The sequence below is a fragment of the Bufo bufo genome, chromosome 9 (genome assembly GCF_905171765.1).
Source record: "Bufo bufo chromosome 9, aBufBuf1.1, whole genome shotgun sequence".
NCBI lineage: Eukaryota > Metazoa > Chordata > Amphibia > Anura > Bufonidae > Bufo > Bufo bufo.
Window position 1 is genome coordinate 80,457,864 of NC_053397.1, and position 288,358 is coordinate 80,746,221.

The following is a 288,358-nucleotide window of genomic DNA, read 5'->3' on the forward strand; positions in this document are numbered from 1 at the left end:
TGTGCAAATGTACGGTAAGCAAAAATAGTTGTCAATAGGTCATGTGAATAATACTTTAACATGTATTATAGTTAACTTTACATACAGTAAATATCAGTTATATTGTCACTGATCAAGTACGTTAGTTAGTTCAAGTAAAGAAAATAATACAAAAAGAAAATTATGAAATTAATATATATAAAAAAGGGAAATAAAGGTAAAGATAAAGTGGAAACATTTTAGAAATCATTGTTAACATTCCTCTGCTGTGAGTACGTATTTGTATGTCATATTTATTAACATATTTACTGTTTTGACCAGTCCTTGACATCTGTTATGTATATAATTTTTATTTTGGATAGTAGAACAGCCAAGTCTTCCATTTTCTTTCCATAACACCTCCCTTCCCCCTAATTGTTGCGTGTATATGTTCGTTTATGTAGTTTTTTTATACCGATTCTGTAACTTCACTGACTTTAGGAATCATGTTTGTTTTCCATTGTTTTGCTAACAAGGTGCGGTAGGTAATGAAGATATGCATTATGGGTATTTGAACCAATGGGTCTATCGCTTCCATTCCTATATTTAATAAGGCTAGTTCCCGAGTAAGCAGAATGTTTTTTCCTGCTATCATGCTGATTAATTCATGTAAGTCCCTTTTAAGCTTTCCTAACTTTGGACATGTCCAAAAGATATGGAAAATAGTACCACATTGGTTACAATTCCTCCAGCACATATTGGAACATGTGTTGTAAAATTTGTGCAGCTTTACTGGTGTGTAATACCATCTAGATATTGTCTTGAAAAATTGTTCTCTGTGGTTAGTGCAAGTGGTGGCTTTTTTGAACAAGAGCATTGCTTTGCTCCAATGATGTGCGTTCAAAGGTTTATTCAAGTCTGCTTCCCATTTTTGTTGATATGCTAGTTTATCTTGTGATATATCATTGTTTGCTAGATCATATATCATTTTGAAATATTTTGTTGTTTGTCGGCTAGGTGATATATCAAATAGATTTGATAGGTTGTGTGGTAAATATATTTCTGCGTTAGGGTACTTCTCCCAGAGTTTTTTTAAAGCAATATAGGTAGGTTTATCTTTGTTAGCTAAATGAAAGCTATTTTGAAGGTCTTCAAACTCTAGGATCTTATTGTCCCTGATTATCTGCTTAAAGGATGAGATTCCCATGTCCATCCATGAATCAACGTTTTTTAGTGTTGTAAAATGCTTAAGGTGTGTTAGTTTTACATCATGTTTTACCATGTTTGGAAGGTTTCTGTTTGTTTTGATGTGTAGGTTCCATGCTTCTAGTGTTGCTCTAACTGTGGGTATACACATCCTCGGTAAGTCAGAGAATTTGTTGGCATTTACTATAATTTGTGGCCAGTCAGAAGTTTGGAAAAAGTCTGTTTCTATTTGCGTCCATGGTTTCAGTTTATCTTTGTCTTTAAGCCAATCTATGGATTGTGCTATAAGGGTGGTGTTGTGATATGCTGCTAAGTTTGGAAATGCGATGCCCCCGTTTGGAATCTTTTTACTGAGGATGTGTGCCGAAATTCTGGGTTTTGAGTTTTTCCATATAAAAGAGGAGGCTTGGGTTTGTAACTTTTTTAGAAGGGAACAGGGTAGCGATATTGGTATTGTCCTAAATTTGTAGAGGATTTTTGGCAGAATAAGCATTTTGTAGAGTATCAATCTACCGAACCAGCTCCATTCTCGATTTGAAAATGTGTTTATTTCTTTTTGTATTTCAGCGAGTAGTTTAGGATAGTTTTCTTTTATTAAAGTTTGTTTATCTGGAGCTACTTCTACTCCTAAAAAGGTTATGGATTTAGGGTTCCAAATAAAGTTGTAATTTTGTTGTATTTTGGCTATAATATTTTTGTCCAGTCTTATTCCCAATATGTGTGACTTATTTTGATTTACTTTGTGATATGATATTATCCCAAAGTTATTTAGTTCTTTTTGAACTTCCCTGACAGATTGATTTGGATTTGTTAGTATTAGAATCATGTCGTCTGCGAACATGCTAATTTTGTATGTTCTACCGGAAATTTTGATGCCTTCGATTTTTTCATTGTTCCTAATGCTTGAAGCTAGGGGTTCCATAGCCAATATAAATAATATCGGTGATAGGGGACATCCTTGCCGGGTTCCATTGCTTATGTAAAAAGCATCTGAGAAAGTTCCATTGCACTGAACCCTAGCTGATGGTCTAGAGTACAGTGAGAAGATAGTTTTAATGAAATTTTCTGGGAATTCAAATTGTCTGAGGACCGATTTTAAATATTCCCAATGTAGTCTATCAAACGCTCTCTGCGTCCAGGGAGAGGAGCAGAGAAGGCGTTTTCTTCATTTTGGCCCAGCAAGCTAAATCTATGATTTTTCTGGTTCCGTCATATGGTTGTCTATGTTTAGTGAAGCCCACTTGGTCCATATGTATTAAAGATGGCATTATGTCCTGCATTCTATATGCTATTAATTTTGCGTATAATTTTATGTCTGTGTTTAACAGCGATATAGGCCTGAGATTTACGGGACACGTGGGTTCCTTCCCTGGTTTGGGAAGTGTGATGATGTTCGCCGCCAGCATTTCTGAAGGGAATTCACCATCTTCTCTGGCTTTGTTAAAAGTTCTAACTAAGTAAGGAATCAGGACATCACTGTATGTTTTGTAATACTCTGATGAGAATCCATCAGGCCCCGGAGATCTACCCGGCTTTAATGTCTTGATTGTCGCTGCTATTTCTGAATCTGTAAAGGGCGCGTTAAGTGATTCTTTAGTATCTCTAGTTACCTTTGGTAGTTTACAGTTGTTTAGATATTGGTTGTGTTGTGCTTGAGTGGGATGGGATAATGTGGTATCATCTTTTAAGTTGTACAAATTTTTATAATATTGTGCAATCTGATTAGCGATTTCTATTGGATTAGATATCTTCTCCTTTGTTGATTCATTAATTAAGTGATTGATTCTAAATTGGGATCTAATTGGCTTTGTGTGGCTGGCCATTAACTTTGAGGGTTTATTGAAATCTCTATAGTATTTCGCTTCTATGTTTTTTGTTATTGTTAAATGTTTTTTAACCAAAAGTTCATGCAGTTTGAGTCTGGTGGATGTAAGGGCTTGTAAAGTGACATATGAGTTATTTGATTTGTGTAACTTCTCTAGGGAACTGAGTTTTTTGAGGGTTTCAGTAATATCTTTTTGGTGTGATTTGTTAAATCTGGCTGTCTGCTGAATAATAATCCCCCTAGAAAAGGCTTTATGTGTCCTCCATAGTAATATTGGGTCATCCGTTGAGTTTTGGTTAAATTCGAAAAATTCCGTTAGTTTATTTCTGATAATTCCCTGCGTTTCTGGGTTTGAGAGGATGAAAGTGTTGTTCTTCCAAAAAAGGGTATTTTTTTGATGACTTGTTAATTTTATTTCAAGGGTGATGGGTGCGTGATCTGACACGTTGATATTTCATTGAGAGTTTGGGATTTTGTAAGGAACATGTCGATGCTTGCGTAACTATTGTAACTTTGCGAGTAATGGGTGTAGTCTCTCTCTGTTGCGTTGAAGCATCTCCACACATCGTATAGAGCATTATCTGTTAGCCATTTAGTGATGGTAGTTCTATTTTTGTTCCTTTTGCCATTCGTGTCTATTTGTGGATCGCTAATTGAGTTTAGATCTCCTCCTATCAGTAGGGTGCCTTTTTGTAATCTGTTTACTTTTTTCATTAGCTTATTTAAAAAACTAATTTGGTTATTATTTGGGGCATACGCATTGACTAGCGTGTAAGTGCTGTTGTTTATATTACATGTAAGAATGATGTATCTACCTACTGGACTATAAGATTGTTCAATTAGTTGAAAGGTTACTGAATCTTTGATTAATATGGCTACGCCTGCTTTTTTTGCACTTGTATTTGAATAGTAAATTTTTGAGTATCCTGAAATCCTGATCTGGGGATGGGCTTCGCTTTTAAAATGTGTTTCCTGAAGGAAAACAATATCAGGTTTGAATTTTTGTATGTCGTGTTTTAAGAAGGAGCGTTTATGAGGGCTATTTAATCCTCTTACGTTATAACTTAGGATTTGTAGTGTCATCTTGATCTCTCTCTTTCCTTAATCAGGCAATCGAGAGATCCAGTTGTGTGAAAAAATATATAGTGTCTGGTCTTACCCTGTTGAAGTCGGGGTTCCACACGGTTCAAGAGTTGTTGACAGTTATTCATTCCTTAGTTGAGTTCTAACTTAACAATTCGTTGAATATTAGGTATTCATATGAGAACAAGGGAGAGAAAATGTATAGTGATTAAAAGGTCAGTGTCAAGGACTGGTCAATATATGTTTGAGGACTCAAACAATAACAGTTATAGCAAAACAGTAACTTAACACCGGATTACCGATGTTTCAAATAACTACTATTAATAAAGAATAGTATAAGGACTTAGAGTAGCTATTCGCTACACAATTTAGGGTTAATTGTATAACACATAAAACTAACTTCTAACAATTAGGCTTGGTAAGTGAAGGCTCTTTGGCTGTCCTGCCCACATTAGTATTTAGAGTGCTGTTATTCATTTTATTAGGAGAGTTCCTATTTTTGGGGATTATCTCTTTAGCGTGGGTTCTCTCGGTGCTGTCTTTCTCTCTTTTGTGCTCCTCTAGAGGAATTGCCTGTGTCTTCAACTGCTATATCCCATCTTTGTAGTAAATATAGGCCTTGTTCTACTGTGGATACTACTTTTGTGCTTCCTCCATCTTGGATTAGTAGTTTGACCGGAAAGCCCATCTATAAGGTATATTATGGTAGCGAAGTGTATTTGTGATGTTTTGAAATTTTTTCCTGCTTTGTATAGTATATTAGGAGAGGTCTGTGTATACTTGAATATTTTTGAACTCTTCCGGCAAGGTTTTTATTTTCCTGAATTCTTGAGTGAACTGTTCTTTAATCCTGAAGAAGTGAATTCTTGCAATAGTTTCTCTTGGTATTGACGGATCCATTCCTCTTGGTTTGGGTAAGCGGTGAGCTCTATCTATTTCCAAGTCGTGCTGAGAACAATCTTTGAGCACCACCGCAATCAATCTCTGTAAATAGGCTGTGAGTTCTGTTGGTTGAATATTTTCCGGGATACCTCTAAATTTTAGATTGTTCCGCCTATTGCGGTCTTCCAGATCCGCTAGTTTCATTTGTAGTCTCTCGATGTCGTCAGAGTTGTTGTTGGTGGCATCAGCGATATCGTTATGTGATTTGCAGATTTGTTCCATCTTGGATTCGATATGTGATACTCTTGATTCCACTTTTCCTATTTTAGCATTTGTAGCCGTAAGAGCGTTGTTGATTTCTTTGGAGAAGGATTTGTGAAGGAGGAGTATTGTTTCTTTTATGAAGGATTCGGAGGCAGTTTTGTCCGTAGCTGTGATAGAGTTTAAGTCTGCATCAGAATTTGGTTCAGTAGTAATGTCTTCTGTAACGGTAGAGGGTTCTTTTTTATTTGCTGTATCTTTTTTTTGATCTGTTCTTGCTTTTTGTTTGGTTGGGCTTGAGGTATCGGATGAATTATCTGAGCGATTTCCATCATCCAAATTATCTTCTAGGTTGTCTATTATTGAAAATCTGTTGTTGATGGATTTGTTTGACTTTGTTTTAGGACCATTTGCTTTGCTTTTTTGTGAGCTGTGCATTCTGTTGACTGCCATATGCTCGTATTCGTAAAAAGGAGTATAAGTTGATGTTCTTGAAGGGGTACTTTGTTGATCAAAATTACTTATTCCTCTTGTCTGATACGGGTGGCTGTGTTTATATTGGTGCATAGTACAGTACAATTCAAGTTATTGATATTGTATGGGAGGTTTTGCGTACCTTCTAAATTAATGTTGTAGTATTCTTCGTTACTCTTCCCTGCTGGCTTTAAACGTTGTCTTTTTTAGTGGTTTCAAGTGGTTTCAGGGTCCTAAGGGTTAATGATGGACGTTAATTTGTTTTCTTTATTTCCTCCTTATTGTTTACTTAATTTGGGCATTGCCTGTGCTATCAAGATTTTTGTAGATAATGTTTTTTTTTTTCTTTTTGCTTGTCTGTGCTTGTCTGTGCCTTTAACCTTCTTTCTTCTTTTATCTCAATGCTTAGCAAATACCTCCTTAGTTTATTATGCGACTTGAGGTATAGAAGTGAGAGGATTCTCTGGTGAAAGGGGGTCGCTTTTATTTACTATTGCGTCTGTGGACGGTTAGGCTGCTCTATCTATGGCAGGTTCCTCAAGCCCAGGTCTCCCTGCAGATTCCGTCACCCACCTCTTTATGCTGACCGCAGATCTTTCCTTAAAGGCTCACTAGCTATCCTCAGACGGTTGCCTGCCAGATGAATGGTGAGTCTCTAGTATTATGTGTTGCTACTTGCGGTCCTCCGGTTGTCTTTCTGCTTAATGGACCGGCCTTGCCGTATCCCCACAGCTCCGTTTTGCCCCCTTTTGTTATTACTTATCTGCTTGGCTGGTGAGGATTCCGCCCGTCGCTGCACTGCCAATGCCGTTAGGTGGTTCACCCAGGTGTCTCTGCAGAATTCTTGCGAAGTAAAGCTTCTGAGACTGCTTCCTCCGGCGTCTCCCTCTGCAGCTGTTCGCGCCTTTTCTCCTTCTTCCCGCTCGTCGCAGTTGAACCTCTGTTTCTCCTATTTATGTGGCGATGAGCGTCTCTAAATTTTAACAGAAGGTCCTCCGTCCTCTTCTCTCTCTTCTTATTAACTCCTGCATCTGTTTTTCTCTTTAGTTCACTTTAATTCGTTGTTTTGGGCAGCAATACAGCCGGAGCTCTGCTTTTTAGCTTCTGAGTAGCATGAAAGCCAAGCCACGCCCCCAAAATAATTTATTTAAAAGGGCTGTCTGAGACAGCGGAGCATTTGGCTCCCCTGTTTTGGCCAGCCCCCTACAGTCAGAGGGACAACTGTTCTCTCGGTCTGAGTGTAAGGGACTGTCTGAGACAGCGGAGCGTTAGGCTCCCCTGTTTTGGCCAGCCCCCTACAGTCAGCTGGACAATTGTTCTCTCCGTCTGAGTGTAAGGGACTGTCTGAGACAGCGGAGCATTTTGCTCCCCTGTTTTGGCCAGCCCCCTACAGTCAGAGGGACAACTGTTTTCTCTGTCTGAGTGTAAGTGTCTGTCTGAGACAGCGGAGCATTTGGCTCCCCTGTTTTGGCCAGCCCCCTACAGTCAGAGGGACAACTGTTTTCTCCGTCTTAGTGTAAGGGGCTGTCTCTGACAGCGGAGCGTTTGGCATCCCTGTTTTGGCCATCCCCCTGCAGTCAGAGGAACAACTGTTCAGTCCGTCTTAGTATACTGTGAAAGGACTGCGTACTAGCTTGTACACACTGTGATACCTTTTGGCGCAAAACCACAATTGCGAGTAACGTCTTTTTTTATATAAATATTTATTTGTTCAGGTGACAACGCGTTTCGGAGTAAAAATACTCCTTTATCAAGTCTAAAAGAAACGGTGATATGTGAAATAGTAGTGCCAGGGGATAAAAAGAAAAAGAAAAAAAATATATGTATATAATAATAATAAATGAATAGTCAATAAGAATAAAATTGGAAATAAAAAATACAAGAAAGAGACTTATATAATTCAACAACACGGTATACGGGTAATGGGCTATATGAGAACCACATGGAATAGTCACATAGATGTACCGAACATGGTCATAATGGTACGGTAAAAAATGAGTAACTGTGTGGAAAAATTTTTTTTTGCCTTTTCATAGTTGGAGAAAATTAATATAATATAAAAACTGGTGATAGTGTTGGTATGACAATAGAGGGAAAATTAAAATGGTGGCCTTAATGTAAAAAGAACAGAGTGACTGATAAAATATTATAAAAAATATTATAAAAAAATATATATATAAGTATGTGTCAGGGGATTCATAATTACACTTAATCATGTCACTGACATTGTTGCAATTGTACTGACCACAAGGATACTCACAGGTAAATTGACAGTAGGCCTGATATGCCGCCAGTATTAGCTTAGATGATGTGGATACATATACACACAAATACAGAATTAAATGCAAACATATACATATAAATACAAATATACATCAATCGGAAGATGTAGTGGTAATGATATTGATAGTGATAAGGGGAGGCACATGGGGGGAGGTGATGAAGGTAATTACCTTTGGAGCCGGGTATACACAATTGGCACGAGTGATGAAAAAAATATATATGAAGAAAAAAAAAAAAAGGTTTTTCTATAGGCTTTGATACTGGATTAACATTAGATTGAATGGTTATGAGCTTGAATATTCTGATAAACTAAACCAAATGAAACCTCAGTATTAGTGTGATGGGTTGGTTGGGGTGGAGCAGAGTCTTACCTTGGTGTCGGGTCCTGTGTGTGTGTAGCGCGGCTTGCCACGTGTGTGTGAGCGCGCGCTTATTTGAGCCGAACAGAGGGGGGGGGGTGGCAGATTGCCGGCTGTTGATTGGAGGATGTGAGAAGGCGGGGGGCGGGGCGGATGACGGACCGCTGCGGTGAACTCTGTCTGTGTTCGCGATGTTAGTGCGCACTGTAGCGGACCATTGGCAATAGTAATTGAAAGATGTCGGGGCAAAGATGTGCTAAGAGTGGATGGATGGATGGATGGATGGAGATTAGTGGTATGGTCAATTATTGGTGTTTTGGTAGACTAAATCGGAATGGGTCGGAGTGACTGGGATGAATTACGGTAGATTGAGGGGACAACTTGAGAATATGAGGGTGTAGGGGTGAAAGTGGGTGATATAAATGATAACAATAATGATGATAATGATGATAATAATGATGATGATAATGATAATAAAAAGATCAGATAATGGGAAAAAATAAATAATGATAAATAAATAATTAATAAATAATAAAAATATATATATAAAAAAATTATATATATAAAAAAATTATATATATAAAATAAAAATATATATATATAAATAAAAAATAATAATGATAAAAAAATAATAATATAATAATAAAAAAAATTTTTTTATAATATAATAATAAAAAAAGGGGAAGTATTTTTTTATATATATATATATATATATATATATATATATATATATATATATAAGGAAGACAAATGGCGGCACTGGAAAAAACAATGTGGGTGCTAGGTCCAGGGATGTAGCAGCTTACCCCGTATAATAAAGATAAAAAACGGACAGCACTCCAAGTAAAAATAGTGGTGTTTATTCACCCATGTGGATGGCAACGTTTCAGCTCATGTCAGAGCCTTTTTCAAGCGCTTGAAAAAGGCTCTGACATGAGCTGAAACGTTGCCATCCACATGGGTGAGTAAACACCACTATTTTTACTTGGAGTGCTGTCCATTTTTCATCTTTATATATATATATATATATATATATATATATATATATATATATATATATTGTTATCAATATAAATGTAAATTGATTTGATTGATAGATATATTGGAATGTATGTTTTAAGAGAGGGGGGGGTTGTTTTTAGAAACAGTTACTTTCAAGGGATTCGTTGAGAGCATAGGGCTCTATTGTCTGTAATTTAAATATTTAAATTACAGACAATAGAGCACTATGTTCTCAACGAATCGCTTGAAAGTAACCCATTCACTAATACTGAGGTTTCATTTGGTTCAGTTTATCAGAATATTCAAGCTCATAACCATTCAATCTAATGTTAATCCAGTATCAAAGCCTATAGAAAATAATGTTTTTTTTTTTTTCATATATATTTTTTTCATATATATGTTTGCATTTAATTCTGTATTTGTGTGTATATGTATCCACATCATCTAAGCTAATACTGGCGGCATATCAGGCCTACTGTCAATTTACCTGTGAGTATCCTTGTGGTCAGTACAATTGCAACAATGTCAGTGACATGATTAAGTGTAATTAAGATTCCCTTGACACTTATACTTACATATATATTTATATTTATAATTATATTTTTTTATAATATTTTTTATAATATTTTATCAGTCCCTCTGTTCTTTCTACATTAAGGCCACCATTTTAATTTTCCCTCTATTGTCATACCAACACTATCACCAGTTTTTATATTATATTAATTTTCTCCAACTATGAAAAGGAAAAAAGGTTTTTTTCCACACAGTTACTCATTTTTTATCGTACCATTCTGACCATGTTCGGTACATCTATGTGACTATTTCATGTGGTTCTCATATAGCCCATTACCCGTATACCATGTTGTTGAATTATATAAGTCTCTTTCTTGTATTTTTTATTTCCAATTTTATTCTTTCCCTTATTCCTATATTTATTGACTATTCATTTATTATTATTATATACATATATATTTTTTCTTTTTCTCCCATGGCACTACTATTTCACATATCACCGTTTCTTTTAGACTTGATAAAGCAGTATTTTTACTCCGAAACGCGTTGTCACCTGAACAAATAAATATTTATATAAAAAAAGACGTCACTCGCACTTGTGGTTTTGCGCCAAAAGGTATCACAGTGTGTACAAGCTAGTACGCAGTCCTTTCACAGTATTCTACATCCCTCCTTTGGATTGCTGGCAACTCCTAGGATTGAGAAGATACCGGCAGCATACCTCATCCGGATTGAACCCTTATTCCCCCCCGCCTTTGCAAGTGTTTTGTTGATACAGGCACAACACCAGAAGGTGAGTGTAACTACTGACACAGCACTCTCTCTAAATCCAATAACCAAGAATTACTACCCTATGAGCGCCTTGTCTCCCATTTATTTTGCCAAATTTGCAGTCCGTCTTAGTGTAAGGGGCTGTCTGAGACAGCAGAGCATTTGGCTCCCCTCTTTTGGCCAACCCCCTATGGTATAAGGTAGACATAGCATAGAACATGGATGTTTTATTTAAAGGACAATTCTCTACTTGCCTTTTTCTTTCTTTTCCCTACAGAAGTGCCAGCAGCACTCGGGAGCCTGAACAAGGCCCTGAGGCGGAACCGGAACAGATCGCCAGCGCCAGCCCTCCTGTCCTTCATGCATCGGCTCAGGACAATCCGAGTCCCCTACCGGATACCTCCGCTCAACAGAGGCTCTTTGGTTTCTGCCAAAATTTGAGAGCCCTGGTGAGCAGGCAGAGATCCGGTAGGCCAAATCGAACTGATTATGCGAACCTTGTAGAGGTTTCCGACGCTCTGGAAGGTTTTGCCGAAAATAAGAAGGAGTTTAGTGCTGACTTGATTCGCAGTTGCATAATTTTAAGTTCATGCTAGAGAACGCAACCCCCACCCCCATCCCACACCTACTTCCCATCCCACACCAGTGGCCATTACCGCCAACCTTCCCATCCCCCCCCTACCCGAGCATGTGTTCCCTTCTGTCTCTTATTCTTCTTTTCCTCCCCACTATTTTCCTCCAACTTCTTTCCCGTAGTTTAATCTCTGGCCCGTAGTTTAATCTCAGATAATCGGCAGGACAGGGGGGCTACCATTGCCAGCCCCAGACCACCAACCCCACGACAGTCCACCTCCTCTCCCAATTTTGCACAGTTGTAAAAGTTTAAATATGTTTATATATATATATTTTTTTAATGTTTTTAATTATAAAACAATTAAAAAATTATAGTTTACTTCACTGTGTCTGTGTTTTTATTGTCCTGTACCGGGTAACCTTGGCCACTACAGCTGCGTTGAAATTAAAACTACCCTAGCCTCACTACTGTGCGTTTATTATAACACCCTTGGTAGTTTTTTTTTCAAAACAGCATTAGTGCCAATGTTGGAAGAACCATGAACATGACCATCAATAATGAGCTATCTTTTGGCTCTTTATTGATCGTAGACCCTATGATTGGCACATTAACAAACAAATGCTTGTTCATTGTTCAATCTTGTGCCCTTTCATATGAGCCCTTGTGGGAGTCAGGGTCCATTAGCATCATCATAAATTCATTAACAAATTGTAATTTTACCGTTTTATTAATGATTTCCCGATGAAGCTCAGACATAACTAGTGTGATTACCACAAGGGACATACAGCTGTTAAAGGGGCATTCACATTAGGCAATGGGGGGATTTTGCTTGAATATGCCCCCATTGTCTCATAGGTGTAGGTTCCATTGCTGGGACCCGCACCTATATCGAGAACGGAGCGGGGAGCACTGTTGCTGGAGGACCACAGATTTCCCGGGGTCCGTCCACCACCAAGCGCTAATCCCCGCTTCTCCCATAGAAATGAATGGAGGGCGGCTGCGCATGCGCAGTGCGCCCTCATCCACTTTCTTGGCTCCGTTCTCAATATAGGTGAGGGTACCAGCGGTGGGACCCGCACCTATAAGACAATGTGGGCATATCCTAGCGGTATGCCCCCATTGTCTGAGATGAGAAAACCCCTTTCAGGCTTCTTGAACACGACTGTATGCCCTCAGAGACATACGGTCCGTGAGCGGGCCATATGTCCCGTAGTGGCATTGATCTTGCGCACGAGAGTACACAGCATCATAGTGTACAATGTTTCTGTGCAAGTCAAGCTGCCCGCGGGGCTATTGTCTAGCACTAATAGCCCAGTGTGCAGCACAACATGGTCAGCATCATGATGCTCTGTACTCCCGTACGCACGATCAATGATGATCAGGGACATATGGCCCGCTAACGAACACTATACATCTTTTAGTGCATGTAGTCGTGTTCAAGAGACCGAAAGGTGTGGTCCGTGATCAAAGCTAAAACCGGACCTAGTGCTTGCAACCTATCACAGTCCGGTGCAGGCGGCGCGATGATGTCATCGCGCCGCCTGAGCCGTACAGCGCAGGATACAGGCCGGAAGAGGCCTGCATCGCATCGCTGCCATGGAGGTAAGTATAAATGTTTATTTTTTTATATGGTACAATACTGGCTGCTGGCACATGATTGGGGGCCATCTATTGGGGGCACTTGTTACTGGCACACAATTGGGGGGCACTTGTTACTGGCACATGATTGGGGGGCCATCTATGGGGGGGCACTTCTTACTGGCACATGATTATGGGGCCATCTATGGGAGGCACTTCTCATTGGCACATGATTGGGGGGCATCTATGGGGCACATCTTACTGGCACATTATTGGGGGGCACTGTGGGGGCATCTATGGGGGCACTTTTTACTGGCACAATATTGGGTGACACTATGGGGGGACTTATTACACATTATTGGGGGAATCGACTGAGGCCACAAAGAAGGAGTATATACGGAGCCCCCCGTATATGGGCATTTTATACTGGGACACATTATGGTGGGTACTATGGAGAAGGGGAGAGAGGAGTACTATGGGGTTATCTACGGGGGCACTAAGAAGGGGTATTTTATACTTGCAAATTATGGGAGAAACTTAGGGCATCTAATGAGGCATTATATATGGGGCATTTTATACTGATACATTATGCGGGACACTAGGAGGAAGGGGGGAGAGGAGCACTATGGGGGTATTTTATACTGACACATTATAGGGGCAATATGGGGACATTAGCTCAACTGGGGCAATTAAAAGAGGGTATTTTTGCACTATATTATATCATATTATAAGGAGAATTATTACTACAGGGGCTCATTATGGTGGGCTTTATTACTACTGGGGGTCTAGGGGGAACATGATTACTAGAATGGGCACTATGGGAGCATTATTGCTTCTGGGCCACAGTGGGGACATGTTGGGGGCACTGTAGGAGCACTATTACTACCATGTGTGCTCTAGCAGAGAATTATTCCTATTGGTGGGACTTTTGAGAGCACTATTATTTTGGGGGCACCTTGGCACAGTATCAGCTTATCACAATTATTTTTGGAGGACGTTATGTTTACACTATTAGTGTCAGGGGCACTATTTGCTGGGCGCAGTTATTTTAGGGCACTGTGTGCTAATAATTATTAAAGGGTACTATCTGCATGGTACTAGTATTATCAGGGGATTTATCTGTTTCTGCAGTATAATATTGGGGAGCACAGCGGCACAGTATTGGGGATGGTAGGATGATTTGTCCAGAAGATGTGAGGATGATGGAAAAGTAGTAAACTAAGTTGTTTTTTTTTCAAACTGCAGAGACAATAAATGGCTGAAAAATGGCGGTCTTGTCTGAAAGGAGAAGATGAGGAAAGAGAACATCTACATCAAAGAAGAAGTCACTAGATGTAAGAGGTATGTGCGCTGTATTGCCCTGTATGTTCTGTAGTGATGAGAAGGTGGATATAGAATTTGTCGCACACTGTAGCAGCCTGGCCCCAGACTTCAGGTCACACACTGCGTGTTCTGAATTCTGGGGGCTACATAGGACTGCAGGTGACATCTACTACATTATCTGTAAAAAGGGGCATGGCCACAGGTTGGGGGGGCACAATACTTGGCTAGTGGTCTGAGGCCTATAGGGCATAACGATGTGACTCTCTGTAAACTGCCGCTCCGCTCAGAGGCAGGTTGATCGCTTGGTAGTAGAGGAGCAGCTGAGTAGGGGGCCCTATTTACGGATTGGTGCCCTGGTTTTGACCACTTCGCTAGTGTTTAACGAATCAAAACATCCGAAGTGGAATCTGATCCAAAATTTTATAAAAATGTGATTCGCCGCAAAACCGAATTTCCTCATGCTTGGTGGAAACTTGGTGGAAATTTTTCCGAAAATGGTGGCTGAGAACAAAAAATATTATACTCTCTTCATCCACTTGATCGCAGAGAGGCCACCAGTCTTGATTGATTAGATTTGACCTGCCAAAGGAGACGCATCAAGCATGAAGACATCACCATGTGATCAAGCTGGCCTCTCGCTGTGACGTCAGTGATTAGGTCACCGTGTGCAGTGATCAAGTGGTGATATAATGCTTGCCGCACTTTATTTTGGTGGGTTTTCTTCAATCAAGATGGGAGTGGATGAGGAATATTTTTTTTTTAAACCCGGATTAGCCTCCTGATAAGCACCTGAATGTGAGTCTCAGATGCTGCAATGTAGAAACAAAAGTGCAGGAGCATCACTCAACGGTCCGTCCTTGTTGTAGGGAGTTGCAACAGCCCCGCACCAGCCGCGGATCCAATCAGCCAGAGAATAAGTGAAAATCAAACAGCGGTGACAGCATCTCCTATCATTCCATCTTTATTAGAGCTTCACAGCATGCAAAAAATCAGCCCGGGACACCACTATTCAAATGGAGGTGGAATCGCTTAAGATCATCTTCAGTCCCACCCCAAATCATGAAAATGTCGTCGATGTAGCGCCACCAGCATAGGACCCTCCCAGAGAAATGGGAGCGATATACCAATCTGTCCTCAACCTCCGCCATGAATGTGTCAGTGTTGAATGCGGCATCTGAGGGGTTAAATGATGAAAGACAGCGCTAGAGATGAACGAATTTCTGAAAAGTTTGATTCGGCTGATTCGCCGAATAAAAAAAAATTATTCACTTTGTGACTAATTACTTTGTCACAAAGCATATTTTTTTTGTAAGTAGCAGGTGCAATGACAGGAAGCTGTTATAGCACTGACCCCCTTCATTGTACCCCTCAGATGCCGCGTTCATACATGATCGCGGCATCTGATTGTGAAAACTGCGTGAAATTAACATAAACATTTTTTTAAATCAAACCTACCGCCTCCATTTGCTCACAACGGCCGGCCGACGGAGTCTTGCTTGAAGAGGCGGATCTGGAGTGAAATCTTGTGCAGCTCGAGATTACATCATCACACCGGCTGGCGTTGTGACGTCATACGTCACCACACACGGGATTTCGGGCCAAAATCTTCAATCAAAATGGTGGCTGGTGGCCCGTCGCAAGCAAATGGAGGAGGTATGAATTTTTTAGTTTTTTACACTATTTCAGGTTAAATCGATTCGCTAACACGAAGCACGAGGAAATTCGGCTTTAAAGCGAATCAAACTTATCCTAAAATTTAGATCGAATTCCACTTCGTGGGATTTGATTCGCTCATCTCTAGACAGCGCGATCACAGTTGCCAGTCATTGAGTCCACTCCAGGCAATGAAAAGCTATTCCTGCCAAAGCAATTCGTAACAAATCAAATTTCTTGACGATGTTCGGCAAAGCTGCCAAATCAAATTTTTTAAAACTTCGCTCATCACTGCGCTACTTGTGACAAAATTAACCAGACAAGGATTCTTGTTCATGCTCTATCAATATTAGAAGTTTGCATGTATTGTCACTTGAGTAGTGGGAATATTAGACAAACTAACATCGCATTTCGTTAGGTCATGTTTACATCTGCGTCTGAGGCTTCGTTAGGGTTCTCCATTGCAGATTCTGTGAAAAATGCAGGACAAAATAGTTCAGCATGCTGAGATGAATCCGTGTTTCACTGACACTGAACAGCTGAAAAATAATTTTTAAAGCATCTCTTCTTAATGACTTGTGAAACACGGATGCAACACAGATGGCATCCGTGTTGCATCTGTGGTTTTCACGGACCCACAGACTATTAAGCCTCATTCATACGTCAGTGTTTCACGGACGTGTGCTGTACGTGTTCTCCACTGACAGCACACGTCCCCATTAATTTTAAAGGGACTCTGTCACCACTTTCTAACCCCCCCTTTTAAAAGTATTGTTATCTCCATGGCGCCCCTGTGATTACAAAGGTGTTGTTAGAAGATAAATTTGCCGTCTCCTTTTGATAAAAAGAGCTTTTATCTAACCTGTCAATCTTCTTGATAAGGTGCCCAGGGCGTTTCTGTTGGTCTCAAGCTGCCGCCCGCCGCCGTTGGTGCCCAGCTCCTCCCCTGATGCTTTCAGCGCCGCCTGAATGTAATGAAATACGCCTCCGGCTCTCGCTCAGTGCCCCCTCCTCCATTTCAAAGATCCCGCGCGTGCGCACAGGCCTGTGCCTGATGCGCCCGTGCGGACATTTACAATCAGCCTCATTGAGCGAAGTGCGCATGCGCGCACTTCGCTCAACCTCCTCATCAGACGAGCACTGCAGCCGGCCGGCTGGCTGCAGTGCTCGTCTGATGAGGAGGTTGAGCGAAGTGCGCGCATGCGCACTTCGCTCAATGAGGCTGATTGTAAATGTCCGCACGGGCGCATCAGGCACAGGCCTGTGCGCACGCGCGGGATCTTTGAAATGGAGGAGGGGGCACTGAGCGAGAGCCGGAGGCGTATTTCATTACATTCAGGCGGCGCTGAAAGCATCAGGGGAGGAGCTGGGCACCAACGGCGGCGGCGGCGGGCGGCAGCTTGAGACCAACAGAAACGCCCTGGGCACCTTATCAAGAAGATAGACAGGTTAGATAAAAGCTCTTTTTATCAAAAGGAGACGGCGAATTTATCTTCTAACAACACCTTTGTAATCACAGGGGCGCCATGGAGATAACAATACTTTTAAAAGGGGGGGTTAGAAAGTGGTGACAGAGTCCCTTTAATGTGTGTATTCAGACATCAGTGTTTTAGCACGGTCCGTGGGTCAGTGTTTTTAGCACGGACGCATTCTCTACTTTGTCCATGTTCATGGATCCATCACGTCCATTATAGTCTATGGGTCCGTGAAAACCACGGATGCAACACGGCAGAACGGCGACTCGGATGCGGACCCAAACAAGGGCCGTGTGCATGAGGCCTTAATGGACGTGATGTATCCTTGAACACGGGCAAAATAGAGCATGCGTCCGTGCTGAAAACACTGATGTCTGAATACACACATTAAAATGAATGGGCACATGTGCGGTCCGTGGAGAACACGTACAGCACACGTCCGTGAAACACAGATGTGTGAATGAGGCCTCATGCACACGACCGTTGTTGTGTTCCATTCCGCAAAATGGGGTTCCGTTGTTCTGTGATCAGTTTCCGTTTTTGTTTCCGTGTGTCTTCCTTTATTTTTGGAGGATCACCAGACATGAAGTAAAGTAAAAAAAAAATCTAAGACAGGTTTGCCATGCAAATGATAGGAAAAAAACGGCCGCGGATGACAATCTTGGGTGCCTCCGTGTTTTTTCACGGTCCCATTGACTTAAATGGGTCCGCAAACCTTTTTCCGTGAAAAAAATAGGACAGGTTATATTTTTTTGACGGACTGGAACCACGGATCACGGACGCGGATGACAAACGGTGCATTAGAGGAGTTTTCAACTGACCTATTGAAAGTCAATGGGTGGCGTCATCACGCCGGCCAGGGTGGTGACATCATACGTCACCAGGCACGGGATTTCGGAAGAGATCTTCAATCAAGATGGTGGCTGGCCCGTTGTGAGCAAATGGAGGAGGTAAGTATGATTTTTTTAGTTTTTTTTAGACTATTTCAGGTTAAATCGATTCGCTAGCATGAAGCACAAGGAAATTCGGCTTCATAGCAAATCAAATATATTCTGAAAATCAGATCGAATTCCACTTTGTTGGATTCGATTTGCTCGTCTCTAATTATTTTCTTTCCTTTCGGCATTTTATTATACAGAACAAAACTGCTACAAAGCATTATGCTCATTTGTTTAATTGGTAATGCACAGTTTTACAGTTTGTCATTGACATGAATGGCAACAAATGGGTCTTCGGCTAAACTGCTGATATTGAAACGTGCCGAGCCAGTGCTGGTCACAGTGATCTGTTTGCCAGTACAATATGACTCCTTCTTCTCTCCAGAGATAACATCACAGTAAGTGCCAGCTGGAAGTCCAGTGTTCAAGGTAACATCCATGTGCCTGAAAGAATATTTACTCAATTTAAGGGGGCCCATGCAGGTTTTGAACAGCTTTTCTTATGCACTTTGTGAAATCCAAACCAGGAGAGACTGTATAAAAGTCCTTTTACACAGACCAATATTTCAGACAACCAAACATTCAATATAATTGCCTGATCATCAGTGAAGATGAGATCTTCATCGTCTCCATTGTACGCGGACAAGTGATTACTACAGCGAACACTTGTCGGCTTTGAAAATCATTGTTCCTGAGTATCAGATCACTGTTTGCCTTACACATTCTGTAGCCCAGAAGCAATGAATTTAGGCACCCTCTGAAAGACACGATCACCCGATAAACGAGTAAACTGGGTGATCGCTGGCACCTTTACACAAGCCAGTTATCTGGAACAAATGTTTATACAAATGCTCATCTCCAATGATTGGCCCGATTAATGATCCATTTAAAAGCTCAGTTTTCACAGTCTACGAAAAACACTCCAAAGATTGGCCACATTTTCTGGACCGAACATTGTGCCTCTGACCCGAACCCACAGCATCATGATGATATGTGATGTTGAAAGTTCCTGCCCCACCACTGTTCTATTGTACGTACCGTTATGCCGTGAGTACATCACAGTAGACTTGCAAACAGGCAGGAACTCATAGAATTATGACTCAGTGAATTCCAGAGGCGCAACATTCGGTCCAAGAAATGCGGCTCTTGTGAAACTGACCTTAAAGGGGTTGGCCCATCTTACACAATGGTGGAATATCACTAGCATATGCCATCAATGTCTGAAAGGTTCATGTCCCACCCCTGGGACCTGCACCCAAATCTAGAACGGAGTCCGCAAAGAGAAGGAGAGCAGACCACACATGGGCGGCCCCCCGATGATTATTTCTATATGAGTGCCAAAAATAGCACACCACACAAGCCCGGCCACCTCTCCATTCACATCTATGAAGCTGATGTCCTGGCTTTGCTATTAACAGCTATTTTCGCCAGTCCCATAGAAATGAATGGAGAGCGTCCGCTCATGCACAGGCTGCTCTCCTTCACTTTGTGGACTCACTTTCAGAGATAGGTGCGGGTTCCATCCTAGTGATAAGCCACCAATGTGTGAGATGGGACAATCCATTTAACGTGTCATCAGAAAATGACCTATTGTTTAAATCACGTTTTAAAACCATAAAATCCTGCAGTTTTCGCAATGGCCACTAAGCCTAATAGGCACCACTTCTAGGCCTGTACAGATCACTTTACTGCAGTTATGCACCATTCTAAAGGTAGTATTACACCAGAAGATAAACGATTGAAGATATAGCGACTCGATAGTCACGACAATTTCGCTTATTAAACACATCGATAATCGTTCGTACTTGCTGCCATTACTCGTTCACTTTTAAATCGTTCCTTGTTATTATATATAAAGATTGTGGACAGATGCTTGGTCAAGACGGTGGTAGGAGATTGTTAGCAAGTAGACGACTCCATATTATATAAACGGATCGCTTAGCGAATAGCGATAATCTTTTAGCATGCTGAAAAATCACGATGGACGAGAAAAGAGAGATTTGTCGCTCGCCTATGAAACGTTCATACTTATTACATCACATGATTCTTGTTCATTTTCGCTTGCATGCACGAGAAGCTGTACGATATTCACTCCGTGTAATAGGGGCCTTTAACCTGCCTGTAATGATTAGGATATATCACCTCTGTGTATAGATAAGACATGATCCACCATTCATATTAGGTGTTTGTCAAAGCTTATCTATTCTTTCCTCATACAATGACCTCTGCACAGGTCATAGAGCATGCCTAGAAAACTCTCCAATAGAAGTTAATGAGATCCACTCTTGACCATTGTGTCTATGGACCATGGGTCTGCCGTAAAGCAATTTTCTTAATGCTTTCTAACTGCTGTTAAGAAAAGCTCAGGTAAGATGGCCGCCTACATAATCATGTATAGGAAACAGAAGAAATAAATATGCAATCAGAAAATAAAACCAGATTAGAAAAAATATATATATGTGTGTTGCTATCTGGTTTTAACTGGCAGATAAAATTTTTGGTGATATATTTCCTTTAATCAGCCCAAAGAGTGTGTTTTCTGGACCAAACACACATTGCTATTGTGTTGGCTTTTACAAACAAATCACAAAATGCATGTGTTTTTACCATGTTTTTACAGGAGAAACATGTTTAATCAATATGGTAAAAGCCTCTGCAGTTTCATCAGTGAAAAAATGCAATCACAGTAAAAAAAACATGGGGGGGTCATTTATGAATAGACTAGCTGATGATACGGCGTTGCTCGGGTATTTATTTATTGCAATTTTATATTAAATACAGTGACTTTCACAATGGCCGCCCATTCAACAGTGACCGCCCCATTAACAGTGACTTTCACAGAGGCCGCCTCTTTAACGGTGAACGCCCCTTTAACAGTGACTTTCCCAGTGGCCGTCCCATTAACAATGACCGCCCCTTTAACAGTGACTTTTACAGTGGCCGCCACTTTAACGGTGACAGCCCCTTTAACAGTGACATTCACACTGGCGGCGCCTTAAATGGTGACCGCCCCTTTAACAGTGACTTTTACAGTGGCCGCCCCTTTAGCGGTGACCACCCCTTTAACAGTGACTTTCAAGGTGGCCGCCCCTTTAACGGTGACAGCCCCTTTAACAATGACGTTCACAGTGGACGCCCCTTTAAGGTGACCGCCACTTTAACAGTGACTTACACGGTGGTCGCCCCTTTAACAGTGGCTTCCACGGTGACCACCCCTTTAACAGCGACTTTCACAGTTACAGCCTATTTAACGGTGACCGCCCATTTAACAGTGACTTTCACGGTTGCTGCACCTTTAACAGTGGCTTCCACTGGTAAGTCGCCGTTTTTTGGGACATATGGGTTTCACCCGCAATTTGGCACATTCTCTGGTTCCGATACTTCCAGTATCCCTGAGGAGGAACGTTTTTTGTCATCATTGTCTTCTATATGGTGAAAAATTCAAAATAACTTGATTAATATGGGCAACAAGTATAAGGCCCCTTTCACACGGGCGAGTATTCTACGCGGGTGCAATGCGTGATGTGAACGCATTGCACCCGCACTGAATCCGGATCCATTTATTTCTATGGGGCTGTGCACATGAGCTGTGATTTTCACGCATCACTTGTGCGTTGCGTGAAAATCGCAGCATGCTCTATATTCTGCGTTTTTCACGCAACGCAGGCACCATAGAAGTGAATGGGGCCACGTGAAAATGACAAGCATCCGCAAGCAAGTGTGGATGCGGTGCGATTTTCACGCATGGTTGCTAGGTGACGATCGGGCTGGGGACCCGATCTGTATTATTTTCCCTTAAAACATGGTTATAAGGAAAATAATAGCATTCTGAATACAGAATGCAAAGTAAAATAGTGATGGAGGGGTTAAAAAAAATATATAAATAACTCACCGAGTCCACTTGATCGCGTAGTTGCGGATCTCTGTCTTCTTCTGTAATGTTGAGCTGCCGGCTAAGGACCTGTGGTGACGTAACATCACATGGTCCAATCACATGGTCCCTCACCATGGTGATGAACCATGTGATTGGACCATGTGATGAGCACAGTGACGTCATCAAAGGTCCTATTCCTGTGCACAGCAAAGAAGAAGACAGAAGAAAAAGCCGGGCTGCGACAAAAAATGGACCAGTGGGACCAAATAAGCTCAGGGTACGGTGGCCAGGCCAGTGGAACCTGGCAACACACTTGTCATCACAGAAAGACCTCAGGTGCTGGCGTGCCAGTGGGCTGCCGTAGCACAATAGGATGCTATACAGAAGCGCAGTATGGTCACTGTGGAGCCCAAAACGTTGGGTATAGAGTATACAGCCCCATACTCTATACCCAACAGCCCCATACTCTATACCCAACGTTTTGGGCCCCACAGTGACCATACTGCGCTTCTGTATAGCACCCTATTGTGCTACGGCAGCCCACTGGCACGCCAGCACCTGAGGTCTTTCTGTGATGACAAGTGTGTTGCCAGGTTCCACTGGCCTGGCCACCGTACCCTGAGCTTATTTGGTCCCACTGGTCCATTTTTTGTAGTTTTTGAGCCATTTTGGCCGTAACGGCCTAGCTCATAGCCTGTAGCCTGTTTGGCTTTAAATGTAACAATTTTTAGCCCACCTGGCTACCATTGTTGCTAACTTCAGGCGTCCTTTTGCCTGTTACCCTGTAATTTCCACTTCCCCTGCTGATTTTTTGTCAAATGAAACGTGACACATCGGGACTTTTTTAGGGTACATTAGGGATACCGGCCCCCACCAGGGATAGGTATCCGGACGGGGTCGCTCCTTGAGGGGCAAGCACTCCGTATAGGTAGGCAGGGTCTACTAGCCCCTTCCCTTACCTTAGGGTTGTATTAGGGATTCTGTTCCTGACCTTGCCTACTATCCAGCAACCCATTGTACGATCTTCCTTATGCATGGTTTCCAGTGACTACCACCTGAAAGAATTGGAGGATTCCCATGATGTCTTCTTGCTTTGGCACCGTCTGAAAAGACCTATCCATCCATCCATCAAGTTCATCCTGGGTGAGAGCGTTCCTCTTTTACACTGGTTATCTTTCCCGTGCTTTTGTCTCTGGCCCACCCGGGCTTGTCTATTTATGTGTTTTGTAATTGTCCTTTTTGTGCCACTTATTCTATAGCATCTTTGATTAAATGTGGGGGGTTCAGTCAGCACAAAACTGTATGCAGGTGCACATCGCTATGGCGAAATACACATACAAACGCAAAAACAAATGCAATAGCACTCTGCAACCAGCACTCTGCCCTGCCTCTATGCTGGATGTTGAATGAGGCATTGGTGTACATTTTGGCAAAAGCGTAATAAGCCACTCACCACGTCAAGGTCGCCTCTATAAGTGGTCCCTAACACTAGTACCTACCTGTTATGGGCCATGAGAATTTATTTTTCTTTGTAGTATATATTGGAGGCGTGGCGATCTCAATGCAGTCATGCACACCTGACCAGTTAGTCTGCCCTCCAGGCTGGTTTTAATGTCAGTATAAAACTGAGTCTACTTTTACAGCGCCTACCAGTAGCCATTTGGCTCCAGGAGAAGTATATAGTGGGCTCAGCATGCATGTTGGTACTTGCATCCCTGGATCCGATGAAAGCTGTTACGGCACCGGACGGGGTTAAAAGCAGAGTGTGCGTGGCGTGCATGCTGTACCTGCGCTCCCTGGATTTTGTGTGGCTATCATGGCCCATAACAGGTAGGTACTAGTGTTAGGGACCACTCATAGAGGCGACCTTAACGTGGTGAGTGGCTTATTACGCTTTGGCCAAAATGTACACCAATGCCTCATTCAACATCCAGCAAAGAGGCAGGGCAGAGTGCTGGTTGCAGAGTGCTATTGCATTTGTTTTTGCGTTTGTATGTGTATTTCGCCATAGCGATGTGCACCTGCATACAGGGTTGTGCTGACTTAACCCCCCACATTTTTTCTTTGTAGTATATATTGGAGGCGTGGCGATCTCCATGCAGTCATGCACACCTGACCAGTTAGTCTGCCCTCCAGGCTGGTTTTAAAGTCAGTATAAAACTGAGTCTACTTTTACAGCGCCTACCAGTAGCCATTTGGCTCCAGGAGAAGTATATAGTGGGCTCAGCATGCATGTTGGTACTTGCATCCCTGGATCCGATGAAAGCTGTTACGGCACCGGACGGGGTTAAAAGCAGAGTGTGCCTGGGGTGCATGCTGTACCTCCGCTCCCTGGATTTTGTGTGGCTATCATGGCCCATAACAGGTAGGTACTAGTGTACGGGACCACTCATAGAGGCGACCTTGATGTGGTGAGTGGCTTATTACGCTTTGGCCAAAATGTACACCAATGCCTCATTCAACATCCAGCATAGAGGCAGGGCAGAGTGCTGGTTGCAGCCAGCTATTGCATTTGTTTTAGCGTTTATCTTTGATTAAATGTTAAGTTTTATTCCCTTTGGTCCCACCCAGGGGATCAGTCCATTTGCAATTTGAATTTTGGGAGTTTACCGGTCGAGGCTTGAAGCTAGACCTTGTGCACAACTTTTTCTTAGGGACTTTTGAGAACACTATTACTTTGGGGGCACCTTGGCACAGTATCAGCTTACCACAATTATTTTTGGGGGACATTATGTTTACATTATTAGTGTCAGGAGCACTATTTGCGGCATCTGAGGGGTTAAATGATGAAGGACAGCGCTAGAGACGAATTTATGAAAAGTTTGATTCGGCTGATTCACCGAATAAAAAATAATAATTCACTTTGTGACAAATTACTTTGTCACAAAGCATATTTTTTTGTAAGTAGCAGGTGCATTGACAGGAAGCTATGATAGCAATGCCCACCCTCATTGTAACCCTCAGATGCCGTATTCATACATTTTCTTATCAAACTTACCGTCTCCATTTGCTCACGCCGGCCGGCCGACAGAGTCTTGCTTGAAGAGGCGGATCTGGAGTGAAATCTTGTGCAGCTCTAGATTACATCATCACGCCAGCTGGTGTGGTGACGTCATACATCACCACACGCGGGATTTGGGGCCAAGATCTTCAATCAAGATGGCGGCTGGCGGCCCGTCGCAAGCAAATGGAGGAGGTATGAATTTTTTAGTTTTTTACACTATTTCCTGTTAAATCGATTCGCTAACACGAAACACGAGTAAATTCGGCTTTAAAGCGAATCAAACCTATGCTGAAATTTGGATCGAATTCCACTTCGTGGGATTCGATTCGCTCATCTCTAGACAGCGCGATCACAGTTGCCAGTCATTGAGTCCATTTCAGGCAATGAAAAGCTATTCCTGCCAAAGCAATTGGTAACAAATCTAATTTCTTGCCGAAGTTCGGCAAAGCTGCCATATCAAATTTTTCAAAACTTCGCTCATCACTGCACTACTTGTGACAAAATTAACCAGACAAGGATTCTTGTTAATGCTCTATCAATATTAGAAGTTTGCATGTATTGTCACTTGAGTAGTGGGAATAGTAGGCAAACTAACATCGCATTTCGTTAGGTCATGTTTACATCTGCGTCTGAGGCTTGCAGATTCTTCATTGCAGATTCTGTGAAAAATGCAGGACAAAATAGTGCAGCATGCTGAGATAATTTTTCAGTAAAATGCAGGGTCACATGACAAATACCTAAAGGAATTTATAGTCCATAGGATCTGTTGGGTGTTGGTTGAATCGGTCACGTGAGTTATCTGGTTTTTCTTTTAGATTTTTCGTTTTGGTGTAAAGCTTCATTCACACATCCGTGCTCAAATCTGTGAGAAGGTGGTCAATGATGCATCCGTGAAGGATCCGTGTTGGGTCCGTGGGTCAGTTTTTTGTTGTGCGTGTTGCATCCGTGTTTCACTGATACTGAACAGCTGAAAATTAATTTTCAAAGTATCTCTTCTTAATGATCCATGAAACACTATTGCAGCACAAATGGCATCCGTGTTGCATCTGTGGTTTTCACAGACCCATAGACAATAAAGCCTCATTCATATGTCAGTGTTTCACGAACGTGTGCTGTACGTGTTCTCCACTGACAGCACACGTCCCCATTCATTTTAATGTGTGTTTCACGGATCATTAAGAAGAGATGCTTTGAAAATTATTTTTCAGCTGTTCAGTGTCAGTGAAACACGGATGCAACAGGGACAGCAAAAAACACGGATCCTTCACGGACAGCTTCACGGATGCATCGCTGACCACCTGCTCATGGATTTGAGCACGGACGTGTGAACGAGGCTTAATGGACGTGATGAATCTGTGAACAAGGGCAAAATAGAGCATGCGTCCGTGCTAAAAACACTGACCCACGGACAGTGCTAAAACACTGATCTCTGAATAAACACATTAAGGCCTCTTTCACGCGACCGTTTTTTTTTTTTTTCTATTTACGGGCCGTTTTTTTGCGTTCCATATACGGTCTGTATACGGAACCATTCATTTCAATGGTTCCGCAAAAAAAACGGAATGTACTCCGTATGCATTCCGTTTCTGTATTTCCGTTTTTCCGTTCCGTTGAAAGATAGAACATGTCCTATTATTGCCCGCAAATCACGTTCCGTGGCTCCATTCAAATCAATGGGTCCACAAAGAAAACGGAAATACATACGGAAATGCATCCGTATGTCTTCCGTATCCGTTCCGTTTTTGCGGAACCATCTATTGAAAATTTTATGCCCAGCCCAATTTTTTCTATGTAATTACTGTATATGCCATACAGAAAAACGGAATGGAAAAACAGAACAGAAACGGAAACACAATGGAAACAAAAAAACGGAACGGATCCGTGAAAAACGGACCGCAAAACACTGAAAAAAATATACGGTCGTTTGAAAGAGGCCTAAAATGAATGGGCACGTGTGCTGTTAGTGGAGAACACGTGCAGCACACGTCCGTGAAACACAGAATGTGAATGAGGCTTTATAGAGCAGAACAGAAATAAGACCACTGTGCACACAGCCTCAGTTACCAAAGTGAAGCTTACATTATTTTTAGAGATGAGCGAAGTTTTGGAAAATTCGATTCGGCTGCTTTGCCGAATTTATAAAAAAAAATCACTTTGTGACGAATAGCGCCGTGCAATGACAGGGAGCTGCGATAGCGCCGCTCCACATCATTGTACCATTCAGATGCCGCCTTCATACATGTAAAACAGTATGTATAAAACATGTATAACAGTGTAAAATTAACAGAATTTTTTTTAAAATCATACTTACCGCCTCCATTTGCTCGCGAACATCTGGCACGAAATCTCGCACGCCCTAAGGTGGCGTCATCACGCCGGCCAGGGTGCTGACATCAGACGTCACCAGGCACAGGATTTCGGACAAGATCTTCAATCAAGATGGTGGTTGGCCCGTTGTGAGCAAATGGAGGAGGTAAGTATGATTTATTTATTTTTTTTAGACTATTTCAGGTTAAATAGCATGAAGCACAAGGAAATTCGGCTTCACGTCAAATCAAATTTATCCTGAAAATCGGATCGAATTCCACTTTGTTGGATTCGATTTGCTCGTCTCAAATTATTTTCCTTCTTTTCGGCATTTTATTATACAGAACAAAACTGCTACAAAGCATTATGCTCATTTGTTTAATTGGTAATGCACAGTTTTACAGTTTGGCATTGATATGAATGGCAACAAATGGGTCTTCGGCTGAACTGCTGATTTTGAAACGTGCCGAGCCAGTGCTGCTCACAGTGATCTGTTTGCCAGTACAATATGACTCCTTCTTCTCTCCAGAGATAACATCACAGTAAGTGCCAGCTGGAAGTCCAGTGTTCAAGGTAACATCCATGTGCCTGAAAGAATATTTACTCAATTTAAGGGGGCCCATACAGGTTTTGAACAGCTTTTCTTATGCACTTTGTGAAATCAAAACCAGGAGAGACTGTATAAAAGTCCTTTTACACAGACCAATATTTCAGACAACCAAACATTAAATATAATTGCCTTATCATCAGTGAAGATGAGATCTTCATCACCTCCATTGTACGCGGACAAGTGATTACTACAGCGAACACTTGTCGGCTTTGAAAATCATTGTTCCTGAGTATCAGATCACTGTTTGCCTTACACATTCTGTAGCCCAGAAGCAATGAATTTAGGCACCCTCTGAAAGACACGATCACCCGATAAACGAGTAAACTGGGTGATCGCTGGCACCTTTACACAAGCCAGTTATTTGGAACAAATGTTTATACAAATGCTCATCTCCAATGATTGGCCTGATTATTGATTCATGTAAAAGCTCAGTTTTCACAGTCTACGAAAAACACTCCAAAAAATTGCCACATTTTCTGGACCGAACATTGTGCCTCTGACCCGAACCCACAGCATCATAATAATATGTGATGTTGAAAGTTCCTGCCCCACCACTGTTCTATTGTACGTACCGTTATGCCGTGAGTACATCACAGTAGACTTGCAAACAGGCAGGAACTCATAGAATTATAAATCATTATGACTTTGTGAATTCCAGAGGCGCAACATTCGGTCCAAGAAATGCGGCTCTTGTGAAACTGACCTTAAAGGGGTTGGCCCATCTTACACAATGGTGGAATATCACTAGCATATGCCATCAATGTCTGAAAGGTTCATGTCCCACCCCTGGGACCTGCACCCAACTCTAGAACGGAGTCCGCAAAGAGAAGGAGAGCAGACCACACATGGGCGGCCCCCCGATGATTATTTCTATAGGATTGCCAAAAATAGCACACCACGCAAGTCCGGCTACCTCTCCATTTACATCTATGAAGCTGATGTCCTGGCTCAGCTATTTTCGCCAGTCCCATAGAAATGAATGGAGAGCGTCCGCTCATGCACAGGCTGCTCTCCTTCACTTTGTGGGCTCAGTTTCAGAGATAGGTGCGGGTTCCATCCTAGTGATAAGCCACCAATGTGTGAGATGGGACAATTCATTTAAAGGAAACATAAAAAAATGACCTATTGTTTAAATCACGTTTTTATATTAAACACATTTTGAAAGAATTTTTGGTGATGTTATTTTTAATTCTAATTTAAATCTATATTTAAACAAAAACTATAAAATCCTGCAGTTTTCGCAATGGCCACTAAGCCTAATAGGCACCACTTCTTGGCCTGTACAGATCACTTTACTGCAGTTATGCACCATTCTAAAGGTAGTATTACACCAGCAGATAAACGATTCAAGATATAGCGACTCGATAGTAGCGAAAATTTCGCTTATTATACACATCAATAATCGTTCGTACTTGCGGCCAAGATTGTGGACAGATGCTTGGTCAAGACGGTGGTAGGAGATTGTTAGCGAGTAGACGACTCCATATTATATGATCTATTAGCGAATAGCGATAATCTTTTAGCATGCTGAAAGATCACGATGGACGAGAAACAAGAGATATGTCGCTCGTCTATGAAACGTTCATACTTATTACATAACATTATTCTTGTTCATTTTCGCTTGCATGCACGAGAAGCTGTACGATATTCACTCCGTGTAATAGGGCCTTTAACCTGCCTGTAATGATTAGGATATATCACCTCTGTGTATAGATAAGACCTGTTCCACCATTCATATTAGGTGTTTGTCAAAGCTTATCTATTCTTTCCTCATACAATGACCTCTGCACAGGTCATAGAGCATGCCTAGAAAATTCTCCAATAGAAGTCAATGAGATCCACTCTTGACCATTGTGTCTATGGACCATGGGTCTGCCGTAAAGCAATTTTCTTAATGCTTTCTAACTGCTGTTAAGAACAGCTCAGGAAAGATGGCCGCCTACATAATCATGTATAGGAAACAGAAGAAATAAATATGCAATCAGAAAATAAAACCAGATTAGAAAAAATATATAAACCAGATAAAAGGACGGCTCTGCCTCCTGATTTGGGATGGGCAGGTGCACCTATCTGATGTCGCACTCAAAGCACCGAATAATATTGAAAGAAATAGAGATGGGCACTCTAATATCCGGAACCACTGGGTAATAAATCTAATATTTTAATAAATTGATATCAATAGCATAAATAATCACAATATCATAAACACAATATCAAAATACAGATAATAAGTTTAAAATAGGACTAATAGCCGAATGAATATTAAATGGTCACTAAAGACAAAATTGAGGTAGATAGGGTTAATGATACGCTGCCTGTAAGATAAACTCCGATTGCAATAGTTAATACGTCGGGTAAGTATTCAGTGAGTGTTCGGTGAGCACCTGCAGATGCTCATCACCATGTGAAGGAAAATTCGTATACGTGACAAGTCTTTCAAATAAAGTACAATCCAAACAGGAAAAATGAATATAAAAATAAACGTTGGTGATCACTTGCAAATCGTGCAAAGAAAAAATATCAATTAATACTGTGAAGTGTTCCTTTGTTTCAAAGATAAATAATGAAAAATCAGGGTGTATATACTACCCGCATTCAAGAGGGGTTTAATGGTGGCAGTTCCACGACTCTAGCAAATGTCTCCTAATACAAATGTTAGCTCCAATAATAATCAATTTCCACGGATTTAGGCAAATACAAAGGTTTTAGCAGTCACTCCTGTTTAAAGTGGTACTCACGCTTGATACTGTGATTCAATCTGTAGCGTGGCTGCAAGAAAGGCTTACCTCATGTGTGGAATAAAGAGGTACCTTGCTGGTATACCTTACTGATATACCTGGACTCTATGGTCCGCTTCCACTATTAATCGCAGTTATCCAGAGCTGTCCGTAGTCCACAGGTCTCGCTCTGTTTAATTCATAGACAGAGTTCCGGTCAGTCTACAATGGGCGTTTTACCCTGCTCCGGACCACTGGTTTGATTGTTCCAGCTGCTTTTTCTGCTGTCCTTACGTTACCAGACTGTGGCCAGTAGATCTGGTATTTATTCGATTGAAGCGCTTATCCTAGATGACAATCACGTTCTGCCTGTTTTCTGCCAGGATTAATTTCTTGTCCGTCCACGCCAGACGCGTTTCAAAGGTTACTACCTTCTTCCTCAGTGGCTTTGATTGTCATCTAGGATAAGCGCTTTAATCGAATAAATACCAGATCTACTGGCCACAGTCTGGTAACGTAAGGACAGCAGAAAAAGCAGCTGGAACAATCAAACCAGTGGTCCGGAGCAGGGTAAAACGCCCATTGTAGACTGACCGGAACTCTGTCTATGAATTAAACAGAGCGAGACCTGTGGACTACGGACAGCTCTGGATAACTGCGATTAATAGTGGAAGCAGACCATAGAGTCCAGGTATATCAGTAAGGTATACCAGCAAGGTACCTCTTTATTCCACACATGAGGTAAGCCTTTCTTGCAGCCACGCTACAGATTGAATCACAGTATCAAGCGTGAGTACCACTTTAAACAGGAGTGACTGCTAAAACCTTTGTATTTGCCTAAATCCGTGGAAATTGATTATTATTGGAGCTAACATTTGTATTAGGAGACATTTGCTAGAGTCGTGGAACTGCCACCATTAAACCCCTCTTGAATGCGGGTAGTATATACACCCTGATTTTTCATTATTTATCTTTGAAACAAAGGAACACTTCACAGTATTAATTGATATTTTTTCTTTGCACGATTTGCAAGTGATCACCAACGTTTATTTTTATATTCATTTTTCCTGTTTGGATTGTACTTTATTTGAAAGACTTGTCACGTATACGAATTTTCCTTCACATGGTGATGAGCATCTGCAGGTGCTCACCGAACACTCACTGAATACTTACCCGACGTATTAACTATTGCAATCGGAGTTTATCTTACAGGCAGCGTATCATTAACCCTATCTACCTCAATTTTGTCTTTAGTGACCATTTAATATTCATTCGGCTATTAGTCCTATTTTAAACTTATTATCTGTATTTTGATATTGTGTTTATGATATTGTGATTATTTATGCTATTGATATCAATTTATTAAAATATTAGATTTATTACCCAGTGGTTCCGGATATTAGAGTGCCCATCTCTATTTCTTAGAAAAAATATATATATGTGTGTTGCTATCTGGTTTTAACTGGCAGATAAAATTTTTGGTGATTTATTTCCTTTAATCAGGCCAAAGAGTGTGTTTCCTGGACCAAACACACATTGCTATTGTGTTGGCTTTTACAAACAAATCACAAAATGCATGTGTTTTTACCATGTTTTTACAGGAGAAACATGTTTAATCAATATGGTAAAAGCCTCTGCAGTTTTATCAGTGAAAAAATGCAATCACAGTAAAAACACATGGGGGGGTCATTTATGAATAGACTAGCTGATGAGCCGACGTTACTCGGGTCTTTATTTATTGCAATATTATATTAAATACAGTGACTTTCACAATGGCCGCCCCTTTAACTGTGACCGCCCCTTTAACAGTGACTTTCACAGAGGCTGCCTATTTAACGGTGAATGCCCCTTTAACAGTGACTTTCCCAGTGGCTGCCCCATTAGCGGTGACTGCCCCTTTAGCAGTGACTTTCACAATGGCCACCCCTTTAACGGTGACCGCCCATCTAACAGTGACTTTCACAATGGCCGCCCCTTTAACAGTGATTTTCACAGTGGCCACCCCTTTAACGGTGACTGCCCCTTTAACAGTGACTTTCACAGTGGCCGCCCCTTTAACAGTCATCTTCACAGTGGCCGCACCTATAACGGTAACTTTTACAGTGGCTGCCCCTTTAACGGTGACCACCCCTTTAACAGTGACTTTCAAGGTGGCCGCCCCTTTTAACGGTGACCACCCCTTTAACAGTGACTTTCACAATGGCCGCCATTTTAACGTTTTCCACCCATTTAACACTGACTTTCACAATGGCTGTCCCTTTAACGATGACCACCCCTTTAAAAGTGACTTTCAAGGTGGCCGTCCTTTTAATGGGGACCGCTCCTTCAGCAGTGACTTTCACAGTGGCCGCCCCATTAACGGTGACTGCCCCTTTAACAGTGACTTTCACAGTGGTTACCCATTTAACGGTGACCGCCCCTTTAACAGTGACTTTCACGGTGGGCGCCCCTTTAACTGTGACTGACCCTTTAACAGCGACTTTCACAGTGGGCGCCCGTTTAACAGTGACCGCCCCTTTAACAGTGACTTTCACGGTGGGCGCCCCTTTAACTGTGACCGCCCCTTTAACAGTCACTTTCATGGTGGCCGCCTCTTTAATGGTGACTGCCTTTTAACAGTGGCTTCCATGGTGACCACCCCTTTAACAGCGACTTTTAAGGTGGCCGTCCGTTTAACGGGGACCGCCCCTTTAACAGTGACTTTCACAGTGGCTTCCCATTTAATGGTGACCGCCCCTTTAACAGTGACATTCACGGTGGCCGCCCTTCTAATGGTGATTGCCCCTTTAACAGTGGCTTCCATGGTGACCACCCCTTTAACAGCGATTTTCACAGTGGCCCCCCATTTAACGGTGACCACCCCTTTAACAATTACTTTCAAGGCGAGCGCCCCTTTAACAGAGACCGCCCCTTTAACAGTGACTTACACGGTGGCCGCCCCTTTAACAGTGACCGCCCCTTTAACAGTGACTTTCACATTTTCCGCACCTTTAACAGTGGCCTCCATGGTGACCGCCACTTTAACAGTGACTTTCACAGTGGCCGCCCCTTTAACGGTGACCGCCCGTTTAACAGTGACTTTCATAGTGGCCACCCCTTTAATGATGATCTCCCCTTTAACAGTGACTTTTACAGTGGCCACACCTTTAACAGTGACCGCACCGTTAGCAGTGACTTTCATAGTGGCCTCCCCTGTAATAGTGACCGCCCCTTTAACAGTGACTTTCATGGTAGCCGCCCCTTTAACGGTGACCGCCGCTTTAACAGTGACTTTCACAGTGGCTGAAGGGAAATGTGACTAAATCTTGTCTTCTCTAAGATGTACAGAATTGTTATAATATCTCACCCACGCACTTCATATGCCCCCCCCCCCTGTGAGTTAGGTTCACTTATCTGTCTCAGGACAAATTCTGGGAATCTCCCAGAACTAGAACAAATGTTCTGTCTCATTCAGGGTCATTCGGCACAACTGCGTACATTCTTATATGTGACGTATTGCATAGCCATAAAAGGATGTTCCGGTAGTATGCGTATGAGCAAAAATGTTTATCTTTTATGATTGGTTTAACGCTGTTGTTATGCAAACTTTTCTACTGCCTATATAAGGCCAAGCTATAGCATAATAAAATTAGAGTGTTTCTCAGTGATGTGTGTGTCTATTATTGCCAACTGAGAAACATCTCTCCTGACGTCAGTGTCTCAAACCAAGGTTGTCGTAGAGGTCCAGAAAGGTCTAAATCCTTTCAGTGGCCACCCCTTTAATGGTGACCGCCCCTTTAACAGTGACTTTCACGGTGGCCGCCCCTTTAACGGTGATTGCCCCTTTAACAGTGACTTTCACGGTGGCTGCCTCTTCAACAGTGGCTTCCATGGTGACCACACCTTTAACAGCGACTTTCACAGTGGGCGACCGTTTAACGGTGACTGCCTGTTTAACAGTGACTTTCATAGTGGCCACCCCTTTAACGGTGACTGCCCCTTTAACAGTGACTTTCACGGTAGCCGCCCCTTTAACAGTGGCTTCCATAAGACCACCCCTTTAACAGTGACTTTGATGGTAGCCGCCCCTTTAACATTGACCGCCCTTCTAACAGTGACTTACACAGTGGCCTATCCGTTAACAGTGACTTTCACAGTGGCTGCCCCTTTAACAGTGACCTCCCCTTTAATAGTGACTTTCACAGTGGCCGCCCCTTTACCAATGACCGCCCTTTTAACAGTGATTTTCACGGTGGTCGCCACTTTAACAGTGGCTTCCATAATGACTGCCCGTTTTACAGTGACTTTCACGGTGGCCGCCCCTTTGACAGTGACCGCCCTTCTAACAGTGACTTTCACAGTTGCAGCTCCTATAACAGTGACTTTCACAGTTGCAGCTCCTATAACAGTGACTTTCACAGTGGCCGCACTTTTAACAGTGACCGCCCCTTTAACAGTGACTTTCACAGTTCCTCCTCCTCATCATCCTCCTCATCCTGCACAACAGTGCCTGTGCCTCCGAGCCACTTGTGAATGACTGGCCTGATAACGTGGAAATAATCCCTCTTCCTCCTCCTCTTCCTCCTGTGCCACATCCTCTTCTATCATCGCCTGAATTGTTTTTTCAAGGAGACATAGAAGTTGGATAGTAACGCTGAGGACTGCATCATCGGCATTGGCCATGTTGGTGGAGTACTCGAATCAGTGTAACACAGCACTCATGTCCATCATGGAGGCCCACTCATTGGTGGTGAAGTGGTGCTGTTCCGCAGAGCAACTCACCCGTGTGTGCTGCAGCTGAAACTCCACTATCGTCTGCTGCATCTGCTCGCACAGTCTCTCCAGCATGTGCAAGGTGGAGTTTCACCTTGTGGGTACGTCGCATATGAGGCGGTGAGCGGGAAGGCCGAAGTTACGCTAGAGAGCAGGCAGGCGAGAAGCAGAAGGGTGAGAACGCCGAAAGCGTGCACAAACGGCACGCACTTGCAGCTCTGAGATATCGGGGTAATTTTTCAGGCACCTCTGCACCACCAAATTCAGCACATGCGCCAGGCAAGGGATGTGCGTCAAAACTGCTAGCCCCAGAGCTGCTACAAGATTTCGCCCTTTTTTGCACACCACAATGCCAGGCTTGAGGCTCAGCGGCACTAACCACTCATCGGTCTGTTTTTCTATGCCCGTCCACAGCTCCTGCGTGGTGTGGTTTTTTTTCCCCGAAACAGATGAATTTCAAAACAGCCTGCTGTCGTTTCCACCTGGCTGTGCTGAAGTTGGTAGTGAAGGTGTTACGCTGACCGGATGAGAAGGCGGTAGATGAGGAAGCGGAATAGGAGGAGGAGGCAGCGAGAAATGTCCTGCAATCCTCGGTGCCGGTAGGACATGTGCCAAACTGCTATGCGCCTCATGTCCAGCCGCCACTGCATTTACCCAGTGTGCAGTTAGGGAGATATAACTTCCCTACCCGTGCTTACTGGTCCACGTATCGGTAGTAATGTGGACCTTGCCACATATGGTGTTGGCAGTGCACTCCTGATTTTGTCCGCCACTTGGTTGTGCAGGGCAGAGATGGCTCGCATTGAAAAGTAGTGGCGGATAGTAATAAGGTTAATAAAAGTCTCTGTCTCCACCAGACGGAATGTCAGCATTTCAAAGGCCTGGAATTTTGAAATGCTGGCATTTAGGGCCAGGGATCGCGGGTGGGTAGGGGGGTACTTCCTCTTTCTCTCCAGTGTTTGGGGGATGGACAGCTGAACGCTAATGTAAAGCCTCAGAGTGGCATTGCCACCTTTGCACCTCGCTACTGTCTTTACTGGTTAATCTCATGTCATCATGTGTATTTATTCCAGGTCCAAACACTGTGCATATCCTATTTTGCAAATATGTTCACGTGTAATGTGCCTGGTTCACCAGCAGGTGGCAGCAAATACGGCAGAATATCCTCAATGTCAGATCAGGTGTTTGAAGAGAAGGACACTCATTCTATGGAACGGCTCCTTTCTATTTAAGTCTATAGAAAGGAACCATCCCATAGATGTGAATGGGATTGCTTACTTGTAATTACAACTCACCGCTGTGGTTGTGAAGGAGAGCAGGTGAACAATGAAGAGAAGGCAGCTCTTGCAGGAGCTCAGCCTTCTCTTCAAACAGCTGATCAGCGGGGGAGCAGGGAGTCTGACCCCCGCCTATCTGATATTGATGATATATTGAGGATATGTCATCAATATAAATAAAGTGGACAACCCCTTTAATTAAACTAATTTAATGAAAACACTAAAATATACATACAAAATGCAAAAAAATTAATGGATAAAGTACATAATAATTTATGCTAATGACCCACAATAAGCTTAAGAGTTCAATCATATTCTTCATAAAGTTACATTTATATAAAAAATATTATAAGTAAACACTCCTTGGGAACAGAACAAAAAGTAAACCCATTGTCCATTTAAATAATGCAGCATATAGCTAAATCCATTGCACATGTCCGGAAAATGCAAGGTCAGAACCCCATAGTGAAGCTGCAGAATATCCTTGTGGTAACCCCTGGCACCCACACCTGCGCAGTAGAGTGGACCAAAAGAGACCCTCTGTTCACGCATAGTGGTGAGACAGTTGGACCATGAACACTACTGCCCAAAAGGGCACAAAATGGGTCATACTATGTATATGACACTGAGCCCAATATTGCACACCTTAAAGAGATGACATACTCACTAGAGAAGGGACATGAGTTTTTTAGGTACTCCAGTGATGGAACAATTGTACGCACCTTGAGGGGTGGAAAGCAGCATTCAACTGGCCCACGACGACCAATCCACTTTCCAGGAAACTGTTCATCTAGGAATACTCTAACCTGACACCCATAATGTGGTGGTGCACCATCTTGCTGGAAAAACTCAGGGAACGTGCCAGCTTCAGTGCATAAAGAGGGAAACACATCATCATATAGCAAATTCGCATATCCCCTTAGACTTTTATCTTTGGGGTCATCTGAAGGCAATTGTCTATGCTGTGAAGATACGAGATGTGCAGCACCTGAAACTACGGGTACTGGAAGCCTGTGCTAGCATTTCTCCTGCGGTGTTGCTATCAGTGTGTGAAGAGTGGGAGAAGAGGGTTGCATTGACAATCCAACACAATGGGCAGCACATTGAACACATTTTATAAGTGGTCAGAAACTTGTAAATAAGTCATGAAAGAATAAAGTTACGTTAAAACCAAGCACACCATTATTTTTCTTATGAAATTCCCAATAAGTTTGATGTGTCACATGAAAAACAAAAGTTGGATTCAAAATGGCCGACTTCAAAATGGCCGCCATGGTCACCACCCATCTTGAAAAGTTTCCCCCCTCACATGTACTAATGTGCCGCAAACAGAAAGTTAATATCACCAACCATTCCCATTTTATTAAGGTGTATCCATATAAATGGCCCACCCTGTAGATCCATAATGGTACTTGAATTGCTCATTTCTTATTTTGGCCTGCCACCTGCTGGGCGAAATAAGAATTACAGCTCCAATACACTGGGTCTCTTCAGAGAGACCCAGCATATTGAAACCAATACCGTCATCCTCATTACCCGCCATTGATGACGGTAAGAAGCGCTTCCAGGTTTTTTAGCTTTTAGCTGCCATGATCACACTGGATCAAGGCATCCAAAGGATTTAATGACCGCAATCGGTATTATTGCCAGTCGCAGTCATTAGCTGCGGGTCTCTGCTATTTGAAACAGCGGAGACCCACCGGCCATGATGGCCTTTGCAAGCGCGAGCGGGCGCCATGTTTACCCGTCGCTCCAGCGCGGTACTGACACAGGGCAGAAAGTCAGTTACTTCTCGATTCATTCCTATAAGACTGACATTGAGGGTTCCATGGGAATACATAGAGAAAATGGCTTCCTGTCCACAAATAAGATGCTGTGCTAGTTGGAAAGTCTGACACAGCTGAGGATTGGAAGAGAGGGGATAATGCCCAAATACAGTCACTGGTAAGAACATTACCTTCATTACAGTTTACATCAACAATCTTTCTAACAGGTCAGAGGATAAAATATTTTGTCAGTCAGTGGCATAACTAGAAATGACCTTCCCCCAGCAACTTCTTTGCAACCACCTTCTTCTGTGCAGCCCTCACTCCTGTAGCTAGTAAAGATCGCTTTCTAAGACCAGGCCCAGCAACTGCTCCATCCGTTTACTACACATACAGTATATACTATATGTCATGTATATATATACCTATATACTGTCACTGTATATAATATCATAGTATAACACTCGTGAGGGGGCCCTGACAATAAAATCTTTTAGAATTCCTCCTGGGTGGGCCCCTTCTGACTTTGTGCCGCAAAGCAGCCGCTTCCCCTGCTTCCACTATAGCCATGCACCTGGTGGGAGTGCTTCTTTTATTTATGTGCAGGGGGGGAGACAACTGGGGCAAGGAGTTGTTTGAACAATCATAAGCCCTCCATCCACATGTGTAAATGGGAATTAGCAGTTTCTGCACATTTTAAAGTAGCTGAACATCCTGTGAATAAACTGAGATTTTGTATTATTGATCATATCCTGCCCTTTAGAAGAGGAGGGAACAGAGAACAGATACTGAAGATATGTGAAGCCGAATTAATTAGCTTACTTGATTGTCTGCATCAAAGTCCTTAATATTGATTATTTTTTGCAGCTATTCAATTAGATTCTACCATATCAAGTTCATTTTTAGGCTTGTGCATCTTGATTTTCTCATGGGTGTTTACTGTGTACTGAACTTTATTAAATTATATATATTTTTTATTATTATTATTATTATTATTATTATTATTATTATCATTATTATTATATATTTTTTTGTCTTTTTACCTTGATATACATTTGGTCTGATTCAAGCACTTACCTGGATGCGGGATCCAATTCTCATTCCTGTTCTGGAATATTTGCGGAGCTGACATAGTTTATAATAATGATGTTAAAATTATAATGTTGTCTGTTATTGGTTCCTGGCTATTTTACATAATTCTATCATTTTCAGGGCTGACAACATTTTTATTTATGGCTCTTTTGAAGTTACTTAAGTTAAATGAAGTCTTGATGCTCTCCAAAACAGAAACAATATAAAATATTGTAATGTAATACCTTTTAATCGCTAACTAAAATAAATGATGTTATAAAGCAAGCTTTCGAGACTCTGAGGTCCCTTCTTCAGACCAGAAGGGACCTTAGAGTCTCAAAAGCTTGCCTTATAACATAATTTATTTTAGTTAGCCATTAAATGGTATCAAATTACAATATTTTATATTGTTTCTCTTTTGGAGAGCATCATGACTTCTCACTACCGGCTTACACGGTATCAAAACTTTTTCTTTTGAGAAAAATGGGACTGTGTCCCTTCTCCTATGTAGTCTCTTTGAGGTGTGCAATAGTGGGATCTGTGTCATACAGATAGCATAACCCGCTTTGGGGTGAGTAATGGGGTGCTAATCAGATGTTTCTAATGGACACATTATAATTTGGTTTAGGAAAAATATGAATGAACTGTTGAGCTGATTGTAGGTCATTGAGACACTTTATTATGCAATTGTTACTTTATTTGATTATATACATTCATTTTCTGGATTTGGTGCAAGTAGCATGATTAGCAGATGCACTTCACTAGGCATATTGTACACTGACACCAATAATTTGCACTATCACTTTAATAAATTTCACACATTTTATACTGCAATATTCTTATCTAGTCACTAAAAAATAGTGTCCAAACAGGAATAATCATTAACCCTTGTAAATGTGCTTTTAGTGTGCAGTAAACTGTTCTTAAGCTGCTTGAAAAACCTCACTCACCATATATCATTGTTAAACACAATAAATGCTGCACTTCCACGTCCAAAAGCAACCTGGTTTTCTCCATTGTCCCACCAATTAGTGAGAGCTTGACCATTAGCAACATTACGGAAGATGACCATGTTCCTACAAAATAATCAAATACAGATTATGAAAAATTCCTTTAGCTATTCGAACTTTACCAGTCCATACCCATCAAGTAAACTACAGATATTCATTTATATTTTACGTAGAAAATTCATTAAAGGGATTTTCCAAATTTTTTAAACCAGCACCTGGATCTGAATACTTCTTCAATGCATATAATTAAACATTTTGTATAGTTAGTTATTCAATAAAATGTATCTGTATAGCGCCACCTGCTGTTTTTCCTTTCCTTATATCTCTGCCCACCTTGCTGAGGTCGTCGCATATGCTTATTTCCAACCTTCAACTGCCACCAGTCATATATTCTGCTTGGAACTGTGGCAGTTAAGGACACCCTCTGAGAAAGGACACATCCCCTGAGCTGCCAGCTAGAAAAAATTCTAGCAGAGCAATTCCAGTAATGAATGGGGGGCACTCTGGATCCATGTGAGGTACAGGACTGTTTGTCATGTGCTATATGATGCTTATTTTTATATTTTTTATATTTATGAAATAACCCCTTTGAACAAATTTTTTTATTTATTTACATTGCCAGATCTATTGATTACTATGTCTATAAATTGTATAGCTTACTTTATTTGTCTCCATCTGTGCTCACAAACCCAGCCATTACCACAAGTGGTATCTTCATTGAGAGTGACAGCTTTAGTGGACCCATTACTGTAGCTTGGTGGTCCAATCCAGTCATTTGTATCCTGCAGATGTTAATTAACAGATAATTTTATTCTTTTATCTATTTTTTTATCTATGTAAGAACATTATTATTTTTTAATTTTAATGTATTTGAATTGATCATTCTGCCATTAAAGATGGTATCTGACCCCTAAGAATATGTTCCTCACTATAGGTGGCTAGCATAATCAAGTGACATGCATGAGGCATTGAATAGTTATTACTCTTGAAAAAACATGAAGTTCAAACAAGGGAGAGAAGACAAGTTTTTTTTTCTGCCTTTGAGTCAGAGGAAAGCAAAACCTCCATAAGATGTGATCCAAATTGCCCTTAGAGAAAAAAAATAATCTATTCAAAGTGGCAACTAAACTGGATAAACATTCAAGTTTTCTATACATTTATAAAAAATCCTTTATGTTATGTTCCCAATACACTAAAAAATAGATTATCTTTTTACATTGTGAGCCTGTAGGCACCTTTGCTTAGGTGTTAGAATGAGTAATTTAAGAGGTTGTTCAATGGCTTCATATTGAAGACCTAATTTAAGGATAGATCATCAATATCAGATTGGTTGGTGGGGGGAGAGAGGTCTTATTCCTGGCATCTCCACCAATCAGCTGTTTGAAGGACTCACGGCGTCTATACAAGTGCTGCTTCCTCATCATTCCTGTTCAAGATTTACCTAAGCATTGCTTCCTTTGTAGTGGTGGTGCAGTGTAATTAAAACTGCTCTGTACTAGAGATGAGTGAATCGAATACCACAAAATGGAATTCAATCCGAATTTCATGATAAATTCGATTCGCCTCGAAGCCGGCAAATCTGCTTTACCTGACATAGTGTAAAAAACTAAAAAAATCATACTTATCTCCTCCATTTGCTCGCGACGGGCCGCCAGCCTCCATCTTGATTGAAGATCTCGGTTGAAGTCCCATGCGTGGTGAAGTATGACGTCACAATGCCGGACGGCGTGATGATGTAATCTCGCGCTACGCGAGATTTCACAACAGACCTTCTAGCAAGATGGCAGCAGCCAGCCCGTCGCAAGCAAATGGAGGCGGTAAGTTTGATTTAATTTTTTTAATGTTAATTTTACACAGTTTTTACACTCAGATGCCGCGATCATGTATGAACAAGGGATCTGAGAGGTACAATGACGGTAGGCGCTATCGCTGCTCCCTGTCATTGCACCTGCTACTTATAATAAAATGCGCTTAGTGATGAAATTATTCGTCACAAAGCTAACTTTTTTGTAAAATTTGTCCAATCAGCTGAATCGAACTTTTCATAAATTTGCTCATCTCTACTCTGTACCATTCAAATGTAATTACACTGCACAACCACTGCAAAGGAGACAGGGTGCAGGGTCACAGCCCCATCCTATGGGCTACATCCCCATTTAGTATGGTCAACCAATTTAAGTCTGCTGCAAACTTATTTATTTTTTGTATTACTTTTTTTATGATAATTGTAGAGAATCAATACTTACTATATAGTAGTAGTTTCATGCATATCTTGTGCAAATATAAATTAGAGGTTTTCTGATAGAGATTAACAAACTTCTTGAAATTTGTTGCATGTCTATTTTATTTTTTATTTTTATCTGATTTAATTCATAGCTAAATAGATTTTATCTGAATAATAAGCGCTCAAATATGCCTGAAAATTCATATATGATACTCTGTGGTCTCCTAGGACTCATTGTTCTCTCGTTTTTTGTTTTTATTGTTTTACAAATATTTGCTCTTTCTCCCCCATCTCCTATAACTATTTCCCTGTACAACTTTCTGTACAACTATATATGTTGGCAGTAGAGGCTTTAAAGATAGTGCCTGCTCTGCTCTGGCCATAGCCACAAGGTGCCTCCTGTTTCACACAGCAGAAACTCATGGCTAATGTCTGGAATCGGCCATAACGCCAATTGCAGAGACTTTACCACTCAGATGTTGTGGTCTAATGAGACCATGGCATCTGAGGCCTGCACTTCCAGGCCTGTTACTGCTCCACCATGTGGTGATTTTGGGGGCCATTCATTCGCTATGAAAGGCCAGAGCCAGCTAGAGGCTCTGGTGCCTTTCACATATATTAGAATGCAGGTCTGCAGACGGCAGCACTACTGTGGAATATACTTTTTTTTTTTTGTTTAGCAATTAATCAAATTAAATTGCTAAATAGAAGTGGCAATCTGATGATTGTTTGTGGTTTGAGGGCCTAAATAAAGTAAAATAAAAAGTTTTCAAAAAAATATAAGAAAATAAAAAATATAAAAAATCCAATGACCCTGCTCTCACCAAAATTAAGCTAAAAATAAATAAACAATAAAAAATTATAGGCATTGCTTCATCCATAAACACCCATACAATTGAAATATAAAAATACTAATCCCAAATGGCAAACCGCATAACAGAAAAAATTAGCCATTTTTATATCCATTCCTTCACTTCCCTTAAAATATTTAATTAAAAGTTATCAATTATCATACACACTCCAAAGAAAAGTATAGACCATTCTGCAAAAATTGAGCCTCACACAGATCCATGCTATATTAAATGATGCCACTACAAAGTTCAACCTATCCCGCAAAAAACTAGCACAAATGCAGCTATGTAATTGGAAAAAGAATAAAAAGTAAAAAAAAAAAATGCAAACATGGAAAATACCCTGGTAATCAAGTGATTAATCTCTTGAATGCAATGACAGCAATAGCAAATGATGTCAGAGTAACACTGACCTACATTGTCATGGGTAAATGCATGGTTGACAGTTGTTGTAAAGTATGCAGTAAAGTTGGGGAAGGGGTGTATGTCCCACCCAGGTACCTCACCTGAGTGAGGTAAGTACAATCCAAAAAAATGGCACTGGCTTCAGAAAATGTATTTGCTGGGGCTACTTTTGTTAAAGTTCAAGGGCTGGATTTTATTTGGACTGGGAAGGTAGGTTTTATAGTGGGACCTCCCAGTCTAGCCCATTCTAGGGCATGTTTTCCCCTAGTATGAGGGATCCCCAGGTGTAGTCCCAGCTGGGATTGTTAGTGGGAAATAAAGCACATCCCAGGCTGTCAGTCTGAGCCTGGAGAAGCTAACCTTCAAGGTTGGAGATTGGGTAATAACAGACGATGAGGCTGTGTGAAGGAAGATCTCTCTCCTATTGTGAACTGTAAAGGTGAGCTAGAAATGCTGTGTATTAGCCAGTGCCTAAAGGGGCAGGTATTTATTTTGGTTGTTTTGTTATGCTGGTGCTGAAGTCTTAACTTTCCTAGTGACGATATAACTGGGGAGGGTTCACCTGTATATGCTGAAAAAACCCATAATAAAGCACTCTTTGGACAAAAAAAATCACTGTGGTCTGTTATTACCGCCCTGCCTGATAGAGTGATCCCTTACAGTGTTAACAAATATCTTGTTTACCCACTTCATTACCAGAATTTTTTCTTAAATATTTATGGAAATTATGGAAAATTATGGAAAAATATGTATTTATCATTTCTAATCAATTGTTTTCTGTTACCAAGGACTTGAAGACAAAACATTTCTAAAACCATTATTGTATGTTTGTACTGTGAAAATGGACACTAGTAGAGTTGAGCGAACACCTGGATGTTCGGGTTCGAGAAGTTCGGCCGAACTTCCCGGAAATGTTCGGGTTCGGGATCCGAACCCGATCCGAACTTTGTCCTGAACCCGAACCCCATTGAAGTCAATGGGGACCCGAACTTTTCGGCACTAAAAAGACTGTAAAACAGCCCAGGAAAGAGCTAGAGGGCTGCAAAAGGCAGCAACATGTAGGTAAATCCCCTGCAAACAAATGTGGATAGGGAAATGAATTAAAATAAAATAAATAAAAAAAATGACCCAATATCAATTGGACAGAGGTCCCATAGCAGAGAATCTGGTTTCACGTCAGCAGAGAATCAGTCTCTTCATGCCATAGCAAAGAATCTGGCTTCATGTCAGCACAGAAATAGTCTCTTCATGCCATAACAGAGAATCTGGCTTCATGTCAGCACAGAATCTGTCTTCATGTCATAGCAGAGAATCAGGCTTCACGTCACCCACCACTGGAACAGGCCACTGTCACACATTTAGGCCCCGGCACCCAGACAGAGGAGAGCGGTCCCGTAACAGAGAATCTGGCCTTATGTCAGCGCAGAATCTGTCTTCATGTCATAGCAGAGAATCGAGCTTCACGTCACCCACCACTGGAACAGGCCACTGTCACACATTTAGGCCCAGGCACCCAGTCAGAGGAGAGAGGTCCCGTAACAGAGAATCTGGCTTGATGTCAGCACAGAATCTGTCTTCATGTCATAGCAGAGAATCAGGCTTCATGTCACCCACCACTGGAACAGGCCACTGTCACACATTTAGGCCCAGGCACCCAGGCAGAGGAGAGAGGTCCCGTAACAGAGAATCTGGCCTTATGTCAGCGCAGAATCAGTCTTCATGTCATAGCAGAGAATCAGGCTTCATGTCACCCACCACTGGAACAGGCCACTGTCACACATTTAGGCCCCGGCACCCAGACAGAGGAGAGCGGTCCCGTAACAGAGAATCTGGCCTTATGTCAGCGCAGAATCTGTATTCATGTCATAGCAGAGAATCAGGCTTCACGTCACCCACCACTGGAACAGGCCACTGTCACACATTTAGGCCCAGGCACCCAGGCAGAGGAGAGAGGTCCCGTAACAGAGAATCTGGCCTGATGTCAGCACAGAATCTGTCTTCATGTCATAGCAGAGAATCAGGCTTCACGTCACCAACCACTGGAACAGGCCACTGTCACACATTTAGGCCCAGGCACCCAGTCAGAGGAGAGAGGTCCCGTAACAGAGAATCTGGCCTTATGTCAACACAGAATCTGTCTTCATGTCATAGCAGAGAATCAGGCTTCACGTCACCCACCACTGGAACAGGCCACTGTCACACATTTAGGCCCAGGCACCCAGGCAGAGGAGAGAGGTCCCGTAACAGAGAATCTGGCCTTATGTCAGCACAGAATCTGTCTTCATGTCATAGCAGAGAATCAGGCTTCACGTCACCCACCACTGGAACAAGCCACTGTCACATATTTAGGCCCCGGCACCCAGACAGAGGAGAGAGGTCCCGTAACAGAGAATCTGGCCTTATGTCAGCGCAGAATCTGTATTCATGTCATAGCAGAGAATCAGGCTTCACGTCACCCACCACTGGAACAGGCCACTGTCACATATTTAGGCCCAGGCACCCAGGCAGAGGAGAGAGGTCCCGTAACAGAGAATCTGGCCTTATGTCAGCGCAGAATCTGTATTCATGTCATAGCAGAGAATCAGGCTTCACGTCACCCACCACTAGAACAGGCCACTGTCACACATTTAGGCCCAGGCACCCAGGCAGAGGAGAGAGGTCCCGTAACAGAGAATCTGGCCTTATGTCAGCGCAGAATCTGTCTTCATGTCATAGCAGAGAATCAGGCTTCACGTCACCCACCACTGGAACAGGCCACTGTCACACATTTAGGCCCCGGCACCCAGACAGAGGAGAGCGGTCCCGTAACAGAGAATCTGGCCTTATGTCAGCGCAGAATCTGTATTCATGTCATAGCAGAGAATCAGGCTTCACGTCACCCACCACTGGAACAGGCCACTGTCACACATTTAGGCCCAGGTACCCAGGCAGAGGAGAGAGGTCCCGTAACAGAGAATCTGGCCTGATGTCAGCGCAGAATCTGTCTTCATGTCATAGCAGAGAATCAGGCTTCACGTCACCCACCTCTGGAACAGGCCACTGTCACACATTTAGGCCCAGGCACCCAGGCAGAGGAGAGAGGTCCCGTAACAGAGAATCTGGCCTGATGTCAGCACAGAATCTGTCTTCATGTCATAGCAGAGAATCAGGCTTCACGTCACCCACCACTGGAACAGGCCACTGTCACATATTTAGGCCCAGGCACCCAGGCAGAGGAGAGAGGTCGCGTAACAGAGAATCTGGCTTCATGTCAGCACAGAATAAGTCTTCATGTCATAGCAGAGAATCAGGCTTCACGTCACCCACCACTGGAACAGGCCACTGTCACACATTTAGGCCCCGGCACCCAGACAGAGGAGAGGTTCATTCAACTTTGGGTTGCCCCGCAATATAATGGTAAAATGAAATTAAAAATAGTATTGAATGAGGAAGTGCCCTGGAGTAGAATAATATATTGTTAAGGGGAGGTAGTTAATATATAATCTGCACAAGGGATGGACAGGTCCTGTGGGATCCATGCCTGGTTCATTTTTATGAACGTCAGCTTGTCCACATTGGCTGTAGACAGGCGGCTGCGTTTGTCTGTAATGACGCCCCCTGCCGTGCTGAATACACGTTCAGACAAAACGCTGGCCGCCGGGCAGGCCAGCACCTCCAAGGCATAAAAGGCTAGCTCTGGCCACGTGGACAATTTGGAGACCCAGAAGTTGAATGGGGCCGAACCATCAGTCAGTACGTGGAGGGGTGTGCACAGGTACTGTTCCACCATGTTAGTGAAATGTTGCCTCCTGCTAACACGTTCCGTATCAGGTGGTGGTGCACTTAGCTGTGGCGTGGTGACAAAACTTTTCCACATCTCTGCCATGCTAACCCTGCCCTCAGAGGAGCTGGCCGTGACACAGCTGCGTTGGCGACCTCTTGCTCCTCCTCTGCCTTCGTCTTGGGCTTCCACTTGTTCCCCTGTGACATTTGGGAATGCTCTCAGTAGCGCGTCTACCAACGTGCGTTTGTACTCGCGCATCTTCCTATCACGCTCCAGTGTAGGAAGTAAGGTGGGCACATTGTCTTTGTACCGGGGATCCAGCAAGGTGGCAACCCAGTAGTCCGCACACGTTAAAATGTGGGCAACTCTGCTGTCGGTGCGCAGGCACTGCAGCATGTAGTCGCTCATGTGTGCCAGGCTGCCCAGAGGTAAGGACAAGCTGTCCTCTGTGGGAGGCGTATCGTCATCGTCCTGTGTTTCCCCCCAGCCACGCACCAGTGATGGGCCCGAGCTGCTTTAGGTGCCACCCCGCTGTGAACATGCTTCATCCTCATCCTCCTCCATCTCCTCCTCATCCTCGTCCTCCTCGTCCTCCAGTAGTGGGCCCTGTCTGGCCACATTTGTACCTGGCCTCTGGTGTTGCAAAAAACCTCAGTGTGAGTCACTTTGAAGAGACTGGCCTGAAAGTGCTAAAAATGACCCCTCTTCCTCCTCTTCCTCCTGGGCCACCTCCTCTTCCATCATCGCCCTAAGTGTTTTCTCAAGGAGACATAGAAGTGGTATTGTAACGCTGATAACGGCGTCATCGCCACTGGCCATGTTGGTGGAGTACTCGAAACAGCGCAACAGGGCACACAGGTCTCGCATGGAGGCCCAGTTATTGGTGGTGAAGTGTGTCTGATCCGCAGTGCGACTGACCCGTGCGTGCTGCAGCTGAAACTCCACTATGGCCTGCTGCTGCTCGCACAGTCTGTCCAGCATATGCAAGGTGGAGTTCCACCTGGTGGGTACGTCACATATGAGGCGGTTTATCGGGAAGGCCGAAGTTACGCTGTAGCGCAGACAGGCGAGCAGCGGCAGGGTGTGAACGCCGGAAGCGCGAACAGACCACCCGCACTTTATGCAGCAGCTCTGACATGTCGGGGTAGTTGCGAATGAACTTCTGCACCACCAAATTCAGCACATGCGCCAGGCAAGGGATGTGCGTCAAACCGGCTAGTCCCAGAGCTGCAACGAGATTTCGCCCATTATCGCACACCACCAGGCCGGGCTTGAGGCTCACCGGCAGCAACCACTCATCGGTCTGTTGTTCTATACCCCGCCACAACTCCTGTGCGGTGTGGGGCCTGTCCCCCAAACATATGAGTTTCAGAATGGCCTGCTGACATTTACCCCGTGCTGTGCTGAAGTTGGTGGTGAAGGTGTGTGGCTGACTGTATGAGCAGGTGGAAGAAGAGGAGGAGGAAGCTGAGTAGGAGGAGGAGGAGACAGGAGGCAAAGAATGTTGCCCTGCGATCCTTGGCGGCGGAAGGACGTGCGCCAAACAGCTCTCCGCCAGGGGCCCAGCCGCCACTACATTTACCCAGTGTGCAGTTAGGGAGATATAGCGTCCCTGGCCGTGCTTACTGGTCCACGTATCTGTGGTTAGGTGGACCTTGCCACAGATGGCGTTGCGCAGTGCACACTTGATTTTATCGGACACTTGGTTGTGCAGGGAAGGCACGGCTCTCTTGGAGAAGTAGTGGCGGCTGGGAACAACATACTGTGGGACAGCAAGTGACATGAGCTGTTTGAAGCTGTGTGTGTCCACCAGCCTAAATGACAGCATTTCATAGGCCAGTAGTTTAGAAATGCTGGCATTCAGGGCCAGGGATCGAGGGTGGCTAGGTGGGAATTTACGCTTTCTCTCAAATGTTTGTGAGATGGAGAGCTGAACGCTACCGTGTGACATCGTTGAGATGCTTGGTGACGCAGGTGGTGGTGTTGGTGGTATATCCCATGTTTGCTGGGCGGCAGGTGCCAACGTTCCTCCAGAGGCAGAGGAAGAGGCCGAGGCGGCGGCAGCAGCAGCAGAAGAGGCAGAGGCAGCAGCAGAAGAGGCCGAGGCGGCAGCAGCAGAAGAGGCAGCAGGGGGAGCCTGAGTGACTTCCTTGTTTTTAAGGTGTTTACTCCACTGCAGTTCATGCTTTGCATGCAGGTGCCGGGTCATGCAGGTTGTGCTAAGGTTCAGAACGTTAATGCCTCGCTTCAGGCTCTGATGGCACAGCGTGCAAACCACTCGGGTCTTGTCGTCAGCACATTGTTTGAAGAAGTGCCATGCCAGGGAACTCCTTGAAGCTGCCTTTGGGGTGCTCGGTCCCAGATGGCGGCGGTCAGTAGCAGGCGAAGTCTCTTGGCGGCGGGTGTTCTGATTTTGCCCACTGCTCCCTCTTTTGCTACGCTGTTGGCTCGGTCTCACCACTGCCTCTTCCTCCGAACTGTGAAAGTCAGTGGCACGACCTTCATTCCATGTGGGGTCTAGGACCTCATCGTCCCCTGCATCGTCTTCCACCCAGTCTTGACCCCTGACCTCCTGTTCAGTCTGCACACTGCAGAAAGACGCAGCAGTTGGCACCTGTGTTTCGTCATCATCAGAGACGTGCTAATGTGGTATTCCCATGTCCTCATCATCAGGAAAAATAAGTGGTTGTGCGTTAGTGCATTATATCTCTTCCACCCCTGGGGAAGGGCTAGGTGGATGCCCTTGGGAAACCCTGGCAGCAGAGTCTTCAAACAGCATAAGAGACTGCTGCATAACTTGAGGCTCAGACAGTTTCCCTGATATGCATGGGGGTGATGTGACAGACCGATGGGCTTGGTTTTCATGCGCCATCTGTGCGCTTTCTGCAGAAGACTGGGTGGGAGATAATGTGAACGTGCTGGATCCACTGTCGGCCACCAAATTGACTAATGCCTGCACCTGCTCAGGCCTTACCATCCTTAGAACGGCATTGGGCCCCACCAAATATCGCTGTAAATTCTGCTGGCTACTGGGACCTGAGGTAGTTGGTTCACTAGGACGTGTGGCTGTGGCAGAACGGCCACGTCCTCTCCCAGCACCAGAGGGTACACTAACACCACCACGACCATGTCCACGTCCGCGTCCCTTATTAGATGTTTTCCTCATTGTTCCCGTTCACAACAATTTTGAGAATGGCAAATTTGGGAATGCTTTTTCAACCCAGAACAAAAAGTCTGCTTTTACGGTCACTACAAATAACTTGACCAGCTAAAACTGTGCAGATTTGGTTGAATAGAGATGTGAGACCTGTTTTTTTTTGCGCTGTGTGACAGTTATAGGTTTAATCACAGAATGACACTTCTATCAGCACGCTAGCGTGTGTCTTAGGTTTTTCTGAATGACACTATCAATACCTTCAATGTAAGATTTTCTTTTTGGGATAGATTTCAAGTAGGCCTCAAATACCACAAACTAGTTATTTTCAGAATGGCAAATTTGGGAATGCTTTTTCAACCCAGAACAAAAAGTCTGCTTTTACGGTCACTACAAATAACTTGACCAGCTAAAACTGTGCAGATTTGGTTGAATAGAGATGTGAGACCTGTTTTTTTTTTGCGCTGTGTGACAGTTATAGGTTTAATCACAGAATGACACTTCTATCAGCACGCTAGCGTGTGTCTTAGGTTTTTCTGAATCACACTATCAATACCTTCAATGTAAGATTTTCTTTTTGGGATAGATTTCAAGTAGGCCTCAAATACCACAAACTAGTAATTTTGAGAATGGCAAATTTGGGAATGCTTTTTCAACCCAGAACAAAAAGTCTGCTTTTACGGTCACTACAAATAACTTGACCAGCTAAAACTGTGCAGATTTGGTTGAATAGAGATGTGAGACCTGTTTTTTTTTTGCGCTGTGTGACAATTATAGGTTTAATCACAGAATGACACTTCTATCAGCACGCTAGAGTGTGTCTTAGGTTTTTCTGAATCACACTATCAATACCTTCAATGTAAGATTTTCTTTTTGGGATAGATTTCAAGTAGGCCTCAAATACCACAAACTAGTTATTTTCAGAATGGCAAATTTGGGAATGCTTTTTCAACCCAGAACAAAAAGTCTGCTTTTACGGTCACTACAAATAACTTGACCAGCTAAAACTGTGCAGATTTGGTTGAATAGAGATGTGAGACCTGTTTTTTTTTGCGCTGTGTGACAGTTATAGGTTTAATCACAGAATGACACTTCTATCAGCACGCTAGCGTGTGTCTTAGGTTTTTCTGAATCACACTATCAATACCTTCAATGTAAGATTTTCTTTTTGGGATAGATTTCAAGTAGGCCTCAAATACCACAAACTAGTTATTTTCAGAATGGCAAATTTGGGAATGCTTTTTCAACCCAGAACAAAAAGTCTGCTTTTAACGGTCACTACAAATAACTTGACCAGCTAAAACTGTGCAGATTTGGTTGAATAGAGATGTGAGACCTGTTTTTTTTTTGCGCTGTGTGACAGTTATAGGTTTAATCACAGAATGACACTTCTATCAGCACGCTAGCGTGTGTCTTAGGTTTTTCTGAATCACACTATCAATACCTTCAATGTAAGATTTTCTTTTTGGGATAGATTTCAAGTAGGCCTCAAATACCACAAACTAGTAATTTTGAGAATGGCAAATTTGGGAATGCTTTTTCAACCCAGAACAAAAAGTCTGCTTTTACGGTCACTACAAATAACTTGAGCAGCTAAAACTGTGCAGATTTGGTTGAATAGAGATGTGAGACCTGTTTTTTTTTTTGCGCTGTGTGACAGTTATAGGTTTAATCACAGAATGACACTTCTATCAGCACGCTAGCGTGTGTCTTAGGTTTTTCTGAATCACACTATCAATACCTTCAATGTAAGATTTTCTTTTTGGGATAGATTTCAAGTAGGCCTCAAATACCATAAACTAGTTATTTTCAGAATGGCAAATTTGGGAATGCTTTTTCAACCCAGAACAAATGTCTGCTTTTACGGTCACTACAAATAACTTGACCAGCTAAAACTGTGCAGATTTGGTTGAATAGAGATGTGAGACCTGTTTTTTTTTTTGCGCTGTGTGACAGTTATAGGTTTAATCACAGAATGACACTTCTATCAGCACGCTAGCGTGTGTCTTAGGTTTTTCTGAATCACACTATCAATACCTTCAATGTAAGATTTTCTTTTTGGAATAGATTTCAAGTAGGCCTCAAATACCACAAACTAGTTATTTTCAGAATGGCAAATTTGGGAATGCTTTTTCAACCCAGAACAAAAAGTCTGCTTTTACGGTCACTACAAATAACTTGACCAGCTAAAACTGTGCAGATTTGGTTGAATAGAGATGTGAGACCTGTTTTTTTTTGCGCTGTGTGACAGTTATAGGTTTAATCACAGAATGACACTTCTATCAGCACGCTAGAGTGTGTCTTAGGTTTTTCTGAATCACACTATCAATACCTTCAATGTAAGATTTTCTTTTTAGGATAGATTTCAAGTAGGCCTCAAATACCACAAACTAGTTATTTTCAGAATGGCAAATTTGGGAATGCTTTTTCAACCCAGAACAAAAAGTCTGCTTTTACGGTCACTACAAATAACTTGACCAGCTAAAACTGTGCAGATTTGGTTGAATAGAGATGTGAGACCTGTTTTTTTTTGCGCTGTGTGACAGTTATAGGTTTAATCACAGAATGACACTTCTATCAGCACGCTAGCGTGTGTCTTAGGTTTTTCTGAATCACACTATCAATACCTTCAATGTAAGATTTTCTTTTTGGGATAGATTTCAAGTAGGCCTCAAATACCACAAACTAGTAATTTTGAGAATGGCAAATTTGGGAATGCTTTTTCAACCCAGAACAAAAAGTCTGCTTTTTACGGTCACTACAAATAACTTGACCAGCTAAAACTGTGCAGATTTGGTTGAATAGAGATGTGAGACCTGTTTTTTTTTGCGCTGTGTGACAGTTATAGGTTTAATCACAGAATGACACTTCTATCAGCACGCTAGCGTGTGTCTTAGGTTTTTCTGAATCACACTATCAATACCTTCAATGTAAGATTTTCTTTTTGGGATAGATTTCAAGTAGGCCTCAAATACCACAAACTAGTAATTTTGAGAATGGCAAATTTGGGAATGCTTTTTCAACCCAGAACAAAAAGTCTGCTTTTACGGTCACTACAAATAACTTGAGCAGCTAAAACTGTGCAGATTTGGTTGAATAGAGATGTGAGACCTGTTTTTTTTTTTGCGCTGTGTGACAGTTATAGGTTTAATCACAGAATGACACTTCTATCAGCACGCTAGCGTGTGTCTTAGGTTTTTCTGAATCACACTATCAATACCTTCAATGTAAGATTTTCTTTTTGGGATAGATTTCAAGTAGGCCTCAAATACCATAAACTAGTTATTTTCAGAATGGCAAATTTGGGAATGCTTTTTCAACCCAGAACAAAAAGTCTGCTTTTACGGTCACTACAAATAACTTGACAAGCTAAAACTGTGCAGATTTGGTTGAATAGAGATGTGAGACCTGTTTTTTTTTTGCGCTGTGTGACAGTTATAGGTTTAATCACAGAATGACACTTCTATCAGCACGCTAGCGTGTGTCTTAGGTTTTTCTGAATCACACTATCAATACCTTCAATGTAAGATTTTCTTTTTGGGATAGATTTCAAGTAGGCCTCAAATACCACAAACTAGTTATTTTCAGAATGGCAAATTTGGGAATGCTTTTTCAACCCAGAACAAAAAGTCTGCTTTTACGGTCACTACAAATAACTTGACCAGCTAAAACTGTGCAGATTTGGTTGAATAGAGATTTGAGACCTGTTTTTTTTTGCGCTGTGTGACAGTTATAGGTTTAATCACAGAATGACACTTCTATCAGCACGCTAGCGTGTGTCTTAGGTTTTTCTGAATCACACTATCAATACCTTCAATGTAAGATTTTCTTTTTGGGATAGATTTCAAGTAGGCCTCAAATAACACAAACTAGTAATTTTGAGAATGGCAAATTTGGGAATGCTTTTTCAACCCAGAACAAAAAGTCTGCTTTTTACGGTCACTACAAATAACTTGACCAGCTAAAACTGTGCAGATTTGGTTGAATAGAGATGTGAGACCTGTTTTTTTTTTGCGCTGTGTGACAGTTATAGGTTTAATCACAGAATGACACTTCTATCAGCACGCTAGCGTGTGTCTTAGATTTTTCTGAATCACACTATCAATACCTTCAATGTAAGATTTTCTTTTTGATATAGATTTCAAGTAGGCCTCAAATACCACAAACTAGTAATTTTGAGAATGGCAAATTTGGGAATGCTTTTTCAACCCAGAACAAAAAGTCTGCTTTTACGGTCACTACAAATAACTTGACCAGCTAAAACTGTGCAGATTTGGTTGAATAGAGATGTGAGACCTGTTTTTTTTTTGCGCTGTGTGACAGTTATAGGTTTAATCACAGAATGACACTTCTATCAGCACGCTAGCGTGTGTCTTAGGTTTTTCTGAATCACACTATCAATACCTTCAATGTAAGATTTTCTTTTTGGGATAGATTTCAAGTAGGCCTCAAATACCACAAACTAGTTATTTTCAGAATGGCAAATTTGGGAATGCTTTTTCAACCCAGAACAAAAAGTCTGCTTTTACGGTCACTACAAATAACTTGACCAGCTAAAACTGTGCAGATTTGGTTGAATAGAGATGTGAGACCTGTTTTTTTTTTGCGCTGTGTGACAGTTATAGGTTTAATCACAGAATGACACTTCTATCAGCACGCTAGCGTGTGTCTTAGGTTTTTCTGAATCACACTATCAATACCTTCAATGTAAGATTTTCTTTTTGGGATAGATTTCAAGTAGGCCTCAAATACCACAAACTAGTAATTTTGAGAATGGCAAATTTGGGAATGCTTTTTCAACCCAGAACAAAAAGTCTGCTTTTACGGTCACTACAAATAACTTGACCAGCTAAAACTGTGCAGATTTGGTTGAATAGAGATGTGAGACCTGTTTTTTTTTTGCGCTGTGTGACAGTTATAGGTTTAATCACAGAATGACACTTCTATCAGCACGCTAGCGTGTGTCTTAGGTTTTTCTGAATCACACTATCAATACCTTCAATGTAAGATTTTCTTTTTGGGATAGATTTCAAGTAGGCCTCAAATACCACAAACTAGTAATTTTGAGAATGGCAAATTTGGGAATGCTTTTTCAACCCAGAACAAAAAGTCTGCTTTTACGGTCACTACAAATAACTTGACCAGCTAAAACTGTGCAGATTTGGTTGAATAGAGATGTGAGACCTGTTTTTTTTTTGCGCTGTGTGACAGTTATAGGTTTAATCACAGAATGACACTTCTATCAGCACGCTAGCGTGTGTCTTAGGTTTTTCTTAATCACACTATCAATACCTTCAATGTAAGATTTTCTTTTTGGGATAGATTTAAAGTAGGCCTCAAATACCACAAACTAGTTATTTTCAGAATGGCAAATTTGGGAATGCTTTTTCAACCCAGAACAAAAAGTCTGCTTTTACGGTCACTACAAATAACTTGAGCAGCTAAAACTGTGCAGATTTGGTTGAATAGAGATGTGAGACCTGTTTTTTTTTTTTGCGCTGTGTGACAGTTATAGGTTTAATCACAGAATGACACTTCTATCAGCACGCTAGCGTGTGTCTTAGGTTTTTCTGAATCACACTATCAATACCTTCAATGTAAGATTTTCTTTTTGGGATAGATTTCAAGTAGGCCTCAAATACCACAAACTAGTTATTTTCAGAATGGCAAATTTGGGAATGCTTTTTCAACCCAGAACAAAAAGTCTGCTTTAACGGTCACTACAAATAACTTGACCAGCTAAAACTGTGCAGATTTGGTTGAATAGAGATGTGAGACCTGTTTTTTTTTTGCGCTGTGTGACAGTTATAGGTTTAATCACAGAATGACACTTCTATCAGCACGCTAGCGTGTGTCTTAGGTTTTTCTGAATCACACTATCAATACCTTCAATGTAAGATTTTCTTTTTGGGATAGATTTCAAGTAGGCCTCAAATACCACAAACTAGTAATTTTGAGAATGGCAAATTTGGGAATGCTTTTTCAACCCAGAACAAAAAGTCTGCTTTTACGGTCACTACAAATAACTTGAGCAGCTAAAACTGTGCAGATTTGGTTGAATAGAAATGTCAGGTCTATTTTTTAGGCGCTGGGTGACAGGCTCAACTTGCCCCTGATGTAATATATGGCCAAAAAATAACCACACTGTTGATGGTTAAATGCACTTGGGTGACACAGGCTCAGCCTGCAGCTGATGTAGTATATGGCCAAAAAATAATCAGACTGTTGATGGTTAAATGCACTTGGGTGACACAGGCTCAGCCTGCAGCTGATGTAGGATATAGCACAAAATAACCACACTATCGATGGTTAAATACACTTGGTGATAGCTCGTGCTGGCGCACCACAAGTCACAAAATGGCCGCCGATCACCCCAGAAAAAAAGTGATCTAAAAACGCTCTGGGCAGCCTCAAAAAAGTGAGCAAGTCAATAATAGCACTTCAATGATCCACAGCTGCAGATCGATCACAGAATCAAGTCTTTTGGAGGAGTTAATCTGCCTAATCTCGCCCTAACGTCGCAGCTGCAACCTCTCCCTATACTGATCATAGCAGAGTGACGTGCGGCGCTACGTGACTCCAGCTTAAATAGAGGCTGGGTCACATGGTGCACTGGCCAATCACAGCCATGCCAATAGTAGGCATGGCTGTGATGGCCTCTTGGGCCAAGTAGTATGACGCTTGTTGATTGGCTGCTTTGCAGCCTTTCAAAAAGCGCCAAGAAAGCGCCGAACACCGAACCCGAACACGGACTTTTACGAACTATAACTATACAGTTCGGGTTCGCTCATCCCTAGACACTAGTTGTGTAATCTATCTACTGGCTGGGCCCACAGCAAGATTTAAAAAGACTGGAGCCCATTTAGGATTCTGGCAGCCCATTTTTCTATTGCTGGTTCTATGGCACCATATTGTCAGTACAGATGTTGTACAGCACCAAAATATTAGAAAATCCTTCAACATGACTTTTTATGTTGACCCCCTAAGGTATTCATATTGGGGAAATGTTAACATTTTAAGCTTTTTCCTTTTTTTTTCTTTTTTATAAAAGAAAAAATATGTATGCGTTTGTACATTTTACGATAAAAAAATCCCTCTTTACTAAATATCGCTAAAACAAATAACTATATATTTTTTATTAAAGAAAAGGAAAAAAATTAGTACGTTTGTATGTTTTACACATACAAAGTCCACTATACTATTGTTAAAACATTTTTTATTTTATTTTTATGAAAGAAAAAAGGGGAAATGATTGTGTATGTAGTCTGCTATAGGTTCTTTATTTTTTTAAACTTTCTTTATTTCAATTTTAATTATTTCACTATATTAGTTATCATGTATTTATTTTTTACTTTTTATTTTATTTTTATGAAAAACATGAAATAATTCCTTCCCAGCTGTTGTGCATTTTCATGAGTGTACAGTATTATCTAATGATATTATAGCCAAAATGAATGTTCATTGCATTTAAGAATGAAATCAGCTTGAACCAAAGTTCTGTTATGTGGCTGAAGAGGCCAAAATGATTTCATGTCAAGTTCAGTTTGTATAAGAGTTATAGTGAATATAAAGGACATTGTATTTTAAACGTTATTGCTAAAAGATATGGGTTTATCTATAGGAAGTAAACTGGCATCTCCAGACATGTCTGTCTGAAGGGAACAATGTTTGTTTCATGGCTAAGCAATGGCAAGATAAGAATTTATATCCTTAAGACACATCTGGTGTGTGATGTCTATTCATATATTCATAAGTATTATATATATATATATATATATATATATATATACAGTACAGACCAAAAGTTTGGACACACCTTCTCATTCAAAGAGTTTTCTTTATTTTCATGACTATGAAGGCATCAAAACTATGAATTAACACATGTGGAATTATATACATAACAAACAAGTGTGAAACAACTGAAAATATGTCATATTCTAGGTTCTTCAAAGTAGCCACCTTTTGCTTTGATTACTGCTTTGCACACTCTTGACATTCTCTTGATGAGCTTCAAGAGGTAGTCCCCTGAAATGGTCTTCCAACAGTCTTGAAGGAGTTCCCAGAGATGCTTAGCACTTGTTGGTCCTTTTGCCTTCACTCTGCGGTCCAGCTTACCCCAAACCATCTCGATTGGGTTCAGGTCCGGTGACTGTGGAGGCCAGGTCATCTGGCGCAGCACCCCATCACTCTCCTTCATGGTCAAATAGCCCTTACTTTCAAAGTTTTCCCAAATTTTCGGCTGACTGACTGACCTTAATTTCTTAAAGTAATGATGGCCACTCGTTTTTCTTTACTTAGCTGCTTTTTTCTTGCCATAATACAAATTCTAACAGTCTATTCAGTAGGACTATCAGCTGTGTATCCACCTGACTTCTCCTCAACGCAACTGATGGTCCAAACCCCATTTATAAGGCAAGAAATCCCACTTATTAAACCTGACAGGGCACACCTGTGAAGTGAAAACCATTTTAGGGGACTACCTCTTGAAGCTCATCAAGAGAATGTCAAGAGTGTGCAAAGCAGTAATCAAAGCAAAAGGTGGCTACTTTGAAGAAGAAAACTCTTTGAATGAGAAAGTGTGTCCAAACTTTTGGTCTGTACTGTATATATATATATATATTCATGTGTGCATTTATTTTGTTTTTTAGTATGAACATATCAATAATTCATGTATAATATGCAATATTGATATACAGTTGCAAGCAAAAGTATGTGAATCCTTTGGAATGATATGGATTTCTGCACAAATTGATCATAAAATGTGATCTGATCTTTATCTAAGTCACAACAATAGACAATCACAGTCTGCTTAAACTAATAACACACAAAGAATTAAATGTTACCATGTTTTTATTGAACACACCATGTAAACATTCACAGTGCAGGTGGAGAAAGTATGTGAACCCCTAGACTAATGACATCTCCAAGAGCTAATTGGAGTGAGGTGTCAGCCAACTGGAGTCCAATCATTGAGATGAGATTGGAGGAGTTGAATACAGCTGCCCTGCCCTATAAAAAACACACACCAGTTCTGGGTTTGATTTTCACAAGAAGCATTGCCTGATATGAATGATGCCTCACACAAAAGAGCTCTCAGAAGACCTACGATTAAGAATTGTTGACTTGCATAAAGCTGGAAAGGGTTATAAAAGTATCTCCAAAAGCCTTGCTGTTCATCAGTCCACAGTAAGACAAATTGTCTATAAATAGAGAAAGTTCAGCACTGCTGCTACTCTCCCTAGGAGTGGCCGTCCTGTAAAGAAGACTGCAAGAACACAACGCAGACTGCTCAATGAGGTGAAGAAGAATCCTAGAGTGTCAGCTAAAGACTTACAAAAGTCTCTGGCATATGCTAACATCCCTTTAAGCGAATCTACCATACGTAAAACACTAAACAAGAATGGATTTCATAGGCGGATACCACAGAGGAAGCCACTGCTGTCCAAAAAAAACATTGTTGCACGTTTACAGTTTGCACAAGAGGACCTGGATGTTCCACAGCAGTACTGGCAAAATATTCTGTGGACAGATGAAACCAAAGTTGAGTTGTTTGGAAGAAACACACAACACTATGTGTGGAGAAAAAGAGGCACAGCACACCAACATCAAAACCTCATCCCAACTGTGAAGTATGCTGGTAGGGGCATCATGGTTTGAGGCTGCTTTGCTGCGTCAGGGCCTGGACGGATTGCTATCATCAAAGGAAAAATTTATTCCCAAGTTTATCAAGACATTTTGCAGGAGAACTTAAGGCCATCTGTCCACCAGCTGAAGCTCAACAGAAGATGGGTGTTTCAACAGGACAACAACCTCAACCCGATTGAGATGCTGTGGCATGACCTCAAGAAAGCGATTCACACCAGACATCCCAAGAATATTGCTGAACTGAAACAGTTTTGTAAAGAGGAATGGTCAAGAATTACTCCTGACCGTTGTGCACGTCTGATCTGCAACTACAGGAAACATTTGGTTGAAGTTATTGCTGCCAAAGGAGGTTCAACCAGTTATTAAATCCAAGGGTTCACATACTTTTTCCACGTTCCCTGTGAATGTTTATATGGTTTGTTCAATAAAAACATGGTAACATTTAATTCTTTGTGTGCTATTAGTTTAAGCAGACTGTGATTGTCTATTGTTGTGACTTAGATGAAGATCAGATCATATTTTATGACCAATTTGTGCAGAAATCCAAATCATTCCAAAGTCTGGAAAGATTACTTCAGAGTGTCAGAGAAGTATCCCTCCTCTTTGATATACGTTGAGAAAGGTTAAAGGGTACATAATAAAATAAAGCCACGTTATATACGTTTTCACTTAAAAGTCTGATATTACAACAGTGCCATCTGGAGACAGATGTCAGCAATGCAGAGCAGGGGTTCATTCACAGCAAAAGGGGGTTTATGTCACCCAGCAATACAACAGAGGATTTTGAGAGATTTAGGCCCCTGTCAGCAATGCAGAACAGGGGTTCATTTACGGCAAAAGGGGGTACATGTCACCCAGCAATAGAATAGAGGATTTGGAGAGATTTAGGCCCCTGTCAGCAATGCAGAGCAGAGGTTCATTCACGGCAAAAGGGGGTTCATGTCACCCAGCAATACAACCGAGGATTTTGAGAGATTTAGGCTCCTGTCACCCAGGCACAGCAGGGGTTTGTATACGCCAAAAATGGTAAAATGTCACCCGACAATTTCAATTTAGGGCACTAAAATTGCCACTTTTTTATGCCACTTTTTTAAAATAAAATGGCTCTAAAATAGTCCTTGAAAAGGCTAGAGGGATGTAAAAGGCAGTAAAATGTGCTTAAGAGCATGGCAACTGCTCTGCAAACAAATGTGGATAGGGAAATAACTTAAAATGAAATAAAATAACTAAAAATTACAAATTATTAACCTGCAACTTAGAGAAGGAGGTGGATATGAAGTCGGAGGTTGAGGAGGCGGTGAATGTGGTGTTGTAGGTGGAGGCAGCAATTGAGGAGGAACAGGTAGCCAACAATGGTTTTTTTTAATTTTTTATTGGGTAGGTAGCCCCCAGAATATTGGGACCAATAAAAAAAAGAAAACAAAGAATCATTGCACTTGACTTGAGTACAAGAATGTATGTTTGATGGTGGTATGAATGTCTATTCTGCACAAGTTACAGACAAGTCTTGTGGGATCCAAGCCTGGTTCATTTTAATGAACGTGAGCCTGTCAACGTTGGCTGTGGATAGGCGGCTGCGGCTGCGTCTGTCTGTAATGACGCCTCCTGCCGTGCTAACTACACGTTCAGAGAGTACACTGGCTGCAGGGCAGGCCAGCACCTCCAAGGCATACAGGGCAAGCTCTGGCCATGTGGACATTTTGGAGACCCAGAAGTTGAATGGGGCAGAACCATCAGTCAGTACGTGTAGTCGTGTGCACAGGTACTGTTCCACCATGTTGTTCAAATGCTGCCTCCTGCTAACACGCTCCATATCAGCAGTTGGGGCCGGTTGTTGCGGCGAGGTGACAAAGCTTTTCCACATGTCGGCCATGCTAACCCTGCCTTCTGAGGTGCTGGCGCTGACACAGCTGCGTTGGCGACCTCTTCCTCCTCCCCTGCCTTCGCCTTGTACTTCCACTTGTCCCCCGGCATCAGTCGAGAATGCTCTCAGGAGCGCGTCTACCAGTGTGCGCCTGTAGTCGCGCATCTTCCGATCACGCTCCAGTGAGGGAATTAAGCACGGCACATTGTCTTTGTAACAGGGATCCAGCAGGGTGGCCACCCAGTAGTCAGCACACGTTAAAATGTGGGCAACTCTGCAGTCATTGCGCAGGCACTGCAGCATGTAGTCGCTTATGTGTGCCAGGCTGCCCAGAGGTATGGACAAGCTGTCCTCTGTGGGAGGCGTATCGTCTGCGTCCTCCATATCCCCCCAGCCTCGCACCAGTGATGGGCCCGAGGAGCGTTGGATGCCAACCCGCTGTGAACATGCTTCATCTCCATCCTCCTCCTCCTCATCCTCCTCCTCCTACTCCAGTAGTGGGCCCTGGCTGGCCAAATTTGTACCTGGCCTCTGCTGTTGCAAAAATCCTCTTTCTGAGCCACTTCTAAAAGACTAGCCTGAAAGTGTTAGAGATGACCCCTCTTCCTCCTCCTCTTCCTGGGCCACATCCTCATCCATCATCGCCCTAAGTGTTTTCTCAAGGAGACATAGAAGTGGTATGGTAACGCTGATAACGGCGTCATCGCCACTGGCCATGTTGGTGGAGTACTCGAAACAGCGCAACAGGGCACACAGGTCTCGCATGGAGGCCTAGTCATTGGTGGTGAAGTGGTGCTGTTCCGCAGTGCGACTCACCAATGCGTGCTGCAGCTGAAACTCCACTATGGCCTGCTGCTGCTCGCACAGTCTCTCCAGCAAATGCAAGGTGGAGTTCCACCTGGTGGGCACGTCGCATATGAGGCGGTGAGCGGGAAGGCCGAAGTTACGATGCAGCGCTGATAGGCGAGCAGCAGCAGGGTGAGAACGCCGAAAGCGCGCACAGGTGGCCCGCACTTTATGCAACAGCTCAGACATGTCGGGGTAGTTGTGAATGAATTTCTGCACCACCAAATTCAGCACATGCGCCAGTGTCACGAGGGTATCAAGAGCCACGTCTGACTCCGTTATTCCCGGGGTCAGGAAGTCGCAGCGGGTGGCTGCGCGCTCTATATCTAAAGATCACGTTGTTTCCTAGTGATTGTTTGCTGTGTTTGCCTTGCTATCCTTTTTGTCTCTCTCAGGGATCCGTAGCTTCTCCTCCTCAGCTGTTTCTTGTCTGCCACTCCCTACCTCCTTATATTCTCCCCTCACACTTCTCTAGTTGCCAGTTATAGAGCTTCCTGCCTGGACATCTATACTGACCCACTGGAGTGGTTAATCCTGGTTGTCGTTCCTGAGTGCTACCCTCCGGATCCCTGTTGGGCTTATTGGTGTCTCCTGTTGTCGCCCACCTGGGAATATATGTTGAGTCTGTGTTGTCTGTCCTCCCCTTGGTGTTTTCCCTTAGAGTTAGTGGTGCGGACTAGTGTTCCCATCGCCCTGTTCACTACCTAGGGCTCAGCTCAGGGAAAGCCAGGGCTTTAGGCACGTGATCGGCGTACGGGTGAGGAACCCGTCTAGGGACGTCAGGGCAGCCAGGTGCCAGCCGCCAGGTGTGTCAGGGGTCACCATCTTCCCTCTCACTTGGGCAGGGCCTTCCTCGTTCCCTTCCTCTGTGTCACGTATGTGATAGCCACGCCGACCGTGATATTATAACTGGCCCTTACTTTTTGAGAAAAAAATAAATAAATAATAATTTATATAATTTTTTGTTTGTTGTTTTTTTTTCTCTCTCTACTTAGAATCCAATATGGATCCTATTGATGCCTTGGCAGAACAGCTTCAAAGCCTGTCTTTGGAGGTGGCAGGATTGAAGGCGTCTGTTCTCCAACAACAGCAGCAAATGCAGCAGACCGCACCCCCAGCGGTTGCTATGGGTAACCAGGTTGTTACAGAACCCAAGGTTGCTCTTCCCGACAGATTTTCTGGGGGAAGGGACAAATTTGCGACGTTCCGTGAGGCCTGCAAATTATATTTTAAGTTGCGCCCTTACTCCTCAGGTCATGAAGAACAGCGGGTAGGGATTGTCATTTCCCTGCTTCAGGGGGATCCGCAATCCTGGGCGTTCTCGTTACCCCCTGGTTCTCAGGCTCTTCGGTCAGTGGAGGGATTTTTTGGGGCTTTGGGTCTCATATATGATGACCCTGACCGAGTCGCCCTGGCTGAGTCGAAGTTACGGAGACTCCTACAGGGAGATCGGTCAGCAGAGGAATATTGCTCAGAGTTCCGTAGGTGGGCTACGGATACTCAGTGGAACGACCCGGCTCTCAGGAGTCAGTTCTGCTCTGGGTTATCTGAAAGGGTTAAGGATGCACTGGCGCTGTATGAGACCCCCCTTTCCCTTGATGCTGTTATGTCCCTCTCTATCAGAATAGATAGACGTCTCAGGGAGAGATCGAAAATTCCGGAGCAATTGGTTACCTCTCCCAAGCAACAGTCAGCCTGTACTGACTTAGATGAGCCTATGCAGCTAGGCGGAACTTCTCGTCAGGTCCGTCCTCCCGAGGTTCGCCGTAGGGGGGGGGCTTGTTTTTTCTGTGGGGGGGAGGGGTCATTTCATTAATGTCTGTCCCTCCTTTCTCAAAAACAAAAGACCGGCGGAAAACTACTAACCCCGGGCTGTGCGGAGGATGTCAGCCGGGGGGTATACGTTTCCTCCATACGAACATCTCAATTTGTGTTACCAGCGGTAATGTTTTTGGTGTTAAGACGGAGTCTATTTCTGTTTTTCTAGACAGTGGAGCAGGGGTAAACTTGATTGATGCCCATTTTGCCCGCACTATGGGTTTGTCTCTCTGTATGCTGCAGAGACCTATTCCCGTATTCGCTATAGATTCTGCTCCTCTGTCTCAGAGAAACCTCACCCACATTGTTCGTAATTTACACCTTCGGGTAGGGGACCACCATAATGAGTGTCTTTCATGTTACGTTCTGGAGGGCCTTCCCTCTCCGGTGGTATTGGGTCTTCCCTGGTTGGTAGCGCACAATTTAGTGGTGGATTGGCAGGCCAGGGAGATATTGGAGTGGAGTGAGCATTGCAGAGAGAATTGCTTAAATAACAATTGCTTAATCGCCTCCATAGCTTCCCTACCTACATTTATTTCGGACTTTGAGGATGTTTTTTCTGAAAAGGGTTGTCAGAAACTACCACCTCATCGTCCTTATGATTGCCCGGTTAACCTGATTCCCGGGGCAAAATTACCCAAGTCCAGGTTGTATAATCTTTCGGGTCCCGAGAGACAAGCCATGAAAGATTATATCTCCGAGAGTCTGGCTAAGGGACACATCAGACCCTCTTCTTCACCCGTGGCTGCAGGGTTTTTCTTTGTTAAAAAGAAAGATGGGGGCCTGCGTCCTTGCTTAGATTTCCGTGAGTTAAACCAGATAACCATCCGTGACCCATACCCTCTTCCTCTCATTCCTGACCTTTTTAATCAGATTGCGGGTGCTAAGTGGTTCTCCAAACTTGATCTTAGGGGGGCCTACAATCTGATTCGTATCAGGGAAGGGGATGAGTGGAAGACAGCTTTTAACACCCCTGAGGGGCATTATGAAAATCTAGTTATGCCTTTCGGTCTGACCAATGCCCCTGCTGTCTTCCAACATTTCGTTAATGATATTTTTAGTCATCTCATCGGCAGGTTTGTAGTCATATACCTAGATGATATCTTAATTTATTCGGCTGATCTGAAAACACATGAGGTGCATGTCAGGCAAGTACTGCAGGTCCTACGGACGAATAAATTATATGCGAAAATTGAAAAATGTGTCTTCGCTGTTCAGGAATTACAGTTCCTGGGATATCTATTATCTGCTTCAGGTTTCCGCATGGATCCTGGGAAGGTCCAGGCAATTTTAGATTGGGATCTTCCTGAGAACCTTAAAGCCCTACAACGGTTTTTGGGTTTCGCTAATTTCTATAGAAAGTTCATTAAAAATTATTCAGTGATCGTTAAACCCCTTACCGACATGACTAGGAAGGGGACGGATTTTTCCAAATGGTCTGACGCCGCTAAAGATGCATTTTCCTCTCTAAAGGAGAGGTTTACCTCGGCACCTGTTCTAATTCAACCTGATGTCTCCCAGCCTTTTATTGTCGAGGTAGATGCGTCAGAGGTGGGAGTGGGAGCTGTATTGTCTCAGGGTCCGTCTCCTGGCAAATGGCGTCCTTGCGCTTTCTTTTCCAAAAAATTATCTTCTGCGGAGAAGAATTATGATATTGGAAATAGGGAACTGTTGGCGATTAAACTGGCGCTTGAAGAGTGGCGTCACTTCTTAGAGGGAGCAATCCACCCCGTCACGGTGATTACGGATCACAAGAACCTTCTGTACCTAGAATCGGCTAAGCGTCTCACCCCTAGACAAGCTAGGTGGTCGCTATTCTTTACCAGATTTAACTTTGTAATCACCTATCGTCCTGGGGCAAAAAATACCAAGGCAGACGCATTATCTCGTAGTTTCCCTGGATGGGGTAATGTTTGTGATCCGGTACCTATTTTACAAAGAGGAGTGGTTGTCTCTGCTGTACACTCTGTTCTAGAGGGAAAGGTGTTAGAGGCTCAGGGGGACGCCCCGGCCTCTTGCCCCTCGGAGAAATTGTTTGTACCGTTAAACCTGCGTCTTGAATTATTAAAAGAACATCATAATTCGGCACTTGCTGGGCACCCGGGTAGTAAAGCAACCTTGGAGCTTTTATCTCGTCGTTTTTGGTGGCCAAGGTTGCGTCAGGATGTAATGGATTTCGTGTCTACTTGTTCTACTTGTGCACGCGCGAAAGTCTCTCATACACGTCCAGCAGGGTCTTTATTGCCACTTTTCATCCCCAATAGGCCATGGACACATCTGTCAATGGATTTCATCACTGACTTACCGTTGTCAGCGGGTAAAACAGTTATCTTGGTAGTAGTAGACAGGTTTAGCAAAATGGTACACTTTATTGCGCTACCCGCACTTCCTAATGCTAAAACTCTCGCTCAGGTGTTTATCAGTGAAATCGTGAAGCTTCACGGGGTCCCTTCCGATGTGGTTTCGGATCGGGGAACCCAGTTTATTTCTAAGTTTTGGAAAGCTTTTTGTTCCCGTTTGGGGGTTCACTTGTCCTTTTCCTCAGCTTTCCATCCTCAGTCGAATGGACAGACTGAGCGTACCAACCAAAACCTAGAAACATATTTAAGGTGTTTTGTGTCTGAAAACCAAGAGTTGTGGTCATCATATTTACCGTTAGCTGAGTTTGCCATAAATAATCATTATCAGGAGTCCACTGGCAAGTCACCATTCCTTGGTGCATACGGTTTTCATCCCCAATTTTGTACTTTCAAAGAGGGGGGTCTTCTGGGGTTCCCGAAGAGGAAAGGTTTTCTTCATCTCTTTCATCGGTATGGCAGAAGGTGCAAGTTAACTTGAAAAAGATGAGTGGTAAATATAAATGCATGGCCGATAAGAAACGGTCGCCAGGTCCGGACCTAGGAGTGAATGACTATGTGTGGTTGTCTACTAGGAATATTAAGTTGAAGGTTCCTTCTTGGAAACTGGGTCCTAGGTTCATTGGTCCCTATAAAATAGTAGCCGTCATTAACCCTGTGGCTTTTCGCCTGGAGCTACCTCAGACTTTTAAGATCCATAACGTCTTCCATAAATCGTTACTCAAGAAGTATGTTCCACCTCTAGAACCATCGCCGCTGCCACCTCCTCCTGTCATTGTGGATGGTAATCTGGAGTTTCAAATAGCCAGAATTGTTGATTCTCATCGGGTCCGCCGCTCTCTTCAGTATCTGGTGCATTGGAGGGGTTACGGTCCCGAGGAAAGAATGTGGGTTCCAGCGTCAGAGGTAAACGCCAACAGGTTAATTCAGACTTTCCATGCCTCTCATCCGGAGAGACCTGGTCCTGAGTGTCCGGAGGCCCCTCGTGAAAGGGGGGGTACTGTCACGAGGGTATCAAGAGCCACGTCTGACTCCGTTATTCCCGGGGTCAGGAAGTCGCAGCGGGTGGCTGCGCGCTCTATATCTAAAGATCACGTTGTTTCCTAGTGATTGTTTGCTGTGTTTGCCTTGCTATCCTTTTTGTCTCTCTCAGGGATCCGTAGCTTCTCCTCCTCAGCTGTTTCTTGTCTGCCACTCCCTACCTCCTTATATTCTCCCCTCACACTTCTCTAGTTGCCAGTTATAGAGCTTCCTGCCTGGACATCTATACTGACCCACTGGAGTGGTTAATCCTGGTTGTCGTTCCTGAGTGCTACCCTCCGGATCCCTGTTGGGCTTATTGGTGTCTCCTGTTGTCGCCCACCTGGGAATATATGTTGAGTCTGTGTTGTCTGTCCTCCCCTTGGTGTTTTCCCTTAGAGTTAGTGGTGCGGACTAGTGTTCCCATCGCCCTGTTCACTACCTAGGGCTCAGCTCAGGGAAAGCCAGGGCTTTAGGCACGTGATCAGCGTACGGGTGAGGAACCCGTCTAGGGACGTCAGGGCAGCCAGGTGCCAGCAGCCAGGTGTGTCAGGGGTCACCATCTTCCCTCTCACTTGGGCAGGGCCTTCCTCGTTCCCTTCCTCTGTGTCACGTATGTGATAGCCACGCCGACCGTGATAGCCAGGCAAGGGATGTGCATCAAACCGGCTAGTCCCAGAGCTGCAACGAGATTCGCCCATTATCGGACACCACCAGGCCGGGCTTGAGGCTCACTGGCAGCAACCACTCGTCGGTCTGTTGTTCTATACCCCGCCTCAACTCCTGCGCGGTGTGGGGCCTGTCCCCCAAACACATCAGTTTCAGAATGGCCTGCTGACGTTTACCCCTGGCTGTGCTGAAGTTGGTGGTGAAGGTCTGTCACTGACCGGATGAGGAGGTGGTAGAAGAAGAGGAGGAAGCCGAGAAGGAAGAGGAGGCAGCAGGAGGCAAAAAATGATGCCCTGCGATCCTTGGCGGCGGAAGGACGTGCGCCAAACAGCTCTCCGCCTGGGGCCCAGGCGCCACTACATTTACCTAGTGTGCAGTTAGGGAGATATAGTGTCCCTGGCCGTGCTTACTGGTCCACATATCTGTGGTTAGGTAGACCTTGCCACAGATGGCGTTGCGCAGTGCACACTTGATTTTATCCGATACTTGGTTGTGCAGGGAGGGCACGGCTCTCCTGGAGAAGTAGTGGCGGCTAGGAACGGCGTACTGTGGGACAGCAAGCGACATGAGCTGTTTGAAGCTGTCCGTCTCCACCAGCCTGAATGACAGCATTTCAAAGGCCAGCAGTTTAGAAATGCTGGCATTCAGGGAAAGGGATCGAGGGTGGCTAGGTGGGAATTTACGCTTTCTCTCAAAGGTTTGTGAGATGGAGAGCTGAACACTTCCGTGTGACATGGTGGAGATGCTTGGTGACGGAGGTGGTGTTGTTGGTGGCACATCCTCTGTTTGCTGGGCGGCAGGTGCCAACGTTCCTCCAGAGGCAGAGGAAGAGGTCGAGGCAGAAGCAGAAGAGGGAGCAGGAGGGGCCTGAGCCCTTTCTTGGTTTTGAAGGTGCTTACTCCACTGCAGCCCGTGTCTTGCATGTAGATGCCTGGTCATGCAGGTTGTGCTAAGGTTCAGAATGTTAATACCTCGCTTCAGGCTCTGATGGCACAGCGTGCAAACCACTCGGGTCTTGTCATCAGCACATTGTGTGAAGAAGTGCCATGCCAGGGAACTCCTTGAAGCTGCCTTTAGTGTGCCTGGTCCCCGGTGACGGTGGCCAGTAGCAGGCGAACTGTTTTGGCGACGGCTGCTCTGCTTTTGCACCCTGCTCCCGCTTTTGCTACGCTGTTGGCTCAGTCTCACCACTGCCTCTTCCTCCAAACTCTGAAAGTCAGTGGCACAACCTTCATTCTATGTGGGGTCTAGGACCTCATCGTCCCCTGCATCGTCTTCCACCCAGTCTTCCTCCCTGACCTCCTTTTCGGTCTGCACACTGCAGAAAGACGCAGCAGTTGGCACCTGTGTTTCGTCATCATCAGAGACGTGCTGAGGTGGTATTCCCATGTCCTCATCAAGAAACATAAGTGGTTGTGCGTCAGTGTATTCTATGTCTTCCACCCCTGGGGAAGGGCTAGGTGGATGCCCTTGGGAAACCCTGCCAGCAGTGTCTTCAAACAGCATAAGAGACTGCTGCATGACTTGAGGCTCAGACAGATTCCCCGATATGCACGGGGGTGATGTGACAGACTGATGGGCATGAGTTTCAGGTGCCACCTGTGCGCTTTCTGCAGAAGACTGGGTAAGAGATAATGTGAACACGCTGGATCCACTGTCGGCCACCCAATTGACTAGCGCCTGTACTTGCTCAGGCCTTACCATCCTTAGAATTGCATTAGGCCCGACCAAATATCGCTGTAGATTCGGGCGGCTACTGGGACCTGAGGTAGTAGGTTCAGTAGGATGTGTAGCTGTGGCAGAACGCCCACGTCCTCTCCCTGCACCAGAGGCTCCACCAACACCACCACCACGACCATAACCGCATCCCTTATTAGATGTTTGCCTCATAGTTAGCGTTTACAAAGCAAAGTAAAAAGTGATTAAGTCTGTTAAAAAAAATTAACCGCCAATAAAAACCCTGATGTAGGGTATTGCACTCAATTTTTTTTTTTTAACTCTATATGACAGCAGTTTTTGTGGCCTAAATGTGACACTCACTTATGCACGTGTAATCCCAGATGTGCAATATATTAGAGGCTTTTTTCACCCCAGTAACTAAAAAGGCGCATTTCTGGCCTTAATGTGACAATCACAAATGCACGTGTAATGACAGATGTGCAATATATTAGAGGCTTTTTTCACCCCAGTAACCAAAAAGGCGTATTTCTGGCCTTAATGTGACAACCACTTATGCACGTGTAATCACAGATTTGCAATATATCAGAGGGTTTTTTCACCCCAGTAAGCCAAAGCAGGATTTCTGGCCTTAATGTGACAATCACTTATGTACGTGTAATCACAGATGTGCAGTATATTAGAGGGTTTTTTCACCCCAGTAAGCCAAAGCAGGATTTCTGGTCTTAATTTGACAATCACTTATGCACGTGTAATCAAAGATGTGCAGTATATCAGAGGATTTTTTCACCCCAGTAACCAAAAAGGCGTATTTCTGGCCTAAATGTGACACTCACTTATGCATGTGTAATCCCAGATGTGCAATATATTAGAGGCTTTTTTCACCCCAGTAACCAAAAAGGCATATTTCTGGCCTAAATGTGACACTCATTTATGCACGTGTAATCCCAGATGTGCAATATATTAGAGGCTTTTTTCACCCCAGTAACCAAAAAGGCGTATTTCTGGCCTTAATGTGACAATCACTTATGCACGTGTAATCACAGATGTGCAGTATATCAGAGGGTTTTTTCACCCCAGTAAGAAAAAAGCTGTATTTCTGGCCTTAATGTGACAATCACTTATGCATGTGTAATCACAGATGTGCAGTATATCAGAGGGTTTTTTCACCCCAGTAAGAAAAATGCTGTATTTCTGGCCTAAATGTGACAATCACTTATGCACGTGTAATCACAGATGAACAATATATTAGAGGCTTTTTTCACCCCAGTAACCAAATAGGCATATTTCTGGCCTAAATGTGACACTCACTTATGCACGTGTAATCCCAGATGTGCAATATATTAGAGGCTTTTTTCACCTCAGTAACCAAAAAGACGTATTTCTGGCCTTAATGTGACAATCACTTATGCACGTGTAACCACAGATGTGCAGTATTTCTGGCCTTAATGTGACAATCACTTATGCACGTGTAATCACAGATGTGCAATATATTAGAGGCTTTTTTCATCCCAGTAACCAAAAAGGCGTATTTCTGGCCTTAACCCCCTCAGCCCCCCTAGCTTAAACCCCCTTAATGACCAGACCACTTTTTACAATTCTGCACTACACTACTTTCACAGTTTATTGCTCGGTCATACAACTTACCACCCAAATAAATTTTACCTCCTTTTCTTCTCACAAATACAGCTTTCTTTTGGTGGTATTTGATAGCTGCTGACATTTTTCGTTTTTCTGATATTAATCAAAATATACCGGAATTTTTTCAAAAACTTTTTCTGGTAAAATTGTTCAAATATAATTACATTTCTATACAAGTTTGTGTCAGAATTTATTGTGCTACATGTCTTTGATAAAAAAAAAAATCCAATAAGTGTACAAACCGGATTCCAAAAATGTTGGGACACTATGCAAATCGTGAATAAAAACTGAATGCAATGATGTGGAGGTGCCAACTTCTAATATTTTATTCAGAATAGAACATAAATCACGGAGCAAAAGTTTAAACTGAGAAAATGTACCATTTTAAGGGAAAAATATGTTGAATTAGAATTTCATGGTGTCAACAAATCCCAAAAAAGTTAGGACAAGGCCATTTTCACCACTGTGTGGCATCTCCCCTTCTTCTTACAACACTCAACAGAAGTCTGGGGACCGAGGAGACCAGTTTCTCAAGTTTAGAAATAGGAATGCTCTCCCATTCTTGTCTAATACAGGCCTCTAACTGTTCAATCGTTTTGGGCCTTCTTTGTTGCACCTTCCTCTTTATGATGCGCCAAATGTTCTCTATAGGTGAAAGATGTGGACTACAGACTGGCCATTTCAGTACCCGATCCTTCTCCTACGCAGCCATGATGTTGTGATTGATGCAGAATGTGGTCTGGCATGATCTTGTTGAAAAATGCAGGGTTTTCCCTGAAAGAGATGACGTCTGGATGGCAGCATATGTTGTTCTAGAACCTGAATATATTTTTCTGCATTGATGGTGCCTTTCCAGACATGCAAGCTGCCCATGCCACACGCACTCATGCAACCCCATACCATCAGAGATGCAGGCTTCTGAACTGAGCGTTGATAACAACTTGGGTTGTCCTTCTCCTCTTTGGTCCGGATGACATGGCATCCCAGATTTCCAAAAAGAACTTCGAATCGTGACTCGTCTGACCACAGAACAGTCTTCCATTTTGCCACACTCCATTTTAAATGATCCCTGGCCCAGTGAAAACGCCTGAGCTTGTGGATCTTGCTTAGAAATGGCTTCTTCTTTGCACTGTAGAGTTTCAGCTGGCAACGGCGGATGGCACGGTGGATTGTGTTCACTGACAATGGTTTCTGGAAGTATTCCTGAGCCCATTCTGTGATTTCCTTTACAGTAGCATTCCTGTTTGTGGTGCAGTGTCGTTTAAGGGCCTGGAGATCACGGGCATCCAGTATGGTTTTACGGCCTTGACACTTACGCACAGAGATTGTTCCAGATTCTCTGAATCTTCGGATGATGTTATGCACAGTTGATGATGATAGATGCAAAGTCTTTGCAATTTTTCACTGGGTAACACCTTTCTGATATTGCTCCACTATCTTTCTGCGCAACATTGTGGGAATTGGTGATCCTCTACCCATCTTGGCTTCTGAGAGACACTGCCACTCTGAGAAGCTCTTTTTATACCCAATCATGTTGCCAATTGACCTAATTAGTGTTAATTGGTCTTCCAGCTCTTCGTTATGCTCAAATTTACTTTTTCCAGCCTCTTATTGCTACTTGTCCCAACTTTTTGGGGATTTGTTGACACCGTGAAAATTGGAATCAACGTATTTTTCCTTTAAAATGATACATTTACTCGGATTAAACGTTTGATCTGTCATCTACGTTCTATTACAAATCAAATATTGACATTTGCCATCTCCACATCATTGCATTCAGTTTTTATTCACAATTTGTTTAGTGTCCTAACTTTTTTGGAATCCGGTTTGTATATTTATTTTTTATTTATTGGTTTGAGCAAAAGTTATAGCGTTTACAAACTATGGTACAAAAATGTGAATTTCCGCATTTTGAAGCAGCTCTGACTTTCTGAGCACCTGTCATGTTTCTTGAGGTGCTAGAATGCCAGGATAGTATAAATGCCCCCCAAATGACCCCATTTTAGAAAGAAGACACCCCAAATTATTTGCAGAGGGGCATGGTGAGTTCATGTATGATTTAATTTTTTTTCACAAGTTAGCGGAAAATGACACTTTCTGAGGAAAAAAATAATAAATAAAGTTTCTATTTCTGCTAACTTCTAGCAAAAAAAAATAATAATCTCCCACAGACTCACTGTGCCCCTCAGTGAATACCTTGGGGTGTCTACTTTCCGAAATGGGGTCATTTGTGGGGTGTGTTTACTGTTCTGGCATTTTGGGCGGGGCTAAATTGTGAGCAACCCTGTAAAGCCTAAAGGTACTCATTGGACTTTCGGCCCCTTTACGCACCTAGGCTGCAAAAAAGTGTCACACATGTGGTATCGCAGTACTCAGAAGAAGTAGGGCAATGTGTTTTGGGGTGTATTTTTACATATACCCATGCTGGGTGTGAGAAATATCTCTGTAAATTGACAACTTTGTATAAAAAAATGGAAAAAGTTGTCATTTACAGAGATATTTCTCACACACAGTATGAGTATATGTAAAAATACACCCCAAAACACATTGCCCTACTTCTTATGAGTACGGAGATGCCACATGTGTGACACTTTTTTGCAGCCTAGGTGCGCAAAGGGGCCCAAATTCCAATGAGTACCTTTAGGATTTCACAGGGTATTTTTCCGCATTTGAATTCCAAACTTCTTCTCACGCTTTAGGGCCCCTAAAATACCAGGGCAGTATAAATACCCCACAAGTGACCCCATTTTGGAAAGAAGACACCCCAAGGTATGCCGTGAGGGACATGGCGAGTTCATATAAATTTTTTTTTTGGCACAAGTTAGCGGAAATTTTTTTTTTTTTTCTTACAAAGTCTCATATTCCACTAACTTGTGACAAAAAATAAAATTTTACATGAACTCGCAATGCCCCTCACGGAATACCTTGGTGTGTCTTCTTTCCAAAATGGAGTCACTTGTGGGGTATTTATACTGCCCTGGCATTTTAGGGGCCCTAAAGCGTGAGAAGAAGTCTGGAATCCAAATGTCTAAAAATGCCCTCCTAAAAGGAACTCATTGGAATTTGAGCCCCTTTGCGCATCTTGGCTGCAAGAAAGTGTCACACATGTGGTATCGCCATACTCAGGAGAAGTAGGGAAATATGTTTTGGCGTGTATTTTTACATATACCCATACTGTGTGTGAGAAATATCTCTGTAAATGACAACTTTTTCCATTTTTTTTATACAAAGTTATCAATTTACAGAGATATTTCTCTCACCCAGCATGGGTATATGTAAAAATACACCCCAAAACACATTGCCCTACTTCTCCTGAGTACGGCGATACCACATGTGTGACACTTTTTTGCAGCCAAGATGCGCAAAGGGGCCCAAATTCCAATGAGTACCTTTAGGATTTCACAGGGCATTTTTACGCATTTGAATTCCAAACTACTTCTCTCGCTTTAGGGCCCCTAAAATACCAGGGCAGTATAAATACCCCACAAGTGACCCCATCTTTCCACAGTCAAACTACTGGGGAGTCTTTTTCAATCCTATATCATCTGACTTGTGATTCTAATTATATAATATATCTGCTCGAATGCCCGTGCCATCTGCAATACGTAGGCCGTACTATTCAACCCTGCGGAGCAGATTTAACAAACATCGTTCTAATATTAAAAAGAAATATATGAAACACAGCGTGTCCAGACATGCGGCTGAACACCATGAGGGTAATGTGGCTGGTTTTTCCATAACATCTATTGAAAAAATTCCAATCCAACTCCGAAGAGACGTCCAATACATAAGACGCCGTGAGGTGTATTGGATTTTTAAATTAAATAGTCTTAATCCCTATATGTCATGCCCCACTTTGACGATGTGCGGAGGTCAGCCAGGATAGCAGCATGAGTTTAATGTTGTTTTGGAGCCGTGCTGGATCCGCCTCTCATCAGGTGCACTGGGTGGGGTCTTTAGTTTAAATAGCACACTGCCCAGTGTCCTGAGCAGATTATACAGTTCATTCTGGTCTGGGAAGCTTGGAGGGAAGGTTGGCTGTCAGTTCCTGCTCTCTGAGATAAGTGTCATTTCTAGTTCTGTTGTTTGTGTCTTCTATTCCATCCAGGTTCTGTGCGAGCAGACTGCTCCTAACTCCCCACTTCACCATCTTAGGGAGTTCAGGGTTTTGTTAGCCCAGGCTGGAGGACACTAGCACACCTACCATCAAGGTCTGCTGTGGGCTGAGCAGTGCAGGGAAAGAGGTCAGGGATAAGCTAGGAGGTGACCCTTCCCCTGTCTCTCGTCCAGAGCCTGGTTGGTGTGTTATCTATCGCTGAAGTGTCCATTACGGCCTTGCCTCAGTATCTCTCAGATTTTTCGGATGTCTTTTCGGAGTGTGGGGCTCAGGAATTGCCCCCTCATCGAGACTATGATTGTCCAGTGAATCTCATTCCGGGGGCTAAATTGCCTAAGTCTCGGCTTTACAACCTCTCTCAACCTGAGAGAGAGGTCATGCGAAAATATGTCGCCGAGAGTTTGGCAAAGGGTCATATCAGACCATCTAAGTCTCCAGTGGCAGTAGGTTTGTTCTTCGTAAAGAAGAAAGATGGATCACTGAGACCGTGTTTGGACTTCCGGGAGTTGAACCGTATTACAGTCCGGGATCCATATCCCCTGCCTTTGATCTCTGATCTTTTTGATCAGATTGTTGGAGCCAAGGTGTTCTCCAAGTTGGATTTGAGAGTTGCATACAATCTGATCAGGATCAAAGAGGGGGATGAGTGGAAAACGGCCTTCAATACGCACAAGGGTCATTTTGAGAACCTGGTAATGCCTTTTGGGTTGACGAATGCGCCAGCGGTATTTCAGCGATTCGTCAATTATATTTTTCATCACTTGGTGGGGAGGTTCGTAGTAGTTTACCTAGATGACATCTTAATTTATTCTCCTGATCTGAAGACCCATCAGGATCATGTGAGACAGGTTTTGACGATCCTTCGGGAGAATAAGTTATATGCTAAACTGGAGAAATGTTTGTTTGCGGTGCAAGAGCTTCCGTTCTTAGGATACATGCTTTCTGATTCTGGTTTTCGTATGGACCCCGAAAAGGTCCGGGCAGTTCTGGAGTGGGACCGACCGGAGAATCAGAAAGCTTTGATGCGGTTCTTGGGGTTTACGAATTATTATAGAAATTTTTTTTCGAATTATTCCACACTAGTCAAACCCCTTACTGATATGACCAAGAAGGGCGCTGATGTCTCTGTCTGGTCGGATGAGGCATTGCAGGCCTTTTTGGCTATTAAGGAGCGTTTTGCGTCTGCTCCTATTCTGGTGCAGCCGGATGTATCTCAGCCATTCGTGGTGGAGGTTGATGCATCAGAGGTGGGGGTTGGGGCGGTGCTTTCACAGGGTTCTTCTCCTGGCAAGTGGGTCCCGTGTGCCTTCTTCTCCAGGAAGCTCTCGATCGCTGAGAGGAATTATGATGTTGGAGATAGGGAGTTGTTGGCGATCAAGTTGGCCTTTGAGGAATGGCGTCACTGGTTAGAGGGGGCGTCCCACCCCGTTACGGTGTATACAGACCATAAGAATTTGGCCTACCTGCAATCTGCCAAGCGTCTGAACCCTAGACAGGCCAGATGGTCATTGTTTTTTACCAGGTTCAATTTCGTGGTTACCTTTCGCCCAGGGGCCAAGAACGTCAAGGCAGATGCCTTGTCTCGCAGCTTCCCTGGGGGAGGTGATTCAGAAGATCCAGCGCCTGTTTTGGCGGATGGGGTGGTGGTCTCCGCTCTGTACCCTGAATTGGAGATGGAGGTATTGGGAGCTCAGGAGGGGGCTCCTGGTTCGTGTCCCCCAGGGAGGTTGTTTGTTCCTGAGGGCCTACGATACAAGGTGTTCAAGGAACATCACGATACTGTTCTCGCGGGACATCCTGGTGGTAAGTCCACCTGTGATCTGGTGTCCCGGAGGTTCTAGTGGCCAGGGTTACGTAAGAGTATTGAGAATTACGTGACAGCTTGTGAAACCTGCGCTCAGTCAAAAGTTGCTCATACTCGACCGCCTGGTTCACTTCTTCCATTGTCTATTCCATCTCGTCCTTGGACGCATTTGTCCATGGACTTTATTACGGACCTGCCGAGTTCCTCCGGGAGAACAGTGATTTTGGTGGTAGTCGACCGTTTCATTAAAATGGCTCACTTTATACCACTTACGAGTCTGCCTAACGCTAAGACTCTTGCGCAAATCTTTGTGGATAATATTGTGAAATTGCACGGTATTCCTTCGGATGTGGTCTCTGATAGGGGCACGCAGTTTGTCTCCAGGTTTTGGAGGGCGTTCTGCTCTCGGCTTGGCATTCAACTTTCTTTCTCGTCGGCTTTTCATCCACAGTCGAATGGTCAGACGGAGCGTACCAATCAAAACCTGGAGACCTACTTGAGGTGCTTTGTGGCTGAGAATCAGGAGGACTGGTCCTCATTCTTGTCCTTAGCAGAATTTGCATTGAATAACTGTAGGCAGGATTCCACGGGTAAGTCGCCATTTTTTGGCGCATACGGTTTCCATCCCCAGTTTGGTACCTTCTCTGGGTCTGGTTCCTCTGGGATGCCAGAGGAGGAGAGATTCTCTTCTGCCTTGTCCTCTATCTGGCGGAGGATTCAAGGGAATTTGGAGAAGATGAGTGAGAGGTATAAACGAATGGCTGACAGGAGACGTGTGACTGGTCCGGACCTGTGTGTGGGTGATCTGGTGTGCTTGTCCACTAAGAATATCAAGTTGGGAGTGCCATCTTGGAAACTGGGTCCAAGATTTGTGGGTCCGTATAAGATTTCTGTGGTGATCAATCCGGTGGCATTTCGGCTGGATCTTCCGCAGACTTGGAGGATCCATGATGTCTTTCACAGGTCTTTGCTAAAAAAAATATGTTAAACCGGTGGTACCATCGCCATTGCCTCCTCCTCCTGTTCTAGTCGAGGGAAACTTGGAGTTCGAGATCTCCAGGATTCTCGACTCGAGAGTTCTTCGGGGCTCCCTCCAGTACCTGGTGTACTGGAGGGGATACGGTCCTGAGGAGAGGATGTGGGTTACGGCGTCTGATGTCAACGCCAGCCGACTGGTGAGGGCGTTTCATAGGTCCCATCCGGATAAGGTTTGTCCGGGGTGTCCGGAGGTCACCCGTAGAAGGGGGGGTACTGTCATGTCCCACTTTGACGATGTGCGGAGGTCAGCCAGGATAGCAGCACAAGTTTAATGTTGTTTTGGAGCCGTGCTGGATCCGCCTCTCATCAGGTGCACTGGGTGGGGTCTTTAGTTTAAATAGCACACTGCCCAGTGTCCTGAGCGGATTATACAGTTCATTCTGGTCTGGGAAGCTTGGAGGGAAGGTTGGCTGTCAGTTCCTGCTCTCTGAGAAGTGTCATTTCTAGTTCTGTTGTTTGCGTCTTCTATTCCATCCAGGTTCTGTGCGAGCAGACTGCTCCTATCTCCCCACTTCACCATCTTAGGGAGTTCAGGGTTTTGTTAGCCCAGGCTGGAGGACACTAGCACACCTACCATCAAGGTCTGCTGTGGGCTAAGCAGTGCAGGGAAAGAGGTCAGGGATAAACTAGGAGGTGACCCTTCCCCTGTCTCTCGCCCAGAGCCTGGTTGGTGTGTTATCTTTTGTACTAAGTGTACGTCCGTCGTGACACTATGGTCTCAATGAAGCCTTTGAAATCAATCTGTGAATCAGTAATGGCATAGTTTTAAATTTGTAATTTTTTTTTTTTTTAACCATTTTTATTTATTATTTATTTATTATATATTTTTTTTATTATATTATAATTTTTTTTCTCTTTCTCTCAATTAGCCGCTAAGGCTAAGTTCACACGAACGTGTGTGAACCGTGGCCGTATTGCGGCCCGCAAATCGCGGGCCACAATACACGGCCACAGTTCCGTGTGAATTCCGCATCACGGATGCGGACCCATTTACTTCAATGGGTCCGGAAATCCGGAATCGCGGAACGGCCGCACAGGACGGGACCCCTCGGAAGCACTACGGAGTGCCTCCGTGGGGTTACGTCCTGTACTTCCGTTCTGCAAAAAGATAGAACAAGTCCTATCTTTTAGCGGAACGGCCGGATCGCGGACCCATTAAAGTGAATGGGTCCGCGATCCGATGCGGCAGACCTACGGCCGGCGATCGTGCATTGCGGCCCGCTATTTGCGGGCCGCAGCACAGGCACGGGTCACACACATTCGTGTGAACTCGGCCTTATATAGTGAGAAATCAGTCAAGAAGGTTCATATATATTTTTTTATATATTTTTCTATATATTTTATATTTTTATCATCAGATATACATATATTTATTTCCATAAGAGAATGTTTTCTATGGATTTTTTAGAACTTTATTTATACATTTTTTTTCCTTTCTTCATTTATTCACTTATATACTTCTCTAGCATTTAGTAAATTTTTTAAATCATGCCATTCTGGGCTAGTATTATATTTATACAGGGCTTTTTTTCTCAGAGAAAAAACTCAGCCCCCTCCCCTGGCCACGCCCCTACCCACCCCTAAGACCGCCCCCTAAAACGTCCCCTTTAGAGAACAGGGATGCAAGTAAAATTTGGGGGGACTATAAAAGTCCAGCCCAGCAAAGAAACCCCCCAGATGGGGATGGCACTGTTAATGGGGGATCTGGGGATGGCACTGTTAATGGGGGATCTGGGGATGGCATCCGCAGATCCCCCATCCTATAACAGTGCCATCCACAGACCTCCTCACCCCATAACAGTGCCATCCACAGACCCCCCCACCCCATAACAGTGCCATCCACAGACCCCCCCACCCCTTAACAGTGCCATCCACAGACCCCCCCCCTTAACAGTGCCATCCACAGGCCCCCCACCCCATAGCAGTGCCATCCACAGACCCCCCCTTAACAGTGCCATCCACAGACCCCCATAACACTGCCATCCACAGACCCCCCCCTTAACAGTGCCATCCACAGACCCCCCCATAACACTGCCATCCACAGACCCCCCCATTGCCGCTCCAGTACAGTTATAAAATGTGTAAAATTAATAAGGATTCTATTTATGAGGCCCCCTCTGTAGTAGAACATTCAATATATCCATCCTACTCACAGGGCTGTTATCGTAATCCAGGCCGGCCGGGCAGACGAGCGGCAGCGTCACTGACTGACGTCACGTGCCTGCGCCGCCTGCTTCATTCATAAAGTAGGCCGGGCAGTGACGCTGCCGCTCGTCTGCCCGGCCGGCCTGGATTACGATAACAGCCCTGTGAGTAGGATGGATATATTGAATGTTCTACTACAGAGGGGGCCTCATGAATAGAATCATTATTAATTTTACACATTCTATAACTGTACTGGAGCTGGGGGCCGGAGCACAGTGAACGCACCGGCCCCCAGCTCCTCCTCCCAGTCCCTCCCCGCTGATACATTGCAGCCTGCGATGCTGGAGCATGGCAGGCTGCGATGTCAAAAGGTGGCGGAACGCCGTTCCGGTGCGTTCCGCCAGAAAAAAAGCCCTGTATTTATATATATATATATATATATATATATATATATATAATTGCAATTTTGTACCAGTAAATCTTATGTACAAATTCCAACAGGAATATATAATTTATTAAGTCTTGTCACTCCAGGCTAGCAACATATACATATATATGTAATTATAATTTAGTACTAAGAAATTCTATGTACAAACTCCAGTAGGAACTTATGTATCTGTTCTGTCGAACTGCGCCCCAAGATCACTAGCTTCCTTGTTTCCTAGACAACAGATCATGTGACTGCACAGTCGCGATCACATGATACAGACGTCACGCACAGGCGCACACTCACAGATTACCGCCGCCGGTGTCTTTTTCTGACAACCGAGCGTGCGTTTACCAGTGAACAAGACCCTATAATGACTGGCCTCTCCCACTACTCCTTTATTTGGGAGAAAGCTGAACATGAGAGGACGCTTCTGCTTCCAGATCACGTGACAGCTTACCAGTGCGGTCACATGACCGATAGGCATGATTGAATAGTTTTGAGCCGGTTTTTAACTATCAATGATCATTTTTAATATATACATACATGATTATGTGCTTATCTAATAGAATCTATTCCACATTTATAATTCTTATAACTTTGAAAAATGTATGCTGCAATCTGGATGACACCTGAGGGTGGCCCCTCCCCTTGGGGGCGTCACCCAGGTGCATCGCTTTGGCGGTTTTTTGTCTGTTCTATGTGTGTTTGGAATCTATATGTATTATATCTATTGTATTGTTATGAAACCTGATGAAGGGGAGATTGTAATCCCCGAAAACGCGTTGTTTCTATTAAACAAGAAGAATCTCATCTATTAAGACCGTCTTCACCAGTGATTTTTGCGCCAAAGCAGAACCTCTTTATTTCCAGAGAAATGCCACAGTCCAGGTAGTACAGAACTTGGTTGTTGAGGTGGTATGTCTCCATTTGCTATACTTTAAAATAAAAAAAAAACTGCTCCATAATGTTCATGAGACTGCTTCTGTGGCTTCTGCTGCTTATGGTAGCAGAGGCAGCAGGAGGTGGGTGAGTCGAAATGGACACACAGATTGCAGGTGTTAGCTCATCGAAAGCAGCGGCAAGCTGCATACACAGTATATACTGGTAATAAAGCAATTTGGCCCCTTTTTTGGCAACAGGAAAACATTCTCCTATTTTGATTCGATAGCTATAGTCTGAAAGCATGGCTATTCAGTAATTATTAGACTGCTTCATGATGATAATTCGCCTGTCAGTGCATAAGCAAACAAGCATATAGCTTGCCATGCTTGCCAGCATGCCCGAGGTCTATTCCAGCTATAGGAGGTGTCAATAGGATCTAGCCTTGTTGATGTGGTGTTGCCTCATGTCTGACCGGAAAAACTTTGCCCCAGTGGGCTGTGAAAGACATGCAACCATTGCTCCAGGACTCCATGGTGATCTTACCTTGCCGCACAATGACAATTGCAAGAATCAGCCATCATTCTCCCTTACATGGCAATACAAGGCAGGATGGCTTTTTTGGACAAAAAATGATGGCTTAGGTATGTATCAGCGAGGATGAGAGCATGCCACCAGTTACCTAAAGGCAGCAGAATCCACTATGTGCTATGGCAGTGACTGCACTGCCAGCATCCTGGATGGTGGGAGTTAAGCTTGCACACCACTGGATTACTGGGTGCATAGTGTTTCCTGGCCACATACTCGCTTATCAATGGCTGACTACAAAGCAGAGTAAGAGGATGAGAAGTAGTGGGAGAAGCAGTAAGTGGTGATGATGATGATGATGATGACAAGGACACTGTAATATATGTGCATACAGTCCGGCTGCCACAAAGGGGATCGGGGGAGGGAGGCCACTATTGCTGCACTAGCTTGCAACCACTTATATTTTCCCATGGGATCTTGTGATGCCGCATTATGTGCTGCGTTATAGCTGTGATGCCTATGTTTGTGTTTGAATGCCCATGGCTTATTTTAATCCTGCAGATATTGCACACAGCTATGTTTTTTTTCTTCTGGCAATCTAGAGAAAAACTTCTAAATGGGAAATACTGGCATAGAGCTAGAGCTAGCAGCAGCTGGGCTTGGCTTAACTCTGGCACATTTTTAGCCTGCACCCACAGTATCAGAGGCATCACAAGTTCCTGAGTTGGACGTAATAAGAAGCAGATCTGGCCCTGACAGTTTTTCTTGGGAGTTTCAGGTGATACAGTACATTGTGCTCTTTATTGCTGCAGCAGTGGCCACCATTGTCCTCCTTTGAAGTCCCCTTTTTTTAGCACCCAGATACAGCTCCCAGGTCCCACCCAACACACAGTAGTCAGAGTGCTCACCCTCCCCACCACTTTTATTAGACTGTAATATGTCATTGTGGGCTCCTTGGCCCCTCTCCTGATCTCTCTCTGCTCTGTATTTGCTGCCACCACTGAGGTTATAAGTACCACTTCTGCCACCACCATAGCTATCCAGCCTCCCCCTGAACCTCTTTCTTATGGCAAATGCTGATGGTTCTCACACAAGTTATCAGCAAGGAGACTTAGGAGTATCTTCCATAGCGTTTGGGGTTGTTTTGCCTCTTTTTAAGGAAAAAGGAGGCACCCCACTAAGAAGCGACCGTGCAGAGAGAAATGCAACTGAAAGGCTTTTCTGGGGAATCAAGAAGAAAAAAATCAGGGGGAATGCTATGATCCCTGACTCCAAGGAATAGTGTCAAACTCAAAGGTGACATCATCCTGCAGTGACTGGGAGGAAGAATGAGCCACCTAGTCCAAAATCTCATCTTCTTTGTCCTCATAATACTGTGGCCCCTATTGAAAGCCAGAGAGAACCAGGGCCAGCAAAAGACAGGACATGTCTTGCAGATCGCAGAGCGATTCTAGCCTATGAGTCTGCACTACAGTATGGAGTTCACACAGCCAATGCCGTCTTTTGCGACCTTCTGTTTGCTGTCTGCAACACGGGTACAAGCAGCCATGCAGTTGTCTGAATGGGGCCTAAGCAAGATACCACATATCTGTATGTGTTACGGTATATGTTTTTCAAGCTTTCTAATTTATGCCATTGAGACCCATTGAGTGGAAATGGAGTACAATTAGAGATGAGTTAATCGAATTTACATGAATCAAATTTGCTATAAGTTTCCCAAAAGATTCAGCTTTTAGAAATTCTGAAAGTTGCGTGATTAGGCCTACACAAATCACTCAAAATAGCAACCACCATTTTACAGATCAGAAGACAGAGATTATTTTTGGACAGTTTTTTAATTAAAAAAAGAATTCAATAGTACAGTGTGTTTTTAAACAAGATGTTTGTTACCACCAGCTACCATCCATTTACCCATAGCTATATATATTTCTGTCACTTTGATATTACTAATGCTGTCTTTGTGTTATGGTATACAGTCCTAGGAGACCTCAGAGTGTCACACATGACTTTTCTAGGCAATTGTGGCTCTTGATCCAAGTCAAATTTATTTGGTCCAAAGCTAATGTGATGGCCAATTTGACCCGAGATTAATTTTTGGAAATTTTTTAATCTCTTATTACAATGCAAATGATACTTGAAAGGAAAAGGGGAAGAAAGGAGGAACTTAGGGATAGTAGTGGCCGTGAAAATTTTCATCTTACCTTTCCATTTACGAAGTTCCTAGGCCAGCTATAACTTGACATGACACGAGTAAATCCATAAGGATGTGCCAGCATGAAGCCCATTGCCATTTTGTATAATCTGTAAAGATTATTCATGTGAAGCGTATTGAATACCTGACTGGATCTTCTAAATGTTCTTCTTATAAAAGATACTAATTCTTACCGTGATTCAAAGAAGGTGAGAATAGAGTCTCCACCAGCACCATGGCCTCTTTGGTTATCGTGGTTGTCGACAAAAACTATGGCTCTATCAGTCGGCATGAAACCCCAGCCTTCTCCCCAATTTCTGGATAATAAAACAGTGGTAAGTGTAGTGTCAAGCTGTTTACAGAGAGTGCTCTTTACTACTATCTTTTAAACTTACTTCAGAAATGCCATCTTTTCTCCCTTCCACTTACGAATAACTGCTCCAAGTTTGGCCCCATATTTAAATTCTGTTATCCGTCCTATGCCAATGTACTCACTGACTGAAATTCCCTCTCCACCTAGATCAATCACCTAATAGAAAGTAATGTTGTTAATGACATGAAGCACAACGTCTTGTTTAGTCAGTCTACCCACAACATACTTTTTGTGCTGTATTTCATGAGCCAATGGTTTTTGCTTTAAACTATTGATCTTTGAATCTGGTTTTTATGTATAGGTTTATATGGAAACTTTTTCTGGTAAAGTGATTTTTTTTATTCTGACATTTGATAAACACAGTAATAAAGTATGAGAAAACACATAAAAATGTTAAACCATAGTTGCACAGTCAGGGTTGTCCCTGAATCTTGATGCAACTAATACACAGTGGGTGTGGAAACACTGTGTCAAACAAACAGATTTGACTTTGAGCCAGGGGCGGACTGGGAACTTAAAGGGGCCCTGGAACAAATACTAAAAGTGGCCTTGTTTTGTAGTTGGGTCCAAATTGATGGAAGGGAAGGCCAGAAATGCCATATTGTGGCACATTATACTACCCCAACAGAGCCAAATACCACAGTCCATCACAAAATACTGCCAGAAGCACAGTATACATCCCCAAAAAGTTCCACTGGACGGACATGAGAAGGGCTCAGGTGGCCCCCTGGGAAATATAAGTGCTGCATGGCCCTCCCAGCTGTAACATAACAGCCACACTCCTGCTCTAATGGCCCAAACAGCAGAAATACCAATCTGAGATGTTTAACCCCATAAAGTCTGTGGGCAATAGTGCCCACAGTTTGTAAGCAGTTACAGAGGCAGTGGACTACTTCTGTCTGCCATCGACACCCTGCAAGTGAGATAAGTTAAATATATGTGAGACCTAGTGAAGGCTCCAGGCCTGCATCTAGAGCTGTGATGGCTAACTTCCGGGACTCCAGCTGTGGTAAAACTACAACTCCCAAGATGTACACTTGCTTGGCTGTTCTCAGAACTCCATAGAAATGAATGGAGCATGCTTGTAGTTGTAGTTTCACCACAGCTGGAGTGCCGGAGGTTAGCCATCACTGGTCTAGAGTATCCCAGCCAGAGAGGCGCAGCCTGCTGGTGAATGTCAATATAGCACTGACATTAAAATACATTGGAGAACAAAAATAGTGCAATGTATTTTAGAAGCTATTAAAAGTTTGCCTATTATAGTCTTCATGTGGAACCTTTAAATGGTTAAAAAAAAGTTTCAAAAAATTATCAAAAAAATTCCAAGTATAAAATACTAAATAAAATTCCATAGAAAGAACTTTTCAGTGGAAAAAATATATGCATCCGTAACATCCTGTTCTATGCAATTATTATGTCATTTATCCTATGAAAAGGAAAAATTGCCAGAAATGCTGCTTTTTGCTTATTTGCCACAAAAAGCTATAAAAAGAATGTGAGGAATGTGGAGTTATGTTTTAATTCCTGCCATTTGCTCTAGGAGTGGGCAGAGGAAATCAAACTCCACAGTGGGGCCCTGCGTCAAAGTGTAGCCACGTGTTTATCTTTCACAACCAACTCAGCCACACTGGAAACTCTGTGCTGTTCCAGCCTTTATTCTTCTATTCTACTAATTGCTGTGTTTGCATTATCTTATCATTTACTATGTTGTGTAACGCCGCCACCCTGTGGTTATTCTTATAATACATTTTATAGTGTGTTATGTAAATTTCCATTGCATTGCTCTCCTTCCTCTTTTGTGACATCACATCCTCTGTAAGGTCCTTCGTCCTTCCTCTTTGTCGCAGACTTCAAGCTGGTGAGAGCAATTCTTTTTGACCTCTAATATCCTCTAGCATACCCTGATTCCCTGCATTTGTTTTCAAGGCAAATCAATAAATTATCAAAGCTTCACCATTGTATTCTCCTCACTGGATTATCACATGCAACTGGTGCCTATATCTGGAGATATTAGTGAGTTCAGCTATCTACCATTGCTTGTACAGGGGCTATCACTCACAACCAATCAGGGGATTTTCTCTAACGTACATCTGTGGCAGAATAGTCAAAAAGAAGCTTAAATCTACAGTCTTGCATGTCTACACACAGTCTGCCAGCGAGATTAGAGCTGTTCGCCATCTTACACGCACGTGGCTTCATAAGCACAGTGCACAAGCTGGAATACCCTCTTAAAGAGACAGTACCGCTTAAACAGGAATAACATGTCCACAAGAGGCTTAGTGGATCTCTCAGTAACTGAACATACAGAAAGTCACCCTGCTCCCAAAAACTCAGATATGCAGGAAGCAGAGTCAATGTTAACTGAAGAACAAGCAGTACGATCTAAACGTGTTTTCAAGCCAACACAAAAGATTAGAGAGAACTTTGAGACGACCAAAGAAGAGTTCAGTGACAATCTAAACGATTTATGGCAGAGAACTGAACACTATATAGCAGCTCTTTTACGATATAGCAACGACCCAACAAAGTTAACTACAACGTTGAATCGCTTAACTAACTCCTATGTCCGCTATCAGAGATTCTCTGCTAAGTACATCACTTTCCTGAGCGACTCTGATTTTGACGAAGCCTCAGAGGAGCTGAGTGAGAGAAAGAATCTCCTTGAAGAGAAGGATGCCCTAGTACAAGATGCTAATAGCAAGGCAGAACTCCGCATCGCACATTTCCAGCAGGCGAGATCCCATCGCTCAACTTCAAGTAAACATACCCTTTCATCTTCCAAAACCTCTCGTTCCGGAAGATCAACCTTGCATGACAAGCTTATTGAAGTCCGGGCAGAAGCAGAGGAAGCAAGCGTAAGAAGTTCCTTTGCTAAGGAGGCGGCGGAGATTACGAAGAAGAAAACAGAAATGGAGGCTAAAAAAGCAGAAATGGAGGCTAAAAAAGCAGAAATGGAGGCTAAGATAGCAGAAATGGAGGCTGAGACAGAAGCCCAGCTAAAGATCCTCCAGACAGAAAGGGAAGAAGCAGCTACCTTAGCTAAACTAAAGGTCCTCGAGCAAGCATTAGGCCAAGGTACCGACCCAGACTGTTTCGTTCCAGGAGAAGAGGAAGACCCAGCCGACCGTACTGCCAGGTATGTGCTAAGGCAACCATCGCCTACTCCTCCTGCTAAATCGCATGCAGCAACGCCACTTCTAACTCACCAACTGGGCGAACCCACAGAGTACCAGAAATCATCACAGCCCAGTAATAAGGTAATATCTAGCACCAAGCGGGCTGATCATCCAGAGACTAAACCGCAGCTTAATCCTTATGCCACATCATTCCATCCTGATCAATCTCAACCTTATCTGCCAGAGCCCCTACATGCTCTAGAGACACCACAATGCAATACTGCAATATGGAATGGGAGATCAGACATGTCAGACTTTGCCAGATACATGATGCGCAGGGAGCTGATTAACATTAGTCTCTCAAGGTTTGATGACCGTGCCAAAAACTACAGGGCCTGGAAATCGACCTTTAAAGCAGTAATCGTGACATAAACCTCACTGCCATGGAGGAACTTGACTTGCTCATCAAATGGTTAGGCCCAGAATCTGCAGAACACATAAAGACATTAAGAGTAGTTCATGCAGGCCACTCAGAGGAAGGTCTCGCTGCAGCATGGGAGAGACTTGAACAGACCTATGGCAGTCCAGAAATTATAGAAAGTGCCTTATTCAGGGGACTTCAAGCCTTCCCAAGGATAACTGGCAAAGACAATCGCAAACTCCAGGATCTGAGCGACCTACTAAAAGAACTTGAATTGTCAAAAATGGACCCACGTCTGCCAGGACTGAGTTACCTTGATACTGCACATGGCGTCAATCCAATAGTGTCGAAACTACCACATGGCATGCAAGAGAAATGGGCAGACCAGGGCTCTAGATACAAGAGAGAACACAATGTGTCTTTTCCCTCTTTCTCTTATTTTACCAGATTCATCAGTGACCAAGCTCGGAAGAAGAATGACCCCAGCTTTGGCTTCACTGAATCCACTCTACCTGCTTCATCCTCATGTTCAAGGTATGACAACACCACAAATAAACATAGAGACTTAAGGGGGACAGTATCCGTTAGGAAAACCAATGTTCCACTCATTTCAACCTACAATACTAGGAAGGAATACCCTGTCCTCAAAGAAAAGGACCCTAACCGCATGTGCCCCATCCATAAAAGACCTCATCCTTTAAAGAAGTGTCGTGGGCTCAGGGCAAAGACCTTGCAAGAACGCAGAGAGATACTCAAAGAGCTTGGAGTGTGTTACAAGTGTTGTGCCTTATCTAATCATATGGCGAAAGACTGTAAGGTTATTATCAAGTGTGCAGAATGCAGCAGTGACAAGCACGTTACAGCAATGCATCTTACCTTGCCTTCAGACAACGCACCATCCCAAGCTGCAACCAATGCCGTCGCACTTCATGGCGGGGAGCCAACGGCTCAAGAATTAGCTACAACTACTATTTCCTCTTCCTGTATGGCGATATGTGGCAAGGAGGCTGATTCTAAGTGCTGTGCAAAGGTGTATTTGGTCAACGTCTACCCAGAAGGGCAATCTGAAAGGGCCATCAGAATGTACGCAATTATTGATGAACAAAGCAATAGGTCTCTGGCAAAACCTAAATTCTTAGACATTTTCGACATAGCAGAAGAAGCAACACCATATACCCTCAACACTTGTTCTGGTCGTGTAGAGACTTATGGCAGAAGAGCCACTGGATACCTTATCTCCTCCATTAAAGGGAACGTTCATATACCCTTGCCAACGTTAATTGAATGCGACCAAATACCAGATGAAAGAGATGAAATTCCTACTCCAGAAGCTGCATATCATCATTCCCACTTGAAACATCTAGCTAGTGAGATCCTCCCTATGGACATGAATGCTGACATTCTACTTCTGCTTGGGAGAGACATTCTGAGGGTCCACAAGGTGCGTCAACAATGCAATGGTCCTGATAATGCCCCATATGCACAGAGACTCGATTTAGGCTGGGTAATCGTGGGCGATGTATGTATAAATAAGAGCCACAAACCATCTCAAGTGAACTCCTTCAAAACCTTTGTGCTCAACAATGGTCGCACATCTCATTTTAAGCCATGTGTTCATCATTATGAGGTGAAGGAAAGGCTTTCTAACCTCTTAAAGACACCAGACATCATTCCTACCAGTTATGACAACTTAGGAAAAACTGTGTTTTGTACAACACCAGACGACGACAAATTGGCCTTATCCATGGATGACAAAGAGTTTATTAAAATAATGGACGATGAATTCTTCAAAGATGCATCTAACCACTGGGATGCACCTTTACCTTTCCGTGCTGTAAGAGCCAGACTCCCTGACAACCGGGAACAAGCACTCTCCAGATTCATCTCCTTGCAATGTACGTTAAAAAACAAACCAGAAATGAAAAGTCATTTTGTGGCCTTCATGGAAAAGATATTTCGCAATGATCATGCAGAGCTGGCTCCACCCTAACAAGAGCATGAAGAATGCTGGTACCTTCCATCCTTTGGGGTATATCACCCACGGAAGCCAAACCAAATAAGAGTGGTATTCGATTCAAGTGCCAAACATAACGGCGTATCTCTGAACGACGTCCTTTTCACTGGTCCGAACCTGACCAATAATCTGGTGGGAGTGCTCATGAGATTCAAAAAGGAGCCAGTAGCCATTACTGCTGACATTGAACAAATGTTCCATTGCTTTACCGTGCGGCAAGATCATAGAAACTACCTCAGGTTTCTTTGGCATATGCAGAAAGCAAACGATGGGCAGTGTTGTTTACATGCTTAAGTGTACGTGCTATACACATTGAAGCAATAGAATCCATGGACGCTTCTAGCTTCATCAATGATTTAAGACGATTCCTCGCCATCAGAGGACCAGTAAAGCAAATAAGATCTGACTGTGGAACCAACTTCATAGGAGCCTGTCGAGAGTTGCAAATTGACTCTAAACCAGTTCAAGACTACTTAGCCAATAATGGTTGTACATGGATCTTTAACCCCCCGCATGCCTCTCATATGGGTGGTTCATGGGAAAGAATGATAGGCATCACTGTATGCTGATGGACTCAAACTTCTCAAGGCTCACCCATGAGACTTTGACTACCTTCCTGGCTGAGGAATCCGCTATTGTCAACTCAAGACCTCTTGTACCTGTATCTATGGATCCAGAATCCCCTGCCATTCTCACTCCAGCAACTCTTCTCACTCAGAAGTTTGGATCTGTTCCTAATCCACCTGAAGAGTCTTCTTCTAGTAACATATATCTGAAACAGTGGAAGCACATTCAACATCTGGCCAATTGTTTCTGAAGCAGGTGGAAAAAAGAGTACTTGCCACTTTCTACGTGCTTGCAGAAGCGTTAACAGGTCAAGCCAAACTTACAGATAGGAGATCTTGTACTCATGAAAGACCAGAAGGTGGAAAGAAACTCCTGGCCCATGGGACTCATCTCAAAAGTCTTCATCAGTAAAGATGGCAAAGTTCGCAAGGTGGAAGTGACCATCGCAAAACAAGGCCATCCCAAATCCTTTATCAGGCCTGCATCTGAGATTGTTCTCCTCTTACCCGTAGAGGAATGATTCTTTTACTTGAGGAACTTTATTCCTGGGATCCAGAAGACTCAAGTCTACCATTTCAAGTGTGTTCCTTTTGTTTGTTTTTTGTTTCAGGTTCCAACATTTCATGGACATTTTGTAGTTGCATATATAGTGAAAGCCAAGGATTTCAGACGGGGAGTGTGCTGTTCCAGCCTTTATTCTTCTATTCTACTAATTGCTGTGTTTGCATTATCTTATCATTTACTACGTTGTGTAATGCCGCCACCCTGTGGTTATTCTTATAATACATTTTATAGTGTGTTATGTAAGTTTCCATTGCATTGCTCTCCTTCCTCTTTTGTGACATCACATCCTCTGTAAGGTCCTTCGTCCTTCCTCTTTGTCGCAGACTTGGTGAGAGCAATTCTTTTTGACCTCTAATATCCTCTAGCATACCCTGATTCCCTGCATTTGTTTTCAAGGCAAATCAATAAATTATCAAAGCTTCACCATTGTATTCTCCTCACTGGATTATCACATGCAACTGGTGCCTATATCTGGAGATATTAGTGAGTTCAGCTATCTACCATTGCTATCACTCACAAACAATCAGGGGATTTTCTCTAACGTACATCTGTGGCAGAATAAACTCAACTTCTCTGGCAAGATGAATGCCGGTGGGGGGCTGAGTTGGTCGACAGGACAAAAGAATCCATCAGACATCATGGAATCGGGAGTTCATAAGGTATTATGAATTGCCCATCCATCACAGGAATAAACCAGTTACATATCCGCAACCATTCAGAGCTGCCTCACCGGACAAAGGGGAAATGGGGTCCTCCCACGGGGTGGGAGTGAACGACTACAGATGAAAAGGCCCATGCAGCCCAGAGGCCAACATCTTTTCTCTAAAGGAGGGTCATGTCATGTAACATGTTTGGAGGCACCTGGGAACTCGCTGTCCTCACTACTTCCCATGTGACCACAGCTATGGATTATAGCAACTATGAATTCATCATCATAACCCAAAGGACTACTCATCTACCCAGTAACTGACATTTGATCTGTTTAAGACCTCTTGCCCGCAAACTTAAGGGCTCTGTGCCCGTGCTGTGGACCGCAAATTGTTATGTCTAGTGCGTTCTTAAGGCAAATAAATATATAATTCAGTCTTGCGCTGTTCTTGTATCTCAATTGCGAATCCCCATGTCTATGTTTTAGCATAGTTATAAGCTATCTGGGGGGTTGATTTCTGACCCGATATAATCTCAGCAGTGGACCAGGCTTATATCCAACGAGGAACTGGTGGCAGTCTACCTGGCTGGCAGGGCGCTGTTTCACTGGGGCAGTGAAAAGGCTCTCTCGACCACCCTCACTCACTCCTCGTGCTTCCCTGTGTGTGTGTGGACAGGAGGGGTCTGTGTAAAATATCGGCACTTAGCAACATCCCTAGCAACCAATAGGAAAGTTGCCTACCCCTTAGTGTTGATCGTGAATATTCTAATCGCTAATTTATCGCGAATATATTACATTGATGATTTTCGCAATCAAGAAAATAATGACTGGAAATCACGAATTCTCGAATTTGCTAAATTATGGCGAATATTTAGCCCAAAATTTGCGAAATATCGCGAATTCGAATACTGCCGATGCCGCTCATCACTACCCAGGGAGAGTCTAATGTTACATCTTGGTAACCAGTGATCAAACCATACTGTCACTGCCTGCCCAAGTGGATTAAGGTGAGTTAAATTATTATATTTTTTTTTTTTAACCCCTCCAGCCCTATTGTACTATGCATTCTGTATTCAGAATGCTATTATTTTCCCTTATAACCATGTTATAAGGGAAAATAATAATGATCGGGTCTCCATCCCGATCGTCTCCTAGCAACCGTGCGTGAAAATTGCACCGCATCCGCATTTGCTTGCGGATGCTTGCGATTTTCACGCAGCCCCATTCACTTCTATGGGGCCTGCGTTGCTTGAAAAACGCACAAAGAGGGGCATGCTGCGATTTTCACGCAACGCACAAGTGATGCGTGAAAATCACCACTCATGTGCACAGCCCCATAGAAATGAATGGGTCCAGATTCAGTGCAGGTGCAATGTGTTCAACTCACGCATTGCACCCGCGCGGAAAACTCGCCCGTGTGAAAGGGGCCTAACAGTCCTGCTGATTGGACAAAATTAGGGATGAGCGAACCCGAACTGTATAGTTCGGGTTCGTACCGAATTTTGGGGTGTTCGTGACACGGACCCGAACCCAAACATTTACGTAAAAGTCCGGGTTCGGTGTTCGGCGCTTTCTTGGCGCTTTTTGAAAGGCTGCAAAGCAGCTAATCAACAAGCGTCATACTACTTGCCCCAAGAGGCCATCACAGCCATGCCTACTATTGGCATGGCTGTGATTGGCCAGTGCAGCATGTGACCAAGCCTCTATTTAAGCTGGAGTCACGTAGTGCCGCACGTCACTCTGCTCTGATCAGTGTAGGGATAGGATGCAGCTGCTGCTGTTAGGGCCAGATTAGGCAGGGATTTACTCATCAAAAACACTTAATGAAGTGATCGATCTACAGCTGTGTATCATTCAACTTCTGCTAGTTAATTGCTCATTGTTTTTAGGCTGCCCAGAGCGTTTTTCTGTCACTTTTTTCTGGGGTGATTGGTAGCCATTTTGTGTCTTGTGATGCTCCAGCACAAGCTGCCACCAAGTCCATTTAACCATCAATAGTGTGTTTTTTTTATTGCTATATCCTACATCAGGGGCTTGGCTGTGATTGCTATTTTATTGAGGGGTGAAATACAATTGCCAAAATAGCAGTACCCTAAATATGGTGTTTCAGCTGTGGCTAGCCAATTGTAATACTATCTGCTGTCTGGCAAAGGATATATTTTTTTCTAGGGTGAAATTCAATTCCCAAAATAGCAATACCCTAAATCTGGTGTTCCAGCTGTGGCTGGACAAGTTTTCTAGTGTCCGTCAAAGCACAGTTTTTGTTCTGGGTTGAAATTCATTTCCCAAAAGAGCAATTCCCTAAATCAGTCGTTTCTGCTGTAGCAGGCCAAGTTTAAATCTATCCATAAAAGGGTATACTACATTGAAGGTGCAAATTCAAGTGCTGATAGGGTCATCCTCAATAACTTCACACGCTACCGTGCATCTCCAAGTGTAATTCTGTCCGTAAAGGGATACCTGTCATCCAGGGCCTAAATACTAGGCCTACAATTTATATTCAGCTAAATCTGTGGTTACTGCTATGGCTGGTCAAGTTATTTAGTGTCCGTCAAAGCACAGTTTTTGATATGGGTTGAAATTCAATTCCCAAATTAGCAATTCCCTAAATCAGTGGTTTCTGCTGTAGCAGGCCAAGTTTAAATCGATCCATAAAAGGGTATATTACATTGAATGTGCTGATAGGGTCATCCTCAACAGGCTAACTTACAGGGTTATCGCGTGATTTCTCAAAAATGGTTTTTTCGCAGGGGAGCATGTTTTGGGACCCCCTGATCATTCTGGACTATAAAGTTTTGTATGGGATTTCGGGGTGACCTGAAGTCGGTAATCTGTGCCATATATGGCGCAAACCCCCAAAGACTAACTCGGCCAAAATTTCTCTGATTTTTGTGAGTCGATGTGGAGTGGAAACTTCGCGCAACCCTTAGCTTAAGTTTCCGTTTTGCAAACAATCGCACAGACGGTGACCGTTTTTCAACGTTTTTCACATTTTTGCCAAATTTGGCAACCAGTTGAGAAAAAAAAAAAAGTTAGAATTTTTTAAATCTGAAGGTGAAGTTTCGAAGGGCCTTCGAAGTCGAGAGTTTTGACACCTGACTCACTCCGTTTCCTTAAAGGGCCCCTGCGCAATATGCAAATTTAGCCGACTAAAAGCCGCGTTTTCCAAAACCTACTTGTGTTTTAGGGCCAATAACTCAAAAACTATGCTTCTTAGACACATGAAATTTCCCAAAGACTCAGAAGACACAAGCTCAAACTTCCATTCCAATGTCCGTGAATTTTGGACAAAAGGGGACCGCGCAGGAATTTTTACATGAAGCCTCATTCTTAACTACATATGATTTTATGCGCTTTATGTTTAGTATTTTTCAAAAACTATAAACCACAGACATGTGAGATCTTTTCCCACATATTTAGGACACGCTGAAGTACATTTATGCCAAGTTTTGTCATCCTACGCTCTATAGTTTTTACGCAGCCCCCTATTGAATCTTGCTTTTTCACCTTATAGGCAATTTTGAGGATAATGGCGATTTTTTTTCTCAAAAACGCTGCGGCGTAGAGGCTTGAAATTAATCACAGTTGTTCAACATATTGTAAAGTACTAGCATGAAAAAATTCAGACTTCTATCTATAAAGCATTTTGAAATGCACATTTTGAAATGGACCTCTGATAAAAGCAATTTCTTACTGATTTCCCATGTTAAAGCATAGGCCCCACTAAAACACATATATCTCACAAACCAAAAGTTTAAAAAAGCTATAACTTGCAGGTCTTAGAGGGCTAGGTATAACCTTCAAGCTTTGTAAAGGGTTTTACTAAGTTGCCTTTGTGTTGTGAGATATTTAGATCAGAACCGGAGCACTTTTCCTATTGACAATAATAGGAAAATTATAAAAAATATGCCCCACTTAAGCACTCATATCTCACCAACTGATAGTCCAGAAGATCTAAAACTTGCAGGATCTAGAAGGCTAGGTATATCCTTCAAGCTTTGTAAAGGGTTTGACTAAGCTGCGTTTGGGTTGTTAGATATTTGGATCAGAACCAGAGCATTTTTCCCATTGACAATAATAGAAAAATCTGAAAAATTATGCCCCACTTAAGCACTCCCTAGCCAAAGGTCCTAAAAATCTAAAACTTGCAGATATTAGAGAGCAAGGTAGGACCTTTATGCTGTGTAAATGGTTCTTCTGGGTTCTTTTTGACCTCTGAGAAGTCTGGATCAGAACCACCTCAATAACTTCACACGCTACCGTGCATCTCCAAGTCGAATTCTGTCCGTAAAGGGATACCTGTCATCCAGGGCCTAAATACTAGGCCTACCATTTATATTCAGCTAAGTCTGTGGTTACTGCTTTGCCTGTATTAGTGTAATACGGTACCTAAATAGATAGCCAGATAGTGTTAGGTGCCTGTAAAAAAAGGCCTGAATTTGAAATCAATACATTGGGCCAAATAATTTTTTTCTTATTGTGGTGAACGGTAACAATGAGGAAAACATCTAGTAAGGGACGCGGACATTGTCGTGGTGGTGTTAGTGGACCCTCTGGTGCTGGGAGAGGACGTGGCCGTTCTGCCACAGCCACACGTCCTAGTGTACCAACTACCTCAGGTCCCAGTAGACGCCAGAATTTACAGCGATATTTTGTGGGGCCAAATGCCATTCTAAGGATGGTAAGGCCTGAGCAGGTACAGGAATTAGTCATTTGGGTGGCCGACAGTGGATCCAGCACGTTCACATTATCTCCCACCCAGTCTTCTGCAGAAAGCGCACAGATGGCGCCTGAAAACCAAGCCCATCAGTCTGTCACATCACCCCCATGCATATCAGGAAAACTGTCTGAGCCTCAACTTATGCAGCAGTCTATTATGCTGTTTGAAGACTCTGCTGGCAGGGTTTCACAAGGGCATCCACCTAGCCCTTCCCCAGCGGTGGAAGACATAGAATGCACTGACGCACAACCACTTATGTTTCCTGATGATGAGGACATGGGAATACCACCTCAGCACGTCTCTGATGATGATGAAACACAGGTGCCAACTGCTGCGTCTTTCTGCAGTGTGCAGACTGAACAGGAGGTCAGGGAGGAAGACTGGGTGGAAGATGATGCAGGGGACGATGAGGTCCTAGACCCCACATGGAATGAAGGTCGTGCCACTGACTTTCAGAGTTCGGAGGAAGAGGCAGTGGTGAGACCGAGCCAACAGCATAGCAAAAGAGGGAGCAGTGGGCAAAAGCAGAACAGCCGCCGCCAAGAGAGTTCGCCTGCTACTGGCCACCGCCACAGGGGACCGAGCACCCCAAAGGCAGCTTCAAGGAGTTCCCTGGCGTGGCAGTTCTTCAAACAATGTGCTGACGACAAGACCCGAGTGGTTTGCACGCTGTGCCATCAGAGCCTGAAGCGAGGCATTAACATTCTGAACATTAGCACAACCTGCATTAACCAGGCATCTGCTGCTGCCTCGGCCTCTTCCTCCGCCTCTGGAGAAACGTTGGCACCTGCCGCCCAGCAAACAGAGGATGTAGCACTAACACCACCACCTCCGTCACCAAGCATCTCCACTATGTCACACGGCAGCGTTCAGCTCTCCATCTCACAAATATTTGAGAGAAAGCATAAATTCCCACCTAGCCACCCTCGATCCCTGGCCCTGAATGCCAGCATTTCTAAACTACTGGCCTATGAAATGCTGTCATTCAGGCTGGTGGACACAGAAAGCTTCAAACAGCTCATGTCGCTTGCTGTCCCACAGTATGTTGTTCCCAGCCGCCACTACTTCTCCAAGAGAGACGTGCCTTCCCTGCACAACCAAGTATCCGATAAAATCAAGTGTGCACTGCGCAACGCCATCTGTGGCAAGGTCCACCTAACCACAGATACGTGGACCAGTAAGCACGGCCAGGGACGCTATATCTCCCTAACTGCACACTGGGTAAATGTAGTGGTGGCTGGGCCCCAGGCGGAGAGCTCTTTGGCGCACGTCCTTCTGCCGCCAAGGATCGCAGGGCAACATTCTTTGCCTCCTGTAGCCTCCTCCTCCTACTCGGCTTCCTCCTCCTCTTCTTCCACCTGCTCATCCAGTCAGCCACACACCTTCACGACCAACTTCAGCACAGCCCGGAATAAACATCAGCAGGCCATTCTGAAACTCATATGTTTGGGGGACAGGCCCCACACCGCGCAGGAGTTGTGGCGGGGTATTGATCAACAGACCGACGAGTGGTTGCTGCCGGTGAGCCTCAAGCCCGGCCTGGTGGTGTGCGATAATGGGCGAAATCTCGTCGCAGCTCTGGGACTAGCCGGTTTGACGCACATCCCTTGCCTGGCGCATGTGCTGAATTTGGTGGTGCAGAAGTTCATTCACAACTACCCCGACATGTCAGAGCTGCTGCATAAAGTGCAGTCCGTCTGTGCGCGCTTCCGGCATTCACATCCTGCCGCTGCTCGTCTGTCTGCGCTACAGCGTAACTTTGGCCTTCCCGTTTACCGCCTCATATGCGACGTGCCCACCAGGTGGAACTCCACCTTGCACATGCTGGACAGACTGTGCGAGCAGCAGCAGGCCATAGTGGAGTTTCAGCTGCAGCACGCACGGGTCAGTCGCACTGCGGAACGGCACCACTTCACCACCAATGACTGGGCCTCCATGCGAGACCTGTGTGCCCTGTTGCGCTGTTTCGAGTACTCCACCAACATGGCCAGTGGCGATGACGCCGTTATCAGCGTTACAATACCACTTCTATGTCTCCTTGAGAAAAGGGCGATGATGGAAGAGGAGGTGGACCAGGAGGAGGAGGAAGAGGTGTCATTTTTAGCACTTTCAGGCCAGTCTCTTCGAAGTGATTCAGAGGGAGGTTTTTTGCAACAGCAGAGGCCAGGTACAAATGTGGCCAGACAGGGCCCACTATTGGAGGACGAGTAGTACGAGGATGAGGTGGAGGAGGATGAAGCATGTTCACAGCGGGGTGGCACCCAACGCAGCTCGGGCCCATCACTGGTGCGTGGCTGGGGGAAAAAAGCAGGACGATGACGATACGCCTGCCACAGAGAACAGCTTGTCCTTACCTCTGGCAGCCTGGCACACATGAGCGACTACATGCTGCAGTGCCTGTGCAACGACAGCAGAGTTGCCCACATTTTAACTTGTGCGAACTACTGGGTTGCCACCCTGCTGGATCCCCGGTACAAAGACAATGTGCCCACTTTACTTCCTGCACTGGAGCGTGATAGGAAGATGACCGAGTACAAGCGCACGTTGGTAGACGCGCTACTGAGAGCATTCCCAAATGTCACAGGGGAACAAGTGGAAGCCCAAGGTGAAGGCAGAGGAGGAGCAAGAGGTTGCCAACGCAGATGTGTCACGGCCAGCTCCTCTGAGGGCAGGGTTAGCATGGCAGAGATGTGGAAAAGTTTTGACACCACGCCACAGCTTACTGCACCACCACATGATATAGAACGTGTTAGCAGGAGGCAGCATTTCACTAACATGGTGGAACAGTACGTGTGCACACCCCTCCACGTACTGACTGATGGTTCGGCCCCATTCAACTTCTGGGTCTCCAAATTGTCCACGTGGCCAGAGCTAGCCTTTTATGCCTTGGAGGTGCTGGCCTTCCCGGCGGCCAGCGTTTTGTCTGAACGTGTATTCTGCACGGCAGGGGGCGTCATTACAGACAAACGCAGCCGCCTGTCTACAGCCAATGTGGACAAGCTGACATTCATAAAAATGAACTAGGCATGGATCCCACAGGACCTGTCCATCCCTTGTGCAGATTAGACATTTATAACTACATCCCCTTAACAATATATTCTTGTACTCCAGGGCACTTCATTCAATCCTCTTTTTTTAATTTTACCATTATATTGCGGGGCAACCCAAAGTTGAATGAACCTCTCCTCTGTCTGGGTGCCGGGGCCTAAATATCTGACAGTGGCCTGTTCCAGTGGTGGGTGATATGAAGCCTGATTCTCTGCAATGGGACCTCTCTCCTCTGTCTGGGTGCCGGGGCCTAAATATCTGACAGTGGCCTGGTTTAGTGGTGGATGACATGAAGCCTGATTATATGCAATGAGACCTCTCTCCTCTGTCTGGGTGCCGGGGCCTAAATATCTGACAGTGGCCTGTTCCAGTGGTGGGTGACATGAAGCCTGATTCTCTGCTATGGGACCTCTCTCCTCTGTCTGGGTGCCGGGGCCTAAATATCTGACAGTGGCCTGTTCCAGTGGTGGGTGATATGAAGCCTGATTCTCTGCAATGGGACCTCTCTCCTCTGTCTGGGTGCCGGGGCCTAAATATCTGACAGTGGCCTGTTCCAGTGGTGGGTGACATGAAGCCTGATTATATGCAATGGGACCTCTCTCCTCTGTCTGGGTGCCGGGGCCTAAATATCTGACAGTGGCCTGTCACAGTGGTGGGTGACATGAAGCCTGATTCTCTGCTATGGGACCTCTCTCCTCTGTCTGGGTGTCGGGGCATAAATATCTGACAGTGGCCTGTTCCAGTGGTGGGTGACATGAAGCCTGATTATCTGCAATGGGACCTCTCTCCTCTGTCTGGGTGCCGGGGCCTAAATATCTGACAGTGGCCTGTTACAGTGGTGGGTGACATGAAGCCTGATTATCTGCAATGGGACCTCTCTCCTCTGTCTGGGTGCCGGGGCCTAAATATCTGACAGTGGTCTGTTACAGTGGTGGGTGACATGAAGCCTGATTCTCTGTTATGGGACTTCTCTCCTCTGTCTGGGTGCCAGGGCCTAAATATCTGACAGTGGCCTGTTCCAGTGGTGGGTGACATGAATCCTGATTCTCTGCAATGGGACCTCTCTCCTCTGTCTGGGTGCCGGTGCCTAAATATCTGACAGTGGCCTGTTACAGTGGTGGGTGACATGAAGCCTGATTCTCTGCTATGGGTCCTCTCTCCTCTGTCTGGGTGTCGGGGCATAAATATCTGACAGTGGCCTGTTCCAGTGGTGGGTGACATGAAGCCTGATTGTCTGCAATGGGACCTCTCTCCTCTGTCTGGGTGCCGGGGCCTAAATATCTGACAGTGGCCTGTTACAGTGGTGGGTGACATGAAGCCTGATTTTCTGCTATGGGACCTCTCTCCTCTGTCTGGGTGTCGGGGCATAAATATCTGACAGTGGCCTGTTACAGTGGTGGGTGACATGAAGCCTGATTATCTGCAATGGGACCTCTCTCCTCTGTCTGGGTGTCGGGGCCTAAATATCTGACAGTGGCCTGTTACAGTGGTGGGTGACATGAAGCCTGATTATCTGCAATGGGACCTCTCTCCTCTGTCTGGGTGCCGGGGCTTAAATATCTGACAGTGGCCTGTTCCAGTGGTGGGTGACATGAAGCCGGACTCTCTGCTATGGGACCTCTCTCCAATTGATATTGGTTAATTTTTATTTATTTTATTTTTATTTTTATTCATTTCCCTATCCACATTTGTTTGCAGGGGATTTACCTACATTTTGCTGCCTTTTGCAGCCCTCTAGCCCTTTCCTGGGCTATTTTACATCCTTTTTAGTGCCGAAAAGTTTGGGTCCCCATTTACTTCAATGGGGTTCGGGTTCGGGGCAAAGTTCGGGTCGAGTTCGGATCCCGAACCCGAACATTTTCGGGAAGTTCGGCCGAACTTCTCGAACCCGAACATCCAGGTGTTCGCTCAACTCTAGACAAAATGATTCTTTAGAATCAGCCTATTAGGATTTTAATTCTGATTTTTGTTGATGGACTTCAGGAACTGCAGACCAGTGTATAGTAGAAAGGAGGCACTCATAGGGTAAATAAGTAAGACTTCTCAGTCCCTAAAGGGGTTTATGCAAACTCACCTGTATTATGGAGGTGAGTGCGTTGAAAATGTAGGATTCGTAGGTGAAGATGATGAGGTTGTTGCAGCCAGTAACAATGCATTTGGATGAAATCTTCCATACAAAGGCTGCCACCCAGCCGAAAGGAATATCACAAGAACAGGAGGGTGAGTAGGGTAGGTGTACCAGATGGGTTTCAACCAACTCAACTAGTTGAGGCAGGTGCAGGAAACAACCAGCAAATAGATAAAAGGAGTTTTATTGGTGGGTAATTTTCAATGCAGACAATGCGTTCCGGGGTTTCGTGACCCCTTTATCAAGTCTAAAACAGCATGAAAAGAATTACTTGAAACACTATAGTGATGAAGATTAAATGAGACAGGTGTTTAGTTTTATTTTAGGTAGTATATGCAGAATCAACATTTGATAATTACAGTTATAAAACAACATTTGGTAATTCATATATGGAAATTTAAAAAATGATGAATGTTTCGATATATCATATACAGAATCATTAATTAGAAGATGTTGAAAAAAAACTGAGTCAGTTGATTAATAAGTTGTTTAACAGGTAATAAATAATAAATAAATAAATACATCAATGTATCAATACATCAATGGTAGCACCGTGACACAGGACATAATACACAGTAGAAGAGTGGGCATACCTTTTGGATGGATGGATAGGATAGGTGCTGGTATTGCACTCAGCATTATTTACACTGAACCCATAATAATTTTCCAACATATACCCATCCAATAACTCTGGAAATCTTTACTAAGTAATCAATCATATGCCCAACAGGGGCACCGCAGACTGGCCCATCCATTCTGCCAAATGACAGCTGAAGCACCCAGAACCCGCAAAAGAAAAAATCCATTCTCTGACCAATTCCCAACAACAGAGAAACCACACTGGCTCATCCAACAGACAGACGAACAAATATAATGTCTTTTATAACAGCAACAGACACAAACCTAAGGTGGATCCGTCTCATATCCAATCCAACACTGGTCTACACCATTCACAGATTAACTAAAAATCCCCCCCCCCCACCCCACTGGGAGCAGCAAAGGGTCCCAGAAAGCATCCAAAAAACCCCAGTCTACCAACTGATCGCTGACAACAGAACATACCCCATAGATACATCCCCATCCATCATTTGGTTCACTCCTCCTGTCCAGGCTTCATCACACATCTAAAGTAGGGATGAGCGAACCCGAACTGTATAGTTCGGGTTCGTACCGAATTTTGGGGTGTCCGTGACACAGGACCCGAACCCGAACATTTTCGTAAAAGTCCGGGTTCGGGTTCGGTGTTCGGCGCTTTCTTGGCGATTTTTGAAAGGCTGCAAAGCAGCCAATAAACAAACGTCATACTACTTGCCCCAAGAGGCCATCACAGCCTTGCCTACTATTGGCATGGCTGTGATTAACCAGTGCAGCATGTGACCCAGCCTCTATATAAGCTTGGGTCACGTAGCGCTGCACGTCACTCTGCTGATTCAAGCATAGGGAGAGGTTGCTGCAGCGACGTTAGGGCGAGATTAGGCAGATTAACTCCTCCAAAAGACTTAATTCAGTGATCGATCTCCAGCTGTGGATCATTGAAGTGCTAATATTGAATTGCTCACTTTTTTTAGGCTGCCCAGAGCGTTTTTATATCACTTTTTTCTGGGGAGATCGGCGGCCATTTTGTGGCTTGTGGTGCGCCAGCACAAGCTACCACAAAGTGCTTTTAACCATCAATAGTGTGGTTATTTTTTGCTATATCCTACATCAGCTGCAGGCTGAGCCTGTGTCACCGAAGTGCATTTAACCATCAACAGTGTGGTTATTTTTTGGCCATATACTACATCAGGTGCAGGCTGAGCCTGTGTCACCCAAGTGCATTTAACCATCAACAGTGTGGTTAATTTTTGGCCATATACTACATCAGGTGCAGGCTGAGCATGTGTCACCCAAGTGCATTTAACCATCAATAGTGTGGTTATTTTTTGGCCATATACTACATCAGGGGCAAGTTGAGCCTGTCACCCAGCGCCTAAAAAATAGACCTGACATTTATATTCCTCCAAATCAGTACTGTTTTAGCTGGTCAAGTTATTTGTAGTGACCGTAAAAGCACAGTTTTTGTTCTGGGTTGAAAAACTATTCCCAAATTTGCCATTCCCAAAATAAGTAGTTTCTGCTATATCAGGCCTACTTTAAATCTATCCCAAAAAGGATATCTTAGATTCAAGGTGCTGATAGTGTCATTCTGAAAAACTTAACACACACGCTAACGTGCAGATACAAGTCTAATTCTGTGATTAAAGGTATATCTGTCACACAGCGCGTAAAAAATAGGCCTCACATTTCAATTCAACCAAATCTGTACTGTTTTAGCTGGTCAAATTATTTGTAGTGACCGTAAAAGCACAGTTTTTGTTCTGGGTTGAAAAACTATTCCCAAATTTGCCATTCCCAAAATAAGTAGTTTCTGCTATATCAGGCCTACTTTAAATCTATCCCAAAAAGGATATCTTAGATTCAAGGTGCTGATAGTGTCATTCTGAAAAACTTAACACACACGCTAACGTGCAGATACAAGTCTAATTCTGTGATTAAAGGTATATCTGTCACACAGCGCGTAAAAAATAGGCCTGACATTTCTATTCCTCCAAATCAGTATAGTTTTAGCTGGTCAAGTTATATTTAGTGACCGTAAAAGCACAGTTTTTGTTCTGGGTTGAAAAACTATTCCCAAATTTGCCATTCTCAAAATAAGTAGCTTCTGCTATATCAGGCCTACTTTAAATCTATCCAAAAAAGGATATCTTAGATTCAAGGTGCTGATAGTGTCATTCAGAAAAACTTAACACACACGCTACCGTGCAGATACAAGTCTAATTCTGTGATTAAAGGTATATCTGTCACACAGCGCAAAAAAAATAGGCCTCACATTTCTATTCAACCAAATCTGTACTGTTTTAGCTGGTCAAATTATTTGTAGTGACCGTAAAAGCACAGTTTTTGTTCTGGGTTGAAAAACTATTCCCAAATTTGCCATTTTCAAAATTGTGGTGAACGGGAACAATGAGGAAAGCATCTAATAAGGGACGCGGACGTGGACGTGGACATGGTCGTGGTGGTGTTAGTGGACCCTCTGGTGCTGGGAGAGGACGTGGCCGTTCTGCCACAGCCACACGTCCTAGTGAACCAACTACCTCAGGTCCCAGTAGCCAGCAGAATTTACAGCGATATTTGGTGGGGCCTAATGTCGTTCTAAGGATGGTAAGGCCTGAGCAGGTACAGGCATTAGTCAATTGGGTGGCCGACAGTGCATCCAGCACGTTCACATTATCTCCCACCCAGTCTTCTGCAGAAAACGCACAGATGGCGCATGAAAACCAAGCCCATCAGTCTGTCACATCACCTCCATGCATATCAGGGAAACTGTCTGAGCCTCAAGTTATGCAGCAGTCTCTTATGCTGTTTGAAGACTCTGCTGCCAGGGTTTCCCAAGGGCATCCACCTAGCCCTTCCCCAGGGGTGGAAGAGATAGAATGCACTAACGCACAACCACTTATGTTTCCTGATGATGAGGACATGGGAATACCACCTCAGCACGTCTCTGATGATGACGAAACACAGGTGCCAACTGCTGCGTCTTTCTGCAGTGTGCAGACTGAACAGGGGGTCAGGGATCAAGACTGGGTGGAAGATGATGCAGGGGACGATAAGGTCCTAGACCCCACATGGAATGAAGGTCGTGCCACTGACTTTCACAGTTCGGAGGAAGAGGCAGTGGTGAGACCGAGCCAACAGCGTAGCAAAAGAGGGAGCAGTGGGCAAAATCAGAACACCCGCCGCCAAGAGACTCCGCCTGCTACTGACCGCCGCCATCTGGGCCCGAGCACCCCAAAGGCAGCTTCAAGGAGTTCCCTGGCATGGCACTTCTTTAACCACCTCCGGACCGCTGTACGCAGATTCGCGTTCCGGAGGTGGCAGCGCTGCGCACAGTCACGCATATACGCGTCATCTCGCGAGACGCGAGATTTCGCTCCAAGCCGGCCCGCGCATGCGCATCGCGGGCCGGCAAAAGTTAAAGAACAAGTTCGTCACCAGCCTGCCAGCAACGATCATTGGCTGGCAGGCTGGCGATTTTTAAAAAATCCAATCACAAGCCATATAACAGATCATATTAGTAAATATGATCTGTTATATGGCTTCTCTGCTCCTCTGCTGGTCCTTTTCGTCGGTTGGATCCAGCAGAGAAGCAGACATCACTGTGAGTACACCAAACACTTCACTGTAGCCCCTGATCACCCCCCTGCACCCCAATTAACCCTTTGATCACCCCTTTGATCGCCCCTGTCAATCATCAGTGAAAGGAAAAAAAGTGATCAGTGTAAACTGTCACTTTTTTTTTCCCACTGGTATTGGCTGTTAGGTTTTAGGGATAGTTTAGGCCCCTTGGTTAGGTAGTTAGCGTCAGTTAGCGCCCACCCCACCGCACCGCAGTCACTTATATTCGCTGAATAGCGTATCGCTAATCAGCATTTGTACTTTTATAGTATCTGTAAGTGATCAAAACTGATCACGGTCAGATCTATAATAGTATTAGTGTCACTTTAGTTCGCCCTCCACCCAAAACGCAGTGTTTGCCCGATCAGGCCTGATCAGTCGCCCACACGTGCGTTCACCCACGCCCGCCCCACCGCAGTGACAAAAAATATATATTTTTTGATCACTGCACATTCATTTTACACGCACTGCGGCGATAAAAAAATCAGTTTTGATATTTTTTATCAACCGCAGCGGCCTCCGGTACTTCGCTAGCCTCCCCTTTGTAAGACAGGTTTGCTTTTTTTCTTGGGTAGTCTCAGGGAATACCCCTAAATTTAGTAGTCCAAAATGTCAAACAGGGGGTATTCTTCTGAAGAGGCCTACAGGATTCTGACCCAGTCGGATGAGGAGTGGGAACCCTCATCTGATGAATCTAGCGGGTCAGAATATGAACCTGTGGAAAGCAGTGGCTCTCTGACCCAAAGTTCGGACGAGGAGGTGGAGGTCCCTGGCAGCACCAGGCGTACCCGGCCCCGTGTCGCTAGACCACAGGTTATGCAGGATCCGCTTCAAGAGCAGCAGAGTGGGGCTGTCGCTGCCGGATCACGTGGTGAGGCATACACCAGCAGCGCAGCCCTCCCTGGACCTAGTACCAGCACTGCCGTACAACATGGTGACGTGGCGAGCACCAGAAGGGCAGTTGAAGCTGGTACGGTGGCACGTGCACTAGTTACCCCGTCGCAGCCACCGCGCAGACAGGCCCGTAGAGCCCCTAGAATCCCTGAGGTGCTGGCAAACCCTGATTGGCAGTCACCAACTTCAGCCGCACCTGTAGTTCCCCCTTTCACCGCCCAGTCTGGAGTTCGGGTTGAGACGGCTCAAATCGGTTCGGCCCTGGGATTTTTTGAGCTGTTCTTGACTGCGGAGCTCTTGGACTTAGTCGTGGCAGAGACCAACCAGTATGCCACACAATTTATATCCGCCAACCCGGGAAGCTTTTATGCCCAGCCTTTCCGGTGGAAACCAGTCCAAGTTTCCGAAATTAAAATTTTTTTGGGCCTTCTCCTCAACATGGGCCTGACAAAAAAGCATGAATTGCGGTCATATTGGTCAACGCACCCGATTCATCACATGCCCATGTTCTCTGCTGCTATGTCCAGGGCACGATTTGAGGCCATCCTCCGTTTCCTGCATTTTAGCGACAACACCACCTCCCGTCCCAGAGGCCACCCAGCTTTTGACCGGCTCCACAAAATTCGGCCCCTCATAGACCATTTCAACCAGAAATTTGCAGATTTATATACCCCCGAGCAAAACATCTGCGTAGACGAGTCCCTAATACATTTTACCGGGCGCCTTGGCTTCAAACAGTACATCCCAAGCAAGCGTGCCCGGTATGGGGTCAAATTGTATAAGCTCTGTGAAAGGGCCACAGGCTATACCCACAAATTTCGTGTCTATGAGGGAAAAGATCAGACCCTGGAGCCGGTCGGTTGCCCTGACTACCTGGGGAGCAGTGGGAAGACAGTCTGGGACTTGGTGTCACCCTTATTCGGCAAGGGATACCATCTTTATGTGGACAATTTTTACACAAGTGTGGCCCTCTTTAGGCATTTGTTTCTAGAACGGATTTGCGCCTGTGGCACCGCGCGAACTAGTCGCGTGGGCTTCCCCCAACGGCTTGTAACCACCCGTCTTGCAAGGGGGGAGAGGGCTGCCTTGTGTAACGAAGAACTGCTCGCGGTGAAATGGAGAGACAAGCGTGACGTTTACATGCTCTCCTCCATTCACGCAGACACGACAATCCAAATTGAGCGAGCAACCCGTGTCATTGAAAAGCCCCTCTGTGTCCACGACTATAATGCGCTCATGGGAGGGGTGGACTTCAATGACCAGATGTTGTCTCCGTATTTAGTTTCCCGCAGAACCAGACGCTGGTATAAGAAGGTGTCTGTATATTTAATTCAATTGGCGCTGTACAATAGTTTTGTTCTCTACAGTAAGGCTGGGAGAACACGATCTTTCCTCAAATTCCAGGAAGAGATCATCGAGAACCTCCTTTACCCAGGATGTTCCGTGGCCCCATCCCCCAGTGTAGTTAGCCGTCTACACGAGCGACATTTCCCCAGTGTCGTTCCTGGTACCTCAACCCAACCGTCACCCCGAAAAAGATTTCGTGTCTGTAGCAGGAGTGGAATAAGGCGTGACACCCGCTATTTCTGTCCTGACTGTCCGGACCACCCTGCCCTATGCTATGGAGAGTGTTTCCGGAAGTACCACACACAGGTACACCTAGCATAGGGATTGCATCTCACAGGACAGGCACACAGGGCTATTAGGGCCCTTTTACTCTCAGCTGCTGCAAACCTCTCCTTTCACCTGGGATAAAGTGCATAACGTACTTCGCCACATCTTTGGGCAATTTGCGCTTTGCACATTGTCCCATGGGGAAGGAGAGGTTTGTTCTATAAAGGTAAAAAAAACTAAACAAAAAAAAAATTACCGGTAAGTAAAAAAGTTAAAAAAGTTTAAAAAAGTTAATATGTTCTGTTCTAAAGTTAATAAAGTTATTGCTTTGCGGCCTGGTTTTTTCTTTTTTGTTTTGTTTTTTTTACCTTCCAGGTGGACCAACCGATCGACCAGCTGCAGCACTGATGTGCATTCGGACAGAAGCATTGCGCTGCTGTCAGATTACACGCAAGTCGGTGTATGCGGCGCTGCAAGACGAGATTTCTCCTCTGCAGTAAAAGATATGTTTGCCGAGGCATATGAGCTGAGGAGGTGGCGGTGTTCATATACTTTGGCAAACACTTTGTATATATAAAAAAAAAAATCCCGGCAATGATTTATTCATCCACATCGATTGATGTGAATGGAGAAATCTGGTTTGCCAGGGCATACGAGCTGAAGTGGGTATGGATGTTGGGCGGAGCTCCTATGTCCTGGCAGACGCCTTTCCCCTCCTTTTTCTTTTTTTGGCAGAGATTTTTTCATCCACATTGATCGATGCGAATGAAGAAATCTGTGCCGTTCATTTTTTTCTTTCAGCCCAGAGGCTGAACGGAAAAAAAAAATCTCATTACCTGTATGCTCAATATAAGGAGAATAGCAGAAACTCCTAATGCTGGGCATACATGTAATGATTGCGGAGACCCTCAAATGCCAGGGCAGTACAAACACCCCACAAATAACACCATTTTGGAAAGAAGACACCCCAAGGTATTCGCTGAGGGGCATATTGAGTCCATGAAAGATTGAAATTTTTGTCCCAAGTTAGCGGAAAGGGAGACTTTGTGAGACCAAAATCCAAAAAATCCATTTCCGCTAACTTGTGCCAAAATTTTTTTTTTTCAATGAACTCGCCATGCCTCTCATTGAATACCTTGGGGTGTCTTCTTTCCAAAATGGGGTCACATGTGGGGTATTTATACTGCCCTGGCATTTTAGGGGCCCCAAAGCGTGAGAAGAAGTCTGGTATCCAAATGTCTAAAAATGCCCTCCTAAAAGGAATTTGGGCCCCTTTGCCCACCTAGGCTGCAAAAAAGTGTCACACATGTGGTATCTCCGTATTTAGCAGAAGTTGGGGAATATGTTTTGGGGTGTCATTTTACATATACCCATGCTGGGTGAGATAAATATCTTGGTCAAATGCCAACTTTGTATAAAAAAAATGGGAAAAGTTGTCTTTTGCCAAGATATTTCTCTCACCCAGCATGGGTATATGTAAAATGACACCCCAAAACACATTCCCCACCTTCTCCTGAGTACGGAGATACCACATGTGTGACACTTTTTTGCAGCCTAGGTGGGCAAAGGGGCCCACATTCCAAAGAGCACCTTTCAGATTTCACAGGTCATTTACCTACTTACCAGACATTAGGGCCCCTGGAAAATGCCAGGGCAGTATAACTACCCCACAAGTGACCCCATTTTGGAAAGAAGACACCCCAAGGTATTCCGTGAGGGGCATGGCAAGTTCCTAGAATTTTTTATTTTTTGTCACAAGTTAGTGGAAAATGATTTTTTCTTGGCAAAAGACAACTTTTCCCATTTTTTTATACAAAGTTGTCATTTGACCAAGATATTTATCTCACCCAGCATGGGGATATGTAAAAAGACACCCCAAAACACATTCCTCAACTTCTCCTGAGTACGGGGATACCAGATGTGTGACACTTTTTTGCAGCCTAGGTGGGCAAAGGGGCCCATATTCCAAAGAGCACCTTTCGGATTTCACAGGTCATTTTTTACTGAATTTGATTTCAAACTCCTTACCACACATTTGGGCCCCTAGAATGCCAGAGCAGTATAACTACCCCACAAGTGACCCCATTTTGGAAATAAGAGACCCCAAGGTATTCGCTGATGGGCATAGTGAGTTCATGGAAGTTTTTATTTTTTGTCACAAGTTAGTGGAATATGAGACTTTGTATGAAAAAAAAAAAAAAATCATCATTTTCCACTAACTTGTGACAAAAAATAAAAAATTCTAGGAACTCGCCATGCCCCTCACGGAATACCTTGGGGTGTCTTCTTTCCAAAAGGGGGTCACTTGTGGGGTAGTTATACTGCCCTGGCATTCTAGGGGCCCAAATGTGTGGTAAGGAGTTTGAAATCAAATTCTGTAAAAAATGACCTGTGAAATCCAAAAGGTGCTCTTTGGAATATGGGCCCCTTTGCCCACCTAGGCTGCAAAAAAGTGTCACACATCTGGTATCTCCGTACTCAGGAGAAGGTGGGGAATGTGTTTTGGGGTGTCATTTTATATATACCCATGCTGGGTGAGAGAAATATCTTGGCAAAAGACAACTTTTCCCATTTTTTTATACAAAGTTGTCATTTGACCAAGATATTTATCTCACCCAGCATGGGTATATGTAAAAAGACACCCCAAAACACATTCCTCAACTTCTCCTGAGTACGGGGATACCAGATGTGTGACACTTTTTTGCAGCCTAGGTGGGCAAAGGGGCCCATATTCCAAAGAGCACCTTTCGGATTTCACTGGTCATTTTTTACTGAATTTGATTTCAAACTCCTTACCACACATTTGGGCCCCTAGAATGCCAGGGCAGTATAACTACCCCACAAGTGACCCCATTTTGGAAAGAAGAGACCTCAAGGTAATCTCTGATGGGCATAGTGAGTTCATGGAAGTTTTTATTTTTTGTCACAAGTTTGTGGAATATGAGACTTTGTATGAAAAAAAAAAAAAAAAAAAATCATCATTTTCCACTAACTTGTGACAAAAAATAAAAAATTCTAGGAACTCGCCATGCCCCTCACGGAATACCTTGGGGTGTCTTCTTTCCAAAATGGGGTCACTTGTGGGGTAGTTATACTGCCCTGGTATTCTAGGGGCCCAAATGTGTGGTAAGGAGTTTGAAATCAAATTCAGTAAAAAATGACCAGTGAAATCCGAAAGGTGCTCTTTGGAATATGGGCCCCTTTGCCCACCTAGGCTGCAAAAAAGTGTCACACATCTGGTATCCCCGTACTCAGGAGAAGTTGAGGAATGTGTTTTGGGGTGTCTTTTTACATATACCCATGCTGGGTGAGATAAATATCTTGGTCAAATGACAACTTTGTATAAAAAAATGGGAAAAGTTGTCTTTTGCCAAGATATTTCTCTCACCCAGCATGGGTATATATAAAATGACACCCCAAAACACATTCCCCACCTTCTCCTGAGTACGGAGATACCAGATGTGTGACACTTTTTTGCAGCCTAGGTGGGCAAAGGGGCCCATATTCCAAAGAGCACCTTTCGGATTTCACAGGTCATTTTTTACAGAATTTGATTTCAAACTCCTTACCACACATTTGGGCCCCTAGAATGCCAGGGCAGTATAACTACCCCACAAGTGACCCCATTTTGGAAAGAAGAGACCCCAAGGTATTCGCTGATGGGCATAGTGAGTTCATAGAACTTTTTATTTTTAGTCACAAGTTAGTGGAATATGAGACTTTGTAAGAAAAAAAAAAAAAAAAAAAAATCATCATTTTCCGCTAACTTGTGACAAAAAATAAAAATTTCTATGAACTCACTATGCCCATCAGCGAATACCTTAGGGTGTGTACTTTCCGAAATGGGGTCATTTGTGGGGTGTTTGTACTGTCTGGGCATTGTAGAACCTCAGGAAACATGACAAGTGCTCAGAAAGTCAGAGCTGCTTCAAAAAGCGGAAATTCACATTTTTGTACCATAGTTTGTAAACGCTATAACTTTTACCCAAACCATTTTTTTTTTTACCCAAACATTTTTTTTTTTATCAAAGACATGTAGAACTATAAATTTAGAGCAAAATTTCTATATGGATGTCGTTTTTTTTTGCAAAATTTTACAACTGAAAGTGAAAAATGACATTTTTTTGCAAAAAAATCGTTAAATTTCGATTAATAACAAAAAAAGTAAAAATGTCAGCAGCAATGAAATACCACCAAATGAAAGCTCTATTAGTGAGAAGAAAAGGAGGTAAAATTCATTTGGGTGGTAAGTTGCATGACCGAGCAATAAACGGTGAAAGTAGTGTAGGTCAGAAGTGTAAAAAGTGGCCTGGTCTTTCAGGGTGTTTAAGCACTGGGGGCTGAGGTGGTTAAACAATGTGCTGACGACAAGACCCGAGTGGTTTGCACGCTGTGCCATCAGAGCCTGAAGCGAGGCATTAACGTTCTGAACCTTAGCACAACCTGCATGACCAGGCACCTGCATGCAAAGCATGAACTGCAGTGGAGTAAACACCTTAAAAACAAAGAAGTCACTCAGGCTCCCCCTGCTACCTCTTCTGCTGCTGCCGCCTCGGCCTCTTCTGCTGCTGCCGCCGCCTCGGCCTCTTCCTCTGCCTCTGGAGGAACGTTGGCACCTGCCGCCCAGCAAACATGGGATGTACCACCAACACCACCACCTGCGTCACCAAGCATCTCAACCATGTCACACGGCAGCGTTCAGCTCTCCATCTCACAAACATTTGAGAGAAAGCGTAAATTCCCACCTAGCCACCCTCGATCCCTGGCCCTGAATGCCAGCATTTCTAAACTACTGGCCTATGAAATGCTGTCATTTAGGCTGGTGGACACAGACAGCTTCAAACAGCTCATGTCGCTTGCTGTCCCACAGTATGTTGTTCCCAGCCGGCACTACTTCTCCAAGAGAGCCGTGCCTTCCCTGCACAACCAAGTGTCCGATAAAATCAAGTGTGCACTGCGCAACGCCATCTGTGGCAAGGTCCACCTAACCACAGATACGTGGACCAGTAAGCACGGCCAGGGACGCTATATCTCCCTAACTGCACACTGGGTAAATGTAGTGGCGGCTGGGCCCCAGGCGCAGAGCTGTTTGGCGCACGTCCTTCCGCCGCCAAGGATCGCAGGGCAACATTCTTTGCCTCCTGTCTCCTCCTCCTCCTACTCAGCTTCCTCCTCCTCTTCTTCCACCTGCTCATCCAGTCAGCCACACACCTTCACCACCAACTTCAGCACAGCCCGGGGTAAACGTCAGCAGGCCATTCTGAAACTCATATGTTTGGGGGACAGGCCCCACACCGCACAGGAGTTGTGGCGGGGTATAGAACAACAGACCGACGAGTGGTTGCTGCCGGGGAGCCTCAAGCCCGGCCTGGTGGTGTGCGATAATGGGCGAAATCTCGTTGCAGCTCTGGGACTAGCCGGTTTGACGCACATCCCTTGCCTGGCGCATGTGCTGAATTTGGTGGTGCAGAAGTACATTCGCAACTACCCCGACATGTCAGAGCTGCTGCATAAAGTGCGGGCCGTCTGTTCGCGCTTCCGGCGTTCACACCCTGCTGCTGCTCGCCTGTCTGCGCTACAGCGTAACTTCGGCCTTCCCGCTTACCGCCTCACATGCGATGTGCCCACCAGGTGGAACTCCACCTTGCACATGTTGGACAGACTGTGCGAGCAGCAGCAGGCCATAGTGGAGTTTCAGCTGCAGCATGCACGGGTCAGACGCACTGCGGAACGGCACCACTTCACCACCAATGACTGGGCCACCATGCGAGACCTGTGTGCCCTGTTGCGCTGTTTCGAGTACTCCACCAACATGGCCAGTGGCGATGACGCCGTTATCAGCGTTACAATACCGCTTCTATGTCTCCTTGAGAAAACACTTAGGGCGATGATGGAAGAGGAGGTGGCCCAGGAGGAAGAGGAGGAAGAGGGGTCATTTTTAGCACTTTCAGGCCAGTCTCTTCGAAGTGACTGAGAGGGAGGTTTTTTGCAACACCAGAGGCCAGGTACAAATGTGGCCAGACAGGGCCCACTACTGGAGGACGAGGAGGACGAGGATGAGGAGGAGGTGGAGGAGGATGAGGATGAAGCATGTTCACAGCGGGGTGGCACCCAAAGCAGCTCGGGCCCATCACTGGTGCGTGGCTGGGGGAAAACACAGGACGATGACGATACGCCTCCCATAGAGGACAGCTTGTCCTTACCTCTGGGCAGCCTGGCACACATGAGCGACTATATGCTGCAGTGCCTGCGCAACGACAGCAGAGTTGCCCACATTTTAACGTGTGCGGACTACTGGGTTGCCACCCTGCTGGATCCCCGGTACAAAGACAATGTGCCCACCTTACTTCCTACACTGGAGCGTGATAGGAAGATGCGCGAGTACAAGTAGACGCGCTACTGAGAGCATTCCCAAATGTCACAGGGGAACCAGTGGAAGCCCACGCCGAAGGCAGAGGAGGAGCAAGAGGTCGCCAACGCAGCTGTGTCACGGCCAGCTCCTCTGAGGGCAGGGTTAGCATGGCAGAGATGTGGAAAAGTTTTGTCACCACGCCACAGCTAACTGCACCACCACCTGATACGGAACGTGTTAGCAGGAGGCAACATTTCACTAACATGGTGGAACAGTACCTGTGCACACCCCTCCACGTACTGACTGATGGTTCGGCCCCATTCAACTTCTGGGTCTCCAAATTGTCCACGTGGCCAGAGCTAGCCTTTTATGCCTTGGAGTTGCTGGCCTGCCCGGCAGCCAGCGTTTTGTCTGAACGTGTATTCAGCACCGCAGGGAACGTCATTACAGACAAACGCAGCCGCCTGTCTACAGCCAATGTGGGCAAGCTGACGTTCATAAAAATGAACCAGGCATGGATCCCACAGGACCTGTCCATCCCTTGTGCAGATTAGACATTAATTACCTCCCCTTAACAATATATTATTGTCCTCCAGGGCACTTCCTCATTCAATCATTTTTTTATTTTCATTTTACCATTATATTGCGGGGCAACCCAAAGTTGAATGAACCTCTCCTCTGTCTGGGTGCCTGGGCCTAAATGTGTGACAGTGGCCTGTTCCAGTGGTGGGTGACGTGAAGCCTGATTCTCTGCTATGACATGAAGACCGATTCTCTGCTGACATGAAGCCTGAATCTCTGTTACGGGACCTCTCTCCTCTGCCTGGGTGCCTGGGCCTAAATATGTGACAGTGTCCTGTTCCAGTGGTGGGTGACGTGAAGCCTGTTTCTCTGCTATGACATGAAGACTGATTCTCTGCTGACATGAAGCCTGAATCTCTGTTATGGGACCTCTCTCCTCTGCCTGGGTGCCTGGGCCTAAATATGTGACAGTGGCCTGTTCCAGTGGTGGGTGACGTGAAGCCTGATTCTCTGCTATGACATGAAGACTGATTCTCTGCTGACATGAAGCCTGAATCTCTGTTACGGGACCTCTCTCCTCTGCCTGGGTGCCTGGGCCTAAATGTGTGACAGTGGCCTGTTCCAGTGGTGGGTGACGTGAAGCCTGATTCTCTGCTATGACATGAAGACTGATTCTCTGCTGACATGAAGCCTGAATCTCTGTTACGGGACCTCTCTCCTCTGCCTGGGTGCCTGGGCCTAAATGTGTGACAGTGGCCTGTTCCAGTGGTGGGTGACGTGAAGCCTGATTCTCTGCTATGACATGAAGACTGATTCTCTGCTGACATGAAGCCTGAATCTCTGTTACGGGACCTCTCTCCTCTACCTGGCTGCCTGGGCCTAAATGTGTGACAGTGGCCTGTTCCAGTGGTGGGTGACGTGAAGCCTGATTCTCTGCTATGACATGAAGACTGATTCTCTGCTGACATGAAGCCTGAATCTCTGTTACGGGACCTCTCTCCTCTGCCTGGGTGCCTGGGCCTAAATGTGTGACAGTGGCCTGTTCCAGTGGTGGGTGACGTGAAGCCTGATTCTCTGCTATGACATGAAGACCGATTCTCTGCTGACATGAAGCCTGAATCTCTGTTACGGGACCTCTCTCCTCTGCCTGGGTGCCTGGGCCTAAATATGTGACAGTGTCCTGTTCCAGTGGTGGGTGACGTGAAGCCTGTTTCTCTGCTATGACATGAAGACTGATTCTCTGCTGACATGAAGCCTGAATCTCTGTTATGGGACCTCTCTCCTCTGCCTGGGTGCCTGGGCCTAAATATGTGACAGTGGCCTGTTCCAGTGGTGGGTGACGTGAAGCCTGTTTCTCTGCTATGACATGAAGACTGATTCTCTGCTGACATGAAGCCTGAATCTCTGTTACGGGACCTCTCTCCTCTGCCTGGGTGCCTGGGCCTAAATGTGTGACAGTGGCCTGTTCCAGTGGTGGGTGACGTGAAGCCTGATTCTCTGCTATGACATGAAGACTGATTCTCTGCTGACATGAAGCCTGAATCTCTGTTACGGGACCTCTCTCCTCTGCCTGGGTGCCTGGGCCTAAATGTGTGACAGTGGCCTGTTCCAGTGGTGGGTGACGTGAAGCCTGATTCTCTGCTATGACATGAAGACTGATTCTCTGCTGACATGAAGCCTGAATCTCTGTTACGGGACCTCTCTCCTCTACCTGGCTGCCTGGGCCTAAATGTGTGACAGTGGCCTGTTCCAGTGGTGGGTGACGTGAAGCCTGATTCTCTGCTATGACATGAAGACTGATTCTCTGCTGACATGAAGCCTGAATCTCTGTTACGGGACCTTTCTCCTCTGCCTGGGTGCCTGGGCCTAAATATGTGACAGCGGCCTGTTCCAGTGGTGTGTGACGTGAAGCCTGATTCTCTGCTATGACATAAAGACTGATTCTCTGCTGACATGAAGCCTGAATCTCTGTTACGGGACCTCTCTCCTCTGCCTGGGTGCCTGGGCCTAAATATGTGACAGTGGCCTGTTCCAGTGGTGGGTGACGTGAAGCCTGATTCTCTGCTATGACATGAAGACTGATTCTCTGCTGACATGAAGCCAGATTCTCTGCTATGGCATGAAGAGACTGATTCTCTGCTGATGTGAAGCCAGATTCTCTGCTATGGGACCTCTGTCCAATTGATATTGGTTAATTTTTTTTTATTTTTATTTTATTTTAATTCATTTCCCTATCCACATTTGTTTGCAGGCGATTTACCTACATGTTGCTGCCTTTTGCAGCCCTCTAGCTCTTTCCTGGGCTGTTTTACAGCCTTTTTAGTGCCGAAAAGTTCGGGTCCCCATTGACTCCAATGGGGTTCGGGTTCGGGACGAAGTTCGGGTCGGGTTCGGATCCCGAACCCGAACATTTCCGGGAAGTTCGGCCGGACTTCTCTAACCCGAACATCCAAGTGTTCGCTCAACTCTAATCTTAAGCTCACCATCACACCACCTACACCCACAAATTTCCCCGATAGCCTGATATACAATTCTTCTCGGGCACCGGTCCCAACCCCTGCATACCCACCATATCCACTGATACACCTCCAGATGAATCAGAATATTCCCTGCTCACGATTTATGACATCAGTTCCACCTGTCAACCAACCACTCCTTCCAAACTTTCAACATCAGTTTCCTTTTTACCTCTTCCCGGGGCCCTGACCTCGGAAGCAACATATGTCCTCAGGCAACCATCAGGGACAAACACATGGACTTCTTCAAACCAACAGCTTAGAAAAATCAGAAAGGCCAAAAAAGAAAACATACTGTAAAATTCAATGAATTTGAAATATTCGTGGATCTAAACATTAAACTAAAAATGCCTATCACCCTCATCTCCAGGCAGAAACTACCCTCAGCAATGAGAACAAATCTGAAGACACACAAGATGAAGAATTGGCTCCAGCAAATCAGACAGGCTTAAAACCTTGAAAAGGATCTAGGAATTTTAATAAACAGCAAACTAAGCTGCAAAAACCAGTGTCAGGCAGCTGCTGCCAAGGCCAATAAGATAATGGGTTGCATCAGAAGGGGCATAGATGCCTGTGATAAGAACATAGTCCTACCACTTTACAAATCGCTAGTCACACCACACATGGAGTACTGTGTACAGTTCTGGGCTCCTGTAAACAGGGCAGACATAGCAGGACTGGAGAAGGTCCAGAGGAGGGCAAGGTGATGGTGAGTACAATAAAGGAATTCAAGAGGGGCCTGGATGTATTTCTGGAGCGTAATAATATTACAGGCTATAGCTACTAGAGAGGGGTCGTTGATCCAGGGAGTTATTCTGATTGCCTGATTGGAGTCGGGAAGGAATTTTTTATTCCCCTAAAGTGGGGAAAATTGGTTTCTACCTCACAGGGTTTTTTTTTGCCTTCCTCTGGATCAACTTGCAGGATGACAGGCCGAACTGGATGGACAAATGTCTTTTTTTGGCCTTATGTACTATGTTACTATGTTACTAATTTCAACCCAGTCCATCATAGGGGGAATCATATTGAAACCTTTTTCTCCTTAGTTGCAAAGGAATTCAGACAAATCAACAAGAATTTTCCCTGACCTTGAACAATCTCAAAAGAATCCAAAAGACGGCTCTAACTCATCTAATGAAAAATGATTAAAAGTGCGGACAAGGGCAGAGGCATAGTACTACAGAACAGGACTACAGGCCATCACTAGATGTCGCAGCCCTTTATTCAAAAATTCCTCATGAAGCTGGCATAAAGGCAACATCCTATTTCCTTGACTAAGATGAGAACATGCCTTCATCACTGAAGCCATCCAATTCATACTTACCCACAATGTTATTACATTTGAAGGAAGAATATATAGACATAAGGGACCGCTATGGGGATGTGGTTCGAGCCTAGTTTAGCAAACGTGTTTATGGGCCTCTTTGAGAACAAATACATTTATGAGAACAACACATGGAGAGAGTGGCCGATCTTACACAGCAAACCAGTCTCATGCCTCTATCGAGTTCCTAGACCTGATCCTTTTTCACGACCAATCTGACATTGAGACGAAAACATTTTTCAAGGATGATGGAAATAGACTACCAGAGTTTGCATTACAAAAAATGGAAGAGAAATATACCCTTCAGCCAGTTTAAGTGAATAAGAAGGAACTGTACCAATTTGGAGGATTTCACAGCCCAAAGTGATGTATTCAAGTACAGGTTCAAGAATAAAGGCTACCCAAAACAACTAGTGGAAACTGGCTATACAAAAGCAAAAGATCTAAGCCAGGCAAATGTCTGACTGAGAGAAAAAATGAAGAACAGACATCCGCCAAACTTCATAACCACCGTCAATAATAACCACTCAACGCTAAGGACCATACTGGCGAAACACATATTCACGAAAGGCCACAAATCACGTACAAATGACCTCAGGCCAAAAAGAACCTAATTGTTCCTAGCAGACTACAAATGAAACAGAAGAGACAAACAGGCACAACAAACCTCTTTCCCAACCTATGGTGAAGCTACAGATGCGGACACCGCCAATGCAAATGCTGTCTGAATATTCGTTCACAGACCAAATACTTAAATAGTAATATTACTGGTGAAAGTTTCTTGATCAAATCATTCCTGAACTGCTTATCTTCTTACATTATATATCTCATTGAGGCCTCTTGCACACGACCATATGGCTTTTTCTGTATTTTGTGGTCCGTTTTGAACAGGCCACTGTCAGATATGTTTAGGCCCCGGCACCCAGACAGAGGAGAGAGGTCCCATAGCAGAGTTTCAGGCTTCATGTAATAGCAGAGAATCAGGCTTCATGTCACCCAACACTGGAACAGGCCACTGTCAGATATGTTTAGGCCCCGGCACCCAGACAGAGGAGAGAGGTCCGATAGCAGAGAATCAGGCTTCATGTCATAGCAGAGAATCAGGCTTCATGTCACCCACCACTGGAACAGGCCATTGTCAGATATTTTTAGGCCCCGGCACCCAGACAGAGGAGAGAGGTCCTATAGCAGAGAATCAGGCTTCATGAAATAGCAGAGAATCATGCTTCATGTCACCCACCACTGGAACAGGCCATTGTCAGATATTTTTAGGCCCTGGCATCCAGACAGAGGAGAGAGGTCCCATAGTAGAGAATCAGGCTTCATGTCATAGCAGAGAATCAGGCTTCATGTCACCCACCACTGGAACAGGCCATTGTCAGATATTTTTAGGCCCCGGCACCCAGACAGAGAAGAGAGGTCCCATAGCAGAGATTCAGGCTTCATGTCATAGCAGAGAATCAGGCTTCATGTCACCCACCACTGGAACAGGCCATTGTCAGATATTTTTAGGCCCCGACACCCAGACAGAGGAGAGAGGTCCAATAGCAGAGAATCAGGCTTCATGTCATAGCAGAGAAGCAGACTTCATGTCACCCACCACTGGAACAGGCCATTGTTAGATATTTTTAGGCCCCGGCACCCAGACAGAGGAGAGAGGTCCCATAGCAGAGATTCAGGCTTCATGTCATAGCAGAGAATCAGGCTTCATGTCACCCAACACTGGAACAGGCCACTGTCAGATATTTTTAGGCCCCGGCACCCAGACAGAGGAGAGGTTCATTCAACTTTGGGTGGCCCCGCAATATAATGGTAAAATTAAAAAAAAGAGGATTGAATGAGGAAGTGCCCTGGAGTACAATAATATATGGTTAAGGGGAGGTAGTTATAAATGTCTAATCTGCACAAGGGATGGACAGGTCCTGTGGTTTCCATGCCTGGTTCATTTTTATGAACGTCAGCTTGTCCACATTGGCTGTAGACAGGCGGCTGCGCTTGTCTGTAATGACGCCCCCTGCCGTGCAGAATACACGTTCAGACAAAACGCTGGCCGCCAGGCAGGCCACCACCTCCAAGGCATAAAAGGCTAGCTCTGGCCACGTGGACAATTTGGAGACCCAGAATTTGAATGGGGCCGAACCATCAGTCAGTACGTGGAGGGGTGTGCACACGTACTGTTCCACCATGTTAGTGAAATGTTGCCTCCTGCTAACACGTTCCGTATCAGGTCATGGTGCATTTAGCTGTGGCGTGTTGACAAAACTTTTCCACATCTCTGCCATGCTAACCCTGCCCTCAGAGGAGCTGGCCGTGACACAGCTGCGTTGGCGACCTCTTGCTCCTCCTCTGCCTTCGCCTTCGGCTTCCACTTGTTCCCCTGTGACATTTGGGAATGTTCTCAGTAGCGCGTCTACCAATGTGTGCTTGTACTCGCGCATCTTCCTATCACGCTCCAGTGCAGGAAGTAAGGTGGGCACATTGTCTTTGTACCGGGGATCGAGCAGGGTGGCAACCCAGTAGTCCGCACACGTTAAAATGTGGGCAACTCTGCTGTCCTGCGCAGGCACTGCAGCATGTAGTCGCTCATGTGTGCCAGGCTGTCCTCTGTGGGAGGCGTATCGTCATCGTCCTGCGTTTCCCCCCAGCCACGCACCAGTGATGGGCCCAAGCTGCGTTGGGTGCCACCCCGCACTGAACATGCTTCATCCTCATCCTCCTCCACCTTCTCCTCCTCATCCTTTTCCTCCTCGTCCTCCAGTAGTGGGACCTGTCTGGCCACATTTGTACCTGGCCTCTGCTGTTGGAAAAAACCTCCCTCTGAGTCACTTCTAAGAGACTGGCCTGAAAGTGCTAAAAATGACCCCTCTTCCTCCTCCTCCTCCTCCTGGGCCACCTCCTCTTCCATCATCGCCCTAAGTGTTTTCTCAAGGAGACATAGAAGTGGTATTGTAACGCTGATAACGGCATCATCGCCACTGGCCATGTTGGTGGAGTACTCGAAACAGCGCAACAGGGCACACAGGTCTCCCATGGAGGCCCAGTCATTGGTGGTGAAGTGGTGCTGTTCCGCAGTGCGACTGACCCGTGCGTGCTGCAGCTGAAACTCCACTATGGCCTGCTGCTGCTCGCACAGTCTGTCCAGCATGTGCAAGGTGGAGTTCCACCTGGTGGGCACGTCGCATATGAGGCAGTGAGCGGGAAGGCCGAAGTTACACTGTAGCGCAGACAGGCGAGCAGCGGCAGGATGTAAACGCCGGAAGCGCGCACAGACGGACCGCACCTTATGCAGCAGCTGTGACATGTCGGGGTAGTTGTGAATGAACTTCTGCACCACCAAATTCAGCACATGTGCCAGGCAAGGGATGTGCGTCAAACCGGCTAGTCCCAGAGCTGCAACGAGATTTTGCCCATTATCGCACACCACCAGGCCGGGCTTGAGGCTCACCGGCAGCAACCACTCATCAGTCTGTTGTTCAATACCCCGCCACAACTCCTGCGCGGTGTGGGGCCTGTCCCCCAAACATATGAGTTTCAGAATGGCCTGCTGACGTTTACCCCGGGCTGTGCTGAAGTTGGTGGTGAAGGTGTGTGGCTGACTGGATGAGCAGGTGGAAGAAGAGGAGGAGGAAGCCGAGTAGGAGGAGGAGGCTACAGGAGGCAAAGAATGTTGCCCTGCGATCCTTGGCGGAAGAAAGGACGTGCGCCAAAGAGCTCTCCACCTGGGGCCCAGCCACCACTACATTTACCCAGTGTGCAGTTAGGGAGATATAGCGTCCCTGGCCGTGCTTACTGGTCCACGTATCTGTGGTTAGGTGGACCTTGCCACAGATGGCGTTGCGCAGTGCACACTTGATTTTATCGGATACTTGGTTGTGCAGGGAAGGCACGGCTCTCTTGGAGAAGTAGTGCCGGCTGGGAACAACATACTGTGGGACAGCAAGCGACATGAGCTGTTTGAAGCTGTCTGTGTCCACCAGCCTGAATGACAGCATTTCATAGGCCAGTAGTTTAGAAATGCTGGCATTCAGGGCCAGGGATCGAGAGTGGCTAGGTGGGAATTTACGCTTTCTCTCAAATGTTTGTGAGATGGAGAGCTGAACGCTGCCGTGTGACATGGTTGAGATGCTTGGTGACGAAGGTGGTGGTGTTGGTGGTAAATCGTCTGTTTGCTGGGCGGCAGGTGCCAACGTTCCTCCAGAGGCGGAGGAAGAGGCCGAGGCAGCAGCAGAAGAGGTAGCAGGGGGAGCCTGAGTGAGTTCCTTGTTTTTAAGGTGTTTACTTCACTGCAGTTCATGCTTTGCATGCAGGTGCCTGGTCATGCAGGTTGTGCTAAGGTTCAGAACGTTAATGCCTCGCTTCAGGCTCTGATGGCACAGCGTGCAAACCACTCGGGTCTTGTCGTCAGCACATTGTTTGAAGAACTGCCACGCCAGGGAACTCCTTGAAGCTGCCTTTGGGGTGCTCGGTCCCAAATGGCGGTGGCCAGTAGCAGGCGTACTCTCTTGGCGGCGGGTGTTCTGCTTTTGCCCACTGCTCCCTCTTTTGCTACGCTGTTGGCTCGGTCTCACCACTGCCTCTTCCTCCGAACTCTGAAAGTCAGTGGCACGACCTTCATTCCATGTGGGGTCTAGGACCTCATCGTCCCCTGCATCGTCTTCCACCCAGTCTTTCTCCCTGACCTCTTGTTCAGTCTGCACACTGCAGAAAGACGCAGCAGTTGGCACCTATGTTTCATCATCAGAGACGTGCTGAGGTGGTATTCCCATGTCCTCATCATCAGGAAACATAAGTGGTTTTGCGTCAGTGCATTCTATGTCTTCCACCGCTGGGGAAGGGCTAGGTGGATGCAGGTGGGTGGGAGATAATGTGAACGTGCTGGATCCACTGTCGGCCACCCAATTGACTAATGCCTGTACCTGCTCAGGCCTTACCATCCTTAGAACGGCAGTGGGCCCCACCAAATATCGCTGTAAATTCTGGCGTCTACTAGAACGTGAGGTAGTTGGTACACTAGGATGTGTGGCTGTGGCAGAACGGCCACGTCCTCTCCCAGCACCAGAGGGTCCACTAACACCACCATGACCATGTCCGCGTCCCTTACTAGATGTTTTCCTTATTGTTACTGTTCACCACAATAAGAAAAAAATGATTTGGCCCAATGTATTGAATTCAAATTCAGGCCTGTTTTTACAGGCACCTAACACTATCTAGCTATCTATTTAGGTACCGTATTACACTAATACAGGCACAGCAGTAACCACAGATTTAGCTGAATATAAATTGTAGGCCTAGAATTTAGGCGGTGGATGACAGGTATACGTTTACGGACAGATTTAGACTTGGTGATGCACGGTAGCGTTTGAAGTTATTGAGAATGACCCTATCAGCACCTTCAATGTAATATACCCTTTTATGGATAGATTTAAACTTGGCCTGATACAGCAGAAAACAATTATTTAGGGAATTGCTAAGTTGGGAATTGTATTTAACCCAGAACAAAAACTGTGCTTTGGCAGACGGCAGACAGTATTACAATTGGCTAGCCACAGCTGAAACACCAGATTTAGGGTACTGCTATTTTGGCAATTGTATTTTACCCCTCAATAAAATAGCAAGCACAGCCAAGCCCCTGATGTAGGATATAGCAAAAAACAAACAAACACACTATTGATGGTTAAAAATGGACTTGGTGGCAGCTGGCGCACCACAAGACACAAAATGGCCGCCGATCACCCCAGAAAAAAGTGACTGAAAAACGCTCTGGGCAGCCCTAAAACTGTGAGCAATTGAATAGCAGAGGTTTTATGATACACAGCTGTATATCGATCACTTCAGTAAGTAAATCACTGCCTAATCTCGCCCTAACAGCAGCAGCTGCATCCTATCCCTACACTGATCAGAGCAGAGTGACGTGCGGCGCTAGGTGACTCCAGCTTAAATAGAGGCTGGGTCACATGCTGCACTGGCCAATCACAGCCATGCCAATAGTAGGCATGGCTGTGATGTCCTCTTGGGGCAAGTAGTATGACGCTTGTTGATTGGCTGCTTTGCAGCCTTTCAAAAAGCACCAAGAAAGCACCGAACACCGAACCCGAACCCGGACCCGGACTTTTACGAAAATGTTCGGGTTCGGGTCCGTGTCACGAACACCCCAAAATTCGGTACGAACCCGAACTATACAGTTCGGGTTCGCTCATCCCTACACTTGATCATAACAATCACCCCTCATATTATTCCTCATGTAATTACACATTGCCTTTCACTGAATGAATAAGAGTATTAGCACGCTTACCGAACTCTGCATCTGATAATATATTTGCTTACACATTTATTAATTATTAGTTATCGCTAATAATAATACAAATATATATTCAGGTACTACAATTATGATATATAAATATATATATATATATATACACTCACCAAAAGAATTATTAGGAACACCTGTTCTATTTCTCATTAATGCAATTATCTAGTCAACCAATCACATGGCAGTTGCTTCAATGCATTTAGGGGTGTGGTCCTGGTCAAGACAATCTCCTGAACTCCAAACTGAATGTCAGAATGGGAAAGAAAGGTGATTTAAGCAATTTTGAGCGTGGCATGGTTGTTGGTGCCAGACGGGCCGGTCTGAGTATTTCACAATCTGCTCAGTTACTGGGATTTTCATGCACAACCATTTCTAGGGTTTACAAAGAATGGTGTGAAAAGGGAAAAACATCCAGTATGCGGCAGTCCTGTGGGCAAAAATGCCTTGTGGATGCTAGAGGTCAGAGGAGAATGGACCGACTGATTCAAGCTGATAGAAGAGCAACGTTGACTGAAATAACCACTCGTTACAACCGAGGTATGCAGCAAAGCATTTGTGAAGCCACAACACGCACAACCTTGAGGCGGATGGGCTACAACAGCAGAAGATCCCCCGGATACCACTCATCTCCACTACAAATAGGAAAAAGAGGCTACAATTTGCACGAGCTCACCAAAATTGGACTGTTGAAGACTGGAAAACTGTTGCCTGGTCTGATGAGTCTCGATTTCTGTTGAGACATTCAAATGGTAGAGTCCGAATTTGGCGTAAACAGAATGAGAACATGTATCCATCCTCTGATGGCTACTTCCAGCAGGATAATGCACCATGTCTCAAAGCTCAAATCATTTCAAATTGGTTTCTTGAACATGACAATGAGTTCACTGTACTAAAATGGCCCCCACAGTCACCAGATCTCAACCCAATAGAGCATCTTTGGGATGTGGTGGAACGGGAGCTTCGTGCCCTGGATGTGCATCCCTCAAATCTCCATCAACTGCAAGATGCTATCCTATCAATATGGGCCAACATTTCTAAAGAATGCTATCAGCACCTTGTTGCTTTCAATAAGTTTTTATTGTCAAAGTAAATGTGTAAAATACACATGGTACAAAGTACAAGTTGCATGTGATTCGCATATATCATACACATAATACTCCGATTTTCCTGTTTTACAGAATAATACAGAAAAAGATACAAGAATATCTGAATAATACATTTCTGATGTAGACAGTATGCATGAACATAAATGTATAAACATAAATAATGAGAAATAAACAACAACATTCTGAGCTGTGTCATTAATACAACATAGAGCAAGGGTGCTGATTGTATTTGAGACTAACACTGCTACCTAATAGCTGAGGGTAGCCAGCTTCCGATATTCATACCTTATCTTATTTAATCCCATCCCTACTAGCTCCCTACTGACTCTCTCCATTTACATGGTTTGCTGGGCTCACACGTTTCCAGGCCTCCCAATTTGACAAGTGTTGGGCAACACGGAAAGATTGTTGGGCAATTATGTATTCATATGATATCGTAGTGTTGACTGCACTAATAACCTCCTGCAACACAGGAGTAGTAGTGCTTTTCCAATTCCTCGCGATTGCCAGTCTGGTAGAAATTAAAATATGTAGAACACTGGTCCTAAATTTGGCTGGGAACTTGTCTAGGCCTATCAGCAATAACTCCAGGGCTGGATCAGGAGGGACAGTATGACCAACCACCCCCGATATCTTATTGAATATTTGGGACCATAGAGAGGTGATTTTCGGACAGGCCCAGAATATATGTTACATTGTTCCCTGTGTCCGCAATCCCTCCAGCAGTCTGACTTCGAGTTTGGGAAAATAGTATGTAGCCTAACTGGAGTGTAGTACCACCTAAGAGTCATTTTCAGATGTGACTCTAGGTGAGAGACACATTTTAGGGTAGTGTGGCAATGTGAACATTGAGGTGGTGTTTCCCCAGGTTCCAGTCCGGGACTTAGGGCATGCTCATGTCCAGGGATCCTATTTAATCCTGCTACTGGATCTTGGGTGTGTCTCACTCTGGAGAGTGTGCAGACAGAGGCCTGGTGAGGCTCTGTCAGTGTGGTCTCAGCTAGGCAAGGCTGAGGGGCCACGAGGCTAGGCAATAGCCTGGACTTTGGGGGACTTGCACACAGAAGGCTGGAGTGGCTCTGTGTGGTCTGAGCCGGGAGGGCTGAGAGACCACTATCCCCCAAGAGACACTGGTGTGGGAGCAGCCTGGAGGTTGGGCTGGGAAAGCCGCATCTCATCACGGGTGTGAACTGTGGCACGCTTTAGGTGAGTCAGGGAAACCTATGTGTTTAGATAGGGCCCAGACGGGCAAAGTATTTTATTTTGGCTTTGTGTGTTTTTCTTTATGCCGTGTGCCACAATAAAGCACAGTTTGGCCCCTAAATCCTGGTGTCTGTGAAGAAGTGTATGATTGCAACCACCGGAAAAGAGCTAATCCCCCACAATTGGTGTCGGATGCGGGCACATGTCCGTGCTGAAAAGAAAAAAAACAACGTGGTTGCTAGGGACAACAACATCACTGAAAGGAGCAGGTGCTGCTCATGCTGTTCTGGACACTTTTTGCTGGGTTGCAAAGGAGTTACTGTGCAGTGAATTAAAGGGCCAGTAGCCCAGAAAAAGGGGACTCGCTGCTAAAAGTTTTTCCTGCTACAAGACTGTTTGTTGCCATGGGTCTCGGGGAAGAATACGTCCGACGGACGTGGGAGATTAAACGGCAGGAAAAACTGGTAAAACAGATGGGTTATACCCCAAGTGAGTTGGCGAAATTTGATGCTGAGCGAGAGGCTCTGGAGGCGCAGCTGCAGCTAGCCCTAAATAGAGGGTCCTCAACGCTGTATGGACCCTGCACAAAGTTCCCAGAGGTTGGCAGTGTGTTGGGAACGCCAGATAAAAAGCAAAGATATGCCGTTGCCAAGGGCAACCGTCAGGAAGAAAAGGAGATGGAGAGTGGTGCAGCTCTCAGGAGATCCTATGTTTCCTGCACGTGTGCGCAAAGTCCTAAAGGGTGCGGATGGAGTGACTGTCTGGAAAAAGGCTGGAGTCAAGGCCAAGGCGTTTCTCGTGGCAACTACTATATTAAGGAGAAGGGTGATGACCGTGCTGGAGATATTCCTGGACTCCCCTCATCTCCCGTGAGCGCCGAATCCGTGACGACAATCGGTAAGATCGTTCCGATTATCCCGTGTGTAACAGACCCAGTGACATTGAGCAGGCGGCAGTTGCTACCCGCTGGGCCGGTGGGTGATATGTCACCGAGGCTAGAAACTGTCTCAAAAGTGTGTGACCATATGGAAAGTAATATAATGCTAAGTGTACGGGACAGTCATGCAGTTAATAAGAATTGTCCGATGATTCTCACTGAGTGTGAGACTACAGTGAGAACTGGGACTTATGGACTTGCTGGTAGAACTACGCTCATGCATGAGGGACGGTTGGGCCATGATTTCCCGTTGTTCCGTGACTTGTGGGGAAGTGGAAACACTTCTGCAGTCAGGGACAAAACTCCTGCAGAACTGGTACCTAATCCTTTAAGTGAAGTGACCATTAGAGACAATGGTGCGGATAAGGTGCAAGGTGATTGTGCCAGGTTAGCGGAAATGCATAATGAAAGTGGGATGTCATGTGAAATATCTGATGTTGATAACATGCCTTTTCCGTTGCAGGCTGTGGTCAGGGGAGAAGCGCCCCCTGGTGATAAAAATGTAAATGATGATGAAGCTTTATTTTCTTCATCTGCTATTTTTCATGAAGAACTTTATGACATGATCAGGGTGCTTGAAGAATTGCATATAAGTAATGTGAACCAGGCACCTGAAAGAGAGCCTGAGCAAGTGCAGGTGCTTCTCACTGAGGGGGAGTCTCCAGTGAGAACTGGGTCTTGTGGACCTGATGTTACCAATATATTCTTATATGATGTGATGTTGGGTTGTGATAACGTTTCGTTGTTATGGGGCAAGGTAGACACTTCTGCAGATAGTGACGAAACTCCTGCAGAACCTGTACTTGCCCGTGTAAATGAAGGTCTAAGGGAGCTGCACATTGACTGTCATGGGGAAAGAATATTGCCTATAGAAAACAATGGTGCTGATAAGAAACATGTGAATGATGCAGAAGTGCAGATAAATGTTGTGAGCACCGAGTGGAGCAATCCTACTCTGGTAAACGTGCAAGAAAGGGTAGCAGTCCTAGAGGGAGTATCACACGTACCAGAGGTGGACATGCAGTCTCCACAGTGTTTTATGGTCAATAAAGTAATGTCCCAGGTAGGGATTAACTCGGCAGTGCCTCTAGAATTCAGTGTTAATAATGACACCAGTGACATAGGCGATATATGTGCTGTGACCATTAGCAACTCCGAGAAGGAAGCTACCAAGTCAAGGTATTGCAAAATTCAGGTGGTCACTAGTAGCGACCAGATGACAGTTATACATGACGTGACGAGAGCTGAGTGGGGAGATGGCAGCCTAGTGTCTGAGACCCATACCCAGACAGGGGTAGATGACCTGACACGTCAGTACAGCTGCAATCCTGAAGATTTTTCTCTCTCCACACAGTCCCTAGATATGATAGAGAAGGGACTAGATGTCTTCACAGAGTCACCGAAGAAGACTTCAGTAGATACAAACAAAGTGCTTAAAGAGATCCTGCGTGAAACCCCCACAGGGGGGAATGGTGATATTCCTACATCGGCTGCAGCAGCTCCTCGGCTCGATCCCTTGAAGAAGCGCTTGAGGAGCGAGATGAATGTGAGAGGCTGAACAGACAACTCGGAGCAGGGATGGAATATCTCATGAGATCAAAGGATGATGTCAGGAAGAACGTCTATGAGATGAAGAAGTCTAAGCCAGAGCCTGTTAAGAATGGGTCTGGAGATGGTGGCACTGTGGTGCTGGCTGTGGCAGAGAAGATGGAAGATGCTTCTGCTAAACCAGATGATGGGGCTGATGTGGATGCCGAAGACCACAGAACCGTGTTAGCGTGTAGCCTAGGCCTGGAAGACGTCCCCTCTGCATACAAGGCCTTCCAAATAGCCAGCAGGCTGCTGGGGAAGAAGTACGAGGAGGTGAACGATCAGTTTTCGGATCCGGGTTATTACGATGGGCTGTCTCTCCTGACTCCTCCCCAAAAGGAGACCGGTGTCCTGGGTGAGCCTCTGGAGAAAACGCCAGAAGACAAGAAGTATGCTGAAGACCCCAGTGCCTCCAACCTTGATGCGAAAGGGAAGGAGGAATTAAGAAAGCAAGGATATGATGCCATGTCCCTGAATGGTGAGAAGGCTAATAAAGTAAAGGCCAAAGAGACAGAGGCCAAGGAAGCTAAGGCCGAGCTCTTGAAGTGGGAGAAATCCTTGGATGTTCCAGAGATCAAGGGTAAAGCCGAAGTGGGGAGAGGCAGTGAAGAGGCAGAAGACCCTGAAACTGAGGCACCATCTGAGAAAACCACTGCTGGAAAAGAAGCCAGCTCTGCTGACGGAACTTCGCAAAGACAAGAAGAAAAGGCCTAAGCGTCTGCAAGAGCCAGTGAAGTCAAACAGAGAGTCTGTCGTTTGCATAAAAATATATTCTGAAGGGAGTTCCAGAAGCCGAGATCGAAATTCTAAGAGTAAAGGAAAAAGAAACGTACGATCTGCTGTTAAAATAAAGAGACAAAAAGAGGCGAGTCATAAGAAGCGTGCTCGGCTGAAGCAGCTGTGTAAGTCAAAGAGAGAGAAAGATAAAAAAAATAGAAAGAGAGGGTCTGCCTGTCACATGGACATGGGAACATTGTAGACAATGTCTCTTGGGCAAGATGTCACTGTGGGTAACAAACCAAGCATTGATGGCATGGGTCTGGCAAAATAAAGGGAAGCCTCTGACGCTGACCACATCTTCCAGGGGGAAGGTTGAGCCAGGCAATGGCAAGAAAATGTGGATGCCCTATCATGAGCATCCAGTTTGTACATGTGTTCACCCCCACAGGTTTGAACAGAGGGGGGGGATATGTGGCAATGTGAACATTGAGGTGGTGTTTCCCCAGGTTCCAGTCCGGGACTTAGGGCATGCTCATGTCCAGGGATCCTATTTAATCCTGCTACTGGATCTTGGGTGTGTCTCACTCTAGAGAGTGTGCAGACAGAGGCCAGGTGAGGCTCTGTCAGTGTGGTCTCAGCTAGGCAAGGCTGAGGGGACACGAGGCTAGGCAATAGCCAGGACTTTGGGGGACTTGCACACAGAAGGCTGGAGTGGCTCTGTGTGGTCTGAGCCGGGAGGGCTGAGACACCACTATCCCCCAAGAGACACTGGTGTGGGAGCAGCCTGGAGGTTGGGCTGGGAAAGCCGCATCTCATCACGGGTGTGAACTGTGGCACGCTTTAGGTGAGTCAGGGAAACCTATGTGTTTAGATAGGGCCCAGACGGGCAAGGTATTTTATTTTGGCCCCTAAATCCTGGTGTCTGTGAAGAAGTGTATGATTGCAACCACCGGAAAAGAGCTAATCCCCCACAGTAGAGATAGCCAATTTATTTGCGGTATCCCATTGAGTCAGGGTAAAGGATTTTTTGAGCTCAGCCTCCCATGCCAATAAAGGGGCAGTTTTGAGAAAACGGTCTTTTTCCCCTAGAAACATATATACTGGCCTAAGCCCCTTCGAGACTGAACCCGCAATCGGCCAGTGTGATAACAATTGGAGGTTGTTGTTTACCTTGAAGGAGGGATTACTTGACAACGCATGCCTTATCTTAAGGAAAGAGAAGGCCTCCTGTTGGGGGATATTGAAGGAGCGCCTAACCTCTTCGAAGGACTTTGTCTGAATTCGTTAAAAGGTCAGCCAAAGTGTTAATCCTGCAGTCTTTCCAAACATTAATGTTCAGATCTGGAATCAAATGTTGGAGAGATTCTAGTGGGGTGAGGTGGGCCACCGAAGTAGGAACCGACCGTCCACTTATATGATATGTTTTCCATTGAGCTACAGATGTGTAGACACAAAAAGCAGACTGGAGGCCAGAATAGGAATCATGAAGTGCTGCCATAAGGAGGGCACGCAAATTGTGTCCAGAGACTTGTGATTGTTCAATGTGAACCCAATGTTTTTCAACATCTCCCTTCCACCACTCTTTGAGTTGGTTGATTCTGGAAGCAAGATAATAGTCGTACAGGTTCGGTAAGCCTAAACCACCATGCCTTTTGTGCTTACACATAATACTTCTGCCAATTCTTGGTCTAGTTTTGTTCGAAGTTAAAGCACTTAACATCCGGTTTGCCAAATTAAAAAAGGAGTTCGGGACTGGGATAGGTATGGTGCGAAACAGATATAGGAACTTTGGGAGTATGTGTTGTTGAAAAGCTGCAATATGTCCTATCCAGGATAATTCAGTTTTTGCTATGCTAGTGAACTCTGGTTGGAGTGCTCGCAAAAAAGGGGGGAAGTTGTTTGCATAGAGTTCCTGTGGGGTGGACGTTACTTTAAAACCCAGATATTGAATTGAGGAGTCTTGCAAATCTAACGGAAATTCTTTTCTCAAGTGGGCTACAACTAATTCCGGAATTCCTAGTGAAAGAGCCTGCGATTTATTCTCATTAACTTTATAGTAAGAGAGGGCCCAATAAGATCTAATAATATCTGTTACTGCTATTAAAGATATTTGGGGGTTCATCAGGGACAAAATAATGTTGTCCGCATACAATGATATGCGGTGGCATCTATCTCCAATCTGTACTCCCGTCGGTGACTGGCGAATTGCTTGTGCCAGTGGTTCTAGAGATAAAATAAATATTAAAGATGATAAAGGGCATCCCTGTCTAGTGCCATTCGACAGAACAAACGGGTCGACCATTACGCCATTCGCCAGAACTTTAGCCGAGGGCTCCGAATAGAGGACCCGGATAGCATTAATCATAGGTTCAGGGATACCCATCTTTTGGAGCACTGAGAAGACAAACGACCAGTTAACTCTGTCGAAAGCCTTCTCAACGTCCAGGGTAACCAGCACAGTCGGTAACCTGTGACTATTGACAAAGTCAATCAAGTTTACTATTCTTCTGGAGTTATCTGTAATTTGACGTCCCTTTACAAAACCCACTTGGTCCGGTGCCACAAGGGTGGGAATAATATCAGCTAGGCGGGAGGCCAATATTTTCGCATAAATTTTAAGATCAGTATTAAGTAGGGAGATGGGACGAAAATATTGTGGGACAGAGGGGTCTTTCCCTGCTTTGGGTAAGGTCACAATTACTGCTTCTAGCATTTCTTTGGGAAGTTTACCCGTCGTCATAGCACTAGACAGGGATGCGTGAAGGTGTGGGACCAGATAGTCAGAAAAAGTTTTATAATAAGCGTTTGGGAGTCCGTCTGGGCCCGGGCTTTTGTGATGTGGCAGACTGCGTATTATTTTAGAAATTTCGGCTTGAGAAATTGGGGCACAAAGGGCGTCACTTTGACATCCATCTAGAGAGGGTAGATGTATGGAGTTAAAAAATTCATCTATTTTCTCAGGAGGGGCATGGGTAAAGCCAGGTTCATCTTTTAGATTGTACAGTTGGGAGTAGTAAGACATAAATCTATTAGCTATGGCTTTCGGATCGTATAGTTTATAAACCTTGGAGGGATCCCATAGGAATGCTATTTTGGACTTCATTGCTCTCGCTTTAATTCGACTAGCTAACAGTTCCCCTGCCTTATTGGCCTGCGAGTAATACATTGCCTTAGTCTTTTTAAGTGAGAGTTCATACGTGTGTAAGAAACTTTCTTTTAGTTGGACTCTAAGAACTCTTAGTTTCTCAGCCAATTCTGAGGAGGGGGTGGATTTATTTATCAATTCTGTGTTTTGTATCTGTTTTATAATATCATCTTGGCTTTTTCCCTCATCTTTTTGTGTCTATAGCTTAATTTCATTAAGATGCCCCTGACAAATGCTTTATGGGCCAACCACACTATAGAGGGATCCGACACAGAGGCAGTGTTAAATTTAAAGTATTCCTGTAATGCCTTAGACACTTCTTCTTGATATTTTGTATTAGCTAGAATGAATTCATTGGCCCTCCACAAAGGGTTAGGAGAAGCAGGGAACTCTTCTGACACCTCCAGAGTCACCGGCGCATGATCCGACCAAGTGATCGTTCCAATGGAGGATTTCACCGAAGCACTTAGGGAATTTCTGTCAACCAGAAACAGATCTATCCGTGAGTACGTTCGGTGCACAGGGGAATAATATGAAAAATCCCTCTCTGAAGCATGGTGAATGCGCCAGACATCAAACAGGGAGTTAGCAAGTAGCACGGGTGTTAACGGAGCAGCGCGGGATCTGGAGGTGCCCGAAGAGTCCTGAGATGGGTCAGGAGTCATATTGAAATCACCACAGATGATAATTCTGCCTTCTCCTAACTTGTGTACTTTTTTGAGTACTTTGTTTATAAAATGTATGTCTCAAGTAAATCTCTCCACCATTAGTGGTCACGGTCCAGAGAAGTCTGCAGATACTTCTCACCGCGGCAGGATCCCTGCCTAACCTAATCTAAAAATTAAAGGCTAGAGCTAGGGGGAGCTCTAGCCTTTAATTTTTAGATTAGGTTAGGCAGGGATCCTGCCGCGGTGAGAAGTATCTGCAGACTTCTCTGGACCGTGACCACTAATGGTGGAGAGATTTACTTGAGACATACCAAGAAAATAATGAGTGATAACCATTAGGTGACCCTCCAACTCCATAAAAGGAAATATACCGCCGAACCAAAGGTGGATGGATATATGTTAGGGAATGCAGAGTATACGGGTGAAATTAACCCTTCACTCTGCATAGTGATCCTGCCAAACCTAGAATTTTAAAGTTTTTCCTTTGTTCTCCCGTTTTATGTTATATTTTTAATAGTGAAATAAATAAATGTTATATTTTATACTGACCAGAAACGGGAGTCTATTAGTCTAGGTAACTAGACTATTTGAATTATATAAACATTATTTCCCGGGTCTAAAGGGTCTTTGAAAAATTGAATATTCTAATATACCAACATGATTGCTCCTTTAAGCGTCCGAGTTTATATACATTTATTTATTCATTTATGTATGCTAATCATGTATTTTCCAATTTTATTTAATTAAGCTTCAGTATTGTCCTGCAGACAGTTCATGAACCTACCAAATAGATATATCCCCATATAGGTGTACATACACTCAAACAGAAATATCTATTTTTACATATGTGTAGTGTATATGGTGATCCAACCTAAAGATTTACCTCTATGCATATTTATTTCAGGAATAGTGCAAATATTGCTGAGTGCAATACCAGCATCTATCATATCCATCCATCCAAAAGGTATGCCCACACATTCTATGTACAAATATATACATATGGAGACAGATCAGTTTGTCTTTTTAGCCTTTTTGTATCAGGACTTTTAACTCTCTATTATGTCCTGTGTCGCGATGCTACCATTGATGCATTTATTTATTATTTATTACCTATTAAGCAACATATTTATCAACTGACTCAGTCTTTTTTAAACAACTTATAATTAATGATTCTGTATATGATATATCGACACATTCATAATTTTTTACGTTTCCATATATGAATTACCAAATGTTTTATAACCGAAATTATCAAATGTTGATTCTGCATATACTACCTCCAAAAAAAAAACACCTGTCTCTTTTAATCTTCATCACTATAATGTTTGATGTTATCATTTTTTATGCTGTTTTAGACTTGATAAAGGGTTCCCGGAACCCTGACACGCGTTGTCTGTCATGAAAATTACCCACCAATAAAGCTCCTTTTATCCATTAGTTTCCTGCGCCTGCCTCAACTAGTTGAGTTGGTTGGAACCCATCAGGTACACCTCCCCTACTCACCCCTTCCAGAACTGCAGGACCACATTGAAAGAAAACCCACTGCAAGAAAGACTTTTTCACATACAACCAAGCTGTTCTCGATTCTTCTAAACAGGAATTCTTCACTACTCTTATATAGTGTTGAGCAAGCAAGCTCGGCCAAACTGCTGTTCGGCTCGAGCATTGCTATGCTCGGCACATTGCAGTGCTCGGCAGAATACTGCGGGTGCTCGAGTATAATTTAATACAATGAAAGTCAATAGGAAACCCGAGCTTCAAACCAGGCACCCCCTGCTCTGAAGAAGAGAGGGTGTCTGGTTCACAAAAAAAGGTTAGAAATTGATGAAAACCCCATCAAAATGGTTTGGAAACAGCATTAAGAGGATGGCTGGATGCGTCTTGGACTCCTATTATCTATGACATACAATAGACAACCACACAAAGGCTATATACCAAAAACCAGGTATGTGGAAGTCAACAATCTATCCATGAGACAGATAGTCTCCATACCCTACAATGGCAGCCTTGTGCACTATGAGACATTCCAAACCAGCTCCAGGCCAGTAAGCCTCAACGTTGCTTCACATCTGTTGGATGGCTTGGGTGGACCTGCACACCTAGATCAATATCATTAGGGTGACAAAAAGTTTTCTGATTGTCCTAACATAATATTCAATAACCTTTCTATACAGTTTTGTCATGTAAAAACTCATTTGTGTAAACATGGGCATATGGGAAAGACATGCAAATGAGCAGAATCTGCCTTGTTTTTCAGCTGAAAAACAATTTGCATGGAAAATTTGCGATCTACACTACTCATGAACAGCGCCATCTATTGGAGTCATAGTCTTGTCATAATACTATGAAACCAATAGATGGTGCTGTTCATGAGTCATGAACAGTGCCATCTATTGGTTTCATAGTCTTATGACAAGAGTATTAGACAATGAGTCTTATGACAAGACTATTAGTCTTGTCATAATACTATGAAACCAATAGATGGCGTTGTTCATCTTGTTAGGGCGCTAGTAAGTGAGGCATCCTGCTCAACAGAGTCCAAACACCGTGTAGCACTCAGCCTTTTGCATGGAAAATTCGCGATTATAATATTCGAGATCTACACTACTCATAAGGAGCACCATCTATTGGATTCATAGTCTGTGTCCCATTCATGTTAATACTGATGCCTGTCAGGTTATTGAACTGATGTATCCCCTGATCAGCCCAGGTCATTGGTATGGGCGAAACGCGTAGGGATTATATATCTATACAAATAGTGCATTTTGGGATTATTTATTTATACCAATAGTGCATGTTGCATAGTAATAGACAGCTGCGCTGTAGGAGTGCACCAATGTGAGCATCAAGCAGCAGCCGTGTATGTGTATCATAGAATACCTTTTTTTTCTCTTACCATAACGACAAGTGGATCTAGCATATACCTATATGGTGCAACAATTTGTGTATATATCTTTATTGTTTTCTGTATCTAGATCAGGTCAGCACCTAGGGGACCGTGGTCAGACCCAGTCCAACTGTCACCGAACAGGGACAAACCAGGGCAATATAGGAGGTTCCTGAACACGGGATCGCCCTTATTGGGGCGGCTATTCCGTTTTTTTAGGCAGAACTAAATATCTTAGGGCCACTCCTAGGGACAGGCCCAATCCAACAGTTGTCACCCTGCCTAGAATTTATTGATTTATAGAGACCTCTCTGTACAACAGAAACAATCTCTTCAGAGCACCAACTGCATGTCCAGTCATCAAGTGTCGATTTTGTTTTTGTTTTTCTTTTCTTTGTGTGTTTGTTATAATGGTAGTTAGTTATTTTATACGGACTATACAATAAAGGCTACATTTTAAGGCAGGTGGTACCCTGTGACTACATTGTCATAAGACTATGAAACCAATAGATGGCGATGTTCATGAGTCATGAACAGCACCATCTATTGGTTTCATAGTCTTATGACAAGACTATTAATCTTGAAGGAAAAGACCGTCACTCACTTGATCTTTTGCGAATTCAATCCTTTATTCGTCACATATAAGAAGCAATTTTCTTATATGTGACAAATAAAGGATTGAATTCGCAAAAGATCAAGTGAGTGACGGTCTTTTCCTTCAAGATTAATAGTCTTGTCATAAGACTATGAAACCAATAGATGGTGCTGTTCATAACTCATGAACAGCGCCATCTATTGGTTTCATAGTCTTATGACAATGTAGTCACAGGGTACCACCTGCCTTAAAATGTAGCCTTTATTGTATAGTCCGTATAAAATAACTAACTACCATTATAACAAACACACAAAGACAATTTTCTGTGACGAGCGTTTCGGCTCCAATACGAGCCTTTCTCAAACAGATATGGCATACACATGATACAAAATCAATATTTTGTATCATGTGTATGCCATATCTGTTTGAGACAGGCTCGTATTGGAGCCGAAACGCGCGTCACAGAAAATTGCTTCTTATATGTGACAAATAAAGGATTGAATTCGCAAAAGATCAAGTGAGTGACGATCTTTTCCTTCAATATACGTGGGATTGTGATCCCGGACACGTGCACCACGCCTCTTTGACAGAGTGCCGGCTGACCACTACCTGATTGAAGACTATTAGTCTTGTCATAAGACCATGAATCCAATAGATGGCGCTGTTCATGAGTAGTGTAGATCGCAAATTTTCCATGCAAATGGTTTTTCAGCTGAAAAACAATGCAGATTTTGCTCATTTGCATGTCTTTCCAATATGCCCATGTTTACACAAATGAGTTTTTACATGACAAAACTGTATAGAAAGGTTATTGAATATTATGTTAGGACAATCAGAAAACTTTTTGTCACCCTAATGGTATTGATATAGGTGTGCAAGTCCACCCAAGATCTGGTTTTGAATGTCTCATAGTGCCCAAGGCTACCATTGTAAGGTATGCTGATTGTTATCTGTCTCATTGATACATTGTTGGCTTCCACATACCTGGCTTTTGGCATGTAGCCTTTGTGTGGTTGTCTATTGTATGTCATAGATAATAGGAGTCCAAGATGCATCCAGCCATCCTCTTAATGCTGTTTTCAAACCATTTTGATGGGGTTTCCATCAGTTTCTAACCTTTTTTTGTGAACCAGACACCCTCTTCTCTTTCGAGCAGGGGGTGCCTGGGGTTCTCCCATTGACTTCCATTGTGCTCGGGTGCTCGGTAGAGCACACGAGGATACCAATGTGTTCATTTCATCATCTCTTTCCCACAACCCCAAACAATTGTTTAATACCTTTAAATTCTTTACTCTGTCCCCCAATGCCCCTCCCATACTTCTCATCTCAGCTGAAACATGAAATTGACAAAATCTGACAGAGCCTCAACCAACAATCCCTGCAATCTTTCCACATTACACAATTTACCACCACCACTAAGAGTTAGCTTTCCATGTTAGGACTTTTTCACACGAGCTGATGCCGTGTGGGTAATCCGCTGCGTGATAAAGTGCCAAGCCCTGCTCCGGACAGCAGAGACACATAGCATTACCACGATTGATAATGCTCTGTGCCTCTCTGTGTCCTTTTTACTACAAAATCACAGTGAGATAAAGTTGTCACCGTGATTTTGTAGTAAAAAGATCAGAGAGGCACAGTGCATTATCAATCATGTTACTGCTCCGTGTATCTGCTGTCCGCGGCCTGGCACTCTTTCACGCAGAAGATTACCCGCATGACATCCGCTCGTGTGAAAGAGCCCTTATTCTCCAAATCACATGTCACCACCTGTGCCCTTGACCCAATCCCATTTCATCTCATCCCTAATCTAACTATTTGATTCTGCCCTGTCCTTCAAAACACACATGCAAACCCTTACCCTCCACCTACTGCTTTCCTCTCAAGAATATCACTCGTATTTACTCCTTCCTCACCCCTGAGTCTACTAAAAAGTTAGTGCACACCCTTGTCATCTCCCACCTAAACTACAGCAACATGCTTACATGTCTGACCTGCCTTCCCAGTACATCCCCATACAATCTCCAATCTTTAAAAGACCTCATTTTCTGTTCTCTTCTTGTCTGTTCCTCACACCCTTGCCTACATGATTTCTCGTGTTCATTCACTCTGGAACCCACTACCCCGGCACATTAAACTATCCCCAAACATCCAGACCTTAAGGAAAGCCTACAACCCACAATAAGCATGCTGCCATCATACAGCCAGATGATCAGCTTTTGCCCTCACCTACTGTCTTTCGCATTTCCTGTGTAGATTGTAAGATCTCTCAGGCAGGGTCCTCTCCCTCTCTGTACCAGTCTGTCACTACATTAATGCTTATTGTACTTGTGTTTTATATTATGTATGTGTTCCAACTCTTATGTGTACAGAGCCATTGAATTAATGACACTTTCAAATAAATAGGCAACACAGTGGCTCAGTGGTTAGCACTGGTGCCTTGCAGCGCTGGGGTCCTAGGTTTGAATCCGAGGGGAACTTAGATTATATGAGCCCTATTGGGGACAGCTTGATGCTAATGTCTGTAAATCGCTGAAGAAAATAGTAGTGCTATATAAGTGCATACAATAAATAATGGACCATGGCAATTATTGAGTACATCACAAGTAATATACTACTTCCTTTGGCTACTAGAATATTATTTTACCTCTTGGAAAATAAAAGGACGAGATCCATTGGGGAACCACTGTATGTTTAGGTTGTCGAGCCTACTGATAATAGCTTGAATATCCCCTGGCCACATGTGCTTAGCAGCATCAAGTCTAAAGCCAGCCACACCAATGTGAATGAGATTGTTCAAATAGTCTGCAATCTTGGCACGGACATATTCCTTTTCCAATGCCAAATCCAGAAGATTCACAAGACGACAATTTCTGACCTGAGTAAAAATCAGAGCAAATGAAGGAGAACACATAGGCTCTAGCATGCTCGAACTCACAACCTTCTACATTGTCTCATATTTTTATTTATTTTTTTATTTTTTTTGTAACTGGCCATGCAGCTCTTTAGTGTAGTTCTTGGCTGTAATGTAGAAGGTTGTGAGTTCAAATCCCGCCAGAAACATTTTATAAATAGAGGCTAAATTAAATTTATATATTTTATATTTTTTTTGTAATTGTAAAAAAAGTGAAATTACTAATATAAATAAAATCATACTTCTGTTATATATGAATGCATAATATGTGGGAAACTACTACTGATGTTTTAGCCACAATATATTTACATATATTATAATATATTATATATTCTAAATATATAAGATTGTATGTAAATATATTATGGCTAAAAACTTATATATATGTTTAAATTTAATTTTGCCTCTATTTCTGAAGGGATTCGAACTCACAACCTTCTACATTACAGCCAAGAATGTTAACCACTACACTATAGAGCTGCATGGCCAGTTACTAAAAAAAAAAAAAAAAAAAAAAAAAAAAAAAAATATATATATATATATATATATATATATATATATATATATATATATGAAACTTCTGCTTTATAGGAATACTTACTAGTAGTAAGTACTCCTTTAAAGCTTAAGTCTCTTTTTTTTTTTTTTTTTTTATAACTGGCCATGCAGCTATATAGTGTAGTGGATAAGATTCTTGGCTGTAATGTAAAAGGTAGTGAATTTTAATCCCACTAGAAACTTTTCAAAAATAGAGGCTAAATTAGATTTAAATACACTGGGTATCCCCAAGCACTGACTCCATATATGGACATAGCTATTTACAGAGTCAGAGCAGGCACTCCTATGCTGAACTAGAGTCCCGACACCCTCCCCTCTTCAGAGCAGGGGGTGCCTGGTTTAATGCTCGGGTTCTCCCATTGACTTCCATTGTGCTCGGGAAGTGTTCTACTCGAGCACCAGAGCACACAAGCACTTTGGTGCTTGACCAACACTAATAGTAACCAAATTCCTACTATTACTCTTGTAATACTAATCAGGAGGTGGAATGTCTCAAAACTTTACAGTACTGTACCTGGTCTTCATCTCCATAGTTCTCAACATTACCACTGGCAGTTTTACACTTATTATCATTAAAGTCAAAATTTGAGTACGGCACACCAGGGAAGCTTCTCTTACTCGCATCGAATAAGCTGCCACATGTGGAAGAACTCCCCTTTTCAACTCCTGATCCACACATGTGGTTAATAACAGCATCCACATAAATATAGACCTGCAATATATGAAAAATTACACATTTGGTGTAACAGCACTGTACTAACACCATCTTATGTAGTGGTCCTCAGCTTAGTTTTAGTATGTAGCCAAATCCAATATTGCTGCAAATCACAAAAAGCCTTCTTACAGCATAATGATTAGTAGAATAGCTTCTTAATGTTATATGTGTAAAGTGGAGGAGAATTAAAGAGGACCTTTCACCGGTCCTGACAGTACTATATAAGTACCTGGCAGTGTAGGGCATAATGATCACATGTGATATTGCTATTTTTTTCTTTTCTGTGGGCTGCTCGGTTCCCCCACTGTGCCCCTGTTCTGCTTTCCCGATCTGTATGTAAATCCACAGGGAGGAGGAGATGGCCATGTTTTGCAAGAGGCGTCTCCTTCTCCCTGGCTGTGAGCTGCCCAGTTGTAATGGAGCACGTCACAGTCAGGGAGAAGGTGAACTTTTTTTTTCCCCTGGCAGTGAGCCGTTTGAAAAACACGGCCGTCTCCTCCTCCCTGTATCGATAGTATGGATTTACATATAGGATGGGAAACCAGAACAGGGCCCACAGCTGGGGAATCGAGCAGCTCACAGAAAAAAAATATATTGATATCACATGTCATCAATAAGCCCTACACAGCCAGGTATTTATATGGTAATGTCAGGACCGGTGAAAAGTCCTCTTTAAACCTACACTGGTATATAAGGGAAAAGCAGTGTGCTTCAGTAATGATAATTAACCCATTTAGGAGTGGGAATGATTGAACATTTGAGCATAGTTGTAGAGGGATCCATATTCTGTTCAGATATAGCACCAGAAGAACACAGGCTACCAGTAATGGCAGCCTGTATTTGTCAATGGCATAGTTCAATTTGTAAATACAGATGGAAGGAAATCATGTGGCATTCAAATGACCCAACTTTGCTAGTCTCAACACACCATCTCCGGGAAAACTGTAAACTGGACATTCACCATGCATAGAGGAAAACTGCTAAAACATGCCAGATACAAGTCATATAGTGTCCAGATGTGTGCTATTCCTCATGTACACACATTGTACTATTGATTAGTGCAGAGGTACACCTTAAGGGTCCATTCACACGTCCGCAAATGGGTCTGCATCCGTTCCGCAATATTGGGAACGGGTGTGGACCCATTCATTCTCTAAGGGACCGGAAGAGATGCGGAAAGCACACTATGTGTTCTCCGCATCCGCATTTCCGAAGCGCGGCCCTGAACTTCCGGCCTGCGGCGCCGCAAAAAAATAGTCCTATTCTTGTCCGCAATTGCGGACAAGAATAGGCAGTTCTATAGGGGGGTGACGGCCGAGTGTATTGATGATCCGCAATACACTACGGACGTGTGAATGGACCCTAATTCCTGAGGATTTCAAGTGGAAAACATAGTGGATAAGCCCAGTGCTGATTAGTCAGACTTAAGGGGCTAATTCTAGTGGAGATCTGTAATACTTCACAGTGCAGATTCATGGCGTAAAGCCAAGTGTAAAGCCTTTGATTTCTGCTGCAGAAATAAAGTAAAAATGTGTAAGATACCTACTCATTTGAGCACTGCATCCTATTCCCATGCCAGTGACATCACATTCACCAGTCTCCAGACCTATTTACAGTTCTGTCTAATTAAATGAACAGGCCAGGGCTGCAATACCAAGCACAGCCACTTTACAATGTACTGCGCAGTGCTTTTTTTAATAGATTTTTTTTACATTAGGCATCATTTTTAAACATCTTGGTCCTACAATATTACAAAATATGTCAACAAAAATATATCTAATCTAACTAAAGATTACAGATAAGAACACATTTAGTTCTTCCAACATCTAGAGTTAAAAGCTGGCATGAACAACTGTCAGCAAACTAAAACAGAATCACAGTAACATCCAAACTTCATACATATTGGAAAACCAGATTTATCTGAGCTTGGATCCAAGGATCCCAAATCTGTAGAAAACGGTCAAGGGTTCTCCTAGCGGCATTGGTCAATTTATACAGTGATAGGTCAGTATTAGTGATGATCGAGCATGCTGTTTCTACGCAGCCAATAAACGTGCATGGGGGTACTGGAACGCACTGTAATACCGTAGCCATGTTGGCTACTGGCATTACAGTGATTGGCTGGCTGGAACGCATCATCGGGTGCTATAAAGCACCTGATGACACGTGTTCGGCTCAGTCTTAGTCAGGGAGAGCTGAGAATAGTAAGGGAAAGACAGTGTAGGGAATGTTATTGGAAGATTTTTATTACAAAAACTTTTCTATTGTGTGTGACAGCAGCAATATATATTTTTTAGCACATCCTGCGCCAAATAGCGTCTAATAGACCGCTGTGGACAGTTAAATTATCTGCGCCACATCTCCTGTGTAAAGTGTGCGCATACCTAAAATAGCAGTAACATCCAGTGTACTTTTTTCGTAGACTGTGTCCGATGCGTACATTTAAATTATCCGCGCCACATCTCCTGTATAAAGTGTGTGCATCCCTAAAATATCTGTGACATACAGTGTACTTTTTCAATAGACGGTGTCCGCTGCGGACAGTGACATTAGCTGCGCCACATCTCCAGTGTAAAGTGTGCGCATCCAAAAATATCTGTGACATACAGTGTACTTTTTCCGTAGACTGTGTTTGCTGCGGAGAGTGACATTACCAGCTTCACATCTGCAGTGTAACGTGTGCGCTTCTAAAATTTATCTGTGACATACAGTGTACTTTTTCCAAGGATGGATTCTGCTGTGGACAGTGACATTACCAGAGCCACATCTGCAGTGTAACGTGTGCGCTTCCAAAATTTATCTGTGACATACAGTGTACTTTTTTCGTAGATGGTGTCTGCTGCGGACAGTGACATTAGCTGCGCCACATCTCCAGTGTAAAGTGTGCACATCCAAAAAATATCTGTGGCAAACAGTGTACTTTTTCCGTAGACGGTGTCCGCTGCGGACAGTGACATTAGCTGCGCCACATCTCCAGTGCAAAGTGTGTGCATCCCAAAAATATCTGACATCCAGTGTACTTTTTCCGTAGACGGTGTCCGCTGCAGACAGTCAAATTATCCGCGCCACATCTCCTGTGTAAAGTGTGCGCATCCCAAAAATATCCATGACATACAGTGTTCTATTTCTGTAGACGGTGTCTGCTGCGGACGGTGACATTACCAACGCCACATCTGCAGTGGAACGTGTGCGCTTCTAAAATTTATTTGTGACATACAGTGTACTTTTTCCATAGACGGAGTCTGCTGCGGACAGTGAAATTACCAGCACCACATCTGCAGTGTAACGTGTGCGTTTTTCAAATTTATCTGTGACATACAGTGTACTTTTTCTGTAGATGGTGTCTGCTGCGGACAGTGTCATTACCAGCGCCACATCTGCAGTGTAACGTGTGCGCTTCTAAAATTTATCTGTGACATACAGTGTACTTTTTCCATAGACGGTGTCATCCTTTATGGTCGGAACTACGACGGTATCTGATCGTCTTCGAACCTCGGACTTTCGTTTTTGATTAATGAAAACATTTTAGGCAAATGCTTTAGCTTTGGTTCGTCTTGCGTCGGTCCAAGAATTTCACCTCTAGCGGCGCAATTTGGATGTCCCCGGCCGTCCCTCTTAATCATGGCACCAGTTCTGAAAACCTACAAAATAGAACCGGAGTCCTATTTCATTATTCCTAGCTTAAGTATTCAGGTGACCTGGCCTGCTTTGAACACTGTAATATTTTTCAATGGTCAGCTAAGGAGCAGGCACTCTCCTATAATTTTTTTCAATGGTCAGCTCAGCAGCAGATCACCTGCAAGCCCTATCATATAATTTTTTAGAGGGTCAGCTCACCAGCAGGCCCGCACCTACAATCTTTTACAGGGTCAGCTCACCTGCAGGCCCTCACCTACAATCTTTTAGAGGGTCAGCTCATCAGCAGGCCCTCACCTACAATCTTTTAGAGGGTCAGCTCACCAGCAGGCCCTCACCTACAATCTTTTTGAGGGTCAGCTCACCTGCAGGCCCTCACCTAATTATACCTGATAGGTAATTTGTGCGCATGCTGCATTGCTTGGAAGTAGTAGCCGTAGCTGTTTCTCAGGCTCCCTCTACGGAATCAAACCCTGATTCCCCGTTACCCGTGGTCACCGTGGTTGGAGCTGAAAATAACATCGAAAGTTGATAGGGCAGACATCCGAATATAATATATCGTCGCCATCACTGGGACGTGCGATCGGGCCCAGGTTATCTAGAGTCACCAAAGCAGCAGCAGGCCCTCGCCCATAATGTTTTAGATGGTCAGATCAGCAGGCCCTTGCTCCAAATAGTTTTGAGGGTCACCAGCAGGCCATCAATCATAATTTTTCAAGGCTGTGTATGATGCCCTCCTTTATGTGTAATAAAGGGTGTATTGGAGTGCCGGTTTCTTGTAATTTTTGGCAGCCCTTTCACTTAGTGCATAGGCTTTATGAGTGTAGGAGTCCCACTACCTGAACTATTATACCACAATGTGAATAAGGCCCTCCTTTATGTGATATACTGGTTGTATCGGAGTGCCTCTTCCTTGTAATTTTTGGCAGCACTTGCACTTTATATACAAGTAAATATACAGGAAAGAATGTTTCCTAACAATTTTTCCTCTAAAACCATTTTCATCTTTGGTTTTGTGCGTCTGTAAAAGTGGCGTACTACTCGGAAAACATCGTTCCCAGCAGCGACCTGGGAGTCCAAGAGCATCCCAATGTGTTTGGCCCGAGCACCCGAGCACTATGGTGCTCAATCAACACTAGTCAGTATTAATCAATTGTACCCATTGGGATACTGTGGGCCATTTAGGAGTTTTTCAGTTAAGACGGATTACCTTTCTAGTATAGAACATTAAAAGTCTATGTAGCTTTGTGCCATGTTTTGTAGGGATTAATTCAGAGACCAGTCCCAACAAACTAACTGTAGTCGAGAAAACTGCCTCAGTTTAACCGCCTCCGGACCGCCTAACGCAGGATCGCGTTCCGGAGGCGGCAGCCCTGCGCGGAGTCACGCATATATGCGTCATCTCGCAAGACGCAAGATTTCCTGTGAATGCGCGCACACAGGCGCTCGTTCACAGGATCGGAAGGTAAGCGAGTGGATCTCCAGCCTGCCAGCGGCGATCATTCGCTGGCAGGCTGGAGATGCGATTTTATTAACCCGTAACAGGCATATTAGACGCTGTTTTGATAACAGCGTCTAATATACCTGCTACCTGGTCCTCTGGTGGTCCCTTTTGTTTGGATCGACCACCAGAGGACACAGGTAGCTCAGTAAAGTAGCACCAAACACCACTACACTACACCCCCCCCTGTCACTTATTAACCCTTTATGAACCCCTGATCACCCCATATAGACTCCCTGATCCCCCCCCTGTCATTGATCACCCCCCTGTAAGGCTCCATTCAGATGTCCGTATTATTTTTATGGATCTACTGATACATGGATCGGATCCGCAAAACGCATACGGACGTCTGAATGGAGCCTTACAGGGGGGTGATCAATGACGGGGGTGATCACCCCATATAGACTCCCTGATCCCCCCCCCCCCCTGTCATTGATCACCCCCCTGTCATTGATCACCCCCCTGTAAGGCTGCATTCAGATGTCCGTATGTTTTTTACGGATCCACGGATACATGGATCGGATCCGCAAAACATATACAGGCGTCTGAATGGAGCCTTACAGGGGGGTGATCACCCCATATAGACTCCCTGATCACCCCCTTGTCATTGATCAACCCCCTGTCATTGATCACCCCCCTGTAAGGCTGCATTCAGATGTCCGTATGATTTTTACGGATCCACTGATACATGGATCGGATCCGCAAAACACATACGGACATCTGAATGGAGCCTCATAGGGGGGTGATCAATGACAGAGGAGTGATCACCCCATATAGACTCCCTGATCACCCCCCTGTCATTGATCACCCCCCTGTCATTGATCACCCCCCTGTAAGGCTGCATTCAGATGTCCGTATGATTTTTACGGATCCACTGATACATGGATCGGATCCGCAAAACACATACGGACATCTGAATGGAGCCTTACAGGGGGGTGATCAATGACAGAGGGGTGATCACCCCATATAGACTCCCTGATCACCCCCCTGTCATTGATCACCCCCCTGTCATTGATCACCCCCCTGTAAGGCTGCATTCAGATGTCCGTATGATTTTTACGGATCCACTGATACATGGATCGGATCCGCAGAACACATACGGACATCTGAATGGAGCCTTATAGGGGGGTGATCAATGACAGAGGGGTGATCACCCCAAATAGACTCCCTGATCACCCCCCTGTCATTGATCACCCCCCTGTCATTGATCACCCCCCTGTAAGGCTGCATTCAGATGTCCGTATGATTTTTACGGATCCACTGATACATGGATCGGATCCGCAAAACACATACGGACATCTGAATGGAGCCTTATAAGGGGGTGACCAATGACAAAGGGGTGATCACCCCATATAGACTCCCTGATCAACCCCCCGTCATTGATCACCCCCCTGTTATTGATCACCCACCTATAAGGCTCCATTCAGACATTTTTTTGGCCCAAGTTAGAGGAATTATTTTTTTTTTTCTTACAAAGTCTCATATTCCACTAACTTGTGTCAAAAAATAAAATCTCACATGAACTCACCATACCCCTCACGGAATCCAAATGCGTAAAAATTTTTAGACATTTATATTCCAGACTTCTTCTCACGCTTTAGGGCCCCTAGAATGCCAGGGCAGTATAAATACCCCACATGTGACCCCATTTCGGAAAGAAGACACCCCAAGGTATTCGCTGAGAGGAATATTGAGTCCATGAAAGATTGAAATTTTTGTCCCAAGTTAGCGGAAAGGGAGACTTTGTGAGAAAAAAAAATAAAATCAATTTCCGCTAACTTGAGCCAAAAAAAAAAAATTCGATGAACTCTCCATGCCCCTCATTGAATACCTTGGGGTGTCTTCTTTCCAAAATGGGGTAACATGTGGGGTATTTATACTGCCCTGGCTTTTTAGGGGCCCTAAAGCGTGAGAAGAAGTCTGGGATCCAAATGTCTAAAAATGCCCTCATAAAAGGAATGTGGGCCCCTTTGCACACCTAGCCTGCAAAAAAGTGTCACACATCTGGTATCGCCGTACTCAGGAGAAGTTGGGCAATGTGTTTTGGGGGGTCATTTTGCATATACCCATGCTGGGTGAGATAAATATCTTTATCAAATGCCAACTTTGTATAAAAAATGGGAAAAGTTGTCTTTTGCCGAGATATTTATCTCACCCAGCATGGGTATATGTAAAAAGACACCGCAAAACTCATTGCCCAACTTCTCCTGAATACGACGATACCACATGTGTGACACTTTTTTGAAGCCTAGGTGGGCAAAGGGGCCCACATTCCAAAGAGCACCTTTTGGATTTCACAGGTCATTTACCTACCTACCACACATTAGGGCCCCTAGAATGCCAGGGCAGTATAACTACCCGACAAGTGACCCCATTTTGGAAAGAAGACACTCCAAGGTATTCCGTGAGGGGCATGGCGAGTTCCTAGAACTTTTTATTTTTTGTCACAAGTTAGCGGAAAATGATGATTTTTTTTTTATTTTTTTTCCTTACAAAGTCTCATATTCCACTAACTTGTGACAAAAAATAAAAACTTCCATGAACTCACTATGCCCATCACGAAATACCTTGGGGTGTCTTCTTTCCAAAATGGGGTCACTTGTGGGGTAGTTATACTGCCCTGGCATTTTAGGGGCCGAATGCGTGAGAAGTGGTTTGAAATCAAAATCTGTAAAAAATGGCCGGTGAAATCCGAAAGGTGCTCTTTGGAATGTGGGCCCCTTTGCCCACCTAGGCTGCAAAAAAGTGTTACACATCTGGTATCCCCGTACTCAGGAGAAGTTGGGCAATGTGTTTTGGGGTGTCTTTTTACATATACCCATGCTGGGTGAGAGAAATATCTTGGCAAAAGAGAACTTTTCCCTGAGTATGGGCATAGTGAGTTCATGGAAGTTTTTATTTTTTGTCACAAGTTAGTGGAATATGAGACTTTGTAAGAAAGAAAAAAAAAAATCATCATTTTCCAATAACTTGTGACAAAAAATAAAAAATTCTAGGAACTCGCCATGCCCCTCACGGAATACCTTGGGGTGTCTTCTTTCCAAAATGAAGTCACTTGTGGGGTAGTTATACTGCCCTGGCATTCTAGGGGCCCAAATGTGTGGTAAGTAGTTTGAAATCAAAATCTGCAAAAAGTGGCCGGTGAAATCCGAAAGGTGCTCTTTGGAATGTGGGCCCCTTTGCCCACCTAGGCTGCAAAAAAGTGTCACACATGTGGTATTGCCGTACTAAGGAGAAGTTGGGGAATGTGTTTTGGGGTGTCATTTTACATATACCCATGCTGGGTGAGAGAAATATCTTGGCAAAAGACAACTTTTCCCATTTTTTTTATACAAAGTTGGCATTTGACCAAGATATTTATCTCACCCAGCATGGGTATATGTAAAATGACACCCCAAAACACATTGCCCAACTTCTCCTGAGTACAGAGATACCACATGTGTGACACTTTTTTGCAGCCTAGGTGGGCAAAGGGGCCCACATTCCAAAGAGCACCTTTCGGATTTCACCGGCCATTTTTTACAGATTTTGATTTCAAACTTCTTACCACACATTTGGGCCCCTATAATCCCAGGGCAGTATAACTACCCCACAAGTGACCCCATTTTGGAAAGAAGACACCCCAAGGTATTCGCTGATGCGCATAGTGAGTTCATAGAAGTTTTTATTTTTTGTCACAAGTTAGTGGAATATGAGACTTTGTAAGAAAAAAAAATCATCATTTTCCGCTAACTTGTGACAAAAAATAAAAAGTTCTATGAACTCACTATGCCCATCAGCGAATACCTTAGGGTGTCTACTTTCCGAAATGGGGTCATTTGAGGGGTGTTTGTACTGTTTGGCCATTGTAGAACCTCAGGAAACATGACAGGTGCTCAGAAAGTCAGAGCTGCTTCAAAAAGCGGAAATTCACATTTTTGTACCATAGTTTGTAAACGCTATAACTTTTACCCAAACCATTTTTTTACCCAAACATTTTTTTTTTATCAAAGACATGTAGAACAATAAATTTAGAGAAAAATTTATATATGGATCTCGTTTTTTTTGCAAAATTTTACAACTGAAAGTGAAAAATGTCATTTTTTTGCAAAAAAATCGTTAAATTTCGATTTGTAACAAAAAATGTAAAAATGTCAGCAGCAATGAAATACCACCAAATGAAAGCTCTATTAGTGAGAAGAAAAGGAGGTAAAATTCATTTGGGTGGTAAGTTGCATGACCGAGCAATAAACGGTGAAAGTAGGGTAGGTCAGAAGTGTAAAAAGTGGCCTGGTCATTAAGGGTGTTTAAGCTATGGGGGCTGAGGTGGTTAAAGAAGCCTCAGTTTATCATTTATAAACTAATAATATTTAACCAGTGTTGTTGTAGAGGAGTACAGGCCCATATCATGTGTAGGAAAGAGCCCCTGGAAGCATCACATCTGGTGCAGGTGGGTTGGGGGAGCATTTGGTACAGTCTAGAGGGAGTGACAGATACTCTATGGGCCATTTAACCTGTATTAGTTGAAGCCAGGCAATAATTAAAGAAGATCACCACATGTAGCGTAACGCCTTAAGATACTGATTCTCTACTTCTGGGATGTCCTCTCTCTAAAGTGGATTCCTGTTCTATTAAAATTGTATTGTAGAAGGAGAAAATTGGTGTAACAAGAGTAATCCTTCTAGCAACCATTTCCACTGGGCTGCATTCCAACCTCACAAGTCCAGCACCAAACTGAGTCATGCACATCGTACTGCTCAATGCTTGGAAAGTTGTAAAATGGCTGCATTGCTTACTAGATTGCTGTAGTCTTTTCAAACAGCTGATTAGTGCAAGTGACAGAACTTGGACCCCCGTCTCAGATATTGATGTCCTGTCCTGAAGATAGGTCATCAATTTTGTACTTCCTGAAAACCCTTTTATTTTCTAGACACTCATCTAACCTCTGTAGATCTTGCAATGTAAACACAAAACTGCAAGAAGTAACAACTAAATATAGAGTGAGGATTAGAAGTATTTGAACACCCTACAATTTTGCAAGTTCTCCCACTTAGAAATCATGGTAAGAAAGGTGAAGAATCAGCCCAGAACTACAAGGGAGGAGCTGGTCAATGACCTGAAGAGAGCTGGGACCACAGTTTCAAAGGTCACTGTCAGTAGAACACTACGCCATCATGGTTACAAATCATGCATTGCACGGAAGGTTCCCCTGCTCAAGTCACCACATGTCTAGGCCCATCTGAAGTTTGCCAATGACCATCTGGATGATCCAGAGGAGGCATGGGAGAAAATCATGCGGTTAGATGAGACCAAAGTAGAACTTTTTGGTCTAAACTTCACTCGTAGTGTTTGGAGGAAAAAGAAGGATGAGTTGCATCCCAAGAACATCATTCCTACTGTGAAGCATGGGGGTGGTAAGATCATGCTTTGGTGCTATTCTGCGAAGGGGACAGGACGACTGCACTGTATAAAGGAGAGGATGAATGGGGCCATTTATTGTGAGATTTTAAGCAACAACCTCCTTCCCTCAGTCAGAGCATTGAAGATGGGTCGTGGCTGGGTCTTCCAACATGACAACGACCCGAAGCACACAGCCAGGATAACCAAGGAGTGGCTCTGTAAGAAGTATATCAAGGTTCTGGAGTGGCCTAACCAGTCTCCAGACCTAAATCCAATAGATTGCTCTTTTGAATACTAATTGTGCCGTTTTATTCTTTGGAGGGAGCTGAAACTCCGTGTTGCTCAGCGACAGCCCCGAAACCTGACAGATCTAGAGGAGATCTGTGTGGAAGAATAGGTCAAAATCCCTGTTGCAGTGTGTGCAAACCTGGTCAAGAACTAAAGGAAACATTTGACCTCTGTAATTGCAAACAAAGGCTTCTGTACCAAATATATAACATGGAGGTATACACAATGATTAGAATTATAAATCTAATCGTTGTGTATACCTCCTATGTATATACCTTTTATGAGCTAAAAGGCAAAATTGCTCTTTTTATTACTAATTGTGCCGTTTTATTCTATTCACTTGGAAAACGTACTGTGGCACCCCATACACTTGTTGTTTGTATTGTTCAGACATATGGTCCACCATTCCTGATGAGTCTGTGCCATTCTTTTGGTTCTATGTGTTGCAGCCTATCACCTCAACATCTTCCTGATCTCTGATTGCCTCTTTTAGGTGTTCCATTGGTGCCCTTCCTTATCCCCTATCATCACTTGATTTTCTATTCCACCACTATTTTCTTCCTAGTTTTTATTTTTTTCCCTCCTTTTTAGTGATGAGCGGCAGGTCCCATATTCGAATTTGCGATATTTCGCGAATATGTGGTAGAATGTTCGTCACATATTCGAAATCTGCAATGTAAAAATCGCGCAATGCGAAGTGGGTCAAAAACGAATATATAACTGTCACGGAAGGTGAGGGAAGGGAAGCAAACCAAACACAACAAAATTACACAAAACAAAAGGCTAGGCCCCACAACTAGGGAACAGGGAAAGGTCACCTCCTGACTATCCCTGAGCCCTTTCCCTAACTGCTACCAACATGAACAAATCTCGATGGTAGAAGTGTTCATGCACTCAAACCTAATCCCTGCTGCAACTGATACAAACCCTCAGCTAGGGAGCAGGCAAAAAGACAACCGGTTCCTTGCACAGGATGAAGGAACCCGCGTCTACCTAAGGCCTAGCCAGAACAAACAACAGAAGGGAAGGAAGGAGGACTTAACTTAAGACGAACTGGGAGCAGGAGATCCACAAAACACCAGCAGAGAACTCCAGGAGAAACTATAAACCGCAAGGGCTATAGTGAAAGGCAGGAATAAATAGCATCACTAACAAACTAATGAGCAGAACCTGTGAGGGGGTGGGATCCTGCCCAAAGCCACAACAAAGCAATCTGTCAGATAGGTTCACGTGCAGCAAGTCTGACAGATCTTCTCAGATCACTCACAGGGAAGGCGTGACAATAACACTATAGAACAGGCATCCTCAAACTGCGGCCCTCCAGCTGTTGTAAAACTACAACTCCCACAATGCCCTGCTCTAGGCTGATACCTGTAGGCTGTTCGGGCATGCTGGAAGTTGTAGTTTTGCAACAGCTGGAGGGCCTCAGTTTGAGGATGCCTGCTATAGAATATAGTGCTATATTGTCGGGATTCAAACCCGTGACCAGCCACATCCCAGGCGGTAGCCCTGCTTACTAGGCTACCGCCCTCTCTGGACATTCCTCCCTGAAGCCTATTAGTTAACCTCAGTCTTGCCAAGCCTTGCTCATTACCCTTGATTCCCCACACCTGGTACTTCCCTATATAAGTCCAGCCCCTTGCACTCCAGTTTGCTGATTATTGAGCTCCTGAGCCTTGATCAAGCTTCTCCTCATCTGCTGCTCTTGCTACTGCTGGAAGTCCATTGCTGACCAGGAATTGCCTACCGACTACTCTTCTGCTTTGTCCCTACCTACTGAACTGCTACCACCGTTGCCATCCGGATTGTCTGACCACGCTTACTGCCGCCTGCCCTGACCCACCGCCTGCCTGCTGACTACTCTTCTGCTTTGTCCCTACCTACTGAACTGCTTCCACCGTTGCCATCCGGATTGTCTGACCACGCTTACTGCCGCCTGCCCTGACCCACCGCCTGCCTACCGACTACGCCTCTGCCAGACTTCCTGCACCTACTACCTGCCTGCGGTCCTTGCCACTGGGCTCCACTCCTACCTCCAGCAAGCGGTCCTCTGACTCAGGTGAGCCTGTAGGACTGTTACATATATATTCGTTTTTTTGAATTTTCGTCATTTTTTTCCATCTGAAGTGAACAGTCATTGTCCCTCAAGCAATTTAAGCAGGGAGGACTTCAGATTGAAAAAAATGACGAATATTCTCAAAAAAACTAATATATAGCTATATATTCGTTTTTTAGAACATTCTGGCCACCAATGATATTAACACAATAGAGGGGGGGCCGGCCGCACACTGTGCCACCAATTATAATACAATAGAGGGAGGGAGGGGGGCCGGGGGAGGCCGCACACTGGCCACCAATGATATTACAAAAGAGGGGGGCCCGGGGGGGCCGCACACTGGCCACCAATGATAATACAATAAAGGGAGGGGGGGGGCGGGGGAGGCCGCACACTGGCCACCAATGATATTACAATAGAGGGAGGGAAGGGGGGCCGTGGGAGGCCGCACACTGGCCACCAATGATATTACAACTGGGGAGGGGGGGCCGGGGGGCCGCACTGGCCACCAATGAAATTAAAACTGGGGAGGGAGGGGGGTCTGCCCCCTCCTGCCTGGCAGCACCTGATCTCTTACAGGGGGCTAAGATACGCACAATTAACCCCTCAGGTGTGTAACCTGAGGGGTTAATTGTGCGGATCACAGCCCCCTGTAAGAGATCTGGTGCTGTCAGGCAGCAGGGGGCAGTCATGTACCCAGTTCGTAGTATATTCTAACTAGAAGTGTCCCCATCACTATGTTAGAATATACTGTCGGATTTGAGTTTTCACGAAGTGAAAACTCAGCTCTGAAAAAGCTTTTATGCAGACGGATCTTCGGATCCGTCTGCATGAAAGTAGCCTACGGACATGGATGCCAATCTTGTGTGCATCCGTTGGCCGTGAAAAAAATAGGACAGGTCATATTTTTTTCACGGCAAGGAAACACGGATCACGGATGCAGCTGCCAAACGGTGCATTTTCCGATTTTTCCACGGGTCAATGGGTCCGCGAAAAAAATCTGAAAACGGCACAACAGCCACGGGTGCACACAACGGTCATGTGCAGGAGGCCTAATACAGGCCCTTGAAAGTCAACTGATCTGTAAAAGTGAGTTTAACATTATGCTTAGCAAACATCCCCAAATACACACTTTCTATGCCCTCCCTAAAATACACAAGAATCTCCACCCGCTTAAGGGAAGGCCCATAGTGGCAGGCATTAATTCTTTAAAGGGATTCTGTCATCAGATTTTACCCCTATAACCTAAACATATGCTCATGTCTGGACTAATAAGAAGAATCCTAAGCTGGCCTTATTAAACCTCACTGTGGCTCTATTTGTCCAAAAAACAGGTTTTTATAACCTGCCAATCACTTACTTAAGGTGCCCAAGGGGAGGTCCGTTAATACAGGGTGCCCGGCCGCACCCCTCGCCGTCCGGTGCCCAGCGCCGCCTTCCGTCTTCATCCCCGCCTTCCCTGTCTTCAGCGCCGCCTTCTACAGCTCAGCACCACCTCCGCAATCCTCCACGTCCCTCTGCCAGATCCCGCGCCTGCGCACTAAGCTCAGCCAATCTGCAGGTCATATTAGGGTTGAGCGAAGTGCGCATCAGGCCGGCGCATGCGCACTTCGCTCAATGAAGCCGCTGCCAGGAGTCCGCACGGGCGCATCAGGCCGAGCCTAGTGCGCAGGCGCGGGATCTGGCAGAGGGACGGGAGGATTGCAGAGGCGGCGCTGAAGACAGGGAAGGCGGCGATGAAGGCGGCGCTGGGCACCGGACGGCAAGGGGTGCGGCCGGGCACCCTGTATTAACGGACCTTCCCTTGGGCACCTTAAGTAAGTGATTGGCAGGTTATAAAAACCTGTTTTTTGGACAAATAGAGCCACAGTGAGGTTTAATAAGGCCAGCTTAGGATTCTTCTTATTAGTCCGGACATGAGGATATCTTTAGGTTATAGGGGTAAAATCTGATGACAGAATCCCTTTAACACAAAATCTGGGCATTTATGTTGATTGTGTATTCAGGGAGTTTGTTATTGCCTTACCCTCTTATCTTTGAGACACTACTGATCTCCTACAGAAATTAGAGGGCCTCACTACGGACCAGGGAGTTTGATGTAGAGGTTCTTTATAGTAACATCCCATATGAACATAGCCTCAAGACAATTCAACACTATCTGTGGACTCGTGGTACTCTATACCTGCTACACAATAGGCTTGTTATTGACCTCCTTGACTTCTCTCCTTGTGCTCAGACATAATTATTTTCTATTCAATTCCCAATTCTTTCACCAGCTCAGGGGCACGGCAATGGGGAGCTCTTGTGCCAATACATATGCCAATTTGTTCCTGGGATGGTAGGAGGAAACTCATGTGTTTGCAGAAGGAAGTGCATGGACTTCTATGATCCCTTTCCACTTCATAGAGGATATTCTCATTCTGTGGGATGGCCCCAGAAGCCATTTTTCAAACTTTATGCTTGAACTAAATAAAAATGAGATGGCATTAGAGATGAGCGAATCGAAGCTGACAAAGTGTAATTCGATCCGAATTTCAGGAAAAATGTTATTCTTCCCAAGTCAAATCTCCTTGTGGTAACAAGAGACGAGCAAATTTTTAAAAAATTCGATTCAGCCAGTTTGCCGAATTAAAAAAAAAAATTCAGTTCGATCTGAATTTATTTGCTGCAAATCGCGTAAAAAAACGGCTATTTCCTGGCTGCAGAGAGCATTTATAGTGGTGTAGAACACTGTGCCTTGCAGTAACACGCATAGGGAGTCTACTGTGGTAGTGAAATAATACTGTGAGTCAGTATGACATGCAGATGACAGGTGTTGCTCTTAGAATCACTGCACACTTCACTTATTTGGGCAGTCACGGGGCCAAAACTGACCAAATAACTCAAGTATGAACTCAGCCTTACAGGTCGATGTTAGCGCCAAGAAGAAGCGCACTCCATTTACACCGTCAGCAACTGATTCCACATAGACGTCTACAGACCCTGTTCTATTAAACACTTATACAAGTAGAGCTCCCCGAGTGTGGAGAGGGTGTCAGCAGTAAGTTTGTGCTGACGTCACTGATTATTTTGCCCTTCCTCTGATCCGTCAGAACAATAACCCCCAAAAAACAGATCCGTCTGTTGAGCATCTACCTTCACTCGGTCAGCATTTGGTCAGTAAACAATCAGTATTGCTAATGCCCAAAAAAAACAGGAGTGGATCCAAAACACAGATGACTGAGTCAACCATTCAAGAACCGCTGGGTTGCTGGTCAAGACACGACCGCTAGCTGACACTGTGAGCTCAGTCCTCACGAAGTGCTGAACGGCAAATATATTCTACTTTTGCCACTAATGCACGACAAAAAGGGCTTTAGAACATACACTCACCTAAAGAATTATTAGGAACACCTGTTCTATTTCTCACTAATGCAATTATCTAGTCAACCAATCACATGGCAGTTTCTTCAATGCATTTAGGGGTGTGGTCCTGGTCAAGACAATCTCCTGAACGCCAAACTGAATGTCAGAATGGGAAAGAAATGTGATTTAAGCAATTTTGAGAGTGGCATGGTTGTTGGTGCCAGACGGGCCGGTCTGAGTATTTCACAATCTGCTCAGTTACTGGGATTTTCACGCACAACCATTTCTAGGGTTTACAAAGAATGGTGTGAAAAAGGAAAAACATCCAGTATGCGGCAGTCCTGTGAGCAAAAATGCCTTGTGGATGCTAGAGGTCAGAGGAGAATCGACCGAATGATTCAAGCTGATAGAAGAGCAATGTTGACTGAAATAACCACTCGATACAACCGAGGTATGCAGCAAAGCATTTGTGAAGCCACAACACGCACAACCTTGAGGCGGATGGGCTACAACAGCAGAAGACCCCACCGGGTACCACTCATCTCCACTACAAATAGGAAAAAGAGGCTACAATTTGCACGAGCTCACCGTTGTTGAAGACTGAAAAAATGTTGCCTGGTCTGATGAGTCTCGATTTCTGTTGAGACATTCAAATGGTAGAGTCAGAATTTGGCGTAAACAGAATGAGAACATGTATCCATCCTCTGATGGCTACTTCCAGCAGGATGATGCACCATGTCACAAAGCTCGAATCATTTCAAATTGGTTTCTTGAACATGACAATGAGTTCACTGTACTAAAATGGCCCCCACAGTCACCAGATCTCAACCCAATAGAGCATCTTTGGGATGTGGTGGAATGGGAGCTTCGTGCCCTGGATGTGCATCCCTCAAATCTCCATCAACTACAAGATGCTATCCTATCAATATGGGCCAACATTTCTAAAGAATGCTATCAGCACCTTGTTGAATTAATGCCACGTAGAATTAAGGCAGTTCTGAAGGCAAAAGGGGGTCCAACACCGTATTAGTATGGTGTTCCTAATAATTCTTTAGGTGAGTGTATAACTGCACTGCTTAACGGCAAATATATTTTTGTTTTGCCACTAATACATGACAAAAAGGGTTTTAGAATATATAACTGCACCGCTGAACGGCAAAAATATTTTTATGTTGCCACTAGAGTTGAGCGAACACCTGGATGTTCGGGTTCGAGAAGTTCGACCGAACTTCCTGGAAATGTTCGGGTTCGGGATCCGAACCCAACCCGAACTTCGTCCCGAACCCGACGTCCCATTGAAGTCAATGGGGACCCGAACTTTTCGGCACTAAAAAGGCTGTAAAACAGCCCAGGAAAGGGCTAGAGGGCTGCAAAAGGCAGCAAAATGTAGTTAAATCCCCTGCAAAAAAATGTGGATAGGGAAATGAATTAAAATAAAAATAAAATAAATAAAAATTAACCAATATCAATTGGAGAGAGGTCCCATAGCAGAGAATCAGGCTTCATGTCAGCAGAGAATCAGTCTTCATGTCATAGCAGAGAATCAGGCTTCACGTCACCCAAAACTGGAACAGTCCATTGTCAGATATTTAGGCCCCGGCACCCAGGCAGAAGAGAGAGGTCCCGTAACATAGAATATGGCTTCATGTCAGCAGAGAATCAGTCGTCATGTCATAGCAGAGAATCAGGCTTCATGTCATAGCAGAGAATCAGGCTTCACGTCACCCACCACTGGAACAGTCCATTGTCAGATATTTAGGCCCAGGCACCCAGGCAGAGGAGAGAGGTCCCATAGCAGAGAATCTGGCTTCATGTCAGCAGAGAATCAGTCTTCATGTCATAGCAGAGAATCAGTCTTCATGTCATAGCAGAGAATCAGGCTTCACGTCACCCACCACTGGAACAGTCCATTGTCAGATATTTAGGCCCAGGCACCCAGGCAGAGGAGAGAGGTCCCATAACATAGAATCTGGCTTCATGTCAGCGACTCAGCAGAGAATCAGTCTTCATGTCATAGCAGAGAATCAGGCTTCACGTCACCCACCACTGGAACAGGCCACTGTCAGATATTTTTAGGCCCCGGCACTCAGACAGAGGAGAGAGGTCCCATAACATAGAATCTGGCTTCATGTCAGCAAAGAATCAGTCTTCATGTCATAGCAGAGAATCATAATTTACGTCACCCAACATTGGAACAGTCCATTGTCATAAAATTTAGGCCCCGGCACCCAGACAGAGGAGAGAGGCCCCATAACATAGAATCTGGCTTCATGTCAGCAGAGAATCAGTCTTCATGTCATAGCAGAGAATCAGGCTTCATGTCACCCACCACTGGAACAGGCCACTGTCAGATATTTTTAGGCCCCAGCACCCAGACAGAGGAGAGGTTCATTCAACTTTGGGTTGCCCCGCAATATAATGGTAAAATAAAATAAAAATAGGATTGAATGAGGAAGTGCCCTGGAATACAATAATATATGGTTAAGGGGAGGTAGTTAATGTCTAATCTGCACAAGGGATAAACAGGTCCTGTGGGATCCATGCCTGGTTCATTTTTATGAACGTCAACTTGTCCACATTGGCTGTAGACAGGCGGCTGCGTTTGTCTGTAATGACGCCCCCTGCCGTGCTGAATACACGTTCAGACAAAACGCTGGCCGCCGGGCAGGCCAGCACCTCCAAGGTATAAAAGGCTAGCTCTGGCCACATGGACAATTTGGAGACCCAGAAGTTAAATGGGGCCGAACCATCAGTCAGTACGTGGAGGGGTGTGCACACGTACTGTTCCACCATGTTAGTGAAATGTTGCCTCCTGCTAACACGTTCCGTATTAGGTGGTGGTGCAGTTAGCTGTGACGTGGTGACAAAACTTTTCCACATCTCTGCCATGCTAACCCTGCCCTCAGAGGAGCTGGCCGTGACACAGCTGCGTTGGCGACCTCTTGCTCCTCCTCTGCCTTCGCCTTGGGCTTCCACTTGTTCCCCTGTGACATTTGGGAAAGCTCTCAGTAGCGCGTCTACCAACGTGCGCTTGTACTCGCGCATCTTCCTATCACGCTCCAGTGCAGGAAGTAACGTGGGCACATTGTCTTTGTACCGGGGATCCAGCAGGGTGGCAACCCAGTAGTCCGCACACGTTAAAATGTGGGCAACTCTGCAATCGTTGCGCAGGCACTGCAGCATGTAGTCGCTCATGTGTGCCAGGCTGCCCAGAGGTAAGGACAAGCTGTCCTCTGTGGGAGGCGTATCGTCATCATCCTGCGTTTCCCCCCAGCCACGCACCAGTGATGGGCCCGAGCTGCGTTGGGTGTCACCCCGCTGTGAACATCCTTCATCCTCATCCTCCTCCACCTCCTCCTCGTCCTCCAGTAGTGGGCCCTGTCTGGCCACATTGGTACCTGGCCTCTGCTGTTGCAAAAATCCTCCCTCTGAGTCACTTCGAAGAGACTGGCCTGAAAGTGCTAAAAATGACCCCTCTTCCTCCTCCTCCTCCTTCTCCTCCTGGGCCACCTCCTCTTCCATCATCGCCCTAAGTGTTTTCTCAAGGAGACATAGAAGTGGTATTGTAACGCTGATAATCGATCATCGCCACTGGCCATGTTGGTGGAGTACTCGAAACAGCGCAACAGGGCACACAGGTCTCGCATGGAGGCCCAGTCATTGGTGGTGAAGTGGTGCTGTTCCGCAGTGCGACTGACCCATGCGTGCTGCAGCTGAAACTCCACTATGGCCTGCTGCTGCTCGCACAGTCTGTCCAGCATGTGCAAGGTGGAGTTCCACCTGGTGGGCACATCGCATATGAGGCGGTGAGCGGGAAGGCCGAAGTTACGCTGTAGCGCAGACAGGCGAGCAGCGGCAGGATGTGAATGCCGGAAGCGCGAACAGACGGCCCGCACTTTATGCAGCAGCTCTGACATGTCGGGGTAGTTGCGAATGAACTTCTGCACCACCAAATTCAGCACATGCGCCAGGCAAGGGATGTGCGTCAAACCGGCTAGTCCCAGAGCTGCAACGAGATTTCGCCCATTATCGCACACCACCAGGCCGGGCTTGAGGCTCACCGGCAGCAACCACTCGTCGGTCTGTTGTTCTATACCCCGCCACAAATCCTGTGCGGTGTGGGGCCTGTCCCCCAAACATATGAGTTTTAGAATGGCCTGCTGACGTTTACCCCGGGCTGTGCTGAAGTTGGTGGTGAAGGTGTGTGGCTGAATGGATGAGCAGGTGGAAGAAGAGGAGGAGGAAGCTGAGTAGGAGGAGGAGGCAACAGGAGGCAAAGAATGTTGCCCTGCGATCCTTGGCGGCGGAAGGACGTGCGCCAAACAGCTCTCCGCCTGGGGCCCAGCCGCCACTACATTTACCCAGTGTGCAGTTAGGGAGATATAGCGTCCCTGGCCGTGCTTACTGGTCCACGTATCTGTGGTTAGGTGGACCTTGCCACAGATGGCGTTGCGCAGTGCACACTTGATTTTATCGGATACTTGGTTGTGCAAGGAAGGCACGGCTCTCTTGGAGAAGTAGTTCCGGCTGGGAACAACATACTGTGAGACAGCAAGCGACATGAGCTGTTTGAAGCTGTCTCTGTCCACCAGCCTGAATGACAGCATTTCTTAGGCCAGTAGTTTAGAAATGCTGGCATTCAGGGCCAGGGATCGAGGGTGGCTAGGTGGGAATTTACGCTTTCTCTCAAATGTTTGTGAGATGGAGAGCTGAACGCTGCCGTGTGACATGGTTGAGATGCTTGGTGACGCAGGTGGTGGTGTTGGTGGTACATCCCATGTTTGCTGGGCGGCAGGTGCCAACGTTCCTCCAGAGGCGGAGGAAGAGGCCGAGGCGGCAGCAGCAGAAGAGGCCGAGGCGGCAGCAGCAGAAGAGGTAGCAGGGGGAGCCTGAGTGACTTCCTTGTTTTTAAGGTGTTTACTCCACTGCAGTTCATGCTTTGCATGCAGGTGCCTGGTCATGCAGGTTGTGCTAAGGTTCAGAACGTTAATGCCTCGCTTCAGGCTCTGATGGCACAGCGTGCAAACCACTCGGGTCTTGTCATCAGCACATTTTTTGAAGAAGTGCCATGCCAGGGAACTCATTGAAGCTGCCTTTGGGGTGCTCGGTCCCAGATGGCGGCGGTCAGTAGCAGGCGGAGTCTCTTGGCGGCGGATGTTCTGCTTTTGCCCACTGCTCCCTCTTTGTCTTTTGCTACACTGTTGGCTCGGTCTCACCACTGCCTCTTCCTCCGAACTGTGAAAGTCAGTGGCACGACCTTCATTCCATGTGGGGTCTAGGAACTCATCGTCCCCTGCATCGTCTTCCACCCAGTCTTGATCCCTGACCTCCTGTTCAGTCTGCACACTGCAGAAAGACGCAGCAGTTGGCACCTGTGTTTCGTCATCATCAGAGACGTGCTGAGGTGGTATTCCCATGTCCTCATCATCAGGAAACATAAGTGGTTGTGCGTTAGTGCATTCTATCTCTTCCACCCCTGGGGAAGGGCTAGGTGGATGCCCTTGGGAAACCCTGGCAGCAGAGTCTTCAAACAGCATAAGAGACTGCTGCATAACTTGAGGCTCAGACAGTTTCCCTGATATGCATGGGGGTGATGTGACAGACTAATGGGCTTGGTTTTCATGCGCAATCTGTGCGCTTTCTGCAGAAGACTGGGTGGGAGATAATGTGAACGTGCTGGATCCACTGTCGGCCACCCAATTGACTAATGCCTGTACCTGCTCAGGCCTTACCATCCTTAGAACGGCATTGGGCCCCACCAAATATCGCTGTAAATTCTTCTGGCTACTGGGACCCGAGGTAGTTGGTTCACTAGGACGTGTGGCTGTGGCAGAACGGCCACGTCCTCTCCAGGCACCAGAGGGTCCACTAACACCACCACGACCATGTCCGCGTCCCTTACTAGATGTTTTCCTCATTGTTACCGTTCACCACAATAAGAAAAATATTATTTGACCCAATGTATTGAATTCAAATTCAGGCCTTTTTTACAGACACCTAACACTATCTGGCTATCTATTTAGGTACCGTATTACACTAATACAGGCACAGCAGTAATGACAGATTTAGCTGAATATAAATTTGAGGCCTATTATTAAGGCGCTGGGTGACAGGTATACGTTTACGGACAGAATTAGACTTGGATATGCACAGTAGCGTGTGTGAAGTTATTGAGAATGACCCTATCAGCACCTTGAATCTAATATACCCTTTTATGGATAGATTTAAAGTAGGCCTGATACAGCAGAAACCACTAATTTAGAAAATTGCTAGGTTGGGAATTGTACTTCAACCCAGAACAAAAACTGTGCTTTGACGGACACAAAATAACTTGAGCAGGTACAGCAATAGCCACAGATTTTGCTGAATATAAATTTGAGGCCTATTATTTATGCGCTGGGTGACAGGTATACGTTTACGGACAGAATTAGACTTGGATATGCACAGTAGCGTGTGTGTGAAGTTATTGAGAATGACCCTATAAGCACCTTGAATCTAATATACCCTTTTAGGGATAGATTTAAATAACCACACTATTGATGGTTAAATGGACTTGGTGGCAGCTTGCCCCTGATGTAGGATATGGCCAAAAAATAACCACACTATTGATGGTTAAATGGACTTGGTGGCAGCTTGCCCCTGATGTAGGATATAGCCAAAAAATAACCACACTATTGATGGTTAAATGGACTTGGTGGCAGCTTGCCCTTGATGTAGGATATAGCCAAAAAATAACCACACTATTGATGGTTAAATGGACTTGGTGGCAGCTTGTGCTGGCGCACCACAAGCCACAAAATGGCCGCCGATCACCCCAGAAAAAAGTGACTGAAAAACGCTCTGGGCAGCCTAAAAACAGTGAGCAATTGAATAGCAGCAGTTCAATGATCCACAGCTGTAGATCGATCACTGTCTTAAGTGTTTTGGAGGAGTTAATCACTGCCTAATCTCGCCCTAACGTCGCAGCTGCAATCTCTCCCTACACTTATAACAGCAGAGTGACATGCAGCGCTACGTGACCCAAGCTTATATAGAGGCTGGGTCACATGCTGCACTGGCCAATCACAGCCATGCCAATAGTAGGCATGGCTGTGATGGCCTCTTGGGGCAAGTAGTATGACGCTTGTTGATTGGCTGCTTTGCAGCCTTTCAAAAAGCGCCAAGAAAGCGCCGAACACCGAACCCGGACCTTTACGAAAATGTTCGGGTCCGTGTCACGGACACCCCAAAATTCGGTACATCCCTAGTTGCCACTAATACACGACAAAAATCGCTTTAGAACAGATAACTACACTGCTAAACGGCAAATATATTCTACTTTTGCCACTAATGCACGACAAAAAGGGCTTTAGAACATATTACTGCACTGCTGATCGGCAAATATATTTTTCTTTTGCCACTAATACACGACAAAAAGGTCTGTAATTTTAGCACTTCACCACACAACGGCTAATAAGCACTTTTTCCCACTAATACAAGCCAAAAAATGCTTTAGAACATATAACTGCACCGCACAAGGGCAAAAAAGACGTAGAAATATTTCCTTGTAATAAACCCTGTAATGGCTATAACACCCCAATAACAAGAATGGTTTGCTGAAATTACAGAGCTGTATAATGGCAATTTGGGTGCCCAGTCAGTGCAGCAAGGTGTAATAGGATTGTTTCTATTACCCAGGCTGTAACCTCCCCTATTGAACCCTCTTCAACATAAATGCTGTGGATTGATTCCTCCCTATCCTTCCCCTACACCTTGAATAATCTTTCCCTGCACTTGTAAATAGTTTTTTCTAGCACTTTCCCTAGTGCCTGCTGACATCTCTCCTTGCACTAAGTACACTGGAAAATGGCAGAATCCAAGATGTCTGAGGCTATTTATAGGGCTGTGACATCACAGGACTGGCTGGGTGCTGATTGGCTGCATGCATGGCATTATGGGTTATCCTACCTTCCAAGAGTTCTTTGCTCCATGTCCTTACATGTGCAGCAGCCCTTTTAGGAAAAAAATGTGATTTGTTACCACGAAGCATGAGGAAATTTAGATTCGGTGCGAATCAAATTTTTCCTGAAATTCGGATCGAATTCCACTTCGTCAGCCTCGATTCGCTCATCTCTAGTGGTAACGAATAAAAAAAAAAAATCTAAAATGGCTGCTGCACGTTACAAAGTGAAAGTAAGAAGCCCGGGAATGAGGGAGCACCCATAATGCCATGCAGACAGCTAATCAGCAGATAGCCAGCCCCTGGGATGTCACAGCCCTATACAAAGTCTCGGCCTGCTCGGTCTCTGCCATTTTACAGTGAACTTAGTGCAGGAAGAGACGTTAGAGGCACTAGAGACAGTGATTAGGAAACACTTTATTGAAAACAGGGAAAGATTATTCATAGTGTAGGGAAAGGATAGGGAGGCATTATCCACACTATAGGCAATAAACAGGGTCCAATAGGGGAGTGGAAAGCCTGGGTAATAGGAGCGATTCCTTGCTGCACTAATTGGGGTTTCTTAAAGTGATCTATTACTGCAGATTTTAGGTTGTTTTAAAGAGTAATTGCAGTAATCCGAGCATCTGTTATTGGGTTGAAAGTGCTGTCTGATACAACCAGTTTTGGGGTGTCTTACTTTCAAATATATTAAAGTACTTCCTTGCTTTTGGGGTAAATTTGCAGTCTGATAAAACCAGTTTTGGGGTGTGTTTATTTTATATGTAAAAGTATGTCCATTCATCCTTGCTTTTGGGGTGAAAGTGCGGTCTGATACAACCAATTTTGGGGTGTGTTTATTTCATATATAAAAGTATATAGCGTGTAACACAACAGGTTCTGTAGAAATCTATGTGGAATCAGCTGACAACTATGTAAAAGGAGTGTGCTTCTTCTTGACGCGAACATTTACCTGTACGACTGAGTTCACACTTGAGTTATTTGATCAGTTTTGGCCCTGTAACTGACCAAATGAGTGAAGTGTGAAGTGATTCTAAGAGTGACGCCTGTCTTCTGCGTGTCATACTGACTTACAGTACTGTTTCACTAGCACAGCGGACTCCCTATGCATATTTCTGCAAAGCACAGTGTTCTACACTACTATCCAGGCTCTCAGCAGCCAGGAAGTAGCTGTTTTTTAACGTGATTCGTCACAAATAAATTCGGATCGAATCAAATCTTTTTGGGAAATTCAGCGAACCGTCAGAATCGAATCTTTGAGAAATTCGCTCATCTCTAATAGGCATGCACTTTACCTCTGGGATTAACCAGACACACATCTCTTTCTTGGATGTCGATATTTTTCTACACAGCTTAAAGCACCGGACTCTGATTGGCACTCAGCCGTATCCTAGGAGCTGATCCCCGGCGGCTCCTCGGGTCATCGCCGCTCAGGAGAGTTAACGATCAACCTGACCTGCCTTATAGTCCTTGGAATTTGTCAGCGCACAACAGAGAAACATCCAGCCGACCCACTTGGCACCGGACTGACATCGGCTCCAATTAGACCGTACAGCAAGCGAAGGTTGGTGCTCAAAAGCTGCCACGCTGGTCGCATATTGCCGGACCGCAAAATCATTACACCGCTTCAGAGGTCCCGCTGCTAGCTAAAGGGACTTGAAGACACGGAAGACAGCACATCTGCTATCCGGCTCCTAAACAGCGGCGCCCAACAAACGGTCGGAGGCTAACCACACTCCACGCCTCAAGCTCAGTCAGGTGGTACCTACAAGAAGGTGCCTGCAGAACATCGCACCCCGGCGTGAGATCAGCGCTATACTCCACCAGCCTTTTTAAGATCCGGAGCTGCTGGAGACAAGCCCGACATAGTTGGTGAGTAGGAAATAGACACTTACTGAAGCGGACGGAAAGCGTGAGACCCCAGTTGCTCTCCAAGAAAACAGGGTGGGTGCAGGGACGATTAACAAGTGGGGAGGTCAGAAGCACCTTAGATCCCATCTCTGTCCTCTACGCTTAGCAGATCACGCCAGGCCTCAGAGACGCACCCTAGACAGCTTCGGCATTGTAGGATCGGTGTCCGTTTACAGACCAGTGTCACTGAGGTGTGCACTTTACCCTGCGACCCAAATCCTGCTCGACTCTGAAGAGCTCTGTCACTAAACACCTGGGGACTGAAAAAAAAACACGTCCCAGGACTGAACCCGCCTATTAAATCTCTTGGGCAGCACAGTCCCCTAATTAATTTACTTGAAGTTTGAACCTAAAACTTCCTAGAGTCCTCCTGAGACATATTTTGGACTCTGCTGCAAAATAGCCTCTACTCTGTACGATCAGACACTGCCCTGCTACATCTTAATCTGCTGCAGAACTGAGAGGCTTCATCTAAGTTCTCAAGAACTCACTCAGAGTACAAAGGGTCAATGACCCAATTTTTGTTCAGTCTCCACAATTGGATGTAATAATGATGCTGTAAACCCTCATCCCAGCCAACATGGTCTTAAGCTGAGGGGTCAACTACTTCACCCTTATTCCCATAACTATTCCTGAAAAAAAAAGGGGGGTGCTTAATAAGCATCCTATCTCTCTCGCTATAGTAAAAATCGGCCCTGGCAAGTCAAAACTTCCATCAAGCTCGCGTGTTGCAGGCTCCTTAGACTCCTACATACAGAAGAAGCAATCAGCTGTATCAGCCAAACTAAATCAACTACACAAATCTCCACAGACCGATGAAGTAGAAAGAGAATCCTCACTTCACGACTTACTGGAGATGGAGAGTGATCTAGAGGACGCACAGGAGGAACACAGCCTCCAAATTTCGAGGGGCTTTCTAGTTAAGGCCCTCTCCAAAGCGCTCGAAACAGTAATTAAAGAGTTACAAGACATCAAACAAGATGTGAGGAATATTGGAGGCAGAGTAGAACAGCTTGAAAATGTGCAGACACAACTTGTCTCCTACACAGAAGCCGCATCCTTTACCTTCGCCTCATGCCAAACCCACATGAATAAGATGGTCAACTGGATGGAAGACCAGGAGAATCGAGCCAGACGAAACGATCTGCGCCTCAAAGGTATTCCAGAATATATCACTCCTGAGGCCCTCCCCGATACAGCTAACAAATCTTTTCTGCAATCCTGGGAGAAAACTATCACCTTGAGATATCCATTGAAAGAGCTCACAGATCCCTAAGAGCCAAACCCTCACCAAAAGAGCCTCCTAGAGACGTCATATGCCGGCTTTTCCATTCAAGGGTGAGAGATGACATCTTACGTCTCGCACGCACAAATCCTCCTGCCAAACTAGAAAGAACGACGATATCAATATTCCAGGACCTAGCGAGAGTCACCTTATCCAAGAGAAATATCTTAAGACCTCTGACCGAGGTTTTGAGGAATAGAAACATCCCATACAAATGGCTATTCCCATTTGGACTTTCCTTCTCCTCAGAAGGGAAAAGATATGTTTTACGTGACCATTCAGAGCTACCAGATATTTTGGCGTCACTCCAAATCTCCGACTTAGACATCCCTGATTGGTCCCCAATACAAGATCTGACGGGACTGCCTGCGATCTCTCCGCCTACACCTTGGGAAACAGTAGGCTCGAAGAAGCGCAGCCGCAACCGAAGACGTCAAGGGAAGATGACTCCTAGAAGAATTGATGTGGACCCCACCTGAAGATTGCAGAAATAGGGTGATATGAGAATTAGCTGAGATCACTGTGTTCTAATTGTCAAGATTTTTCCGAGTTCAGTATTGCTTATCGTTAATAGTGATTCACTTGGATGGATGGCAGATTGAGTCATGGCGCATAGAGTGTTGTTGCTTTCACAAATAGCAGTTTCACCGCTATTCTATTACCACCACCCCCCCCCCCCCCCCCGATCTCTGTTTGATAATCAGACTGAAGTTTCTTCAGTTCTCCCCTCTATTCATGTCCTTTACTTTACTGAAAAATGGCCCTTAAGGCTGTCAGTTTATGCTAGTTACACTGTTCTTTCTGATGTGTTCATTAACTGGTGTTTTTCATCAGTCTTCACAAATGTGTAAGGTTATTTTGTACACCTATCCCCCAGTCCCAATCTACCCCACCTCTCTCCCTCACCTAGTCTTCACAGGCTCACCACACTCCCTCCTTCCCTTCAATAGATACAAGGGTACATATAGATTGAACACTGACTTTTCTCCCTTTTACTATGTCCTCCATAAAGTTTGTCTCATTTAATGTTAGGGGTCTTAATTCCGCAATCATACGCAGCCAAATACTACATACATTAAAAAAAAGTTATTTTCCTACAAGAGACCCATTTCCTAGTAGATAAAACCCCGGCCTTACGTAATCACTTTTACGATAAATGGTACCATTCACACACTCCCACCAAAAACGCCAGAGATGTAGCCATTGCCTTTTCAAAACATGTCTCGTTCGAACTTAGCCATATACAGAAAGATACAGATGGCAGAATATTGATCTTCACGGGTAAACTGAATGGAACCCTAGTCACGCTAGCCAATTTCTACGCCCCTATTATCCAACAAACCCCCTGAATTTGCGACACAATGTCGTTACTGAATGGTATTACACAGGGTGAGTTAGTGGTTGGGGGAGATTTTAACGTGGCTTTAGATCCACTCCTTGACACTTCTACCGGAAAATCCGCTCTCTCCTACAGAGCGCTCAGGCACATTAAGGAATCACTACAACTCCTCTCACTGAGAGACACTTGTTGCTTCGCACATCCCTCGGAGAAAGATTATACAGTATTCTCAGCCCCACATAACTCCTACCACAGGATTGATTATTTCTTTCTACAACACTCCTCCCTTCACAAAATTCGCTCTGTGACAATTGGCCCTAGCATTCATTCCGATCACTTTCCACTGGAATTGATCCTGCGGGTATCAGATTCTGCCCCAACTAAGTCACCTTGGAGATTAAATGAGACTCTCTTGTCTATTTCCACCGTACATAACAAAATCTCCAGCCGCTTGAAAGAGTACTTTCAACAGAATGCAAATAATGGGGTCTCCGTACCAATAGTGTGGGAGGCCCATAAAGCCACAATAAGGGGCGGATTTATATCAGCAGGTACATACCACAAAAAACAAAGGGACTCACAGACACAGTTGTTACAAGCGGAGATTTTAAGACTGGAGAAGCTCCACAAAAAATCATTAATCACATCCCACCTCCAACAACTCACTGAGGCCCGCCTTCAATTAAAAGACATCCTAAACAAATCCTCCGCTAAGATTTTCATGTCGACCAAACATTCATTTTACGCTCATGGCAACAAAGCTTCAAAATTAATGATGTTCCTCATTAAAAGCAAAAAAAAACACACACACATCACAGAGATCAGGTCAAGTTCGGGCTCTACCACATCAGTCCCGTCAGAGATTGAAAATTAATTCATAAACTTTTACTCTTCCCTGTATCAATTACATCACTCTGACCGAAATTCAGATTCACCAGAATATCTCTCGGCAATCTCAGACTTTCTCCCAAAACTACGCCCTGAATCATGTTCTTCCCTATTGAAGCCATTTTCACTACATGAGGTTCGGTCTGCCCTGCGAAGAAGCCCCAAGAGTAAAGCCCCTGGTCTAGACGGCCTTCCATGCTCATACTATGAGATCTTCTCATCGATTCTCCTCCCTCAATTGACAGACACATATAACACCTATCTGAACCACCACAACAATCACTGGAGGCATATATCACTCTTATTCATAAAGAAGGTAAAGATCCTGCTCAATGTGGCAGCTATAGACCTATTTCTTTACTAAATGTGGATTTGAAGATATACGCTAACCTCCTCGCTGATAGACTTAAACCTCTAATTCCTAGTTTAATCTCTCCAGAACAGGTAGGTTTTGTGCCTGGCAGAGAGGGGAAGGACAACACTATGAGGGTCTTGTCCCTGATACAAATTGCGTCACGTAACAAATTACCGTTGGTATTGTTGGGGACTGACACAGAAAAGGCCTTCGACAGGGTAGACTGGACCTACATGAAACAGGTTTTGATTCACTTCGGCTTCCCACAAACTTTTATAGACGCCATTTTTATCATGTATTCACGTCCCACGGCGAGACTGCGTATAAATCAATCCCTGTCAGCCCCTTTCCAGATAAAAAATGGCACCCGTCAAGGTTCTTTCATTGGAACCTTTCTTAGCCTCGATCAGAGCTCACCCGGATATTGCTGGGTTTAATGATGGTAGATTTGTACACAGCTCAGCTGCTTACGCTGATGATATCTTGCTGATTATAAATAACCCATCCCAAGCGTTCCCCGTGCTACAGTCTCTCCTCCGAGATTACGGAACCATCTCCAATTTCAAAATAAATGCATGTAAATCGGAAAGCCTTAGGCTTCAATATATGTAAAGAAGAATTAGACCTCCTACAGACGCATTACACATATCATTGGCCGAAATCCTACTTGGAGTGCACTCTACACCCTCAACTACGCCCCTATCCCACACTTGTTCAAAAGAATAATAGATTCATGGTCTCTCCCCTTCCTATCCTGGATGGGACGAAAGAACCTAATAAAAGCAATTTTACTCCCCAAATTACTTTATCTATTTCAAACTCTCCCAATCCACCTCGCAGGACAATTCTTTACAAGTGTCAGGAAATTAACAAGCAAATTCCTTTGGCGAGATGGGAGACCCAGACAAAGTCATGACTCCTTGGTCCAACACAAGCTAAGATGTGGTATGTCTCTGCCTGACTGGAAACAATATTATGAGGCAGTCCACCTGTCCAGAGTAATATATTGGCTACATAAAGACACTAATAAACTATGGATACCACTAGAGGAACACTTAGCGAAATACCCTCTGGGTTCTCTCCTTTGGCAAAAAGACCAAAAAGATCGCAAGCCTCCTGCTCACCTCACACAAAATACTATCACTCAAACCACTCAAAAAGATCTGGCACACATACTATCACTCAAACCACGTTGAAGATCTGGCACACATATGCAGACAAAATCAGCCCTAACCTCTCTCCTCTAATGTCTGTAGCTTATATACCAGAGTTACACCAGAGAAAATTACCAAGGCTGGTCTCAACGTTCAAGATATGAAAGCCATCTCACGCTACTCCTTCCTGAGTCCCGACACATTAGATGACCCTCTAACACATTCTTCCTTTCACTTTTTACAAAAAGCACACATACGCTCTTTAGTTATGCCTTATTTAGCTCAAGGAAGTGTCCATAGGGATCCCACAGCTTATGAAAAACTGATATCTTGAAATAACGTCGCAAAACACCTACTCTCCAAAGTGTATGGCGTCCTTCAGGAAGTCAAATCACCTTCAGAATCTCAGATAGAGGATACATTGCAGAATGGGGTAGAGACTTCGGTACTACATGGACACCATCAGAAATTAAGCAAATATATAGCAGATCCCACGGCATATCCCGATGTACTCGCCTCCAAGAAAACGCATTTAAACTAACCTCTAGATCAGGGATGCCCAACCTGCGGCCCTCCAGATGTTGCAAAACTACAACTCCCAGCATGCCTGGACAGCCTACAGCTATCAGTCTACAGCAGGGCATTGTGGGAGTTGTAGTTTTACAACAGCTGGAGGGCCGCAGGTTGAGCATCCCTGCTCTAGATGGTACCGCACACCAATTCGACTAAAGCAGATGAACTGTCTCAGCTCTGATATAAGCTGGAAGTGCCACCTCTTACAAGGGTCTTACCTCCACATGTGGTGGTCATGCTCTGTGCTGACACCCTTCTGGTCGGAAGTGACAAAACGAATTAAGAGTATATGTTCCATGGTCAATGACCCCTCTCCTATTTACATATTACTTAATATAAGATTGGAAGATATACTGCTCACGAAGCGGATACTATTCCAACACTTAATGGCTGCTGCAAAATCTTTAATTCTGTTGCGTTGGAATCAACAGAGCACTCCCAGCATAACTCAATGGTTGCAGAAGGTCAATTATATATTCCTCATGGAGGAACTTTCAGCCTGGGAATTACGCACACACACAAAGTTCCAATCGATATGGAAGGACTGGGTCACCTTCCGCTCGACCTCATTCGCCCTCCAACACTTAGCAGAAGAACCCCAGGATACAAATGACTAACTATTATAGGAAATCCTCTCTCGACGAGCCCTTTCCCCCGCCCCCCCCCATACTTTTCTTCTCCCTTCTCTCCTATTTCCATCCCGCTTCTTGTATACCATCTACACCCTCCTTACCTTGGTACACTAAGTCTATTGTACTTGTTTGCTATGATATCCATATTCAGATGAATGATCTCTTATGTATTTTTGTCATTATGGTATCCCGATTATATCGTACCATTTGTTCAATTGTTACATTTTTATTTGCTCTAAAAAAATTCAATAAAAAGAGAATTGAAAAGAAAGAAAAAAAGGAAATCCCCAATGGGTTAATGCCTACGCATTAGAAGATATTGCTGTGACCAGACAGACTTTCATCACCAGGCAAGAGATTTGCAACATAGGTTCCAAAAAAGGGGGTACCTCCAAGTGGTTCTGAGGGAAGCTTTTAAATCAGCATCCCTTAGGGAGAGATCACGCATACTTATGGGGAGCAAAGAATGCCCCCCTCTCTCAAAACCAAGACAAATCCGTGTAATAGGTACCTTATACAAATATTGGGATTTGCTGAAGATGGATAAGGACTTAAATGATGTTTTGATGGATTATCCTACCATCACATATAGGAGAGGGTGCTCTCTAGGCAATCATTTTATTCATAGTCACTATGAACCACCACCAAAGACAGGTAATTGGCTTGACCGCAATAGGTAAGCCAATAGGTATGTTTAAATGTGGTGGTTGCATAGTATGCCCATATACCTACAAAACTATACAGATATTTGAAACCCATACCACAGGGGTCAGATGTCATATCAAACTGTAAGACCATGGGGGGTTGTGTACTTACGCACATGTACAGGACTCATGGATTATGTAGGGAAAACTAGAGCTGAGGAAACATGTGGGTCATCACTTGGGTGACATCAGACATAAACGTGACACCCCCTTAGCAAGACGTGTGGGAGCCACATAATGGTGACCCTAAATCCTTGAGTTTCTGTATCATAGAAGTTATTCACCTCTCACCTAGAGGTGGCAACTTGGAGAAAAGAATATTACAAAGAGAGACTGAGTGGAAATTTAGGTTAAAGATATATTTAAATGAGACAATATGCTTTACTAGCTTTATATAGTCCTTGTAGGCTCCTGGACACAGGGTGACCCCTACAGTATTTACATATCTTCCCATACTGTAAACCATTCACATGATATTGGACTGAAATGGGTCAATTTCCATGTATATCTTATTGTGGGTATTTATCATTTAACTCCATAGCACTTATTTAGTTTACCGACACTTACCAACTTTATGCCAGTATTTTGTATCAGAGTTTTTACCAAAATCCCAATGATTAACATTTATCAAGTCATATACAGGGAGTGCAGAATTATTAGGCAAATTAGTATTTTGACCACATCATCCTCTTTATGCATGTTGTCTTACTCCAAGCTGTATAGGCTCGAAAGCCTACTACCAATTAAGCATATTAGGTGATGTGCATCTCTGTAATGAGAAGGGGTGTGGTCTAATGACATCAACACCCTATATTAGGTGTGCATAATTATTAGGCAACTTCCTTTCCTTTGGCAAAATGGGTCAAAAGAAGGACTTGACAGGCTCAGAAAAGTCAAAAATAATGAGATATCTTGCAGAGGGATGCAGCACTCTTAAAATTGCAAAGCTTCTGAAGCGTGATCATCGAACAATCAAGCGTTTCATTCAAAATAGTCAACAGGGTCGCAAGAAGCGTGTGGAAAAACCAAGGCGCAAAATAACTGCCCATGAACTGAGAAAAGTCAAGCGTGCAGCTGCCAAGATGCCACTTGCCACCAGTTTGGCCATATTTCAGAGCTGCAACATCACTGGAGTGCCCAAAAGCACAAGGTGTGCAATACTCAGAGACATGGCCAAGGTAAGAAAGGCTGAAAGACGACCACCACTGAACAAGACACACAAGCTGAAACGTCAAGACTGGGCCAAGAAATATCTCAAGACTGATTTTTCTAAGGTTTTATGGACTGATGACATGAGAGTGAGTCTTGATGGGCCAGATGGATGGGCCCGTGGCTGGATTGGTAAAGGGCAGAGAGCTCCAGTCCGACTCAGACGCCAGCAAGGTGGAGGTGGAGTACTGGTTTGGGCTGGTATCATCAAAGATGAGCTTGTGGGGCCTTTTCGGGTTGAGGATGGAGTCAAGCTCAACTCCCAGTCCTACTGCCAGTTTCTGGAAGACACCTTCTTCAAGCAGTGGTACAGGAAGAAGTCTGCATCCTTCAAGAAAAACATGATTTTCATGCAGGACAATGCTCCATCACACGCGTCCAAGTACTCCACAGCGTGGCTGGCAAGAAAGGGTATAAAAGAAGAAAATCTAATGACATGGCCTCCTTGTTCACCTGATCTGAACCCCATTGAGAACCTGTGGTCCATCATCAAATGTGAGATTTACAAGGAGGGAAAACAGTACACCTCTCTGAACAGTGTCTGGGAGGCTGTGGTTGCTGCTGCACGCAATGTTGATGGTGAACAGATCAAAACACTGACAGAATCCATGGATGGCAGGCTTTTGAGTGTCCTTGCAAAGAAAGGTGGCTATATTGGTCACTGATTTGTTTTTGTTTTGTTTTTGAATGTCAGAAATGTATATTTGTGAATGTTGAGATGTTATATTGGTTTCACTGGTAAAAATAAATAATTGAAATGGGTATATATTTGTTTTTTGTTAAGTTGCCTAATAATTATGCACAGTAATAGTCACCTGCACACACAGATATCCCCCTAAAATAGCTAAAACTAAAAACAAACTAAAAACTACTTCCAAAAATATTCAGCTTTGATATTAATGAGTTTTTTGGGTTCATTGAGAACATGGTTGTTGTTCAATAATAAAATTAATCCTCAAAAATACAACTTGCCTAATAATTCTGCACTCCCTGTATATGCTTAATGTATTTGGAATTTTAGCGTAGGGATGTCTATTGTGCTATTTATTTGTTAGAGCTACATTGTAATATTTATTGTTTTCCCTAACTTGTTCCAGTCTCAATCTACTCACTGCGCATGCGTGCCCTCAACACAAGCTCATTACTCATCTACACCAGTCCATGTGTCTAGATGACGCATTCTCAATTCCCCTTTTGATGTTGTGTTGGGAACTGGCAACTTTGGAAGAAATGAGAAGGTACATACCCCAACATCGTTACATCTGGTGACCATGTCCCTGAATTGCTGTTCGTCACCAGATCGGGTGCAGATCTTATAGCTGATTGGCTGGTATCTCTCCCACCATGGCCTATTGGGGTTTGTGACAATCAAATTATCAGTAGGAGGTGAAATCTGCAGAAGAAGAAAGAGGTTACAGAAGAAAGATGGACAGTTTTAAAGGAAATCTGTCACCAGCAATCTCGCTATTCAGCTGTTTGCATAGATACATAGCTGTGGTTCACCTGATTAAAGCATTGTTTTTCTTTTGTTGATTCATTCCAGAGGTATGATACTATTTTTTTATATGCAAATTAGACCTTCAGTGGGTCGCTGGTGACAGATTCGCCTTAAGACACAGATTTCAATGCATCAGCTCTTCAAATAAGTCGTTCACAATAACAGGTCAAGGTAAACTCAATAAACTGAAATGTTTATAAATTTCTTGAACATCTCAAAATATTGAAATCTTGTTCTCAATCCAAGAGCTCACTTACGGTCAAACTGGATTCATGTTTTCTAACTCAAAATAAACACTCTTGGTTCTTCGATATAAAATCCAGCTTTATTAAATACAATTAAAATAAGTAACATTCACTTATGCGTTTCGGATGTATGTATCCTTAGGCATAGTAAATTATGAAATGAAAACATTCTCCTAAACTACAAGATAGGACATGCCCCTATTAATAAAATTATAACTTTAAACTGGAAGATTTAACCCTATCACAGTCAGATTACACATAAACGGCTCACAATATTTAAATAATATCAATGAAACCAAAATTAATAATGACATCTCAAATCCTGATGAGGTTCAAGCCCATTGTTTTCCTAGTGCTCAGCATAGAAATCTAACAATGTATAACTTCCTTCCATGATCACCCCTTCTTAGAGTTTTAAACACTCTTTCCATGCCCTTAAATAAAAACACCACATATATTACCTGTATGTATATCTCTGAAAGGAGGGGACAACATTGAAATATTTGAGGCATCGTTGGGACCTCCAGTACACCCCACACATTTTTTACAGTTATTATAAGATGCAAAATGCAATTGATCTAACTTTTGATTTGTTTTTGAGCAAACATGGCAAAGAACAGTCTTACCTACATGGATTAATGAGCAGGTCTTGCACTTGTGATGGACACATTTATAACTGCCCACATATGACAGCCATGGTTTATTCTATTCTTTTTGTTTCAAAAAAATAAACTTGGAGACGAAATGGAACCTATGGTAGGGGTCTTTCTAGCAGCAAATGTCACACCTTTTGAAAGTACATCTTTTAATATGTCATCCTGATGCAACATGGGAATATAATTCTGAACATTTCTGATCTCATTATATTGCTTACTATAGTTGGTAACAAACATTGTATTATGTTTCAAGTCTTTATTCACATCATAAGATGCAACACTAGTTACTTTTAACTTTATGTCTAAAAATGGGAGGCTGGCCCTATCAAAATTTGCTGTGAACTTTAAGTTCATATAATTAAGTAGGTCACAAAATCCCCAAAAGTGGCTTCTGTGTCTTTCCAAATTACCAATAGTTCATCTATAAAATGATCAAGCCATTCCATTGATGAAATATAGGGGTTAACAGAAGAGAAATTATATCGTTTTTCCCACTGGGCCATGTAAATATTTACAAACAATATAACAATAACAAGGGGAAAAGTTTGGGGAGCATATGCAGAAACTTTTTTAGTGCATGACTATATGTGCTGTACAGATTAAGATTTTGTGTGAAAAAAAAGAAATTCCATGTCATGTTCTATTCTCCGTTTCAGATTTACTACTTTCCTCTGGCATGCTCATGGACCTGAGGGACCTTAGTGCAGTGAGGTATGCTGGTTTATTTCATTGTTGCATGCTTTTGGACTGTTCGATCAACCAGTCTGAACGATCATAAATTATACTTCTGCATTCAATAGTTCAGAGTAGCAGTCAGATTTCTGTTCAGTGTTGGGAAAGTTGCCTGTACAGCAAAGAGGACTCATATAAGTTGCTTCAAACAATTCTTACTAGATTTCTGCGGTTTATTAGTGATCCAGTGATGCATTGCTTTCCCTCTCACTGTAGTATTTGTTAAGAGTACACAGTCCATTTCATATATATTCCAAAACATATGCAATATTGCCTAACAGTTACCTAACAGTAATTATTACACTGACTGTGCAAAGAAATCAAAATCCATATGCCTCAAGTCCATTTCTTGCAGTGAGGAGACACACTGCTTTATGTGAGTGCTTATTTCTCTGTGTACTAGCCATCTGTGGGAGTCTCAGCACTCAGACCCCCACCAATTATTGCCTTTGATATTTTGTTCTGACATGAAAAAAGTTTTGCTAAAGCATGGGTACAATTTAAAGAATAACTGCAATGTGACATTACAAAGGTTTTGATCAGTGAGGGTCCGAGTGCTGAAACCATCATTAAAACAAAAGGTTAGATGCACTCTCCTGAGTGCTGTCTCTCAGTGCTGCTGAAGATGGGCTAAGGATAGCCTTAGTAAAAAGTCTATGAGCCCATCATCAGTTCTGTCTTCAGCAGCAAAGAAGTGTTCAGCAGAGTGCTTCTAACACTCTGCTTTAGCAATTGGCGGGGGTCTCAGCACTTGGACCGCCACAGATTAAAACCTTTGATATAATACAGTGGGATGCGAAAGTTTGGGCAACCTTGTTAATCGTCATGATTTTCCTGTATAAATCGTTGGTTGTTACGATAAAAAATGTCAGTTAAATATATCATATAGGAGACATACACAGTGATATTTGAGAAGTGAAATGAAGTTTATTGGATTTACAGAAAGTGTGCTATAATTGTTTAAACAAAATTAGGCAGGAGCATAAATTTGGGCACGGTTGTCATTTTATTGATTCCAAAACCTTTAGAACTAATTATTGGAACTCAAATTGGCTTGGTAAGCTCAGTGACCCCTGACCTACATACACAGGTGAATCCAATTATGAGAAAGAGTATTTAAGGGGGTCAATTGTAAGTTTCCCTCCTCTTTTAATTTTCTCTGAAGAGTAGCAACATGGGGGTCTCAAAACAACTCTCAAATGACCTGAAGACAAAGATTGTTCACCATCATGGTTTAGGGGAAGGATACAGAAAACTGTCTCAGAGATTTCAGCTGTCTGTTTCCACAGTTAGGAACATATTGAGGAAATGGAAGACCACAGGCTCAGTTCAAGTTAAGGCTCGAAGTGGCAGACCAAGAAAAATCTCGGATAGACAGAAGCGACGAATGGTGAGAACAGTCAGAGTCAACCCACAGACCAGCACCAAAGACCTACAACATCATCTTGCTGCAGATGGAGTCACTGTGCATCGTTCAACCATTCGGCGCACTTTACACAAGGAGACGCTGTATGCGAGAGTGATGTACAGGAAGCCTTTTCTCCGCCCACAGCACAAAAAGTGCCGCTTGAGGTGGGCTAAAGCACATTTGGACAAGCCAGCTTCATTTTGGAATAAGGTGCTGTGGACTGATGAAACTAAAATTGAGTTATTTGGCCATAACAAGGGGCGTTATGCATGGAGGAAAAAGAACACTGCATTCCAAGAAAAACACCTGCTATCTACAGTAAAATATGGTGGTGGTTCCATCATGCTGTGGGGCTGTGTGGCCAGTGCAGGGACTGGGAATCTTGTCAAAGTTGAGGGACGCATGGATTCCACTCAGTATCAGCAGATTCTGGAGACCAATGTCCAGGAATCAGTGACAAAGCTGAAGCTGCGTCGGGGCTGGATCTTTCAACAAGACAACGACCCTAAACACTGCTCAAAATCCACTAAGGCATTATGCAGAGGAACAAGTACAACGTTCTGGAATGGCCATCTCAGTCCCCAGACCTGAATATAATTGAAAATCTGTGGTGCGTCTTAAAGAGAGCTGTCCATGCTCGGAAGCCATCAAACCTGAATGAACTAAAGATGTTTTGTAAAGAGGAATGGTCCAAAATACCTTCAACCAGAATCCAGACTCTCATTGGAACCTACAGGAAGCGTTTAGAGGCTGTAATTTCTGCAAAAGGAGGATCTACTAAATATTGATTTCATTTCTTTTTTGTGGTGCCCAAATTTATGCACCTGCCTAATTTTGTTTAAACAATTATAGCACACTTTCTGTAAATCTAATAAACTTCATTTCACTTCTCAAATATCACTGTGTGTGTCTCCTATATGATATATTTAACTGACATTTTGTATCGTAACAACCAACAATTTATACAGGAAAATCATGACGAATAACAAGGTTGCCCAAACTTTCGCATCCCACTGTATATCAAGTTTTTACAATGTACATTTATTCTTTAAGCTCATATTTTCTTCAAATATCTGTAAACATTACCTGCAGGCTCACCAGTAGTAATGAGCGGCAGGGGCAATATTCAAATTCGCAATATTTCATAGTACATAGTACATAAGGCAGAAAAAAGACATTTGTCCATCCAGTTCGGCCTGTCATCCTGCAAGTTGATCCAGAGGAAGGCAAAAAAAAAAAAACTGTGAGGTAGAAGCCAATTTTTCCCACTTTAGGGGAATAAAAAAATTCCTTCCCGACTCCAATCAGGCAAACAGAATAACTCCCTGGATCAACGACCCCTCTCTAGTAGCTATAGCCTGTAATATTATTACGCTCCAGAAATACATCCAGGCCCCTCTTGAATTCCTTTATTGTACTCACCATCACTACCTCCTCAGGCAGAGAGTTCCATAGTCTCACTGCTCGCGAATATTTGGTAGAATATTTGTCATATATTCGCAAATTCAAGATTTTCTTAATCGCGACAAACCGGCAATGTAATATTCGCGTAATGCGCGCAAAATACAGGCGTGGGTCACTATAGCTAAATTTTTCAAGCTGCTAGAACTTTTCTGAGACTGGAGAAAATGGTTGGCACGGCAGAACATTACAATAGCTTTATATGATTGCGAAATCGGCACTAATGATGCGAATATTTAGTGATTGTGTGAATATTAGTGATTGGTGCACTAAGTATTGTTGTGAACTCGTGACATCACAGCACTATGTATGTATGTATGGAAAGCAGAACACTATATCACTACATCTAATGTAATGACACATCTAAACACAGAGCACAGCAATAACACAATGGCTGCTGGGGAGGTTCTTATATAGTAAGGGGTAGGCAACTTTCCTATTGGTTGCTAGGGATGTTGCTAAGCTCAGAAAAAGACATTGCAGCCTTCTCATTGACCCACAAGCAAGAAGGGAGGTTACTGATGAAAAAATAATCTAGAATATTTGAAATTGCGAATATATAGCACTATAGTCTAAATATTCGCAAATTCTCGAAGTGCTGATATTCGCGATTAATATTCACTATTCGAATATTCGTGCCCAACACTACTCGCCACCAATGCTGTGCTTGTGGAGTTCTTAAAAGTATATATTAGAAATATAATAGATGAGAGTCTAAGTAAATGTGCTGCAAATTGCTCCAAGCTTATCTCCATTTGCCATAGAAAGTTTACATTATTACAAGGATGCTCCAGAGTAGAAAGACCCAAAGAGTTGGTTTATACTGAGTATTTTGGAGGAGGTTTTGAAGCAGATTTTCCTGTAGGTTTTTCAGACAAAGCCAGAAGTGTACTTGCAGTACCCCAGACCTGGGTATTTGCAAATTGTTTTGTTCTGGAATGCAATTTAATGTTACTTAATGATATTTCATATGTTCATACCTTGTAAAGTACCCAGCATACCTTTGTATTAATTAGTTGGGGTTACTAATCCTGACTCAGCCCCTGCAGAAAGTTATGTGCAGGCTTAGATCTGGCCCTATCTTAGGCCTCTTTCACACTTGCGTTGTTGGGATCCGGCATGCACTTCCGTTGCCGGAGGTGCCTGCCGGATCCGGAAAAACGCAAGTGTACTGAAAGCATTTGAAGACGGAACCGTCTTCCAAATGCTTTCAGTGTTACTATGGCACCCAGGACGCTATTAAGGTCCTGGTTGCCATAGTAGTAGTGGGGAGCGGGGGAACAGTATACTTACAGTCCGTGCGGCTCCCGGGGCGCTCCAGAATGACGTCAGAGCGCCCCATGCGCATGGATGACGTGATCACATGGATCACGTGATCCATGCGCTTGGGGCGCCCTGACGTCACTCTGGAGCGCCCGGGGAGCCGCACGGACGGTAAGTATACTGCTCCCCCGCTCCCCACTACACTTACCATGGCTGTCAGGACTTTAGCGTCCCGGCAGCCATGGTAACCACTCTGAAAAAGCTAAATGTCGGCTCCGGCAATGCGCCGAAACGACGTTTAGCTTAAGGCCGGATCCGGATCAATGCCTTCCAATGGGCATTAATTCCGGATCCGGCCTTGCGGCAAGTGTTCCGGATTTTTGGCCGGAGCAAAAAGCGCAGCATGCTGCGGTATTTTCTCCGGCCAACAAACGTTCCGTACCGGAACTGAAGACATCCTGATGCATCCTGAACGGATTACTCTCCATTCAGAATGCATTAGGATAATCCTGATCAGGATTCTTCCGGCATAGAGCCCCGACGACGGAACTCTATGCCGGAAGAAAAGAACGCAAGTGTGAAAGAGCCCTTAGCTAGAGTAGTGTAGTTATTCTTGAGTTAGAGGAGGAAGTGAGAGCTGTAACGTGCTCTACTCCTCAAAGAACTGGGCCAAAGTTACAGAGAATCACCTTCTCTGAGGATTATCTACTGAGGGAAAGACCTCACCAGAAAGTACTACAGTACTCAGCAAAAAGAGAGAGAGAAAGGAAAAAACTAAGAAGGTCCAGAATCTGCATGGCCAAGCATTGGAGTCAGTCAGTAAGATATTTGCTGATCAAAGCTATAGATGTTACTTTGTGAGAGGGACATTGTTTAGACACCCCTTACACTTGGACATCACCTAGCCAGTCATATCTTTAACCCTGCGCAGCTCAGTTGGAAATTAGAGCCATAATGCAAGAGTCATATTGTCAGCCAAAGATCCTGTAGAAAAAGACTTTGGAAAAATACAGAGAAAAGGGTACTACGTTCCCCATTTTTCCTCAAATCCATACATGCTATCTGAGAGAATTAGCACTGTGAATTGTTGGAACTGTGTTTTGATACAACTGGAAGTAATACAACTCCTGTTCTACACTTTAGTAAAGAGAGACATTTGTTTTCTACATCTGGCCAAGCTGCTGACTCCATTGCCATACAACAGCCATTGCACCCTACACCTTCTGCCTTGAACCCGCATCAAAGGGCACCCCAACAACCACCAGACAGGCAGGAGCCCCAACATCAGGGTGTGCCCGGGGGGAAGAAAGGGTGCTGCCTTCTTTCACTGCGGTGTGAGGATTGCCACTGTGATTGACTTAGACAGCTCGGGCCACTATCACTCTATCTTCTACTTTGCTCCTCCTGATCTTGCAGGAGATCCAGCAGGAAGGAGAAGTACAAGTCCTTTTTTTATATAGTAGTCCCTCAAGTTACGGGATGACCATTGTAAGCTGAAGACATTGTAACTTGAGTCTAAAATGCTATGGAAAACTAATAATTGGTTCCAAATCCCCAAAATGTCATTCCAAAATGAGAATTTAAGGACAATAAGCAGATAAATAGGACACAAAGAATGCCCTTACATATAACAGTCATGAATAGCTGTCGGACGCTGTAAATAATTTTCTATGGTGAGGACTGGAGCTTTTTCAGCACCCAGTATACCAGAAATATAAAATGGAGCCGCCCTCACATGATATCTAAATGAGCAGCACATCCTGGCACAGACAGAGGGCAGTACAAGACATGTATGTCTTGTACATACCTGTGCATGCTCTGGCGGTGAACCCAGCTTCTCTGTTGCAGTTTAGCTGGGTCATTCTATTGCTGTGGCTACCAGCCCCGCTGACAGGCTCATAGGTTATCAATATAAATTGCTGCAAAAAACATTTAAACAGTCAGCTGGTGGCAGCAGGTACCTGTGATTGGTCTTCTTGCCACACTAGTGTTTGTACTTTTCAGAAATTCCCGGATCTTGACATTTGCTTGGACTTTGATCTTGCCCTTTACCACCAAATGTATTTCTGACATTATCTCTTGGTATTGACCCTGTCTGTTATTTGACTCTGTACTTTAAAGAGGAGATACTAGAAAACGTAATAGATAAAACAAGATAAAGTGATCAGCTCACCCTCTGCTGCTCCGGACTTGGCATGCTCAGAACTCATGGAGTAAGGCAATCGTCAGTAGCAACAAACTTCCAGCATCAGCCACCATCTAGTTAAAACTTTTTTGTTTGTATCTTCATAAAATATACACATACAGTATATAGCAGAAATGCTGCTATATATGTGTATGTTTTAAGAAGATGCCCATAAAAATAAGTTTTTAACAGGATGGTGGCTGAGACAACCAATACAGGTGTTTTACCAGAGAAATGGCCATGTTGGTTGGTTGGATGTGAGGAATTGTATGTGGAGTCTAGTTTGAATTTACAATGGCCCAGGAAAAAACATTGTACCGTATGTTCAAATGATTGTATCCTGAGGTCATTGTATCTTAAGGGGCCACTGTATTTCCGATTCCTTTTAATGACATTTATTTTCTCATATACAGTAAAGGGTGTATTAGACTGGGCTAGTTCATTATTCTTGGCCAGTTCATCATTAACGAGCATTCACAGGATCATGTGACCAACAATAACAATTGAGGGACCGTAAGTTTTATCTTAAAAAGTTTTAAAACATGTGCAATGGAAAATACATTCGCCTACTGGGCAAAAAAAATAATGATACAGCCTCAAATGTTAGGAAATTACCATTGCACTGCAGCCAATCAGTGGCCTCAGTAGTCACATACTGTACGACTAGCATATTGGCTCTCATCGCTGAGTCGTATCACAAGTAGTATGGCATGTGTCTTGTGGTGCCTGGTGAGTGACTGCAGCGATCATGTGCTGGCACCTTGTAAACCAGACTGAACTGTCAGTGCTGGAACAGTGGGGACTTGGAGAGGTAGGTAGTATTTATTTTAAAACATTTGGGGCTGTTTGTACAAATGTTTTCAGAAGCTATATAACCCCTTTAAGATGGAAACCTGTATGTCATGTTTAGCATGATAGATAGATAGATTTTATACATATATTCATTCTTTCCATAGCGCATACACCTAAAGGGGTTGTCCCATGAAAAATTACATTTTTAACAGTTTTAAAACAACACCTGGACCTAAATTATTTTGTAATTGCATGTAATATAAAAATTTAGCATATTCACTGAGTTATTCAACAAAATGTATCTGTATAGCACCACAGGCTGTCTTTTTTTTTTCTTATTTCTTTGTCCAGCTCAGTGAGATGGCCGCACATGCTCAGTTTCATCCTTAATGGACACGCCCCCTTAGCTGCAGCAGAAAAGACACTCCCCTTGAGTTGCCAGCTTGATATAAATCTAGCAGAGCAACGAATCTGTATCCATGTGAGGTACAGGGCTGGTTCTATGTTTGTTAGAAATAGATTGTCATGTACTATACAGTTGTGTTCCAAATTATTCAACCCCCAATGCTGTAAAGGGTTTTAGGGAATTTAGTGTACATTTGTAATTGTGTTTAGAATGAAATATTACAAGGACTTTTTAAAGAACCAAATGCAACTAAAATGACATCAATTGTTTTTGTAATACAGTATTAAATGTTTTTTTTTGTGATTTCTTCATTGACACAATTATTCAACCCCTTAAAGACTACAACTCTTAAGAACAGAGGTTCATTCAAGTGTTTTCCATCAGGTATTGAAAACATCTGTGGATGTCAAGGAGCAGCAATCAAGCATAATAAGCACCAATTAGGCAGATTTAAAAGGACTGTGATACTCAGCTCCTTCTAGACATTTACTGGTGTGTTTACAAACATGGTGAAGTCAAGAGAATGGTCCAGGAAGACAAGAGAAGAGGTGATATCTCTTCACAGGAAGGGCAATGGCTATAAGAAGATTGCAAAGATGTTAAACATACTAAGAGACACCATAGGAAGCATAATTCGCAAATTCAAGGCAAAGGGCACTGTTGAAACGCTACCTGGTCGTGGCAGAAAGAAGATGCTGACTTTGACTGCTGTGCGCTACCTGAAGCGCAAAGTGGAAAAAAGTCCCCATGTGACTGCTGAGGAACTGAAAAAAGATTTGTCAGATGTGGGTACTTAAGTTTCAGCTCAGACAATAAGGCACACACTGTGTAATGAAGGCCTCCATGCCAGAACTCCCAGGCGCACCCCCTTGCTGTCTCCAAAGAATAAGAAGAGTCGACTGCAGTATGCCAAAAGTCATGTGGACAAACCACAAAAGTTTTGGGATAGTGTTCTGTGGACTGATGAAGCTAAATTAGAACTGTTTGGGCCCATGGATCAATGCTATGTTTGGAGGAGGAAGAACAAGGCCTATGAAGAAAAGAACACCTTGCCTACTGTGAAGCATGGTGGGGGGGTCAATCATGCTTTGGGGCTATTTGCTTCTACAGGTACAGGGAAGCTTCAGCGTGTGCAAGGTACCATGAATTCTCTTCAGTACCAGGAGATATTGGATGAAAATGTGATGCAGTCTGTCACAAACCTGAGGCTTGGGAGACGTTGGACCTTTCAACAGGACAATGATCCCAAGCATACCTCCAAGTCCACTAGAGCATGGTTGCAGATTAAAGGCTGGAACATTTTGAAGTGGCCATCGCCGTCACCAGACTTAAATCCGATTGAGAACCTCTGGTGGGACTTAAAGAAAGCAGTTGCAGTGCGCAAGCCTAAGAATGTGACTGAACTGGAGGTTTTTGCCCATGAAGAATGGGCGAAGATACCCGTAGATCGCTGCAAGACACTTGTGTCAAGCTATGCTTCACGTTTAAAAGCTGTTATAACTGGAAAAGGATGTTGTACTAAGTACTAAGATTGAATGTTACTTGGGGGTTGAATAAAACTGATAATGATGTGAGCACAAAAGACATTTGTGGTTATTTCATTATAAATGTTATGTTATATTTGTCTGACTTACAAGTGCCTCTTTGATTTAATTGTAAACAAGATGACTGAAATGATCAAAATCAATGTCAAACTGGCCAAAACACTCAATTTCAGTGGGGGTTGAATAATTTTGAAAACAACTGTATGATGTCTGATTTTCGTTTTTTACATTAGTCATGGGATAACCCCATTAACTAAGATTCTACAAAGATAAAACCTTACCTGAACACCTGCAAATCCATTTGGTCCCAGATAGCTTTCACATTCTTCAGCAATGTCCTCCCAGCGCCATTCAAACAAGTGGACAATAGATGTTCTGCCACAAGATGCATTGGGATTGAACTGGCCAGTGCAGATGCCGAGCAGCAGCAGGACCAGCAGCAGCAGTGTCATGCTGAGCAATGATGTGCCCCAGCATATTGTCCACCACCTATTTATAGCAGTAGACTATGATGTAACCTCTGCTCAGACCTGTCTGATGAGCAGATGATTCCAGGCATGCTGCCACACTCAGTAACAAGGGCAGTGAGCAGTGAGGAAAGAGAAAGCTCTGAAGTTTTAATAGATTCACTCATGGATGAAACAAATGTATGGACAAAGTATCACTGCATATTATTATTGTTATACGTTTTATCCTTTTGATGCACCTACAGACAGCCTCCTACATGCCCATGTCTTAATTCCTAAGGGCTCATGCACACGAATGTATTTTCTTTCCGTGTCTGTTTTTTTTTTTTCATACAGTCACTGACAGCTGGGCCCCTGCTACATACGCCGGCACCGATGAAAACACCTATGCTGGTGTATTGACCCCTTGTATGCCGCGGTCAAAGCTGATTGCGGCATGCAGGGGGTTTGCAGAGGTTACAGGTTCCCTACGCTTCGCCATCAGGTCCCCACGCTGCAGTGACGGGGACCCGATGGCAGAGAAGGCTGGGTCTCACAGGCAGGCTGTCAGTGTAAAAGCTGACATGCAACACATTACAATACAGGATGTATTGTAATGCATTGCAGAGAGGATCAGACCCCAGAAGTTGAGGCCCCGAGTGGGACAAAAATAACAAGTAAAAAAAAAGTTTTCCATTATAAAAAAAATAAAGTTTCAAGTAAAAAAAAAGCCCCTACCATAATAGAACATGTAAAATTGTAAAAAAAATATTGAAAAAGAAGAAAAACAGACATATTGGATATTGCCGCATCCATAATGACCAGCAATATAAATATATCACATGATCCACACCGTCACCTGAATGCCTTAAAAAAAAAAAAAATGTGCAATCGGCCAAAAAAATAACAAACAATGGCTCTCAGACTATGGAGACACTGAAACTTTGTTTGGTTTCAAAAATGCTTTTATTGTGTTAAACTGAAAAAATTAAAAAAAAGTTGACATATTAGCTATTGCCACATCCATAACAACCAACTTAATTAAAATATCACATGACCTAAACCTTCAGATGAACACTGTAAAAAAAACAAAAAACTGTAATACAAAACATGTAATACCAAGCCATCAAAAAGTCATATGCACCCCAAAATAGTACCAATCAAACTGTTACCTCATCCCACAAAAAGTGAGCCCCTACATAAGACAATCAAAAATTCTTTATTATGTAAAACTGAAACAAAAAAAAGTTGTCATATTTGATATTGTTGCGTTCGTAACCTGTCAGATGAACATTGTAAAAAACAAAAAATGAAAATTGTGCCAGAACAGCCATTTGTTTGTTACCTTACCTCAAAAAAAGCGTAATATATGGCAATTAAAAATCATATGTACCCCAAAATAGTACCAACAAAACTGTCACCTTTTCCTGTAGTTTCCAAAATGGGGTCACTTTTTTGGAGTTTCTACTCTAGGGGTGCATCAAGGGGTCTTCAAATGTGACATGGCAACTTAAGATTATCCCAATGAAATCTGCCTTCCAAAAACCATATATTGCTCCTTTTCTTCTGCGCCCTCATGTGTGCCCATAAGGCAGTTTACAATGACAAATGGGGTGTTTCTGTAAACTGCAGAATCAGGGAAATAAACATTGAGTTTTTTTGGGCTGTAAACACTTGATTTGTTACAGGACAAATGGATCCAAATGGAAAATCTGCCCAAAAAGTGAAATTTTGAAATGTCATTGTTTTCCTTTTAATTCTTGTGGAACACCTAAAGGGTTAACAAAGTTTGTAAAATCAGTTTTGAATACCTTGAAGGGTGTAGTTTCTAAAATGGGGTCGTTTATGGGTGGTTTGTATTAGGTAAGCAAAACAGTGACTTCATAATTGAACTGGTCTGTAAAAAAAGTGGGTTTTGGAAATTTTCTTAAAAATTGTAAGATTTGCTTCTAAAATTCCAAGCCTTCTAACGTCCTAAAAAATAAAATGACATTTACAAAATAATGCCAACATAAAGTAGACATATGGGGAATGTTAAGAAATAAATATTTTATGAGGTATCACTATCTGCTTTAAGAGTAGAGAAATTGAAATTTGGAAAGTTGCAATAAATTTGGTATTTTTTTTATAAATAAAAATGAAATACTTTGAATGAAATTGTCAACTATTATGAAGTACCATGTGCCACGATAGGACAATCTTAGAATGGCTTGGATAAGTAAAAGCGTTCCAAAGATATTACCGCGTTAGGTTTCAAAAAATGAGGGTGGTCAAAAAGTTGTGTTTTGGTTAGCAATTCACAATAATATTTACAAGAAATGGAAATTACATTGCTTTGCTTCGTAAATAGCTACTTCAATTTTGTGATATTTTGACGTTTTATGTAAAATTCGCAGCAAACTGTCTTCTTTCAAGAAGTGCCTTCTTCTCATTATTTCTGTCTGTACTTCTGCTCTAAGGTTAAGGATATACTTATATTATACTATAAAATATTTAAAAAATGTTTATGTCATTCGTAAAAGTTTTTAAACTAGCAATACTCATTTGCAGCAGAGTGTCTTTTTAATAATTTTTTACTAATGTCATACTTTATCAATTTTTATCATAGTATCATACAAATAGTAACATTTTCTTGTCTTTCTTTTTCCAGGCACGAATAGTTTCTTCCACTTGCACAATCTGAAAATTTGGAACCATGGCTAGTAAAAGGAAGACAAGACTGGCAACTTCATTGGAACTGGTTGAGAAATGCTGCCTTCTGAACTCCCAAATCTGCATGATGTTCTAAGATATGGCTTTCTGATAAGAGAGCAGAGTGGAGAGAATGTCAGAAATTACCCAGTAGCCACTCTTGCAAAGGATATTTATCCAAAAGTGCACAGTCACAGTCCTGAAGAAGATAGAAGAAAACTGGGAAAAGGCCAAAAACATATCACTTGGCAGAGGCAAACTGGAAGTGAAAGAGGCTTTCATAGCAACGTTAGACAAGCTCTTTGACATCCTCAATTGCAAGTGTGAGATTAAGCTATGTTCAGAATTTGAGGGTCCATGTCCAGGTGGTGCTGACTGTAAACATGGAGTGCACATCTCCTGCTCTTGTTCTAAGGACATAAAGATCCCTGTCAAAGAATTAGTGTTTATTAATGGTCAAAGAGAGAAGGTTGGATCTGTTGGACAGCATCAAATTGGAATACCAGATCTACCTTAGCACAGAAGACAAATTAAAAAGCAGAAAAGGCAAGAAGATGAAGTAAGAAGAATTTCTGAATATAAGCAGAAAAGGAAGGGAGAGTTAACATTACAGTCATTACAACCAAATGAAGTTCTTTTCTCCGAAGAAGATGAAGAGCCAGCTGATGTTGAAGATGAAGATTCTGAAGAACCTTTGCAGATACCATGTGATGATTCTGATGTACCTTCTACTTCAAATACAAGTCAGTATAATAGATTACAATTGCGCAATGTTGCATTGCAAAGTATTAGGTATGGTGTCGGTCTATGTGCTACAGCTGAAGGAGACAGGAGACTTGTGGTTGATCACAATAAAGTAAAAAGGGCCCAAGAAAAAGTAATGAAATCACTTGATGAAGAATTTTATGCTCGATGCCGGATAGGCAAGATTGAATGTATCTTCTTTGATGGACGCCAAGATTCCACTAAAGTTCTGTTACAAGCAGATAACTCAAGTCATCAATTTCCAAGTATTGTGAAAGAAGAGCATTACACTGTTTTCAGTGAGCCAGGTGGAAGGTATATTTGCCATTTTACTCCAGAGAAAGACTTAACGAAAAAGAAACCTGCTGAAGTTATTGCTAACCATCTTGTGGAATTTTTTTTAAAGAAAAACAGCATTGATAAAAGTTTGCAGTCTATTGGTGGTGACTCAACGAATGTTAACACTGGTTGTGAAGGAGGAGTCATGCATTGGGTTGAGGTAAAGCTTAATCGTAAACTCATCTGGTTGGTTTGTGCTCTTAATACTAATGAGCTACCTTTGCGGCACTTGATCAAACAGTTGGATGGGAAAACTTTGTCTAACAACAAGTGGAGTGGTAAAATAGGCAACATGCTTGATAGTGCAACTGAACTTGAAATCAATCCCTCATTTGTCAGAATATCCTTTCCAGAGCCTTTAGTTCCATTGAGTGACACTGTTGTCAAAGATCTCTCTACAGATCAGGCTTATGGTTACAGGATAACTCAGGCCATAAGGACAGGTGTACTTCCAACTGATCTGGCATTATTAGTAATTGGTCTTGTAAGCCACTCTCGGTGGTTAACAACTGCAAATAGGATTTGTCGCATATGGGTTTCAAAACATGGCCTTAAAGGCAACAACTTGAAGATGTTGGAACTGCTTGTGAAATACATTGTTGGCGTATACTATCCCTGCTAGTTTACAATCAAATCGAAATTCTCCTGGGTGGAAGGACCCCGCCACATTCTTTATCAATTGAACCTCCTAAAATCCCAGAAGAAGGCAGTAGCAGATATTGTTTTGCAAACAATTCAACATTCATTGTGGTTCGCATTTAGTGAAATGGTGCTTCAGACACTTTTATGCTCTGAAGACCAAGAAGAAAGGAAAGCAGGGGTCCAGAAGATAATTGAATTAAGGAATGAAGATGATGATGCAACAGGAGACCTATCTGTTTGGCCTAGGAAAACACCTGCAGTAAATCCAAATGCAACTTCACTTTTGGAACTGATAGACTGGTCAGAAAAAGTATATGAACCTCCACTTACTTGTAAACTCAAAATATCACAAATATGAAAGTTTGTTCAAGAGCCAATGCAAGTTCCAAAGTGGCCATGTCATGGACAGTCCATAGAGAGGTGTGTGAAACAAGTAACAGAGGCTTCTGGCAAAGTGTATGCTCATGAGAAACAAGAAGGATTCATAAGAGGCCAGGAAGCAAGCAGAAGAATGATGTCTAGGAATGAATCGAAGCAAGATTTGATGAATATTGCTGGTTAAAGGGGTTATCCAAGTTATATTTATTGATGACCTATCCTCAGGATAGGTCATCAATATCAGATCGGCGGGGGTCCGACACCCGGCACCCCCTCCGATCAGCTGTTTGAAGAGAAGGCATGTGCGGTGTCAGCGCTGCCTCCTCTTCACTGTTTACCTTCTAGCCGTTGCATCTGCAGTGGTGAGCAGGTGTAATTACACCCAAGCCTTCCTATTGAAATGAATGGGACGGCTTGGGTGTAATTACACCTGCTCACCACTGCAGATGCAACGGCTAGAAGGTAAACAGTGAGGAGGAGGCAGCGCTGACACCGCACATGCCTTCTCTTCAAACAGCTGATCGGAGGGGGTGCCGGGTGTCGGACCCCCGCCGATCTGATATTGATGACCTATCCTGAGGATAGGTCATCAATAAATATAACTTGGATAACCCCTTTAAAGCTTTTAAAAAAAAAAATTTACAATGTGTTTTCAGTGTTTGATAATAGAGACAGAATATAAATAAAATTGTTTTACTTCATTAAACAACTTTTTTAGCAAATTTTTGTGGAGTTTATATTAATTTATTCCCTTTTTTAAAAAATTTCAATATACATTATAATCAAGCACAAATTTACCAAGCAAAATTTTTATCAATAATGAAAAACCTTTTAAATTCGGATATTACACATCAAAAGGCACATTTTTGGACCCCCTCATTTACATAAATCTTACATTTTTATTTTTCTCCTGTAAATTGACACGCCCTATTACCGCATAAAGTGACACATGTTTAATTTCCAAAAAATGGCCTGGTCCTTAAGGTAAAATATGGTAGGGTCCTGAAAGGGTTAAAGAAGCCATTTTTATTTTATTTTATTTTATATTACAAAGAAGAAAACAAAATAATGTTTTCTCTGCAAATGCTGCACCCTCTGCATTTTGATTGACAGGACCAGACACTGAAAACATAATCATGCCTGGCCTGTCAAAGTGCAAAGGGGGTGGCAGTTGCATAGAAAATGGATACTCTAGGAGTAACAGCAATGCCCCTATTGCTGCTAGAGGCTCATTTGCACATATTAAAAAATCATTTATCTCAGCAATGCTGGCACGTATGAACATGGGACCAACACAGGTGCCTACAGCTGCCAAGCGCACATGCAACAGGTCAGCCAGTTTCAGAGTAACAAATCTGCTGACAGATGCCCTTTAATTGGTACCAGTTCGACCACTATATGTTGAAACCAATGTAATTGAGTCCATAACTCTATGGAAAACTAGTAATTGGTTCCAAAGCACAAAAATTGCATCCCATGATAAGAGAAGATGAAGATTTAAGAGAAATATGGAGATAACTAAGATAGATAAAGCAAGTCCTTGTCAGGAATATATGCTGGAAGCTGTAGATCACTTTCTATGATGAGGACAGAAGATTCTTCAGGGTATAGCATACAGTGTACCAGAAAAATAAAATGGAGCCTTCCTCACCTGACATCAAAAAGAGAAGCGCAGAGGAGTATAGAACATGTAGTCTCATACACTATCTAAACTTCACAATCTAAACTATCATAGTAGAATGTGCAATTATTTGTAACACGACCATCATATGAACAGTAACAAATGGGTCTTCAGCAAAAATGCAGATTTTTTTTTTAAATGAGCTGAGCCAGTGTTGTTCAGATTATTCTGTATGGCACAGTTTCTGTGCTATAATTGCAGCAAACTACAAATTGGCGTGGTATTAAAAAGCAGGAAGTGCTCAACCCCATATGCAGTGGTGCATCTACACTCACCTAAAGAATTATTAGGAACACCTGTTCTATTTCTCATTAATGCAATTATCTAGTCAACCAATCACATGGCAGTTGCTTCAATGCATTTAGGGGGGTGGTCCTGGTCAAGACAATCTCCTGAACTCCAAACTGAATGTCAGAATGGGAAAGAAAGGTGATTTAAGCAATTTAGAGCGTGGCATGGTTGTTGGTACCAGACGGGCCGGTCTGAGTATTTCACAATCTGCTCAGTTACTGGGATTTTCACGCACAACCATTTCTAGGGTTTACAAAGAATGGTGTGAAAAGGAAAAAAAAACATCCCATATGCGGCAGTCCTGTGGGCAAAAATGCCTTGTGGATGCTAGAGGTCAGAGGAGAATGGGCCGACTGATTCAAGCTGATAGAAGAGCAACGTTGACTGAAATAACCACTCGTTACAACCGAGGTATGCAGCAAAGCATTTGTGAAGCCACAACACGCACAACCTTGAGGCGGATGGGCTACAACAGCAGAAGACCCCACCGGGTACCACTCATCTCCACTACAAATAGGAAAAAGAGGCTACAATTTGCACGAGCTCACCAAAATTGGACTGTTGAAGACTGGAAAAATGTTGCCTGGTCTGATGAGTCTCGATTTCTGTTGAGACATTCAAATGGTAGAGTCCGAATTTGGCGTAAACAGAATGAGAACATGTATCCATCCTCTGATGGCTACTTCCAGCAGGATAATGCACCATGTCACAAAGCTCAAATCATTTCAAATTGGTTTCTTGAACATGACAATGAGTTCACTGTACTAAAATGGCCTCCACAGTCACCAGATCTCAACCCAATAGAGCATCTTTGGGATGTGGTGGAACAGGAGCTTTGCGCCATGGATGTGCATCCCTCAAATCTCCATCAACTGCAAGATGCTATCCTATCAATATGGGCCAACATTTCTAAAGAATGCTATCAGCACCTTGTTGAATCAATGCCACATAGAATTAAGGCAGTTCTGAAGGCAAAAGGGGGTCCAACACCGTATTAGTATGGTGTTCCTAATAATTCTTTAGGTGAGTGTATACCGGGGGGCAGATCCTGCACTTGTGGCCCGTTGCTAATGGCAATCCCCAGCAAAAATGCATACAATGGAGGATGCCTGCAGCGGACCACAAGTACCACAATGGACATCCTACACAGGATAGCAATTGTGTGGATGTGAAAAGCAGTCAAAATAACATAAAAACAAAGACAGGTGCACTTTGCGGTCTTACTAACCCTCGTACTGGTGTAAAATTGAGAATTAGCCAACATATCCAGCTTGGAGGACATGTCTGAGCCCAAGCACCACTCCAAGGTTTCTCAAGTAGCTACTTGAGAAACCTTGGCGCAGTGCTCGGGCTCAGACATGTACTCAAAGCAGGATATGTTGGCTAATTCTCAATTTTACACCAGTACGAGGGTTAGTAAGACCGCAGAGTGCACCTGTCTTTGTTTTTGTTATGTTATTATAATTGCAGCACACAGAGGTCAACGTCCATGGGATCCCTTTAAGATGTAATAAGTGTTTGTCGTGACGCAACAAAGGCGCAGGGCCCCCTTTTAGTGATTTGGATGGTACCCAGGGTAGGAATGCCAGAGTGGTGTAGGGGGGCCTAATGTCCCTTAAATGTGGCTGTACACTTGTCATGGTGCATCTACCTACATACAGCAGAATCCAAGGCGTTGTCGTGCGCAGCAAAATCAAGAGGTAGTTGAGTGGTGAGATGAAGAAATAAATTGAGTCCAGACCTTGTGATAAACTTGATAACAGCTTTACTTGAATAAACTTTCATCAGGCAACAATCTTCTAACTTTATCTTGGTCACCAGCAGGCTTTGGCATTAATTCTGGCAGGAAAAAATCACTGAAAAATCAGAGTAAAGTGGCCTAAATGGGAGGAAATGCTCAATCCCAAACACTGTAGCGTGTTTATAATTGGGGGAGCAATTCCTCCACAAGTGATCCGTTGCTAACGGCAATTCCCAGCAAAAATGCATACAATGGAGGATGCCGGCAGCGGACCACATGTACCACAAAAACATCCTACACAAGATGAAATAATGTGTGGATGAAAATATAAGAATACATAAATCACAGAAAAAAGGTGCACCACAATAATATGCGACTGACCATGCTGGCTAGACCCTCACGCTGATGTTAAAAGCTGAGACTTTAGCCAATATATTCGAGTCCGTAACATATCGGAGCCCTGCACACCATGTCAAGATGTTTCAGTGTGGCATGGGTCCTACCGCTAAGGCCTCGTTCACATCAGCGTTTGTCCTCCGTTCGGCTTTCCGTTATGACTTGCGTCCGTTTCAAAATTGAAACGGATTTATTCATAACGGAACGGAACGGACATATTTTGCTACGTTTTTAAACGGATACCATCTAACGGATACGTTAATAAACGGATTAAAAATGTCAGTTAAATGTCCGTTCAATCCGTTTAGTTACTCCGGTAACGGATGCGTTTTTTTCCTTTTTTTTTTTTTTCAGTTGTCCCTCCCCTATCTGCATGCTATATAAAAATGGTGCTATATTGTGACATCCAATTGCTGGAAGAGGAACAATGCTGCCCGCTCATGTCCTTTTTTCTGTGGACTATATGATATGGAAACTTCGAACGATGCGAATGTCATCCATGAAAAGGAGACGGCGATATTGGGTGCATCCCATTACATCATGCCGAATGACACGAGGTGTTTATTTGACCCTTTATCAAGAACTCCGAAAACACTCTGTCAAATTTGCAGAATATCTCCGTGTAAGTGTCGCAAGCTTTGATGACCTTTCCCAACGTTTACGTCGCCGATTGAGACGGAAGGATACGAAATTTCGTCGAAATGTAACTCCCGAAGAACGACTCATGGTCACTCTGCGGTATGTATGGTACAACTTTCCATTATTGCTTCTACTGTGTTTCAGAGCCTTTTTGTTTTTATTATTATTGTGAGTATATGATTAATCTCAAGAGACAAGTTTTTATATATAGTAGTTACCTAAAATATGTAAATGCATCCAAATTTTATACCATTTTCCGTTCAACCGCTAGGTAATGTTGATCTGTTTGCTGTAAAGGATCTTGAATTAATGCTCGTGGGACAATCCGAAAAGTTGTTTTGCTGCAGTTTTTTTTATTGTGAATAGTATTTGTGTAACAATTATGTTAAATTTTATTTTCTTTTTTTGTAGGTTTCTGGCTAGTGGTGAAAGTTTTTCCAGTCTTCATTTTCAATTTCGACTAGGAAAATCTACAATATCTTACATTGTTAAAGATACCTGCCGGGCAATTTGGAATCTTCTGCGTGAAGAATTTCTTCCCCATCCTACTTGCCAACAGTGGATCAGCATAGCCGACAAGTTTTATGAGGTGACACAGTTTCCCAATTGTATTGGTGCAGTGGATGGGAAGCATGTGAGGCTCTTGAAGCCCCCACGTAGTGGATCCTCGTTTTTTAACTATAAAAAGTATTTTTCTGTGATCCTAATGGCAATTGTTGATGCAAATTACAAATTTGTGGCTGTTGATATTGGAGCTTTTGGACGAACAAATGACTCACGTGTTTTTAAAAATTCTAATATGGGAAGAAGGCTGTACTCCGGAAACTTTGGTATACTAGAGCCCAGGCCTTTACCAGGTACTACAAACCCTGCACTTCCATTTGTTCTAGTCGGAGATGAAGCTTTCCAAATGTGTGGAAATTTACTGAAGCCATATGCCAGCCGTGGTCTAGACTATCGCAAAAGAGTGTTCAATTACAGACTGACTCGAGCAAGAAGAATGGTCGAGTGTGCTTTTGGCATATTGACTGCAAAATGGCGAATATTCACTTGTGCAATACAATTGAAAACAGATACTGTGGATGATGTCATAAAAGCATGTGTTGTGTTGCACAATTATGTACTGACCAAAGAGCCTTTGCCTACGGAGCCACTGTCATTAAATCCACCAGGAGATCACATAGAAACTGGCCCAAGATCAACAGTTGCTCTGAGTCGCATGCGCGATCAATTTGCAGAATATTTCATTTCTTCAGCTGGATCTGTGCTTTGGCAGGATGAACATATTTGAACTTATATATTCCTGCGATGTTCTTCCAAAAAAAAAAATATTCTCTATTGTTTGTTACTGTTTGTTTATTAAATATGTACAGTTGAAAGTTGTAATTTGTTATGTACATAATAGTTTATTTTATTGTTTGTTCTTATTATATTGTTGTTTATTGTTGAGTCAACCATGATGCATCGGTCTACCTACATTTATTGCCTTAATTCAGCAAAAGGTAAGCTATGCCTCTCCAACCATCTCCGTATCCCTTGTTTGTCGTTTTGAGTCTTGAAAGTATTAAAACCACTGACAAAGTATATTTGAAATAATAAAAGTATTTATTTAGATAAATACTTTTTTTTATATATTTTTATATTTTAATAATCATTTGCATAAGTTTACAAATAAACTTCCATAAAAGCACGTAGCTCAACACAATGGAAGTAGAATTCACAGAAGAAAAGGATAAGATAAGCTCTACCGTACATGTAGGAATAACAAAATGTCCATTGTGAAAAGGTTGTTCTATCTGTGACTGAAGTGTACACCATTCTCATGATTGCACATGCTATGTGATAGCATCATCATACCAAGTTCAGAATCATCACACTACAGTATGCACCGCGAGACATGTCTTCCTTGAGCGGGCCAGAAGATATATGGTGACATGGAACATGCAAATGGAAGTGCACATTATCAGTTATTTCAATGCTGCTATGCATGTCTTACCAAACACAGGGCTACTGTGCATCATCAATATGATTTAAAAAGTGCTAGACTACAGCCATGTGGGTGGCACAACATGCAAAGAATCAGTGTAATCACTGATGGTGTGTCCTCCAGTACCCCTTTAAATTACATCAGCAGGTACAATTTTTTTTTTTACAAACCCCATGTCTCTGAGTGTGTTCAGTCTTGTGCATGAGACATTATATCAAAGAAAATAGTAATGACATATGCCATTTCTATTCTTGTATTTGCATAGTTTTCAAGAAAGTGTACAATGGAGGATCACGATAGCGAGACAATAGCAATGGAACAACAACAGGTGGGAGACTGAAAAAGTAATCAGCTTTGTGCAGACCACGCAAGGTGCTGAATAAGTGACAGTATATGGATTTGTGTACTGTGTCACTCACTCACACGTGATAAACAAGAACTATCATCATAATCATTGCAGTCCATTACCGTAAAAGAGTTGAACCAACCTGAGTCTAGTCATGGTAGCTAATCTCTGTGTCTCTGACCCATGTGCTGATGAATGGCATTTTTCTCCTTAATATAAGGAAAAAAGACTAGCTGGAAAACTGTCAGTCATCAGCACCTTGGCCTGGAGATAAAGTAATCATGAATAATAAGGCCAATTACTCTTTTCAGGGTCCAATCTGCTATGATTATCATGTTAGTTCTTGAAAATCTAAATGTCCGAACGAGGAAATCAAACCACCTGCCTATATTTAGCAGCTTGTATGGGCTTATGAAAGCTGATAAGTGCACAATAATTAGACACATATCTGAAACATCCTTAAAATTAATCTAATAATATAAAAGTGTAAAACATAGAAAATGTTTCAAGTTCTACATCATTAAAGTGCAAAAATTGACACAGTGGTCAATATAAACCTTGTGAGGTACTTATTTATAAACGTAAAAAAATTGACACTGTGGTCAATATAAACCTTGTAAGGTACTCATTTATAAACTTCAAGAAAACATAATATATATTTTGTTAACTAGGGTGGTGGTTGAGTGAATGGAGCCTTTCCTGGGGCTGCAGTTGGGGACCCATCATCTTCTGCACTTTGGTCTAGGAGTGATTGCATGAACGAATGTTGCGGTCTGACATAATCACCCTGTTGTTGATGTTGTGGAGTATGAAGGGAATATGAATCAGTACCAGATTGGTATGGAACAGATTTGTTTGAGAAAGGGGTATTAAAAGTGGTTGGAGTGGGAAAAACGGAGGTGGAAACACCTTCGTTTATGGAGATTTTATTTGGAGTTGACATAGAAATCACATCTGGACTTGGTGTCTGTAGACGTGTTTGGGAACTTCCAGTGCTTTTGGATTGGAAAGGTGTTTGTGCAGAGACATAGGACGGTAGCTGTGATTGAGATTGGCTCAAAGTCTCTTGAAAGGTTGATGCAGGTTGATATCTGAGGGATGTGCTATGGCTTTGAGAAGGTGGAAATGTGTGAGACGTTGGGTATTGGTGGGACGTAGGTTGTCTTTGGGACGGTGGATGGCTTTGGGATGGAATAAAGATGTGGGATGTTGATGGAAAGTTCTGTAAAGCTGGAAAGTTTTGTGCAGTGCCTACGTTTTGGGCCTGTGGGAAGTTGTGGTACGTAGGTAAAGTGTTGGATGGGGGAAAGTTTTGGGACTGGCTAAAGTTTTGTGAATGGGGAAAATTTTGTGATTGTTGAAAGTTTTGGGATAGGGGTAAGTTTTGGGACTGTTGAAAGTTTTGTGACTGTTGAAAGTTTTGTGACTGTTGAAAGTTTTGTGACTGTTGAAAGTTTTGTGACTGGGGAGCGATATGTGGCTCAGAGTATGAGTGAGCAGGTGGAGAAGTCATGGATGTTGGGTAGGAGGTGGCTGGGGGATACGACTGAGCCAGAGGAACAAATTGAGAGGGTGGTGGGTGTTTAATATTCCAAACAGTTTTGATCAATGTCACTCGACAATCACAATTCTGCTCTGGAGTCATGTTGTCCATCCAATGACTTAACGTTAAGAGAAACTGCTGATTATGGTTAAGGGGTTCTGGATGACAAACTACCTCGACATGATTGATCATGGAAGTTAACTCTTGCTTATACCGAGTTTGCTCCTCCTCTATTTTTAATAAACAATCTCGGAAGATCAGTGCAAGATCCTCAAAGACTCTATGTGGTCTTCGAAGTGGCCTCGGCCTACTTAAAACTCTGTCAAAGGCAGAAGAAATGAACTGTCGAGTATCTTCAATCTGAGCACATGTCTCAGTTTGGCGGCCGCGCGACTCCAGAGCAGAATCCTGTGACTGAGATAGTAACGAAGTTTGATCGGTAGATCGTCCAGACAATTGTTCGGTTGATTCCTCATGTTCAAGAGGTTCTGCTTCAGGAGGGAGTGTGCTTGAATGAGTCCTAAAATAGATAGGGAAATAAAAGGTATAATTTCTATATTCATAATTATTTTTTTTTGCTTCTCTTTAGGATATTTAACTCACATGCGCTGCTGAAAACAACGTTGAAGAAATTGAAGATGTGGTGCATATTGGTAAGCTTTCCTCTGAGAAGGACCGGAACCACTTGGCGCCGTTCGTTCATCATTGAGGTCACGCATAAACCTATCGCGTATTGACCTCCAGCGTGTTGATATGATTTCAGCTAGAAAATAAAGAACAATTATAATAACCGTATATAATGCTATATATATTATTTTCTGTTGACATCGGATTGCATAAAAAACTGTTGCCCCAGTCAGTCCAACATTCTGCATTGTATTTAACTGTTATTTTGCTCGGTACCTGAATTGGCTGTATCAGTTGTTGAAACAAAGTTTTCCGAACAGAAAACTTATGCTCACTTCACTATTCTTCCAACTAGAAACATCACTATCAAATCTTCTAAAACCAAATGATTTAACAAAAGGAATGAAATTAATGTACCACAATTTTTTTGAGCCTAACGGCTCAAATCGTTCCATGTGGGAACCACATTGGCATAGACCTCTTGCCATTGTCGACGAGTCGTGTTGTGGTCCGAGTGTTTGGGGTCTGTTTGGTCCCACAGAGCTGGCCTTGCTTCTACTAGCTGTATTAGCAGCTCACAGTTTATGATTGGGAGAAATTGCCTATCTTCCTCGTCCAATTCTTGCTGTCTACCCTATTTGGTTTAAAACAAATGTGCCACCACTGCCCACTGCATCTTTGGTTTTAATAAAAAAATATTAAAAATGTTTTGGTTTCCTTGTATTTGGTCTTTGGGTGTGAACGGCTATAAAGATATAGACTTGGCGAGCGGGTCATTGCTTTCAATTTAATAAGAGAGTAGCCACTGTTCATGGTATGTCCATTATGAGATAAGCAACACTTACATTTTTGTTTGGGTAAAACAAATGTCTCCAATCCTCACGGTCATTTGTTCTAATAATAAAAAAAATTTGAGGTATGATGGCCACGTTATCTTATAGGTGATATAAGATACTGTATACTGGGGGCAGTGTGGACAGCTCACATCACAGCACATGTGCCTACTCACACGGCCTACACGTCCACGACGACTGCCACGACCACGTTGTCCACGCCTGGAAGTTCTTTTTTGAACAGGTGATGGATTTTCACTTTGCCTGTTTGTGTCCTAATAAATAATATAGTTATCACAAAAGACAATTGATTACTTTAGAGAACCTAAGTATAGATACTCACATCCTCGTCGTTATGACGTCTACTTCGCGGATTTTCAATGAAATGTGTACCCTCCTGTGTCCGAAAAACAAACACAGTTTTGTATTCATTGAAAATCGCCGTCTGCCTGCCCTACAGCAACCAAAATGCCTCTTTCAAATCTTGTTGCCAATACATTGGCCTATCTATCCTTTTGCGGTGTTGGCAAATCATGTACCTTTCGAGTTTATATCCATTGTACCAATTATGGATGTGTAGAAACCAAAAAATCTAAATATAACATTCCACACTTACTGACTCCATTGGTTCAGGAGAAAAACGCAATTCCTCGCCAGCAGAGGATTCAGTGTCGGAGTGTCCCTGAAATACAGTGGGATGCGAAAGTTTGGGCAACCTTGTTAATCGTCATGATTTTCCTGTATAAATCGTTGGTTGTTACGATAAAAAATGTCAGTTAAATATATCATATAGGAGACATACACAGTGATATTTGAGAAGTGAAATGAAGTTTATTGGATTTACAGAAAGTGTGCTATAATTGTTTAAACAAAATTAGGCAGGAGCATAAATTTGGGCACGGTTGTCATTTTATTGATTCCAAAACCTTTAGAACTAATTATTGGAACTCAAATTGGCTTGGTAAGCTCAGTGACCCCTGACCTACATACACAGGTGAATCCAATTATGAGAAAGAGTATTTAAGGGGGTCAATTGTAAGTTTCCCTCCTCTTTTAATTTTCTCTGAAGAGTAGCAACATGGGGGTCTCAAAACAACTCTCAAATGACCTGAAGACAAAGATTGTTCACCATCATGGTTTAGGGGAAGGATACAGAAAACTGTCTCAGAGATTTCAGCTGTCTGTTTCCACAGTTAGGAACATATTGAGGAAATGGAAGACCACAGGCTCAGTTCAAGTTAAGGCTCGAAGTGGCAGACCAAGAAAAATCTCGGATAGACAGAAGCGACGAATGGTGAGAACAGTCAGAGTCAACCCACAGACCAGCACCAAAGACCTACAACATCATCTTGCTGCAGATGGAGTCACTGTGCATCGTTCAACCATTCGGCGCACTTTACACAAGGAGACGCTGTATGCGAGAGTGATGTACAGGAAGCCTTTTCTCCGCCCACAGCACAAAAAGTGCCGCTTGAGGTGGGCTAAAGCACATTTGGACAAGCCAGCTTCATTTTGGAATAAGGTGCTGTGGACTGATGAAACTAAAATTGAGTTATTTGGCCATAACAAGGGGCGTTATGCATGGAGGAAAAAGAACACTGCATTCCAAGAAAAACACCTGCTATCTACAGTAAAATATGGTGGTGGTTCCATCATGCTGTGGGGCTGTGTGGCCAGTGCAGGGACTGGGAATCTTGTCAAAGTTGAGGGACGCATGGATTCCACTCAGTATCAGCAGATTCTGGAGACCAATGTCCAGGAATCAGTGACAAAGCTGAAGCTGCGTCGGGGCTGGATCTTTCAACAAGACAACGACCCTAAACACTGCTCAAAATCCACTAAGGCATTATGCAGAGGAACAAGTACAACGTTCTGGAATGGCCATCTCAGTCCCCAGACCTGAATATAATTGAAAATCTGTGGTGCGTCTTAAAGAGAGCTGTCCATGCTCGGAAGCCATCAAACCTGAATGAACTAAAGATGTTTTGTAAAGAGGAATGGTCCAAAATACCTTCAACCAGAATCCAGACTCTCATTGGAACCTACAGGAAGCGTTTAGAGGCTGTAATTTCTGCAAAAGGAGGATCTACTAAATATTGATTTCATTTCTTTTTTGTGGTGCCCAAATTTATGCACCTGCCTAATTTTGTTTAAACAATTATAGCACACTTTCTGTAAATCTAATAAACTTCATTTCACTTCTCAAATATCACTGTGTGTGTCTCCTATATGATATATTTAACTGACATTTTGTATCGTAACAACCAACAATTTATACAGGAAAATCATGACGAATAACAAGGTTGCCCAAACTTTCGCATCCCACTGTATATAAATATGTATTGTGGTTCAAACATATTTATTATTTGGATCATTAATAATATATTTTTATTTAAAGATTTTTACGGTACCTGCATGTGAAAGGATGGAGTACTTTGACTGCCAACCGAAGGAGAAGGCGAAGACATCTGAAAACGTTACAGAACCATTATAGACAAGAGCTTATAGACATATTTCAACATACACATTGGCACAAGATGCAACAAGGGTTAAAACAGGGATTAGTCAAAACACAAAATTGCTCCTCTGGTCCTTAAAATTATATCAACCCCCTATTGCAATTCGACTTTTGGCAACATCAACAGACCAGACTACATTGTGAATGACCCACACAAAATCAGACGGCAGATTAGATCCTCATGACTCTCATCCGGCCCACGGTAGCCTTATAGCATTCCCCAGTAGCCTCATAGCATCACCCGGTAGCCTCATAGCATTCCCCGGTAGCCTTATAGCATCCCCCGGTAGCCTTATAGCATCCCCCAGTAGCCTTATAGCATTCCCCCAGTAGCCTTATAGCATTCCCCAAGTAGCCTTATAGCATTCCCCCAGTAGCCTTATAGCATTCCCCCAGTAGCCTTACAGCATCCGCCCAGTAGCCTTATAGCATCCCCCGGTAGCATTATAGCATCCCCCAGTAGCCTTATAGCATTCCCCCAGTAGCCTTATAGCATTCCCCCAGTAGCCTTATAGCATTCCCCAGTAGCCTTATAACATCCCCCAGTAGCCTTATAGCATCCACAGTTTCAAAATATTTGCCCCCAGTAGCCAATATTATATCAACCCCCTATTGCAATTCGACGGCAGATTAGATCCTCATGACTCTCATCCGGCCCACGGTAGCCTTATAGCATTCCCCAGTAACCTTATAGCATCCCCCAGTAGCCTTATAGCATCCCCCGGTAGCCTTATAGCATTACCCAGTAGCCTTATAGCATCCCCTGGTAGCCTTATAGCATCCCCCAGTAGCATTATAGCATCCCCCAGTAGCCTTATAGCATTCCCCCAGTAGCCTTATAGCATTCCCCAAGTAGCCTTATAGCATTCCCCCAGTAGCCTTATAGCATCCCCCCAGTAGCCTTATAGCATCCCCCGGTAGCCTTATAGCATTCCCCCAGTAGCCTTATAGCATCCCCCGGTAGCCTTATAGCATTCCCCAGTAGCCTTATAACATCCCCCAGTAGCCTTATAGCATCCACAGTTTCAAAATATTTGCCCCCAGTAGCCAATATTATATCAACCCCCTATTGCAATTCGACTTTTGGCAACATCAACAGACCAGACTACATTGTGAATGACCCACACAAAATCAGACGGCAGATTAGATCCTCATGACTCTCATCCGGCCCACGGTAGCCTTATAGCATTCCCCAGTAACCTTATAGCATCCCCCAGTAGCCTTATAGCATCCACAGTTTCAAAATATTTGCCCCCAGTAGCCAAATAACATGTCCCAGTAGCGTAATAGCATCTCACAAAAGACTAATAACATCCCCCATGTGCCTAATAGCATCCACAGTTTCAAGATATTAGCCCCCAGTAGACAAATAGCATGCCCCAGTAGATGATCGAAGTAAATACTTTTGAATTGCATCAATTCATACCCTTTTCTTGAGACTTTCTCCAACTTGAACATCAGCCTTCAGAAATGGTGAGGAGTAGCGCTCACGTGACTGTCACATGACACTCCCTTGTTTTCCTGTCTTCGTTTGTAAGTTCCTGTTTGTTCTGCGCATGTTCAGAAACAAAAAAAATGTACTATAGGAACGCTATGTCCGCGAAAGAAAAATGTAACAATCCGTTTCTCATTTACTACAATGAATGTGAATGGATGCTCCGTCAAGAATCCGCTTTTCTGAACGTAGAAAAAAATCCTGCAAGCAGGATTTTGTTTTCCGTCTGAAAAAACGTATTCCGAACGTATTACCAACTAACAGAGTCAAACGTATGCATACATACGTCAATTAGTTTCTATGGGAGGTTGAACGGATACGTTTTTAGATTTTTTTTCCTACTTCCGGACGGACTACAGGAACGGAGAGCTTGAACGCAGATGTGAACATAGCCTAAACTACCTATTGTGTGTTCAGTCGCATATTAATATGGGGCACCTTTTTTCAGTGGTTTATTAAATCTGGCAGGCAAACACACTTGGCTCTTTTACATCAGTTGCTCTCTGGCTCTGCTGTGCTGACAGGATTAAATAGGAACTTTTCCTTTGCTGTATGCTGCAACTTAACTTTGTCATCTGGTCTGTTTCTAGCTTTCTTTATCCAGGGAACTTTCTCCCCCTGGCTTGTGAGGCTTCAGGCCTCTGTGTCCAGTAGAGTTGAAGGTGCTCCAACTGGCCCAAGCAGGCGAGGACGAGCTTCTACAGCACAACCTCTGTGCAGCCAATAAACATGCAGGTAAGTACTGCCCTTCACTGTAATGCCGTAGCCATGTTGTTTACTGGCATTACAGTGATTGGATGGCCGGAACGCGTCATCTGGTGCTATATAGCACCCGATCACACGTGTTCGACTCAGTGTTAGTCAGGGAAAGCTGTGCTGAAGAAGGGAAAGATAGTGTATGGAGTGAAATTTATATATTTTTTTTCAATTGAAAAACTTGTCAGAGACCCAAAAGTTCTTTTAAGGACTATTGTGTGTGGCAGCAGCAATATATATTTTTAGCGCAACCTGCGCTAAATTGCTAAAACTTTACAGACCCAAAAGTCCTTTTAAGGACTATTGTTGTGTGTGGTAGCAGCAATATATAATTTTAGCGTAACCTGCGCTAAATTGCTAAAACTTTAAAGACACAAAAGTCCTTTTAAAGGACTATTGTGTGTGGCAGCAATATCTATTTTTAGGGCATCCTGCGCTAAATAGCGTGCAATAGTTAGGCCCTGCAAACAGCGACATTATCTGCGCTACATTTCCTGTGAAACGTGTGCGCATCCCAAAAATATCTGTGACATCCAATGTACTTTTTCCGTAGATGGTGTCCGCTGCGGACAATGACATTACCTGGAGTACATCACATGTGTAACGTTTCCACATCCCAAATACCTGTGACATTCCCTGTAATTTTCTGTTAGCCACTGCTGACATCAGCGACAATATCTGCGGTATTTCTCCTGTGTAACGTGTGCGCATCCCAAAAATGTCTGTGACATCCAGTGTACTTTTCCCGTAGACGGTGTCCGCTGCGGACAGTGACATTAGCTGCGCTACATCTCCTGTGTAACGTGTGCACAACCAAAAAATATCAGTGACATCCAGTGTACTCTTTCCGTAGACAGTGTCCGCTGTGGACAGTGACATTACCTGCGGTACATCTACTGTGTAACGTTTCCACATCCCAAATACCTGTGACATTCCCTGTATTTTTTTATAAGCCGTTGCTGACATCAGCGGCATTGCCTGCGGTATATCTCCTGTGTGACATTTCCAAATCCCAAATACCTTTTTTAATTTTTTTGCGCATACACCTACAAATCCTACGCTACTGTACGTGTGACATACTTTCAAGCATATATAACATTTAATATAAAGAAGGCGAGCAGTAAGGGACAGGGAAGTGGCAGTGATGCTGATGGTGCACGCAGAGGCCGTGGCCCTGGGCGCGTTGAAACTGTGCCTGCTGCCAGAGCACAAAAAAAAACAATCATCCACGATACTTAGCTTTATGTCCCAGTTTGCAGATCGGTGCAGGACAACGCTCTCGAAGTGAGACCAGTGCGACCAGGTGGTCGGTTGGATTGCAGCAGATAATGCTTCCAGTCGGTTAAGCACCACCCTGTCTTCCACCAAGTCCACTCTCAGTAGCCAAGAGTCTGGTCAACACAATCCTCACCCTGATCCTCCTTCCTCCCACCATGGAGAGTCTTGCCAAACAAGTGAGCTCTTTTCAGCTCCATTCCTTCATTTGGGCCTCTCAACAAGCCCGCTTGAAGAGGGACATGAGATCTAGTGCCCCGATTCCCAAACTCTTGAGCATCCACAGTCAGAAGATGATGATGGTGGGGAACGCGAATTAGTGTTTCACAAGGTGGATCATGATGATGAAGGATAACCAGAGTGAGGAAGTGGAAGAGGAGGTGGTGGACGATGAAATCACTGACCCAACCTGGGAAGGTGACAAGCCGAGCAAGGACAGCAGTACAGAGGGGGAGGGATCCGCAGCATTGCAACAGGCTGGAAGAGGCAGTGGGGTGGCAAAAGGGAGAAGGCGGGCCACACCAAACAGGCCAGAAACTGTTCTCTGGAGCACCCCCTTGCGGCAGGTGTTCCGCAGTCTGGCACTTTTTTGAGGAAAGTGCGGACGACAAAAGAATTATAATTTGCAACCTGTGCCATACAAAAATGAGCAGGGGCGTGAACACTAGCAACCTCACCACCACCAACATGATCCGCCACATGGCATCAAAGCACCCTAATAGGTTGGCTGAATGCCTGGGTCCACAATCTGTGTCTGCGGGTCACACCACTGCCTCCTCTTCCCCTATGTGTTACTCGCTGGCCAATCCCCTGTCGAAGGCACAGGCCCGGATGCCTCCCGCCCTGCACCTGGACCTCCGTAACATCAACCGTGCCCTGACTAACGCAGTTACTGGGAAGGTCCACTTAACCACTGACACATGGACAAGTGCTTGTGGCCAGGGACGCTAAATTTCTCTGACGGCACACTGGATGAACGTTGTGGAGGCCGGGAGTGAGACGTACCCTGGGATGGCACAGGTGCTACCGACGCCAAGGATTGTGAGCCCTACTTCCATTAGGGTTTCCGCCACCACCTACATTAGTGGCTCCAACCCCCACTTCTCCTCCTTCACCTCCTCCTCCACTTCTACCTCAGAATTATCCTCTTGCAGCACAGTCAGCCATCAGTCGGTAGCTGGAAGCAGTGTAGCACTGGAGTGGGGAAGCGTCAACAGGGCTGTGCTTAAACTGATCTGCTTATGTGACAAACAGCACACCGCCGCAGAGCTATAGCAGGGCATAAGAGACCAGACTGAGCTGTGGCTCTCGCCACTCAACCTAGAACCAGGCATGGTTGTGTCTGATAATGCCCGTAACTTGGTGTCGGCTTTGGAGCTCGGGAGGCTCACACACATGCCATGCCTAGCCCACATCTTCTACTAAGTGGTTCAGCGGTTTCTAAAAACCTACCACAATTCGCCTGAGCTATTGGTGAAGGTGCGCCGCGTGTGTGCCCATTTCCACAAGTCATCAACAGCTTCCACCGGTCTGTCAACTCTGCAGCAGCGCTTGCAATTGCCAGCTCACCGACGGTTGTGCGATGAGAGCACGCGCTGGAACTCCACGTTCCACATGTTGGCCAGGCTTTGTGAGCAGCAGAGGGGAGTAGTGGAATACCAGCTGCAACATGGTCGTCGCTTTTCCAGTCAGCTTCCGCTCTTCACGGAGTGGGCATGGATGTCTGAGCTCTGTGAGGTTTTAAGAAACTTTGAGGAATCAACACAGATGGTGAGCGGCGATAACACTATTATCAGCTTAAACATCCAACCTTTGTGTCTACTCAAATGCTAGCTGTTCATAATTAAGGCCGACGCTTTGGATGTGGAAGAGCGGGAAATGGGGGAAGACATTATACAGGGTGATAGCCAGACCACCCTCAGTTCGTCTTCTCAGTACAAATTGATGAGGAGGAGGATGAGGAGGAGGAGCAGGATATGGTTGCCTCCGCTACAGATGGTAGTACCCATGGAAGTTTGATTCCATCTGTTCAGAGTGGATGGGCAGAAGAGGAGGAAGAGGATGAGGAGATTAAGAGTCATGCTCCTGATGATGACAGCGAAGTCTTGCCTGTTGGGACTCTCGCACACATGGCTGACTTTATGTTAGGCTGCCTTTCCTATGACCCACGCGTTTTACGCATTTTGGCCAACACCGACTACTGGTTGTTCACCCTTTTCGACCCCCGCTACAAAGACAACTTCTCATCTCTCATTCCTGTGGTGGAGAGGATTAGCAAAATGGTGCAATACAAGAAGGTCCTTGAGTAAAAATTGCTCCAAAAATTTCCAGCTGACACCGCTGGCAGCAGAGTATGTAGTTCCTTGGCCAACAGAGGAGGGGAGATGAGGGGAACACACAGCAGTTCAAATAGAGGCAAGGCAACACTCTCCAAGGCCTAGGACAGTTTCATGACACCCCCCAGCACCCTAGAGTCACAAGGAGAGAAAAGTTTTGGAAGATGGTGAAAGAGTATGTAGCAGACCATGTTAGCATCCTAAATTATCCCTCTGTGCCTTACAACAGTGGTGCCCAACCATTTTTCGTCTGAGGGCCGCACTAGACTTGGTATAAATTTTGCGGGTCGGAACCAGGTAGCTTTGCCAGAAAGAAATGCAAATGCTGTGATGGGGCACGTGTGAGCATTACTACTGTGAAGAGGGCACATATCTGGTATAACTACTGTGAGGGGGCACATATCTGGGCATAACTACTGTGAGGGGCACATATCTGGGCATAACTACTGTGAGGGGGGCACATATCTGGGCATAAACTACTGTGAGGAGGGCACATATCAGGGCATAACTACTGTGAAGAGGGCACATATCAGGGCATAACTACTGTGAGGGGGCACGAGTGAGCATTACTACTGTGAAGAGGGAACATATCTGGCATAACTACTGTGAGGGGGCACATATCTGGGAATAACTACTGTGAGGGGCACATATCAGGGCATAACTACTGTGAGGAGGGCACATATCAGGGCATAACTACTGTGAAGAGGGCACATATCAGGGCATAACTACTGTGAGGGGGCACATATCTGGGCATAACTAATGTGAGGGGGCACATATCAGGGTATAACTACTGTGAGGAGGGCACATATCAGGGCATAACTACTGTGAGGGGGCATGTGTGAGCATTACGTCTGTGAAGAGGGCACATATCTTGGCATTATTACTGTGAGGGGCACATATCTGGGCATAACTACTGTGAGGGGGCATGTGTGAGCATTACTACTGTGAAGAGGGCACATATCTTGGCATTATTACTGTGAGAGGCATGTGATGTATACATGTGTGTAATGTATGTAGTGGAGTATGTGATGATCAGACACTGCACTACATACATTACACACATGTATACATCACATACTGCGCTGTCACCTTCTTCTGCAGGTCTACCTTGATGTCTGGTCTTTAGGCTTCAGTCAGATCCTCCACCGCCATGCTTGCGCCGTGTGTCCGACACCACCAGGAGCTGGCCCCTCCTCCTTTCATCTCCCGCCGGCTTCTCCTACAGCAGGGCGCTCTATCGATCCAGTGCCCGCCCTTACCAATCAGGGGCGTAGCTAGAAATGACTGGGCCCCATAGCACAAATTTTTATGGGCCCCCCCTCCCAGATCTCCCACCCCCACATACCTATCGGACCTCCCACCCCTTCCAGAGCTCCCACCCAAACACCCCTCCAGGACCTCCCACCCCAACATCCCATCACCCCTCCCCAGATCCCCCCCTCAGTGTCATCCACAGATCCCCCCCTCAGTGTCATCCACAGATCCCCCCCCCTCAGTGTCATCCACAGTCTACTGGCCTGCCAGGATACCGGGAAATTTCCCACTAGGCCGGCAGGCCTGAGTGCCGCAAGGCCGCAGCCCTGGTGACAAGTGGGGGCGGCCGGCGGCAGGGCACAGCAGCAGGAGATGAGCTTCCATTCATCTGTATCACCGTCCTCAGGACCCTCCTGTTCCTCTGATAGGGTGCCGGCCTAGTGCTGGCAGCCTATCAGAGACCGGTGCAGGCGGCGCGATGACGTCATCGCGCCGCCTGAGCCGTATAGCAAGGAACACAGGCCGGAAAAGGCCTGCATCGCATCGCTGGAGGTAAGTATAAGTGTTTTTTTTTCTTTTTTATATATAGGTACAATACTGGCACAAGGGGGACTACTGGGCTGGCACATGATAAGGGGGGACTACTGGGCTGGCACATGATAAGGGGGCTACTAGCACATAAGGGGGGCTACTGACACAAAAGGGGGGCTACTGGCACATAAGGGGGACTACTGGCACATGATGGGGGGGCTACTAGCACATGATAAGGGGGGCTACTGGCACATAAGGGGGCTATTGGCACATAAGTGGGGCTACTGGCACATAAGGGGGACTACTGGCACATGATAAGGGGGGCTACTGGCACATGATAAGGGGGGCTACTGGCACATGATAAAGGGGGCTACTGGCACATGATATGGGGGCACTGGCACATGATAAGGGGGCTACTGGCACATGATAAGGGGGCTACTGGCACATGATAAGGGGGCTACTGGCACATGATAAGGGGCGGCTACTGGCACATAAGGGGGCGGGCTACTGCACATAAGGGGCGGCTACTGGCACATAAGGGGCGGCTACGGGCACATAAGGGGCGGCTACTGGCACATAAGGGGCGGGCTACTGGCACATAAGGGGGATACTGGCACATAAGGGGACTACTGGCACATGATAAGGGGGGGTACTGACACATAAGGGGGACTACTGGCACATGATAAGGGGGGCTACTGGCACATGATAAAGGGGGCTACTGGCACATGATAAGGGGGGCTACTGGCACATAAGGGGCAGCTACTGGCACATGATATGGGGGGGCTCTGGCTACTGGCACATGATGGTGGGGGGGCTCTTATTACTGTCACAGAATTGGGGGGCACATATTACTGGCACATGATTGGGGGCATCTATTGGGGCACTTATTACTGGTAGATTATTGGGTGGCACTATAGGGGCATCTACTGAGGCTAAAAAGAAGGGGTATTTTATATGGGGGGCTCTGTATAGGGCATTTTATACTGGGACACATTATGGTGGGTACTATGGGGAAGGGGGCTGGGAGCACTATGGGGGGTCATCTACGGGGGCACTGAGAAGGGGTATTTTTATATTGGCACATTAAGGGAACATTAGCTCAACTGGGGGCATTACAAAGGGGTATGTTTTGCACATTATGAGGAGATTTATTACTACTGGGGGGGGGGGCATTATGGTGGGCTTTATTACTCCCCATGGTATGACCCCCTAGTAGCAGCACCAGCCTCTCCCTGCTCTGCTATCCCTCTGCCCTTCTCCAAATCCTTATTATGAAATCTTTCTCATTAGGATAAAGCACAACATCAGCTCCGCCGAGCCCCCGACGAAAGTGTTGAAGTGGTGTCGAGATCCCAAGGGCCAAGCCAAGTAACTGTAAGTTTTTTATGTGAAATATGTTTATGTTTGTAGTTGATCTTTATTATCGATTTTACATTGCAGATATATATATTTTTTTTGCAGCATATGGGTGAGATTTTATAAATATTTTTATTATTTGGTCGAAAGGCTCATTGGGGGAGGGGGGAGGGGGGATTGTAATAGGACTGCCGTAAAATATCTAAAATAGCTGGTCAAGTAAAATGTTGCATGCAACAATCATTAAATAGGTGGCCAACAAAAATGGGGCGGGTCAAAGGGCGTGGTAAAACACTGTCTGAGCATGCTGAGAGTTGTAGTTTTGCAACAGTTGGAGGCATCCTGGTTGGGAAAACACTGTGATAATATGAACGATGGGGGTTCTACAAAAGAGCTATCGTGGGGCAAAGTTCATATTCGTGTTTACACACGTGTTTTAAAATGAATGCTTTCTCCTATTATAAACAAGTAAATAATGACGCAATGCTGTGGGGGCTGGTATGCAACTTTTTCCAGGGCTGGTTTTTGTCCCCAGTCCAGCCCTGTCCACAGATCATCCACAGATAGAAACATAGACATAGAAACATAGAATGTGTCGGCAGATAAGAACCATTTGGCCCATCTAGTCTGCCCAATATACTAAATACTATGGATAGCCCCTGGCCCTATCTTATATGAAGGATGGCCTTATGCCTATCCCATGCATGCTTAAACTCCTCCACTGTATTTGCAGCTGCCACTTCTGCAGGAAGGCTATTCCATGCATCCACTACTCTCTCAGTAAAGTAATACTTCCTGATATTACTTTTAAACCTTTGCCCCTCTAATTTAAAACTATGTCCTCTTGTAGCAGTTTTTCTTCTTTTAAATATTCTTTCCTCCTTTTACCTTGTTGATTCCCTTTATGTATTTAAAAGTTTCTATCATATCCCCTCTGTCTCGTCTTTCTTCCAAGCTATACATGTTAAGGTCCTTTAATCTTTCCTGGTAAGTTTTATCCTGCATTCCATGTACCAGTTTAGTAGCTCTTCTCTGAACTCTCTCCAAAGTATCAATATCCTTCTGGAGATATGTCCTCCAGTACTGCGCACAATACTCCAGATGAGTCTCACTAGTGCTCTTTTAGAGCGGCCATGAGCACCTTCCTCTTCTACTGGTAATCCCTCTTGTCTATACACCCAAGCCAGTCTGCTAGCATTTCCGGCCTGCTCTATGACATTGTCTGCCTACCTTTAGTCTTCTGAAATAATGTACCCATAAATCCTTTCCTCAGATACTGCGGTTAGGACTGTATCACTGATTTATATTCTGCTCTTGGGTTTTTACGTCCCAGGTGCATTATCTTGCACTTATCAACATTCAATTTTAGTTGCCATATTTTTGACCATTCCTCTAGTTTTCCTAAGTCCTTTTCCATTTGGTGTATTCCTCCAGGAACATCAACCCTGTTACAAATCTTTGTGTCAATCAGCAAAAAAGACACACCTACCATCGAGGCCTTCTGCTATTTCGCTGATAAAGATATTAAACAATATGGGTCCCAGAACAGATCCCTGGAGTACCCCACTGTAACAAGACCTTGGTCTGAATATACTCTACATTGACTACAACCCTCTGTTTGCCTGTCCCTCAGCCACTGCCTAATCCATTCACAATATGGGAGTCCATGCCCAATGACTGCACTTTATTGATAAGCCTTCTAGTGGGGACAGTATCAATAGCCTTACTAAAGTCTAGATAAGCGATGTCTACTGCACACCTCCTCCATCTATTATTTTAGTCACCCAATCAAAGAAATCATAAGATTAGTTTGACATGATCTCCCTGAAGTAAACCCATGCTGTTTTCATCTTTCAATCCATGGGATTTTAGATGGGTCCACAATCCTCTCCTTAAGTATGGTTTCCATTAATTTCCCCACTATTGATGTCAGCTTACTGCCTGTAGTTGCCCGATTCCTCCCTACTACCTTTCTTGTGAATGGGCACAACATTTGCCAAGATCCCCCCCTTAGTGTCATCCACTTGATCCCTCCCCTCAGTGTCATCCACAGATTCCCCCCCCCTCAAGGTGTCATCCACAGATCCCCCCCCCCCTCAGTGTCATCGCACAGATCCCCCCCCTCAGTGTCATCCACAGACCCCCCCCTCAGTGTCATCCACAGATCTCCTCCCCACCCAGAGCGCTTCCTAGCTAATTTATTCACTGCACTTGCCTCTGTGAAATTGAAGAGAAGCGCCGTAATCTCGCACAGGCGCACTGGCAGAGGCCGAGGAAGACGGTGCAGGTGCATTTCGATGCCTCTGCCAGTGCGCCTGTGCGAGATTACGGCGCTTCTCTTCAATTTCACAGAGGCAAGTGCAGTGAATAAATTAGCTAGGAGGCGGGGCGCTGGGCGGGGAGATTTCAGGCACAGGCAGCATCGCTTTGCTGCCTGTGCCGTTCGCAGCGCGCCCTGCACTGATAAAGTCCTGTTACTGCGCGGGCCGCATAACGCGGCCTCGCGGGCCGCATTTGGCCCCCGGGCCGTAGGTTTGGGCATCACTGCCTATAACTACTGGGTGTCCAAGCTGGACATGTGGCACGAACATGCGCTCTACTCCTTGGAGGTACTGGCCTGCCCTGCCTCCAGCATTTTGTCAGAGCGGGTATTTAGTGCTGCTTGGGGCATAATAACTTATAAGCGCACCAGCCTGTCACCTGTAAATGCTGAAAGGTTGACTCTTATCAAAAGATACAAGGGCTGTGATTGCCCCTGACTTCTCTTCTCCAGCAGAGGAAATGCGGCTGAACTTAAAGGAACTTTAAATGGTGTTTTTTATAATGTACTGAATACACTGTATTCCCATGTACCCCTTCTAACACAAAAAAAGAGTATATGGTTCTATCTTCCTTTTCTCCTCCTCCTCTTCCATCATATCAACATACTTTTTAGTCTGCCTCGATCATAATGTTTTAGAGGGTCAAGCTCACCTGCAGGCCCTCGCATGTAATGTTTTAGAGGGTCAGCTCACCAGCAGGCCCACACCTACAATCTTTTAGAGGGTCAGCTCAGCTGGCAGGATCTCGCATATAATGTTTCAGAAGGGTCAGCTCACCAGCAGGCCATCGCATATTAATGTTTTAGGAGGGTCAGCTCACAGCAGGTCGTCTCCTAAAATCTTTAGAGTGTCAGCTCACCTGCAGGGCCTCCCATATAATGTTTTTGGGGTCAGGTTCACCAGCAGGCAATCACATATAATGTGTTTAGAGGGTCAGCTCACCAGCAGCCCCACCTACAATCATTTAGAGGGTTTTCTGCACCTGCAGGCCCTCCCATATAATATTTTAGAGGGTCAGCTCACCAGCAGGCCCTCACCTACAATCTTTTAGAGGGTGAGCTCAGCTGCAGGCCCTCGCTTGTAATGTTTTAGAGGGTCAGCTCACCAGCAGGCCCTCCCCTACAATCTTTTAGAGGGTCAGCTCACCTGCAGGCCCTCGCATATAATGTTTTAGAGGGTCAGCTCACCTGCAGGCCCTCACATATAATGTTTTAGAGGGTCAGTTCACCAGCAGTCCCTCACATATAATGTTTTAGAGGGTCAGCTCACCAGCAGCCCCTCACCTACAATCGTTTAGAGGGTCAGCTCACCTGCAGGCCCTCCCATATAAAGTTTTAGAGGGTCAGCTCACCAGCAGGCCTTCACCTACAATCGTTTAGAGGGTCAGTTCACCAGCAGGCCCTCGCATATAATGTTTTAGAGGGTCCGTTTACCAACAGGTCCTCGCATTTAATGTTTTAGAGGGTCAGCTCACCAGCAGGCCCTCACCTACAATCTTTTAGAGGGTCAGCTCAGCTGCAGGCCCTCGTATGTAATGTTTTAGAAGGTCAGCTCACCAGCAGGCCCTCACCTACAATCTTTTAGAGGGTCAGCTCTCCTGCAGGCCCTCGCATATAATGTTTTAGAGGGTCAGCTCACCAGCTGGCCCTCGCATATAATGTTTTAGAGGGTCAGCTAACCAGCAAGCCCTCGCATATAATGTTTTAGTGGGTCAGCTCACCAGCAGTCTCTCACCTACAATCTTTTAAAGGGTCGGCTTACCTACAGGCCCTCGCATATAATGTTTTAAAGGGTCAGCCCACTAGCAGGCCCTCACCTACAAGCTTTTAAAGGGTCAGCTCAGCTGCAGGCCCTCGCATGTAATGTTTTAGAGGGTCAGCTAACCAGCAGGCCCTCACCTACAATCTTTTAGAGGGTCAGCTCACCAGAAGGCCCTCACTTACAATCTTTGAGAGGGTCAGCTCACCAGCAGACCCTCACCTAGAATATTTTAGAGGGTCAGCTCACCTGCAGGCCCTCACCTACAATCCTTGAGAGGGTCAGCTCACCAGCAGACCCTCACTACAATCTTTTAGAGAGTCAGCTCAGCTGCAGGCCCTCGTATGTAATGTTTTAGAGGGTCAGCTCACCAGCAAGCCCTCACCTACAATCATTTAGAGGGTCAGCTCACCTGCAGGCCCTCGCATGTAATGTTTTAGAGCAAGCATGTCAAACTCAAAGGCTAACATGGGCCAAAAAAACAAAATTTAAGTTTATGTGGGCCGCATCAAAAAAATAAAAAAAAATCGTACATTTTCATAGAACAACATTGTTGTTTCATGACTGCTGACCCCCAACATCCCGTTGCCCAATAACACAAGTGAGACCTATATATATATACAAATATTAAACTTCACTATAAGACGCACCTAGGTTTTTGAGGAGGAAAATAAGAAAAAAATATTTTTAACCAAAAGTTGTGCTTTTGGTGGGCTTTGAATTAATGGTGGTCTGTGCATGACACTATTATGGGGGATCTGTGGATGACGCACTGTCATGTGGGGGTTCTGTGGATGGCACTGTTATGGGGGATCTGTGGATGGCACTGTTATGGGGGATCTGTGGATGGCACTGTTATGGGGGATCTGTGGATGGCACTGTTATGGGGGATCTGTGGATGGTGCTGTTATGGGGGATCTGTGGATGGTGCTGCTATGGGGGATCTGTGGATGGCACTGTTATGGGGATCTGTGGATGGCACTGTTATGGGGGATCTGTGGATGGCACTGTTATGGGGGATCTGTGGATGGCACTGTTATGGGGGATCTGTGGATGGCACTGTTATGGGGATCTGTGGATGGCGCTGTTATGGGGGATCTGTGGATGGCACTGTTATGGGGGATCTGTGGATGGCACTGTTATTGGGGGATCTGTGGATGGCACTGTTATGGGGGATCTGTGGATGGCACTGTTATGGGGGATCTGGGATGCACTGTTATGGGGGGATCTGTGGATGGCACTGTTATGGGATCTGTGGATGCACTGTTATGGGGGATCTGTGGATGGCACTGTTTATGGGGGATCTGTGGATGGCACTGTTATGGGGGATCTGTGGATTGCACTGTTTTAGGGATCTGTGGATGGCGCTGTTATGGGGGATCTGTGGATGGTGCTGTTATGGGGGATCTGTGGATGGTACTGTTATGGGGGATCTGTGGATGGCACTGTTATGGGGGATCTGTGGATGGCGCTGTTATGGGGGATCTGTGGATGGCGGCTGTTATGGGGGATCTGTGGATGGCACTGTTTATGGGGGATCTGTGGATGGCACTGTTATGGGAATCTGTGGATGGCACTGTTATGGGGATCTGTGGATGGCACTGTTTTGGGGATCTGTGGATGGTACTGCTATTGGGTGGGATATCTGTGGATGGCATTGTTATGGGGTGGGGGGATCTGTGGATGGCATTGTTATGGGGTGGGGGATCTGTGGATGGTGCTGTTATGGGGGATCCTGGATGCCAGTGTTATGAGGTGGGGATCTGTGGATGGAACTGTTATGGGGTGGGATATCTGTGGATGGTACTGCTATGGGGTGGGATATCTGTGGATGGCATTGTTATGGGGTGGGGGGATCTGTGGATGGAACTGTTATGGGGGGATCTGTGGATGACACTGCTATATGTCATCCACAGATCCCCCTCATAACAGTGTCCCCCAATACACCGGGCCCCCCCCGCTCACCGAAGTATTTATAAACGTGAATTCCTTATCCTGTTATTAAGTTGAACTAACGCTGCCCTCTCCATGTTCCCATGTTCCCCTGTATCCCCATAGCACTTACTTAAGCTTCCATAGCAGGCAGGAGCGGACGGCACCAGTAACGTCACTCACTGACGTCGCGCGTCTGCTCCGCCTGCTTCATTCATAAAGTGGGCGGAGCAGGCGCTCAACGTCAGTGAGTGACGTTACTGCTGCCGTCCGCTCTGCCTGCTATTGAAGCTTAAGTAAGTGCTATGGGGATACAGGGGAACATGGGAACATGGGAGAGGGCAGCGTTAGTTCAACTTAATAACAGGATAAGGATTCACGTTTATAAATACTTTGGTGAGCGGCGGGGCCCGGTGTAAGAGTACAGTGACTGCACCGGGGCCCCGCCCCTAGTTACGGACTCCAGCCCCTCCTCTCCTCCCGTCTCATACATAGCAGTGCATCTTTGCCGGCCGCAAAGATATTCATTGCGGGCCGCATGTTTGACACCCTGTTTTAGAGGGTCAGCTCACCAGCAGGCCCTTGCATATTATGTTTTAGAGGGTCAGCTCACCAGCAGGCCCTCACCTAGAATCTTTTAGAGGGTCAGCTCACCTGCAGGCCCCTCACCTACAATCTTTGAGAGGGTCAGCTCACCAGCAGACCCTCACCTACAATCTTTTAGAGGGTCAGCTCACCAGCAGACGCTCAACCATAATGTTTTTACAGGGTCAGCTCACAGCAGGCTCTCACCTTCAATCTTTTAGAGGGTCAGCTCACCAGCAAGCCCTCGCATATGTTTTAGTGGGTCAGCTCACCAGCAGGCTCTCACCTACAATCTTTTAGAGGAGTCGGCTTACCTATAGGCCCTCGCATATAATGTTTTTAAAGGGTCAGCTCACCAGCAGGCCCTCACCTACAATCTTTTAAAGGGTCAGCCCCAGCTGCAGGCCCCTCGCATGCAATGTTTTAGAGGGTCAGCTCACCAGCAGACCCTCACCTACAATCTTTTAGAGGGTCTGCTCACCAGTAGGGCCCTCGCATATAATGTTTTTAGAGGGTCAGCACACAGCAGGCCCTCACCTACAATCTTTAAGAGGGTCAGCTCACCAGCAGGCCCTCGCATATAATGTTTTTAGAGGGTCAGCTCAACAGCAGGTCCTCACCTACAATCTTTTAGAGGGTCATCTCAGCTGCAGGCCCTCGCATATAATGTTTTTAGAGGGTCAGCTAACCTGCAGACCCTCGCATGTAATGTTTTAGAGGGTCAGCTCATAAGCAGGCCCTCACCTACAATCTTTTAGATGGTCAGCTCAGCGGCAGGCCCTCGCATATAATGTTTTAGAGGGTCAGCTCACCAGCTGGCCCTCACCTACAATATTTTAGAGGGTTAGCTCAGCTGCAGGCCCTCTCCTTTAATGTTTTAGAGGGTCAGCTCACCAGCAGGCCCTCACCTACAATCATTTAGAGGGTCAGCTCACCTGCAGGCCCTCGCATGTAATGTTTTAGAGGGTCAGCTCACCAGCAAAGCCCTCACCTACAATCATTTAGAGGGTCAGCTCACCTGCAGGCCTCGCATGTAATGTTTTAGAGGGTCAGCTCACCAGTAGGCCCTCGCATGTAATGTTTTAGAGGGTCAGCTCACCAGTAGGGGCCCTCACCTACAATCTTTTTAAAGGGTCAGCTCACCTGCAGGCCCTCGCATATAATGTTTTAGAGGGTCAGCTCACCAGCAGGCCCTCACCTACAATCTTTTAAATGGTCAGCTCAGCTGCAGGCCCTCGTATGTATTGTTTTAGAGGGTCAGCTCACCTGCAGGCCCTCACCTACAATCTTTTAGAGGGCCAGCTCACCTGCAGGCCCTCACCTATAAACTTTTAGAGGTTCACCTTACCAGCAGGCCCTTGCATATAATGTTTTAGAGGGTCAGCTCACCAGCAGACCCTCAACCATAATGTTTTACAGGGTCAGCTCACCAGCAGCTCTCACCTTCAATCTTTTAGAGGGCCAGCTCACCTGCAGGCCCTCACCTATAAACTTTTAGAGGTTCACCTTACCAGCAGGCCCTTGCATATAATGTTTTAGAGGGTCAGCTCACCAGCAAGCCCTCACCTACAATCTTTTTAGAGGGTCAGCTCACCAGCAGGCCCTCACCCTACAATCTTTTAGAAGGTCAGCTCACCAGCAGACCCTCAACCATAATGTTTTACAGGGTCAGCTCACCAGCAGGCTCTCACCTTCAATCTTTTAGAGGGTCAGCTCACCAGCAGGCCCTCGCATATAATGTTTTTCATGCTCAGCTCACCAGCAGGTCCCTCATCATAATTTTTTCAATGGTTAGCTCAGCAGTAGGCACTCGCACATAATGTTTTTGATGCTCAGATCAGCAGTAGACACTCGCCCATAATGTTTAGAGAGTCAGCTCTGCAGCAAGCCCTTGCCCGTAATGTTTTAGAGGGTTACCAGCAGGCCCTTGCGCCTAATGTATTTGATGGTCACCAGCAGGCCATCAATCATAATGTTTCAAGGGTGTATGATGCCCTCCTTTTTGTTTAATAAAGGGTGTATTGGGAGTGCCGGTTCCTTGTAATTTTTGGAAGCCCTTTCACTTAGTGCAGAGGCTTTATGAGTGCAAGAGTCCCACTTACCCGAACAATTGTACCACAATGTGAATGAGGCCCTCCATCATGTGATATACAGGTTGTAATGGGAGCGCCTCTTCCTTGTAATTTTTGGCAGCATTTGCACTTTATATACAAGTATATAATACAGGAAAGAATGTTTCCTAACAATTTTTTCACTAAAATCGATTTTATCTTTGGTTGGTGCGTATTATTGTCAGTCTGTAAAAGTGGGCTTACTACTCGGATAACATTGTGAACCAGACACCCTCCCCTCTTCAGAGCAGGGGGTGCCTGTTTTAATGCTCGGGTTATCCTTTGAGTTCCATTATGATCGGGTGCTCGGTAAGATTTTTCTTGTTGTTAATGAAATACAACCCTTTACAATTTTACCAGAAATCACTGCAACAGTGAAGTGCGTATATATTTTTCTTTTTTTACTGAAATACGCCCCTTTACGCTTTCAACAGAATCACTTCAACAGTGCAGTGCGTATATATATTTTTTTATTTTTTCTATGAAATACGCCCCTATATGCTTTTCACCAAGAAAAAATTTAAACAGTGAAGTGCGTATATATTTTTATTATTTTACTGAAATACTCCCTTATACGCTTTCATCAGAAATCACTGCAACAGTGCAGTGCGCATATATTTTTCTTTTTTTTCCGGAAATATGCCCCTTTACCGCTTTCACCAGTAATAATGTAAACAGTGAAGTGCGCATATATATTTTTCTTGTAGGACTGAAATATGCCCCTATATGCTTTCAACAGTGCAGTGCGTATATATATATATATATATATTTTTTTTTTTTTTACTGAAATACCGCTTTATACACTTTCACAAGAAAAACCTGCAGCAGTGAAGTGAGTATATATTTTTGTTTTTCCACAGATATAAGCCACTAAAAGGCTTTTCAACATAGCACTTGTACCCCAACAACAAATAGCTGGAATGACAGAGCTGTCTAATGGCTATTTTGATCCCCAAATAATCTTTCCCTGCACTTGCAAATCGCTTTTCTATCTCTGTCCCTAGCACCTAGACGTCTCTTCCTGTGAAATGATTCCTCCCTATCCTTTCCCTGCTCTTATAAATCGTGTTTTCGTTCTTTTTTTTCCACAATGAGGTTTTTCCAATCGCTGTCCCTAGCGCCTGCTCTCGTCAGTCCCTGCACTCTTAACGCTGGAAAATGGCAGAGATCTAAAATGGCTGCCGTTTTTATTGGGCTGTGACATCACAGTGCTGGCTGGCTGCTGATTAACTGCATGCATGTATATCTGGGTGATCCCGCCTTTCCATAGTTCCTTGCCCCATGTCCTCAGTTCTCACACGTGTAGCTGCTATTTTATGAAAAATGCGATTCGTTACCACGAAGCGCGATGAAATTCGCATTCATTGCAAAACAAATTTTTCCTGAAATTCTGAAATAATTACACTTTATCAGCTTTGATAAGCTCATCTCGAACTGCTGCATTGTGGTGGTGCAAAGCATTGTGGGAGTGCAAAGCATCCTGGGAAAGAGAAGTCTCCAGTCACCAGGACACATCAGCAGAGCTGTCCTAGCATGTCTCCTTCTCAAACTCCACAATCCTTGTAAAAGGCTTGTCTGATGAGAGATCTACCTTTGTTTCAGGGATATTATGTTATGCAGAGCTGTTCAGTCAGTTGTAATTGTTACTCAGGGAGTTGTTACTACTGTTAGACATGTAGTCCTATGTTAGGCAGTAGGGTTTGAGCGAACGCAAACTGTAAAGTTCGGGTTCGTACCGAACTTTTGGATTTTTGGACCCCGGACCTGAACCCGAACATTTCAGTAAAAGTTGGGGTTCGGTGATTTCTTAGCGCTTTTTGAAAGGCTGCAGAGCAGCCAATCAACAAGCGATCATCTGTCTGACCTTAGAAGCCATCACAGCCATGCCTACTAATGGCATGGCTGTGATTGGCCAGTGCTGCATGTGACCCAGCCTCTATATAAGCTGGAATCACGTAAGCGCTGCACGTCACTCTGCTGTTACCAGTGTAGGGAGAGGATGCTGCTGGTGATTTCAGGGAGAGAATAGGACAGAATCTGTGATCAGAACTCGAATCTAACTCAGCGATCTACATACATTTAGTTGTGTGGGTGCAGTGCACAATGTTTTTACCCTGCCTCGAGCCGAGTGACAGAAAAAAATACTTTTATCAGTCTGTTAGTTAGGTGGGCGGCGGCGGCCTTTTTTTGCAACCTCAGTGCACCAGCACTGCATCTGAGTTTTTGTGACATTCAAATCCAAGCTTGAAATACTGCACTATTAATCTGGTTTATAAAAAACACCTTTTTTGGCAATATACAACATCTGGTGCATTTATGGGTTTTACAGAACACCCTTTTTTTGCAAACTACACTATTTTACAGATCTGCACGTGTGAAATGTAAGCGTTATATACAGCTTTCATATTCTGTAATTAAAAAAAACACACTTTTTGGGTCAATATCCTACATCTGGATTAGTCAGTGTGCATTTTAAAGCTAGAAATACAGCCATCATTTTCTGGGTTTTTAAAAACACCCTTTTTGTGGCAAAATACACAATTTTACAGCCCTAGCTGCTTCTGCAACGTGTGAAATTCAATCGTTTTTATACAGCTTTCATATTCTTTTATGTTATAAAAAAAACAACCTTTTTTTTCAAAATACATAATATTGCAGTCCTTGCTGCATCTGTGATTGTTAAAAAACAAGGTTTTAAAAATTTTAATAATTTTCTGGCTCTGAAAAGACACAAATTTTTGGCATAATCCAACATCTGGATTATTCAGTGTGCATTTAAGCTAGAAATACAAACATAATTTTCTGGGTTTTTAAAAACAATTTTACAGTCCCTTGCAGCATCAGCACGTGTGAAATTCAGGGGTTATATACTGCTGTCATATTCAGTTATTAAACAAACACCCGTTTTTTTGCAAAAAAACTTTAATTGCAGCCTAGTCTGCATCTGTACGTGTGAGATACACCCTTTACATACTGTGGTTGCTATTCAGTTATTTGAAAAACAGCCATTTGGTCATAAATCTTAAATTCCGGCCTAGTCCTGCATCTGTACGTGTGATACACACCCTTTAGATACTGTGGGTTCGAGTCAGATATTTGAAAAACAGCCATTTTGTGGCAAGAAACTTAAATTCCAGCCTAGTCTGGATCAGGATGTGTGAGATACAAAAAAATGCACCAAAATTATACACAACTGACAATACTTGCTAATTCATCAGGCCGATGTTAAAAAGCTGAGAACTTTGCCAATATCTTCCAGTCAGGAACATATCGGAGCCCCTCATGCACCACGTCACGGTGTCTCAGCACGCATGGGGTCCTACCACTAAACTGCCCGTGGAGTGTGAACAGGGTCTGAACAGTGTAATTTACCTCACAGCCAGGCTCTCTCACATGCCTCCACAGTGGTATTAACAAATGCAATGTGAGGTAAAATAAAGCTGTGAGCCGCACCCACAACAGACATGTGACACAGAATCTACCAAGTGCAAAAGACTGTTACCAACAAAATTAAAGTGGCACATTATATACACTAAAGACAAAAACCACTGAAAAAAGTGGCCTAAACGGGTTGAAAATGCTCCAAACCCAGACACTGTAGCGTGTCTCTAACCGGGGGAGCAATTCCTCCGCATGCGGTCCACAGACCAACGGAAATCCCCAGCAAAAATGCGTACAATGGAGGATGCCGGTGCGGACCGCATGCACACACAAGAACAGCTTACACAAAATGATACATTGTGCAGATGAAAAAATATACATACACAATTCACTGCAAAAAATGCACCAAAATGATACGCAACTGACAATACTAGCTAATTCCTCGATGCTGATTTTAAAAGCTGAAAACTTTGCCAATATCTTCCAGTCAGGACTATCACGACCGGGTGTGCCGATCACATACGTGACGCAAAGGGAAGAAAAAGGAAGGGCCCTGTCCAAGGGAGAGGGAAAGATGGTGACCCCTAACTCACCTTGAGGCTGGCAACCTGACTGCCCTGACGTCCCTAGACGGGTTTTCTCACCCGTACGCCGATCACGTAACTAAACCCTGGCTTTTCCCTAAGGATGAGCCCTAAGTAGTGAAATAGGGCGGTGGGCACACTAGTTCGGCAACCACTAACACTATAGGGAAAACACCGGGGAGAGACAGACAATACTGACGAAACATATAGTCCCAGTGTGGGCGACAACAAACAACCAACAGGGATCCGGAGGGTAATGCTCTGGTACTACAACCAGGAATAACAGCAACTCAGCTCCAGTGGGTCAGTTAGAAGTCCAGGCTGGAAGCTCTATATTTGGCAACCAGAGAAGTGGGAGAGGTAAATATAAGAGGTTGGGAGTGCTGGACAAGAAACAGCTCAGGAGAAGTAGCTACGGATCCCTGAGACAAATAGGATTGCAAGGCAAACACAGAAAGCTACCATTAAGTAACAGCGCAATCTTTAGACATAGAGCGCGCAGCCACCCGCTGCAACTTCCTGACCCCCGGGTATAATGGAGTCAGACGTGGATCTTGACCCCCTCATGACAGGAACATATCAGAGCCCCACCTGCACACGTCACGGTGTCTCAGCACGCATGGGGTCCTACCACTAAACTGCCCCGTGGTGTCTGAACAGTGCAATTAACTCACAGCCAGGCTCTCACATGCCTCCACAGTGGTATTACAAATGCATTGTGAGGTAAATAAAGCTGTGAGCTGCACCCACAACAGACCATGTGACACTGAATCTACCAGGTGCAAAAGAATGTTACCAACAAATGTTACCAACAGTGTCTGGGTTTGAGCATTTCACCCTTTTAGGCCACTTTTTTCAGTGAGTTTTTGTCCTTATGAATGTGAGTTTTTGTCCCATATGAATGTGCCACTTTAATTTGTTGGTAACATTCTTTTGCACCTGTCCATAGGATATAGTTCCAGAACTGTGAAGGTTTTTTAGATGTCGTTTGGCAAACTTTTATCTGGCCTTTCCTGTTTTTGAGGCTAACCAATGGTTTACAATCTTGTGGTGAACCCTCTGTATTCACTCTGGTGAAGTCTTGTCTTGATTGCTGACTTTGACACACTTACACCTACCTCCTGGAGAGTGACCAGGGAAAGAATTCTTTCGGTTATCCACCACAGTTGTTTTCCGTGGTCTTCCGGGTCTTTTGGTGTTGCTGAGCTCACTGGTGCGTTCCCTCTTTTTAAGAATGTTCCAAACAGTTGTTTTGGCCAGACCTAATGGTTTTTGGCTATCTCTCTGATGGGTTGCTTCACTTATAGTGACAGCTCTTTGGATCTCATCTTGAGATTTGACAGCAACAGATTCCAAATGCAAGTAGCACACTTGAAATGAACTCTGGACCTTTTATCTGCTCATTGGTAATTGGATAATGAGGGAACAACACACACCTGGGCCATGGAACAGTTGAGAAGCCAATTGTTCATTACTTTTGGTCCTTTGACAAGTGGAAGGCACATATACAAACTGTAAAACTTGTAATTCCTACACCGTTCACTCTGATTTGGATGTAAATACTCTCAAATTAAAGGTGGACAGTCTGCAGTTAAAGCACATCCTTGTTAGTTTCCTTTCAAATACATTGTGGTGGTGTATAGAGCCAAAAATCTTAGGCCCCTTTCACACGGGTGAGTATTCCGCGCGGGATGCGATGCGTGAGTTGAATGCATTGCACCCGCACTGAATCCCGACCCATTAATTTCTATGGGGCTGTTCACATGAGCGGTGATTTTCACGCATCACTTGTGCGTTGCGTGAAAAATCGCAGCATGCTCTATTTTGTCCGTTTTTTCACGTAACGCAGGCCCCATAGAAATGAATGGGGGTTGCGTGAAAAATCGCAAACATCCGCAAGCAAGTGCGATGCGGTGCGATTTCCACGCACGGTTGGCTAGGAGACGATCGGGATGGAGGACCCGATCATTATTATTTTCCCTTATTACATGGTTATAAGGGAAATTAATAGCATTCTGAATACAGAATGCATAGTAAAATAGCGCTATGGAGGGGTTAAAAAAAAATAATAATAATTTAACACACCTAATCCACTTGATCGCGCAGGCCGGCATCGCTTCTGTCTTCTTTCTTTGCTGTGTGCAGTAACAGGACCTGTGGTGACGTCACTCCGGTCATTACATGATCTTTTACCATGGTGATGTCACGAGGGTGTCAAGAACCACGCCTGACTCCGTTATACGGCGGGGTCAGAAGTCGCAGCGGTTGGCTGCACGCTCTATGTAAGATAGGGCTGTTTCCTTATTGTAGCTTTCTGGGTTGCTTTGCAAACCCTTTTTGCTCACTCAGGGTTCCGTAGCTCCTTCTCTCAGCTGTTCCTTGTCCAGCACTCCCAAACCTCCTTATATTCCCCATCTCACACTTCTCTGGTTGCCAGATATAGAGCTTCCTGCCTGGACATCTAATCTGACCCTCTGGAGCTTGTGTTGCTGCGTTCTCTGGTAGTTGGTCCAGAACGCTACCCTCCGGATCCCTGTTGGACCTTTGTGGTCTGCTGTGGTCGCCCACCGGGTGTATGTGTTTGTCTGTTTTGTCTGTCCTCTCCCTGTGTTTCCCTCTTAGTGACAGTGGTGCGGACTAGCGATCCCACCGTTCATCTATCTAGGGCTCATTTAAGGGAAAGCCAGGGTTTAGGCAGCGTGATCGCCGCACGGTGTGGGGAACCCGTTCTAGGGATGTCAGGGCAGTCAGGTGCCAGCCTGCAAGGTGAGTTAGAGGTCTCCACCTTTCCCTCTCCCTTGGGCAGGGCTTTCCCTTTTTCCTCCCTGTGCGTGTCCGCCGGTCATTACAGGTGATGGATCATGTGATGCGCGATCAAGTGGATTAAGGCGAGTTTAAATTATTTTATTTTATTTTTTAACCCCTCCAGTGCTATTTTACTATGCATTCTGTAGTTCAGAATGCTATTATTTTCCCCTTATAGCCATGTTATAAGGGAAAATAATACAATCTACAGAACACCGTCCCAAACCCGAACTTCTTCACAGGAAGGATGTGCGATTTTAATCACGCGAGTGCAAAACGCATTGCAATGTTTTGCACTCGCGCGGTAAAAATTGTTCATGTTCCCGCAACGTACCCGCACCTTTTCCCGCTACGCACCGTCTGAAAGAGGCCTTAGAATTGCGTAAATGTCCCAATATTTATGGACCTGACTGTATTATGGTGGAAAGACATATTGTATTCAGCATTCAGCGCTGCTGTTATATGTGGTAAAATCTTTTGTGACTTTTTCAGTGGAAAAACAAATTGTATTCAGTGCTGTAGTATATGCAGTAAAATCTTTTGTGACTTATTTACCGGTAGGTGGAAAAACAAATTGTATTCAGCGCTGTAGTTATATGCAGTAAAATCTTTATTGAAGTATGGCGATCGAAAAACTAAATTAATTCATTGGTCAGCACTGCGGTTAGATGCGGTAAAATCTTTATTGACGTACCTTGATGAACTTCGCGACTCTTCTGGGCTCAAAGCTATCTTGACGCTTTGTCTTCAAATTGTCTGTAGCTACTAGAGGCCTGTTCATACCAGGCAGGTTCCCCCAGAATCTTGGTCGATCGACACTCTGTCATTGTGCCATTCTGTGGCTTCCTCATACTGCTGCCAACTGCAGACTCGCTCATTGTACCACTCTGTGGCCTACTCATGCTGCTGCCACCTCCAGACTCGCTCATTGTGCCACTCTGTGGTCTACTCATGCTGTTGCCACCTCCAGACTCTGATTGTGCCACTCTGTGGCTTCCTCATGCTGCTTGCCACCTCCAGACCCTGTCATTGGGCCATTCTGTGGTCTCCTCATGCTGCTTCCTCCTGACAACTATGTTATAGATCCACTCTGTGGACTTCTCAGTGCTGTTCAATTCTCTCCAACTTTCATGTCTCGGCCACTATTTTGACTTTCGGCCTGGCTGACATCATCATTTATTTGACCTTTCTTCTGTTCTGTCAGAAGGAAGGAAAAATTAGACACACAATAGATCCTGTCTGTGTAGCCGCTTTATGGCCCTGTATGGGTACCATCAGAATTGGCTTATGTTTTGGTAGCCAAAAGCAGGAGTGGGTACAAAAACACAGAAGACATGCAAATATTCTATTCACGTGTCATCTTTGTTTTAGATCCACTCCTGTTTTTTTTGGCATTAAGCAATACTGATGGATTATTGAGCAAATGATGACCGAGTGAAGGCGTATGCTCCACAGACCGGATCCGTTTTTTGGGGGTTATTGTTCTGATGGATTAGAGAATGGGGAAAATTAATCAGTGAGTGACGTTCAACACAAACTTACTGCTGACACTCTCTCCACTCTGTCAGGGGGGCTTCTACTTGTATAAGCGTTTTTATAGATGAGGTTCTGTAGACATCTATGTGGAATCAGCTGATGAGGGTGTAAAAGGAGTGCGCTTCTTCTTGACAATAACAGCTACCTGTAAAGACTGAGTTGATACTTCAGTTATTTGGTCAGTTTTGGCCCCGTAACTACCCAAATAAGTGAAGTGTGCAGTGATTCTAAGAGCGACTCCTGTCATCTGCATGTCATACTGACTCATAGTATTATTTCACTAGCACAGCATACTCCCTATGCGTGTTACTGCAAGGCACAGTATTCTACACCCTCTCTGCAGCCCAGAAATAGTTGTTTTTAACGTAATTCAACCGCGAATAAATTCTGATCGAAGCTATTTTTCCGAAGATCCGGCCGAATAAAATTTTTATAAAAATTTTCTAATCTCTAGTCTGAAGCATAAAACATATCATGAGAGACTTAAAGAACTTAATCTGTATATGACTGAGAAAAGACAGGAAAGAAGAGACATAATCAAAACCTTTAAATAACTAGCAGGGGGTAAGCTAGACTGCTCTAGAAACTGGTCTCCACCCTTCCTGCAGGAAGTGGGACTCGCCCACTCCTCCACAGAGGGTGTTAGGATGGAATGGAAAGCTCCATTCTACCTAACTGTAGCTCTTCCATGTTTGCTGCCACCTGCTGGTGAACCAGGCACATTACACTTGAACATAACAGTTGCAAAATAGGAAATGTTTGGACCTGAAATAAATGCACATGATGACATGAGGTTAACCAATAAAGACAGTAGCAAGTGCAAAGGTGGTAATGTCACTCTGGGGTGTACACATACATTTTAATGTTGTACGGAGATGGATATCCATACAGCATAAAAACAAAGTTTGGAGCGAAGCGACTTCGGATCTTGGATCTGAAGCTCGCTTCTTTTATCCCTAGTATTAAAGGGGTTATCCCATGAATAATGTAAAAAATCAGACATCATATTGTCGATGGACAATACCTTTCTAAAAAAAACTGGAGCCAGCCTTGTACCTCACATGGATCCAGATATCTCCCCATTCATTGCTCTGCTAGATTTATATCAAGCTGACAGCTCAAAGGGAGTGTCTTTTTTGCTGCAGCTCAGGAGGCAGGTTCTTTCCACTGCAGCTCTCTCCCTTCATAGCTCAGGAGGCAGTTAGAAAGATGAAACTGAGCATGTGCGGCCTTCTTAATGAGCCGGTCAAAGAAATAAGAAAATTACTTAAAAACTATGTGACATAGCGTTTGTACTAATAACTACAGTGTATATCTATCTGTCATGTGGGGACCGCTGCAATACCACTATTGCTGCAAATAGTTTAAAACATAAAAAATTACAAATAGGTCCCACGCAACTCTAAACCCCATACCAATTAAGACACCTTAGATATAGGTATATGTGCATGCACAGCATAGAAACCAAGTATATAACTTACTGAGCTCCGCTTGTCACTAGCTGCCTGTGTTGCTCCTCTCTTGTATACTAGTGCTTCTTATCGGGTGGTATAAGGGGTCCTATCAGCTAATTTCAGGCATCCGTACTCAGTAAGTGACGTTACTAGGCGCTCTGTTTGAGCACGAGTAAGTGGATAGGATCTAGAGTGGTGCCACCGGCCGGGGCACACTCTATCTGATATTATCTGATAGGAACCCCTTATCCACCCCCGATAAGTGTCTAAATGGTGTGGGGGTTAGAGTCGCGCGGACCTATTTGTACTTTTTAATGAAATAAGAAATTAAAGTGGCACTATACAGATAAATTTTATTGAATAACTCAGTAGCTATACAAAATGTTTAATTACATGCAATTACAAAAGTATTCAGATTCAGGTGCTGGTTGAAAACTGTAGAATATTTTTTTTATGGGACAACCCCCTTTAAGTAAAAGAGAATAATAAGGGCTACAGATGGTGGAGGTCAAACACATCTCAAGTGGGAGTTTGGGTCTTGAGGCCCTTCTTTTGTGCACTGGACTTCAGAAGGTCTGTCAGAGAGCAGACACTCAATTAAATGGCTTGGAAAAGGAGACTTATGGCAGATAGTAGCTGGGACATTTATATGTATTAGCTGCCCCAGTCCTATTCACACTTGTCCAGGTGGGTGGTTATCTAATGGGTGATTAAGACATAAAATCCTTAAATCAGCTAAGGAGCCCAGGAAGGTGGTTAAAGGAACAAATGAAAAAGGAAAACAGACTTGGGGGAATGGAGGGCTCCTGTTATGGCTCACCTGATGCAGTGTAACCACGAAGCCTCCGGCAAGGACAAGCAGGTAATCATGCATGGACATGTGACGCTAGTGCAGCAGGAAACAAGTACAGACGGAACAAAGCCAGTGATGATGGAACTGGATAACCAATGCAGCGAGTGGAGTACAGGTGTAGGAAGTGCATTACCTAGGCAGAGTCTACAAGCATAGATGGCAATGAATAATGGCAGAATGTCTTGTGCTTACAGAACTCAGGTGGAAAGCAGTGGAAGGGGCCAGGATCACCACAAATAGGTATAAAAGCCAGGCAGCACTAAAAACCTGGAGTTGAGGGTACTGGAAAGTCCAGAGGGGATTGTATACCAAAGAGTAGTGATGTGGTCAGGTAGTTATAAAGCTTCATCAATGTGATCAACAAGTACTTGGGGGGTGCGGCTGCCTTCATACAGGCACAGCTGTCCCTAAAAAAGCATGATAGGTGGTCTGGTGGTGTAATGGAAAGTCTATAGAGGCTGGCGAACATTGTTTCCACATTGCTCTTGACTAAAGACTGTGGGGGCATAAAAATATGTTTTTGAAACGATAAGTAAGTAGCAGGGGAAAATTAGGGCAGCTGAGGGAGCCCTACTTTTTTGTGGCTGGATTGCCGCACTTCACACACATGGTGTTGGTTATTATGGGCGATAGCAAGATAAACGCTGGCTGAGCAGCACAGTTTATCATCATTGGAGGTAGGCTTGTCACGATACCAACATTTGATTCAGTTTCAATACCACAAAAAAGTATTTGCGATACTCAATACCATGCAAAAAAAAAAAAAAGAAAAATAACCACAAATTAACCTCATGTTGGCAGCTCAATACGATTTACAGCAATACCAAACTTGTATAATTTTTAATTTTGTTTTAATTTTGTTAAATCTTAATTTTATTTTTAGTCTAAAGAACTGTATGAGGGCTTGTTTTATTGTGGGACAAACTGTAGTTTTTATTGGCAACATTTTTGAGGTACAACTTTTTGATCACTGTTAATCAACTTTTTGGGGGGACAAGGTGACAAAAAAATGGCGAACTGTGTATTTATTGTTTTTTTTTCCATTATGGTATACACTGTGCAGGAAGTTTTTTTTTTATATTTTAGTAGTTCAGACATTTTTGGATGCGGTGATACCTGATGTTTATTTTTTAATTTTTTTTTAAATGTAAAATTGAAAGGATGGTGATTAAACTTTTAATATTCTTGTGTTTTTTTTTTTTATCCTTGTTCCATTCACTCTAATAGAGATCTATTAGGGTGAATGGCATTTTGACACGCTTCCTGCTGAGCTCTGCCACATGCACAGCTTAGCAGGAAACTTACCACTGCAGGTCTATGAAACCTTCAGCAGTGCCCAGGCTGTCATGGGAACCAATCGGAGACCCACAATTTCACTGTGTAGGCTCTAACCTCATAGATGCCTCAGTCTGTTAAATGCAGCATCTGAGGGGTTTATTGACCCGCTTTCGGCATCATTGCCATTCCCAGTCATTGTGGCCAGGTGCTTGCTGTATTATACAGCCAGCACCCGCCATGTATGGAGCTGGCTAATTGCAGCCTCAATTCCCTGCCCATAATGCTGTACATGTATGGCATTATGTGTTAAAAGGGGGAATGGTAGGCACATGGTGTTATTAATTTTAAACCTCCATGTGGCTCATATTAAGAAAGTGACACCATCATTAACACCATGTTGCCCATTATTAGGACATGATCGGTTCACTTGCTATTAATATGAGGCACATGAAGATACTAAAGTAATAACACCATGTGCCTCACATTATTACATGTACACAGCATGAGCCACATTAGCTTGCAGCACCACAAGCATGCAGCAAATTTCTCTTTCTCCTACCCTTCTATTCTCCCATCTCCCTCCCTGACACTCCCCCATCGCGATCTGCTGCCCAGAAACAATGATTCTGTATCGGGACGAGGGATCACAGTAAAAGATCACAGTAGCAATCTCTCGTCTCATACTGTGAAGGAGATCGCTACACGTAAATTCAGCGGTCTCCTTCACTGAGGCAAGCAGTTGACTCGTTTCTTCCCGACAATTTGCTGTTCCATCGGCCTGTGTAAACCCCGCCTTAAAACAAAGAAGACAGGCCCTGATTTATCATGCCTTTACTCCATAATTCTGGATTTAAATAGTCGTAAATGGCGCTTTTGTGACTTTTGAACTCACTGGAGCAAACAATTTGTGACTTTTGCATTTTACACCACTCACTCCAGTTTTGAAATATGAGTATGGAAAGTGGGTGTAGTTACCTATGTTAATGAGTTTTACGCCAAATTTATCACTGCAACTTTTTTAAAGTCACAATCTCACTCCAAAACTGGTGGAGTAGGAAATCTTGAGTAGTTTTTTTTAGACAAAACTGTTAGATTAAACCCGTAGAGGACCCTTGCCGTACATGTTCGGCACAGGTGGACGTGACTTAGGACCAGCGCCGTACATGTACGGTGGACTGATCAGGCTGGTGCTGGTTCGACCGATCAGCGACACGGACCCGGCAGTCGCTGACATTCGGGCCCCTGCTGCATACGCCGGCATCGGTGAAACCACCAATGCCAGCATATTAATTCCTTGTGTTTTTTTCAAAGAAAACCAGACATATTGGGTATTTCTCCGCGTCCGTAATGACCGGCTCTATAAAAATATCACATGATCCACCCCCTTACCTGAACGCCATAGAAAAAATAAAATATAAACTGTGCTAAAACAATCATTTTTTTTGTCACCTTACATCACAAAAAGTGCAACACCAAGCGATCAAAAAGGTGTATGCCCCCCAAACAAGTACCAATCATCCCGCAAAAAATTAGCCCCTACATAAAACAATCGGGCAAAAAAAAAAAAAAAAACTATGGCTTTCAGAATATGGAGATACTAAAACATGATTTTTTTTGTTTAGAAAATGCTTTTTTTTGTGTTAAAAGTAAAAAAAAAAAAAAAGTAGACATATTAGGTATTGCTGTGTCCGTAACAACCAGGTCTATTAAAATATCAACAAGATATAACCCCTCAGGTGGACACCGTAAAAAAAACTAAAACTGTCAAAAAAGCCATTTTTTGTCAGCTTACATCACAAAAAGTGTAATACCAAGCGATCAAAAAGTCATATGCACCTAAAATAGTACCAATCAAACCATCATCTCATCCCACAAAAATTAGCCCCTACATAAGACAGTCCGCCAAAAAATAAAACTATGGCTTTCAGAATATGGACACAAAAAAAAAAAAATCATTTTTTTTCAAAACCTGTCAGATGAAAAATGGTGCCAAACAGCTATTTTTTGTTACCTTGCCTCACAAAAAGTGTAATATAGAGCAACTAAATCATATGTACCCTTAAATAGTACCAACAAAACTGCCACCTTATCCTGTAGTTTACAAAATGGGGGTCACTTTTTTGGAGTTTCTACTCTAGGGGTGCATCAAATGTAACATAGTAACATAGTATATAAGGCCGAAAAAAGACATTTGTCCATCCAGTTCGGCCTGTTATTCTGCAAGTTGATCCAGAGGAAGGCAAAAAAAAAAAAACCTGTGAGGTAGAAGCCAATTTTCCTCACTTTAGGGGAATAAAAAATTCCTCCCCGACTCCAATCAGGCATTCAGAATAACTCCCTGGATCAACGACCCTCTCTAGTAGCTATAGCCTGTAATATTATTACGCTCTAGAAACACATCCAGGCCCCTCTTGAATTCCTTTATTGTACTCACCATCACCACCTCCTCAGCAGAGAGTTCCATAGTCTCACTGTTCTTACAGTAAAGAATCCTTTTCTATGTTTGTGTACAAACCTTCTTTCCTCCAAACGCAGAGGTTGTCCCCTCGTCACAGTCACAGTCCTGGGAATAAATAGATGATGGGATAGATCTCTGTACTGACCCCTGATATATTTATACGTAGTATTAGATCTCCCCTCAGTCGTCTTTTTTCTAACGTGAATAACCCTAATTTTGATAATCTTTCAGGGTACTGTAGTTGCCCCATTCCAGTTATTACTTTAGTTGCCCTCCTCTGGACCCTCTCCAGCTCTGCTATGTCTGCCTTGTTCACTGGAGCCCAGAACTGTACACAGTACTCCATGTGTGGTCTGACTAATGATTTGTAAGGTAGTAGGAATATGTTCTCATCACGGGCATCTATGCCCCTTTTGATGCAACCCATATCCTATTGGCCTTGGCAGCAGCTGCCTGACACTGTTTTTTGCAGCTTAGTTTGTTGTTTATTAAAATTCCTAGATCCTTTTCCATGTCAGTGTTACCAAGTGTTTTACCATTTAGTATGTACGGGTGACTTGCATTATTTCTTCCCATGTACATAACCTTACATTTGTCAGTGTTAAAACTCATCTGCCACTTATCTGCCCAAGCCTCCAATCTATCCAGATCCCTCTGTAGTAGTATACTGTCCTTTTCAGTGTTAATTACTTTACACAGTTTAGTGTCATCTGCGAAAATTGATATTTTACTATGCAAGCCTTCTACAAGATCATTAATAAATATATTGAAGAGAATATGGCCCAATACTGACCCCTGAGGTACTCCACTAGTGACAGTGACCCAATCTGAGTATGTACCGTTAATAACCACCCTCTGTTTTCTATCATTGAGCCAGTTATTTACCCACTTACAGACGTTTTCTCCCAGTCCAAGCATTCTCATTTTATATACTAACCTTTTATGTGGTACAGTGTCAAATGCTTTGGAGAAGTCCAGATATACGACATCCATTGATTCGCCGCTGTCAAGTCTAGAACTTACCTCCTCATAGAAACTGATTAAATTAGTTTGACATGACCGATCCCTCACAAAGCCATGCTGATATGGCGTTATTTGCTTATTTCCGTTAAGATGCTCTAAGATAGCATCTCTCAGAAAACCTTCAAACAGTTTACCCACAACAGATGTTAAACTTACCGGTCTATAGTTTCCAGGCTCTGTTTTTGGACCCTTTTTGAATATTGGCACCACATTTGCCATGCGCCAATCTGTGGGACATTCCCTGTCAGTATAGAGTCCGCAAATATCAGAAATAAGGGTCTGGCTATGACATTACTTAATTCCCTTAGGATACGGGGGTGTATGCCATCCGGTCCTGGCGATTTGTCTATTTTGATCTTTTTAAGTCGCTGTTGTACTTCTTCCTGGGTCAGACAGGACACTTTTAATGGCGATTTTATTTCAACATTCAGCATTTCATCTGACAGTTTATATTCCTCAGTGAATACACTGGAGAAAAAAATATTTGACATGGCAACTTAAAATTATTGCAGTGAAATCTGCCCTCCAAAAACCTAATGACGCACCTTTGCTTTGGCGCCCAGCTGTGCGCCTGTACAGACGTTTACGACCACATATGGGGTGGTTCTGTAACTACAGAATCAGGGTAATAAATATTGAGGTTTGTTTGACTGTTAACCCTTGCTTTGTTACTGGAAAAAATTGATTAATGGAAAATCTGCCAAAAAAGGGAAATTCTGAAATGCCATCTTAATATTATTATAGAATAATAGATACAATAGAATATTATTGTAGAATACCTAAAGGGTTAACAAAGTTTGTAAAATCTGTTTTGAATCCATAAAGGGTGTAGTTTCTAAAATGGGACAATTTATGGTGGTTTCTATTATATACGCCCCACAGAGTGACTTCGGACCTCAACTGGTCCTTAAAAAGTGGGTTTTTGAAACTTAATAAAACATTTCAAGATTTGCTTCTAAAATTCTAAGCCTTCTAACGTCCCAAAAAAATAAAATGGCATTCACAAAATGATCCAAACATAAAGTAGACATATAGGAAATGTAAAGTAATAACTATTATATGAGGTATCACTATCTGTTTAAAAGCAGAAAAATGAAAATTTGGAAAGTTGCAAATTTTTTGTTGTAAATTTGATTTTTTTTTTTATAAAAAAGAAAAAATATTGACTGAAATTTTACCACTGTCACGAAGTACAATGTGTCAAGAGAAAACAATCTAAGAATGGCTTGGATAAGTAAAAGTGTTCCAAAGTTCTTACTACATAAAGTGACAAATGTCAAATTTCCCCAAAACTACCTGGTCCTTTAGGTGAAAAATGGCAGGGTTCTGAATGGGGTTATAAAGGGGTTATTTGAGAAAAGATATTGATGACCTATCATCAGGATAGGTCATCAATAATAGATCTACAGGTGCCCGACAGCCAGAATCCTCGCAAATCAGCTGCTGGAAGAAGCCACATGCTTAGTGAGCGGGTAGATAGTGAGGATAGTCCATCATTATCATTTCCAGGATAACCCCTTTAAGGGTCCATTCACACGTCCGCAATTTCGTTCCGCATTTTGCGGACGGAGTTGCGGACTCATTCATTTCTATGCGGATCCGCACTTTCCGGGTCCGCAATTCCGATCCCGAAAATTATAGAACATGTCCTATCTTGTCCGCAATTGCGGACAAGAAAAGGCATTTTCTATTAAGTGCCGGCAATGTGCGGACCGCAAAATGCGGAACGCACATCGCCGATGTCCGTGTTTTGCGGATCCGCGGATCCGCAAAACACACACGGACGTGTGAATGCACCCTAAGGATGAGACAAATTTATTAAACATGTTACATTTGATAAATGTGGCATAAAGTACACCAACAGAGATAAAAAGCAAAGCTGATTTCAAATATTACCCTCATGGTAAATTCCCATAATGTTAATAATTAACCATTAGGACAACTTTTCAGAGACATAACAACTTTATGCAAGTACTATCTTTTCCTTGGAACCTGATGGTAAACTAACTAGAACGTGGGCCCCCCTCCCACTCGTTTCTTTAAATAGACCGCACTGCTCCAGAGCCAAGCAGAAAAATCCTCCCTTCCAGATCACACAAACTTCCTTGGATATGGGAAAGCGGTCAGATCACTTGGATTTACCTTTCCTTTGGGAACCTTTGTGAGAAATCAAGGTTGCCACAAATAGTGATGTACAATCACATAAGTTTAAACTGCAAGGTTTTATTGTACTTACAAGATAAAATAAGGTAACAGGCAGTATGTATAAATCATTCACCCGACCCAGGTTTCGCTTTGGAAAGCTTCGTCAGGGGTATCTTCTCCGCCCATGTGGGGTACATAAAATGCACTCATAAAATACATATCGCATAAAAACCTCCTTCGGGTCACCACATTAAATAGTTAACAGACTGTTTAGAGTAGAGCCCTGCCAACTCACTGGAGCTATTCAGAGTCAGAAATCCTGTACACAACTGTATGCATTTTTGCATTCCACAAAACATGCATACAGGCTGAGAGCTTGCTGCCATTTTTTAATCTTTTGCAGAAATGTCCTATCCTCTGCAAAACGGACAAATATAGGACATATTCTATATTTTTTTTTTTTTTTAAAGGCTGGGCGCACAGAAAGGACTAATGGATGTGGACAGCCAGGTCAGGATGAAGGTTTGACAGCAAGTTGCAAAGAAAATAGCAGATGAGGCAACTAGTGCATGGGAAGGAGGGAGGATCCTTCTAGCACCCGTTCAGCAAGGTAGGGGGCCGTCCCTTTACCAAAGAGCAGGCTAATCAATGAGCACTTCCCTTATGAGACTGACAGAAGCACTCATTGGTTGTTTCACTAACCAATAAGCATCAAGATAAGAAGGGAAGTGTGCTCTTTTGAAAGAGGAAAGGTCCTTTACACTGATGAATGGGTGCTACAAGGATCTTCGCTCCATCCCCCTGCATTAGTTGCCTGACTTCCCCCTCTAGACCCCCCTGCCCCAAGTGCCTCATTGCCCCCCTGCCCTCAGTGCCCCTTCTGCCCCAAGTGCCTCACTGCCCCCCTACCTTAGTGGTCACGTGAACGATGGCTGTCACATCATTATTTCTGGTCCGATTTGGACCGGAAACACTGGGCAAGACCCTCAGCACTAGTAGTGAGGGACCTTTAACAGGTAAATATAACTTTCTTTGTTTTACAAGCTGTCTGCTCCCCTGAACCTCTCAGATAGCTGCATTAGGCTGGGTCCACATGTGACTAAGCCCTCACCATGCCCCCCTTTCCATAGACTTGGCGAAGGGCAGCATAAAAGACACATTGTGACTTAAAAAGTCACAAATGCATTAGAAAGTCATAAATCCAAGGTGTGTGCATGAGCCTTAAGCTTCCATCAGAGTTCGTTTGCATGGGTGCAGGTTAACAGTAGTCTATCCCCCACCCCCACCTCAGACTAAAGAGGAAGAAGTTGGCAGTGGCTTTTCAAAAACACCAAAATGGGTAACTGCCCAGGGCCCACATTTCCTAGGGAAACTTAGGGACAGAACTCCAAGAAACAACCTGAGTGTGCATCAAGCTTTCACTTTCTTGAGCCACTATGAACTCTATTATTATTCCTTTACTACTCTGGACTATTAGTGAATTAAAAACTAATTCCGTAACACGGTTTTCTAAAACACCCAAAAATATAGTTAAATTTAAATACAGAAGGTGTTATAAAAATATATATATAAACCCAAAAAAACGCATTATTAACCTGTATGATCTCTCGCTGTTCCGTCTGTGCTCCCCGCAGTGATGAAATTCCCCTTCTACCTCATGTGCTGGCTGGCAATTACTGTCTCGTGGTCATGTGGGGTAGTTGGAGACATCTTGACTACTTTATATAGCTTCTGAGGCCAGTGACTAGATATAGTAATCAAATGGGTAGTCGGGGGGAATCAAAGCAGCAGCACCAGCGTGGCAATTCTGGAAAGTAGTAAGGGGGTATATGTTTCATCAAACTGCAAAGTGACAGGTACCACAACCCCTTTTATACAGATACCCCTGCCCCTTTTATATTGCTTGATATTGAATTTATAATGCTTGATATTAAATTTATATTGCTTGATATTAAAATTTTTATTGCTTGATATTAAATTTATAGTGCTTGATATTAAAATGTATATTGTTCGATATCAAATTTATATTGCGTGATATTAATTTAATATAATAATAGCATTAAAAATTAAACGATGACAAATTTAATTCATTTTTAAAAGCTTTATTAATTTTCCTTATTTCCAACAGTCCCGTAGGGACAGACACGTTTGATTGTAATTACAGCATCGTATACATAAGCGTTTCATGCGTTTTGTTACAAATTAACGCACAATACAGTCATTTTTTCTAAAATCGTTAGTGAACTTTTTTAACATTTTCAAAAGACATTGTAAGATATAGATACAGTAATGGCCGCCGACCGTACTAACGGCGTCTTGCATTTTGTCTGTTTTGATACATTATAGTCTTAGAATTTTTATATAAAAACTGCATAAAGTGGCCAGGAAATATTTTATTTGCGGGTGATATACCATAACTATCAAAAAAATAGATACATCATTTGGGTATAATATAATTAAAATCCAATGCTTCCTCCGCTGATACGAATTATCTGTATTTACAATGTATGCCGCGTGCCTGTTGATGATTTTAACCCCCCCCCCCCCCCGGTAATAAATCGCACGGAAATGCACCTTTAAATATGCGCCTGGTGTTAATATCAGCTTTAATAACACAGGCAATTTCATAATTATTCATGTTTATTGAAAATCATATAATACCTCCCGCCGATTATTTATTTCAATAATATTTTCATAAACTGAATATACAATCATGTTAATTGTGTTCGCAATCGGTTCGGCAAATCTAATTTCAGCTCTTAGATTGCCAGTTTTTACTAGAGACAAATGACCGCCGGGCTCTTGATCCGGCGATAAATCAAAAGCGAACAAAGTGTAACCGTTCAAAAACTCGTGCCGATCCACGGATAAAGCGTTGTCGGCTTTGTGTTACCCGAAATATGTACTAGAGCCATATATTCATGAACAGCTGATTTGTCTTGGAAGTTAGGTTGAAAAGGATTTGCCGGTATCTGTTGACCATCCAAATATAAGGCTGCATAATTCACATTATAGTGGTTGAAGCACAAAGGATTTCTTTGGTAAATGATTCGTTATCCACAAACGCTAGTATTACTGTTTTTGGTAGGTTTCCGGGTACGCTATACACTTTAAGCGACGCCCGATCGATTACGCCCGATCGAGTACTTTGCATAAACTGTTAACAGAGCGCGACTGTGACAAACAGGGAAGCGTGCTGTATTTGGACTTTAAAATGGGGCGCCTCGTCCGACAAAGGCAGAAAGTGTCTTTGTTTCTGATCATTTTATCTTTAGATCTAAACCGTTCAGCATTAACTTCAGTTGATTAAATATATCGGCGTAAATGGGTCCCATTAATTCCACAGTTCTAGAGCGTGCGGAATACTGTGCTCTCTTGCTGAAACCGACATTACGCCCGTCGAGAACCCGGTCATCATGATGTCCCGCTGTGTCTTTATAGAATAAACCGGCTGTAAATTGGGACCCTAAAGTTTGTGAATTATAATATTTTTAGGGCCTCTATATACGCTCTATACGTATAAAGGTTGTCGCTTCTTGAAATCAACGTGTCGTCGAGCGTTATATCCAGTTGATTAAAAAGACTCGCTATAGGGTAGTTAATAAGTGCAATGCGGGATCCTTCTGGTATGGGTGTGTTATCAGGACTAACGATTCCGCAAACGACGTGTAACAATGTGTTATTAAGGACGTAATAATATTCACCGCTGCCCGTGATGTAGAATTCCAAAGGTGCATTGTCAGTGATTGCGGTGATTGGTTGCACCTCTACATAAAGCGATTTTTCCATGCTTGTTTGTGTAGGCGGTATTTTAAAGATGTCCAACTCTGATTTGGCGTACTCTGCGGATGCGTCATGCACGAAAGCCATAGCGTCTGACTAGAAGATGTCGCTCAGTGAACGACTTCTTGTTTTCTGGCGGCGACGTCTCTTAGGTTGTGATACTTTATCCATAAAAGTTGGCAAGTTCACGTTTTCTTTTACGCTTTTTTTTTACGTATTTGTACGACACCAGAGCCCTCCTGGCCTTGTTGTCGACGCCGTAGTGACAACGTCTTTAGCGATGTTAGGGGCGGCTGTTTTCACGTGCGGCTTTACAAGCTCCACGCCTTTCTTAAATAGGGGAACGACATGCCGGAACAGACCCCGAAATAACCCGGCGAGGCCAGAACCATGCATGAATTCTGTACCGTGAAATCCGTCCAAACCATGACCGGCTTGCGTTATGTAATAATGCGTATATGCGTCCGGGTCACCGTACACTTTCTGGGACAACATTTTAGTGCGTCGTCACAGCACGCGGTCTAAAGTGTAATCGTATTTGAATTTAATAGGTTTAGCCTGATCCGTGAGTGACGATATTGTAACCGTGTATATAGTCCGGCCGGTGATACTTTTGCGTGACTGTCTCACCATTTTTACCGCCTAACTCGACAGTTCTTAAAAGTTGTACGTAACTATCGCCAACAAGTTGATGTTGGACGATATCTGTACAAACAAACATTGTATAAAAACCGGCTTTAATATCGGGATAAATTTTTTTCTCTTTTGATGAAACTAGAGCAATCCCCTTTATACCACCAGCATGATGTTCTAAAACAGGTAAGCCGGGTCCTTTGTAGCGGAGAGCGATGTGCTCGGTGTCTACATTCTTGAGCGACGGAGCTTGCGAATACCCCGGCAGCCCCAAAATATTCCCTAACTTCACACAAGGCATGAACTTGTATAATGGTGAAGTCATTACATAAACGGTTCTGTCAATATCGTCGTATCTTAGACGCAGTTGATCGGGAGGAATTTTTATAGATTCAAGTTTGCTATTAATGGCTTTGATGAGCTCATGCATATTGGAGTAATAACCCGATTTACCAAAAAGCTCACTGATCGGCTCGTCGCGCTGCGCGGTGTAGAATACACCATCTCCGGGGCCAAAGGTTTCCCACGTATGTGGATACTGAATCTCCACTAAAGCCATTTCGTAAGGACCGCGAAGATGGACCGCTTTTGCTAACTTAGTGGCGTAATCGGCGATGCTGTTTTCGGGATAAAGTTTGGCAGATGCGTTGCAGGGTAGCGTGATAAAAAAACTATCCGTCCTCCATAGTTTACAGACTCATCAACAGTTTTTCAGGCACCCAAGAGTTAAACTTGTCAGGGTATCCTATCCACTTTACAAAACACAACGTTATTCCCCGAACTTTCTTCTTTTTCTGTATTTTTTCTATCCTGTAAACCCGTAGCTTGTCAAGGGTTACTTTTTGGACTTCCTCCGGGTAGAACGAGCATTCAATGAACTCGTCGGACAGGTCTTTCAACTTATAAAGGGGTCTGAGGCCCTAGTGTTTACAGCGTAAATTTTAAATATCTCGTCCGTATAGGTTTGTTCATACCCCTTTGTGAAAGCCCCCTTATAGCACAAATTCTGCAGTGATCACCTATATTTAATACCGGTTAAACTTTTTTAATAGTAGCGTAATAACCGTAGATATTTTTCCAAACGGCTAAAGAGTTCTCTTTTGTCACATCGACGGGGCGCCGCCTTATAGTTCTGTGGTATGAGCGGTTATAACTATACACCAGGTCTTGTAACTTGTCGATGTACCTGTACGTGTTTTGTTCTCTAAGATAGCGCCACATTTTAGTTTTCAGTGTTCTATTAAAACGTTCGACCAACGCTGCCTTAACAGCATTTGTAGTTAAAAAATTATGTATTTTATAGGTTTCACAAAGACGCCTCATAGGTTTGTTTATAAACTCACGGCCCCGATCAGTCTGGAGCTTTCTGGGGTTCGTCCGCTTAACTTAAATATCTGATCAAAAGCGGAAGCCTCTGTAGTGCCAGACTTATTTGAAAGGCCCCACACCCAAGCATATTTAGATAGAATATCAACGACCGTCAGCAGGTATTTTACACCATTATTTTCTTTAAAAAAATCCATCATCGACACAAGATCTGCCTGCCATTGATCATCTATATCAAACACGATAACCTTGTTTCTTGTAAATGATTTTTTAACAGGTTTGTACAATGCGTAAGTATCCTCGTTGCTCAACCAGTTTTTTTTACAGAGTCTTTTCTTATTCCAAATTTCCGGACTTCTCTGAATAAGGATTCCACGCCCCCAGAAGAGCAGACAGCTTTTGGCGTGTAGTACTGTTTTCTCAATATTTCGGCATTTGCCGTCATTTTAGCAGCGTTTTAAGCCGTGTCTACTCAACAACGCGACCTAACTGTTTATACAATTTTAAATAATCAAGATATTATATTTATTGTAAAAAGAAAAACAGACGACATTTTATTTAAAACAGTTTATGTATAGTAAATAAAAGATTATAAGACATTACACACAAAGAAATTTTATGTACATGCAAAGTAAAAATGTATGTAAAACAAATTAAAACATTATAAGATTTTTAATACAAAGCAAGTTTATATACAATCGCCAAAGTAAGAAAATTTACAATGTTAACCAAGCCACTTGCAACAAAGGCGGGAGCCTCTTTTTAGGTAGTAATGAGCCACGCGTTGACACAGTAGGCGATGTTAATAACACCGGCGGTGTAAAAGGGCTTCGAGCCTCGTCAAAGGGCTCACTCAGCGACCGCTTTTTCAAATTATCTAAAAGTTCTCTTGTTCTTGTATTACCGATAACCGTTCAGCTGTGCGATAGTCTCCATAAAATAGTCCCAACCGTGAGGTTTAATCTTAGGCAACCCGTGACTGGGTAGCTGTTTGAATCAGGTCAATAATGTTGGATCCGGGTACAGTTTGTTCTTTGTAAATGAATTCACCCATAGCGTTCCAGTACGGCTTATTATCTGAGCGGTACAGTTTACTTAACAATAGTTCTGCATTTTTTCTATAATGTGTATTAATATTGTCAAGTATCTCTTTAGTATCTGTGCTGATTGAGGCGGCATTTGACAATTGTTGTTGATCGGTTTGCGGCTGTGTAATCAGGGTTAAAGTCGACATTTCTTTACCGGACTGTTTGTTGAGCATTAAGTACCTCTGTAACACTGCTGTGTATCTCTTAATTTTTTCATCATCTGAAAGGTCATTTCTGTGTAGTATTTTGCTAATCTCATCATCTAATCGTCGTATAGTGGTTTGGCGTATATCTGTTGCATCTACGGATGTTTTTTTAAGCCTGTCCAATTAATTTTTGGAAACCAGGAACATTTTCTCGGCATACTGTATTATGAACCACCGGCTGTGTTAGCTATCAGGCTAGCGATTAAAGGTATTGCAAAGCCGAGCAAAGCACTTATAAAACCGCCGCTCTGGTTCACAATGCACTTCTTTCCTTTAATGGAGTACTTTTTATCGCTTAATTTCTTTTCGCCATTTTTTCAATATATTTTTTTGGGAGGGATCTTTCCTTTAAGGATATTGAGAGCGATGTCGCCAATAGCCGATATCAAATCATTACTGGCGTTACGTAATATTAATTTTCGGGCTTTCAGATTTGTTTTGACTAATGCTTTTAAAAGATCCCAATTACGCCGGATCCTGTTCGACATCTTTACAGCTCCAGCAACGCTAACAAAAATAACTGTAAAGAGGTGAGACACTTCATTTTAGAGCTTCTTTTTGCACATATAAGCCACCGGCAGATCTGGTGGGAACAGACCGGTTCTGAGTCGTAGGTCCTCAGTAAATAGCCGTAAGGCTTGTGTGTAGCATCTTCAAAAGCTTCTAAAAAGAAACGTGTTTTACCGGGGTATATCTGCCGAGCAAACGTAATAACCTGTAATTTATCACGAGGGTTCTTAAAAAGGACCATGTATTTAGTGTTTAAATTTATGGTTCGGCTTTTCTTACCCTGACAAAAAACATTTTGAACGAGATACAGAATGCTCAAATTTCAGTGGTGTACGTATTTGGTGAATGCGTTTTGTATTTCAAGATTTTCACAAGCCGCCTCCATAAGATCATCAACAACCAATTTTACCTTGTCCGTTGGAAATGGATCAGCGTCTGTAAAATTTTGCGGGACCCCCTCGATAAACCTGATATTTGTAAGGCTACTTTCACACCTGCGTTAGGTGCGGATCCGTCTGGTATCTGCACAGACGGATCCGCACCTATAATGCAAACGCTTAGATCCGTTCAGAACGGATCCATTTGCATTACCATGAACAAAAAAAAATTATTATTTTTTTTTTTTTTTTTGTTCATGATAATGCAAACGGATCCGTTTTGACTTTACATTGAAAGTCAATGGGGGACGGATCAGTTTGAAAATTGAGCCATATTGTGTCAACTTCAAACGGATCCGTCCCCATTGACTTACATTGTAAGTCTGGACGGATCCGTTTGCCTCCGCACGGCCAGGCGGACACCCAAACGCTGCAAGCTGCGTTCAGGTGTCTGCCTGCTGAGCGGAGCGGAGGACAAACGGTGCCAGACTGATGCATTCTGAGCGGATCCGCATCCACTCAGAATGCATTAGGGCTGGACGGATCGTGGCCGCTTGTGAGAGCCTTCAAACGGAACTCACAAGCGGAGCCCCGAACGCTAGTGTGAAAGTAGCCTAAACGGGTTAGTTCATCATACAATTTCTGCCAACACGCGTAAAACCAAATGACATTATCAGGTTTATGCGACATTAACATATCCAAGTGTATTAATAACTTTTTAACAAAAAAACTCTTTCCTGAATTTGAGGGTCCTGCTAGAATACATGAAAAAGGGTGTTGAAATTGCGCAGTCATGTTTAATAGCCAAAAGGCACCGTTGTAAAGTCAGCCGTCAGCTGTCTCTTTGTGTAGACGCACTTTTGCGTTTTACGTAACGGTCTTGTCTCTATGGTCAAGCACTTCCTATTTCTGAAAATGCAGTCTTGCTCTATACCTATTGTTTTCTGCGTCTCGGGGTCGTTGTTGTGTGAGTAATCCAACACAAGGTCTTTTAAACTGTCAAAATTAACAAGACGTTGAGTGTTATACCCTTAAAGGGACACTGACAATAAGGTTTTCCCATTGTTAAGTTTGTATCCGTAAATCTTTGGGCTGGCGGATACAAACTCGGTAATGTGGGCGTCCGAGAAAATCACCCAAGGGTGGAGTCCATTCAGACCCCTTACTCATGAATATGACGGAGTCTGTGTCGTGATAAAGACAACGTTCCTCCAGTATGTCTAGCAGCTTGTATAATTCGAGTCTGGCATAGACGGATGTAAAACAGGCTATAAAAATGTTTGTGTTTTTGTTGTGGGTGTAGCGCTCTTTTACATAGCGCCAATTGACTACGGCCGAATCGTCATCGATGAAATTAACCTCAGAGAGGTTGTAGTACGGCACAAAAGCTAATTTGAAAAGTTTGTCAGGGTCCGTGACTATGCTGGTACGTGACAGGTTAGAACGCTGTCCAAACAAAGAGTTTAGGAACAGTTTTGAAATTTGTCTTTTTGCTGGGTTTACAGCTATCTTATCAGATCGCAAGCGAACATCTTTTTAAAAAAAAATGCATCTATGTAAGCCGTTTTTTCAGATTCCGTTTTACACCAAGTGGGATAACAGGAAGCCTCCCGTTTATCTCTGAGGTGTAATTTGATGTACGGAGCGAACAGATCGTCTGTTGTGTTCGGAAAATGCCAGATCTAGTAGATCTCGGCAATCCTGTAACTTTTTTCAATAGCTAAAACTAGTTCTATGGTGCACTATATAACGGTCAGGGAACGCTCGTCGTCTATGTGGCTGCAAATGTCTTTCTGACAGTTCGAGGCGCATGTGTAACATAGCGGAAACATTCGTTTTTTATTTAGCTTTACAGGCAGGACCGGAAAAAATAAATCTCTGGGTGGGTACACTTTAACTCTGGCAATGCCAAAGTATTTTTTGATGTAACCAAAATGATCATAAATGATTTTTGGGTGTCCTACAGGGTAAGTCTTAGTTTTATTAACAAAAGGAACAGACTGGTGAAATCATAATAATGCACTGTTTCATCGGGCTGCACCTTGTGATAAAGTTTAATGGCGTTAGTGCGACCGCCGTAAAGCGCGTCACGAGGTTCCAAAGGAGTCGGGAATTTCATTTTAATCAGAAAGTCTTTGACCCCCGAATCGTTTGCAATCATTTCCCGCCACTCGTGTTCCCACAGGAGGCGGACCGTAAATCCTTGTCTCTGTAGTCGGCTTTTCCTGACTAGGAAAGATTGGTACAGCTGCCCGTAGGACGATTTAGTAAGCTCGTTGCTGCCATGCTTGTTATAGTACACAAGACACCCGTGAAAAAAACTGCCCTGAAATTAAAAAGCTGTGTGTTTACCGTTAACAAACGCATACCCGTCCAAAAAATATTTACCGACCTTTTTTAACGCGTGTTGTATAGAAATGCCTTCAGCATGTTCAATGTACATGAGCCACTGTATAGCGGGTGTTGAAAATCGTTTCTGGGTCTTGTGGTAATTATCTGCAGGGACAATCGCTATGGTATTTTTAGGTAGAAATTTAAACTGGTACATAGCCATGCACACGGATGTCAATGTGATAAGTTGGAGCGGATCAATACATTTAGTGACCGTTCTGTATTTCTTTTCACGTTTAATGTATTGCAGAACTTTTTGTTCCGTCATGGCCATAATCATGTCCCTGTAACACTCACACAAGCCCTTCTCAAAACCTCAACATCTTGCTTACAGTAAGCTTTTAACTCTTCCTGAAAATTAAAGGTGTCATTTTTATGTTTCTCGTACCAATCCGTGAATTATTTTTTCTCACAGGACATCATGTAATCGACAACGTAATACCTAGCGGCCGGTAGGACGCCTATGTAGTTTTGATTTTCTGCCGTGTTGAAAAAATGCGGGAAGTGACCCTTGGCGCCTGAAAAACCCATAGCCTCGGGCATCTTGCTGAGCTTTATAGGCATGAAATTCAGCGAGTCTATGAATCTAATTTTTAAGTCCTTCAGGGTAACGCACATTAACCGACCGCCTTGATTTATAATATCAATTTTAAATTTTTCATTAATCAACTCCTGTAAAACAAAATAAGCGTCGTAGCGTCCTGCATTGTGAGCTATGAACGTGTACCCCGAAAACTTACCGTCGGCAAAAAAAAATCGCACAAAGTCACGAGTACAGGATTTACCGTTAAAATGCCAGGAGTTTGGGCCGTATAGTGTGGTTGCTTAAATGAAATTAGGTATATGCAAGCCTGTTTCTTGCATGCATTCAAAATCGTAAAAGATATACTTGTCAGTAATTTTTTTGGGATTGTATGGCTGCATGTAACAAACATTTGTCAACCTGTAACAAATTTGTCAACCTGTCCGCCGCAGATGGTGCATTTTTGAAACCGTCACATTTGTGATCATCGCCGCAGTCTATATATCTGTAACAAAATCCGCAAAGAGTTTTTTTCTTACAAAAAGCGTTATCACTAAGTGCCAGGTTTCTATGTGTTTCAAAACAATCCTCTAAACGACAATACGTCCTACATATCGGGCAACGTGTATTATTAGACTGCTCAACACAATTCGGTCTCTGGCACGCTTTACAAAACTGCATACACCCGTGTCGATATTTATGTTTGTATACAGTGCAACAAACGTCACAAAAATAATCGAAACCGATAAAAGCTTTTCGATTTTTTAGGCCATAATAATGCTTTTCATTTTGCAATATATAGACGGTCTTTTCTTTAGCTGTGCGGGCTGTGTGATAATAACGCCACTGACCCCTAATGTGGTACAAAATTTTAATTGTGACGTTTAATTTTTTTTCAAATTCAGCAACGTCAGTAAAAGACACCAAATACCCCTCGGGTATTTGTAAGTCTCTATGCAGTTGTCGAGCTTTCTCTAACAATGTGACGTCGCTCAAAGCATCACCCTCCAAAATAGCGTAAACACTAGCAGCCAGGCAGACGTTATTATCGTAATTATTAAAATCGTATAAATGTTGTTTTTTACGATCAATAATCCGATTATACGTGATACTGCCTTGACAACTAGTTTAAGTGTATTACCGGCTATGCACTCCGCGTTACTCGGTAACGCGTTAGGGCCGCCGTCTAAACGCAATTGTATGAAATCACCCGGATCGGCGTCCCGTAAAAGCCTAACAATGCCTGTATAGAAGCGTGTATTGCATCAAGAGCGTCAACAAATGAGCGAATGGATTCGAGGTTAGCGAATCTGAAGTGTTCCGTGTACATGGTACTATTAAAATTCGCTAAGTCATGCTGTTGATGGTATACACGTTCTAGATAAACGGATCTAACGTTTTGTGGTTCAGGGGGTTCGTCTGTAACATCCGTGTTATAGGTCATGTCGTGATTTTCTGGGTCGCCTGACTGAATACGCTTTGAGTGCGAGCTGTTTGGACGACTGTGCTCTGCTTGCGCGGTCTGTGATTGCTGATGTGTTTGTCCAGCATTCAGACGAGCCAACGCACCAGTCTTGTTACAACATTCCTGTCTTTTTTTCATAGCTGTTTTGTTCGGACGCGCCGGCGGCGCATTGTTACGCCGGCGACGCCTTTTTTCTCTAGCTATTTTAGAACGTTTAACTGAAAAACAGATTTTTATAGCCTGTTTTAACTTTCTAACCTTAGCATTTACAGTTGTTTTTGCGCTTTTAAAAGGTTGTCCACCCCACCAGTCATCACTAGTCAGTCTCTGTCTAGCAGCTCTTTTTCAAGAGCGTCAAGATGCGTAATCAGTCGTGTGTATTTGTTAAGCGTAGCGTATATTTGCCCCGCAGTAATTTTGTTGGGACAGTTAAACGCTAGAGACGTAGAGTCTTTAACGTAACATTTTAAATACATCGCCACACGTGCCATTTTGTCGTTACATTTCGCGATATCCCTCAACGCGTCGTACGTCTCTCCACCCCAGCAATAACAGGAATGGACAAAAGGCGCGTATCGCTGTTGGGGTTCGCTTATCTGTTGTACGTTGCTGCATGTGTCTGGCGTATCAAATGTGATGCGCTTTTTACAAGGTATTACATCTTGCGTATTGGGCATTGATGTTATGTCGCATAAAGCTGTAATATCATTTATTACGCTAGTTGGCTCACCACTCTGCAGAATCGGCTGCGGCGTTGTTAGAATTCCAGCTATTGGCGTAAACTGTTCCTGCTGATGTTCTGTGGTTAATCGTCGTCTCTCTTTAACAACGCGAGATTTGGTGTTTTCTTTTCTTTTGGCTGAAATTTAAAGACAAACATTAAGATATAAGTATTAAGAATTTCAAGCGCGCTAATTAAAACAGCTCACTGCGAAAGATAGATAGATAGATAGCTAGATATGTCATTACGACTTTTATTAAAAATTTTAAGACAAGCAGCAAGATGAAAGTATTAAAAACTTCAAGCGTGCTAATTAAAGCAGAGCACCGCGTAATATTAACTTACGGGCATCAGGACAGCGGATAATCTGCATTGCTGGATTTTCAGACCGCCAACTGTCGCGGGCTCTGGTGGTTCTGGGAATTAAGCAGTTCTGTTGACACTTGCGTCAATACCAGGCATTTGAAAAACTTTCAATTACAAGGTTTGATTAAACAGCATTGTTTATACACGCTTAAAAGTTATAGACATTGTTTGATCGGATGTAGAGGGAGCCTTACCCGTTGTGTTAGATTTCTTTGATGCCGCTTTGGAGACACCAGTCGTAGCCATTTTTCTTTTTAGCGCTGCATTTAAAAGAAAAAAAAAAGTATTAGACTTATAGACAATGTTTAAATATATTACAGCAACAATGCGTTTTGGTCCTTACGCTCTTTGCCCGGCTTGCGACACTTTTGTAGAGAATCATCGGCGAGTGTTGCGATGTCGTCAATTGTATACACTTTTCTTTTCAGTGCTGCGTTTTAAAAAGTGTATTAGAAATATAGATAATGTTTAAAACCGACAACATCAAAGACGTTGATTGAGCCTTACGTGTTATGGCTAGCCAGGTCGTCTGTTTCATTTCAGGTTGCCCTGGGGTTGTGAGATTGATAACTCGCGCCGGATCGTTCTCCTTTAGATCGTCAGAATTGTTGTTGCTAGTAACTGCAATGTTTAAATATTCTGTATTTTCAGTATCAACGTTTCCGCTCACATTTCTTAAAATGTCTCGGATTTGATCGCCTGTAATAAACGTGTATGAAATATAACTAGCGCTAAAACTATATATATAATAAAAGCATAAGATGGTTATACTTACCGATCAGGCAAGGAGTCGTTGGATTGTAATCAGGTTCGTTTGAAATGTCAGTATGGGCTATCGCCATATTGTGAGCCTTGTCTGAAAGCAGTTGTGCCCCACCACCGCTCATTTACGACTCATAAAAATCATCGGCCGCGATAAGCAGCTGCGCAACGGGGATAATGTCGTCTCGCCATAAATTTTGGTAAGAATCCATCTAAGCAAATTGTATATTGTTAGTTAAAATATAGCAACATTTGTATACTGTAAAAGAAAAGACATTTAGTTAGTGGCGCATTACGCCCTATAAATAAGCACAGTTACATAGATACAGATAACATAAGTCATATTCAATAGTGAAAGATTTGAAAGCATAACAGACAAATGGTGCTTACCTTTTGAGGTGTTTAATGTCTTGGTGACCTATGCCTGTCCTTGCATACGTATCTCTGTGCTAGCCCTGCACAGACTGTGTCCTGTTTATATAGGCGGGTCCTGTTGTAAACAACACCATGTGGCAACTATTAGCATATTCATTAGTTGATGACTCTCAAATAGTTAGATTATGTTTTATAAGAATTTATATGTTTATTATAGGCCTTTTTTATGTCCGAATCTTAATTTTATATCAAAAGCTTATCAAAATGTTATAAATGGGCTTATCATAAAGATGTTATCAAAATAGGATTTTATAAAAAAATAAAGTTTATGAAACTAGGCGTGTTATCAAAATAGTATTTTATCAAAATGAAACTTATCAACCTGTATAATTTGATATAAATTCATATCAAAGTGGGTGGCTTTTATATCAAAAGCCATATGCTTTTGTCTTCATTTGGAAACTGCTGGACATTAGATGTCACCATCTGTAGTAAGATGTCATAACCTTTGCAGTATAAAGCCATGTTTTAAACAGAGGTGCTTTTGTTTTAATTTGTAACTGCCGGACATTAGATTTCAAAATCTGTAGTAAGATATCATAATTTCATTTGTAAACTGCCAGGCATTAGATGTCACCATCTCTAGTAAGCTGTCAGGAATCTCTCAAAACCTCAACATCCTGCTTACAGTAGGCTTTTGTCTTCACCCCCAGACGAAGGCACGCCGATACGCGTGTTGGGGTAGCGCCACCCTGGGTGATTCAGCACACAGTCTTTTTCCAGGTGAGTCTCCGTCTTCTTTTTAGCCATACGGCATTTAATACAGGTCTGCATCCATACCTGGCTCCGGTCGTGGTTTGTTGTTTATCCCTTTTGTACTTGCAACACAATCCTTGCCATGTGGTTTCTCTTTTTTGACTGTTGACTCACCTGTGTACTGTATCCACCATACTTTTCCCTGGTCATTGGTTGGTTATTATACCATGCATTTTCCATTGATCTATATATTCATCTTCATTATAGACATGTGTGCCAACCCAGGGTGGCGTTTGTTCTGCTCCCAATCACTTTTTAATGGCAAATTTATCATATGTACGTCTTTTTATTATGTCATAGTTTTATAAAATATATTTTCTACTTTTCTGGTACCACGAGCTCTGCTTTCTTGTTTCTTCGTTTTTGTCTTCATTTGTAAACTGCCCGGCATTAGCAGTAATCTGAGAAGAAGCAATATAAATTTTATATCAAGCAATATAAAAGGGGCGGGGGTCTGTATAAAAGGGGGCGTGGTACCTGTCACTTTGCAGTTTGATGAAACATATACCCCCTTACTACTCTGGAACGTGGAGGGATCAGACAGTTAAAGTTGCTACATAGGCAAAACCTTTGGTGAACCATGTGCATTTTTATTGATGAGATTATTTTAACTGACTCCCTTTTGATCATATACACTCCTCAAAATGGAAATTGCAATACTAGGGACAAGCCATAAAGTTATGCAAATTGAGGAAGCAGCAGGTGTTGCTAAGATCTGCAGATGATCAAAATTCAAAAAATTACAACAGTATAATTTTTTTTTACTAAATCACTGATTCTTCTATAATTCCCCTTACCCACCTCCCCCTCCCCCCCTAAGAAAGCGCATAGAGTGAGAGGAAGATTTTTTTTTTAAATATATATTCCCCAAATAATTAAGGTCAAAACACTTTAAAACAGACAAAAATAAATAGTTCCCATTTTCTAAATTCCCCGAATGATTAGGGTCAAGACACTTTGAACCGATCAAGAAATAAATAGCTCCCAATTTCTCCATACCCTTCTGTTAATATGTATTTTATTTTGCTTAACCACCTCCGGACCGCCTAACGCAGATTCGCGTTCCGGAGGTGGCAGCGCTGCGCACAGTCACGCATATACACGTCATCTCGCGAGACGCGAGATTTCGCTCAAAGCCGGCCCGCGCATGCGCATCGCGGGCCGGCAAAAGTTAAAGAACAATTTCGTCACCAGCCTGCCAGCAATGATCATTGGCTGGCAGGCTGGCGATTTTCAAAAAAACCAATCACAAGCCATATAACAGATCATATTAGTAAATATGATCTGTTATATGGCTTGTCTGCTCCTCTGCTGGTCCTTTTCGTCGGTTGGATCCAGCAGAGGAGCAGACTTTCACAGTGAGTAGCACCAACACTACACCTTAGCCCCAGATCACCCCCTGCACCCCAATTAACCCTTTGATCACCCCTTTGATCGCCCCTGTCAATCACTTAGTGAAAGACAAAAAGTGATCAGTGTAAACTGACACTTAGTTTTTTTCACTAGTATTGGCGGTTAGGTTTTAGGATAGTTTAGGCCCCTTGGTTAGGTAGTTAGCGATTGGTTAGCGCCCAGCCCACCACACCGCAGTCACTGATTCGCTGATTAGCGTATCGCTAATCAGCATTTGTACTTTTATAGTATCTGTAAGTGATCAAAACTGATCACGGTTAGATCTATAATTGTATTAGTGTCACCTTAGCTCACCCTCCACCCAAAACGCAGTGTTTGCCCGATCAGGCCTGATCGGTCGCCCACACGTGCGTTCACCCACGCCCGCCCCACCGCAGTGACAAAAAATATATATTTTTTTGATCACTGCACATTTATTTTACACGCACTGCGGCGATAAAAAAATCAGTTTTGATATTTTTTATCAACCGCAGCGGCCTCCGGTACTTCGCTAGCCTCCCCTTTGTAAGACAGGCTTGCTTTTTTTCTTGGGTAGTCTCAGGGAATACCCCTAAATTTAGTAGTCCAAAATGTCAAACAGGGGGTATTCTTCTGAAGAGGCCTACAGGATTCTGACCCAGTCGGATGAGGAATGGAAACCCTCATCTGACGAATCTAGCGGGTCAGAATATGAACCTGTAGAAAGCAGTGGCTCTCTGACCCAAAGTTCGGACGAGGAGGTGGAGGTCCCTGATAGAACCAGGCGTACCCGGCCCCGTGTCGCTAGACCACAGGTTGTGCAGGATCCGCTTCAAGAGCAGCAGAGTGGGGCTGGCGCTGCCGGATCACGTGGTGAGGCATACACCAGCAGCGCAGCCCTCCCTGGACCTAGTACCAGCACTGCCGTACAACATGGTGACGTGGCGAGCACCAGAAGGGCAGTTGAAGCTGGTACGGTGGCACGTGCAGTAGTTACCCCGTCGCAGCCACCGCACAGACAGGCCCGTAGAGCCCCTAGAATCCCTGAGGTGCTGGCAAACCCTAATTGGCAGTCACCAACTTCAGCCGCACCATTAGTTCCCCCTTTCACCGCCCAGTCTGGAGTTCGGGTTGAGACGGCTCAAATCGGTTCGGCCCTGGGATTTTTTGAGCTGTTCTTGACTGCGGAGCTCTTGGACTTAGTCGTGGCAGAGACAAACCGGTATGCCACACAATTTATATCCGCCAACCCGGGAAGCTTTTATGCCCAGCCTTTCCGGTGGAAACCAGTCCAAGTTTCCGAACTTAAAATTTTTTTGGGCCTTCTCCTCAACATGGGTCTAACTAAAAAGCATGAATTGCGGTCATATTGGTCCACGAACCCGATTCACCACATGCCCATGTTCTCTGCTGCTATGTCCAGGGCACGATTTGAGGCCATCCTCCGTTTCCGGCATTTTAGCGACAACACCACCTCCTGTCCCAGAGGCCACCCAGCTTTTGACCGGCTCCACAAAATTCGGCCCCTCATAGACCACTTCAACCAGAAATTTGCAGATTTGTATACCCCAGAGCAAAACATCTGCGTAGACGAGTCCCTAATACATTTTACTGGGCGCCTTGGCTTCAAACAATACATCCCAAGCAAGTGTGCCCGGTATGGGGTCAAATTGTATAAGCTCTGTGAAAGGGCCACAGGCTATACCCACAAATTTCGGATCTATGAGGGAAAAAATCAGACCCTGGAGTAGGTCGGTTGCCCTGACTACCTGGGGAGCAGTGGGAAGACAGTCTGGGACTTGGTGTCACCCTTATTCGGCAAGGGGTACCATCTTTATGTGGACAATTTCTACACAAGTGTGGCCCTCTTTAGGCATTTGTTTCTAGAACGGATTTGCGCCTGTGGCACCGCGCAAACTAGTCGCGTGGGCTTCCCCCAACGGCTCGTTACCACCCGTCTTGCAAGGGGGGAGAGGGCTGCCTTGTGTAACGAAGAACTGCTCGCGGTGAAATGGAGAGACAAGCGTGACGTTTACATGCTCTCCTCCATTCACGCAGACACGACAATACAAATTGAGCGAGCAACCCGTGTCATTGAAAAGCCCCTCTCAGTCCACGACTATAATGCGCTCATGGGAGGGGTGGACTTCAATGACCAGATGTTGTCTCCGTATTTAGTTTCCCGCAGAACCAGACGCTGGTATAAGAAGGTGTCTGTATATTTAATTCAATTGGCGCTGTATAATAGTTTTGTTCTCTACAGTAAGGCTGGGAGAACAGGATCCTTCCTCAAATTCCAGGAAGAGATCATTGAGAACCTCCTGTATCCAGGAGGTTCCGTGGCCCCATCCACCAGTGTAGTTAGCCGTCTACACGAGCGACATTTCCCCAGTGTCGTTCCTGGTACCTCAACCCAACCGTCACCCCGAAAAAGATGTCGTGTCTGTAGCAGGAGTGGAATTAGGCGTGACACCCGCTATTTCTGTCCTGACTGTCCTGACCACCCTGCCCTATTCTTTGGAGAGTGTTTCCGGAAGTACCACACACAGGTACACTTAGCATAGGGATTGCATCTCACAGGACAGGCACACAGGGCTATTAGGGCCCTTTTACTCACAGCTGCTGCAAACCTCTCCTTTCACCTGGGATAAAGTGCATAACGTACTTCGCCACATCTTTGGGCGATTTGCGCTTTGCACATTGTCCCATGGGGAAGGAGAGGTTTGTTCTATAAAGGTAAAAAAAACGAAACAAAAAAAAAAATACCGGTAAGCAAAAAAGTTAACGTTCAGTTAAAAAAGTTAAAAAAAAGTTTATATGTTCTGTTCAAAAGTTAATAAATTTATTGCGTTGCGGCCTGGTTTTTTATTTTTTTTTTATTTTTTTTTACCTTCCAGGTGGACCAACCGATCGACTAGCTGCAGCACTGATCTGCATTCGGACAGAAGCATTGCGCTGCTGTCAGATTACACGCAAGTCTGTGTATGCGGCGCTGCAAGACGAGATTTCTCCTCTGCAGTAAAAGATACGTTTGCCGAGGCATATGAGCTGAGGAGGTGGCGGTGTTCATATACTTTGGCAAACACTTTGTATATATAAAAAAAAAAATCCCGGCAATGATTTATTCATCCACATCGATTGATGTGAATGGAGAAGTCTGGTTTGCCAGGGCATACGAGCTAAGTGGGTATGGATGTTGGGAGGAGCTCCTATGTCCTGGCAGACGCCTTCCCCCTCCTTTTTCTTTTTTTGGCAGAGATTTTTTCATCCACATTGATCGATGCGAATGAAGAAATCTGTGCCGTTCATTTTTTTCTTTCAGCCCAGAGGCTGAACGGAAAAAAAAATCTCATTACCCGTATGCTCAATATAAGGAGAATAGCAGAAACTCCTAATGCTGGGCATACATGTAATGATTGCGGAGACCCTCAAATGCCAGGTCAGTACAAACACCCCACAAATAACACCATTTTGGAAAGAAGACAACCCAAGGTATTCGCTGAGGGGCATATTGAGTCCATGAAAGATTGAAATTTTTTTCCCAAGTTAGCGGAAAGGGAGATTTTGTGAGAAAAAAATTTTAAAAAATCAATTTCCGCTAACTTGTGCCAAAATTTTTTTTTATATGAACTCGCCATGCCCCTCATTGAATACCTTGGGGTGTCTTCTTTCCAAAATGGGGTCACGTGGGGTATTTATACTGCCCTGGCATTTTAGGGGCCCCAAAGCGTGAGAAGAAGTCTGGTATCCAAATGTCTAAAAATGCCCTCCTAAAAGGAATTTGGGCCCCTTTGCCCACCTAGGCTGCAAAAAAGTGTCACACATGTGGTATTTCCGTATTCAGGAGAAGTTGGGGAATGTGTTTTGGGGTGTCATTTTACATATACCCATGCTGGGTGAGATAAATATCTTGGTCAAATGCCAACTTTGTATAAAAAAATGGGAAAAGTTGTCTTTTGCCAAGATATTTCTCTCACCCAGCATGGGTATATGTAAAATGACACCCCAAAACACATTCCCCAACTTCTCCTGAATACGGAGATACCACATGTGTGACACTTTTTTGCAGCCTAGGTGGGCAAAGGGGCCCACATTCCAAAGAGCACCTTTTGGATTTCACAGGTCATTTACCTACTTACCACACATTTGGGCCCCTAGAATGCCAGGGCAGTATAACTACCCCACAAGTGACCCCATTTTGGAAAGAAGACACCCCAAGGTATTCGCTGATGGGCATAGCAAGTTCATAGAATTTTTTATTTTTTGTCACAAGTTAGTGGAAAATGATGATTTTTTTTTTCTTTTCTTACAAAGTCTCATATTCCACTAACTTGTGACAAAAAATAAAAACTTCCATGAACTCACTATGCCCATCAGCGAATACCTTGGGGTGTCTTCTTTCCAAAATGGGGTCACTTGTGGGGTAGTTATACTGCCCTGGCATTCTAGGGGCCCAAATGTGTGGTAAGGAGTTTGAAATCAAATTCTGTAAAAAATGGCCGGTGAAATCCGAAAGGTGCTCTTTGGAATGTGGGCCCCTTTGCCCACCTAGGCTGCAAAAAAGTGTCACACATGTGGTATCTCCGTATTCAGGAGAAGTTGGGGAATGTGTTTTGGGGTGTCATTTTACATATACCCATGCTGGGTGAGAGAAATATCTTGGCAAAAGACAACTTTTCCCATTTTTTTATACAAAGTTGGCATTTGACCAAGATATTTATCTCACCCAGCATGGGTATATGTAAAATTACACCCCAAAACACATTCCCCAACTTCTCCTGAATACGGAGATACCACATGTGTGACACTTTTTTGCAGACTCGGTGGGCAAAGGGGCCCACATTCCAAAGAGCACCTTTCGGATTTCACTGGCCATTTTTTACAGAATTTGATTTCAAACTCCTTACCACACATTTGGGCCCCTAGAATGCCAGGGCAGTATAACTACCCCACAAGTGACCCATTTTGGAAAGAAGACACCCCAAGGTATTCACTGATGGGCATAGTGAGTTCATAGAACTTTTTATTTTTTGTCACAAGTTAGTGGAATATGAGACTTTGTAAGAAAAAAATAAAAGAAAAAAATCATCATTTTCCGCTAACTTGTGACAAAAAATAAAAAGTTCTATGAACTCACTATGCCCATCAGCGAATACCTTAGGGTGTCTACTTTCCGAAATGGGGTCATTTGTTGGGTGTTTGTACTGTCTGGCCATTGTAGAACCTCAGGAAACATGACAGGTGCTCAGAAAGTCAGAGCTGCTTCAAAAAGCAGAAATTCACATTTTTGTACCATAGTTTGTAAACGGTATAACTTTTACCCAAACCATTTTTTTTTTTTTACCCAAACATTTTTTTTTTTATCAAAGACATGTATAACAATAAATTTAGAGCAAAATTTATATATGGATGTCGTTTTTTTTGCAAAATTTTACAACTGAAAGTGAAAAATGTCATTTTTTTGCAAAAAAATCGTTAAATTTCGATTAATAACAAAAAAAGTAAAAATGTCAGCAGCAATGAAATACCACCAAATGAAAGCTCTATTAGTGAGAAGAAAAGGAGGTAAAATTCATTTGGGTGGTAAGTTGCATGACCGAGCAATAAACGGTGAAAGTAGTGTAGGTCAGAAGTGTAAAAAGTGGCCTGGTCTTTCAGGGTGTTTAAGCCATAGGGGCTGAGGTGGTTAATATATATTGTTTTTTTCTAAAGATCTATTCATATTCACTACATTTAACCACTCTCTCACAGTGCGCAAAGCAGTTCATATCCATTTTTTAGCAATAAGTAACCGGGAAAAGAAAAAAGATTTATAAACCATTAACTTACTATCCTTACATAGAGCTTGAGGGATTTCCCCTAGGACACACATAGCTATCGATGGATCTAATTTACATCTAGAAACATATTCAAATCATAGAAGAAGATCCATCCAAAATGGCTGCATCTTAGGGCAACGCCACTACATATGCATCAAATCCGCATTACTATTATCACATCTTGGACAAGTATTTGTAGTGTTGGTTCAAACTTTATGGAGCCATCTTTGAGTCACATATGGCAGATGCAAAATCTTAAATTGGGTAACTCTCTGAGAGGGGTTCCTCAGAAAGTCAACAAACCTCAAAAAGTTCAATCATTGTCCTTTTTCCATGCATCCTTACTTTTACACCCTACCTCAGTGTTTATTGCCTCCTTTAATTTAATATATAAAGACAAAACCAACCTATGCTTACCCTTCCAACCTAAAATAAAGTTAATCATTTTATATGTAATCAGTGTCAAAGATCTCTTATTTTTGATCTTTTTAAAAATTGCCGATAATTGAATATATTTAGAATAAAACATTCCCGCACCTCTCTCTACATTCCCAAATAAATCTTTCATGGGTTTTAATCCCATCCTTCATAAATTGTGCAATAAACCAAAAGCCTTTATTAATCCTATATTTAGCTATACCCATTAGAGATGAGCGAATTTTTCAAGAAGAAGCACACTCCTCATCAGCTGATTCCACATAGATGTCTACAGAATCTGATCTATTAAACGCTTATACAAGTAAAGCACCCCCTACAGAATGGAGAGGGTGTGTCAGCAGTAAGTTTGTGTTGACGTCACTGATTATTTTGCCCTTCCTCTGATTCATCAGAATAACCACCCCCAAAAAACAGATCCTGTCTGTGGAGCATACGCCTTCACTCGGTCAGCATTTGGTCAGTAATCCATCAGTATTGCCAATGCAAAAAAAAACTGGTGGATCCAAAACAGAGATGAATGAAATGGAATATTTGCATGTCTTCTGTCTTTTGTACCCACTCCTGCTTTTGGCTACCAAACCACAAGCCAATTCTGATGGGACCATACAGGCCTTAAAGCTGCTACAAAGACAGGATCCGTTGTGCATCTCATTTTTCCTTCCAACAGAGCAGAAAAAGGGTCAAATAAATGATGATGTCAGCAAGGCCGAAAGGCAAAATAGTGGCCCAGTCATGAAGTGAGTAGTGTGGGAACAGCATGAGAAGTCCACTGAATGGCCCTATGACAAAGTGGTGAGGTGGAAGCAGCATGAGGAGGCCACAGAGTGGCACAATGACAGTGTGGAGGTGGCGGCAGCAGTAGCATCAGGAGGAGGCCAGAGAGTGGCACAATGACAGTGTGGAGGGGGCAGCAGGATCAGGAGGCCACAGAGTGGCAAGGTGACATAGTATGGAGGTGGCAGCAGCATCAGGAGACTACAGGGTGGCAAGGTGACATAGTGTGGAGGTGGCAGCATAAAGAGCCAACAGAGTGGCAAGGTGACATAGTTTGGATGTTTCTATAGTAGTTCAGTTTGTCCTCCCTCTCAGCGGGTGTACAAAAGGCCCCATTTTGGACCGGTAGCGAGGGTCCAACAAGGTGGAGAGCCAGAAGTCATCCCTCTGCCGAATGGTGACAATTCGGCTGTCACTACACAAGTGAGCATGCATCGGGCCATTTGTGCAATTGACTCGGAGGAACTCCCTGCCTCCATCTCCACTGCATTCTGCCATGGTGTGTCTAGGCCCTCTGCCTCGTCTTCCTCATCGCCCTGTAGCTCCTGTGGCTGCTCCTAATCCTAGTCACCTGTGTGTAAAAACCACCCATTTCGCTACACATTGCTTGTGCTCCAATGTCCTCCTCCTCCTCCAGTTCAGCCCCCACAGGGCTCATGTGGCCGTGAGATCTAGGCCCCACGTCTCCAGTCGTCTGACCAGCCAGATTTACCATCATCTGTTCCAGGACATGAAGCAGTTGAATGACATTGTTCATCCCGTAGTCCCGGCGACTTACAAATAATGTGGCCTTCTAAAAGGGCCTGAGCAATCGGCAGGTGTCATGCATGAGCTGCCACTAGCTGACATCAAAGTTACACAGGGGAGTACTCCTGTCCGCTTGGATCATCAAGAAATCGTTTATGGCCTTTCTTTGTTCGTACAGTCGGTCCAACATATGGAAGGTGGACTTTCAATGGATGGAAACGTTGCATATCAGCCTATGTTGAGAGATGCCATTCTGCGGCTGCAGCTCAAGGAGGCTGTGCTTTGCGGTGTACGAGTGGATGAAGTGCATGCAAAGTTTCCTGGCCATTTTTGGGATGTCTTGGAGATGAGTGGAAGACTGCAGGAACCGCTTGACAACCAGATTGAACATTTCTGCCATGCAGGGCGCATGGCTCATCCCTCCATGTTCTTCCCTTTGTCGGTCACCATGGTTCCGATTTTGAGTTGTCGCAGAGAAAGCCAGGATTCAATTTCTTGATGAAGGACACTGAGCAGTTCCTCCCGTGTGACTCCGTTCGCCCAGGTAAACGAGGTGCAGAACAGCGTGACACCACCGTGACCTGCACATGTGGTATGTTGGAGGGGCACTGTGAAATGTCCCTGCAGTGAAGGCTGAGGACACGGTGGAGGATGAGGAGGCAGAGGCTGACATTGTCGCAGGACCAATGGCGTGAGAACATGGAGGCAGAAGCGGAGTCACCTGGCCAAGTTGCTGGTGTGGCTGTGCAGGAACCACATTCACCCAGTGGGCCGTAAAGGACATGTATTGTCCCTGACCATAGTTACAGCTCCACACATTGGCAGACACCGACAGGCTCAAGGACTGGCCCACCTTCTGTTCTACATGTGTGTGCAGGGCTGGTACTGCCTTTTTGGCAAAGAAATGACGGCTTGGGACTCCCCACCTCGGCTCGGCACAATCAATAAGTTCTCTGAAAGGTGCAGAGTCCACCACTTGGAAAGGGAGGGACTGCAGCACCAGCAACTTGGACAGGAGCACGTTCAGCTTCTGCACCGTTGGATGAATGCATGCATACTGTTGTCTCTTGGCAATCGCTTCGGTGATCGATTGCTCACTGAATGACTGACGAGGAGGAGCAGGAGCCTCAGGACCAGCAGATGATGGGAAGTACAGACAGCTCCCTTCGGTTGAGGTGGTGGAGCCTTGATTGCCAGAAACCGGGTGCGTGCCACTGGGTGAAGCAGCGATTGCTGCGGCAGGCTGGACCACCACATCGGAGCCACAGTTCTCCCAGGCCACTTTATGGTGATGCTGCATATGTTGACGCAGGGCCGTGGTGCTAAGTTTAGGTACAGTGGATATAAAATGTCAGGTTTCTGTGCTGTAAAAAAAAATTGACAAAGATAAATAATTTCAGAACTTTTTCCACCTTTAATATGACCTATAAACTGCACCACTCAATTGAAAAACAAACTGAAATCTTTTAGGTGGAGGGAAGAAAACAAACAACAAAAAAATATAATGTGGTTGCATAAGTGTGCACACCCTCTTATAACTGGGGATGTAGCTGTGTTTAGAATCAAGCAATCACATTCAAAATCATGTTAAATAGGAGTCAGCATACACCTGACATCATTTAAAGTGCCTCTGATTAACCCCAAATAAAGTTCAGCTGCTCTAATAGGTCTTTCCTGAAATGTTCTTAGTCGCATCCCACAGCAAAAGCCATGGTCCACAGAGAGCTTCCAAAGCATTAGAGGGATCTCATTGTTAAAAGGTATCAGTCAGGAGAAGGGTACAAAATAATTTCTGATGCATTAAATATACCATGGAACACAGTGAAGACAGTCATCATCAAGTGGAGAAAATATGGCACAACAGTGACATTAACAAGAACTGGACGTCCCTCCAAAATTGATGAAAAGACAAGAAGAAAACTGGTCTGGGAAGCTATCAAGAGGCCTACATTAACCACTTGCCATCTGGGCCATTTGCCCCCTTCCTGACCAGGCCAAATTTTGCAAAACTGACATATCTCACTTTATGTGGTAATAACTTTGGAACGCCTTTATTTATCCAAGTCATTCAGAGATTGTTTTCTCGTGACACATTGTACTTCATGATAATTATAAATTTGAGTCAAAATATTTCACCTTTATTTATGAAAAAATCCCAAATTTACCCAAAAATTAGAAAAATTTGCAATTTTCAAAATTTCAATTTCTCTGCTTTTAAAACAGAAAGTGATACCTCATAAACTATTTATTATTTAACATTCCCCATGTCTACTTTATGTTGGCATCATTTTGGAAATGTCATTTTATTTTTTTAGGACGTTAGAAGGCTTAGAAGTTTAGAAGCAATTCTTCAAATTTATAAGAAAATTGCCAAAACCCACTTTATAAGGACCAGTTCAGGTCTGAAGTCACTTTGTGGGGCCTACATAGTGGATACCCCCATAAATGACCCCATTGTAGAAACTACACCCCTCAAGGTATTCAAAACCGATTTTACTAACTTTGTTAACCCTTTAGGCGTTCCACAAGAATTAAAGGAAAATGGAGATCAAATTTTTAAATTTCACTTTTTTGGCAGATTTTCCATTTTAATCAATTTTTTTCTTTAACACATCGATGGTTAACAGCCAAACAAAACTCAATATTTATTACCCAGATTCTGCGGTTTACAGAAACACCCCACATGTGGTCATAAACTGCTGTATGGGCACACGGCAGGGCGCAGAAGAAAAGGAACTCCACATGGTTTTTAGATGCCATGTCCCATTTGAAGCCCCCTGATGCACCCTTACAGTAGAAGCTCCCAAGAAGTGACCCCATTTTGGAAACTAGGGGATAAGGTGCCAGTTTTATTAGTACTATTTTTGGGTACATATGATTTTTTGATCATTCATTATAACACTTTATGGGCAAGGTGACCAAAAAATTGGTTGTTTTAGCAGAGTTTCTATTTATTTATTTTTACAGCGTTCACCTGAGGGGTTCAGTCAAGTGACATTTTTATAGAGCAGATCGTTACAGACGTGGCGATACCTAATATGTATACTTTTTCTCATTTATTAAAGTTTTACACAATAATAGCATTTTTGAAACAAAAAAATTATGTTTTAATGTGTCCATGTTCTGAGAGCTATAGTTTTTTTATTTTTTGAGAGATTTTCTTATGTAGGGGCTCATTTTTTGCGGGATGAGATGACGGTTTTATTGGTACTATTTTGTGGGACATACGCGTTTTTGATCACTTGGTGTTGCACCTTTTGTGATGCAAGGTGACAAAAATTGCTTGTTTTGACACAGTTTTTTTTTTTTTTTTTTACGGTGTTCACCTGAGGGGTTAGGTCATGTGATATTTTTATAGAGCTGGTTTTTACGGACGCGGCAATACCTAATATGTATACTTTTTTTTATTTTTTCTATTTTTTTTCATTCCTTACTTGGGGACTTTTTTTTTTTTTACATGTGAAACTTTTTTTTATTTTTTTATTATCAACCTTTTATTTATTTATTTTTTATTTTACACTTTTCGTCCCCCATAAGGTCATACAAGACCTCTGGGGGACATTTGCTTCACTTTTTTTTTTCACTGTTGATTTCTCCTGTAACTGGGGCTGACATAGTAGCCCCAGTTACAGGACAAATACACCCCTAGAGAGGCTGTACAGCAGCAATCCAGCGCTGTACAGCCTCACAGCAGGGCTGACCTCACACAGGTCCTGCACACTCCGGTCACGGCGGTCACATGACCGAGCGCTTCCTTCTCTGCAGACACAGCGCTCGGTGAACGCTGTGTCTGCAGCGATCCGGAAGGCAGGGACACCTGGGCACTGTCCCTGCCTTGTCTTAGGGTTGCCCTGCTGTCACTGACAGCGGGCAACCCGATCAGCAGCTGCACGATTAGCGTGCAGCTGCTATTTCTGAAAGGACGTTCTAAAACGTGCTTTCAGAAATAGACGTCCACCCATAGGACGTTTATATCCTATGGGCGGACGTAAAGCGGTTAAAGGAGCTGCAGGAATATCTGGCAAGTACTAGCTGTGTGGTACATGTGACAACAATCTCCCGTTTTCTTCATATGTCTGGGCTATGGGATAGAGTGGCAAGACGAAAGCCTTTTCTTACGAAGAAAAACATCCAAGCTACATTTTGCAAAAACACATCTGAAGTCTCCCAAAAGCATGTGGGAAAATGTGTTATGGTCTGATGAAACCAAGGTTAAACTTTTTGGCCATAATTCTAAAAGATATCTTTGACGCAAAAAACAAAAGAACACAATACCCACAGTGAAGCATAGTGGTGGCAGCATCATGATTTAGGGCTGTTTTTCTTCAGCTGGAACTGGGGCCTTAGTTAAGCTAGAGGGAATTATGAGCAGTTCCAAATATCAGTCAATATTGACACAAAACCTTCAGGCTTCTACTAGAAAGCTGAACATGAAGAGGAACTTCATCTTTCAGCAAGACAACGACCCAAAGCATACATCCAAATCAACAAAGGAATGGCTTCACCAGAAGAAGTTTTGGAATGGCCCAGCCAGAGCCCAGACCTGAATCCGATTGAAAATCTGTAGGTTGATCTGAAGAGGGCTGTGCACAGGAGATGCCCTCGCAATCTGACAGATTTGGAGTGTTTTTGCAAAGAAAAGTGGGGAAATCTTGCCAAGTCAAAATGTGCCATGCTGATAGACTCACACCCAAAAAGACTGAGTGCTGTAATAAAATCAAAAGGTGCTTCAACAAAGTATTAGTTTAAGGGTGTGCACACTTATGCAACCATATTATTTTATTTTTATATTTTTTCTTCCCTCTACCTCAAAGATTTCAGTTTGTTTTTCAATTGAGTTGTACAGTTTATAGGTCACATTAAAGGTGGAAAAAGTTCTGAAATGGTTTATCTTTGTCTCATTTTTTTTTAAATCACATAAACCTGACATTTTAACAGGGGTGTGTAGACTTTTTATATCCACTGTACATATTAGGTATCGCCGCGTCCATATCGACCAGCTCTATAAAAATATCACATGGTCCACCCTGTCAGATGAACACAGTAAAAAGCAAAACAATGCCAAAACAGACATTTTTTGTTTACCTTCCTTCACAAAAAGTGTGATACCAAGCGATCAAAAAGGTGTCTGTACCCCAAAAAGGTACCAATCAAACCATCATCTTATCCTGCAAAAAATGAGACCCTATCTAAGACAATCACCCAAAAAATAAAAAAAATATGGCTCTCAGAAAATGGTAACACAAAAACAAGATTTTATTCTGTTCAAAAATGCTTTTACTGTTTAAAACTTAACAAAAAGAAAAATAATAGACACATTGAGTATCGCCGCGTCCATAACGACCTGCTCTATAAAAATATTACATGATATGGCCCCTCAGGTTAATACTGTAAAAAAAATATATATATTCCAAAACAGCCATTTTTCTTTCACCTTGCCTCACGAAAAAGGTCACAGAAGTAAATTACCCTTAAAATATAACTTTTATTAAATACGATAATAAAATAGATATTCCCTCAAAACAACTAGTGCATATATGTGTGCAGATATAAAGAAAAATCCACCTAGATAGGTGTGATTTAGTAATCAATCCAAAGGTATCTCTAACAATGATAGCTAGATACATAGAGACACATCTGAATGGATAGGGGGGGCAGGGCACCAGTAACAAAACAACCAGATACCTGATGTTAGGAATTGATAACCTATAGTAACAGACGGCTAAACATACTTAACAGAATAGATATAACTGTTTGGCAGCCATGTGCTAGTTTACTCACGGTACCCAGGTATGGATTAGTGGTGATCACGGGTGGAAAGATGTCAATAGTCGATGATAAGAAATTCATTTTCACCTGGATGCTGGTAACAACTAAAAAGATGTGGAGGTGGTATAGTTGAAGCCAGCTGAGTGAAGGTCTGGTAAGGTATATCCCTCAGTATCCCTAGGGGTCTCCCTACCTAGCTGTGGAGCACTCGCCCCGAAAGGGGCGACCCCACTCAATCGACGGCTCACCCTAATGTGCCCTGTATGTCCCTAAAAAAAGACCACATAGATATTAAATAACGTCCCGACGCGTTTCCCCAACAGGTAGCGAAGGCTCCTCAGGGGACAAGTAATAAACTGGTAGTGATGTCCCAGATACTGGCCGCCTAGATGATAACAGGTGCAAGGAATATCCAAACTGACCATACCTTTATGCAAACGCCACTTTCCAGGTGCCGCCGCTCAAAAATCAAAAACCGGAAGTGCCGATACATCACTTCCGATATTTGGAACGCAAAATGCGTTCCACCACTGACGTACTTCCGGTATGTGGAACGCAAATAGCGTTCCGCAGGCACTGCAAATCGGCAAGAGGAATTACTACTCAAATTAAAGGCGCAGCATTGCGCAAAGTATATACCATGACCTGAGGGGCTGAGAGGCATGTAGTATGGAGTCAATATCATTATTAGTTAGATTATTATGATGCAATTGGACAACCTATAATAGGGGCCAGAGGGACAATTAAAACAGAGGGTATGCATGTATAGAAAGAGGATAATATAAACGGGGGCCAAGGATGTAATAACCAATAACCGACGAATCCCCATAGATGACAATAAAACGCACTAGACCTATTTTGGTCTGATGAAAAAGGCAGATAAGTATTAAGGCAATTTGCCTGCATTTGTGGGAGGGGCTGAGATCCACCTCCAGCCTATTTAAGGCACTCCCCTTACCTGGCTCCTGTACCGTCCGAGGTCTGAACTGCTTGAAGAGAGAGAGTCACTTGAGGAGTCACTGGAGAATTACTTACGAGTTGCTGAATTTCTGGAAGTTTGTCGCCATCGGTGTTCTGGATTTGGAGCATACCTGTTTCCATTCGTCCTGCTCCACCCAGTTTCACTGTGGGTCGCGTTTGCCCGTCAAACGGGGAGTCATCCATACGGTACAGCACGGGGCCTCACCATTTTTGTCCCCCTGTACCAACTCATTTTCATTTCACCACCGTTGGACTCATGTCAGGCTTTTGCTTGCAAGTCAGTTGCCAGATTTCATATGTCTGTCATGCCTTTCTAGGATCATGCACAGGAATGCGACCGTACAGGAGCTCCGCTCCAGGTACTAACCCAGCAGTAAGCCACCACAGAGGTATTGTTTTTCCAGTATTGTATTGTCCACCCATCCTATGTCTCATTCGGTCCACCAACCTGCAAACTCAATACACTACGTGACCCTTTTTCTTGATCAGCTAGTACCATGATCAGGAAGTTCATACACTTGTATACATGACTTATCGGTTGCTCAATGTATCATGTGATATACTGCACAATACACACTTCCTTTCCATGGACATTACCGCACGGCACGCGCACGGCCACAGGGCCCCCTCTGCCTCAGTTCCCGTTACCTCCGTCCCTCCTGTCACGCTGCCGATGGCGGCCGGCCGCGTCTCCATGGCTGGTCTGCGCACGCGCGGCCCGGTGGTACTGCGCATGCGCGGTGGATTTCGTTGGCGCATGCGCAGTATCCCGACAGGCGTCTGCCGCTGCAGCTAGTACAGGGGGCTGCCGGCGTTGTTGTCCGGCCTCCCGGCTAGCCGGCGGTGCTCCGGAGCCGGCGATCAGCCTACCCACCCCCACCCACATAGGCAGCACGATTCGTGGGAGCATCCAAGTCATGGTTGCTTCCGGGAACCTTTTCATGTCGAAGGCATACCGCCATCATCAGGTCAAGCAGCTCTCATGGGGGACCGCATACCTAACGGACTTGCACCCCGGTTTGTCAGGCCAGGTCCTGGTTTAAAAAAAAAAAAAAACGCCATATAGTCCTCAGGGTCACGCATTCCAAAAAAAAAACAAAAAAAAAACGCCATATAGTCCTCATGGTCACGCATTCCAAAAAAAAAAAATAACCCTGGATGGCGCCTACGTAGACCATGCGGTCACACGTTCATGACGGTCATTTCAGCCCACATGCTAAGCCTCATTTCTCACGTCTCGATCCAACCAGCCACACGCGCAAGCATGTACTTGTTTTCATACTCACGTTCATGATCCCATCAAGGTCATGCATCCGTTCGCACCACAGTCCACACTCGTCTTACCACTTTCTTTTAACCCCGGTCAGGCGGTCTAGCATAGACATATTTTTCTCTACACATGTGTTCTGTGAATTTCTTACCACCAGGTACGTACACCTGCTCTTACGATTTGCATTTCTTTTCATTTCTAGGCCTATAAGAGTGAGGCACCACTCACATCCAGTGCTGCATTCACCCACTTGTTCTTACATCATGCGTTTTACCCTGCTTCCACTAAAGCTGCATTTCTTTTCATTTCTAGGCCATAAGAGTGTGTTCCTACTATGTTCACAAGTTGGTTATTCGTTTGTCACGACAAGGGTCTTCTCTTAGCATGCTGCAATGCCTCTGGCTCTTGTTTTCTCCATCAGTTCAATTTTCACGGTTCGCGGTTGATTAATGTTTCGGTTGTGCACGTGGTTCGGATCACTACTGTCCATGCATTTTCCATCAGGTCTGGCTCATGTTTAACTACTTATCATCACCGTGAGGTCATCCAGTTCAGTCCCTTGGCTTCGGGGGTCCGGTGACCGTTCTTCGTGTTGTCCATTAGAGGTACTATACGGTTGTAGGCAGGTTAGTGTCTCAAGTTCTTTGTCGGAGAGGGTCATAGTTATGCGAGTCCTATTGGTGCCGCATAAGAAAAAAAAAAAAAACTGCCATTAGTCGCCCACGCATGGCTTCTCCGTTTTAGTTTTACACACAGAACTCCGCCATTGGTCTCCCACGCGTGGCTTCTCCGGTTTAGTACGCACATTCGACTCCACCATTAGTCGCTCACGCATGGTTTCTCAGTTTCAGTTGTATACATACGACTCCGCTATTTGAGTGTCTCACGCATGGCTCCGCCATTAGAGTCTCGCATGCATGGCTTCTCCGTTTTAGTGTTTCACATATAACTCCGCCATTAGAGTCCCTCACGCATTACATCGCCATTTTAGTTTTACACACATTACTCCGCCATTACAGACTCTCACGCATTACTTTGCCGTTTTAGTTTACACATATAACTCCGCCATTAGAGTCTCTCACGCGTTACTTCGCCGTTTTACTTTCACACACATAACTCCGCCATTAGAGTCTCTCACGCATCACTTTGCCGTTTTAGTTTTACACAATAACTCTGCCATTAGAGTCTCTCACATATGACTCCGCCATTAGAGTCTCTCATGCATGACTTCTCCGTTTTAGTGTTACACACATGACTTCGCCATTAGTCTCACTCATGGCTTCCCCGTTTAGTGTCACGCATATGACTTTGCCAGTAGAATCTCTCACGCATGGCTTCTCAGTTTAAGTGTTACACACATAACCCCGACATTAGAGTCTCTCACGCATTACTTTGCCGTTTTAGGTTTACACATATGACTCCGCCATTAGTCTCACGCATGGCTTCTCCGTTTAGTGTCACACATATGACTTCGCCAGTAGAATCTCTCACGCACGGCCCTGCCATTAGAGCCTCTCACGCATGGCTTCTCCGTTTCAGTGTTACACATATAACTCCACCATTAGAGTCTCTCACGCATTACTTTGCCGTTTTAGTTTTACACATATGACTCCGCTATTAGTCTCACGCATGGCTTCTCCGTTTAGTGTCACACATATGACTTCGCCAGTAGAATCTCTCACGCACGGCCCTGCCATTAGAGCCTCTCACGCACGGCTTCTCCGTTCTAGTTTTACACACATGACTCCGCCATTAGAGCCTCTCACGCATGGCTTCTCCGCGTTAATTTTACACATATGGCTCCGCCATTAGAGTCTCTCACGCATGGCTCCGCCATTAGAGTCTCTCACGCATGGCTTCTCCGTGTTAATTTTACACACATGGCTCCGCCATTAGAGTCTCTCACGCATGGCTCCGCCATTAGAGTCTCTCACGCATGGCTTCTCCGTATCAATTTTACACACATGGCTCCGCCATTAGAGTCTCTCACGCATGACTCCGCCATTAGAGTCTCTCACGCATGGCTTCTCCGTATCAATTTTACACACATGGCTCCGCCATTAGAGTCTCTCACGCATGGCTCCGCCATTAGAGTCTCTCATGCATGGCTTCTCCGTATTAATTTTACACATATGACTCCGCCATTAGAGTCTCTCACGTGTCGCTTCCCCATTCAAATTCCACACACATAACTCCGCCAGTCGAGGCCGGGTGCGTGGTCCCACAACCAGTAGGTTCCATGTCTTTTCTGCCTTCAGACCCGCTCGCATGGCTCGGTCATCTGTGGCTTGCAATACAATTATCTTGTGGTGACTCGCACGCGTGGCTTGCGCCATTAGAGTCTCTCTCACGTTATCGTTTTCTCTGACTTTTATTGTCTAGGTTGTCAGATTCCTCCTGGAACATAACATCACGCCCCCTTTTGTCATGTCTTCTCTTCTGGGGTTTGCTTCTTTCTGCCACCTTAAACTCAAAAGTCATACAACGCCATCATACTCTATCTCACTGGCATTTAACACCACATGCTAATCTTACACCCTAATAACATCAGTTTCATGGCCTCTCACCAAATCAAAACCATACTCAGAGGTATTCAGAAAGCGGAACCCGCACGCACAGCCCAGAGGCTACCCATAGACAATCATGCCTTCAAGGCGTTATCCGACCTACTAGGCCTTTTGACACAAATACAAACTCCATCTTCAAAACAGTGATATACTTGGCTTTCTACGGATTCCTAAGGCCGGGTGAATTCACTACATCTTCCACGACCCAAGCTACACCTTTTCTCCTTGTCTCCCACTTGTCAAAACACATGGATCGTTACATCCTGATCTTACCTCACTTCAAGAACAGTCAGCACATTCCTATCAACATTCCGTACTACCCCACGCACAACAGATGGTGTCCAGTCAGGGTTCTTGATGCCTACAGGCAGCGTCATAATCTTCTACCCTCACAGCCATTTCTACAGCTGCAAGTTCTGTACTCACCACCACCACCTTCATGACTTATGTCAGGTCTTCCCTCTCACAACTAAGCCTCAACGCGGCCAACTACTCGGGGCACTCCTTTCGTATAAGAGCTGCATCCACAGCCTCCAGTGCCAACATCCTAACTCATGTCATCAAAACATTAGGGCGCTGAAAATCATCCGCTCACTCGCGATACATACCCATCCAGTTCAGGAGGTTAGGGTTGCTTTCAAAAACATGTCTGGTTGAGAAATACGTGTATTGATTGTTTGCAATAAACTTGTTCTCTTCATTTTTGCCCTCTTCTTTCTCAGGCCTACCTCATCCTCGGTTTCGGCACACCACTACCGACTACGTTCATTACCCTATTTCCTAGGGTTCCTCACTGTACTATTGTAAGCGCCTTACACAAGTATTAAGGCAATTTGCCTGGATTTGTGGGAGGGGCTGAGATCCACCTCCAGCCTATTTAAGGCACTCCCCTTACCTGGCTCCTGTACCGTCCGAGGTCTGAACTGCTTGACCCTCCCACCACTCCACTTATTCACACTCATTCCTTTCCATATCTTTTCCTTGGGTAGGCCCTCTTCTTTCTCAGGCCTGCCTCATCCTCGGTTTCGGCACACCACAACCGACTACATTCATTACCCTATTTCCTAGGGTTCCTCACTGTACTATTGTAAGTGCCTTACTCAAATATGCGTAGATAATTATACAAAAGAGGCAAGATAAATTAAACACCTAAGTAGTTACGCAGAGGTGTGTTCTCAGAGAAAGCAGGCAAAATATATTTGTTCATTTAGACCAGAGGGAGACACCGTTTTGAGACGGTGGATCCATTGAGCCTCTTTATCTGGAATTTGTTTGTCCCAGTCACCGCCACGAGCGGATTTAAGTACAACCTCAATGACTTGAAAAACAATAGCTCTGGGGTCTCCCTGATGGAATTCAGTAACATGTCGAGCAATAGGTTTATCCCGTTTATGATTGATGTCGCTCAAATGGTCGCCCACCCTCCGTCGAAGTTCCCTTTTAGTCTTCCCAACATAGTTGAGCGGACAGGTACATGTACAGAGATAGACTACACCCTGTGTCTTACAGTTTGCAAAGTCCCTAATTTGATAAATTTTATTAGTAGAGACACTGCAAAAAGTAGATGATTTACGAATAAAAGGACAGCAAATACACCCATTGCCACATGTGAAGGTCCCAAGGGGTTTGCGGTCCAGCCAGGTACCACTTGGGCATGGTCTCACATAGTGGCTATGCATAAGCCGGTCACCAATCGATCTCCCTCTCCTGTATGTAAACAGTGGTCATGGAGGGATGAGATCTCCGATATCAGGGTCCGATCGCAGAATCCCCCAATATAGTTTCAAAATGTCCTGTACCCGACGGTTTTGCTCATCAAATGTACCAATGATACGCAAGTTATCATCCTCACGTTTTACACTTGGGATGTTATGCAACAGGGTGTGTCTATCTCTGTCCAGTGAATGGTGAAAGGTGTCCCTGAGGGTTTCTGATGGATAACCACGTTGGGAGAAACGAGTCCAAAGGTCCCCTGCTTGTGTCTTAAAAGTTTGCAGTGAAGAACAATTCCTTTGTATACGAAGGTATTGACCCTTCGGTATGCCTTTTTTCAAACTTGGGGGGGTGATAACTATCCCACCTTAAGAGGCTGTTGGTGGATATCAGTTTGCGGTAAGTCTCAGTACATAATTCTAAATTTTTCTTGGTAATGAGGATATCAAGGAAGGCGATACATAGACTATTGATCTCGTGGGTGAACCTAAGGCCTATGTCGTTAATATTAAGTTGCTGAATAAATGCCTTAAATAATTCGACAGACCCATCCCACAAGATCAGGATATCATCGATGTATCGCCCCCAAAATAGGATATGGGGAGTCCATCGTTCACACGGTTCATTGAAGATGATAGTGTCTTCCCACCAGCCCAGGAGATTTGCATAACTGGGCGCACAGGAACTACTCATTGCAGTCCTCCTGAGCTGGTGGAAGAAACGGCCGTCGAACATGAAATAGTTATGTAATAATGTAAATTCAAGAATTTCCAGTACATATTGGTTATGTATTCTATATTGAACACCCCTTGTTTGAAGAAAATACTGTGTGGCCTTCAAACCAGATTTATGTGGAATGCTAGTATAGAAGGCTTCGACATCAATCGATGCTAATAAAATATTGTCATCAGCCTCAATATTCTCGATTTTTTTCAATAAATCTGTGGTGTCATGTATATATGATGGTAAATAAACAACAAAGGGATTAAGTATTCTGTCAATGTAGGTACTGCTATTCTGTGTAATAGAACCGACACCCGAGACAATGGGACGGCCACTTTTCAAGTCATTGAGGTTGTACGTAAATCCGCTCGTGGCGGTGACTGGGACAAACAAATTCTACGTAAAGAGGCTCAATGGATCCACCGTCTCAAAACTGTGTCTCCCTCTGGTCTAAATGAACAAATATCCTTTGCCTGCTTTCTCTGAGAACAAACCTCTGCGTAACTACTTAGGTGTTTAATTTATCTTGCCTCTTTTGTATATTTATCTACGCATATTTATCTGCCTTTTTCATCAGACCAAAATAGGTCTAGTGCGTTTTATTGTCATCTATGGGGATTCGTCGGTTATTGGTTATTACATCCTTGGCCCCCGTTTATATTATCCTCTTTCTATACATGCATACCCTCTGTTTTAATTGTCCCTCTGGCCCCTATTATAGGTTGTCCAATTGCATCATAATAATCTAACTAATAAAGATATTGACTCCATACTACTCCATACTCCATACTACAGGAGCCTTCGCTACCTGTTGGGGAAACGCGTCGGGACGTTATTTAATATCTATGTGGTCTTTTTTTAGGGACATACAGGGCACATTAGGGTGAGCCGTCGATTGAGTGGGGTCGCCCCTTTCGGGGCGAGTGCTCCACAGCTAGGTAGGGAGACCCCTAGGGATACTGAGGGATATACCTTACCAGACCTTCACTCAGCTGGCTTCAACTATACCACCTCCACATCTTTTTAGTTGTTACCAGCATCCAGGTGAAAAGGAATTTCTTATCATCGACTATTGACATCTTTCCACCCGTGATCACCACTAAACCATACCTGGGTACCGTGAGTAAACTAGCACACGGCTGCCAAACAGTTATATCTATTTTGTTAAGTATGTTTAGCCGTCTGTTACTGTAGGTTATCAATTCCTAACATCTGGTTGTTTTGTTACTGGTGCCCTGTCCCCCCCTATCCATTCAGATGTGTCTCTATGTATCTAGCTATCATTGTTAGAGATACCTTTGGATTGATTACTAAATCACACCTATCTAGGTGGATTTTTCTTTATATCTGCACACATATATGCACTATTTGTTTTGAACGAATATCTATTTTATTATCGTATTTAATAAAAGTTATATTTTAAGGGTAATTTACTTCTGTGACCTTGCCTCACGAAAAGTGTAATACCAAGCAATTAAAAAGTCTTATGTACCCTAAAATGTTACCAATGAAAACGATAAGAAAATCACTCAAAATATAAAAACCAATGGCGCCCGTAAAGCAATCCATCAAAAGTCATATGGCACTTCTTCCGTTCTGAATCCTGCCATGTGCCCCCATAGCAGTCTACCAGCACATATGGGATGTTGCCGTATTCAGGAGAAAATGGGTAACAAATTATGGGGTGCTTTTTCTCCTTTTACCCCTTGTGAAAATGAAAAATTTGGGGCCAAAGCAACATTTTATTGGAAGAAATGAAACTTTTCATTTTCACAGCCAAGTGTTTTCAAATTCCGCAAACCGCTTAGCGGGTCAAAGTGTTCAGTACCCCCCCTAATATATTCTTTGAAGGGTGTAGTTTCCAAAATGGGGTCACTTTTTGAGGATTTCCACTGTAGCGGTATGTCAGGGTCTCTTCAAATATAAAATCCATATGGTGCTCCTTTCCTTCTGACCACTGCCACGTGGCCATAGAGCAGTTTACCACCACGTATGGAGTATTTCTATAAACTGCAGAATCAGAGTAATGCATATTGAGGTTTAGTTTGCTGTTAACCCTTGCTGTGTTGCAAGAAAAAATTGATTAAAATGAAAAATCTGCATAATAAAATGAAATTTTGAAAATTCTCCTCTATTTTCCTGGTTAACAAAGTTTGTAACATCAGTTTTGAATAATTTTAGGGGTGTAGTTTCTAAAATAGGGTCATTTATGTGTGGTTTCCATTATGTAAGCCCCTCAAAATTACTTTATATCTGAATTGGTGCTTAAAAAAATGGTTTTGGAAATATTGTTGAAAATTTGAAAAATGGCTTCTAAACTTGTAACGTCCTAAAAAAAATGAAATGACATTTACAAAATGATGCCAACATAAAGTAGACATATGGGGAATGATGACTGGAAACTCTTATGAGGCATTACTATCTGTCTTACAAGTAGAGACATTTAAATTTAGAAAATTGGAATTTTTAAAACTTTTTGGTAAATTTTGGATTTATTTTTTTTATAAATAAAGGAAAAATATATTGACTCACATTTACCACTGTCATGAAGTACAATGTGTCAGAAGAAAACAATATCAGAATGGCCTGGATAAGTAAAAGTGTTCCAAAGTTATTACCACATAAAGTGACATGTCATTTGCAAAAAATGGCCTGGGCAGGAAGGTGAAAACTGTCCCAGGGTAGAAAGGGTTAATCGAGGGAATACTTACAGTCCTGTTTACATTTTTAATTATATTAGACAGATACTTTCCTGGTCTACCTCCTTTGCTATATCTTTTATATTTTAAAAATAAATCCTTAATATGCGCTTTTTCCACAAAGATAATTCTCAATTATTTGACGCCATCACCCAAGCCTCTCTTGATTCCTCCGTTTTTTGATCAATCATCAATTGTTCAGCTTTTACCATTAACATCGCCAGGTCATTCTCCTTTCTCTTAAAACCCCTTTTAAGCTGAATAATTGTTTTTATTTAACAGACCTCTCACATAAGGGCCCTTTCACACTTGCGTTCTTTTCTTCCGGCATAGAGTTCCGTCGTCGGGGCTCTATGCCGGAAGAATCCTGATCAGTTTTATCCTAATGCATTCTGAATGGAGAGAAATCCGTTCAGGATGCATCAGTATGTCTTCAGTTCCGGACCGGAACGTTTTTTGGCCGGAGAAAATACTGCAGCATGCTGCGCTTTTTGCTCCGGCCAAAAATCCTGAACACTTGCCGCAAGGCCGGATCCGGAATTAATGCCCATTGAAAGGCATTAATCCGTATCCGGCCTTAAGCTAAACGTCGTTTCGGCGCATTGCCGGATCCGACGTTTAGCTTTTTCTGAATGGTTACCATGGCTGCAAGGGCGCTAAAGTCCTGGCAGCCATGGTAAAGTGTAGTGGGGAGTGGGGGAGCAGTATACTTACCGTCCGTGCGGCTCCCCGGGCGCTCCAGAGTGACGTCAGAGCGCCCCACGCGCATGGGTGACGTGATCACATGGATCACGTCATCCATGCGCATGGGGCGCCCTGACGTCATTCTGGAGTGCCCTGGGAGCCGAACGGACTGTAAGTATACTGCTCCCCCGCTCCCCACTACTACTATGGCAACCAGGACTTTAATAGCGTCCTGGCTGCCATAGTAACACTGAACGCATTTTGAAGACGGAAGCGTTTTTCCGGATCTGGCGGGCACCTCCGGAAAATGGAGTGCACGACGGATCCGGACAACGCAAGTGTGAAAGAGCCCTAAGCCTTAGCTGCATCCCAGACTACATTTATCCTTGCTGAGCCCTTATTTATTTCCAAAAAAAAGTTTAATTCTTTTAATAAATGTTCCTCACACTTTATTAAGCTAAACCAAGTAGAGTTGATCGAGTAAAATCTCTGAGGGACTCTTTTCTCCTCCTCTACATTTAACCATACCTTTAATAGTACTGGGGAGTGGTCTGAGATGCATCTCGGCTCATACGAGACTACCACTTTTCTCTGTAGGGTTGCGTGGTTACCAAATGTGAGGTCAATCCTAGAGAAGGAATCGTAGGTTTTACTATAACAGGAAAATAGTTTTGTTAACGGATTATGAATTCTCCATAAATCCCACCAACCAAACTCCTGCACCAATCTTTTTAATTGAGAATTCTTGGATTTCAACCTCTCTTGTTTTGTTAGGCTACTTTCACACTGCCGTTTCGGGGTCCGCCTGTGAGATCCATTTCAGGGCTCTCACAAGCGGCCCCAAACGGATCAGTTTAGCCCCAATGCATTCTGAATGGATAAGGATCCGTTCAGCATGCATCAGTTTGGCTCCGTTCCGCCTCCATTCCACTCTGGAGGCGGACACCAAAATGCTGCTTGCAGCGTTTTGGTGTCCGCCTGGCGGTGCGGAGCCAAATGGATGCGTCCTGACTTACAATGTAAGTCAATGTGGACGGATCCGTTTACATTGACACAATATTGGTGCAATTGTAAACTGATCCGTCCCCCATTGACTTTCAATGTAAAGTCAGGACGGATCCGTTTGACTTACACTTAGACTCCGTACTGAACGGATACCATTGTTTGCATTTATAGGTGCGGATCCGTCTGTGCAGATACCAGACGGATCCGCACCTAACGCAGGTGTGAAAGTAGCCTTAGTCTGTCTAATTCCACGTTCAAAATACAATTGAAACCCATCAGTAATAATGGACAATTTATCCTGTAAAAAATCATATAAAAACTCAACAACAGCTCATGAGAATATGGAGGTGGAAGGCTGTTCTGTCTTCATACATGTTCACACAGTGTGCAGTCTGACATTCAGCATAAACCATTCCTGTCTTCCAAATAAGAAGACTGTTTTCTGTAGTCTAACTTGTTTATTGGTCAACAGGATTGTGAATTGGTAAAACTACAAGAATACAAATGGTTTGTATAAGTACAAAGCATAGAACAACATGTACTACAACATTGCATTAACTCAGAGCACATGTCCCAAAATGGCTGCCTGAACATAGAATTGCATAGCTAACTTCTAACGGCTACAACATGTTCCCAGAGTAATACTACAGCTAACTAAACATCACTGCATAACATAATTTCCCTGAGACAAGATAAATCTCACTCACCAGATAAACTTGCACAAAGATGGTGGAGTTTAAGAAGGAGAGCTGCAAGGAACAGCTATGCTGATGTCATGTAAAATGGAGACTGGGATTCTCTTTTTCAGAATGCCTTGCACTACCCAACAATACAATAATCTTTATTAACAAGAAACACAAATGTAATACATTTTTACCACCGCTAGATGGAGCTATTACCTAACTAATAACTACAGAAATACAGAAATTGCAGAATGAATTAGAAATGAATCTGTACCTTTGCTGGGGCAGAACACCTCCGTCTGGCATCAACATACGCCACTACTGGGTCCTTCTCACTTAGCAACCCATTTTTGTCAATGGTGGAATCAAGCTTTTTAAAAGTTTTGTCTTTGGAGGCTGTTTGGCTTTTGCTGAGGTAGTCTGTTTCCTTAGCATGACATTCACGTTGTATCGTGCAAATTATTATGTTCTTGGACATTAGGAGTGGTAAAAGCATGTTCGCAGTGATGCCAAACTTTGCAGGGCTTCTGGCTCACAGGTAATGTCTGAGCTGTATGAACTACACAAGCTATAGCACAAAAGAGCAACATCCAGATGGAGAACCTGTTGAAACAATGGTGGTTCAAAGTCACTGTGCATAGAGCAGATACTTCAGGTCGGATTTCTTCATCGGCATCTGGGTCTACCAATTAAAATGTGTCGGATCCGATGTTGGAAGACGTTGAACAGTACAGGAATGCAGGACCTGTAAACAGGGCCGGATTAAGAGCATCATGGGCCTGGTGCAGAAGATTTTAATGGGCCTTTTTATAGAAAATGAAAACGCAACGCAGAGCAACTTTTTATAGCACAAATAAAGTGTGAATTTACGCAAAATTACACATGTGAAAATACGCATGCATAAAGTTTGAAGTGTGAACGGGTCTGCGTAATCCCATTCAAGTCTATTGGACTAAAGTTCATGAGTAATTTTGAAGCAGATTTACGCACGGGTTTGCGTGTGAAAAATCTGCTGTGTGAACTTATCCTAAGTGTACATCTCTGGCCACAGTTTAAATATACAGCCATCTATAAAGATGGCTGTATTATGTATAGCCACCCCCCAAGGAGTTAACTAGTGCTGCTGGATATGTCATTCAGGAGCATGAAAAAGCTATTCACGTCTAGCTTTTCCATGCTCCTGAATGGCATATGTGTTTATAAAAGCTAATCTATGATAAGCAGATATGCCATTGAGGAGCTTGGAAAAGATAGGTAGGCAAGAAATAGTCACCTAGCTTTTCCATGCTCCTGAATGGCATATCTGCTTATATGCATACATGTTTATAATAGCCAAGCTATTATATGCAGATCTGCCATTCAGGAGCATGGAAAAGCTAGGTGACTATTTCTCACCTTACCTTTCCATGCTATGCTCCTGAATGGCAAATCTGCCTATAGGCATATCTGTTTATAATAGCTGATCTATTATAAGCAGATATACCACTCAGGAGCATTGAAGAGCTAGGTGACTATTTCTCACTTAGCTTTTCCATGCTCCTGAATGGCATATCTGTTTATAATAGATCAGGCTCAGCTATTATAAAGATATATATGCCTATAAGCAGATATGCAATTCAGGAGCATGGAAAAGCTAGGTAAAAAAAATCATCACCCAGCTTTTCCATGCTCCTGAATGACATGTATAATCATCTGACAGTCAGCACGGTTCGGTCCTACTAAAGGTTTGCGGGGCGGCCGCCAGGCAACCTCAGCGAGGCGGCCTATGCGGACAGGGCCGGACTGGGGATAAAAACCAGCCCTGGAAAAAGTTGCACACCAGCCCCACAGCATTGTGTCCTTATTTACTTGTTTATAAAAGGCGAAAGCATTCATTTTAAAACACGAATATGAATTTTGCCCCACAATAGCTCTTTTGTAGAACCCCCATGGGGGGGGGGGGGGGGGGGGAGCATGTAGCAGAGCTGTGTGTAGCATGTAGCAGAGCTGTGTGTAGCATGTAGCAGAGCTAGTATAGCATGTAGCAGAGCTGTGTGTGTACAGGGTGCATGCAGCAGTGTAGCAGAGCAGGAAGCCTGGTAGGGACTCAGTGACACTATTCTTTTAACTAATAAACTCTCAGACAATTATCTGAGTCCCTGCAATAACTATAGCCACTACATCACAGTCTGCTCCACGGCATTCACTGCAGCAGAGCTGTGTTTGCCAGGAGCCAGTCCCTCCTGACCTTCGGTTCACTTGAGAGCCGACTCAGGCTACTTTTACACCTGCGTTCGGAGCTCCGCTCGTGAGCTCCGTTTGAAGGGGCTCACGAGCGGTCCTGAAC

General features: G+C 43.8%; 3 protein-coding genes and 3 long non-coding RNA genes across 6 annotated transcripts; 2 read left to right on the forward strand and 4 right to left on the reverse strand.

The window, feature by feature from the left end:
• Positions 1 to 27,705: 27,705 nt before the first annotated feature.
• On the reverse strand, positions 27,706 to 190,849 carry LOC120979707 (pancreatic alpha-amylase-like). Its single transcript, XM_040408641.1, has 10 exons — positions 190,660 to 190,849; positions 179,435 to 179,581; positions 143,794 to 143,991; positions 142,455 to 142,685; positions 86,008 to 86,141; positions 85,807 to 85,929; positions 85,623 to 85,722; positions 41,207 to 41,328; positions 40,487 to 40,612; positions 27,706 to 27,931 (listed from the first exon to the last, which is right to left on the reverse strand). Exons 1-10 carry the CDS (start codon positions 190,828 to 190,830, stop codon positions 27,742 to 27,744), a joined length of 1,542 nt encoding a protein of 513 aa, XP_040264575.1. The 5' UTR covers positions 190,831 to 190,849; the 3' UTR covers positions 27,706 to 27,741.
• Positions 33,128 to 35,116, reverse strand: LOC120979709. Its single transcript, XR_005774364.1, has 3 exons — positions 35,080 to 35,116; positions 34,548 to 34,678; positions 33,128 to 33,279 (listed from the first exon to the last, which is right to left on the reverse strand). It is a non-coding gene; the product is annotated as an uncharacterized LOC120979709 (long non-coding RNA).
• Positions 42,333 to 58,462, forward strand: LOC120979710. The gene is made up of 4 exons (XR_005774365.1): positions 42,333 to 42,343; positions 47,571 to 47,573; positions 48,768 to 48,777; positions 58,341 to 58,462. It is a non-coding gene; the product is annotated as an uncharacterized LOC120979710 (long non-coding RNA).
• Positions 190,850 to 200,274: 9,425 nt separating the features above from the next.
• On the forward strand, positions 200,275 to 201,657 carry LOC120979796 (protein ALP1-like). Its single transcript, XM_040408753.1, has 2 exons — positions 200,275 to 200,465; positions 200,778 to 201,657. Exons 1-2 carry the CDS (start codon positions 200,275 to 200,277, stop codon positions 201,655 to 201,657), a joined length of 1,071 nt encoding a protein of 356 aa, XP_040264687.1.
• Positions 201,658 to 203,366: 1,709 nt separating this feature from the next.
• Positions 203,367 to 206,260, reverse strand: LOC120979797 (T-box transcription factor TBX6-like). Its single transcript, XM_040408754.1, has 3 exons — positions 206,242 to 206,260; positions 204,846 to 205,005; positions 203,367 to 204,762 (listed from the first exon to the last, which is right to left on the reverse strand). Exons 1-3 carry the CDS (start codon positions 206,258 to 206,260, stop codon positions 203,367 to 203,369), a joined length of 1,575 nt encoding a protein of 524 aa, XP_040264688.1.
• A 58-nt stretch (positions 206,261 to 206,318) lies between these two features.
• On the reverse strand, positions 206,319 to 209,769 carry LOC120979746. The gene is made up of 3 exons (XR_005774378.1): positions 209,647 to 209,769; positions 208,114 to 208,170; positions 206,319 to 206,384 (listed from the first exon to the last, which is right to left on the reverse strand). It is a non-coding gene; the product is annotated as an uncharacterized LOC120979746 (long non-coding RNA).
• Positions 209,770 to 288,358: the final 78,589 nt, after the last annotated feature.

Bases quoted from the DNA above. Each gene is read 5' to 3' on its own strand.
- LOC120979707 (XM_040408641.1), bottom strand. From the start codon at position 190,830: ATGACACTGCTGCTGCTGGTCCTGCTGCTGCTCGGCATCTGCACTGGC. The intron at 179,582-190,659 runs GTAAGGTTTTAT...CTTCTTCTGCAG, and splicing joins ATGGATTTGCAGGTGTTCAG to ATTTCACCTCCTACTGATAA. The intron at 142,686-143,793 runs GTACAGTACTGT...ATTTTTACTCAG, and splicing joins ACTATGGAGATGAAGACCAG to GTCAGAAATTGTCGTCTTGT.
- LOC120979796 (XM_040408753.1), top strand. From the start codon at position 200,275: ATGACACGAGGTGTTTATTTGACCCTTTATCAAGAACTCCGAAAACAC. The intron at 200,466-200,777 runs GTATGTATGGTA...CTTTTTTTGTAG, and splicing joins CGACTCATGGTCACTCTGCG to GTTTCTGGCTAGTGGTGAAA.
- LOC120979797 (XM_040408754.1), bottom strand. The intron at 204,763-204,845 runs GTGAGTTAAATA...TATCTATTTTAG, and splicing joins CGTTGTTTTCAGCAGCGCAT to GACTCATTCAAGCACACTCC.